This window comes from Budorcas taxicolor, chromosome 3, assembly GCF_023091745.1.
Source record: "Budorcas taxicolor isolate Tak-1 chromosome 3, Takin1.1, whole genome shotgun sequence".
Classification (NCBI taxonomy): domain Eukaryota; kingdom Metazoa; phylum Chordata; class Mammalia; order Artiodactyla; family Bovidae; genus Budorcas; species Budorcas taxicolor.
In genome coordinates, this window is record NC_068912.1 from 81,287,502 (window position 1) to 81,575,859 (window position 288,358).

The window sequence follows — 288,358 nt, forward strand, 5'->3', positions numbered from 1 at the left end:
ACGCCAGGCCTCCCTGTCCATCAACAACTCTTGGAGTTTACTCAGACTCACATCTATCGTGTCAGTAATGCCATCCAGCCATCTCATCCTCTGTTGTCCCCTTCTCCTCCTGCCCCAAATCCCACCCAGCATCAGAGTCTTTTACGATGAGTCAACTCTTCGCATGAGGTGGCCAAAGTACTGGAGTTTCAGCTTTAGCATCATTCCTTCCAAAGAAATCCCAGGGCTGATCTCCTTCAGAATGGACTGGTTGGATCTCCTTGCAGTCCAAGGCACTCTAAAGCGTCTTCTCCAGCACCATAGTTCAGAAGCATCAATTTTTCAGTGCTCAGCCTTCTTCACAGTCCAACTCTCACACCCATACATGACCACAGGAAAAACCATAGCCTTGACTAGACGGACCTTTGTTGGCAAAGTAATGTCTCTGCTTTTGAATATGCTATCTAGGTTGGTCATCACTTTTCTTCCAAGGAGTAAGCGTCTTTTAATTTCATGGCTGCAGTCACCATCTGCAGTGATTTTGGAGCCCCAAAAAATAAAGTCTGACACTGTTTTCACTGTTTCTCCATCTATTTGTCATGAAGTGATGGGACCAGATGCCATGATCTTCGTTTTCTGAATGTTGAGCTTGAAGCCAACTTTTTCACTCTCCTCTTTCACTTTCATCAAGTAGCTCTTTAGTTCCTCTTCACTTTCTGCCATAAGGGTGGTGTCATCTGCATATCTGAGGTTATTGATATTTTTCCTGGCAATCTTGATTCCAGCTTGTGCTTCTTCCAGTCCAGTGTTTCTCATGATGTATTTTGCATAAAAGTTAAATAAGCAGGGTGACAATATACAGCCTTGATGTACTCCTTTTCCTATTTGGAACCAGTCTGTCATTCCATGTCCAGTTCTAATTGTTGCTTCCTGACCTGCATTTAACAGGGGCCTAATACTCGACATTTATGGTAACAAATTTCGGGTGCAGTCATCTTTTGACTGCAAAATTTTCCTCTTATCTGTGTGCTCCCTTGCTCCTTCTGCTCCTCTTATAAAGCATTTCCTCTTTGGTGTTTGAACTATTGGTTGAAAAAGGTGCCGTATAAATTAAGTAGAGTCTGAGAGTCACCTCTTGCACCCCCCGGCTCCCCTTTTCAGTCCTCCCCCAGAGTTCTCGGTCTCTGAAGGCAGTGGGGAGCACAGTGGCACAGAGTCCACAGGCCAGCCAGTGGGGACTGATAGACTGTAGCTGGCAAAGGAACACAGCATAACCAGGCTCAGGTGACTGCATCCAGCTAACTGGGTCAGGTTGTCATAGGAAGCTCAGGGGTGGCGGGGAGCCTATGTAGTTGCCTCTGCTTGATGCTTACTTGGAGCTGGGCCTTCCATCCTTGCAAGAAAGACCAGCCTAACCTTGACCTCAAGTTGAAAAACAGAGGACAGTTACTTTAGTTGTGTTAATCATCCGTACAAGGAGCCAAAAAAAGGCACACTAAGAGACCAACTCTTTTGAGCCTGTTCGTATGAAAGAAAAAGCTTTCAGTCACCATCCAACATTGTGGGCTTGAGTGAACTAGACAAGAATATATTTTTGGAAAAATCTAGGCACTGTTACTTCTCCATTCAAGTGAACAACTACAGAAAAATATAATCAATTGTCAAACGCTTAATCCAAACATTTTTAGCTTTGAATTTTCTGTTGTGCCTTTTTATTATTTTTAAGATTATAGTTGCTTTACAATGCTGTGTTAGTTTCTGCTGTATATCAAAGTGAATCATTCACATGTCTACATACATCTGCTCTTTTGGGGATTTCCTTCCCATTTAGGGCAGCACAGAACACTGAGTAGAGTTCCCTGTGCTATACAGTAGGTTCCTATTAGTTACCTATTTTATACATAGTGTATATATATCAATCCCAATCTCCCATTTTTTCCTATCCCTCTTTTCCCCCTTTGCTTTGCAAATAAGTTCATCGATATGATTTTTCTAGATTCCCACATGTAGGCATTAATAGACAACATTTGGTTTTCTCTTTTGAATTTTTGTTGAAGCAAAACTTGACTACCTTTAAGGGGACTAAAGCGTTTGAAATGTTATTAAATGTTTTTACGCACACTACTGAGGATGTAATGAGCATCCTCCCACCTTCCACCCCTAGACTTCTAGGCTGGTTCTGTAATTCTCAATCTTTAGACAATAGAAGGGCTTGTTAAAGCACAAACTGCTGGAGCATGCCCCAGAATTTCTGATTCATTACTTTGAAGTGGGGCCTGTCAATGTGCATTTCTAACAAGTTCCAGCTCTGCTGGTCTGAGGACACTTTGAGAACCTCTGTGTTAGGTAACCATCTTTGAAGGTGTGTAGATAACAGAGCTCATCTTTAATTAGTACGGAGAGGTTTGTAGGAGGCATTATCTGAGGTAGTGCTGTGAGCCTGCAGATGTTGATGATTAGGGATTTAAGGGTAAGGCCCCCATCCCAGGGTTGAAGGAATTGGGAATGGTGGGAGGGGAAGAGCCTGGAGACATAAGAAGGAAATGGGAGTGAAGGGCAGACTGAGGAATTCAACTGAGAGGGAAAAACCCAACCTGACACAGATCTCACTGCCTTGTGAAGTGATTGCTTTATTGAGTTTGATCGCTGAGGTGGTGACAAGAGCTGTACCTAAAACATATGGATAAGGCCCTGAAGGTTTTATTGTATCCCCTTCTGTATTAAATAGCAGAAATGGACAAGTTCTTTGAACTTTCATAATGATACTCATTTTCTTTGACAGTGTGTATTAATTGCCAGATGGGGAGTTCTTTCTTTTGGGCAAATAAGGTCATAAAGATAAGCTGTGACAATGAAATGGCCACATTTCTTTTATTTTATCAATATGGTTGGAATCTAAGTTGAACATGATAAGATGTACACAGCTTTTTCCGAGTTCTAAGATGAGTTTTGATGTCTCAGTTCATACAGAAACATCAAGGCAGAAAAAGATTCAACTTTAAAACCCAATTTTGATAATCCATTTAATTGTCAAGTAATTACTCAATATATTATTTTGATTTTAAAACTTTAAATCTTGCCATCTATAGGTGGGTGATATATGGTCATAAAAATCACTGGAATTCTTCCTTCCACTCGTGGTCACTAGCAAAAGAATGTTCAAGTCTATTATAAAAGCTTACTTAAAAAAAAAAAAAAGCATTTCAATGAAATAGCAGTAAATAGAAATTATGATTCCTCTATGAAATGTCAAACATTAGGAGAAATAATATTAAAATTCCCAAATACCTCCATGATAGCAATATTCAGGAAATATTTTATGGTAAACATCTTTAATAAACAGCAGCATAAAATAATCAGTGTTTAATATCTCTGGTGTGTGAAATACAAATGCATATATCCTCAATATAAAATAGGCTTCTTGTCATTACAATTTCATGCTTGTCTATTTGAAATGCCCATAATAACAAATCAAACATTAAGTAATACAGTGATTAAATGCATGCAGTGAAAATAAGGAAAGATAGGGCAAGATATCTGAATAGTGCCATTATATATTTGAAAAAAATCTATATCGAGTTAAAAACAAAGGAAACAAGGAAACAGACCAGATATAAAAATGCAGAGATATATTTCATTTCTGTGATACAAACCATAAACATAGTTTTGTGCAAAAAGAGAAAAGATCTGAAAATAAAGTCATCTTACAAAATGTTGTCCACAAAGCAAAAGATATTTTTCAGTCTATGAAAAAATACTATTTTAATACAAAAGGGACTGTGTTATGCAGTATCACAGTGCTTTATAAAATACATTATTACAAGTGGTTTTGAAATTTAGTTTGTTTACCTTAATGACTTCAGTAATTATAAAATGTTCAAAATAAATGTTATAGTTCTTTATAAAAAGTTAACTTGAATTTATTTTTTACCCATAGTAATGTTTTTTTCAGAGTAGATATTTTACTGGCTCATGGAATGCTAATTTCCCTTTAAGGGACTCCTAGAAAAACTCAGATTCACTGAAATTGTGTTTCCTTAAAATAATAAATATTCTTGGAAAAGAAATTGATTGTCATATGATATACAAAATTGTGGTTGAATCTTCATTATTAAACAGTTGCATAGCAACAAAAGGATACAAATATTCGCCTTTACCTAAAGTTAAAAAATGTAACTGCTGAATCAGCTTATTTATGCTGTAAAATTGTATTAATTTATTTCCAAATAAATCTGAATATAGCCAATTTTTTATGTTCACAATACCTACTGGTCCATGTTTGTTGTCTGAAGATTCATTGTTTGGGAAAATTGCCACACATTTTTGTAAACATATTTCTTTGATTTCTCATCTTAACTGAATTTGTTGCTTTACAAAATTGAAATGTCAATGTGCTTCTAATTATCTTACATTCTGTTTATCAAATATTATTGCCAGGAATTATTTTATATCCTTTAAGTCTCTTTGTAAGTCTCTTCAGCTGTAAAATTAAAAAAAAAAATGAGACTTTGAGACATTGTTCTTAGAATAAAGGAGTTTTTTGTTTGTTTGTTTAACAAGAGAAACATCAATCATAATATTCCTTTTTATATAGAACTTGAAACCCATAAGAACTCTAAGTTTGGCAAAAGATGTCTAACAGGTAAGGCATGAGATGCACATTTGATACCTTCCTCTAACTAAGGCAAAAATGATCATTTTGCTTCTATTTACCAGCTTAAAAAATTCAGTTCATGGTAAATGTTTGATGAGAACTCAGTACTTGGTTTTCAAAGGTATGTAATATTTTGGAAATAGAATTCATAGTCTTTGGATTCCAACTAACTCTATGGATAAACTGTCACATAACTCTTGGTGCTGGAATAAAATCTGTGAACATTTCCAGATAAGAAAATAAAGTGTGAGAAACTTTAAATTAACTAGATATTGATAACAAAGAGTTCCTCCTGCCCCAGAGTCCACTGATGGTGTGCACTCCCATACCTTGGACAACTCATATGCAGGAGGAGGCAAGTACAGATGATCTGGTCTGTAGCCACACTTCTATTTTTCAATGTTACTGGTCCAGGGAAGCTTCTGTGAGGCTGTCCCCATGGGAACCCTGTTCCCTTCCCACAGATGCTGATCTACGCCAAGAGGCCGCTTTTCTGACTCTGCTGCCTTTGGTGCCTCATTTCTAAGGCAACACAGAACTATCAACCCACAATCAACTTCAGCATCCACATCTAGCCTTCTTGTGATCTGATGCCCTAGTTATTTCAAGGGCTTGTGTAAACACACTGTGGAAAAGGCCTTCAAGATCAACAGAGGAGATTCACAGAGAAGCATACTCTGCACCTTCTCCAAGAAGCCCCACTGTATAGAAGGCTTCAGAAACTTAACACTTGTCTTAGAAACTTACACTTGTCTTATGGGCTCGTTTCCATTTGGGATTTTAAACTTGGCTTAGTTTCCTCATTGATTCTGAACATCACTTCCACACAAACATGCACAGAATCTAAATTGAATCAATTTAATTCCTGAAGATCTGTCCTGAAGAAAAGACAGCAGGTAGACAAATGCTATGGTATATACATTTTGGAGAGAGAACAGTCATGGTGACCAAAGGTGAATACATAAAGCACCATTTGACTTTACTTTTTGGTTTGATACTTAGTCATAAGGTTCTTTTCCTCTTCACTGGTTTACAGTGTTCAGTACTTGAAACCAGATGTCCAAATCTCAATGCCAGGGCATACACCCTGATGGAGTGTTGATCCCACAACGTTTCTTTTCTGGCTGGTGTCTGCCCTGGTTGGTAAGACACAGTTAAACTTCACAGAAGATACTTGTTGCAGTGTCTGCTAAATGAGAACCTTACTTTAATAAAAATATTTGAATATAAATCTTTTCTACGACTTTCTAGTTTCTCCTGTATACCACATTTACAAAAGTCATGCATTTTACAGTTCTGCAGAAATCATAGATTCGGTGTGTCCATGAATGTTGGAGTCTCCTAGCAAAGACGGTTGCTTTGAGTCTATTTTGTAGGGTTTTTGAGATTTGTTGCCAAAAACGGTGATACCCATCCCACTGGGATGATTTGGAATCGACATGTGTGGTAGTAAGGGAATATTTGCTTCCTGATTGGATCCTGATGAAGGCAAGCTGGTCACATGACCGGTACTAGTTGACCCACTGGCACTGCTGGGGGACCGACTCTTGGGAGGTGGGCAGTGCTGAATCACTCTGGGAGGGCCTGTTGGCTGATAGTGGGCAGCTGGAAACGCAGCATATCCAGGAGGTATTGGGTAACCATTGATGGGGATGAATCGCTGGTTCTGAGGTATTGGTGGGCTGATGAAACCAGCAATCTGGCCCTGTGGTGTAATACCCTGGCTCGGGAACATATAATTGGGATATCTGGGATTACTGAGATTACTCACTGGGCTGGCACTAAGGGAGGTTGTCTGAGTGGTGGCATTTCCGCCGGAAGGAGTAGTAGAGCTGGTATGACTTGAGAGTCCCTCCCAGGACCGAAGTCGGACATGAATATCTTTAAATCTTGGTCTCCTGGAAGGAATCTCATTCCAACACTCTGTCATGAGGCTGTACATCCTGGGTGGGCAGTCTTCAGAGCATGGCAACAACTGTCGTTTTCTCACCATTTCGATCACTTCCTGATTACTAAATCCATAATATGGCTGGAGTCCAAAACTGAAAATCTCCCATAAGACAACTCCAAAAGACCAGATATCTGAATCAGAAGAGAATTTGCCATACATGATGGCTTCAGGGGGCATCCAGCGAATGGGCAGCAAAGACTTACTCTGCACCCTGTAGTAATCAGCAGAATATATTTCTCTGGAAAGCCCAAGGTCTGAAATCTTCACGTGAAGCTGCTCTCCAATTAAAATATTGCGAGCTGCAAGATCCTTATGAACAAAGAAGTGACTAGACAGGTATTCCATGCCAGCTGCAATCTGAATGGCAATGTGTAGAAAATCTCCGTGATCCAGGCTGGATTTTACAGTCCCATCTTCATCACTGCTGCATCCAACATCTGAATGTGGGGACCGCATGATGAGGAACTCATGGAGATCTCCCTGATTCATATACTCAAAAAGCATACACACAGGTTGTTCCTGAGTGACAGCCCCTAGAAGGCAGACAATATTGGGATGGTGTAGTTCAGCCATCAGGGAGGCTTCCTGTTGAAATTCTGTCCATTGCTGGGGGTTGTTATAGTCTTTCAAGGTCTTTATAGCAACTAACTGAGCATGGTCCATGCCTGGGAGATAGAGATGGCCCTTATAGATCTTTCCAAAAGCACATTCACCCAATTCTTCCATAAAACGTACAGCAGAAAGAGGCAGCTCTTTAGCCTTGCTCTGTATGGAAAAGAAAAGAAAAAAATGTTGTTTAAAGCATTACCTAAGGCAAGATATCCTGGCATCTGAAAGGAGGGATGGGTTATATCGAGAAAGGTTCTATATATCAAATTAAATACAATGTTGTACATCTAGAAGTCTTTCAAATTGTTGGTTAAAACTTAGCCATAGGCAAATTTCTGTCCATCACTCACCTATCCCTCCATCCATACCCCCTGCTCCTACAGTGCTTTATTGCTATTGCCTAGAATCTTCCTACTCAAAGGGCGGTCTTGGGAAGAACAATAATCAGCAGCACTTGAAGCTCATGATAAATGCAGACTCTTGGGCCCACCTTAGACCTACAGAATCAGGATGTGCATTTAACAAGACCCCAGGTGATTTCAGTGAACACTGGAGTGTGAGAAGCAGTGCTGCAGAGGATACAGCCTTCATCCTTAGCCTGGCTACCCCTCTACATGATGGCATCATTTAGCTGAATAGGTTTCCTTATCATCCACACACAAACTCCATGCTTGTTCTTGCCTTACACCATTGTTCTTCCAATGCTGTCCTATTTTTAAGGTGTATATTGAGCTAAAAGCCAGAGAAACCAAATAAAAGACTGTTCTGATGTGCCCATAGTAGAGATGGGGAGGTTTGGAAGGGGCTCCTCTCTACTTTTCAAATCCTTGCTCTGAAACTCTCCCTTACCACTCTGGTCTTTGCCTCTTCTACAATCCCTCTAGCTTTACAGTCCGAAAGTCGCTACATGCAGGACACAGTGAGATAACTGGTTACTTGCATGACCTCTGCAGCTGATAGGTCAGGTTGAAATTCTGCCCTCTCTGTTCACCAGCTGTGTGACCCTGGGTACAATACTGAATCACTCTGTGCCTAAATTCTCTCATCTATAAAATGGGATGATAATTATTGTACTTATCTTGTAGGGTTTTTGTGAATTTGCACAATGTCTGGCACATGGTAAGGGCTGTTTAACTTTTAGCAATTATTATCTTGCTGTTGCTATTCTTTTTATGAAAGAAAAACAACATTTGTCCATTTTATATTTTGTCCTTTCAATCAGATTTCAATTTTTTTTGAAGGGAGCCATTGCCTTCAAACCAAGTGATTATCTCTACAGCTTTGCCAGTGAATTATTTACTGATTGACCTTAAAACAGGAGAAAGCAACTAACACACAATGAAAATAAGTATTAAGTTGTGACATTTGATCTGACAGTAAATGTCTATTATGTCATGTGTTATTACTATTTTTGAAACTCAGCTCCAATCTATCCTGAAGTACAACCTAATTTGTTAGGGAAAAAGTTTAAAAGCAATGCATTTGTACATAAACTGGTTTTTAAAAATAATCCCATTAAATGGACTTTAATCCTTATTTTTTAGAAAAAGTACTGCTGTGAGTATCCCAATTGAAGTTGACAATTTTGCAAATACATATGGAATTCAGAGCTCTGTGCACACCGTTTAACAGTTTGGAAAATTAAGTAAAAAATTTCTCCAATTCAAACTCTGCTAATCTAGAATTCATGATGATTAGTTCTGTTCTAGGCTGATATTTTCCAGGGTAAAATGCCCATTAACCTAGTGATAAGTGTAAATAAACTTGCAGCAAGATACCCACTTAAGTGAACAAAACAGAACTGAGGGTTTCCCTCAGAATTTTTCTTAATGATTTAAATGAATCCAATTTATGTGGAAGTCCCGAATGGCACGGAAGGTATTACTTTTGATCTAAACAGGATCCTCATGCTTTTGGTATTAGAGAAAGGTAACCGTGGGGGTAATAAAGTACTTTTGAGGGAAACTGGGATGAGGAACTAAACCCAAGGAATATAAACTGATTTAAGCTTCCCAGGTGGTGCTAGTAGTAAAAACCTGCCTGCCAATGCAGGAGACATAGATGCAGGTTCGATCCTTGGGTTGGGAAGATCCCCTGAAGGAGGGCAGAACAACCCACTCCAGTATTCTTGACTTGAGAATCCCATGGACAGAGGAGACTGATGATCACAAATAGTCAGACACGACTGAAGCAAACTAGAATGCACACACTCAATGCGGATTTAGGACTCCCCCACTGAAGCTAACCCATAGGCAGGGTGGGATAATTCAAACCATTTGACCTTTGGATTCATATCAACACGAATCTGAATTTGCACTTTGGATCTGCTGCTTTTCATTAATAATAGTTAATATTTATATAGCATTTACTATGTGCCAGACACTGTTCTAAGCACTTGACCAATATCCTGGTGGCTCAGACGGAAAAGAATCTATCTGTCATGCAGGAGATGTACAGGGTTCCATCCCTGGGTTGGGAAGATCCCCTGGAGAAGGGAATGGCTACCCACTCCAATATTCTTGCCTGGAGTATCCCATGGACAGAGGAGCCTGGTGTCTATGGTCCATGGGGTTGCAAAGAGTTGGACACAACTGAGCAACTAACATTACTACAACAATCCTGTGGGATAAGTCTTATATTATAGGTGACTGAACTTGGGTGACTTCTTAACTTCTCTAAACCTCTATTTCCATATCTATAAGATAATATAATATCTAGCCTCCATAATTCAGAGAAGGCAATGGCAACCCACTCCAGTACTCTTGCCTGGAAAATCCCATGGACGGAGGAGCTTGGTAGGCTGCAGTCCATGGGGTCGCGAAGAGTTGGACACGACTGAATGACCTCACTTTCACTTTTCACTTTCATGCATTGGAAAAGGAAATGGCAACCCACTCCAGTGTTCTTGCCTGGAGAATCCCAGGGACGGGGGAGCCTGGTGGGCTGCCGTCTATGCAGAAGCAGCGGCAGTAGCCTCCATAACTATAGTAGGGATTAAATCCAACAATGTATGTAAGTAATTTCCACCTAATAAGTGGTCTTTAAATCAATTTTATTATCCATATTAGGGAAGTAATCCAAAAAGTTGAGTCAGTGCAAATGATTTAGATCTATTTACAGCCTTAAATAGGGCTTCCCTGGTAGCTCAGTTGGTAAAGAATCTGCCTGCAATGCAGGAGACCCTGGTTTGATTCCTGGGTTGGGAAGATCCCCTGGAGAAGGGATAAGGCTATCCACTCTATTATTGTTGGGCTTTCCTGGTGGCTCAGATGGTAAACAGTCCGCCTGCAATGTGGGAGACATGGGTTCAGTCCCTGGGTTGGGAAGATCCCCTGGAGGAGGGCATGGCAAGCCACTCCAGTATTCTTGCCTAGAGAATCTCCATGGATAGAGGAGCCTGGCGGGCCACAGTCCATGAGGTTGCAAAGAGTCTGACATGACTGAGTGACTAAGCACCGCACAAAGAAAGAAAGTGAAGTCACTCAGTTGTGTCCGACTCTTTGCAACCCCATGGACTGTAGCCTACCAGGCTCCTCCGTCTATGGGATTTTCCAGGCAAGAGTACTGGAGTGGGTTGCTATTTCCTTCTCCAGGAAGCACAGCACAGCCCAGCCTCAAATAGCTCTAGATAGCCATCTATCTTTAAAAAAAAAAAGGAATGTTTAAGTTTCTTGTTAATCTTTCTCTGTTCTCCTGTAGTTTTTGGTTTTTTTAAAAAATTCTTCTAAAATGACAGAGTCTGTCTTGGAACCTGCGGGTGGGTAAGAATTTGAGTGTCCTGTGGCTTGTTCCTCTGAGGATTCTGGAAGATGCAGATGGAGGCGGAGGGAGCAAAAAAAAACCCATGGGGAAGAGTAGATGGTGGCAGATGGGAAAGGAAGCAAGCAGGCCAAACTTGTGTGGATGGGGAGAGAAGAGGAGGTGGACAGGACTTTGGCGCTGGCCTGACACATGGCCCCTGGGGCTTCATGGCTAAGGAGGCCAGCTGCATTCCCCTACACTGAGGTAAGCAAATTAGTTCTCTGGTATTCATCTATGGAAGAAGACCTTTTTACTCTTGCCATTTTATAGACAGAGAAAGCGGCTTAGAAAATTATCAAGAATTTTTAAGAGAGCCAAAACTGCTGTCCTTGCGTGTATAAGGCCTTCTGTTTGAAACCAGAGAAGCCCGCCAGCCAATAGTCCCAGTTGGACTCAGCACGTCTCTGTCAGCTCAGCCTGGGGCCTGACACCTTGCAGGGCTGTGAGGTCAGCTTTTGGTGTGTGGTCACTCTGTGGAATGATAATTGTTCTTCTTTCTCCCTGTTCAGACACATGAAAAAAGTTCGTTTTGACTCCAAGTGTGCCTTGTCATAGCTTACCGATACCCAGTGGGGCAGAAGGCATATAGTCCATACCCTTCTCCAGCCGATAGAGGGAAGGAATAGTTCACAAGAGATAGTCATAACCAAATTTGGGGATTTGCTTTGGGAAGAAGCATGGAAAGTAACTAAAACGATCAATTTCACAAAACCTTTTCTTGGAACACCTGTGCAGCAGCCGGCATAGAAATACCCAGGGAAAAAAAAAAAAAACCACCAAAAAACTGCTCAGAGCTTGGTTTCAGGGGAACGATTTACACAGTGATTTGCATTTTTTAAATGCTCAAGTTATTTGGTACAAATGAGTTTTAACTACGGACTCATTTTCAAATTTTACATAAATCCTCAACTAGTTAAAAAATCATAAAAATCCTTAAAGAAGCAGTCAGTAGACTGTATGGTGACGGCAGGAAATTAGCTGTATTGTTGAGGAACAGATGGTTTACATTATACAAACCCTTTAGGCTAAACTTGTTTAGGTCTGGCATATTGTAAATTATATTTTAGTAATGAAAGTGAAATGACCTCTGCTTGACCTCAAGTGGGGTTTGTCTGTTTGAACCAATGTAGTGGAAAACTATGAAAGAAAATGAAGTCATAAAGTTTTGGCAGTTCAATTTTGGCTCATTTCAAGTTAAAGGGTTATAAATCTGTTTAGTTTTTGTTTGACAAGTATTTGTCATACAGGGATGTACAAAATGTAAAGAAGTGTAAAATACACATGAGGCACGATGCCAAAGTAAACCAAGTACAAAGGAAAGCTGGAATGAATAGGGTCCTGGGCTCCTATCTCTTTATCACTCCCTCCATTAGTTGAATGACAAGATGGGCTCCGTTTATTATATGCTGTAAGGCAATTAAGTACCTTAAAACTGAAACAGGCTTTCAGTTTAAATGTTAACATTTTTACTTCTCAAAGTAAACACACATCTGCCTCAGTGCAGCTTAAAAAATTATAGAATTTTGGCGGGGGAGAAAAATCAGAGTTGATGTAGATACATTATTCTAAAATCTGATTGTATTTCTTCCCCTTGAAATTTCTGAAAAGCAACTGTATTCGGGCTTCAGTGAGCGCTGACCAGAAAGAAAACGAAGAGAGAACATTTTTAGATGGTGAGGTGTTAGATGTGAGTCCATATGAGTATTGTAGTCCTGTCTAAACAGCTGTTACAGAGGCCAGGCTTTTCTCACCTGAGTGATGAATGCTAAGTGAGGACATGTGCCCCTTTTACATCCATTAACTTGAAGTATGAAAGCAATGAACCATGGATAGAGTTTTTTAAAAAATTGCAATTATGTAGATGGAAGATGGATAAGAGCGACAGACTCAGCAACTTTCTCTCTCTCCACCTTTGGGAAGTTACACCTTAGGTGATAATACACCTCTGGGTGACACAGCTTGCGACTAACCTGCTATTTCCTGCTCACTTTTCCTAAATGATTACCACAGGAAATGAGGTGAGGATTTTGTGATGGCCATCAACGTTGGCGTGCAGCATAGATTCCGCTCTGTGACTTTTCACCTCTACCCTGAATGGGGTATGATTGATGGCTTTACTTTGAGTCCAGAGTGACGTAGAGACACAGATAGAAAGCAGAGCCCCAGGAAGGTGGTGTGAACCAGAAGCCAGGGTGGTGGTCTGGGACGGGAAGGTGGCCCCAGCAGCAGGTGCTGGGAAAGGACTGACGTTCATGTTCTTGCAATGGACGAGCCTCCTCCTATAGTCCTTGAATCCCTTACACTGGTTCCTTTCCGATCCCTCATGCCCTACCACTGCTGCCCTTTCACAAATATCTTTCACTATACACACATGCCGATTCTAGCTGGATGCAAGTATCTGCAGGAGAGGGGTTAGGTCCCACAAGCGGCATTTGTCCTCAGCTCTATTAGAGGAATAATGAAGCAGATCGTGGCCCTATTGAAATCGCAGGGGGAAGGGAGTGGTATTTGGGATAATAGGAGGATACGACCAGGTTTGCTTCTCTTTGGAGGCACAGTCTTTTCTGAGAACTATATTCCTTGCAGACTTACTCTCTGAATCTCAAGAACTGACCAGCAGAGTCTACACCAGAGCAGGTACTGGAATCCCCCCAAGGGCTTGTTATAACACAGATTGCTAGGCCTCACTCCTAGAGTTTCTAATTCTGTAAGTCAGATTCTGTAGTTCTGACAGGTTCCCAGGTGATGAGGATGCTCTGGGACTGGAAAAAATGAGAGAACCACTGGAATAAATGGAATATGACTTTTAAAAAGAAAGGAAAGAAAAGAATATGCCTTCTTGGATCAGACAGTTAATGAGTATCTGGTCTCTGCTCCTGGCATGAAGAATGACCACAGTCTCTCTGCAGAACCAATTTGAGCAATTCTGACTAATAGAGAACCGTAACACTCTGCTTTAGGAAGATGCTTTGGAAATACCAGCAGAGAAAAATCTGAGAGCCATCAACTAGTGTTTTACTGGGTTATATTCTGCATGGCTCCTGTCTTAGAGAGATTCAGGTTTTGAAATAGACATCACTTCATAGCTTGGGCCATGTCATCAGTTTATTCTATTTTCATGTGCAACCAATTATATAGGATACATTTTCATAGCTGGTTACCTCAGTCAACTGATACTATATATACTATATACCAAAGAATATACACATGGAATAGTATATGAGAAACCATTTAAGAATCACGAGGAGAGGGGACACAGCTCCTATTCTAGATGTTTGTAATCTGAGCTACCATGTACTGAATATTTGCATGTGCCAGATGCTGAGATCATAATAATGGCTGCAAGTTGGGGCAAGGGGTGGAGTGTTTATGTGTCAGGCTATAAGTACTTTATACATATGAATTCCTTTCATATCACAATAACCCTATGAAATTGGTCACTATGACTATTATCCCCATTTCACAGGTGCAGAACCTGAGGAACGGCAGTTAAGTGACCGCACAACTAGTATTTAGGTTGCAAGTTCAGACTCCAGGGTCTGTCTTCCTCATGACTACACTATATTCTCTCATGGGCTCTCTCATTATTTAACGCATCAACTCATTTAACCCTCGTCACAAACCCATGAGATTCATACTATGATTTCTCCACTTTATGGATCAAGAAATTAAGCCCTTCAAGGTCAGGTAGCTTGCCTGTGGAAGCACAACTATTAAGTAGTAATGCCAAGATTCAGCTCCACCTATGTCTGGCTTCAAAGATGGAGCACTTTTCTGGGAAAAAGAGGGTAGTTTTCATTTGATCCTCAGAGGGCTCCACAATTTTAGAAGCATGAGTCCCCCTGGTGTAAAAGTGGAATGTCAAGGTGTAATTAATTACTCTCTGGTCTCTGATGACCTAGACTTTACTCTGGCTGATCCTTTGTTGCTCACATTAGTTGACTGGGATAAGTGAATAAAACCATTCAACAGCAGCCTTTACCTGAGTTGGGCATAAGAGCCCTGGATAGCATACAAGATTGAGAGTTTTCAGTATCTGAGAGGAATTCATTTGACTCTAAAGCTGGTTTTCCTTTCCTGTGCATTTTACTGGTTCTTAGGTAAACAGTGGTAGAATTGTGAGACAACTGACTCCACTCATAAATGGAAATGATTACATTCTAAAGCTGAAAGGCCACAACCATTGGATTTGGAGAGGTTATGGACATTTTCAAAGACTACAGCCAAACTAAGTGCCTTCTGGCTTCAGCAATCAAATCCTGGAGGGCGTTCCAACCAATAGTTGGCCACATTTGCTCAGAGTTCAGCTACGCTTCTCTGGAAGTGATTTAACTTCAGAAACAGTTCTTTTCTCTGTAATGTAACTTTCTGATAGTTTGAATGTTTGGTGGTGACCAGGGTTGATTCTGTGGTGGGGTTACTTTATAGTGTTAGTGGGAGAGGGTCAATTCTGCCTGTAAAGAGGTAGAACAGACGTCAGTAATCTGAATGTCTGCGTGAGCCACCGTGGGCTTGTAACTCGGGCTTGCGTGTTTCAGCAGCCAGAAAATTAAGGAACACTGGGCTCCAGGCCTGCTCACACCTGGGTTCAAGTTTTGGCTCTGCCACTCACCAGCTGAGTGACTTTGGGTAAAATCTTAATCTCAAGCCTCAGTTTTCTCACCTTCCAAGATCAGGCTCAAAATTAGTACCACCTTCAGAAGATTATTGTAAAGATTATATTGAGATAATGCATGTAAAGTACTTTAGCTTTTTCATAATATCCATTTATAATACTCATTCTTCCTAGAAGTAAAGCTTCTTCAGACATAGTTTAAGGCTGAGCTCGGAACTGGATGGCCCCCAGTCCTCATACCACCACAGGGTAGAGGCTATCCTCTCCATCCTGAGGGGTTTTATCCAGGGTGTGAACAGGATGTGGGGCAAAGGATTTATGCTCACTGGATGGGCACAGGAATACCAGAGCTATCTAAAGAGTTATCACTGTAATCTTTGCTCTGATCCCCTTGTCCCCAGTTAATGCTGTGGGCTGCTGAATCCTATATCTTCCTCCCCCGCCCGCAGAATCCTGTACACAGCATTTGGTAGTTGACTAAAAGGTTTGCGGCTGTTCATATTATCGCTGTAGCAAACAATAATAGTAAATTCTAGCTGTTGAGTACCTGTGAGGTGCCAGACACACTATCTTGAAATGTCAGAAATAACTCTTTTAGAGAAGATTGGTGGCTACTAGTGGTGGGGGGGGGGGGGGGGGGGGGGAAGGGGGGTTTTTTGGGTGGGAGGGACAAAAGAGGTAAAGAGAGTCAAAGGGTACAGTTATAAAATGTCAGAGGGATATAGAGCATGGTGAATACACTTCATAATACAGTACTGCACATTTAAAAGGTGCTAAGGGAGTAAATTTTAGAAGTTCTCATCACAAGAAAAAAGCTATTATGACAGATGTTAGCTAGGCCTGTTGTGGTGATCATTTTGCACTACTTAAAAATATCGAATCATTATGTTATATACTTGAAACTAATATCACGTGTGTCAATTATACCTCAATAAAAATAAATTTAAAAATCTCTTCTAAGCACTATTTGTATCCTTGTTTTATAAATGAGAAAACAACGATCTCATGGCCAGTAAATAATGAAGCCAAGATTTATAATCATATCTCTTTGTCTCTAAATCCTTGATCTTTGAAGTATATCATACTACTTCCCAGAAATAAACCAAGAACAAATGTGGCTAGAAAGGTAAGTTAGGCCCAGAGAGTAAGGTAATTTAGGCCCAGAGAGACTCCTGGGTGCTGGGAGAAAGAACTTGATAACTTGAGATTAGGTCCTTCCAGATTGCTGAATTATGATGTCAACTGGGAGCTAAAGCAATGCCAGAGGATGAAATTAGCATGAGAGAAAGAAAGAGGAAAGAGAACTGACAAACATCAGAGGCGGCGCTCCTTTAGGGAGTCAAAAGAGCTAGTGAAGGAAACAGGAGGAGATAGGAGGAAAGCCAAGAGAAAAAGTACTTCAAGATGGTGGCTGAGAAGAATGCTCCAGAGAAATTAAGGAGGAAGAAGACTTAGGAAAGGTCATTGGATTAAATTACATCACTGGTGATTCCCCAGAGGCCATGTGAATAGCATGATGAGCTCAGAAGCCTTGGAGATAATGGCCTAAACAAGTGAGTGGAAAAGTTATTGAGGATGTTTTAGCAATAAGTGCAGTGACATTGGATAAGGACAGGGGTTTCCAAGGGGTCCCCCAACCACAGCAGGGCTTTTTAGATGAAAGCATGTTGCTAGCAAAAGGGACTGGTCCCGGGAATATAATCAAGTGTCAGTACATTCAGTAAAGCCTGAATACTTTGGCTGGAAAAGAAAAGGAGAGAGGAATAGTCTGGAAGTGAAGAAACAGAAATGAGGTGAGAAATAAAATACATGCCCTGCAAAGTTCATTGCAGCACTGTTTACAATAGCCAAGATACAGAAACAACAGAAATGTCCACTGACAGAGGCATGCATAAAGAGGATGTGGGGTTTGTGTGTACACACACACAATGGAATATTACTCAGCCATTAAAAAGAATGAAATAATGCTATTTGCATCAACACGGATGGACCTATAGATTGTCATACTGAATGAAGTAAGTCAGATAGAGAAGAAGAAATATTGTATGACATCCCTTCTATGTGGAATCTAAAAAGAAATGATGCAACATTTATAAAACAGAAAGAATTTATAAAACAGAAAGAGACACACAGACTTAGAGAATGAATTTATGGTTGCTAGTGGGTGGGTGGGGGGAGAGGGGTAGTTAGGGAGTTTGGGATGTGTACACTGCTATATTTAAAGTGGATAACCAACAAGGACCTACTGCACAGCACAGGGAACTCTGCTCAATGCTATGTGGCAGCACGGATGAGAGGGGAGTTTGAGGGAAAATGGATACATGTATATGCACGGCTGAGTCCCTTTGCTGCTCAACCTGAAACTGTCCCAATATTATTAACTGGCTATATCCCAATATAATATAAAAGTTTAAAAACTAAATAAAATAAAATACAGCCACCAGTTTTAGAAAGCTATAGGCAAATTTTGCTTTCCCCCAAATCTTCCTTATAATCAGACAAGAGCTGCAGGAGTTTGACCCTGTAGCCCTCCCCCGAGTCTTCCTGCTCCTCATTTTCAAACTCCTCCACCCCTTAACCTCTCTGTGGATCTAAATCCCACGTAAGTGGGTCACATAGGGAAAGACAGAACTGGGTTAACCCTGAGCTTGAGGGGGAGGCTCTGCCCCTTTTCTAACTCCCCAAGAGGTGAGCTCCACAGCATTCCTCCCCCAGGAGACTACCCTGGGTTCCAGACACGACAGTTGTGGCAGGGTGGCAGGAGCTGAGGGGAGACAAAGGGAAAGAATCAGAGAGATGGGAAGTTAGGGTTTCCAGAATTCTTGGGGAAGTTTCATTTTCTGTAGCACTTAAAAAAAAATCCTGCTCGGATTGTAAAATGTGTAATGCAAGAAAGAATAACCCTACTTAGTTTCTGTATCACCAGAGTACTGTCAGAGGATTTAAAAGATGGAAAAGATAGGAGATGAACTGATCCAACAGAAAGGATTGAAATCTTTTGCCGGCCAAAATAAAAGGAAAATAAACAAACGGTCCTTTGCATGAACACAGTTGACCTTTCTCTGAACAGCTGAGAAAATTGAGCCACAGAGAGGCAAACTGGCTTCTCAGGGTCATAGGGCAGTTAGCGGTGGGGCTGGGGGAGCATCTCTATTTCCTGACTGTTCAAGGCTCAGAGTTAAGATGCCTCTCTGGTCCATTGGCTTCCTTTCCTCACATATCTGAAGGAGACTCATGCCTCATCAAAATTTTAACTTCCAACTTTCCCGTCCACCTCTCTGGGGACTCAAGCCAGGTCCTATCAGCCAGTCTGTCTGGGCTGCCTATTGTCTCCTCTGAGGGTATGGATTTCTAATCTCCCAGAGAAGCCTCTTCTTAATACAAACACTCAGTGTGGGGGAGTGGGGGCAGGGGTGGGTAAAATCAGCTCAGCAAGTGGAGAGAATGGAAAGAGATAGTTTAAAACCTGAAGGGCACATTCATTTGGATAAATAAGTATGAGGCCAGGGCCGACCAGCTTCTATCCTTCATTCCTTTCTCATCCCAGCCTTCAAATATCCTTTTGATTTTATTCTGGTAGGGTGTTTGTTTTCAGGACTCTTTCCGCCCCCTCTTTCTTTCTTATGTGTGTCCCTTCTTTTTAGATTTTATAGGTACATGTAATATTTATGTGTCGGTGACCTTTCAAACTAGTTTTAGAGATCAACTGTTTACATTTAGGAATTTTCTTTAAGGTCGACAAAGTCCTTTGTGCTTTTTCCAGGAAAGGCACTCAGTAAGAACCAAAACAAACAGCTGAATAAGTCAAATTTGATTGGAGCCAAATCTCTTGGGAGAGAAAGAAAAAAAACCTTCGCATTTGTTTTTGTTGTTCCCTCTCCCTCCTCAACCCAGTCACATATGCTCAAGCTAGTCCTCCTTCCAGTCTGATTCAGAATTGTTGGTGAGCTGTTTAAGGCGAAACTCTAAGCCTTGTGTTGGAAAAATCTTGACACTGGGAGATTTTGCAAGGCATGCTGAGGAAATGGTCCAGAAATGATGAAAACAATGTTTTGCTTTACCAAGTCTTAGGAAAAAATTTGTCCTAGTGTGTGTTACATTTGTCTCCATGACCATGGAGCACGGAGGACTGTTATTTCTTTGGCCAAATTTCACATGTCCCTGGCAGGACTGGGGCTGTATAACTCAGGCTTACAACTGTTATCCAGGCCTCCTCAGGAGGTCATTCACAAGCCAGGTGATGCCTGTGGTTAGCATTCAGCCCAAACTGACAAATGGAGTCATATTTAGTTGTTCGTCGGGCCGCCTACTCCCCCTTCACAGCACGATTTCTTCAGAAAAAAAGAAGAAATCATGGTGTCAGGCAAGTTCAAGGGCTTTACCTAGAGCTGAAAAATACTGTAGCCACATTTTATCTCTTCCACTTACTAGCTTTTTGACCTTCTGTAAGTTACTTAACTGATTTGCAGTCTTGGTTACCCTGGTTGTACAACAGTGATTATAATACCTCCCTTATGTAATGGGTGTGAGGATTAAATGAGATAATGAATGTAAAAGTTCCTAGAATAGTTTCTGAAAATTTGTATCACTGAATACATATTTGCTTTCTCTGTGACACCACAAGCTCTCTGAGATCTTTATCTGAAAGATGATATAAATCCCAAACATCATGCAGGTTGGACATGTGCTGCAAAAGAAACCTCCGATAACAATGGAATTAAGCTGCGGACTGAGGCTGACTTACAAAACTGATTATTTCTCCAAATGGAAATGACTTCTTCTATGACTCCTGCCATAGCAACAAGGAGCCCACCTCCCCAGGATGGTGGTTGCTACACAGTGACTACCGGAACCAAACTGATCTGGGCCTCACTTTCACCCAGAGTTCCGGTGTTTGTAGGGATTCTCGGCATTTCATAACAGAAATGACAGGGAAAGATTCTCACAGAACAAAGACTATTGCATTACAAGTTTGGAATCATGGGATATGTACAGGGTCAACTAGGTATGCCTACATGAATGTGCGCTAATATTAACCCTTCTATTTTCTTCTATTCATTGTAAGGATTAAGGGTGCTATGATGTAACACATTATAATATATGTAAATTGGCCAACAAGCAGCTAGGATATCAAGAGTTAAACCTCCCCCCCAACTCCCCAACCCATTCCCCAACCCACTGAGTGAACTCTGTGGTCTCCAGGGTCTGTGGGTTTTTTTCTGGTAAAAATTCACACTTAAGAGAACAGTTGTTTTGTTTGGGACAGAATGCTTAATGGTGAATTTTTTAGCATTTAAGAAACCCCATAACCCTACCAACAAGTATGACTCTGCAACAGAAAAATATTTTAACTATTTTAAAATTAAAAACAAATATCCAACAGCAAAGCAAAGTAAGATCAAATGAGAGCTATGTGTCAGGCTCAATTATGCTACTTATTGGGTGAAAGGATTGATTTGAGTGTGAAGGCATTTTTTTTCTCTAAAACTGTATAATAAAATGATGCATCTTCTCTTTATGAGGGTCAAAAGAATAATATAGTCTCTAACCCACAGAGAAGATAAATATTTGCTGAATGAATGTTCCTATGGAGTGGGAACATGAAGAAAAAGCAGGCTTCTGTGGATGCAAGAATCCTAAATTATTTAAATGAAATCTCCTTCCCGAGAGGCCTGAGATTGAGGTGCTGGTTTTCCGGAGAGAAAGCCTCTGTTGTATTTCAGCCCCAAGATGTGATGTGTGTTCCATTTAAGCGAAGGGCCAGTGACCCTGGTTTCCTTGCCAGGACCTTGAGCAACCCAAATGTTGAAAGATGTGGAGGAAAAACTAAAAGGAAGTGGATTGATTTAGCATGAGAGAGGAGAAAGCTAAGGGCTATCACTAAACAGCATTCAAAGACTGTAGGAAGGACAAAACTTCTCTTAAAATATATTGAAACCAAAGAGAAAGGGATTTAGGTTAGGCACGAAATAGATTTTTTAAACTGTGGTAAAAAACACACAACAAAATTGACCATTTGAGTGTACAGTACAGCAGTGTTAATACATTCACATTGTTGTGCAAGTAAAAGGATTTTTTGACAATAAAGTTAGTAAACAGTGTTCGATTTCTCTCTCTCTCTCTGTTCAGCTCTTTTCAGTTTAATTGGAAGAATATGGGATTTCCTTTTCGAAAATTTAGAAAAATAGCTCACGCTCTGAGTCCTGAGGGGCTGGTAGAGATGATCTCATAAGGGTTCCTTCCACTGCAAACTCTATGCAAGGCAGTGAGGTGATCATCCAAACCCAGAGTGGTCACACTGATGAACGTATGCTCGATCTGCCTGGGGCAGCTAGAGACGCATGCTTCTGCTGACAGTGCACTCTAGTATGAATACAGCTTCTGATTCTACATCATTTGATTTCTCAGCTTGGGAGGGTTACAAGTTTTGCTTTAACGTGAAGTCTATAGAATAAGTGCAGCTCAGGACTGCTAGTTTTACCTTGGGTTTATACGCGTTCAACATTGACATCTCTACATTTTGACCTCTGACGTGTTTTGGTTGCCTCTGAACAGGTGGTGATGATGACTTCTGGTTATTGCGACAGACACAAATGAAGAAGAAGAGCAAGGCAATGGCCAGGGGGATGGCAACACTAGGCACCAGTATGTACAGGATTTCCATTTTATTCTTCTCCTTGGAATCCTTTGAATCTGGGTGTAGAAATGGAAAAGAGCAAAAGTTATACTAGTTCAAATAACATCGATAATATTACATAGCAGAGCTTTAAAATGATCTCCTATTCTTTAATACACACAAATCTTCTGTGAGAAAAAAGAACCCTTGCTTATTACAATTTGTTTCTATCAAACTTTCAATGTAATTTATTAAAGTTGAAAAGTTTAGAGTTCAAACGATTAAAAATTGCAGAGGGACATTATGAAGACTTCGCATGTGTGTGGGTCACCTCTGTTTAGCAGCAGACCTGCATTTCTCTAACACCTTAAAAGTTAAACGCCACATGGATGGACTGTATACATCCAGGAGTGTTAATGTAGACCACAGGGGTCTTCTTCCATTGGCTGCCAGCCCATATCAACCACAATGTAGCATTCCAGGAATCGGGCCCTTGTCTTGGCTGGTGTGGACATACAGGGCCAGTCCTGCATCTTCCAGAATCAACATCACCGAAGAATGCTGGCCCCAGGGACCACAAAGCCCCTAGCCTGAGAATATGAGGACCAGAAGTCAGGGCTCGCTCCATCTCTGCTGAGCTGTGTGGCCCTGAACAAATCATTCACCTCTCTGTGTCTTGCTCTTTCTCATCCACAAAAGTGAAGTATCTGTTTTTGGATGGTGTCTATAATTCCCTCTCTCACAGCATCACTGTATAACTTGACACTGTTTTGAAAGCCAAGAATTCTTCTTAAAGAGTTTCATATGAACTCAATAATTATGAATGGTAACCCTTTGAAGTATATTTTTGAAATCTGATATATCCACTGTTAGCATTGCTTGGAAAATAATATAATATAAAAGAATATATATAAAATAATATGTATAGAAGGACACAAGGACACATATTTTTCTCTTTTTGGTTTGAGTCTGACTGTTAGACTCAATTAATGAATGACCTGACTGGTAGGACAAATGCAAGCATTACGGGACAGTAATTAGAGGGGCTGCATAATGATGTGCCCTGATCACCAACAACTTCATCGGCTGTCTAGTTTTAAGAAAATCCAAAGTGTGAAAAGTTAGACTGACATAAATTTGAGAGTTGATTATTTACTTAAAAGAATTAACCATGCATCCATTCCCTCATCCTCCCATTTGCTCAGTTAGTCAATAAACAAAAGTTACTACTGGCAAGCATTCCACTAGGTACTGGGAATATAAAATGAAATACAACATGTGCTTTGCTCTTAAGGAGTTCATGATCTGGTAAGGAAAACAGAGACAAGATAATTACAATATGCTATTGGAAATGCTACAAGGGAAGTAGGGATAGAGGGGTGGAGAGACCCTAAAAGTCCCTCTAAGCAGTAAGCTTCCTCAATACATGTAAGTGAGAATATACTATACATAGCTTTTACTTGTACACACTTTCTTTGGGAACCTGCTGTTCAGTGAGATAGGGCAGTAATTAGTCACACTTTCCATAGAAACAGACTCAACATGAGAAGTTAGGCAGGGGCACTAAAACCTGTCATCTGTGGGTTAACCCTCAGAGGAGCTGGGGGAAGGGTGAAATCTGCTTACTGAATATAATAAAAATTATAGTTTTCATATTTATTGAGTGTTTTCTATCAGCAGAAAATCATGTTAGCTGTTATTATTATTAATATGGGCCACGTATTGTTCCAAGCACTTTTCATAACTCACTCATTTTATCCTCACCACCAACCCCAAGGCATAGGCATCATCCTCATCCTTGCTTTTACAGATGAGGAAGCTGAGGGGCAGGGTGGTTAATTTACCTGCCCAAGGACATGTAGCCAGCAATTCAACAGCTTGGTTTCCTCTCCAGCTGGTCTTGCTTCGCACCTCCTGCTCCAGTACACTAGACTGCCAGTCATTTGAGAGTGGCTGTTGTTTTGCACCTATTTTCCTGGTGTAGGTTTTCTCTTGTTTCATGGAAGTAGGAAGGAAGGAGGCCTGAAAGGTGAAGCTTTGCCAGGTATGATGCTTTTGAACTCTCCACTTGTACACTGTGGCAGGTGAGCATAAACCCAGGCATCTCTGAAGGTTGTTCTAATCATACTAGTCGTTGGGAACTGGGTTTTGGATGTTGTAGTAACACCTATGTCTGCGTGTTTGTGGGTGGGTGGACAGACTGAGGGAAAGGAATGGCTATATCTCTTTATCTATCTATCCATCCTCTTTACACAACAAAGGAGAATATGTTTTAGAGTGAGAAATCTCTGAAGACAGACTTTTTCATTATCTGTGTAAACTTGAGTAGGCACGTGGCTTCTCTGAGCAAACTCATCTGTAAAATAGGTCTATTTCAGAAAACTGTTATAAATCACAAGTGAAGAAATATGGAAAGTATTTATTTTAGTACCTGTTACAGCTCAATCACATAATGTTTACCCTCCACCTTTAGAGTAGGAAGATTCAGGGAATAAAAGCTGTAGGCTGGAAATTCTAAATAACAGTAAGCCAGAAACCTCTCTCTAACCTCAATTATTCAAGGGGGATAATACCTGCTCTGCCAACCTTGTTTATTTCATATGAGAGAGGATAGTCAGCAAAGAGTCTGGGAAAACTGAAAACTGCTGAGTAGTTATTCAATGCTGTTATTATTATTATTTGGAAAAGGAAATGGCAACCCACTCCAGTATTCTTGCCTGGAAAATCCCATGGACAGAGGAGCCTGGTGAGCTGCAGTCCATGGGGTTGCAAAGAGTTGGACATGACTTGAGCGACTAACACTGTTATTATTATTACTAATTTTTTTTGGAGCATAATTTGCCTTACAATTTTTTGTTAATTTCTGCTGTAAAGCAATGGAACAGGATAGAAAGTCCAGAGATAAACCATTGCATCTATGATTATTATTAACATTATAAAACACTTTCAAGATTCTAGACCCCCTGGGGGGGAAGTGCCTCTTGTTATTCTTGGATTTTCAGTGAAATCATTTTGAGGGTAAGATTACAAAAGGAATGAGGTTAATTTAGCACAAATGTAAAGCTAGTCATTTTTCTGGCCACATTTTTAGCAACAAGAGAAACTAGGGCCCTCACCTGTCTGGCAAACAAAGGAGTCTATTCTGTACTCACTCCGTATCAGATTATTCATGGAACGCCTTTGACTGTAAACGGGAGGTCTGGGACAAATCCCCGTGTAGGTCTGCCGGAGAACAAACTTCAAGAAGCTAAATCCTTTAAAAATTGTCAAACTTGGCTCCCTCTGATTACACTGAGGATATGCAAACAAGGACAGTGTCTTCTTGCCAAGTGAAATAATCAAGCAGAACACTACGTGGTCATGTTGGAAGTGATAGAAAACAAATTCAGGCTCATTGTAAGTCTTACTGACTACACGCTTCCTTTCCCACACGTCTCTCTGCACTTGGCTAGAAGGGGAGTCACCGTCTGGTTCAAAAAACTTCATATAAAAACGTTCCACAGAACAACTAACCTTACTCATGGAAAATTAGAAAACTAACGTTTGCCCAACTTCTTTCTAATGTCCTAGCCTTTTTATTCCTCATTTTAACCCTGCACTTTGGATTATCTTGTTTTCTATTTTTTTTTTAAAGTCTTTCTTGAACTTGTTACACTATTGCTTCTGTAATGTTTTGGCTTCTTAGCGAGAGGCATGTGGGATCTTAGCTCCTCGACCAGGGGTTGAACCTGAACCCATCATGTTGGAAGGCAAAGTCCTAACCACTGGACCAACAGGGAAGTCCAGGTTATCTTGATATCACATACAGGGAAACCGAGGCTGAGAAAGGATAAATTTGCCAAAGCTTGAACTGTGGTGTTGGAGAAGACTCTTGAGAGTCTTGATCTGCAAGATCAAGCCAGTCAATCCTAAAGGAAATCAACCCTGAATACTCATTGGAAGGACTGATGCTGTAGCTGAAGCTCCAATACTTTGGCCACCTGATGCGAAGAGCTGACTCATTAGAAAAGACTCCTGCAAGATTGAAGGCAGGAGGAGAAGGGGTTGACAGAGGACAAGATGGTTGGATGGCATCACCAACTCAATGGACATGAGTTTGAAGAAGGTCTGGGAGATGATGAAGGACCGGGAGACCTGGCGTGCTACAGTCCATGGGGTTGCAAAGAGTTGGACATCACTGAGTGACTGAACAACGACAAAGGAAGTGGTGCAGTCAGGGTTGGAATGTAAGTCTGTCTTCGATGCCTCTGTGCTTTTTAAATTATATGACTAATAAAAATTAAAATACTATATGGAATTGTTTTTCATCATTCTTGTTAAGATTCCAAGATTCCTTCTAAGTAAGGACTAATATCTAGTGGGAGTTATACTATTAAAAAGAATCACATAAGAACAATGGACATTATTCTTACTATTCATTTTAAAGGGTAATAGACACCTCTGAAGCACTGCAAAGAAAATTGGCTGAAAATTAGAATGGGAAAGATTTTTAAAACTTTGGAATATCTGTTTAAAAGTTAAATGCACATATTAGTTACATCAAGTTAAATACTTGGGAATTTTGAAACCAACAATTTAGCCTGGACCACATGATTAATTTTCTTTTAAAAATCAACAATTTGGTATCACAGTTCACATCTGACATTCCTATTTTATTTGTACAATGATATTCAATACTTTTGATTAGTAATTAAATATAATGGAGAAAATACTTCTTTCTTCTCTTGGGGCTTACAGCAAGGTAAACACAATTTCTCATTCAAGAGGTACTTTTATGAAGTGAAACGTCATCTGGGATATTACTTTGAGTTAAAAAAAGAAAGTACTCAGATCTTAAATCTGGCAAAGGTGGGAAGAAGTCTTACAGAACCTTAGAATTCAAAGGAAATTAAACAAGTTGAATTATGATCTTGTCTGAAAAAATTTTAAAAACCATAGAAAACAAACAGAGGTGCCACCATTTATTATTTGAAAAGTACAAAATAAGTGGGCCTGTGGCAGATGGGGGCCTGCACTGGTGATATTTAGCATGTACCTGGAAACTGAAGGAGGAAAGGTGGCAAATAGGCCTTCAGTTGGCACATTGGGTCCAGCCACTCGCTCTCCTGACTTAATGATAGAAATACTAAGGAGATGATCTATTGCCTTATGTATTCTCAAATGAATTCTTTAAAAGACTCTGAATAGCCCATATACAGTGATTAACATTTTTCTCCTTGGAAAATGTTTTAACCACATTAAGCTAGGGGCAGTAACTCATCTGTGAGTACTTGAGAAAAACTTTAGTAACTGGAATCCACACAAGTTCACTAGAAGTTTCTTTAAATCTTGGGGCCTACGTTTTCTACAAAAGGAAAGAGTTGGGCTAATCTTTTAAATTAAAAATTTTTTTTTAAAAATCATGGTAAAAAAAAAATCTAACAAAATTTACCATCCTAACCATTTGGAAGTGTACATTTCAATAGTGTGAAGTATATTCATACTATTGTACAGATCTCCAGAATTTTTTCATTTTGCAAAACAGAAACTCTGTACTCATTGAAAAGCAATTCTCCATTTCCCCCTCCCACCAGACCTTGGCAACCATTATTCCACCTTTTGTTTCTAGGAACTAGACTACTTTAGATATTTCATGTAAGTGGACTCATATGGTATTTGTCTTTTGGTTGGCTTGTTTTACTCAGAATAATGTCCTTAAGGTTTAACCATGTTGTTGCATGTGACAAGACTTTCTTCTTTCTCAAGGCTGAATCGTGATCCATCGTATGTAAGTACCACATTAAAAATTTTTTTTTTTTTACCTATTCATCTACTGGTTGGCATTGACTTGCTTTCTGCTTTTCGGTATTGTGAATAATGCTGCAATGAACATGGGTGTGTAAATATCTTTTTGAGATCTTGCTTTCAGTTCTTTTGGATGTATACTCAAAGTGGGATTGCTGGATCATATGGTCATTCTATTTTTAACTTTCTGAGGAACATCCATATGTTTTCTATGGTTGCTACTACAACATTTTTGCCTTTCTACCTGCAGTGCAAAATGGTCCTGATTTCTCCACATCTTTGCTAATATTTGCTATATTCTCTATGGTTTTTCCAGAGGTCATGTATGGATGTGAGAGTTGGACTGTGAAGAAGGCTCAGCGCCAAAGAATTGATGCTTTTGAACTGTGATGTTGGAGAAGACTCTTGAGAGTCCCTTGGACTGCAAGGAGATCCAACCAGTCCATTCTGAAGATCAACCCTGGGATTTCTTTGGAAGGAATGATGCTAAAGCTGAAACTCCAATACTTTGGCTACCTCATGCGAAGAGTTGACTCATTGGAAAAGACTCTGATGCTGGGAGGGATTGAGGGCAGGAGGAGCAGCGGATGACAGAGGATGAGATGGCTGGATGGCATCACTGATTCGATGGACATGAGTTTGAGTAAACTCTAGGAGTTGGTAATGGACAGGCAGGCCTGGCGTGCTGTGATTCATGGGGTTGCAAAGAGTTGGACATGACTGAGCAACTGAACTGACTGATTGAGCATATTCTTATAATGCTTGTTTTCCATTTTATATCATCTTTGGAGGAATGTTTAAGTCCTTTGCTAACTTTTTAGTTGAGCTAATCTTTAAGGAGCTATATGCTCTTTGGATCAAAGGGGAAAAAAAACCAAATAAAGGATGCAATAAAAGTCCTAAAATTTCAGTAAGAGATCACACCAGATGTTAAACACTAGTTCTGGTACAGACACTTGTTCCTTACTAGCTTTTTATTTTCCCCCAATTTAAAATAGTGGCTCACATTTAAGAAAAAAAAAAGATTAAAGATTCCAAAATCCAATAGGTTCTATGACATTGAATGTCTTTCATCTTTGATAGGATTATTTTGGAGTGATAGGGTAAACATGTCTAAACTTTAGCAGAACATTTGATCAAGTGATTCATGATATCCTTATGGACAAAAGATAGAGGACTAGACAATAATATCAATAGATGGATTTGTACTTCATCACATGGCTATACTCTAATAGTGTTAATCAGCAAACAACATCAAATTATAGAAGGCTATCCTTGACAGGACCTGCCTGTTCAATACTGTCATCAATTACTTGATGATGACATGTTTATCAAACTTGAAATGGCCCGAATCTAAGAGAGATAATTAGTTGACTACAGAAATAAAATCTTAAAGGATCATACACAACAGGTTAGAATAATGACCCTCAAACCAACAGCGGAAATTTTATAATATCTTGGGAGTTAGGTTAAAGCCCTGCTTAGAGAAGTCCATGATTCAACAGATGTACTAAATAATTTTTGATATAACCAAACTAAAGACAAACAAACAAAAGAAGACTCATAAGTTTTAGTGGAGACTTGAAAGCTCAGCTGGATCTAGCAACAGCATGATGAAATTTCTGAAAAAAAGTTCATAGCTGGCCCTGATAGCAATGAAACACCCTTCATCGGCAGTACTGAGTCATGGTCAAGAATCATGGTCCTCTTCTGGTCTGTTCTGGTTAAAAGCTGTCAAAAATTGTTTCAACCCTAAGAGTCGTGTTTTTTAAGAAGGATTCTGGAGGAGCAAGAAACACTCAGAGAGGAGGATTGGTAAGGAAAGGTGGGAGGAGCTATATGCTCTTTGGATCAAAGGAGAAAAAAACTGAATGACGGATGCAATAAAAGTCTCAAAATTTCAGTAAAAGATGAAACCAGATGTTTAAAACCAGTTCTAGTACACACACTTGTTCCTTAATACCTTTTTATTTCCCCCCAATTTAAAGTAGTGGCTCACATTTAAGGAAAAAAAAAAACAAAAATCAGGAGATTTCACATACAAGTTTTAGCTTCTGGCAGACAAAGGCAGACTTGAACAGGGGGAACCAGCACATAACTTTGGTTAGAGAGATCACCTTGTCTCTGCAGGTCTCTGGCATGGCAGAAGTTGTTCGATTTCTATATTCCTTTAAGATGCTCTGATTTTATAAACGAAGTTGACATACCTTACTTAGACTCCCACTGAACTTTAGACTCTCTTATGAAGCAACTGATTTAAAGCCAGTGATGCATACTTCCCCTAAGTGTCCCCATCTCACCGGATCTAGTCTTAGTCATTTTCTATCCAGCTCTATGCTGAGGCTGATTTCTATGCACAGGATTAATGGGACTCTGGCTTCCAGTTAGGTCCAGCTCTTGGGAGGCACTAGCATGATAAAAAGAACCCCAGGGCAAGAAGAAAGAGTATAGTTGGTGTGTTTATTCCTCTGGCTCCTTTCCTGCTGGGTTGCAGAGGCTTGCCTGCCTGCCTCTACCAAAGGCCACAGCACACGCTGTAGAGTCCTCTCTTCAGCCTCGGCTGTACTCTATGGGGAGGGGTAATCGACTCTTATCGACTCTCCAGGCCTAGAATGGTATTGCTTCACTCCTGTTAGCCCCAGGTCCTGCACCTTATTGGTTTACCCTAATCCTGCCAACACCTTTAAAAACCATATCTTTATAAAATTCTCCTTAGTCTACTTGCTTGTGCTTTTTGTTTCCTGCCAGAATCTTGACTGATGTAAAGCCAGTAACAACAATCACCATGGTGTTACAGCAGAGTTCTGTCACTCAAAGTTCAAAATGACAAGAAGCACTTCCTACTGGCATGGGGGTGGGCCCAAAGAGTTAAGGGCCTCCAAAAGCTTACTGCTAGAGTAGCTGACACACTAGGTAAGCGACTCAATATATACTGGGGACAATAAAATTTAAAAAATCCTTTTAGAGAAAATTATTTTATATTGAAACATGTTTGAGAACATGACTCAGTTATAAGTTTTTGGTAACTATTGTTCTTTACTTTGCTGAAAATATACAAAGACTGGAGACCAAAGCACATCTTGAAAATCTCTGGAGCACAAAAAGAACTCTTCCGGAAAACTTCAAACTATACAAAGCAGTGCTCTATTCCTTCCTCTGCTCCCCCTCCCCAACATCCAATCCACTGTAATGTTCAATTTTAGTTTCAAGAAATGGCTGAAAGACAAATTGCCTTACAACAGGTCTTCTATGAAATATGGGAGAAGGCTGCTGACAGAGTGAGTTAAAAACTGCAGTGTTCACAATCTGGAAAACATCTGCCTTGCCCCAAACTGTAAACCACCACGTTGGAGAAAATGGTTTGTGACAAAGCAGAACCCAGGGTGGGTGTTTGTAAGGTTATGGGACAAGTCAGGGCTTTTCAGGCACAGAACTGGGCAACGTGACCTTTGGCAAACTGGTGCAAGCCAGGGACTTAAAAGGAAATACAAAAGCAACAGGCCAGGTATGAAAACTCCATATGGAGCCAAATGGCTCACTACTTTTCGTATCAATGGGTACTCTTTGGTGAAGCTGGTTTAAGAGTAAAAACCGTACCACTGTTTGGAAGCTCTGGTTCTTTGGTGGATGAAGAAACCTTTATTTAGCAGTGATTCAAACACTCTGGCCTGGCTAGCAGAAGAATCAAGACTCATCCTGGTGGAAATAAAGGGCTGTTGCTGTCACTGTTGCTAAGTTGCTTCAGTCGTGTCTGACTCTGTGCGACCCCATAGACGGCTGCCCATCAGGCTTCTGTGTCCCTGGGATTCTCCAGGCAAGAACACTGGAGTGGGTTGCCATTTCCTTCTCCAAATAAAGGGCTAAGGTTTGAATATGAAAACATGAATGTAATCAAGGTTCTGCCTCCTCACTACAATTCAAAGAAAGAAATAAATAGGGGATCTTAATTAGTTGGGAAGACAGAAAATGTGGACCAAGGGAAAGGGCCAGATCAATGCAAAAGGAGCTCCCAGAGAAATAGACATTTTTCACAGTTTCCCTCTCAGAGCTGCATAAAACAGCAATGATAAGGGCTACAGTGAGACTGTGAGTTGGGAGGTGTGCCTAGGTACCAGTTGGAAAGAACATAGGCAAATGTTTCTTTTTCGACTTCGTTTCCACCCAGTCCACAGTGTTTGGCTTGGAAGGTGGCCACAGGGACTAGAGGTGAAAACGTAGCAAATGAAGGTTTGCAGGCAGGATCTCAGGGAAGATGGCCAACTCTGAGGACTGGGAACCCAGGGCTGCCAGGAAGGGAGGAGACTTAGGACTTAACGGGAAAAGGGCAGATGATGTGAGGCCTGTGTGGAGCTGCCAGGGGAATTAGTCCCTATCAGGCCGAGGCTAAGAACGCCCTGAACACCCTGGTCTCAGAGTAGATGTCTTATGGCTGGGGGCTCCATTCCTGCATCTGCGCAGCTTCAAGTAAGAAAATCAAAGACGTAGAGAGGGACTTCTCTGGTGACTTGGTGGATAAATCCACCTGCCAGTGCAGGCGATTTGGGTTAGATCCCTAGTCCAGGAAGATTTCACATGCCATAGAGCAACTAAGTCCGTGCGCCACAACTACTGAAGCCCATATATCTAGAGCCTGTGCTCAGCAACAAGGGAAGCCAGCGCAATGAGAAGCCCGTTTACCACAACTAGAGAGTAGCCCCCAGCTTGCCACAATTAGAGAAAAGCCCACACATTAACAAAGATCCAGCGTGGACAAAAATAAATAAATAAGCAGACAAAGATTAAGAAAAAAGATGACCTAGAGAGCTCATAAGGATCAAAGGGAAAAGGAAAACGATAAAGGAATGTTTATTCTTCTGAATAAGATAGAATTTGTTCTTTAAGCAGCAGCAGCAGCAGCCTGGTGGACACAGGCTGGACCTTGAATCCTGTGGACCCAATCTTATCTTTAGTAAAAACAACACTGTCTCAGCTTCTCCATCCGTAAAATGGAGGTGATACCTTTAACTTCATGGTTATTATGAGGGTTAACTCAACACATTTTATTGAGCATCAGCTAAGTCATAGGCCAGGTGCTATTGTAAAGAACTTCACACAGTGTTCAACCAATAGCAAATATTAGCACACACAGAAAAGCACACTACAGCACATAGGAACACTGGGAACTACAGTGTTTAAAGTGATTTGTACTTTGCCCCTCTGATTCTCCTACTAGATTGTAAGCTACAGGAGGGCACGGCTTGTTCATAAAATCTAAAGCATAGTAGAAGTTCAATATATATACGTTGGTTTCAGTAAGTGAATGAATAAATAATAACTGTTCTACTTGCTGGATATCTGGGATAGGAAAGAAAAGACAGGGAAGATGAGCGCTCAAGTCTGGCTCAAACTTCTTTTGTTCTTTCCCCTTCTCCAGGCGCTGCCTGGGCTCATGCACGCAGCCCTAGCTAAGCCAGTTCCCAGAATTCACAGCAGACATATTTGGTTGTGTTTAATTTTATGTTCTGTCTTAGAATAAAAGTTCACAGATAAAACGATCTGGGGCACACTGTTCTCAAATGCCTTTATTCTAGAAACTATAACAAATGCTCACATTCTGCATTTAATTAGGTCTATACTTCTTTCAGCCTTACTTAGTTGAAATGAAAACAAAAGATATCAGTAGGAAAATGAGAAACCCCATGGAGATTTTGAAACCTCTTTAACTTTGACTTAACTAAAGAATGCAGGAAAATTCCCATGAGATTCCATCCCCTTGGAGAAGAAGGAGGAAAAGGACTCATTGCAAATATGCCCCACAAGCTTACACCATATTCTCCATATCTCTATCACCAATCTATCAATCTATCTATCCATCCATCTATCCACCTACCTATTTATATACTCAGACACACACATACATAAATCATAGAATTTACAAGATAGGCTATAGCTTTGAATCCTGGGTCCACTTCTTATTAATCGTGTGGCCTTGGACAAGTTATTTAACTTCTCTAAGTCTCATTTTTCTCTTCTTGGGTAAAATAAAACCCAACTCATACCGTTATAGAGCTACTATACATGAGATAGTACATTAAAAAAACCAACCCTTCATATAGTGGCTCTTTGGTAACTGCTGTTTAATATTGTTATTCTATAGGTTAAATTATATAATTTATACAGTATATATAATATACTATATTCTGTAGTCTAAATTGTGTAATTCTATCTAATTCAGTCTCAGAGTTTCCCACACCTGGCACTACTGGCATTTTGGGCTGGATAATTCTTTGTGTGAGCTGTTCTGTGCATTCTGGGGTGTTCAGCAGAATCCCTGGCCTCTGCATGATAGAAGCTAGTAGCATTCCCCTGGGCTTCCCCAGCGACTTAATGTCAAAGAATCTGCCTGCCAATGCAGGAGGCACAGGTTCGATCCCTGGGTCAGGAAGATCCCCTGGAGAAGGAAATGGCGACCCACTCCAGTATTCTCGCCTGGGAAATCCCATGGACAGAGGAGCCTGGTGGGCGACATACAGTCCATGGGGTCACAAAGAGTCAGACACAATTTAGTGACTAAACAGCAGCAACAAAGCTTTTCCCAACCGCACTCAGTTGTGATGACCAAAATATCTCCAGATATTGCTAAATGTTCCCTGGAAGGCAAAACTTCCCCTGTTTGAGAACCACTGGTATAGAACAAAGAGTGAGTGGCCCCAGAGCCAGGAGACCTGGTTTCTATTAACTCATTTGTGTTCTTGGGTAAGTCCTACCACTTCCCTAGACCTTGGCTGTCTCATATGTTAAAATAGGGCAGGAAATTCCTGCTTTATCTTTCATGATTTTTCTAAGGATGAAATGAGAAAAAAAGCAAATGCTCTAAAGAAATGTTATAAAAGTAGGATTCTGTATGATTACTTTGTTAGAGGTAGGCTATTGAGGGGCAATTACAAGAAGCCTCATCTTGGAACAACAGCTGATGCCGACCTACTCTCTTCTGTAATTCATACCCTAGGGAGCCGCTAGCCTCTCAGCAGCTGTTTATTGATCACATGTCAAGGATTCCCTGTTCCTTTAATGGATGTATTTGTGGCTTGGCCTGAAGAATTCAAAAGGAACTGTTTTCTCTCAAAATGAAATGAAAATGTTCTTTTAAAGAAATTATTATTATAAGTGGTGAAAACTGGCTTGTCATCTGTAGATTTACCTGTCATCTAAATTTCTCTCTCACGTGACTAGAATTAACCAGTCCTCAGAATTCTGCAGATTGATATTCAGAAAGAAATATCTTAGGGTTTCCAACATCACTGAACTGATTAATACTATAGTAATATACTGAGAAGCACTGTGATGGATTTCTTCATTAGCAAGGGAACGAGTGTTGATGCCATATCATGTTATGGGAATCAGTGTACTGAAATCCAGAGAGCCTATTGTCATCCTTTTATTTATTTCTGAAAGATCTTTAAATGGGAAATAGCAGACTGTCTGGGAAAAGAGCACGAACTTGGAGTTTGGTTGGAGCTATATGCAAATAGACAAGGGTTCAAGGTCCAATGCTACGAGTTATCTCCTTTAGACATATACCGTGGTGGTAGGATATGTTAATAACATCTGTCCCACAGTGTGGTGATGAATTTTAAATGGAGATGAAGATGTAAAGCACGAAGCACCATGCAGGCACATGGTAGATAATATAGGTGGCCTTTCTTTCTCTGTCTAAGGTCTGAAAGACTGCTTGAGGGTTTTTTTCATCCCTCAGAGAGTGTTTTTGGTCTGACTGCCTAACGAATGCTGCTGAAATGAAAATCAATACTTTCTAGGTATCAAGTCTTGACTTAAACTAATTGTAATAAAGCTTGAACCCAATTATCAACAAATCTTCCAGCTCCTGAGTAAATTATCTCCCAATTTCTTTTTTATTTTTAAAAATTGTATTCCAGAATAGCTGGTTTATACCGTTGTGTCAATTTCTGCTGAGAGAAAGGGACTCAGTTAATACATGTGTATCTTCTTTTCATTGGATACTGAACATAGTAACCTGTGCTATACAGTAGGACTTTGCTGTTTATCCAGCCAATATATACTAGTTTGCATCCATTAATCCCAAACTCCCAATCCTTCCCTTCTATCTCCCTCTCCCCCTTGGCTACCACATATCTGTTCCCTATGTCTGTGTATTTCCCTACTTCAGATGAGGATTGCAGTTGGAAATTCTGGGTCAAAAGTCACCCACAGGACAATGGTGTTCACCTGGAGTCAAGTGAACAATGCATTTTTTTCCCTTAAAATCATTCATTTGGTTTCCTTAAGGACACAGATCAGTCTCCTAAGACAGCACAGTGGAGTAGCAGAAAGATGAGTCAGACAGACTAGTGGGGTAACTCTGCTGTTGTCTGAGCCTCAGTTTCATCATGAGCAGTATGTGCTGTGCTCAGTCACTCAACTGTGTCTGACTCTTTGCGACCCCGTGGACTATAGACCGCCAGGCTCCTCTGTCCATGGGGATTCTCCAGGCAAGAATATAGGAGTGGGTCGCCATGCCCTCCTCCAGAGGATCTTCCCAACCCAGGGATAGAACCCAGGTCTCGCCCCATTGCAGGCAGATTCTTTACAATCTGAGCCACCAGGGAAGGGTTAATAATACCTGTCTCTGTCTCAGGGAGAGGGTGAGTATAAATAAAGCTTTGGCAACCTCAAGAATGATGCCTGGCACATGGGACGTGCTCAGTAATTGTTGCTATTTTCTCTGGCTCTCTGGCAGATTTTCACACCTACCTGATGTAGGAGAAGAGACGGAGCAATTAAGTAAGTGATTATAACTCTCCTTTTCATGTTGAATATAGCATGTGGGAAAACCATAAATTTTAAGTGCTCATCATTTAAAAAATACAGAATAATTTTCTTCGAAGTTTCCAATGGTGGCTCTGGAAGAGTTAAGGTCCTAATTTGTTCTTTATGCTGCATATGAAGGCATTTTAAAGCCTAGTGCCATAAAAAGGTCTGGTTACCTCTTTTTCAAACTGAGCATGTTGAACCATCCCTAAAACCATTTTGCAAGGGAAGACGATATGGCGTAACAGATAACATGTAAGAATGAAACTGTAGTATAATAGTTTCTCCAATTTTCATCACTGAGAATTCTTTCAATATTTTTGCTACTTTCCCCTAATGATCTCTGTAGTATATTTCAGCTTCCTGTTCTTTGTTTCACAGCATTTGTGCTAACTTCTACTGTATCACACACACTGCATTGCAATTGTAATATGAATCACATTTTTTCCTTTTTCAACCTCCCTACTCCACAACAGGCTCAACCAGTATCTGCTGAGAACAAGCATCTCTCTGTATGTGTAGTGAGTACGTACATGAACAGTCTGTTCAGTCATGTCTGACTCTTTGAGACCCCATGGGCTGTAGCCCGCCAGGCTCCTCTGACCATGGGATTCTCCAGGCAGGAATACTGGAGTAGGCTGCCATGCCCTCCTCCAGGGTATCTTCCCAACCCAGGGATCGAACCTGTATCTCTTGTGCCTCCTGCACTGGCAAGTGGGTTCTTCACTACTAGAGCCATCTGGGAAGCCTCCGATACGTGTATGCACGCGTGCTCTGTTGCTGCAGTCATGTCTGACTCTGTGACTCTATGGACTGTAGCCCACAGGCTCCTCTGTCCATGGGACTCTCCAGGCAAGCATGCTGGAGTGGGTTGCCATGCCCTCCTCCAGGGGATCTTCTCTACTCAGGGATCAAACCCAGGTCTCTTGCATTGCAGGCAGATTCATTACTGCTGAGCTACTGGGGAAGCCCTCTATATGTGTATATTACATACTAATTATAATTAGTTCCTCTTTACATATATACTGACTACATAAAAATTACACAAGAAAATATTAAACATTTACTATCTTCCAGATATCATAGAGTTTTTCAGTTAACAACTTACTTATTCTCTTAAGAAACCCTGAATGTAAATTGTTATTATTTCCATTTTACTGGAGTGGCTTTCCTATGACATCCTGATGCTCCCCCATGCCTGGGAAACTCAAGTGATGTTATTTATGAGAACTATAATCAGGAAGACAAATCGTTAAAAAATCATCCGAAACTCCCAGTATCACCAACATTTTCATTCTCTTTCTCTTACCCTCCAAACATTTTCTAGAAAAAGGAACAAACTGATTCAGAAATTTCATTTTCTTCCTATACTTCTGCAGTATAAAAGGATGAGGCAAAGGACACAGTTTATCCACAGGTTGCCCTGGATCCCTGAGTACTGGCTATAGATTCATTCTCTCCTGTGGGTTTTCTCAAGGACACAGGAAAAACAGTTCCCTTTCTGCTTCCAATACACCTGTTGTGCTAAAAAAGGTACACTTGGACATGGACCATCGTGGGTAACATCTCACTTCATGAATGATTGTGATAAGCTGCTTCTCCTGTACTTCCAGAGAGATGATGCCTATTATACCCACTAATGCAATGGCCGCAGGAATAAAAGCAGTTTCCTCCTTGAGAGTGTGCTTTGGTACCCAAAAAGGTATTTTCTGCTCAGACAGCAAAATTTATCTCTCCTAGAAACAGAGTTAGAGATCAAACAAACATTATCAACCTCCTTTGGCCCCTTATATGATTCTCCTAAGGGAAGGGGCATAGAGCTGGGATCTTTTAAAGCAGGGGTCCCTAATCTCTGGGATCTAATGCCTGATGCTCTGAGGAGAAGCTGATGTAATAAGAATAGAAATAAAGTGCACAATAAATGTAATGCCCTTGAATCATCCCCAAACCATCCCCCCATCGCCTGGACTGTGGAAAACCTGTCTTCCACAAAATTGGTCCCTGGTGCCAAAAAGGTTGGGGACCACTGTTTCAAAGTGACTGAAACCATGAAAGGCAGTGATGGTATTTACCACATGCTGGGATGTCGCACAGGTCAAACTTATAGTTTTCATCCAAGGTGAAGCACCAGGGCGCTTCCTTCTGATTTCCCGGGTTGCGGCAGTAGGAGTGTCCTCCATTCAGCTCTGGGAAGCGGAGGGCAGTGAAGGTGTGCGTGTGGGGATACTGGGAATTCCAGGGCTGGCACTGGCGCCCTGATTTGGTCACACTGACGGTGCCCCGGTAGTCCACGCCCGTGCTGTTATAGCACTTGTGATCTGAAATACATGAAAGAAGAGCCCAAACTGTGAGAAACAGAGACAGTGCTGGAGCTCCTGGCCAGCAGTTTCTGGAGGGAAGACGTGCAGTTACCCCCACGGCCAAGGCTTCCCCGCCGGCCGGGGCCACGTGGCAGTCTCCCGCATGCGGGGCTGGGACACAGAGCAGACCTTGAGGTGACCCTACTGGGAGGATTTAGAGCTTATGCTTGAGGAAGGAAACCAGTCTCCACAATTATTCTTGATATGGAACACAGAAGAAAATCAGAACTGGGGCAGGATCCGGGGGCACAGGAGCAATCACCTAGTGAATGGTTCAGGGACTGCTCTTTCCATTTCTGCTTGGTGACCTTAGACATGAGATAGATGGATGCTGCTGCTGCTAAGTCACTTCAGTTGTGTCTGACTCTGTGAGACCCCATAGACAGCAGCCCACCAGGCTCCGCCATCCCTGGGATTCTCCAGGTGAGAACACTGGAGTGGGTTGCCATTTCCTTCTCCAATGCATGAAAGTGCAAAGTGAAAGTGAAGTCGCTCAGTCATGTCTGACTCTTAGTGACCCCATGGACTGCAGCCTACCAGGCTCCTCTGTCCATGGGATTTTCCAGGCAAGAGTACTGGAGTGGGTTGCCATTGCCTTCTCCGAGATAGATGGATAGGTCATGGGATAAAGAATGTAGTCCTCAGAAGATGTTCCTTAGTAGCAGTGCACTGGGGGTTTCTGACAGGAGTTTGGCCATTGCTGTGCTGATACACTGGACATCTTCAACAAGCAGGTCCTATTAAATCCTCCTTCTGGGATCTGATGCTTGAAACCATGGCAAAAATCAATTAAGCTGAAATAAAGTGAAATCTGAAGGGGTAATGATAAGATAAGAGTAATAATAGTAATAATGATGGTATTGCTATTATATGTTAAGCATAGTTCTAAGCATTTTAGGTGCACTAACTTATTTAACTAATAAAAGAGTTAACTACCAAAAGGAAACGAAAACATTACTAGTCAGTAAAGTGTAATATAGATGGATGGGAAATGCACAGAAAACAGTCTTTTTTTTGTTGGCAGTGAGAGGATGGAGACAAATTCCCATATAGATAGATAGATAGATAGATAGTGGTATAATATAATATAATGCAATTTACCATTAACGTATTTAGAACATTCAAGATATTGGGCAACCTTAACTACTATCTCATCCTAGAACACATACATCACCCCCAAAGGAAACCCTATGTTCATTAAGCAGTCACTCCACACTCTCCCCTAGTCCCTACAGCTGGCAATCTGCTTTCTATCTCTATGGAATTGTCCACTCTGGATATTGTATATAAATAAACTCATACGATGGTGTCTGACTTCTTTCTATAACAGTCTTTTAAAGGTTCAGCCATATTATAGCATGTAACAGGATTTTACTTTTTTTATGGATAAACAATATTTCATTGGGGAAGATCCCTTGGAGTAGGGCATGGCAAACCATTCCAGTATTCTTGCCTGGAGAATCCCACGGACAGAGGAGCCTGGAGTCTACAGTCCATGGGGTCTCACAGAGTCAGACACCACTGAAGTGACTTAGCATACAGCATGCAATATTTCGTTATGTGGATATGCCACAATGCATTCATCTACTTACCCACTGATGGACATTTGGGTTGCTTCCACCTTTTAGCTATGGTGAATAGAACTGTTATGAACCTTTCTGTACAAGTTTTTTTTGAACACCCGTTTTTAATTCTTTTGGGCCTATATCCAGGAGTGGCATTATTGGGACATACAATAATTCTATTTTTAAGTCATTAAGGAACGAGCAGCCATATTTTTAAATTATCATCTTCAAGTAACTTTTTGAAGAATGGCACTGCATTTTACCCACTGGAAATTCAGCCCCCACATGGCATCTGGACTACTGGGAAGTAATCTGACTACCAATACAAATTATTACTGAGGATCAAGGTCCAGTTTTCCTGGGGCTGCTGGCCCCTGAGGCAGCACAGAAGGTCAGGGGCTACCACCTACTTTTATTGATGGGATCCGCCATGGGAATTCCAATCCGGATACAGTTTGCAGCTTCGGGACTCTCGGGCTGGGGGAGATCTTCACAGTTCGGCAGTTTCAGCCTCATCAGTATCATGGGATTTGATCTCGCAAAAATGTACTCTGTTTGACACAGGACATTTTCCAGGATTTCACATTCATCACGACACAAGTCCCTGGGCTTTGGGACCGACGAGGTTTCATCACAGTATGGGAAGGCGTAGTGACACAGGGAAGGAATGGCGAACTGAGAGCACTTATCAGATAAGTGACTGGAGGTGCCAATCATCGTGAAGGCAGCTGGAAAACAAACACAGTCATTAACTCCCAGAGGCAGCGTTTATCTCCCCTGGCTATCCAGTCAACAGACATCAGATGCAAACACACACTGGAAGGAATCTGCTATACTCAGACAGACAAGACCAGGAGAAGGAGATTCATTTCAGATGTCTAAGCAGCTTACTTTCACTGGCTTGAAAAAAAAAATTTTGACTACAAAGTTTAAAAAAACAGGATTAAGTTACATATGTACTGTTTCCTAATAAAAAGAATTAATTAGGTTAAAGTACAATATATTTTTCATTTTTACTACAAAGCAACAGAACTTTGTGTTTCATCCGGTACTTTTTATTAGTTTTGTAAGGCTTCTAAAACATTTGACAGCTGCAGGGCAGAACTTGCTTTATACAGTGGCTGAACCCAATCACAGGATTTATTTAGTTCTGTGTCTCAGTTGTTGGATGACCTTGGGTAAGTGGTTTAATTTCCTTATAATTTGAAGACTTTTGATCCCATCTTCTGAACATGAGGCAACTCATTTGAAAGTTCTCAAAGAGCACAACTCAGTTCTCCAATGTATATTGTAGAATATCAGTGGTTGCTTTGCCTAATCTCTTATCCCCATACCAGCCTTTGCACACATCTACTGACAAGGAGCTTATACTCACAACGCAGCCTGTGAAGTTTTTGGTATACTGGTTCTGAAAGCATGTTCCTCAGAACATTAATTATGTAGAACGTTAAAAGTGTCTGAGGAACTGGGGTTCCATAGCTAAACAAGTTTGGAAAATGCTGGGTTAATCAAAGTTAGATGGATTTTTTTCTAAAAAGAAAAAACTGTAACACTCTCCAGTAAGCTGGTATCTATTGAAAATGTCCAAGAGAGGATTATTATAAATGGGTGACCAAATATTTATATATTTATATCAGAACTTCCATTTATTTTTGTGAATACCTAGTAAAAAGTATGTTCAAGTGATTTTTTATTAAGTTGAAATGTATCTTTTATAGCTTCTCCCTACCAGTCTTGCTTCTCTGGAATTTCACGGACTTTCCTCTTGAAAGCCTGAGAGATTTAGCAACTGGCAAATACATCTTCCTATAGTTGCTTCTTCACATTAAATGATTCCCCTGGCCCCCTCTTGGTTCCCTCAAATTCCTCTTGGGACATAGTTTCTGGGCCGTTGGCTATTCTATGTGTCTTGGGTTTGTTCTCGCCTCTCTTAAATCATAGGGTTGCCAGCTAAACTACAGGGCATCTGAATTTCAGGTCAACATTTGGGACATAGACTAAAATATATCAGATGCAATGGGGTGTCTTCTATTTTCAGTGCTAACGTTGGAAACCTTATTAGAATTTCAGAAAAGCCACTTTAATGTATTTAATGTACAGGGCACCAAGGCATAATAACTACACTAATGGGAGAGACACAGGCTGCTGTAACCATCCGAACAAAGTATACAAAATTGTGCACAGTGGCCAACACCACCTACCTTGTATGTGCTAGGCAGTGCTTCAGTATTTGATTTCCATTAAAAAGATCCTTTCAATTCAGAAATGTGAAGGGTAAATAGAGAAAGCTAGAGCAGGAATAGACCCATGATCATCTCACCTCCTCACTCACTTCACAGATGAAGAAAGAGATTTCCATGGAGAGTAAGATTTTCTTCAAAGTCACACTAATGGCAAATTGGGATTCGTATCCAGAATTCTAACTCTAAATTCATCCCCTTTCAGTAGACACAATGTTATTTCCAAACAGTAAACTCTGTGAGGGCAGAGACATACCTGGCTTATTCCTCACACCATCACATCATCCATGCCCAGCCCAGGTCCTGGTACGCCAAAAGCACTCAATAATATTTACTGAGTGTTTGAATGAAAGTGAGACTTCTCAAAGCTTCCTTTTCCTCCAAGGGCAACCTTTAATAAATTATTCTAATGTAAATTTCAGAACAGAGATTATATCTCTGGCTTCTTTATGGCCCCGTTCCTAACCCCTATGCCTTGACTAATCCTTTGTCAAGAGAAGGGCTCAATAAAACTTCTGGTGAGAAAAACTGTTATGCAAAGTATAAATATAATTTCATTGCTACCAACCTGTGATCTGATTTTCTATTTCCCCTTGCATGTGCAAAGACTCCATGTAGACAGTGCGGTTGCCAATAAATCTTGCACAGGCAATCCCTCTGTACGGCTGACAAAATCCATCTTCTTCATACTCATCTCTGAAAACAGAGCACATACATAAGCTGGAGCAGGACACACACGCAGTTGGCGCTGACTGCGCGATGCCCCAGACAGTCACTAGGGGGCGCAGTCGGGCACAGTATCCTCAAGACTGGGTTAAGGACTCCGGCTTCCTCCTCAGTTCCATTCATCGCTTAAAACATCTGTTGGTCACATTGGTCAAGTTTCCTTCACCTCTAGAAATATCGTCCTGAAGCACAAAATCATCCTTAAATGTGGGAGAAAACACTTTTATTTTCGCAGCTGGTGGTGGGCTGGAGGATGATGTAGTTGTAACAGTAAAGAGGAAATGAGTTGGAAATCTGGGCACATGTTCTACAGTTTTTTGTTTTTTAAGCACAGATTATTTCTGTTTCATTTGCTACAAAAGGGTGGGCGCAATACCCCAAGACCTACTCAGACTGATATGTCAATTGGGAAGCTCCACGGGGTGAGAAGCTGGGTGCCGCGGGAAGGAAAGCAGAGGGCAGTCCGGTTACACGGCTCATGCTTGAGACCCATCACCCCCACCCTGCAGAGACTGTCCACGGTAAACCGTGGACTGGGCAATCTCAGATCAGTCACCAAGGCCCAGGAAATACAGAGAAAATGTCAATGGAAACTTGCTTTCATAAGTTGCTAGAACAAAACAAAATCTTAAAAAAAAAATTGTCTCCTCAAGTTATAATAATAAAAGGGAGGGCACAGATTTTATTCTGAAGATAAAGTGAAAGTCGCTCAGTCGTGTGTGACTATTTTCAGCCCCATGGACTTAGTCCATGGAATTCTCCAGGCCAGAATACTGGAGTGGGTAGCCTTTCCCTTCTCTAGGGGATCTTCCCAACCCAGGGATCAAACCCAGGTCTCCCACATTGCAGGCAGATTCTTTACCAGTTGAGCCACAAGGGAAGCCTAAGAATACTGCAGTGGGTAGCCTATGCCTTCTCCAGCGGATCTTCCTGACCCAGGAATCGAACCAGGGTCTCCTGCATCCCAGGCGGATTCTTTACCAGCTGAGCTACTAGGGAAGCCCCATTCTGAAGAAGGGGATACCAGAAAGTGGTGTGATTAGTGACTGCGGAGTAAATGGCTAGAGACCCAGGGCTGGAGATTAGGACCCAAGAAGGCAGGTTCAGCTTGAAAGGACAGAGGCCAAAATCTCCCACTTGGGCCTGTGATAAGCATAAGACACCAGAGTACAAGGTATCAATATGGTTCTGGAAAGGCAAACTACAGCCAAGCAGAAGGCTACCTGCCAGGCTTATGGTCTGACTTCTGCCCTGGATGCTCCTCCTCTGTTAACCTGGCTGGAAGCAACATCTTGCCTGAAAGAAGTGCCATTTTTTTTCCTCTTTGGTTTCTTCTAAGTTAAAATACTTTAGAGCAAAAGTCAGGAGAACAAATTCTCCTGCTGGATTTAACATCTGCTTATCCTTAGGTGTGATTCCCTGGTGGCTATGACAGTAAGGAATCTGCCTGCAGTACAGGAGACCTGGGTTCGATCCCTGAGTCGGGAAGATCCCCTGGAGGAGGAAATGGCAACCCACTCAGTATTCTTGCCTGGGAAATACCATGCACAGAGGAGCCTGGTGAGCTACAGTCTATGGGGTGGCAAAGAGTTAGACATCACTGAGCGACTAACACTTTTACTTTCTTATCCTTAGGCAACCTCTCAAATCCTCTGAGCTATGGTTTTCTTATCTATAAGGTGAAGATAATAATTGACCTCCCAACCCTATAGGTCAAAGTCAGGTTGCTGACTTTGTTTGTTGTTTAGTTGCTAAGCCATGTCCCTTTGCATCCCTGTAGACTACCCTGCCAGACTTCTCTGTGCATGATATTTCCCAGGCAAGAATATTGGAGTGGTTTGCCATTTCCTTCTCCAGGGGGACCCAGAGATAGAACCTGTGTCTCCTGCATTGGCAGGTGGATTCTTTACTGCTGAACCAAAGTCATGAGGATCCTATCAAACTGTGTAAAAGCTTTAAAAAAGTGCTACACAGAGGTAACATATAATTATTATTAAAGCCCTTACAGTTACCAAGAGGGCTTCCCTACTGACTTGGAATCTGCCTAGAATGCAGGAGACCCAGGTTTGATCCTAGGTTGGGAAGATCTCTTGGAGAAGGGAATGGCTACCCACTCCAGTATTCTTGCCTGGAGAATTCCATAGACAGAGGAGCCTGGCAGGCTACAGTTGTCCATGGGGTTGCAAAGAGTCAGACATGACTGAATGATTAAGACTAGCAGGTACCGAAGAAGATATTTAAAAGATAATTATTTGCTAAGCTTCTGCTTTGTAAAATCAACTGTGTTCATAGCTCTGGCCTTGGACATCCACACCTGAGGGTTCAGGGAGGGAGTCTAGAAAGCCCAGTAGAATAGGAAACCATGTGAAAAAAATCTGATAGAGCTGATCCTTAAAAGACACTTGTTTTCAGCTGCTTTCTACTCCCTATTCACTAAAACAGTCAAGTTAAAGGTGGAGATGGGAATAGTATCTCCAGTTCAGCCCCCCAAATAGTTTGTAGTGCAAAGCTCTTAAAAAACGTAACCTTTAAGTACACATACAAATGAATATATCATACACCTGACATAAAGACATTGAAATTTTAATGTTGCAAAATCCTGCAAGCACTCCACATGTTTACTTTCATAAATCCTAGAGTAATGTTGAAGCCTTTTTGGCTTAAATTTTACTTGGGTTGTAAAATTAACCCCACTTTTATTGGGTAACTAATACCATAAACCTATGGGGAGAAAGAAGTTTCTTGATGACCCAGCTTTGGATCTTGAAAACTGAAGTCCTGAGGCCAGAAAGTACCCCCACACCATCACCCCCCTGCTATTATAGATGATGCTATTCTATCCCTAGGCATTAGCAGAGTCCTGGATTTTTAAGGTGTCATTATGAGAACACTTCTTCCTCCCCCACATTAAATTCTCAAGGCCTCAATTTATATCTCTTGGGAGGACAAAACCCTGGAATTACCCCCAGATATAAATCCCTGACCTACTGGGAGTTCCCATATTTTATGTGTGAGGCTTAGGCTAAACTTCTTACCACCTTTCCAATTTGAGATTCTGAAAAGACCCTTTGAATACTGTTTTTCAGAATAAAATGGAATGCAATTCTTTGGCTGCCTATTTCTTATCGAGGGCTTTAGATCTGCAGGTGTATTACATTTTTTATTGTGCCCAGAATTCTTAATACTCTGATCAGTCTAGTCTCTTGGGAACAGATATAAAAAACAAAGCAAACAAACAAACAAAAAAAATAGTATGCAATGTCATCTGCTGGGGAGTAGTTCTCAGTCCTGGCTGTTTATACCATCTCCTTAAGAAGCTTTCGAAAATTCCTATGTCCAAACCCCACCTTGGACCTATTAAATCATAATCTCTGGGGATGCAGCTTAGGTATTCATGCATTTTAAAAAGCTCTCAGGTGATTTGACTGTGGTCGAGAACCACAGCGCTAGAAAAACAAACATGTCTTAAGTGTCTGCCACTCTCTGTGCTGCGTACTATGATAAGTGCTTTCTTCAAAGTAGCCCCGTGTGACGTTATTATCCTTATTTATCTGAGTGAGAGACTCAAGTTCAGAGAAGTTAAGTAACTGGCTCAGACTCACAAGGCCAGCAAGTGGAGGAGCTAGGATTTAATCACAAAATTCAAGCTCAAGCTTGACTACCAGGTTATAATAGTGCTCTGCTTTTCAATCCTACTTTAAAGTAAATCAGCCTAATAATAAATAAGAGACTTTATAATGAGCCTTTACTCTGTTCCAGGCACTGTTAAATTTCATTTACATATAAAATCAATACTAAGTCATTTAATGCTGACAACAGTCTATACAGAAGGTGAAGATGTAAGTGCTCCCATTTTACAGATGAGAAAACTGTAGAGTCAGAAAGAGCAGAAGAACGTGTCCACTTTGACACAGTAAGCAGAAGAACTAGACCTGCCCCCAAACCTGTGCTTGTAACCCTGGTATGCAACTTCCTTCCAAATAGTTGTGTATGGGAGTTTTTCCACTGCTTACGGGGGCTCTCTACTGTGAAGGTGTTTTGGTGTCTGCTGGACAGAGGAGCCTGGCGGGCTACAGTCCAAAGGGTCACAAAGAGTCAGACACAACTGAGTGACTGCACATACACACATGCGCAAGTGGCAAAAAGCTTCTCTTTTAAAAGTCAAGACACAATCTCCTTTCATCCTTCCCATTTTTCCTGCCAGCCGTGCCTGGAGGGGAACAAATGCTCCTCCAACATTAATCAGATTTATGCCTTTCTCCAGCTCACACTTCTTTCATCACTGATGTCCTCCATGGTTAGCAAATTAAAAACATGAAGAAGCAAGGCCGTGAGAGCACAAGGGCACTTGCGGTGAGCCTGCCCAAGGCTGCGTTCTAGGGAGAAGAAACACTAGGAGAGGGCAGACGGGATTCTGGCCGTCCATCACAGTACCTGGCATCACATGCGCCAGCCACCTCGCTGTGATGTCAAGATGCTGGAGTGCTTTGCGAATGGCACTCATGATTCTTCTAAAGGTAATTTAGTTACTGGGTTGCCAGCCTCTACAACCTTCCAAATTCGCTGCCAGGTGATAGGGAAAAGCAAACACAGTTTGTCCGCCCCCCTCCAGGGTCTCCCCCTTCCCCAGAGCAAGGGGCTGATGAGGGGTGGTCACCCAGGGTTGAGAGTGATGGCCACCAATGTGGCAGCAGTAGGAGTATCCACCCAAGAAGCACCGCAGACCAGGAATGGGGAACGTGCTGCCCATAGGAGTCTGACAGCGACTGTGGGAGTCAACGGTTGCACACTGCTGGGTGAACTGCTTGGGTCTGGAATAAGGCTCTCAAGCATTCTCCAAAAAAGAGAACAGTGCAGTGTATAGTCAGGGGCCAGGGAAGCCCAAGATGTAGTTTTTTGAGAAGGGGGAGCAGGAAAGGAGAGAAAGGATGGGTGGGAGGGTGGGTGAGGTACGGGGACTGAAAGGATGCAGAATACCCCAAATGGATGCCCAAATGGAGTTGTGCCAAGCCTGGACCAGGACAGTCCCGCTGTGCGCTTAGTCCCTCAGTCGTGTCCGACGCTTTGCAACCCCATGGGCTGCAGCCCACCAGGCTCCTCTATCCACTGGGATTCTCCAGGCAAGAATACTGGAGTGGGTTGCCATACCCTCCTCCAGGGCATCTTTCCAGTTCAGGGATCGAACTCAGGTCTTCCACGTGGCAGGCAGATTCTTTACCCACTAAGCCACCAGAGAGGCCAGCTAGTGCTCTCTTTAGTGCTTCCAGGGGCGGACGGGGTTTCTGAAGGGTGCCTCAGTTTAAGGGAGAAAAGAGCAAACGCAACTGTTGTCTTATACACATGATTTCAAAAGAAACCCTTAATATGTATAGAGAAACTGGAAATCTGAATGAAGTCTATACACTACTTAGTAGTGAGTGTGCCTGCACATGCTCAGTCATGTCTGACTCTTGAGACCCCCTGGGCTTTAGCCCGCCAGGCTCCTCGGTCCATAGAATTTCCCAGGCAAGAATACTGGAGTGAGTTGCCATTTCCTTCTCCAGGGGATCTTCCCGACCCAGGGATTTAGCCTGCAACTTTCGCATTTTCTGCATCAGGAGGCAGATTCTTTACTAACACTGTGCCTCTTGGGAAGGTAAGTAGTAGTACACCAATGGTAATTCCTTACTTCTGATAATAGTACTATGTTGATGCAAGACATTAACATTAGGGGATAAGGGAATATGGAAATTCTGCACTACTTTTGCAACTTTTCTTAAACACAAATATTTCAAAATAAGAAGTAAAAGAAAAAAGACAGACTTACAGTTATACACATATCCCCTTCCTGTTGAGCCTCCCTCCTCCCACAGAAGCAGGGGATATAGGTATAATTGTGACTGATTTGAGTTGTTTTACAGCGGGGATCAGCACAGTATTGTAAAGTAATTATCCTCCAATTAAAACATAAAAAAAAGAAAGAGTCTTACAAGAAGGTACGGAGATGGGGACCTTATTGTAGATAAATGAACAGGAGATGCTATGGTGTGACGGTATCAGGAAGGCCTTCAGATGACCTCAATTATTCCTTAAAACAACTTTATTAGAATCCCTCTGGACCTATCCCTGGTGGCTGAATTCTCATCATGAACAGTTCACTTATTTGTAATTGGCCTACTTCTAAATTCAAGTACTGCCAGGAGAAATGACCTACTTAGGAAGGGCTCAGTATTGATGGATTTTTATTAGCTGCTATGAGCACTTTCATCTCTGTAGAAAGTTGTATACAAGAAGGGCAGGGCAATTGATGAGAGGTCCCTGTGTGAAGAAGAAGGCAATCTTCCTGACCTTGCACTTCAGTCCAGGGCTGGCTGAGGGCCGGTGAGATGACAGAGAAGGCAGGCTGGGAAGGAGGGGGAGGGAGTCTGGTTCATCAGTTACTAGTTACAAAGAGATCTTTTCAAAACACAGACTTGGAGCAGGTCATTTCCTGCCTAAAATTCATCCTAGTTTCCGACTCACCAGTTACTTGCTGCAGTACACAAAGCTCTTCCCTAGTTCCTGCCCATTTTTCCAGCCTCATTCCCAGCCTGATGAGCCTGTGAACCTGATGATACCAGACATGCTGCTGTTGACCTTGCTCATCTCAAAACAGGAAATGCACTTTGCTGGCCCCCTGGCTTGGTCTATTCTCTTCCTGAGGCCTGGAGGGCCATCTATCTGCTTTCTCACCTTGTGATTGCCTTATCAGGTGCTCCGAACCCCTCCTTCCTGGGAAAGTTAGTCACTGCCTACCCCACATTCCCGCCCACCCAGCACCTTTACCACACCACTCCCACAGACTTCTGAATTCATATTATGTTTGTCTGCTAAGTGATCCCCTTAGCACTACTCTAAGGCAGGGACCATGTCTGGCTTGGCTTCACAACTCCAGGGCCCAGGACGGTGCACAATACCCAACTCAGCCAACAAGTGCTGAATGAGGGAGAGGGTGCTGCTGAGAGCCGTCCTCCCCCCTGCGCTACTGTGCACAGACTGACCTATTACAGCAGAACTGTAATAGACCTGATAGATGCGGAGATGACCTAGCCTAGCTCATAGATACGGACCCTCTCCATACCAGAACGACACTTCAAACTGGAAACCACTTTCTTCTGCACCAGATTTTACACTGGGGCATGGCAGGCCTTAGTCAGTTGAACAGATTCTTACTGATGAGTGAGGCCCTAAACTGTTCTCCTATGAGGTACTAAGACCAGTTAAAATGCATGTCTCTCCTTAGGGGGAAGAGAACAGACTTAAAGACACTTTGCTAACTATAAAATCTCACTCAAAAGAATTGCAAACAAATACTTGTACACAAATGTGCATAGCAGGACTATTCACAATAGCCTCAAAGTAGAAACCACCTCAAATGCTCATCAATAGATGAATGGATGGACAAAAGTGGTAGATACATACAGTGGAAAATTATTCAGCCATGAAAAAGGCATGAAGTACCAAAACATGCTACATTGTGGAAGAGTCTTCAAAACATTACGGTAAATGAAATTAATCAGATGAGAAAGGCCACAGAGTACATGATTCCATTTATGTGAAATTTCTAGAATAAGTAAATCCATAAAGATAACAAGCAGATTGATGGTTATCAGGAATAGGAGGAAGGGAAGAATAGGGAATAACTACTCACTGGATGTAGACTTTTACTTTGTTTTGATATAAATGTTCTGGAATGAGAGATGGTGGTATATATATTAGCTGCTGTGGAATTGCTCACTTTTAAGTGGTTAATTTTATGTGAATTTTATCTCAATTTTTTAAATGAAAAAAATCTCATTTATACCCAAAGGACAAAGTAGAGGGAGGAAACAACACTTGGAATTTTAAGCCTCAGAATTGGGGAGAGATTTTTGGGATTGTTTTTAAGCAAACTCACTGGCCAAAAGTGCTGGCAATTTACACAGTCCCAGCAGGTTTCTTTGTTCTGATTCTCTTGGTTCTTCAACTGGAATGCCAGAGACAGTGCTCTGCAAGCCCACAGCTTGGCAGGCTCAGGGGGGACTGACTGCCTTGAGTGAAATCATCCAACACTTCTGAATTTCCCCCACTTGGCACCTTTTACGAGTCCTATTTTGAGCCATGGAGATGAAATCCCATCGAGATGCCTGTCCCCAGAGCCCCGAATCTTGGTCTGAACGAAATCCATCACACAGTTCAAAGAGATGTAGTATTCCTAATTATGCTCCATTTAGCAAAGCGTGGGTTGTTTTCTCTCATGTGGGAAGTAATTTCACTTTAAGAATGCAAATATAACTGGTAAGCTGTATTTGTTTTCCAAAGACCATCATGCTTCCCTTGTGGCTCAGATGGTAAAGAATCCACCTGAAATGCGGGAGACCTGGGTTTGATTCTGGGGTTGGGAAGATTCCCTGGAGAAGGGAAAGGTTACCCACTCCAGTATTCTTGTCTGGACAATTCCATGGACAGAGGAGCCTGGAAGGCTACAGTTCATGAGGCTGTGTGGCTCAGATGGTTAAAAATCTGCCTGCCCTGTGGGAGATCTGGTTTTGACCCCTGGGTTGGGAAGATCCCCTGGAGGAGGGCATGGCAACCCACTCTGGTATTCTTGTTTGGAGAATCCCCATGGACAGAGGAGCTTGGTGGGGTGCAGTCCATAGGGTCGCAAAGTCGGACACAACTGCGTGACTAAGCATGGCACAGCACAAAGACCGTCACGACCAAAAGTGGATGAGAGGTACCCCTTTTTAAATCTGTAAATTAGGCCACATCTTAGCTAATCTGGTTAGAGCACAGCCACGGCAGATCCACACCCATGCTGCTTCCCAGGAAAGGCACTAGTAAGCTTGGGGCTGAGTGCAAAGCTTCCCATTTCAGAGGCTGGGTTCTCTCTAGGGAGGCAAAGTCAGATCTCTTAAAGGGGAAAATCAGGTCTATCTTTTCATTAAAGGGGGGGGATACAAGATAAAATTAAGAATCTATGTAAGGGATGCAGAATTCTCCAATATGGATAAAAGCTCAGAGACACAGAAACTTGAAGAATAGAATATAATCTGACATGGTCTAAAAAAGTTGCTGCCTCTCCAAAATTACTTCCTTCCTTTTCCCGAGACAACTTTAAGCCTTGAGGCATCCTTGGTTAACTGCCAACCAGGAGGAGAGAAAATAATCTAAGTCATATAAGCTTTAACTGCATATACCTTGGAAGAGATGGCCCTTGGAGAAGAGGCATCAGGATAAATATAAGTGGAGACGTGGAAAGCACTGGCTGGAGTGAAGGAGAGAAGGTGGTCTTGGACGGAGAGCTATCGGGGCCACTGAAAGTATGCTTTGCCTCAGGCTGGCTGTGGTGGAGAGATTAGAGGTTAAATATGGGATCCCAATGTTATCTACCACACTCTGTTTTTAAAGATCCATCTGAAAGGGGGCATCAAAGAGGGTAACGTGTTAACATACTTGACCTTTAAGATCAGCTTTCAAAGCGAGCCAATCAAGGCACGTCAGCCCAGAGGGGTGATGACTCACAGAGAAGACTTCATCCTACAAGGCTGAGAATTCAGCCCACCCTAATCGCCCTTCTCTTATGGGAATTCTTCTGTGAGCACGAGCGATTCCGAGGTGCCTGTGTCAAGGAACACGTTCTGTTGCCCACACCTGGACACTGGTCACTGTTAACATTTATTTCCCTTAGCAAAAGAGTCCCTTGGTCTTTCTCATACCACTTTTTTACTTTAAAAAATTAAATAAAAAATTTTTAAGGTTTTTTTCCCCCTTGGCCATGAATCATTAAAACAAACAGATGACTAATGCTCTGTCATAGTTTCCAGAGCAGCACATAATAGTTACTTGTATCCAGCTTAGAAATGGGAAGGTACTGGCTTTGCTTCATAGAGATGTTCAGAAACACAAGGGTTGCATTTCACTTTGGAGAAGGAGCAGAACTACCCAGGTTTGTACCTCACAAGTGTAATTTAAGGGAAAATTACATGTGTAATAGAGTTTATTCTTATTTAAACACACTCTTGAAATGATAAGATTATATAAGTACAGTATTTTTAAGAATATGGAAGCTCACTACTCAGAAGAATGAGTGACTTCTGCCCCCTCCTGATTACTGAGGTTTTCGTGGTGGGGCAGCCTTGCACCTTCTAGGAAGCTCTAGAGTATTTGACTTTTTCTCTCATGTTGTTTAGTCTCTAAGTTGTGTCCGACTCTTTTGTGACCCCATGGACTGTAGCCTGCCAGGCTCCTCCGTGCATGGGACTTCCCAGGCAAGAATATTGGAGTTGGCTGTCATTTCCTTCTCAAAGGGATCTTCCCCACCCAGGGATCGAACCCATATCTCCTGCATTGGCAGGCGGGTTCCTTACCACTGAGCCACATGCGAAGCCCATGAGGGGCCTGCTTAGCCCCTAAGCTTAGGCTGGCGCTGGGAGGGCACAGATGGATCTTGGAGCCCCCAAGTTCTCACCAGAAACCTTTTGGATGTTCTTTGGCAGTTCTCCAAATATTAGGTATTCAAACTACACTCTAAATTTGCCCGTTGAGAGTAACGGAAGTTCAGAATAATATGACATGCACACGTAGCAATCCGGTCAGGTTTTTTACACAATGTTTCTAAGATTGCTTTGATATTTTTCTCATTTTCCTTTTATGCCTAAGGCCATGGATTGAAAAAAAAGAAGGTTTGTGGAAAGAGCTGTAAAGGGAACTTAGGGATTTCTTAGGAGGGTTTTGATTTTGTCTTACTACTCAGAAGTTGGGTGAAACTCAATCCCCCATTTTCGCTTTTGTTTTGCCTCAGCTTTGTTTCCCATTCCTTCTGCTGATGGCAGTTAGGAAAGAACACTAACCTCCATAAAAAGCTGTGGTGACTACAATGCCTCCCCCAACACCAAATAATGCAGTATAGAGGTGGTCATGGTCAAACATAAAAACATGTACGCATTAAAAAAATATAGAGGCAGAAATTCACATGAACATAAAGCTTGCTTTGTGATGCACTAAATGGGAACATGATAACTGAACAAGTGGTACCTGTTGGACAAGGGGTCTCTGGGACAGAGTTGTGAATCCAGTGGGTTCCCTAAGGAGAAATGAGGAAAGAGGGTGGATTTGTGGCGGTGCTTTAACTAGAACGTGAAAGTGGAGAGCAGAGAGGTCTTATATCCTTGGTGTTGAGATACCAACAATATCCCTGTTCACCAGGACTTTAACATCACCTTCATTCCCCTTTATGTCCTTCTCTCTTTTCCAACAAGTTTGTTAAAGCCTTGTGCTGAAAATAAAAGAAAGGGTATCTAACTGAGGTTGGGAAGGCTCCTGGAGGAGGGGATAGCTTCAAAGAGGAATAACTCAACAGATCATGGATTAAATGGTATGCCACCAAGATAAGTGGAGTTGAAATCAGTGAGACTTCATGGGACTAATGGTAGGGGCAGGACAGGCCCAAGGGGAGGGTCCTCAGCTGCAGCGTCTGGAGGAGTAATGAGGTTCAACATACCATTCGCTACTCTGTGGACTCAATCCTGCTCTCATACTCCTTTAAAGTCCTTTTAACATTATGTTATTTCAGTCTGCTACCTCAAAATTATAATAATAGGAAAAAATGGGGAGGGGATGGATTTTATCGATGTCAGAAAGTGATGTGATTAGTGACAGGAGAGCAAGTGGTGGAGCTGGAGAGTTAAGGCTGGGGATCAAGGCCTGAGATGGAAGGTTCAACTTGTTCACAACCTGCCACAAGGGCGATAAACCCAAGTCACAGAGTAGAGACTCTCCAGCTGTTTCACGAAGAAAGCTGAAACTATGTCAGAGTTGGCAAAAAATGGTAAGGTGTCTGCTGGCAGCGCGGGTATGTAGAGAAGGGGTTGGTGAACTCGGGGCAGGCACCAAGCCTGTAGCTGTCCCTTGAGCCTGTCTGTTGTCTAGCGGAGTCATTCAGTTGGAACAAGCCCTTTCCAGCTTCTAGTCCAACCCCATCTAAAGCAGAAAGAACCAAGAGCTAATGGCTGTGTGACTTGAAGAAGTTTGCCAAGTAGCTGGATGGGCAGAGTGCAGTGCTGGGGTAAGACCTGGACTTTGGAGACCCACAGAATTGGGTGCAGTCCTGACAGCTGCCTTCCAGTTGTGTGTGGCTTTGCGTTAAGTATGTCATCTCCTCATCTATAAAACTAGTATATTAAATAAGATCATGTATACAAACTATTCATTCATGATAGTTGTTTATGAAGTATAAGTTCTCTTTTTGCTTTATCTATTCTAGAAATAGGTGTACAGATTTACCTACTACTTGCCAGGTACTATTGTAGGCACTGGAGAAAAGAAAGCAGACAAAAAATAACCATCCTGGTAGTACTGATCTTGGTTTAGATTTCTGGCTGGAAGCTCTTTCTCTCCCTCCTTTTTTTATGCACCTTGTGGTTCCTTCTCATCAGACCAAAGATTACTCAGATGTAAAATGATGCCTGTGTGTGAACTCTGGACATGTTTGGGACAGAAGTAGGGTCTGGCTGATGAATCAGAAAGGACAAGACAGGGGTTAGCCTTTAAGAAGAGAAGTTTGATTGGACTACCCCTCCTTGGTCTGCTCCATAGACCCTGCCTCCTTTCTCATTGCCGGGAGTGGACCCTCTGTGCTCCATTCTAAGTTTCAACGACCATCAACTCAAGCACACGAACCTCATCCCTCTCACTTATCCATGGGTATTGCTCTGGCAATTGTCTCTCTTCTCAGCTCTGTTGCCATTTCCTCCTACCTCTGTTGGATTATCCCCATCAATACCCCAATGTGCTACAATATCTCCCACCTTAAACTCTCTTTGGCTCTGTTCAGCTACTTGCACGTTTTCGTGCTCCTTTCTATAGGACTACTCCTCTCAAGGATGTCCGCACCTGCTTTCCCCAGGTCCCACACTGGCTCTTGGAGAAGACAATGGCACCCCACTCCAGTACGCTTGCCTGGAAAATCCCATGGGCAGAGGAGCCTGGTGGGCTGCAGTCCATGGGGTCGCGGAGAGTTGGACAAGACTGAGCGACTTCACTTTCACGTTTCACGTTCATGCATTGGAGAAGGAAATGGCAACCCACTCGTGTTCTTGCCTGGAGAATCCCAGGGACAGGGGAGCCTGGTGGGCTGCTGTCTATGGGGTCGCACAGAGTCGGACACGACTGAAGCGACTTAGCAGCACACTGGCTCTCGGACCCACCCCAGTCAGGCCTTTGCCTTGAAAGAGCTGAAAGAGCTCTTGTCGAGGTCAGTGGTCTCCATGACCAAATCCAATACTCAAGGTCTTCAACGTTACTGATCTAGCAGCAGCATCTGACACAGCTCATCACTCCTTGAAATACCTTTTTTCACTCAGCTTCTAGACACTGTTCTCTCTTGGTTTTCCTTTTCCTGCTCTGGCTGTGCTTTCTTAGTTTCCTTTGCTAGTTCAAGATTTCAGTCACTGAGAACCCTAGAGTTCAGCACTCAGACCTCTTCCTCACTCTCTCTCTCTGCCTACCTGATCTTCCACTGCCCAAGCTTGAAATGGCTGTTTCTGTACTGACGACTGCCACACTATTATCTCCAGCTGAGATAACTCTCTGAACTTCAGCTTCCCTATCTCCCCTTGAGTATCTAAAAGGAATTCAAACTCAACATGTCTAAAATTGCAACCTTTATTTCCCTCCAAGACCATTCTGGAACTCTTGCTCCACCCCAGGAAATAAATATTCCTTCCTCCAACTACCCACACCCTGCTTATTTAACTTCTATGCAGAGGACATCATGAGAAATGCTGGACTGGAAGAAACAGAAGCTGGAATCAAGATTGCCGGGAGAGATATCAATAACCTCAGATATGCAGATGACACCACCCTTATGGCAGAAAGTGAAGAGGAGCTAAAAAGCCTCTTGATGAAAGTGAAAGAGGAGAATGAAAAAGTTGGCTTAAAGCTCAACATTCAGAAAATGAAGATCATGGCATCTGGTCCCATCACTTCATGGGAAATAGATGGGCAAACAGTAGAAACAGTGTCAGACTTTATTTTTGGGGGCTCCAAAATCACTGCAGATGGTGACTGCAGCCATGAAATTGAAAGACACTTACTCCTTGGAAGAAAAGTTATGACCAACCTAGATAGTATATTCAAAAGCAGAGACATTACTTTGCCAACTAAGGTCCATCTAGTCAAGGCTATGGTTTTTCCTGGGGTCATGTATGGATGTGAGAGTTGGACTGTTTAGAAAGCTGAGTGCCGAAGAATTGATGCTTTTGAACTGTGGTGTTGGAGAAGACTCTTGAGAGTCCCTTGGACTGCAAGGAGCTCCAACCAGTCCATTCTGAAGGAGATCAACCCTGGGATTTCTTTGGAAGGAATGATGCTGAAGCTGAAACTCCAGTACTTTGGCCACTTCATGCGAAGAGTTGACTCATTGGAAAAGACTCTGATGCTGGGAGGGATTGGGGGCAGGAGGAGAAGGGGACAACCGAGGATGAGATGGCTAGATGGCATCACGGACTCAATGGACATGAGTCTGAGTGAACTCCGGGAGATGGTGATGGACAGGGAGGCCTGGTGTGCTGCAATTCATGGGGTCGCAAAGAGTCGGACATGACTGAGCGACTGAACTGAACTGAACTACCCACAGCAAAAATTATGACATTCTCCTCAATTTTACATTCTCTTACAACCATCTCCAAACCATCAGCCCATGCTTCTACCTCCTTCTTCAAAACCTATCCCAAACCTACCTTTACTGCTACCCTCTGGTTCAGGCCACCATTATCTCTGCATGGACTTTTTTCCCGTATACTCCCAACTGTCTTCCTACTCCCACTCTTTGCCACCCTCCCCAGTCTGTTCTCGGTCTCCCTCTCAGCAGCTGGAGGAATCCTTGTGGACCTAAGTCAGTTTATGTCTCTCTCCTGCTCAAAGCCCTCCAGAGACTTCCCTTCACATGCTAAGGACACACAGGAGTCCTTACAATGTCCTTTCATAGGTTTCTGCTGCCCCTACTACTTCTCTGACCTCATGCCCACCACTGGCCTCTCGCCCATCTGATTATTACCTGTTACATTTAGTATCATCAGACATATTCTGTACTGATCCACTTAATTGTTTATATAAACCCTTCCTGGGAACAGCAACTGTGGTCTGGTCACTTGCATGTCCCCATTGCCTAGAGCTGCAGTGAGTGTCAAGTTGTTGACAGTGTCAACACAATAGATACAATGAGTGAATTAAATCTCTCCCACTTTTAAAAAATGCTTTAACTTCTGTGTGGTGGCAACAGAGAGGAACCTGAGTTCATCTCGCAACCTGAAATTTACAGTTTCTACACTTCCCCACCCCAGCCACTCAACCTCCCCATGCACTTAGTTCTGCTGAATGGAAGACACAAAGAATGGAAGGAAGGGGAAATGGGCATCCTTTAAGAGGAGCAACAGTTTGACTGGGAAACTAAATTGGCTTCCAAAGCACTTCTTAAATTTGACCCCTCTCCTCCTTCCAGGGGGCTTCCCTCATGGCTCAGTTGGTAAAGAATCCGCCTGCAATGCATGAGACCCTGGTTTAATTTCTGGGTTGGAAAGATCCACTGGAGAAGGGATAGGCTACCCACTCCAGTATTCTTGGACTTCCCTTGTGGCTCAGTTGGTAAAGAATCCACCTGCAATGCAGGAGACCTGGGTTTGATCCTCCCTCTAGGCTCAGGCACCCACCACCCTTCAGCTGATGACTCTCCTAACTGGGAGACCAGCCTCTAATCTTCTGCTCTTCCAAATCCACCCTCCATGAAGCTGCCAAAGAGCATCTAAAATGGAAATCCGTGTCCTCCCTTTGGCTGGCAATTTTCATCAAGCACACTGCCATCCTCAGGTATAAAATACTGGCTCCTTCAATGTTAATGAGATTAGACACCCACAAACTTCTTAGCTAATTTAGTTTTCAAGTTAAAATGGTTCCCTCTTCTCTTTCTCCTTTCTTCCATTTACCTTCACAAGTTATCAAGATTGTACTCTTTCTTCAACAATATCCTCCTTATTGAAGTGAATTGAAAAAAGAAGCATGACCTTTGACTTAAAGCTATGAGTATCATTTGTAACCACATCTATGTTTTTATGAAAATAGTATATTGCCCCAAACCAGAAACAGCCACTAAAAAGGCAGGAAGGCAGGATGGATGCTTTCTGTACAGGAACCATGTGCCAGAAACTCTCAAGTTGGCAGTATTTTCTAGTTGAAGAAACTAAGGTTCAGAGATTAAGTAAGTTTCTTGCCCAAAGCCTTAGGCTTCACTCTAAATTTCCTGCTGTTTCCACTATAAGAAATACTACAAAGCTAATACAAATATATGAAAATATGTGCACACATGATTTAATGAAAAAGAAACACCAAGCAGTATTTGCACAGATATGCTGCTATGTAAGATGGTTTTATGTATACAGACAAGGAAGGAGTTCAGATGGAAACAGTCACTCTTGATTTTATTGAACCATGTGTCCTCCAAATTGTCCCAGTGCTTAGCAATGAGATAGCCATTAGTTGAGAAATGTATTGAGGAAACAAGCTCAGGAAAAGGTGCTCAGCTGTGTGTATGTTTCTTGGACTTAGCAAAAGGGAGAGAATTTTGTAAACAGCAGTTGGTTTTCTGGAGGAGGAGAAGAAGGTGGCAAAGTTGAGGGAGATATCAGAAAGGAGGAAGATGAACAGAAAAGATTCCTCCCAGACAGTCTGGCTTGACACAGGGTCTCTCTATCCAGCAAGAAGTGTTCTCACTTCCTAGAAATTGACAGGAAAAATGCTGGCCAAGTAAGTTTCAAGTTTCTTTAGGGTATTACCTAACAAGCAGGATGCTGGGACTGATCTTGGCACAGATGAGTGGAAAAGTCACTGGGCTGGAAATCAGAAGACCAGGGTCCTTGGTCCCGATTTGGCTGCCAACAAGCTTTATTTCTATGTAACCTTGGAGAGGTCACTCACCCTCTTTTGTCCTAAGTTATTCTATTTGTATAATATAGAAGTTGAGTCATCTGATATACTCTCTCCAGTTCTAACCTTTTAAGGTTATTCTAGTCTAAGCTCTCGTCATGTCCCATCAAGACGACTGCAGTAACCTCCTAATGTGTTTCTTGACCTCCATTCTTGACCCTGTAAATTGATCTTTCACACCATTGCAGAATGACCTACCTGATAGCTAGATCAGATCATCTCTTTCTTACAACTACAGTCACTCTCCACTGCATAAAGTTCCCTGGTGACAGTCCATTAATGTGTTAATAGCATATTAATAGAGGTCATAAGACCCCTGAATGTCCAACCCATCTACCTCTCTAGTCCATCTCCTGTCATTGCCCTCCTCAAACCCCAGGCCCTGGTAATAAAGAACAGCTTGTAATTTCTGAAGGGGCTTCCCAGATGCCTTAGTGGTAAAGAATCTGCCTGCCAAAGTAGGAGATGCAGGAGACTTGGGTTCGATCCCTGGGTCAGGAAGATCCCCTGGAGGAGGAAATGGCAACCCACTCTAGTAATCTTGCTTGGAAAATCCCATGAACAGAGGAGCCTGGTGGGCTACAGTTCATGGGATCTCAAAGAGTTGGACACAACTTAGTGACTGAGTACAACAATAACATACTTTCTGAACATACCACACTATTAGTGACCTTCACACCTTGCCTGTTTCCTTCCAAGAAGTGCGCGCTTACCTTTCTCCACCTGGCTCACTGTCCTTCATCCTTTCAGTTCTAGTTCAGGCTTAGCTCTTTTAAGATGCTTTCCTGAAACCCCTAGATTAGTCCATGAGCAGATTTGCTCTCTCCCACCTCCTGCACTTATCATTACACTATGATTCTTTGTTTTGAGCTGTGTGTTCCTCTACCAGGCAGAATGTTCTTGAAGTGCAGTGGCTTTCTTATTTTTCTTTATGGTCTTTGAGTGATATTCCCCAGCCTCAGTCCTAGCAGAGCCCAGTCCACTTAACCTGGTTTGCAGAAGGTGCCCAATAAATGTTTATGGAATTGCATGCTATGCTTCCTAGCTGTGGCTGCACAGACTTCCTTCAGCAAGCCCTCCTTGGAACACAAGCCCAAAGGTGGACCAAGGCAGTTTCATCCCTATTCCTTAAGTGCTCTTAGTCAACTCCCCCAGAGTCCCACCACCCCAGATTTGTGAGCTTCAGAGCTGGCAGGTCAAAGGCAGCCTCAGCACTCCCCACTCCCTCCCACCTTGTTTTCTCTAAGCAGAAACAAAAAGGCGTCCAAGTGCCAGAGATTCAGGCTGCTGTTCCACAGGACTTGCAGGACAGCATCATATCTGACTCCATGAGGGTATTATTTTAAGCACTGCTAAACACCCCTAACCTATCAACTCCTGGCTTTGTAGTCATTTCCAGTTGGAATGTCTTTAGGCTGAAGAAAGACAGGTTTGTGAGAAGACATAAACATCTTTGGTGAGAGGTGACATATGCTTTCTCCTAGTGAAAGCAAGCCACTCCCGGAGACTCTGCAGTTTTTTGGACACTGCATAAAATACATCTCTTAGGCAATTAATTTCCTGGCAGGCTTTGAGTGAAGCAATTACTCCATGTTTTTCTTTGCCATTGTTCGAAAGTTTAACAGTGCATCTATCTCCTTTATTCGTGTCTGGAAGGCTAAAGACTACCTTGAAACCTCTGCCCCAAATGTATGTAAAAACAGTGTTCACATGTTTGATTTAAATATTGACAAATTTTTTTCATTAGTACATTAAACCCTCAGATTTATTCATCTTAAATGCTTTCCAGGAGAGTGACTCTCCTATCAGCATGACTCCCAGTAACTCAATACAAACTTCGTAAGCGGGCGAACCACGGAACCTGGTAGTCTATTGTGCTCCTATTCTGCGGTGAGGCAGCTGTGAGTGGTTATGAACCAGTGCTGGAAATAGTGTTTGGAGCTTTCTTGGCAGGTTTCTTACATCGTTATTCAATATGAACTGCAAATCATATGCTCGTAGTTATGAAAATGTCAGGAAACTCCTAGTGTTCATGCTTTGTTTGACAAAGCTATTTTCGAGTCGTTCTGGAAGCCAGGGGCATCCAGCATTTGGGATGGAGAGGGAACAAGCGGCCCCGCCCCCACCTTCCCTGCAGTCTTTGAGAAGTTGGTAATTCAGTGCTAGATGACAAGAGCTCAACTCTGCACTGAGAGCCGGCTTTCGCACCGTCTCAATTAGTCCAGGATGTGTGTCAGGGCTACGAGAGGGCTGAAAGGAAATGCACGAAACTTGTTCACTTCTTGCTCAGTTTGGATCAGCTGAGGAGCTTCAGATCAGGGTCAGCAAGTGCTTGACTCTTACTCCTAGAGGCAGCGGAGCAAGGCCCAGGGGACAGGAAGAGGAACAAAGGAGAGCCTAGAGAGAAGGGAGAGAGTGAGAGGAAGGAAAGTCAAGGGTTTGGCAGAGAGAGGGAGGGAGAGAAAAGCGCAGGGGAGAGGACAAAAAGGAAATGCGAAAGAAATGCAAAATAGGAGTTTAATATCACATCTCACACAAGGAACTACATTCCTATGACCTTTCAACACAGAGAATAACTTTAGAGTCTCACCACATTCTTGTAAGATATGTAAGGGTACACTTAATTTGAAAAAGCAAAGGTTGTCGTGGAAATTTTGAAAAATAGAAGCACAAAGAAGAAAATTAAAATCACCAGACATCCAGGACCCACAGAAAATCACTCTTAACAAATATTTTTTAGGCATACATATAAACACAGAAATGAATTCTTTTTAAAATGTGGAATTATACAAGACATGATTTCTTATTTTGAATGGAATATGTATTTTCCTTATCATTATTCTTCTAAAATTGGTTTGTAGTGGTTGCAGTGAAACATTTCGGTTGTATCCAACTTTTTGTTATTTACAAAAATGTTGAAGTGAATATCCTTGTGTGTGAATCTTTATACACATCTATGATTATTTCCCTAGGCTGAAAACAATGAGTGGAATTATTTTCTAGGTCAAAGGTATGTAGATCTTTTAGCTTTTTTACATATATTTCCAAATAGTCCTCTATCGTCTTGAGGTTATTTGATTCCTTATTTTAAAGATGAGGAAAGGGAGGAAGGGATAGTAAACGATGGAGGTAGGCTTGAATTCAGGAATCCTAGTCCCTGATATATGCTCTTGGACTCTATAGGCTCCAAGCTGCACTGTCTCTCAGCTATGATGATGAATAATCAGCAGTAGTTCTAACGATTATTTCTACCATCAGGGTAGGACAGAGTCTATTTCTCTGCACTTGCTGCTAACAAGTACCTGCTAAGGTACCTACTAGGTACCATCACTTTTTAAGCTCATATCTTGTTTTTATCCATAGTGAAGTTAAACATCCTTTTCATGTGCTTGCATGTTTGTAAAACATTTGTATTAGTTATGTAAACCATTGCACACTTTATACATCTTCTCTGTCTATTCTACTGTTGGTATCATTATTGTTATTAGATGAGACTGAGGTTTTGAGAGACTGAACTGCTTGTTCAAGATCATATAGTGAAGTGGCAAATTTGTGTTTTTAAGTCGGTTTCATGTCATGCCAGGCACAGTGTTCTTTTATAAATTCCAAGGATAAAAATGTCCTAAATCCAACAGAGGAAAACCAAATCCTCTGAATACCGCAGTAAATAAAATCAAGAAAATCCACGGTAGTACAAAGAGGTGTACAGCCCTTCAAGAGAAGTATCGAATGTCTCTCTGGTCTTTAATTACAGCCACTGAATTGTGTGCTTAGATTATCTGCAGAGACATAGCAACAGCCTAAGAACCATGCTTATAACGTGGTTTTTATTTGGGTGAGCTCTTCCTTCTAGATTGGCAGACTTAATAAACCTGCAGGGAGAAATGTGAGGAGAGATGCTGAGGAAGGTGGTGGTGTATTGGTTCACATGGTGTATGTGGGGATGGTGTATTGGTTGATGGTCTATGTCACTGATCAGAGAGGGAGGGAAGGTAGCTACCAAAAAAGCTGATTGATGATAAGGGCACTCAGGATAGGAGTGAGCTCTCTGAAATGAGGGAGGTGCCATCTTGCTTTCCTCTCTAGTGCTCTCAGTTCACTTGGAGTTATCAGGCTTCACTCTGAATACCAGAGTTCCAAAGGGCTCTACATCCACCATCATTCATGGGCAGCAACAATACTCTCTTGGTGAACAGAACTAAAATCATGTCATAAGACCAGTGGCTGAAGGGGCGAGACAACAGGGGAGCCTGAAGAGGAGAAGACTTGAGGGAACATGGCAGCATTCTCCAGATGCATCAAGCACCCTCTGCGTCCTTTCTTAGACACGTGTGTTCTTCATCTTCCCTCCTCATTGCCTCATCTCCACCGTCCTGGCACACGGTGCTCAGTCAGAGAACACGTTTACTGACAGCCTACTGGGCACCAGGCACCGTTCCCACCCCTGGGGGTCCAGCAGTGGGCAGAGCCCAGACCTTAAAGGAGCATATCTCCTCAAGGTATCCAGTTCAGGGCTGCTGAGGAGGGGCAGACACATAGGCGAATGAGTCAAAGACTGTACTCATCAGAATGGAGAGCAGAGGAGGACTATTTGGACCGAGATGGTAAACGAATGATGATCTCTGAAGTGGCTGCAGATAACCAGGAGCTGCCAGTGCCCTCAGAACTGAACTCAGCGGTCTGAGAAGTAAAGGCCAACTAGTTCCCTCTTTTCCCTTCTTCCTCACATCACTAAATCTCATCTCCAATTAAAGATCCACCCAGTTAAACCATGTCGATGGTCCCCTGCTGCTTGTAGGATAAAGTGCAAATTCCTTGACCAGGTGCATAAGTTGTCTCACACTTGGGAGCCTATCTCTCTTTCTAGGCTTATCTTCTGCTATCCTGACAGAAAGAAGAGAATCAGATAGAAAAGTCCTGCTCGAGAGCAGCTAAGTGCAGGCTATGGGATGCCCAGGAAAGCAGCCTTCAGTGAACGTTATTCATCCAACCAGCGTCAGGTGAGCGCCTGGCCGGCAGGGGTGTGACAGCAGATGGAGGTTCTAGTGCTCAAGGAGCCCACGGTTTAAAGAGGAGCCAACTGTGGGTGATGTCCTACGGACTGCTACCTGGCAGGGAGGAAATGGCAGGTGAGGAGGCAGCAGTAGCTCTTTTCGTTCATTCCACAGATACCCAGTGTCTGCTACGTGCCCACAACTATTCTAGGTATCAGGGCTCAGTGGTGAACCAAGCACAGGGCAGGAGAGCAGCCTGCGCAGCCAATACAGGGTCCAGGGTCTGTGAAGAATTTTAAAACGATTATAAAACCAACTCTCAATTTAGTCTGCTGTTATTGCCACACTGTGCTTGTGATTCAAACAATGACATATAAAATATTTCTCTCCATTGGGGAGGTGCTCCCACTGCCCTGCCCTTCGTACACCACTGCTGCAACAGTAAACGAAACCTCCCCCACCCCCTGCCCTCACGGGGCGTGCACTCCACTGGGGGAGAGGGGTGGCTCGTCCCTCCTGCCGAGAGCTGCCGTGCCAGCTGGCCCCTGGCTCACCGAGCAGGAGACCTCAGCTAGAGGTGGCGTGAGACTACGCTCTGGCCGAAGGGATGTGAGCAGAGGTGAAGCTCTGCATCCGGCTCTGAAGAAAGAAAGAAGGGACACAGGGGCAGGGGGTGAGGACAGAAGGAAAGAAGGAAGAAGGGAAGGGCGGGAGGGAGAGGGAGGAAGAGCGGCCTGAGTCTTTACAAAAGAAAGGAAAGAATGTGTTCCTGACCAGCATGTGACTGTGAAGATGCTGAGGAAGCCAGCTAGGACAAGATGGATGCCACAGCTTGGGGCGGGCAGAGGAGCAATATAGGGGCTCAGGGTGAGCGTGGGGAATAGAGCTCCCCTTCCAGCTCTGAGCAGCCTCCTTGGGACTGAGGAGAAATCAATTTCTGTCTTGTCTAAGCCACTGTATCTTTATCCACCTTTCTTCTTCCTTACTTCCTTTGTTTCTTCTCATTTATTACACCAACCTAGACTGTATACTAACTAATACTGAGAGATATACTATACAGACAAAGAAAGGAAATACAGTTTGCCCGGTGATAACTTGCATGCAGAAAAATAAATCCGGGGTTAGGAGGAAGTAAGCGCTGGCAGGTGGGAGAGGCTGCAATGTTTGTGTTGTGGTTAGATGCGTCCCAACTCCCATGATCCAATACAACTGCCACTAGCCACTGGCACCTGAGTATGGGCAACTGAGATGTGTAAAATACACTCTGGGTTTCAAGAACTTGCTACAAAAAATACATGCAAAATAACTCATTAATATTTTCATATTAATTACATGTCAAATGATAATATTTTAGCTCTACTGGGCTAAATAAAACATATTGCTAAAATAATATGTTAAAATGTAAACATTAAAATTCATTTCACTGTTCTTACTTTTTAAAATGCAGCTCCTAGAAAATTTAAAATTACACATGTGGTTGGTGTCTGTGGCTCACATGGTACTTCTGCCTAATGGTGCTGCTTTACTCTCCCACTAGGTAGTTCTCATGATCCTCCCGTCAGTTCTCCCCTAAGCCTTCTGACTCCACTGTGTCACTGCCTCCCAGCTTTCCAGGATCCTGGTCACAGGGGAGAATCCTGATCTTTCAATGTTAGGGTTTATCAAGAATTATCATGATTATTCAGTGGACTCTTTTAAGACCCAGAAAAGGAGGGCCCTACATGTACGCAGAATACACACCTGCCTCATTGGAGAGCAGTTGAGAAGGACCAAAGGCTTGTTGCCTCTCAAAAAACACGTGTGTGCATGCTAAGTCACTTCAGTCATGTCCCACATGTGCGACCCTATGGACTGCAGCCTGCCAGGCTCCTCTGTCCATGGATGCTTCAGGCAAAACTGTAGGAGTGAGTTGCCATGTCCTCCTCCTGGGGATCTTCCCGACCCAGGTATCAAACCTGTCCCTTATGTCTACCTGCACTGGCAGGAGCGTTCTTTACCACTAGTACCACCTGGGAAGCCCCTCAAAAAACACCCTTTCCCAACTGCTAAGTCACTTCAGTTGTGTCCGACTCTGTGTGACCCCATAGACGGCAGCCCACCAGGCTCCCCCGTCCCTGGGATTCTCTAGGCAAGAACACTGGAGTGGGTTGCCATTTCCTTCTCCAGTGCATGAAAGTGAAAAGTGAAGTGAAGTCGCTCAGTGGTGTCCGACCCTCACCGACCCCATGGACTGCAGCCTACCAGGCTCTTCCATCCATGGGATTTTCCAGGCAAGAATACTGGAGTGGGGTGCCATTGCCTTCTCTGGACTACCACAATACACAAACTTCCCCCACAGAAGGTATGCCTTTAAGTTCAAAGTGTTTGCTTCTAGAAGACCCTTGCTAAAGAAAGCTGCATTCAAAAAACTTCAATGCCATCATATCCGAGGGCAAGGGTTTGGAGTCAGACGAATTACGTTCACAGCCTAGCTCTTCCCTTCCACAGCCGAGTGGCCTTTGAATAACTACTGAGCCGTTTCATGCATCCACTTAATCTCCAGAGTCAGGATACCATTCCCCACACCTCACACCATGGTTTCACCTCTAATACACGTGCCGTGGATTTAGGCCAACTCATGGACGACAGACCCCAGGCCCCCAGCCATCCCTTTTAAGAAGCTGTTCAGAATTAGGAAGAAGGATTAAAAAAACCAAAAAGCATGACTACAAGGGTATGAATCACCTTTGCTTCACTGCCTCATGGAAAAGTTCTGCCAACAGGGAGAGGGCTGGGAAAGACAGTAAAAAGAGAACCACTTTCTCATTGAATGCACATGATAAAAGTGAAAATTCCCTTCATGCACGTACAGTGTTCTACCTGGAGGCCAAGGGGTCAGGACTAGGCATGAAAAAATTAACTGAAGCAGTTTTTCATGAAGGAAGAAAAACAAGGCATCTTGGTGCATCCTGGGTGAAATGTCCTTTTCACACTGGCCCTCAGGTTACCTCAGCCAGAGATGGCCTGTCAAGGTGATGCTGGCTGACGCACGATGAAGTGTTTCATTAACACTGTCAAGGCACAACAGCATTTACGGGTCCAAATGCTGCACCTTCATGTGTTGCTCACACATAAATCTGACCTTACTTCACAGAGCTGGGAGCCATTGAAATACCAGCAGCTTTCTGCCCAGAGTCACATAGGGGAGGAAGTGTTTGATGTCACTCTCCCTGCAAAGTGCTGGAAGCTGGGTATTGTTAGCCCAAATTCTCTGAGGTTCAAAGAGACTCCTCAATGTTTCTCTGATCCAGCAAGCGTCAGATGAGAGCTAGAATCAGTTTCAACTGATTATTTTTTAAAATCTTTATTTATTTGGCTACTCTGAGTCATAGTTGCAGCATGTGGCATCTAGATTCCCGATACCAGGAATTGAACCTGGGCCCCTTGCATAGGGAGTGAGGAGTCTTAGTCACCAGACCACCAGGGAAGTCTCAGCTCCAGCTAATTCTTAACCAGGTTGCCATGTTCTACCAAAACAGGAAGCACAGGAGCATGATGTTTATTCATTATGTAATATTATATCAGATGGAATTTTACCTTGAATGTTTTAACCATTTTTACGAAGAAAAATGCCAGGAAACCAATCTCTCTGGCTAGGACACAGACCTAAACATGATTGGAAAAGCCTTGGAAAGGATTTGTGCACAGCAGAGCCTAGGTGATGTTGTCCAAAGAGGACCGGATGGAGGAAGGCAAACCTTTGAGCTTGCTCTAGTGATGTGGGGACATTCTGAAAGCCTCTTGGAGTCTCACTTTGCTTATTAATGAAATGGGAAGCCTTACCCAAACCACCTTCCTCCCCACCACCCATGGTCTGGATCACAGGATTTTTTTATGACAAGGCATGTGAAAATGCTTTTGTGAGCTACAAAACCCTTCGTGAATGTACCAAACTAATCAGTGGGTGCAGTGGATGACTTGGTGTGCGAAAAGGGCAAAGATTAGGGAGATTTGACTTTCTTTATTATTTTGGAAAAAGTGATTTTTATCATTTCTTCCCTTCCTCATTGGTTTGAGGACAGAAAATTATCCATTTTTAAAATCCAAACCAAATTTTAAATTGAATTTAAATATAACATTGCAAAGTGGATCGTATTTCCAAAGCATTTTCCATACATCCTCTTATTTGATCCTCAATGTCACTCTCTGAGGTGGACATTTTAAAGATGAGGAATATGAGATTGAAGAGATCGAGTAGCTTCTGTCTGACCCTTGGCTATTAACTGGAAAGACGGGAACTTGATACCAAGTCGGTTGATGTCAAATCTAATGTACTTTCCTCTTCATTCAGTTTCCTCTGAGCCCAAATTCCATTCTACCATCTCCTTCTATTCTCTGCCAAATATGTTTAGCAGAATATAATTTAACATCACTGATGAATCACTCATCTTCTTAGTTAATCAGGTGTCAGGTGAGGAGAATATTTACTTTCCAGCACTGTCCTTTATCTCAGAGAGTTCAAAAGACATGGCCTCTACTCCCAGGGAGCATGTAATCTTTCTAGACAGATAAGATATCAAATGTTGAAACAACTAGAGAGACAAGTGTGTTAAATCATATAGTACAGAACCTAGGTGTAATAGATTTAGTGCAGGAAAACGCCACAGGTGGCTGGGTGGTCAGGGAAGACTTCCTAGAGGAGGCGCAACTTGAGCTTCTTCTAAAAGTCATGGCAGAACAGAGGCCAGAGGCCAGATCTTGAGTCATGGCCAAGTATTCTTACTATGAAGATTGGCATGAAAAGGAAGAGTAGATCTTACTTTTTCTTTATATCTTACATTTAAAAGATATCTTACATTTAAATACACTCATGTGTTACTTGGTTGGGGGACATACACGTGGCGAGCAGATAGTTTATTTGTAAATGTTTGTCATGTAAGAGGTTGATTTATATGTTAGTCAAAATGACCGTCACAGTATCAGTAAAATCAATTGACAACAGTGCTCAAAATGACATACTGCTTTTGTGAAAGAGCTGTACTCTCCAAGGTAATACTCATAAAGGAAAAAAAGGCATTCTTTCATGTGGCTTTCTCAGAAATGCAGCCTGGCAATCTAAAAGCCCATGTTGTAAAGCTGCCCTCTTTGAAACCTCTTTTATATCTACCATGTGCAGATCCGCTAGGCATAACATTTAAAAATTGTGACACAAAAGACAAAATGGCTGCACTATCCTTTCAAGTTTGATGCAGCCAGTTAAATATTCAGCATCACTGTTCATAGAAAGACTTTTTGATCTGAGGAGATATGAAACCCAGCCATCCCGCAGCTGGAATGTGAAGATTCTGCAGAAGAGCGTGGATTAACTTGAAAGTACAGGGCAAATGGGATGGCCTCGTTTCCTTAGTGACCGAGAGTTCACAAGAAACCCCCTATTTGTTTCAACACATTGTAAATCTGTGTCCCCAATGCCAAACTTTGTGTCTGGTACAGAATAAGTATGTAAGAAATAAATGTTGAATGAATGAAGAGATGCTTTCTTTGATGATTTTGTACTTTATAGCGCCTTGAGAGTCCTTGTTATAAACATCGTAACGTCAACCAATTGTAGGCACATGGACGGCTCAGCACTTTAGAAAGATGATCTTATTCTCACCATATAACAATCACAAGAGGCAGATATTACTACTCTCATTTAATAGACAGGAAACTGAGGCTTAGAGAAATGAAGCAGTCTGGCCAAGCTCACAGCCAGGCCCACATGATATCTAAGTGCATGATGCCAACCTTTGTTTACAAAGCCACTTACCCTTGATGAGTGCATAAGGGTAGGAACAGAGAGAGACCCAAAGCAGAAAACAAGAGCAATATTATTAAAATCAGCCAACATTTATTAATATCAAGTATATATACTTTGTAAGAGATCATGTCTGTCTCTTCTAATTATCACTACAACCCTAAGAGGTCAGTTCTATTTATCCCTCACATAGATGAGTAATCCCTGGGTTGTGAAGATGCCCTGGAAGAGGGCATGGCAACTCACTCTAGTATTCTTGCCTGGAGAATCCCATGGACAGAGGAGCCTGGCGGGCTATGGTCCATGGAGTCGCAGAGTCAGATATAACTGAAGTGACTTAGCTTGCATGCATGCACAGATGAGTGAAATGAGACTATTCACCTAGTAAGTAATGGAACAAAGTCCCAGGTGTGAAACCACACAGTACTTAAAATTACTTTTCTTAAGAAAAAATTCCCAACCATCTTATTTTTGCCTAATTTACCCCTACTCAACGAAAGTTGGACCATAACAAAATAAAAGGCAAACAATTCTTTCTAAAATTTATTTTCGTTTTTTGCTGAAATGTTCCTGTGAATGGAGAGTTTATCACCTATTCAATGATGTCTTACTTGTGAAGAGAGGAGATGGATCAAGATAAAGATGGTTTGTGGTCCCTGCCAGGAATTCCCAGGGCTGACACTCTGATCCTCTCATCGTTCACCACTTCTCAGTGGGACTGAAAGGCAGTTGATGCCTATTTGAATCTTGTCAATCAGAAATGGCAACATGCCAGTCTTGTTAATGCCACCTTAAACCACTTCTCAGTTGATCTGTCAGCACTGTTGATAGCCCCGGCCCCTGTTGTATAGCAGAAATGTCTACCTAAGCTTGTCTCTCTCACCTTTTCTTTAAAGGAACTGCAAGTCCATGGGGCCAGGCTATCTTTTGGTACTAACCTTCCAAGGAAGCCAGCTTAGTGTTCACACCTGCCAGGGACACATTTGCTCTCAATGGCTAGGCCCCTCCCCTCCCAGTCACCCCTCTGGAAACCACTCTCTCTCCTTTTGCTTCTCCGCATTTCATAGGGAGTATCCAATGAATGGGTGCACACCAACTAACAAGTGGCCTATTGAGGAACTCTGCTGGTCTGACTCAGCTCTGTGCTAGTCATTTGCAAGCTGAGGATGGCCTCAAGCTGCTAAAACGTGGTGACAAATGAGCAAGAAGCAGCTGACATTTCCTAGCACCATCTGGTGTTTAGGTCCTTAGTTTGAGCTTTTCTTCTCTCTCCTTCCAGTAGGTGAGACTCATGTTGGGCCCAAGTTCACGAGTCAGGGTCTTACATGTAGAAAGAATTAAAGGCATGCGTGCTCAGTTGCTCAGTCATGTTCAATTCTGTGACCCCATGGACTGTACCCAGCCAGGTTCCTAAAGGCACAGATATGCAATTTCAGGGGAAGAGGATGGATTGGGTTCCCCATGCCAAGAGCTATGCCAACCACCTTGAAATTTCCCCCTTTGAATCTGCATGTGTTCCCATGAGTCAGACTGTTACTATCTTCATTTAATAGATGAATGGAGGAGGGTAAGGATGAGGAGAAATTTGTTAAATGTTCAAGCTGGATCTCCAATCCAGATCTGTCTAATTTCAAAAGAGAAATCCTTAGATAGTTTTAGCTTCATGCTTTCCTTATTAGAGACTAAGTCCTGGAACTCCCCAGGATACCTGTACTTGGGTCTCCTTTGAAGCGTACTCTTAGGAGCTTTATAAATAGGGGTTCTTAAAAGACATATGGAACTTGGGTGTGACATCCCAGGTACCAAGCTGGACACATGTGTGATTGTCGCCAGTGAAAGCTTTCCCCTCAAACTTCTCTTTTCTTTGCCCCTCACTTTCCCTGATGACATGGAGGAGAAAGTCATGATGAGGGGTTGATCTGTCTTCCATTTTAAAATATTAAGACCAGCTTGGAGACTTCCAACATCCTTACCTAGGACCTAGAGAAGACCCTAGAGCAGTACACAGGCAGGTTCTTTACCACTAGCACCACCTGGGAAGCCCTGGTATTACCACACTGACCTTTAACTTCTTTTTCTGTAAAATGGGGCTGGTGACTCAACCACCTACCTTTTTAGCATACTGTGGAATTTCAGAAAGGTATATGTGAAAGCCCTCTGGCAACTGCAAAGTGCTAGATCGACTTCTACTAACAGATTCATTCTTTCAGTAAATATTAAGTGCTTCTTCATGAAAAGCACACTGTCAGGCTATTTGGTGGATACAAATGAATAAAATATGATTTTTGTCCTTCAAGTATGTACATTGTTGAAAAGAAAATATGTTTATGCAAACAACTATAACACAATGTAGTGTAAAAAATATTCATCAGAAAAAGGAGAAGCATAAGATGCTATAGCAGAGTAAGCAAGGGGGCTTTAGGAAGAGGGAAGAAGCCAGCATACTTAAGAGCAATCTGGGAGATAAAATCTATGAAACTTGACAATTGTCTCATTAAATTATGCATTCTTTCATCCACTAAATGTTTAGCAGAGGCTTATTATGTGCTGGTTACCATGTAAGTTATTAATACTAGGCCAGCAAGGGTACATTTCATGCAAAGATGGGCTCAAAAAAGGACAGAAATGGTATGGACAGAAGCAGAAGATTTTAAGAAGAGGTGGCAAGAATACACAGAAGAACTGTACAAAAAAGATCTTCACAACCAAGATAACACGATGGAGTGATCACTCACCTAGAGCCAGACATCCTGGAATGTGAAGTCAAATGGGCCATAGGAAGCATCACTACAAACAAAGTTAGTGGAGGTGATGAAATTCCAGTTGAGCTATTTCAAATCCTAAAAGATGATGCTGTGAAAGTGCTGCACTCAATATGCCAGCAAGTTTGGAAAACTCAGCAGTGGCCACAGGACTGGAAAAGGTCAGTTTTCATTCCAATGCCAAAGAAAGGCAATGCCAAAGAATGCTCAAACTACCGCACAATTGCACTCATCTCACACTCTAGTAAGGGAATGTTCAAAATTCTCCAAGCCAGGCTTCAGCAATACATGAACTGTGAACTTCTAGATGTTCAAGCTGGATTTAGAAATGGCAGAGGAACCAGAGATCAAATTACCAACATCAGCTGGATCATCAAAAAAGCAAGAGAGTTTCAGAAAAACATCTATTTCTGCTTTACTGACTATGAAAAAGCCTTTGACTGTGTGGATCACAATTAACTGTGGAAAATTCTGAAAGAGATGGGAATACCAGACCACCTAACCTGCCTCTTGACAAATCTGTATGCAGGTCAGGAAGCAACAGTTAGAACTGGACATGGAACAACAGACTGGTTCCAAATAGGAAAAGGAGTCCGTCATGGCTGTATATTGTCACCTTGCTTATTTAAGTTATAAACAGAGTACATCATGAGAAACGCTGGGCTGGAAAAAACACAAGCTGGAATCAAGATTGCTGGGAGAAATATCAGTAACCTCAGATAAGCAGATGATACCACCCTTATGGCAGAAAGTGAAGAAGAACTAAAGAGCCTCTTGATGAAAGTGAAAGAGGAGAGTGAAATTTTGGCTTAAAGCTCAATATTCAGAAAACGAAGATCATGGCATCTGGTCCCATCACTTCATGGCAAATAGATGGGGAAACAGTGACTTTATTATTTTTTTTTAATTTTTATAAATAAAAAAATATATGCAAAGGCTAACTTTATTTTTGGGGGGCTCCAAAATCACTGCAGATGGTGATTGCAGCCATGAAATTAAAAGACGATTACTCCTTGGAAGGAAAGTTATGACCAACCTAGGCAGCATATTAAAAAGCAAAGACATTACTTTGCCAACAGAGGTCCGTCTAGTAAAGGTTATGGTTTTTCCAGTAGTCATGTATGGATGTGAGAATTGGACTATAAAGAAAGCTGAGCACCAAAGAATTGATGCTTTTGAACTGCGGTTTTGGAGAAGACTCTTGAGAGTCCCTTGGACTGCAAGGAGATCCAACCAGTCCATCCTCCAAGCAAATCAGTCCTGGGTGTTCATTTGAAAGACTGATGTTGAAGCTGAAACTCCAATACTTTGGCCACCTGATGCAAAGAGCTGACTCATTTGAAAAGACCCTGATGCTGGGAAAAATTGAGGTCAGGAGGAGAAGGGGACAACAGAGGATAAGATGGTTGGATGGTATCACCAACTCAAGGAACATGGGTTTGGGTAGACTCCGGCAGCTGGTGATGGACAGGGAGGCTTGGCATGCTGCGGTTCATGGAATCGCAAAGAGCTGGACATGACTGAGTGACTGAATTGAACTGAATCTACCAAGAAAGACCCATTTCTCAAAAGTTCATGCTTTGGGACTTCCCTGGCAGACCAGTAGTTAAGACTTTGTGCTTTCACTGCAGGGGGCATGGGTTCAATTCCTGGTCAGGAACTAAGATCCCACATCCCCTGAGGTGTGGCCAAAAAGGCTGGGAGTGGGGAAAGAAAGTTTTTTTTTTTAAAAAAAGCTCATGGGCTCTGAATGGAGAAGTCACAGATCGGGCCTCCACCCCACTGCCAAGCCCCTATTCATGCAGGACATCCACTGCTTTGTGATGGAACCCAAGCATCTGGGGTAGAATTCTTGGAAAGGCACATCATGTAAACAACACCATTTTCTGGGACTGTTGTTGCCAAGCTGACCAGGGTTTGGAAACATAAGGACTTTCTATTGATGAGCTTTGGGTAAACCACTGTAAAAAAGTGTTAAAAACCATCACATTGGACTGGCTTGTTCATTGTGGAAAAGGAACCCAGATCTAACACATGGTAACAAGGAAACAAGAATAACACAGGAAGATTTTGTTACTTTTAATCATATGTTTTTAGTCCACAGGTTTTCTGTTAGAGGGTTCAAAGAATTTGATCAGCTTTTTCCCTTCTATGTGGCATCTCATTTGTCACCAATGGTTTATAGATGGAGGCACAGAAACGTAGAATGACTAGCCCAAAGGTGTCATCTCTCACCCACTCCCAGGTCCACCCTGCGGTGTGTCACTGTAGGGCCACAGACATGTTGCCACGGCATTGAGAGCATCACCAGCTTACAGAACGTCTCCCTAAGGCTTTGAGGGAGACCAGGAGACAGTGGCCAGCATGGTGGGGACTCATGCTCCTGCGTGTTCTTGAGACATGTGTGAAGACTACTAAAGCTGCCTTTGCAATCCGTTTAGATTGTGGAAATAGGAATCTGGGGAAGCTGAATTTACTTTCAAGTCAACTGGATTAACACTAAAGTAATTTTCTTCATGTAAACCCAAGTTTAGGGTAATGCATGAGCTAAGTTTGGAGCAGGGGGCCAAGACACAGATTTCCTGAGTTGCAGAGCTCTTGCAGAGCTCAGCAGATAACAAAGCTATTATCCATGCAGAAATGGAAGCATCCTCAAATCCTGTCAGATGGCAGCACTGACAAAAATCACTACCAAATGTATTTTTACACTGATTTGCTTTCTTGAGTTTGGCTCTTAAAAACAAAACATTCTCTTACAGGAATTTAGTAAAACACAAGAATGCTGCTGTGAACGAAATCTCTAGGGAATGCTGGGGACTAACAACAGAGGATTTCTGACAGAAGAAAGAGATGAGGATTTGGAACAAGTTTCTGGATGGCATCATTGTCCTTTCTTTTCTTTCCCCCAGCTCTAAGTTTCTTAGCACGCATTTTGGAGAAAAGGATTTGGATCAGAAACCCAGAAATTACCTGGACGTACAAAATATGGTGTAAAAGTATGTGTGTGTGTGTATATATATATATATAAATGGTTTTAAGTTAAAGGTCTTTATCCCACTTCTCCTAACATATTGTTATCTACTCTTGGCCCCCTCCAGTGCTTTGTTGTATTCTGTTTCCAAGATACATAAGCCTTCTGAAGAGCTTGTGAGAGTGCTAAATTTATTTGCCTTCATTTGTCATCTGGTAAAATAAGGGAGCTTAACTCTCAAAAGGAGATGAAGGCATATGTAGCCAATGAGTCCCATGTGATTTTCCATAAAATATCCTTGAACTATTAATATATTGAGTACCAACTTAGAGATCAAATCAGTCAATCCTAAAGGAAAACAATCCTGAATCTTCACTGGAGGGACTGATGCTGAGGCTGAAACTCCAATACTTTGGCCACATGATGCAAAGAGTCAACTCATTTGGAAAGACCCTAATGCTGGGAAAGATTGAGGGCAGGAAGAGAAGGGGATGACAGATGATGAGATGGTTGGATGGCATCACTGACTCAATGGACATGAGTTTGAGCAAGCTCTGGGATACGGTCAAGGGCAGGGAAGCCTGGCGTGCTGCAGTCCATGGGGTCTGCAGTCCGACAAAAGTCGGACACAGCTGAATGAATGAACAACAACAACAACCAACTTAGAAATTAAAAACAAAAATAACCCTTATTAGTTATTCTGTTTTTCAGGCAGGAATCATAGAATAAAGAGAACAGGAATCAGAAGATCTGAGTTCTAATCCCAGCTGTGATACTCACTAGCTGTCTGTCCTTGAGGTGATTTGAAGTTAGACAGATTTGGATTCAAATTCCAGCTCTACGCCTAACAGAGTGTGTGACCTGGGGGAAGTTACTTGCTGTCTCTGACCTTCCCTTTCCTCAGTGTCAAATGGAGGGAGTAATACTCGCTAGTAGTTTCTCTTCCCAGATTACCATGTATTTACATACACAAAAATCTGGTTAGAGTACACAATATGTACTGTGGCTGGCTTTTAGAATGGGCATAGGAGGAGGGTGAGCTGCCTTCATGATTTTGGATATTAGAATGATCTACCCACTGATTCTAGTTCTACTTGCTCATTCCCTCATTCCACAAATATTTAACTGTTTGTGGATGTTGTCCAGATGGAGACTGGACAGACAGTCCCTGGTGGAGGGGACATGGGCTCCGACGGGAGCCTGGGGAGAACCGAGGGGGGCATGTGACCTTGTACTGGGGGCCTCATCGTGGCTTCTCAGAGAAAGTGAGGTCTAAACAGGGCTGAGGGGGAAAAAGCAGGAGTGAGAATACTCCAGGGGTGAAGAACAGAACATGCAGACAGCATTGAGTAAGAAAGCACTAGCAGCCTCAGTTCGCCATTAGTGTAGAGAGAGATTAGGGAGGGGCATTAGGGCTAGAAGAGGCTAGAGTGACAGAGGACACAGCGAATTAGGAATGGCTTTCTAAATCAAGGAAAGGAGTCAGTACTTTATCCTGAGGGCAAAAGAAAAACACAGGAAGACTCTTTAAAAAATTTTTTTTGGCCAGGCTTCACAGCATGCGGGATCTTAGTTCCCCGACCAGATACCAAACCCGTGCTCCCTGCAGTGCAATGTGGGGTCTTAACCACTGTACTGCCAGAGCAGTCCCTGCACACACAGGAAGATTTTAAACATGATCATTTTGCAGCTGAGAGTCACTTTAAGCTCTATAGTTCATGGCAACTGGCTTGATCTCTCTTCTCAACCCAAGGGCAACCTACAGAATGCAGGTCTGTAATGATTATGATCCCATAAGAGAAGGGAACTAGATGTCTTGGTATAATATGTCTCAAACATACAAGTGATAAGTAAGTGCTTATAATCATTACTTCCTGTGCTTAAAATTTTACAAAGCCTTCTGAGTCTTTGGCCCTGCCCAACTCAAAGGCACTAACAATTTGCTCATTGCTGCCCGTATTCTAAATGCCATTCAGGGATATTATTTAGTGGTAGCAGATGGAAACATGTTTCAAGTATGTCCATGTGAGAGATCTGTAGGGTTATCTCTGGTCTGAGTTATATCTGCTTGAAGGCCAGAGCAAGACCTTGGATGTCAAAAGCCCCCAAAGACAACATATTCCTCACCCATCCCACCCCATCATAGAATGAATGAATGAATGGGAGAGAGGTAGGAAAGGAATGCCAGCAAGTTCCACAAAGCTCTATTTTCTCCCATGATGACCACTGGAGTATTTTTAAAATATCACATTCTTTCCCAGTGATTCTCTTTAATGTCCTTGTACTGCTAGTTCCCTAAGGAATTACTTTGTCTATTGGTAAATCCGGGACCAGTGGCAGAGACTCTGGGTGCTAAGAAGTCTCCCTCTTTAGAAATTACTTTCATTCAACACCACGCATCCCCAAAGCTTAAACAGATTACTCTCAAGTACAGGGTCAGTCTTAGTGACAATTATAGGCCTGGGCTCTACTACAGTGCTTGGCACACAGTGGGTGCTGCAAAGTATTGATTGTCACATGAATGGAATATTCTAGTTTATTATGTTTCCTAGCAGGAAGTGAAAGTTTTGTAGAACCCTTTAGGTTGAATTTGTTTTTTCTAAAACGTTTAAGTCTACTTTCTACTTGACTGTCACCTCCCTGAGGACAGGAAATAATGTCTCTTCGTCGGTGTTGGGGCCCTTCCTGAACCTCTTATTCCTGCTTTAGCACAATGCATGGCATAAAGGGAAGAATGAAATCTGTCACTCTATCAATAACAGACTTTTCTTCGTGCTTTGCTAACAGTGTCATTGAATGTAACAGAATCATCCTTTGCTAGCTGTGAATCGTATAGAACCTATGACTGTTTCTGCATTGGCAGTAAGAATCAGGTGTCATGCCGATACCAAATTTATCAACGGTGCAACCATAGAACCCTGAATAAAGAACTTAATCTCTTAGTGACACCACCTTGTTATTTTAAGTGGGGATAGTAACTGCTATGCCCGTAAGATATTTTCAATAGCTTGAAGGAAATCCTGTGTGTGAAAATGCAGTATAAGCACTGTGTACAAAGTCAATAATGTAGGAAATGGAGCTTAGGACATGAGTCAAAAAGATGTGTAGAGCCCAAACTTGGCCACTGCTCAGAATGTGTGATAACCCTAGATAAGTCACTTACGCTCTCTGAACCTCATTTTTTTCACACATAAACCCAGGTACAGCAGCCTCTTAGGACTTTCAGGACCAAAAGAAATAGAAAGTGTGCAAATAATGTGTAGACTGTAACGTAAGCTGTTTTTGAATCAATTGTTCCTTGGAGCTGATCTACAAAGAGTAGGAGTTTTGGCTGTCTCTGTCCTGATAAAACTCAGAACAATTCTCGGTGTGGTGTTATTCAAACTGGGTGTCCATAAGATGTACCTAAGAGGGTAAACTAAAGATGCAGACTGCCAAGAACACCCCTAGAGGTCTGATTCAAAAGAGATCCAGAAATGTGCATTCTTAACAAGCTACGTGTGGACTTCCCACCAGACATTGAGAGACATTAGGCTAGGGCTAGAGATATTCTCCCAAACAGAGTTAAGAGAGAGAGGGACCCTGAGGTTCCTGTAAAGCAGGAGTTGATATCAGAATTAACTGTGGAGCTTCATCCACATTCATGTGTCTTGGCCTCAGCCTTGGAGAGTCTGATCAGTAGGTCTGGAGTGGGTCCCAGATATCTGAGGCCCTTTAAAAAAATTAATCTCCCCTAGTTCTTCTAGATTTGGATTAGTAGGACTTCTAAACCTACCTCTTGAGAAATCTGTATGCAGGTCAGGAAGCAACAGTTAGAACTGGACATGGAACAACAGATTGGTTCCAAATAGGAAAAGGAGTACGTCAAGGCTGTATACTGTCACTCTACTTATTTAACTTATATGCAGAGTACATCATGAGAAACGCTGGGCTGGAGGAAGCACAAGCTGGAATCAAGATTGCCAGGAGAAGTATCAATAACCTCAGATATGCAGATGATACCACCCTTATGGCAGAAAGTGAAGAAGAACTAAAGAGCCTCTTGATGAAAGTGAAAGAGGAGAGTGAAAAAACTGGCTTAAAGCTCAACATTCAAAAAAATAAGATCACGGCATCTGGTCCCATCACTTCATGGCAAATAGATGGGGAAACAGTGGAAACAGTGACTGACTTTATTTTGGGGGGCTCCAAAATCACTGCAGATGGTGATTGCAGCCATGAAATTAAAAGACACTTGCTCCTTGGAAGAAAGTTATGACCAAACTAGACAGCATATTCAAAAGCAGAGACATTACTTTGCCAACAAAGGTCCGTCTAGTCAAGGTTATGGTTTTTCCAGTAGTCATGTATGGCTGTGAGAGTTTGACTGTGACGAAAGCTGAGTGCCAAAGAATTGATGCCTTTGAACTGTGGTGTTGGAGAAGACTCTTGAGAGTCCCTTGGACTGCAAGGAGATCCAACCAGTCCATCCTAAAGGAGATCAGACCTGGGTGTTCATGGGAAAGACTGATGTTGAAGCTGAAACTCCAACACTTTGGCCACCTGATGCAAAGATCTGACTCATTTGAAAAGACCCTGATGCTGGGAAAGATTGAGGGCAAGTCGGTGTCCATCACCGACTTGATGGACATGGGTTTGGGTGGACTCCATGAGTTGGTGATGGACAGGGAGGCCTGGCATGCTGCTGTTCACGGGGTCGCAAAGAGTCAGACACAACTGAGCAACTGAACTGAACGGAACTGAAACATTATTTTTAACAATTCCCCCAAGGGATACTTAGGATCCTGTAACAGTGACCCATATAGCAGAAGCTTGTTGACACTAGTTGCCAAACCACTGCCTCCTATCCTTCTCTGTGCATAAACCCTAGGACACAGGACATCTTTTGGGGACTTCTCCCTGATTCTTGGCTTCAAAACTGTCATTAGTGATCAATATCACTAATTTCACTAATATTCACTGTTTTGTTTTAAAATGTGTGTGTGTGTTTTTGTGTGTATGTGTGTGGTGGGTACAGTGGAGGCTCGTGAAACATAACTTGTCCAGGTTCAGGAGCTCCATAGAAATCCCATTGCTGGCTTCTGCCCACATCACTTGTCTCTTCATCTTAGAAGTGGAGAGCTGCAAACAGGGGGTTATTTGAAATTTTGCTAGTCTGCAGTCACCTCATGTTTTGTGATTTAGTACTTACAGCTAAAAAGTGATTGTGTGTGTGTGTGTGCGCGCACGCGCTCGCTCAGTTGTGTTCAACTCCTTGCAACCCCATGGACTGCAGGCTGCCAGTCTCCTCTGTCCATGGTGTTTTCCAGGCAAGAATACTGGAGAGGGTCGACAGGCGATTTTCTATACCAGGGTATCTTCCTGACGCAGGGATCAAACCTGCATCTCTTGTATCTCCTGCATTGGCAGGTGAATTCTTTACCACTGTGCCATGCAGCAAGCCCCCCAAAAATGAATAGAAAAGAAAAAAAAGAAAAACAGATGGCAAAAATGTGATGCTCAAGTCAACCCCTCTCCCAATTTATACAACTGTATAATACAATGAAACCTCATTTATTTGCCATTAAAATGATTATGATTTAGCACAGGGCCAAATTTTGGCCACCGATGTTGAATATTTATGGCTGGCTCCTCCCTCAGGAAATAGAGCAGGCTACAGAAATATGCCCTTTCTCTACCCTACCTCCACTTGATGAATGATTATTTTACTTGGTAATATAGTGAGACCAAATTTGCAAATACCTCAGAGGTGAGGCTCAGTACAATTACATTTATAAATAAGGGTTATTGTAATCAGCTCTAAGTGCAGGGCTTAAAATAGAAATCTAAAAAGCAAATTGATGAAAAAAAATGGTACAACTCAAGAACAGTACTTAATTTGCTGGCATTTTGAAATGTGTTTTGAAAATTTATTCCCAAAGCCAGATTTTTTTTTTTTAAAGACCTCTTGTTTCCTTAGTTAAAGTTGGGAAAGTACAAAAGTGAAATGTAATAGGCACCTTACAAAGATCATCTCAGTGATAAAACTGGAAGAGGAATTGGCTCTGATGGCTCCACTGAGGCCCGCTGGCACACACAATGGCTCTCTAATCACCTAAACTAGTTGTCAGTGCCCATAACAATTCTCACATCTGTTTAAGCTGACAGAGGGCTTTGTGGTTGAGAGAGCCTAAGTCTTACAACCAGACATCTCAAGTTCAAATGCTGGCTGTGCTGTCTACCCATGGCATGTGCACAAGCAAACTACACAACCTCTCTGTGCTGCAGCTCGATTTGTAAAGGTTATTCTAAAAATTAAATGAGGTAATGCATGTAAAGCACTTAATATAATACCTAGTACATGGCTGCAGTCCATGGGGTCGCTGAGGGTCGGACACGACTGAGCGACTTCACTTTCACTTTTCACTTTCATGCACTGGAGAAGGAAATGGCAACCCACGCCAGTGTTCTTGCCTGCAGAATCCCAGGGACGGGGGAGCCTGGTGGGCTGCCGTCTATGGGGTCACACAGAGTCGGACACGACTGAAGTGACTTAGCAGCAGCAGCAGTACATAACATGTGTGTAATAAAGGACTCTTCTGATTATTATTATCATTCTCACACAATCATTTCAACAACCACGTGAGAAAAGTATTATTGTTCCTATTCCAGATGAGAAAACTGAAATTCATTAGATAACATGATCTGTCAATTGCATGCTCCTTCTCCATGGCAGGAAGGGACTCTGGGAAGATGGACTGATGCAGGGCAAAGCCTTCCAAACTTTTGGCACGTGCACAAAAGTGAGAAGCAGAAAAAAAAGGCACATCCAGAAAACAATAGAAGACAAAGTGGAACAAATGACCACAACTCTGCACCAAGAATAGATTATCTAGGAGGGAATAAGACATAGCCCTAGCACAGCACTGGGCACAAAAATCTGTGATTTTCTTTTCTGATGTATCAGCATCCTCCTTGCAAAATCCCACCACACATGGTTTTCAGTAGAAATCATAATCGTAATAAATTAAGACCTACCTATAGGAAGGCAGCTGGCTAGAGCAGAGATGACTGGCCAGAGGAGATGAACCCTGACTCCTGTTTTAACTAGTTTTAGGCTCTTGAGCAAGTTACATCATCCCTCTCAGCCTCAGTTTCTTCATCTACAATATGGAGTTAATAACTCAAAGGATGTTGTAAGGAATGGTAGAAGGATTATACGAGATAACATGGGTAACTAATCCAGGGTTTCTCAACGTCACTGCTATTAATGCTATGGGCTGGAAAATTCTTGCAAGGGGCTGTCCTTTACATTGTAAGGAGCTGGCAGCATCCTTTGCCTCCATCCACTAGAGTCCTGCAGCACCCCTCCAGTTGTGATAACCAAAAATGTCTCTGCTGCTGCTAAGTCACTTCAGTTGTGTCTGACTCTGTGCGACCCCATAGACGGCAGCCCACCAGGCTTCCCCATCCCTGGGATTCTCCAGGCAAGAACACTGGAGTGGGTTGCCATTGCCTTTGCCAATGCAGGAAAGTGAAAGTGAACTCGCTCAGTCGTGTCTAGACATTGCCAAATGTCCCCCCGAGGGCAAAATCACCCCTGGTTGAGAACCACCAGCCTAGTCCAGCGTCTGGTATATAATAGGTGCTCAATAAATGTAAATTTCCCCCTCCTTTTAGATGAAACCTCATATTTTTTTGGTGAGGTGAGGCCCAACTAATTTGTAATCTGTGTTAATTTAAATACTGGCAGGACCAAAGTCCATATTTACAGTAACATGAAAAAAATTAACAGAGTCCATAATAATCCAGAGGACATTGGTTTCACTTGTGAAATCATACTATTTATAAACATTCATGGGAAAGTCATTTACATTCAATTTTTGTACTAAGTACAAACAATTCTTAAACATTTATCAAAGCTCAAACCCATATTTACTATCAACCATTTTCAAGCAAATTTAAACTGCTAACTCTACTTCAAAGAACTGAAATGGCAATATTTTTAAAAACAGCTTATTTTCTGACTGTCCTCTAAGGCAGACTAATCTTTCCTTTTAATAAGCAGGTTAATGAGGTTTTGTTTCATGCACATACTCAAAGTGGAAGATATTTTATAATTATCACATTGAGGTTTTCTAAGTTCTTACTGACTTTGAAAGCAAGGAATTCTTTTGCATAGCTAACCTAACGTCTTCCTGCCGACGTTTCAGCCTGTTTTCCATTGTATAAGCTTCAGTGGAACATGAGACCAGCTGTTTGCGAGAACAGCTTCATTCTTTTATACCTGGAGTCTCTAAGTCATATCAGGCCTGGGCTAGGACTTCTACAGCTGTGTCAATGGTTCTTAACAGGGGCCAAGTTTGCATGGCAGGGCACAGCCAGCAGTGACTGGAGATATTTTTGAGTTTTATTGCAACTGGGGGCTAAGGGCCTAATGGCATCTAGTGGATAGAGGCCAAAGATACTGATAAATAACCTATAATGCCCAAGGTAGTACCCTGGAACAAAGAATTATCCAGCCCCGATGTCAGTAATGTCAAGGTTGAGAAATCCCATTCTTGACCATATCTCAGATGATTGTAGCAAATGAAAGTGAAAGTGAAGTCGCTCAGTCGTGTCCAACTCTTTGCGACCCCATGAACTATAGCTGACCAGGCTCCTCCATCCATGAGATTTTCCAGGCAAGAATACTGGAGTGGGTTGCCATTTCCTTCACCAGGGGATCTTCCCGACCCAGGGGTCGAACCTGGGTCTTTTGCATTCTAGGCGGACGCTTTACCGCCTGAGCCACCAGGGAAGTCCTTTTAGCAGATGAACAATGAATAAACTGTTAGAAACAAAGTCAATCAAATCCTGCTTGTCTGGCTTTGAGGTACATGTTGCTTTCTTCAGGACGCCTTTTCTAGCCTGATATCTGGAAGCCCTTCTCTGGACAACCATCGCCTGTGTAAGTCCCACATCAGAGCACTTAGCACAATGCAGGCTGATGGTGGACATGTAATAACCAACAGCTGTGTAAATGCACAGCTGTGGGATCCAACAATGGGTCCTTGAGTTCTTGGGGCTCTCGGAGTTCCCCAGACATCCCCTCTGGACACATCTAACGTAAGCTCTGAGGCCTCGGGGGGCTGCTCCTGGTAGCACGAAGCGGGAGAGGGTGTGAAGGAGCTGGGTGTGCTCCTGTCACTCTTCCTTGTCCACACCAGGAGCTGGAGTTTATTTTCCTTCTCCTCCTCACACTGACAGGAATATAGATTTGGTTTCATTTAGCATTTCACTTAATCGTCTGAAATGTAAAAACTGAACAAACAGATCTGATTCCACACTTTCCACACTCCTTCTTGTGGTGCTGCTAAAGTAGAGCTGTTAAAACAAACAGGAGGAATGTGAGGGTCAGGGTTCTGCTACTTGAAGCCTAGTAGCCATTTATGCCTCAGTCTCATATTTTCCCCCAACCTCGCCCCAGCCCCACTCAGATTCTCAAGGGCAGTGTCTTCTCCTCCTCATTGCCTGGATATCGGAGGTGCTGCAGTTATTAATGGGCTCCAGCTCTTTTTGTCTGACTAATAACTATACAGCATACAGAAGTTTCCAACGGGGTGATAAAAAGATGACAGTTGTATTCAATCAACTTCTAAGATTCTTTGCTACTTTTTGATTAGGCCAAGCATGCTTCTCTCAAGAAGCCTTTACACTGGGTGTCCGCTTTGTCTGGAATACTCTTCTCGCAGACAGGCTAGCAGCTCACTCCTTCGTTCGTGCATTTGCCCAAATGTCACCTTATCAGAAAGGCCTTTCCTAGCCAACGTAAGTCAGGTAGCCACTCTTGACCACATCACTTCTTTTCTCTACTTTCTATTTCTTCTTAAACAGCCATCCCTCCCTGGCCTCACTGGCTTCACCCTCCAGAATGTGAGTTCCATCTAACAATCAGTATAGCATTTTGACACAGAAGGTCCCTGTCCAGTGATGGAATGAAAAGATGGATAGATAAATGGACTCTCATTACATATGACGTTCACTGTTGTACAAACAAGAATACTAAAGATGATTAAAATGAAAGAAGAAAAAAAAGAACATAAGCTCCATAAGAGACAGAGCAGAATCCCTGCCTATTTCTTTCACTGTTTTATCCTTAGTTCCTAGAACAGTCACTGGCTCATAGCAGGTGCTTAACAAATATCTGTGGATTATGAGAAAATCTCAGCCCGTTTTGGTCAGGAACTTGTACCATGACCCGTTCTACCTCCTCCTCCCTTGACTCTCCCAGCACATGAGGGGTTATTAAGTGTATTAGTTAAACCCTCTCAATCAGTTCCACACATTCCATCTGGTTATTACTTAATGTTGATCAAATCAGCCTAGCTAAGAGCTCCTGAAGACTCCTTGGGAAGCAGACAGATTCCTGGTGAAGAGACTCCCTATTCCCTGCACCCATCCCCGCCCCCCATGGCACCGACACACGCTCCAATTCCTCAGGCACAGAGTCCCTTCAAGTTCTGGTTTTCAGATCTTTGTCACTCTGGGCATAACTTAGAACTCTTTCCTGCTTTTTGTACTCAGAGCAGCTGAACTGTTTTTCTCAGAATCATCATAGAACGTAAAAATAAAGGAGGATTTCTACCCATAAAACCGTAAAACACTCTCCTGGTTTCATCTGTGACCCTGAACCTTTCTTTTTTTCCAACCCTCTTTTATTTTTGTAAAAGAATGCACTATGTGCAGGCATCTGGCTTGTAAAAATAAATACAGTGACTGGTTTTCCCAAATAACTTGGCCTAATCACCGAGTGCCCCTGAAAAGACTTGTCTCCTGAGACGTGGCAATCTTATGAAGCCATCTATTTCACGGTCCAGGCACAGAGAGGGCTCTACCTAGGTTGAATTACAGGCCCCAGGGTGTCTGGATTTTGACTCTGGACTAACTCTGGACTCCATAGAACTAGATGTTTTCTTGCGGAGGGTGGACCACTAGCTTCACGATGCCCTTCCAACAGATTTGTTTTGAATTAGATACGTGTAGTCTTGATCACTCAAGGGCATGTACCAGCAGGGATTTTGATATGAGTCCAGCTTTATTTTACAACTGGACTTAAAAACAGAATGGATATTTTAGGAGTATTTATTTATTAAAATTAAGCGAGGATGATATGAAATCTTGGTGAGCAACAACCTCTAAACCAATATATCAGTATTTGGAGATATTATTGATAGACATTTTAAAAAATCACTGTTAATCATTTTCAAAAATCAAAAGAGTCAATTGAATTCAATTTAGTTCAAGATATGATTATTAAGTATCTATTGTGGTAACATTTTAAAAAGTTTTCCAGAAATCTTTTTCCAATTTTTAAAATATTCAGTTCACTAAATACTTTATTTGCCACAATAAACCCATAAACTTCTTTTAGCAAAAATGAGCATGTGTTGCTTGAAATTTTTATTATCTTCATTACTTAATTCAGGGGAAAAACTATTAGCCAGTGTGCAAACTCTAAAACACTGGGTCAGCCAATTCATTTGTTTTTATCATTATTTCTCGATTTATGATCCACTAGAAAATACAAAGGGTTTCCCCAATGGCTCAGTGCTAAAAGAATCTGCCTGGAATTCAGCAGACACAGGAGACTTGGGTTTGATCCCTGGGTTGGGAAGATCCCCTGGAGGAGGAAATGATAACCTATTCCAGTATTCTTGGCTTGAAAAATCCCATGGACAGGGAAGTCTGTCAGGCTACAGTCCAAAGAGTTGCACAGAGTCAGACATGACTGAGCACACACACAGAGAAAATATAAACATTTTATTTCTGCTTTTATAGCTTTCAGTTAGAATGCAAACGCTCTGGAGCAGAATGTACCTTCAGTGGCCTCTGATGAATTCAGATGCTCAAATGGGCTTCCCCACCCTTCTCATGCTACACTAACAATTATAACTATACTAGCCACAGACGTTGACTGAGCACTTAGCAGCCATTAATGTCCACAGCACTTGGCCCATTGGCTTCCTAAGGGCGAAGCACTATGTGTTCCAACAAGCCAACGCACTAGAAGGACCACTGGGATTTAAGGCAGATCCCAGCACACAAGTGTGTGGGGCTTTGGCAAGACGCATAACCACTCTGAGCTTTAGTTGCTTCATCCTTGGGAAGAGGGTAAAAGACCCCGCCTGCCTTATGGAGTTATCTGCAGTTACATACGCTGTGAATGAAACATAGCTTAGTGCTGGAGGTGTGCTCTGATATTCAAGATCACAAGTCCATTCCTTAGCAAACTCACTGTATAATTCCAGAAGTGTATAAACCTCCTGTGAGGACAAGCTATGCCTCACTTCCTGAGCACTGGGGCCCCGCCTATAAACATTTCTTGATTAAGTGGATAATATATGTGAAAGTGCTTTAGGAACAGCAAAAAACCCTACAAGATTCCATTATTATTATTTATAACATTAATTCTCTTCCGTAACTTACTTCACCCAGAGCCCTAATGTTTATTTCTCATGGTTCTTGAGGAAATGATTTATTTATGACTAAAAGAAAATTATTCCAGGCTGATGAAGTCCTGAAGTCAAACAGGGTCTGCTTTAGCTCTGTAACAACCTTACAAAACTTATGCTGCCCCATATACAGCTGGGATAAGAGAATCTCTGTGAACAGAGATCCCCTCTGGCTGGACTTGGCAGGATGGGAGCTAAAGAATCACAGAACCTGAGATGACATCCTCATGGACATGGGGGGTGATCACTGGGAAGAAACCTGAACAAGTTACCCAGAGAGTGATGACAAAGTTAGGCCTGCACCTAGCAAAGAGTTTTCACCTCTGGCTGGGCTGTTTTTCTTTAGCCTGGAGTCCCAGTTTGTGGCACACAGCTCCCAGAGAATGCTGGCCTCTGGAGGAATGGGAGAAGTAAGATAGCATCCCCTCTGTAAGAGAACTTGGGCTGAGAGATGGGTCAGAAACACTCCTTTTCTGTTTCTCCCTGAGAGAGTGAAGACCTTGAGATGCTTGAACTGCATAAACTGACCCATTCTTACACCATTTCAGAGGGAGTTTGTGAGGGTGCCTTGACTAAGGAGTATGAGCTGGCAGGAGGGCTGCCTCTGGATAGAGGTACAGCCCATTTAAAAACCCAAATGCTTGTGCTAATGGTCTTTCTCTCAGACCATGCTGCATGGACTTCACATGCACTATGCATACCTCTGGGTCCAGTTAATTGGCAGTTTTCACTTAATTTCAGCACTTCCTTGGGGCCTCCCCAAATTACCTGGAACAAATTTATAAGAGCTGAAGTTCTTCTACAGCCAGTGAAATGTTGCTTTTTTTCTCCCCCCCACCAAGATTTTTTTTGGTGGGGGAGATATGGAACATTTTTTAAAGTCTTTATTGAATTTGTTACAATATTGCTTCTGTTGTTTATGTTCTGGTTTCTTGGCCATGAGGCATGTAGGATCTTAGCTTCTCAACCCGAGATTGAACCCACACCCTCTTCACTGGAAGGTCCCAACCACTGGACTGCCTGGGAAGTCCTGAGAAATGTGGCTTTGTGATAAGCACGTGACTGGGGCTGCTACTGCTACTGCTAAGTCATGTCAGTCGTGTCCGACACTGCGCGACCCCATAGATGGCAGCCCACCAGGCTCCTCCGTCCCTGGGATTCTCCAGGCAAGAAGACTGGAGTGGGTTGCCATTTCCTTCTCCAATGCATGAAAGTGGAAAGTGAAAGGGAAGTCACTCAGTTGTGTCCTACTCCTAGCGAGGGTTAAATATAAAAGACAGTGAGGCAGATGTTAAGCCATGCAGATGAGTAGCAATTGTGTAAAGATTGAAGGAGAATGCCAGTTTTCTGAAGATTTGTCCATTAATAGCAATTAGTAAGTAGTCTTTACATCTTAAATGCTTCAAACTGTCCACCATGACTTAAGAGGTTTTAGAGCTTGAAGGTGCCAAGAGCTGGCTGTTGACAAGGACTACTTATCACTGAATAAGGACAGTTTGGAAATCTGGCTGATTCTGGCTTAACCAGATGCAGAAATGCACAGTTCACTTCACTTCTCTATTTTTCTTGATAAAATTAGAATAATCATACCCAGAGTAGAATAACTTTGTTGTAGTCACAACATTGTTTTGAGGCTTAAAAAAGAAAAAAAAAAAGGTATATAAGTGTTTGGAAAATACACAAATACAATTCTACCTGGACTTCCCTAGTGGCTCAGACGGTAAAGCGTCTACCTGCAATGCGGGAGACCCAGGTTCAATCCCTGGGTTGGGAAGATCCTCTGGAGAAGGAGATGGCAACCCACTCCAGTATTCTTGCCCGGAGAATCCCATGGACAGAGGAGTGTGGTAGGCTACAGTCCATGGGCTCACAAAGAGTTGGACAAGACTGAGTGACTTCGTTTTGTGGTAGACAGAATAACAGCTCCCAAAGATATTCATGTTCTAATCCCCAGGACCTTTGAATACATTAGGTTATAGGGTAAGGGAGAATTAAGGTTGCAGATGTAATTAAGATCAGTGCTCAGCTGACCTTAGAAGAAAGAAACCATCCTGGATTATCTGGGTGGGTCCAATGTAATCATAAGCATCCTTTAAATGTATAAGAAGGAGGCAGAGAAGTCAGTGTTAGGGTAATGCAATGTCAGAAAGATTCTACTGCCTGTCGCAAGGTTTGGCAACGCACGGGACCAGAAGCCAAGGAAGGCAGACAGTCTCTGAAAGCTGGAAAAGGCAAAGAAATAGATTCTCCTTTACAGCCTCTAGAAGAGACTTCAGACTTCTGACCTCCAGAACTGCAAGGGTGTTTAAGTCATCAATTTTGTGGACATTTGTTGTAGCAACAATTAGGAAAATCAGTGAGAACATAAACGAATACACCACCCAAGTGCAAGACAATATTCTCGTCATTATTGTTGACATTGTCATCATCCTTGACCTCGTCATCATCATCAAGACTTTATTTCAAGCATGAGCCCGGGGATGAGGTTTCGAGCAAGATGTCAATTTGCCAAAATCCTCAGAAGCTAAACCGGATGGCTGTGTCATGAGGGGGTTGCAGAGGGAGTTTATCTTTAGGAATGCTATGACATTGTTTCCATGCAAACACTGATAGCATCTTTCACACTATTTACTTATCTCACAAACCCTTTGTTGAGAATACAAAGAGTACACTTCAGAGTGAATTGATGTTTAGCATATTATTCTTTAAGAGGTTTATTTGGAATATCTTTGCTACCATAGCTAAAGGATGTAAGCCTTAAATTTGGCTCTGCCAATTATAAGCTGTAATATTTATGGCATATCACTTCACTTCTTTGACCCTAGTCCCTCTTTTTGTAAAATATTCATGATTGAACTCAGATACTCTTTCTTAGATCTCTTCCAGGTTTAAGAATGTTGAGTCTAATTTCTATTTTATATAATGTGAGACCAAGACCTAACAGAAGTAAGTTTTGTGCTTAATTTCCAGTAATTTAGACTTTTGTGGGATAAGCATTTAAAGCTGAAGTATAATATACATAACAGAAAACCTGAACAAATCATAAATATAGAGCTTAGTGAATTTTTACAAAGCAAACACACCCACATAACTACCATCTAAATATAGACATAGAACATTGTACGCTTAGTCGCTCGGTTGCATCTGACTCTTTGTGACCCCATAGGCTTTTCCGTCCATGGAATTTTGCAGGCAAGAATTCTGGAGTGGGTTTCCATTTCTTCCTCCAAGATATAGAACATTACAGAGACCAGAAACTTCCTGTATAGCTCTCTTAGTCATTCCCCACAGAAGTAGCCATTGTTCTGACTTCTTTCACCTTATGTTAGTTTTTTATCTTTTTGAACTTCAGAGCAACTTCGTTAAATAATTTATATTTCTTCTTACTTGACTTTCTTGAAACATATCTGTGGAAATCACCCGTGTTGATGCCCATAGCTATAACTTGTTGCTTTTTGCTGCTATGCAGTATTTTTCTTTTTGTTGCTATCCAATATGCTATCACTATATCATACCATAATTTATTTATTCTAATATTCATGGAAAGTTAGGGTATTTTCATTTGAACACTATAATAACTTAGATCCTGCTTCTCAAATTAATCTGTTTATAAAATAGAAAGCAATTTACTTAATTTAGCTTTGTCTTCCTAGCTGAATGATTTTAAACATACATATTTTACAAATTCTGGATAGGAGGGAGACCTCTAATAAAGTCAACAGGACCAGAGAAAGATCAACTTTCTCTGGATATTGTACCTTATCTGTGTGAAAAGGGGTTTTGCACACTGACATGTTTCTGTGTAGACAGAGGAAAGAAATAGCTGACTGTTGAGGCCTCTAATAATGTCAGCACAGGATGGCTTGTATGCACAATAAGCATGACTGCAATTGGAAGGCAGTCTGACCCACCTGGAGAATCTTTAGACCCCTGAATTTGATGATACAGCACTGTCCTGTTTTGTGTAATAGAAACCACAGCTTAAGAAAGAAAAGACAGATGGCATGACATAGTGAAAAGGGTGTCTCACTGAACTGAAGGACAGGAATAAAACCTAGTAGCAAGCCATCACAGGATGTCTCTCCATGTCTATCTCTGGTTCTCTTTTCAACGTTCAACATATTTGGTGAGTCAGCCTCTTGATCTTCTGTGCTGACTCTCTCCTGATCCTCATTCCTAGTTTGGTCCATTTAAGACCTGACTTGAATCAAACATGAAAATGATGGCTTCTGGAAGTCCCAATTTCTGGATGGTGTGAGGAGCAGGAGCGACAGGCAACGTTCCTAGAGGAGAGGTGTAGTTGGCTAAGGTTTGGGAAAATACTCTCCAAGTGCTTAAGAAAGATACACAAACTTTGCAGAGGGCCAGCTGGACAGTAATTATTTAAGAAGAGCTACAAAGTATCTCATGAAATCAGAGTCCAGCTTTATTACCTAAAGTTGCCACTTTAAGAAAGGGCTTTATCCCCCACCAAGCCCTAGTCTGTATTCTTTATCCTGTGGTGTAGGAGAAAGAGCAGCTTTTGAAATTGGATGGGACTAGTTTTCCATCCACGTTCACCACTTTTGGACTGAGTTTCATTGGACAAATCACTTAATCTCTTTTGGTCCATGTCCCGTATCTGTAAAATGTCAAAAATAATAATGCCCAGCACATAAATTTGCTCTGGGAATTAAAGATAGATGTATAAGTATCAAGCATACTGCATGGTCCACAACTCTTTTTTCCTACTTTTTTCCAGTGTTAAAAGTTAGATGGCATACAGTTAAGTTGAGGCAGTGGTAGGAACTGAGGCGGGGAGACTGAACTAGAATCAGAAGCTTTGCAATCTGACCCTGCATCTAGAGCTGTGGGGTCTTCAACCAGCCATTAAAACTCACTGTGTCTCATGTTCTTGACAAACAAAACAGGGGTTCAGGACAAGACTGTATCAGTGAGGTTATAACTGTTTCTGGAAGTCAGAGGTTTCCCCGTAAGTAGGTGTTGCTGAGTGTGGGGGAGGGCAAATAGCAAGGGAAGTGAAGTTTGGTAGAATTCCCCTACTTCCATCCCCTTCTATTATGTTTTATAAATTGAAGTTTTGTATCAGCCTTGTTTGGGGGTGGGGAAAGTATGCTGCTTAAAAAATTTAAAAGCATCTTGAAAAACACCAGATGACATGCCCTCTGGAGTCTTTCCTGCTCTAAAACATGAGGCTCTGCTAAATGCCTTCCATTGTTGGAGCCCGGCTACTTCCAGAACCAGAAACAGCCTGGACATTTTCAGCAACCCATTAAGGTGTCTGTCCCGGGACAGTAGGAAAAACAAACCCTAAAAAGGGCCGTGGCTGAAACAGAGAGAGACTCATCCAACCTGTCCAGAAAACAAACCAAACACACCCTCTCAAAATGCATTATTAATATAGTAAAGGACATGTCAGCAGGACCATAAAGATGTCTCTTTCAAAGTGGATCAGCAACCTGGGCTCTGCTTTGATGATGGCTTGTGATTTCCTGGCGAACAGAGGACAGCTCAAGAGCGCAAGCTGTCCTACATGGTCATTCTTACCAAAACAGTTGGCCCCGGGTGGCAACTGTGAAAACATACATGTCTTTCATAGCTCCACCACTGACAGATGTGTCTACACAGAAGATATTCACAGGGGATAACGGGTCTGGCTTGTGTATTTTGTGCTGTGCTGAGCCAGGTAGAAAGTGGATGAAAAGGAGATTATTTTTGTGATAAGAAATTCATTCTTAGAGCAACAGTCACACAAGGAAAAGAAAGCCTCCATTCTTTCTATGAATGAAGATCACAAGCAGATGATTTATATATTGAAATTAGATATGCCAAAAGGCACTTTAAAGATAATCTACTCCAGTAATTTTCAAGCTCTTTTGGAATAGATTACCAAGCAGAAGCTCAAAAATGTGATAGAGTTTAAAAAGCAGTTTAACAAGACCATTTATTCCTTTCGGGGGGCCACATTGAGTGGTATGTGGAACTTCCCCAACCAGGGATTGAACCCATGTCCCCTGCATTGGCAGGTGGATTCTTAACCACTGGACCACCAGAGAAGTCCAAGAACAGTTATTCTGATTGAAGTAGAGATGGGGGAGGAATAAGTCAGCCTATTCTTACAACCATTTCCTTGTCCCAGTATCCTTCTTGGGGCAGACCCTAAGGCAGCATCATGAATACTTGAGTGCTCCCAGGAACAGACTGAAAATCACTCACTAGTCCCACCTTGACATTTACTGATGACAAAACCAGGCACAGAGAGGCCAAGTGACTTGCCCAGAATTCAGGGCCTAATGAAAGGGAAGACCAGGGTTAAAGCCAGGCCTCCTGATGTCCAGCCTAGTGTTCTTGCCATTATAAAACATGGAGTCATTCTAACAGCTCACTTCTTAGAAGTCACATGATCAGATACCATTGGTTTATAAAGTCTCAATGAAGTTTTTTTTTTCTTTGCTAGTCTAAAGGATATTTGGAAGGAAAGAAGGGAGAGAGCAGAGGAGGGAGGGAAAGGAAAATTAAATTTCAACATTAAAAGCATGAGTAACTCCCCCACCCATTCTAGAGTCATATTCAAAACTGGGGATAAGTAATTTGAAAGGGGGGGAAAATATGATATCAAAATGATTACAGGCTTAATAAATTCAATGACTTCAATGAGTCTTGAAGGAACTAAATGATCCAAGGCCCCAGGCCTCCACTGACTCATTCATCCAACTCATTAGACTCTTTAAGGAGATATTATTTGCTGCTGAAATATGGGAGTGAATGACCGCAGACCTCAAGAAACTAAGTTTTGAGGAGAAAAGGCATGGCTTGGTGCTACATCTTATGATGGGAATGGGTTGAGCAAAAGAAGGAGACGCAGAGGAAAAGAGAGATGGACAGGCGACTGGAGAGAGGAGAGGGGAGAATATTACAGTGGTCAGTGGCTGCGATGAGAAGGAAGAATACCAGGTAGGTGTGTGTGGGAGGACAGAACCTGAAAGAGTTTCTCCAGGGTCCCACCAGCCCAGAATGGGACATGTGCCCTGGATGATCAAAGACTGGAGACCAGCAGGCTGAGAGGGTGCTCTTTGCGATCCTAGGACACAAAGGGATAAATCTGTGATTTTCTTTTCCTCCCTAGCAGCAACCTCATCTATAAAATGTGCTTAAAATATGCTGAATTTTAATACATTAAAAGGAGTTTACTTATCTTCTCACAGTCTATAAGGCTAGTATTTTGGTCTGTGTTCAGCTGTCTAGGGGTGCTGATGCAAAGTGTGAAATAGCACGGCTCTAGTTTTGTTTAGTTGGCTGGACCCAATCTGTATTTTGTACTTTAGTGAGACATTTACAAACTTGTTTAGTGGCTAAGTTGTGTCCGACTCTTTAGTGATCCCATGAACTGGAGCCCACCAGGATCCTCTGTCCATGGGATCTCCCAGGCAAGAATACCGGAGTGGGTTGTCATTTCCTTCTCCAAGGAGATCGAACCTGGGTCTCCTGCATTGGCAGACAGGTTCTTTACTAATGAACCACCTCAGAAGCTCCCACAAACTTATATCACTATGCTAAAGTGCACCTGTTTGGGGTATGGAGGAAGCACTCACAGTTCATTAATTTTTTAAGTGGCCACAGGACTGGAAAAGGTCAGTTTTCATTTCAATCCAAAAGAAAGGCAATGCCAAAAAATGTTGAAACTATTGCACAATTGCACTCATCTCACACGCTAGCAAAGTAATGTTCAAAATTTTCCAAGCCAGGCTTCAGTAGTTTGTGAACCGTGAACTTCCACATGTTTAAGCTGGATTTAGAAAAGACAGAGGAACCAGAGATCAAATTGCCAACATCCATTGGATCATTGAAAAAGCAAGAGAGTTCCAGAAAAATGTCTATTTCTGTTTTATTGACTATACAGGAGCCTTTGACTGTGTGGATCACAATAAACTGTGGAAAATTCTTCAAGAGATGGGCATACCAGACCACTTGACCTGTCTCCTAAGAAACTTGTATGCAGGTAAGGAAGCAACAGTTAGAACTGGACATGGACAACAGATTGGTTCCAAATAGGAAAAAGAGTACGTCAAGGCTGTGTATTGTCACCTTGATTATTTAACTTATATGCAGAGTACATCATGAGAAATACTGGGCTGGATGAAGCCCAAGCTGGAATCAAGACTGCCAGGAGAAATATTAATAACCTCAGATATGCAGATGATACCACACTTATGGCAGAAAGTGAAGAAGAACTAAAGAGCCTCTTGATGAAAGTGAAAGAGGAGAATGAAAACTTGGCTTAAAGCTCAACATTCAGAAAACGAAGATCATGGCATCCTGCCCCATTACTTCATGGAAAATAGATGGGGAAACAATGGAAAGAGTGAGGGACTTTATTTTGGGGGGCTCCAGAATCACTGCAGATGGTGATTGCAGCCATGAAATTAAAGGATGCTTGCTCCTTGGAAGAAAAGTTATGACCAATCTAGACAGCATATTAAAAAGCAGAGACATTACTTTGCTAAGAAGTTGGACTGTAAAGAAAGCTGAGCACTGAAGAATTGATGTTTTTGAACAGTGGTGTTGGAGAAGACTCTTGAGAGTCCCTTGGACTGCAAGGAGATCCAACCAGTCCATCCTAAAGGAGATCAGACTTGGGTGTTCATTGGAAAGACTGATGCTGAAGCTGAAACTCCAATACTGTGGCCACCTGATATGAAGAACTGATTCATTGGAAAAGACCCTAATGCTAGGAAAGATCGAAGGCGAGAGGAGAAGGGGACAAGAGAGAATGAGATGGTTGGACGGCATCACTGACTCAGTGAACATGAGTCTGAGTAAACTCTGGGAGTTGGCGATGGACAGGGAGGCCTGGTGTGCTGCAGTCCATGGGGTCGCAAAGAGTCAGACATGACTGAGTGACTGCACTGAACTGAAGTGATGGGCTTCAGACCCAGACAGATTGGTAATCAAGTCCTAGCCGTATCTAACCACCTACAGGATATTTGGACAAGCATTTAGCTTTACTGAGTCTCCAATGGGTATGAGAAGAAATGTATAAGACTAACAGGGTTGCTTTGAAGACTGCTTGAATTAATACATAAAATGGCCATTATTACAATAGGCCCATATCACTGTGAGAAGTTGATATTAGAGTCCGTGCATAGAATTAAGCCATGCAATCAAAAACAAAAAGATGCTCACGAGGGGAAATAGGGAAACGTTTATGATATTTGTGAGCTAAAGAGTATCCCTTCTCCCACTCCCTCACCATTTTCTTGGCCTCGGAGTAAAACTTCACATTGATTTTCACTGAGGAAAACCACCCCAGCCATTTGCTTCATACCATAAAAAGGTATTTTTTTCTTTCTTACTCTGTGTAGTCAAGTGCAAACAGAATCCAGATTTTAGTCTGTAACAATGACCATATGGAGGAGGAACTGATTTCCTCTTAGAAAACACTTAATTCTATAACACCGAGCTCTTGGGTCATTTCCTTGCACTCTGATGACATCATATCCCAACTTATTTATTTGCTCATCTTTATTTGTTGCTCTATGTACATTTAACAATTGGAAGTACTTATGTACTGACTATACAGAGTATTAGAGAATTTTTATACTAAGGCAGCTTAGGGTTCGAGAGATATTTGACATAATTAACATTTCAATGAATCAGCTAAAGTTCACCCAAACGTGACTCCTGAGATCCTTTGCTCTTTGGAATAGATATTTATGAACATGGTGCTGCTTCTCTCCAAAGGCCTGTCATGTGACCCTCTGGGTATTCTTTGAATGACCCATGAGACATACCTAAATGTGGAATAAATGCAATTGGTCTGGACATGGAGAACTCAATAGGCACTTCCTTTTCAATGTGCAAAAGAGTTGTTACATTTCCCTTATTCCACTGTGAATATCAAATATTTTCTTCCTTCCAAAAACTTTAAGTTGTGGCCAGGTTTTCACATATTCTTTTCTCATTTATGAAAAATCTAGATATAGAGACAGAAATGTGGCCTACCTATTGTTAACATTTTCAAAAAAGAAAAAAAAAGTGAGCTTGATGTGTACATTCCAGTCTGTTTATTCTCTGGTTAATATCCCTCAACAGAGCCTGTCCATACTCACACTTTTTAACCAACTGGTTTGATTATTTAGCTGTTATCAAGCCAGCTAAAATGGTAAGCACTCACTTGGGAAATAAAACAGTATAACAAAGATGAAATGTATCAGAATTTTCAACATAATAATTTCTTTTCATTTTCAGAGTAATCCTCCTGAAAAACACCAACAGTTGTATTTAGTCACAATGGAAATATATTTTAAAACATAGTTTTAAAATGTTCTTAAAAACCTGTATCCAGAACAAACTAGATATGTCAATTTTAAGCTCTGCTCTCAGTTCTACAGGAAACATTGTAGAGATTGGTACTCTGACAAAATTTATATTCTGCAACCTGCATTTCACCTCAAAGATTTCAAACCAGCCCTTAATGTCCTGAAGTGTACTGTCTTTTGTATTTTCATCCTCCTTATTTCATTTAAAGTAAGGCTTGCCTGAATGCTTTTCCCAACTACCAAGTTATAAGGATCACATTTCTCTGGGGCTGATCTTTCTAATCAGACCTGTATCACTCAGATCTCTTGGTTGCAAATGACAGAATCATGACTTGAAAAAAAAAGTAGTTTAAAGTAGTTTAAGCACTAAAAGAATATTTACTGGCTCACTAGCCAATGTCTGGGAAAAGTGGTGGTGGAGTGGTTCAGGCAAGACTGGATCCAGGGAATCAGGTCCTCCTGTCTCTCATCTCAGCTTCCTGGTTTTATAGCCACAGCAAATCCCAATTTATACTGCAATAACAAATCTAGAAACACAAGAGAGCTTTATTGTCAGCTCCATACTAGAAAAATTTTGTGAAAGGATGAAGATTGGTCTGACTTATATCATCTGCTCATCCTTGGACAAGTCTCTGTGCTCTGAGAGTTTAGCATTCTGGTGGCTATGCCCATAAGACTCATACAGTTGGGTGGAAGGGACCTATCTCCTCCAAAGTTGGAAAAGCTATTCATGTTTGAGACACACAAAATAATACTAGATCATTCCCTTCTGAATCATTCCTTATAGTGTCTCACACCCAGTAATACTGAGAAGCAAAAATTATAGTCATGTTCTTTTAAGGAGACTGAATTGAATTGTATCTATATGAAAAAGACCATGGGTTTTAAGTTGGGTGCACACATTTTAATTTGTTGTCTTAAAACCACAACTGGCAAAAATGCAGCTTGGCAAGGTCTCACTCTTCCAGCAAGCCCCAGTGAAAGCAGTAGCTTTTCATTAAATAAACACAAGCATTCACAGGAGACCCAGGGTCCTAGTTGCTGCTCTCTGACCATCCTCACCAATGGAGTCATTACCCACATGCAGGAACCAAACAAAACCCAGCTACACATGTAACTCATTTGTTATCCAAATCTTCACATTCAGAAATTATCAGTTGCTTGTTGACAGACTGATTGATCAAAAGTTCCAAAAGGACTAGCATTCTTTCCTTTCAGGGTTTTTTTGGTTTTGTTTTTATTTTAATAAATTCTGTCATGCAGCAGGGTTCTCCTCACTACATTTTTGTGCTTTTACGTCCAGACCCTGGAAACTGCAAGCAGTTTCAGGGAGCCCTGCTTTACATCATTACCGCTTATCACGAGACAATAATAAATACATTTCTGTGTAGATCGGAGAATGTAAATGAAGATTAAGCCCACATTACTTAAGGTGGAAACTATGCCATCAAAACTGAAAAGAAAGGGTCAGTCTCCACCTCGTGTCCGGGACCCCTGGTGGCTCCAGCTGGGTTCTGTCTCACAGCAGTTGGCTCATGCTTTGGCTTTGTCCCATCATCTTTTCTCCGAATGGATGCCAACTGCTAATGTACCATGGTGGTTCAGACCCCAATCCGTCACGCTAATATTAATCTTTTTATTGAGTCAGTTATCACAAGCAGGTATGAACCTACCATTTCCTTCCTGACTTTGGCCAGTCTCTGATTTGTCACTTCTCTAAGAACACAGAGATTTCTTCATAAATTACTGTATTGAAAGAGGGTGCTGTTATGGGCTGCATGTTTGTGTCTACCCAAAATTCATATGCTGAAACTCTAACCTCTAGTGGGAGGGCTGCTTTTGGGAGAGGATTAAAGTTAGATTAGATCATGAAGGTGTGACCCTCAGATGGGATTAGTGCCCTCTTTTTATAACCAGAAGAGGAGACTAGGGATATTCCTAGTTATGTGCATGCAATAAAAAGGTCACATAAAGACATAACCCTGGAGGAGGACGTGGCAACCCACTCCAGACCATGGAGAATTCCACAGACAGAGGCGCGCTGGGGCTACAGTCCATAGGATCGCAGAGAGTCAGACACCACTGAAGCAACTTAGCACACGGCATAAAGACATAACCAGGAGGAGAGACCTTACCAAGAACCCGATCGTGCTAGCACCATGATTCTGGACTTCCAAACTTTACACTGTGAGATATAAGTTTCTGTTGTTTCAGTCACCCACTCCATTGCATTCCATTAGAGCACCTGAACGTAGATGACATTTTAAGAGAATCACAAAATAGAGAGTAGGGAAGGGAGCCAAGATACAAAATGATTTCTGTATCTGGATGAATGAATGTCTGGTAGCCTTAAAGTGATGCAAGTTTTAAATTCATCCTATTTTAAATTCTGCATATCATACAAAAGAGTGTTTAGATGTTTTCTCTGTTTCAGGTGGGCAAAGATTCTCTCATGGCTCAGGCAGGCCCTAGTACATGGTGGAAAGAAACTGGACTTTTGAGTCAGACCAATACCAGCATCCCAGCTCTGCTTCTTACTGACAATGAAAACTTGAGCAACTTTCTTAGTCTCCATAAGCCACAATTTCCTTACTTGAAAATGGTACATATAGCTGTTAACAGCATTAATGAGATGGTGTAGGTATAACATTCAGCAAAGTGTTCAATCACTGAAGTGGCAATAGTTAAGCCCGAAACAAACCCTAAATGATATGAAATGCAAACAATGAGGCTTTTCTGCAGCAGAGAACCAGCCAGATGCCCTTTACCTAGTGGGTTGTGCAGGATGGAGTGTGAAAAAGCGAAGCATTAGATAATAGTGCTGCCCTCGGAGGACTTATTGTCTAGCTGGAGGGAGCCAAAGGGAACACACACACACACACACACACACACACACACACACACACACACGAAACAGTAACAAAACAATACTCAATAGCAAAATAAAGTATCAAATTACAGATGATGACTGTGTATGTGAAAGTGGTTTAGAACAGAGGGTGGGTCTTGAAAGCTGGCATAATGGTTTCTAAAATATAGATCTGCAGTGGCACAGATGCTGTCAGCTTTATCCGTTATTTCTATCCACAGTATGTAGACCAGCCTCTGGCTCTCAATGGGTGGTCAATAAACGTCTACTGAGTGAACAGATCAATGAATTGTTTGCATAATTAGTGGAAAAGCTCTGGACTTGGAATACAAAGACTTGGTTGGGACCTGCTCAAAAACTCTGTACCACTAGAGAACTTTCTTAGCCTCTCCGAACCTCAGTTGCCTTATCTGTAAAATGGCTATCTAATCCCCATCCACTGCATGGATTTGTTACCCAAATAAATACACATTTTCTGTGAAAGGCACTGATCAGCAGGCACTTGAAAATTGGCCATAAAAAATATGTAATTGTAAGGAGGAATTGGGGAACTTCCTAGGTGGCTCAGTGGTAAAAAATCTGCCTGTCAATACAGGAGATGGAGGTTCTATCCCTGGGTTGGCATAATGCCCTGGAGAAGAAATAGCAACCCACTCCAGTATTCTTGTCTGGGAAATCCCATGGACAGAGGAGCCTGGTGGGCTACAGTCCACGGGGCATCAAAGAATCGGATACGACTTAGCGACTGAGGACACACGCAGGGAGGAACTGGAACCATAAGGATGGGGCACAAATTCAGGTAAGTGCAAAATAAGCAATTTCAATGCTGCATTTACCATGACGTCCTTTAACTTCGGCTCCAAGATCAGGAAGGGTATCCATGGAGTAACAGGATGGAAGGCTGTTTTTCTTTCCCTCCATGGTAACCAATGGCACATGCTTCGTTGCTGTTAACAAGATCAATAAACTTGCCACATTCAGAAATCGACAATTAACCCCTTTTACAACACTTAAAGTCACAGGCCTCTCTATTTTATATAGCCAAGCAGGCTGCTGAGCACATGGTTTTTATTATTGCCCTCCCCCTCTAAAAAGAGAAAAAAAAATCTACTACTAATAATTTAACACCTTATAGAAACTGTCCCTCTCTTAATGATTTTGCAGGGGAGTCCTGTGCATTGCAGCTGTCTTTGCAAGGGCCACCTCCAGGTCCATACTGCTTGGAGGAACTATATTATCTTTGGTCCGGCTTACCTTTCTAAATGTTTTATGGTTTACAGCTGTGGTGAAAAGCATTTTGGGGTCGGCAGAGATTTATTCCCCTTTTTAATGTTTTTACTAGGCTGAATAAACACATTCTCGAGGAATGAAACCTCTGGCCATGTTGGGAATATGGAAACCTGGGCTCCACTCAGTAATGGCAGCTCTTTCGTGATGGACGCTTGCTTGTAACAATGGGTGCCATTGTCAGCTTTGAATGGGACAGCAGTCAGGAGCCCTAAGTGGGTTCCAGAGCACCCAGCCCACGAGCTCCCATGTTACAACCCTACCTGAAGTTGCCTTCCTTGCTGCAGCATCCCATTAACACCTGGACGAAAATGCTGTGTTTTAAGGGCTCTGGAGAGTCAGGGAAGTCAGGAATGCATAATCAATACTATTTCTCTGGCGCTTTAACATCCACCATGTGCTCATTTAAATACTTTTGGCAAAGGAGCCTAGATAAAGCGAGTCTTTTTCCCAGATTCAAATGAACCCTTAATTTTTATGAGGTTTGTAAAGCTTCAGCAAAACAATTTCTTTAAAAGGGAAAAGAAAGTATTTCCTTAAGCTTGCTCATTCCGTTGATTTTGGCTGAGACAGCTCACAGAATGACTTGTATGCTATAAGAAATATTATTCATATAGTGATTTGGAGCTGGGTGGAATCAGAAAGTATTATAAATCTCTTCACATGACATTCCTACAAACTCTGCCAGGCTGAGACTGAAATAGGCTTGGAAGCCAAGAGGCAGCACCTGCACAGCCCACTACACGGCAAAAGCTGGCCTATCACTTGACCTTCTCAAGGTGTCTCCAAGCGTGGCTTCAAAGTCAGACGAATAAAGAGCTTTGTCTTGTTGCAAGGCTTTGGGGTGGTAATTAGCAAGCATAAGTCATCCTTGCAGACATACCAGTTGGCAGCTTTGGAGAAACTGACATTCCTGGCTCATTTCTTCATATTGCAGTTAGTACTTTTCTCTTCATAAGAACAGTGTAAAGGCTTCTCCATGGACTGGCCCTTAGAGCCCATCTGGCTCATCATACTAACAAGAGTTGCTGCAGATGCTGATATTCAGATGATTCAGGCTACTGTTCTGGGCTGTGCTCTAAATGTACGGTCATGTCCTAACATATCACAAGTTTGCAGATGTTAGATGATTGAAACAACTATTTTCAATAGGAAAATTACTTTCGGGCTTCTCAGGTGGCTCAGTGGTAAAGAATCTGCCTGTGAATGCAGGAGATTCATGTTCTATCTCTGGTCCAGGAAGATGCCCTGGAGAAGGAAATGGCAACCCACTTTAGTATTCTTACCTGGGAAATCCATGGACAGAGGAGCCTAGTGGGCTACATACAGTCCATGGGGTTGCAGAATCGGACACAACTGAGTGACTGAGCACGCAGGCAGATACCTTCATACTTAATAATAGTGACTTTTTCCCCTGCTTGCTCCTGGGAAGGAAATCTATGACAAACCTCGACAGCATATTAGAAAGCAAAGACATCAGTTTACCAACAAAGGTCAGTATAGTCCAAGCTATAGTCCAGTAGTCATGTATAGATGTAAGAGTTAGACCATAATGAAGGCTGAGTGCTGAAGAATGGATGCTTTCAAACTGTGGTGCTGGAGAAGACTCTTGAGGGTCCCTTGGACTGCAAGGAGATCAAACCAGTCAATCTTAAAGGAAATCAACCCTGAATATTCATTGGAAGCACTGATGCTGAAGCTCCAATACTTTGGCCACCTGATGTGAAGAGAAAAAGACCTTATGGTGAGGAAGATTGAAGGCAACAGAAGAAGAGGGCGGCAGAGGACGAGATGGTTAGATAGCATCACCGACTCAATGGACCTGAATTTGAGCACACTTTGGGAGACAGTGAAGGACAGGGAAGCCTGGTGTGCTGCAGCCCATGGGGTGGCAAGGAGTAGGACACGACTAGGCGACTGGACAACAACAGGAATGTCAATAATAAAGGTTTCCTTTATAGCCAAAGGGGTTCAGGGACCGGGATAAAGCTATAAAGCTTAAATACCATGTATATCCAGACTGATGATATAGAGCTTTCACTCAGGAGACCAACACTTCTTGTTTGATCTTATCAGGTCTCACATAAAACAGGGTGATTCTCTGTTATTCTCATCATCTTTATCATCCATTGTAATGAAGAATAAATACAATACCATCCAAACACAGCAAATGTGTACCTACACACTAGCTCCTTTCCTAAGCATGTTGATAATTACAGTAGTAGATCTCACAGTTTAAGATCCTTTCCCTGAACACTCAGGTTACCTCCTAGCTGGGAACACTTAAACGCTAAGAGAAATGTCAGTATTCATTTGTCCTTTCTTGCCAGTTAGAGTCACAGTCCTTTGGTTCAGTGTTTTTACAGACACCCAACTTCATGTATTTAAGGCAAGAATTTCTTCTGGGAATTCCCTGGCGCTCCACTGGTTAGGACTCTGTGCTTTCACTGTTGAGAGCGTGGGTTCGATCCCTAGTTGGGGACCTAAGATCCCACAGACGGTGTGGCACAGCCAGAAAGAAACAAAACAATTTCCTTCACCCTATCACCTTTCTTAAGGAATAAATTATTGAGCTTGCACATTAGCTATTCCTGACCTTCCCCTCATCATTAAATAGTTTCTCAACCCAGCCTCTTAATTTCAAAGGCTTTCCTGGTCATTTTAGCTACTGGAAAACATGAGTAAGAAGTTCCTCATTCTCACCCATTATTCTCATCCTTCTCTGTGTCATTCCAACCATGTTCTTGTTCTTCCCTCCAAATTCCAGAGAAGAGGTTTCTCTCTCCCTGTTGACATCTAACCACCTGGCCTGAGTAGCTTTTCTCATCTCACTACCTCTAGGATTTTAACCCCACAATGGTTGTTTTTTCTCCTTAGCATCTTCCAGAAATGGTCATCTTCTCTCTTAGCCCAGTTTCTCTCCTTTCATTCACGAACATTTTAAATCATTACCTCCAGCAGCTTTTCTTTCTCTCTCTTTCTTCCTTCTTTTTTTCTTTCCTTCCTTCCATCTGTCTTTCTTTTTATTTTGACCACACCACAAAGCTTGGGGGATCTCAGTTCCTCCACCAGAGACTGAACCTAGGCCATGGAGTGAAAGCCCAGAATCCTAACCACTAGACCATCAGGCACTCCCAGTGTTTACTGTTGATTACCGTACATAAGGCACCAGTCTTCCCTGAAGCAATCTCTCGATGTCAACCATAATTTCAGTTTCTAAATGTAAGATTTTAGACCCCACTCAGATTTTCCTTGGAAAAATTTGATCTGTTTATCATCTACTCCCCAAAAGCTCTCTCTGTCCTCCATGGTTTCTACAATCTTGTGCTTACCTGGTTTCCCTTCTAAATCTCCAATAACTCTCCTCCTCCCATAATGAATTTCCTTTCTCCTATACCCCCTTCAATGATGAGCGTCACTTAGGGCTCAAACCTTGGTCCTCCACTCCTCCCTCTGATTGTGATGTTAGGAAGGCCCTTGGGATTCAGTTCTCTCTCAATCCCGGTTGTCTTTAAGGCTTATCCTGTTTTCCCTTCAACATATTTGCATTTGGATATACGACCACCACCTGGGTCAGTTCCAGTCTTCAGGAAGCAAATGCTAAGATGGAGTTAAAAGGACAAGAGATTTATTAGGGGGTGATGTTTGTGGATGAAAAGTGGGGGAAGAGTAAAACATAGTCCTAGAATCTGAGAAACGAGAAGGGGAAGGAAGGAGGACTGGGAAGGAAGAGAACCAGATGGAGGTGCAGCTGAGTATGAGCCAGCCCAGTGGAGCGCTCCAGGGCACTCCCATCAGAGGGGCCAATGTGGGACAGAAAGGCTCAGCTCTTTTATCCCTTTGGAGATTAGTCACTGGTTGATTCTGAGCTGCCTGGGGAGAGTCTGACCTGCTTGCCTGCTGTGGCTGATCCCCAAGGTGCTGCAGCTGGAGGCTGTCAGCTAAGTGCCTTTCTTACAGCAGGCTCTCTCTCAAAAGGAAATCTCAGACATAATCCATGCAAAACTAAGCTTTTCCTTCCTTCTCTCCCACAATATATGCTTCCGTTTTAAAGGATCCTATCTCTGCTTTGGTATCAGCCTTCTTTCATCTTCCAAACTAGATAATGTCAAGTGATCTTTGGCTTTTCCAATACCCTTATCGCTTATATGCAATTTGGAAGATACCTCTTTTAAAATACTTCTCAGCTCTATCATTTCATCTTTCTTTTCAATGCCACTATTTTAATCCATAAAAATTATTATTGTATACTGATTAAAGTTGCTTATTTCTTTCCCCTGGCTCATCTTTCTCGCTCACTCCCTAAATGTTGTGATTTCCCAGGATTCGGTCTTTAACTTTTGTCTCCTCTCACACAACAGGCTCATCCTAGATGATTTTATCTGTTGATCAATCTCTACTGCAATGCCCGTGACTCCAAAATTTTTATTTCCAGCCCCAGTTTTGTCCAGAACTAAATCAATGTTTCTCAGACTCAAGTGTTATACGCTCTGCTTTCAAAGGGAAAGAAAAAAAAAAAAGCATACCCCAGCATTATTCTGTTAAATGTTATATATGTACTAACAAAAAACTAAGCATAAACTTTTGGTAATAGCTTGGTTTCCTTCCAGACTTTTTTCTTTACATATTTTATATAGTTGAGATCTATGTGTGTTTATGTGAATGCTGTATCTTGTTTCTGCTTCTTGACATTAGAGCACAAGCATTTTCTTAGTCAATAAAACTCCTCACACATATTATTTTTTTCACTGGCACGTTTCATTCTGTAGATGTGTTGCAATGAATCTATCATGATGATGTCTAATGTTAAACAATAAAGCAATAAATCATTCTGTATGTGAAGTCTCATCCAAATTAAAGAGTATTTTCTCAGAATGGACTTCCAGAAACGGGAAGGTAGGTATCTTCATTTCAGTGATGAGAAAATGTAGGTTCTAGGAATCTGAATGATTTCCCCAAGGCCATCCAGCCTGTAAAAGGTAAGGGGTGAAAACCAAAATATCAGCCTGGATTTATTTCTGTTGGGTTCAGGCTACCCCTGTAGAGTCACAAAAGGATGCTCTCCTAGGATTCTTTAGGGGGTAGAAGGCCTGGAATCTACAAAGGAATAACATCATCTAAAACCCTGAAAACTGTGGCATGATTCGGGATTCAGATGTGTAGGTATAGGTAGCATGAGTTGTATGGGGCCTATCTGATAATTAGAAGATTAGGAGTGACCTAGTCAAATACTATTCTTAGTGTGTACTTGTGCTGAAATCACATTTGCATCAGTATTACTCTCCTGGTCTTGCCTGGGCTTAGAAAATCGGCAGGGGTCCTTCATGGATAAGCTCTAATACCCAATCTTTTAAAAAGGATATGAGCCCTTAGTTAAAGTTAAATGGTGCCATGCAGCTGTATCTGTAGCCTGTCCTCCATCCATACCCTTGGCACAGACCTGTTGCGGTGAGGAGATATCCAAGTCTGGTACCCTGAAAGTTATGGCATCACTGCCTTTATTCAGGGAGAGATCTGTTTCTTGTTTGGACCCCCATCAAGAAATGACTTTTCTAGCCAAAGAGAGCTAAAAATGTCCCCCTTATGGCTACAACATGAAGAAAGGAATGGGTGGAGTGTGCAGTTCACAGAGACAGAGCATTCAGCCACGCAACTAGGATTTTTACAGAATGTGATGATAGCAAGTGATTTAGAAGAAAGATTTAAAAATAGACCAGGTTTTCTCAGCCTCAGCACTACTGACATTTTGAGCTGGATAATTCTTTATTGTGGGGCTGTTCTGTGCATTGTGGTGGTTTAGCAGCATTCCTGCACTCTACCCACCAGATGCCATGGGCATCCCTCTCCAGGGATGACAATCAAAACTGCCTCCGGACAATGTCAATGTCTTCTGAAGGTCAAAATTAGCCCTATTAAGAATCACTGAAATAGACTAATGGTTTCCAAAAAAGAAAGCAGCTGATCCTGATGGGGGCGGGGGCCGGCGGGAAGTGCAAATGAAAAGAAAGTTCTTTGACATGGAAGATGTACAAAGCATCTTTTGAGAACAGGACTTCAAATCAGATAAAAACAGGTCCTCCTTTAGTCACCCCAGCTACGGGTCTTCCCTAGAGCGAGGTTTCTGCTAGTCTTGACAAAAATCCTACCTGAGTTTAACAAAAATTCCAAGATTGTTTCTACAATGACTGAACTCCGTAAACGCTATTGAACATCACAATCAAGGTTTTCATGCTCAAAAAAGCAGGACAACCTGCAAGAATGTTGAAACTGGCTATCCTCTATTTTAATATTTCACTTGTTACAGAACCATAAAATCTTAGTATTGAAAAGATCTAAGAAGCGTTTTAATTAAGCTTACCAAATTTCCTGTAAAAGATCCTTGAGAGATGATTAGAACCTTTCACAAGGTAGATTATTCCGTCATTGGAGAACACTGCTTACTTATCAGTTTTTACGTTGGAGCTACACTCTGCCTCTGAGTAATGACCATTTCTTGGCATAAATCCACTCCCTCATTTAGATGTCTGAAAGTAGATGCTGAAGTCGCCTATGAAGTCTTTTCTACAGCGTCTCTTCTCCACTCAACCATCCCAATACATTCAACAGTTTTCCACATGCCATCAGCCATCTCCCCACCAGTCACTCTCTTCTTCCTCCTTTGAACACTGATTGCTTCTTCACTGATTGCTAATGAGAGCATCTCCTAATTGCATTTAACAATGATGCTGAACCCTCACTCCTGTCATCAAGGCCCTAAAATACTCCTTTACCTCTCATCCCCCTCAGAAGACTTCTCTCTAACCTCACAGACAGAGCAGGCAACAGACACAGACAACTCTCAAGATCATGTCTTTTCCTTCTGCCTCCTCCTATCTGGGTCCTCCCTCCCAGACTTATTCTTACAAATGTACCTACATCTTTAGGTCTCTTCTTTTCTTTCCTCTAATCTGAGGAGGATGAAGACCTGTCTCCACTCATCATTCTTCCCATTCTGTGTGTTTTAGTTTTTCCCTCTCATTCTCCCCTGCTCACAGCCTACCTATGGGAGTAGACTCTCCATCTCAAAACCATCCAACAAAGGCAGCCATTCCTCCCTCTGACTAGAGAACCACAGTACTGAGTCTCCTTCCTCCTCCTCTTAGTTCCGCTAAGAGCCATCCATATCTATTTTTATATTTATTTCTTACTTCACTACAGTCAACATCTTTACATCAGAATACTCCCCACATACTCCCTTTGCTCCACACATACTGGGGATCTGAAGGTCTCCAGACAGACCAATTTGATTTCTGTGCCTGGAACAATCTCTCCCCTTGTCCAGCCAACAATTTTTTAAGACCCTCAGAGGTCATCTCCTTTGCATGACCTTCCCTAAAGACGTAGAAAGATCATCAGACCACCAGATAATCAGTTTAAAGAGTTAAATAAAATAATATATACCAAGTGTTTGGTGTAGTGATGGACACAGGACAAATGCTTGATAGACTGCAGTTATTATTATTCTTAGCCTCTTAGGCAGACTCCATTTCCTTTTCTCAGGGGGTCCCTTACCATCTCTAGAACATTTCCTTGTGTTTGCCTAAGCAGATGACAATTTCTCCACCAGTTCACAAATATAAGGGCAGGGACACCATTTTTTCACCTCTATGTCCCAAACACTGACCATAATGCCTAGTACTTAGTAGGAATTCAATTAATATTTGATGAATGAGTAAATGACAATTCACCTGCATGAGTACAAGGAAATTATTATGTTTTACAATTAACAAGGGTATACCAGTTCTGTGCTGATGCTTCTGGCCTTTTCAACAGTGATATTATATTTCAAACCTCCAGTTTACATCCATGAAACCTGGAATGGATTTGAATGCCAAAAAGAGAGTCAGCATTCCCTGAGACTGGTTCCTCGGTGGGGAGAACCACCATGCCGGATCCTGGAGGCTGAATGAACTTCTGGTCCTGGCTGGTGCTGTCTGTCCTTGGTGGATCAGGTTAGCCGTAACAGCCAGCCTCTCTAGGTTCAACTGTGGGCCAGCCGCTGAAGGTGGAACAAAAGCAGTATTGATGCCACTACTCAAAGCAGGCCCCTGGGCAAGGATCAGAGGACTTGCCTGTCAACTTCTCTCTTCCCAGACACAGCATTCAGCTCTACCTCCGCCTTCAGGAACTGGGGTAATGTCAGCCACCAACACACAGGGAGAGAGGTATGGTATGTTATGCCAGGTGTGAAAGCGCTCAAAGGAATGCTGCCTGGCAGCTACCGAGGGGAGATGAATTTTAGTGGATGTTTCATTCTCATCATGGTGTTGCTAATTGTTTTATTTAAGTAGCCAACACCACTCAGAGCGAAAAGGCTGTTGGCTAACTTTTTCACCACTGTCAGAATCCTTAAATTTTATATCCACCTTCCCCCTAAGACCTAAGCTTTAAATATTTTTGTCAAATATACAAATTTACAGTTTTTACAGGGAAAATATTTACATATTGAACCCTTACAGTGTGCCAGGCACTTTGCTGCTGTACTACTCTTTGCGTATCGTCTTTTATTCCGTATAGCAACCCTATGGGGAGAGTCTATTACTTTTTTTTATAAAGGAGAAAAATGAGGCTCAGGTAGTTTAAGTAACGTGTTCAGGACCACACATCTTATAAAAGATCTTATTCGTAGTCAATCAGTTTGTCCAAAGTCACACAGCTTTTTAAATAATCTCAATTAATTAATAGCTAATTAGGTAAAAATAACTGTCCCCCTTATTTTTACTAAAATAAGCATCTTTGTAAACTTAAAAAATAATTGACCAAATTTATTAAAATATAACATATAAATACAGTAAATATATGAAAACACCACTGTCAATTAAATCCTCTAATTAGCATAATAAGAACGCAAATATTTTTTCATCTAGTTGATACAATTTGAAACAAATTTCTGGTATTAGTGATCCTGTACTGTTGAAAAATAAAATGATAAGAATAATAATATGCAGTTATCAATAGGACTTTTGAAATTTCATAAATAGTTCTTAGACTTTTACTATTTATCCTAAGTGTCTGTGGGGTCTGAGACTTCCAGGATGCTGTCACTGCTCTAGAGAATTGTTCTCTGTTGCTTATCCTTTGAAAACTATTTCTCAGTGTACTGCATACATGCTGAGTGCCATTTTTCTTCTTGGTGGACTTTTCTAAATTCAGGCAAAATTCTGTCCATTGTGAAGGCACGCAAAGGTCTTTCCTTTGACCTAAATGCTTATCTGGAGAAAACACAATTTTAGGATTTCCTCAAGCTATTTGCATGATCCCTGAAGGTACAGATCATAAAGATTTCAAAGGAATTTTAGGACTTGGGGAAGAAATGCAAAGCTCACCTTTGCCCTTAGTTTTGTGCGTCCATCAGCCCCGGGATCTGTGGGCAGGGCTTACTGGTGATTCCAGGTGTAAGTAGAAGGGTCTGATTTCAAAGTACTTTAGGAAATTCTTACAGGGACCCAAGTAAGGGGTTAAGGCTTTGATTTGCAACAGACAGACTCAAATTGTTCTGCCGCAGAGTCCATCTGCCTCCAAGAAACAAGACTCAGAGAGACCTGGGTAACAACTTCCAGCTAAAAGATGCCAGTATTCCTCTTGTTCTGTCAGCAAGAAGGACAGAGAAACTGAGCTGACACTCAGACCCAAAATAAAATCTGCTTAAAGATGAGGCATGGAATATCACACCAGAGGGAATTCACTGATGGAAAAATAATGACAATCATAGGGCTGGTGGCAGCCCATCAGGCCAGCATAATCCACAATTTATAAAAGGTCTTTGCTAACTTGGGTGTGACTTACCACTTTCTGAAAAGGTGTAGACAGAATCATAGGCTGAGCTTAAAGAAACAGTGGATCAGTAGACTGAGACCTAAACGTTTACAAGAGCCACATGCGTTAAGGATGTGAAGTGCAATATTATTTAGAAATGACTGATTTTAGTCAGGAGAACATACACATTAGTGATGAGAGATAGGGAGATAAAGTCACTATTCGGAAAATATTATTTAAGGTACAAAGTTAAGTGTTTAAAAAATGAAAGCAGTTGTACATACATGGCTATTGCAATTGTGAAAGATAAATGGGGAAAATGATTCAAAGGCATTGATATCATTTACTGAGTGTGTATTATGTGCCAGGTGTGCAATAAAGCATCAGTAATCTCCTTTCATCCTTACCAAAAATGTCTATGAGGAAGCTTCTATCAAGATACATCTTGATAGGATGAGAAAACAGGCTGAGAGAAGTTAAAGTAACTTGCCTAAGATTGCACTGTGGTTAACTGTCAGAAGCAGATACTCTTAACCCCTATTAGGAAGTTATGACTTTATTGCAGGAATGCATATATTGCTTATATGATGCTTTATACCTGCCTAAACTGGAAGCCCAAACAACTGTGGATTTTCCCTACAACAGAACTATCTGGGTAAGTTCAGACATTCCATCCTGCGATTCCAAGTCCTCTGGTATCTGCCCTGACTACATGTTAGAATCCACTTCTCTTTTCTTGCCCGCAAAGGATCTTCCTTTTGAGTTCTCCCAGGGCCTCCTGCAGAGCACCGCATTCTCTGGGTCTCAACTAATCCTCTCTATCCTTTAGGACCCAGCTCAAGTTCAACCTCTGCCAGGAAGCCCACATACCCACACCGATTTCTGCCTCTCGACTTCCCACAGAACATATTTTCTGTAATTTAATTATGCTGCATAGTGTTCAATCCGTTGGTTGATATACTTAAGACTCGACTCTTTGAAGTTGGTGGTTCCTAAGAGTAAGATAACTTTGTATATGTTTCTTTGCTATTCTTTCAGAATGCGTAGTATAATACAAGCTCCTTTAATATTTGTACTACTCAGAATTCTTAACTGCGAATAACAGAAAACTCCACCTGGAGAAGCTAAAAGCAAAAAAAGTTAGGGTAGAGGGAAGAGGTGTTTATGGGCTCATGTAACTGACAAGTCCTGTGGCTTGGTGCATGGTTGAATTCTCCAATACACCAACTTAGCTGGCTTGGGCATATGGTCATTTCAGCTTGGGAATTGGACCAGCTCCATCCAGACTGAGAGTGGACATTAAACAGTTTTCCCCAAAGGAATAGCAAGCTGCTCTTGTCAGAAAGGATGAATGGATACTGGGCAAGCAAGAACAACAAATGTCCCTTACCTTATTGTATCAAATTCCTCAGTTCTTTAACACCAGTAATAATAACGGTTCTTCTCTGGATCAGGCACCAGACTGTAACCCCATTAGGGACTGCCAGGCAGTGACAGAGCTCTTATTAACCTGATCTCAACTGAAGTGAGCCAGGCCTAGGGGCAGAGCTACAAAGGAGAGCTTACAAATCTCTGACACAGCATTTTAATACCACGGGGGATTTTTTTTCCTTTCCCACAAATTGTGTTAACCCTTCGGGAACAGGGGGGAAACCCCGTGTAGAGCTCATTAGTGGCTTTCCTTTAGAGCTCTTCAAAGAGGCCCTGTCATTTGCCAACGTGATTTTTCTTAATATTGTGCAGACGGCAGGCTAATCCATCTTCAAATGATCTAATTGACTCTAACTTTCTCTTAAGAAAGGCTGTGTGGAGTTGCAAAGTCTTAATTGTGGGGTGTATGCTGAATGTCTCCAAGATTACAGAGCCAAGCGCTCAAACCAAAGCTGGGGAATTTCCAGTGGAAACTTTCAGGGCAAGAAAATGAAAGGTGCAGAGTGGCAAACTGGGGAGCTTCATCACGTCCACTTCTGGGGCCTGAGTGTTCTTAAAACTGAAGAGATTCTCAACTTACTGCCTAAGAATTTCCACTCACGGAGGTTCCCCTCGTGACATCAAAGCCTCCTGCTTTCATTTATGATGGAGGAAATGGGGAAAATAAAGGGGCAGGCAGAGGAGTAGCTGGCATATTCCGGTTGGCTGCGCAAGTATAAGGACCCCAAGTGGCCAATATTTTCTTAGAGGTTGCCCTGGCCTTCCGCTTTCTTAGCCCAGCAACCTTTACACATTTTGCAGTGGGCTTAATGAAATAAAACAGATTTACAGAGAGGAGGTGAGCTAAACAGAGTGGGGGAAGGGAGGGAGGAGGAGGCTGGAGCTGGAGCCAGGAACTGCACGCTTCCTGTGGTGGTGGGAGGGGGACACACAGAGCAGGTGAGTTTAGCACAGAGGCTCCTCAATTGAGCATTCCTTTAAATTTTGTGGACCTTATTCATTCACAAATGAATAAGTAGTTGTTTATTCATCACAACTACTCTGTGGGGGTTCAATTGTTTTCTGAATTTAATCAGAGAGAACGGTGGCTCCCAGTTGAGTTCTTGGCTGCAGCTGGGGCCGGGCAGGGCTGGGATTCAGACTTCTGACTCCAAGGTGGACACCATTTGCTGAGCATCCCCCCCCAGACATGCCAGGAGGGTTATTGTGGGGGGATGGATCATAGTCACGTGCAGGTTGCCCCTCCTATCCCTTAAGGTTCCTGGCATGTATAGGCATAGACATTCTAGCTTTCCCATTCTCTGGCAGGCCTGGGGGAACTATCATTTTTACCAGCATGAAGTAATATATTAACAGTAAAATGGTTTCTGTCAACATCAGGCCTTCAGGTCTTTGTTCTGCCCTCCCCCCAAAATATATTTATATTGGCCCCAGCGTGCAATATCCCACTTTTCATTTGCATTTGCAATCCCTTCTGTCTCATCTGGTAGACAATCTGCAGGAAATCAGGCTGTAAAGAAACTGGCGGTGAACCTGAGGCACTTTATTAATTCCACTTTCATGTCCCCTGGGATGCTGAGAATAGCGGAGCAGTCAGGCTCCTGAACTGGAGCCCCTCTTCTATAGAGATGTATCCATATTCCCCCACGTAATCCAGGGCCACAAAAGGAGTCTCCCTGGGCCATCTATCTTTAACGACCCTGAAGAAGAAGCCACAGAAAGCAGACTCCTAATAACTGGAATAATAGCAAACTTCCATTGAGGGCTTGTTACATGCCAGGCACTGTGCGAACTGAGTCACACACATTATCACACTTAATCTGCACAATCCTTTGAGTAGATGCTGTTATGATCGCCGTTTTTACAGAAGAGAAAACCTCACAGGTTATTCTGCAGCCCCAGAAGCTTTTATACTCTGAGCCAGGCCACACTGGAGTGTCCATGACTCATTCACTTACTGTTCAGATATTAATCAAATGCCCTCTCTGTGCCAGGGGTAGAGAACACAAAGATGATTTTCCCACAAAAATCAGAGACATATCCATGTCCCTCTCCCTGTAGTCCCCACTCATCCCTGATGATGGAAAAATCTGGGTGAGGATGAGACCAATAATATGCTTTATCAAAGCCCAAGGTTTATGAGTATGTGCACAGGGGCTGTGAAGGTGGGATGGAAGAGGGGGCATGAGTTAAATACCAGCTCTGTCCTTATGCACTGTTTGGTATTTTGCATGTATTTTCTCATTTGATTTCATATGTTCTGTTTACTTCTATTTATTGAACTTAAGCTATTACACTTGCCTCCTCTCCAGGCCATCTCAGATCTTAATTCTTTGCAACTTACCTACTCCCATTTTAGACTAAGTCACCAAACCACCTATTTTTTTCCCACTGGGACTAATACAGCAGCCTCCTTACTAGCCTTCTGGCTTCTGTTCGTGCAGCCACCACACAGCTGCCAGGGTACTTGTCTGTACATTAGAAAAGGACATTCCTTCAGCTAAAGCCTCCCACGGCTTCAACCACTCTTGGCTTTAGATGTCCATATCACACCTGCTTATCTTTCCAACCTCATGCCGCTCCTTCCAACCCTGCTCACCCAATTTCAGCCACCTTGGCCTACTTTCCATTCTGTGATTGTGCCAAACTCTCTCCCACTTCAGGGACTTTCCTCGAGTTGTTCTTTTGCTTAGAACAGTCTCTCTTCTCCCAGCTCTTCAAAAGGCTGGCTCGTTTCCTTCCTTCACATGTCAGTTCAAATGTCAACTCCTTGGGGGAAAAGTTTTGCTCACCAAGCTATGAAAGCAGCCCCTTTCCTACCCCTACCCCCCAATTACACATTACCCAATATCTTCCTATTTGTATCTGTACTTGTTGTCTGTGTTTGTTGTTTAGTGTCCTGATTCCCACTAGAATCAAGGTCCATAAGGACAAAGAATTTGCCTGGTGCTGTCTGTCAATGCATTCCCAAAGCCTTGGCCTGGCACACAGTAGTTGCCCCATTAATATTTGCTAAATTAACAATATTAGCAAGGGAACCTTCCCAAAGACTCTGAGGTGGACACCTTTGACATTTTTATTTTGTAGTTTAAGAAACCAGCCTGGGATCCAAACCCAGGTCTGTACAGTTCCTATGCCAGGCCTCTTGTTCTCTGCCAGGTATTCTTCTAAGGCCATCAAAATACAAGGAAGATGCAGGCTACAGCATGGAGGAACCTTGAAGACATGCTTCAGTGAAAGAAGCCAGACACAAAAGACTATATCCAGCATGATTCCATTTATATAAAATGTCCAGAAGACGCAAACTCAGGGAGACAGAAAGCAGATTAGTGGTTGTCAGAGGCTGAGGGTGGGGCTTGGGGGATGGGGAGTGACTGCTTAATGGGTACAGAGTTTCCCTTTGGGGTGATGAAAATGTTTTGCAATTAGGTAGGAGTGATGATTGTACAATTGTAGCAGCGACTATACTAAGTGCCACCAAACTGTCCACTTAAAAATAGTTAGCGTGTTAAATTTTATGTTACGTATATTTTGCCATCATCATCGTCATAGCCGTCATCATCATAAAAGCAAGGAAGATTCCCCAGAAGAGCCAGGTACCCATAGCCATTTGAAAGCTGAGTCAGGGACCCACTCACAGTCATGGTCCCCTTGCTCCTTGCTGGCTGCAGATGTGGGAGCTGCCTCTTCCCATTGTCCTGACCCTCTGCAGGATCTGCCTGCCAGCCTCGTGGACTGTTTCACAATTAACCCTAATCTAAAAGAATAACATTTTACTTTGCAACTTCACAGTGTTTCTCTTTGTAATTTACCCTCTCTCTTTAATCAGGATGATCACCCAAACAGTCATTTATGTGTGTGTGTGTGTGTGTGTGTGTGTATATATATATATATATTTTTTTTTTTCCTACTCCAGGAGGAAACATAGCCTGTTGAATGTGGCTTTGAAATCCTGTCCAACTGCCACTCCCAGTTTTTGAATTTCTGTTTTTAGCCCAACACAGAAAACCAATTCAAACAAATACTATTCTGCAGAAGGAGTGAGTTCTGTAGTATTTTTCACCAAAGAAAGTCTCTCTCAAACAAAATGGAGAGGGGATGTAGTGAGCATTGGGGTGGAGCACTGTGCTGGAAGATGCCTCACATACCTGCCCAACACCAAAGCTAGAACATCATCCAGTCTCCGAGTTCAACAGAATGCTTCTCATTTTGTCCCCAAGTATCAAATCTCCCCATGCTCTAATCACTAGAGGGCTTTATCAGGGTTACAAATCTTGACTTATTTTTCCTGAATTCAATGAAATAGGCTGGACAACACTAGTGAGCTAGTGCTTTCAGGACTGTTTGGCATGAAGCCATGATGTGATTGTGGGTCAGAGTGGACTTACTGAGGGGCCATGGCTGCCTGGATTCAGGTCACTGTAAATGAATGAGCAGGTGGTACATCATCCAATTAGCACTTCAATAAAGGCCTACTAAGTGCCAGATACTGTGCTAAATGCATTATTTCATTTTAATGGAACAATTTACTCAGCCCCTACTGTGCACTCGGACTAAAGCGTGAACAGGTGAGCAAGATTGCTGCCGCCACTGAGTTAATGATCTAATACATTCTAGAGCTGTGCTGTCAAATATGGTGGCCACAAAACACATATGTCCATTGAACATTTGGTGGCTAATTCATTGAGAAAATGAAAACTTTTTTCAATTTTAGTTAATTTAAATTAAAAAACTGAAGTAGTGTAAAATACTTTTCTGCTAAAAACAACTTTATTGTTCTGGTAGGACTACATTTTACTTGAATTGCTGTATCACCTAAGATTTTATTATATTTCACATACCAAGCAAGCACATTGCTTCCAACTTTACATGTTAACACATCACCAATCTATAAGGTATAAATAGACTGATTAAATCCAGTGATTCTTTTCTGTACACCAGGTAACATTGTTTTGTGCTTATTTGAGTATTTTATGCATACAGCATGAATTACAGTGAAACCTATGTAAATCATATTTGGTATTTATTTTTATTTATTTATTTATTTTTACTTTATTTTGCTTTACAATACTGTACTGGTTTTGCCATACATTGACATAAATCAGCTACGGGTGTACATGAATTCCCAATTCTGAACCCCCTTCCCACCTCCCACCCCATATCATCTCTCTGGATCATCCCTGTGGGATGATTTGGGAGAATGGCATTGAAACATGTATACTATCATGTAAGAAATGAATCGCCAGTCTATGTTTGATACAGGATACAGGATGCTTGGAGCTGGTGCATGGGGATGATCCATATTTGGTAATTAAATTGAAATACTATTACAGAGTTAGTTAACTTTTCTAGCTAAAAATAACTATGGATGAACTCTGAAATTTAAAATGATGGCACACTCAGTTCAGTTCAGTTGCTCAGTCGTGTCTGACTTTGCAGTCCCATGGAATGCAGCACACCAGGTCTCCCTGTCCATCACCATTTCCCGGAGCTTGCTCAAACTCATATCCATAGAGTTTGTGATGCCATTCAACCATCTCATCCTCTGTCATCCCCTTCTCGTCCTGCATTCAATCTTTCCTACCATCAGGGTCTTTTCAAATGAGTCAGTTCTTCACATCAAGTGGCCAAAGTTCTGGAGCTTCAGCTTCAGCATCAGTCCTTCCAATGAATATTCAGGACTGATTTCCTTTAGGATTGACTGGTTTGATCTACTTGCAGTCCAAGGGACTCTCAAGAATCTTCTCCAACACCACAGTTTAAAAGCATCAATTCTTTGGTGCTCAGCTTTCTTTATGGTCCAACTCACATCCATACATGACTACTAGAAAAACCATAGCTCTGACTAGATGGATCAAATGGCATACTGCTGCTGCTGCTGCTAAGTTGCTTCAGTCATGTCTGACTCTGTGCAACCCCATAGACGGCAGCCCACCAGGCTCCTCTGTCCCCGGGATTCTCCAGGCAAGAATACTGGAGTGGGTTGCCATTTCCTTCTCCAAAATGGCATACTACTGATGGAGAATTTAGAAGCAATTTAGAAGAGACTACTAAGATCAGAACAGTGATAGGAAAAGGAGACTAGAATAAAGTATGCTGCAAATTTCATGATGAATGTCAATTGTCAGAGTCAAATAAAAAGTTGTTTACTGTGCTGAGTTAAAGATAATAAAGTAGATAATTCTGATGATGCACTTTCAGCAAATACACAGTGATTTTGATTTAAAAATTGGTCCCTATCAACCAGTCAAAAAAGTATCAGTGAAATGGGTCATCTGAAATCAGAGTTAAATGCTGTACAAATAAAGGCTTTTTTTTTTTTTTTAACACTTTAACCAAATCTGAGTGTGTTTCTTAGACCTAGTGTAAAACCGCTTTGAGATGGAGAGATGGTAATAGAAATTATTGTTTTAGTTATAGATAGACTGTAGAATCAGAGAAGGCAATGGCATCCCACTCCAGTACTCTTGCCTGGAAAATCCCATGGACTGAGGAGCCTGGTAGGCTGCAGTCCATGGGGTTGCTAGGAGTCGGACACGACTGAACGACTTCACTTTCACTTTTCACTTCTGTGAATTGGAGAAGGAACTGGTAACCCACTCCAGTGTTCTTGCCTGGAGAATCCTAGGGATTGGGGAGCCTGGTGGGCTGACGTCTATGGGGTCGCACAGAGTCGGACACAACTGAAGCAACTTAGCAGCAGCAGCAGCAGACTGTAGAATGTAAAACTTCTTTAACAAAGTCAAAGACCAACTGATTCATAATTTGAAAAATTGTGGGAACTTATCTTTTGTTTTAGATGAAATGAAAGTTACACAAGAAATTGCCCAATTAATACTTTGGGTGTATTTTACTTTAAATGACTTCCAAATTCACAAAGAAATGTCAATTCATAGTGCATAAAATGGAACTCTTGGAGTAGATTTTAATCTTTTACATTCATCAAATAATTTCACCTAGGTATGAAAAAATTAGTTTCTATCACAATGAATGTTATTCCAACTGTTAGGTCAAAAATCTAGACAGTGGAATCTTAAAACAAGACTGATAGTTTCTTTATTGCTTAGTTCTGTATAATACATGTTGAAAATATCTGTGTTCAGTTTTATTAAGCAGACACTATGAAAGCATCATGCATACAGTTATTAAAATTGTTTCATATATACACGCAAATGGAATCATTGCCAGTTTACAGAAATGGTGAAAGAAATCAAAGGCAATCAATGTCATGATCTTGTGTTCATTGCCTGTGCTTGTTGACAGAATTATGGAAGAGTTTTGCAAAGATATACTTTGTTGTTGACTCTGACTACACACTTTCTTGAAATAGAATGAATGCTTGCCAAATACTCAATAATGAAAAACAAAAAGAAAAAATGGCAGAATGATTTATATTTTTCACTGATGTCTCAATGGATGTGAACATGTTAAACTTGGAGCTCCAAGGAAAGGAAAAGCTTACTGTAACCTAACTAGTCCGAGAGATGCCGATTGGATCCCTGGTTCGGGAAGATCCCCTGGGGTAGGAAATGGCAACCCACTCCAGTATTCTTGCTTAGAAAATTCCACGGACAGAGAAGCCTGGCAGGCTACAGTCCATGGGGTTGCAAAGAATTGGACACGACCGAAGGACTATGTGCAACCTAACTGGTCAGGTATGAGAATGCATGTTGTGAATGAGACTTCACAATACAAATCAACAATCATGATTTTTATATATTTAACATGAATTGATATGCAGAAGATTTTAATTATAATTGACAGAGTTTTATAAATTTACTGTAAAAACTAGAAGAAAAATTTGAAGAATACTTTGTTGGTATTTATAAATTTAGTGTTGCATAAATATACCTTTGAATTCAATATTAATGATACCAAGCTGATATAAGATTTAGTGAATTTACTTAATGTGGATAGACATAGTTTAGAAACAGATATGTTTATGTTTCAAAATCAAATCATTTCTTCTAAAAATGATTAGCCGGTTTTGTAATATGGATGTGAATATTAAAGAAAAGTGATTTTGGGGGTTATTGGATTCACTTTGGTTATTGGTTATTAAATTTGGTTATTGAAAAACTTTGAGAATATTGGGAACACCTTGGGGATGTGAATCTATGTTTTCAATTGTCAATTTTAAAATACAGATCAAGTATTTCTGACGGAAATTTAGTATCTGAATTAAGATGTGTTGTAAATATGTTATACATTAGATTTTAAAAATTTAGAAAAAAGAATGCAAAATATCTCAATAATTTTTATACTGATCCCATGTTGAAATTATAATATTTCAGATGTGTGGTTTTTTTTTTTTTATTTTTTTTTAAAGGAAATCATCTTTTATTTTTTTTTTTTAATTTTAAAATCTTTAATTCTTACATGTGTTCCCAAACATGAACCCCCCTCCCACCTCCCTCCCCATAACATCTCTGTGGGACAAATATATATTAAAATTAATTTCACTTATTTCTTCAACATTAATGTGGGTTCAGTTCAGTTCTGTCACTTAGTCATGTCCGACTCTCTGCGACCCCATGAATGCCCCATGAGGCCAAGCACGCCAGGCCTCCCTGTCCATCACCACTCCCGGAGTCCACCTAAACCCATGTCCATTGAGTAGGTGATGCCATCCAACCATCTCATCCTTTGTTGCCCCCTTCTCCTGCCCTCCATCTTTCCCAGCATCAGGGTCTTTTCAAATGAGTTAGCTCTTCGCATCAGGTGGCCAAATTATTGGAGTTTCAGCTTCAGCATCAGTGCTTTCAATGAACACCCAGGACTGATTTCCTTTAGGATGGACTGGTTGGATCTCCTTGGGACTCTCAAGAGTCTTCTCCAACACCACAGTTCAAAAGCATCAATTCTTTGGCACTCAGCTTTCTTTATAGTCCAACTCTCACATCCATACATGACTACTGGAAAAATCATAACCTTGACTAGATGGACCTTTGTTGACAAAGTAATGTCTCTGCTTTTTAATATGCTATCTAGGTTGGTCATAATGTTCCTTCCAAGGAGTAAGTGTCTTTTAATTTCATGGCTGCAGTCACCATCTGCAGTGATTTGGGAGCTCAGAAAAATAAAGTCAGCCTCTGCTTCCACTGTTTCCCCATCTATTTGCCATGAAGTGATGGGACCAGATGCCATGATCTTAGTTTTCTGAATGTTGAGCTTTAAGCCAACTTTTTCACTCTCCTCTTTCACTTTCATCAAGAGGCTCTTTAGTTCTTCACTTTCTGCCATAAGGGTGGTGTCATCTACATATCTGAGGTTATTGATATTTCTCCCGGCAATCTTGATTCCAGCTTGTGCTTCATCTAGCCCAGTGTTTCTCATGATGTACTCTGCACATAAGTTAAATAAGCAGGGTGACAATATACAGCCTTGATGTACTCCTTTTCCTATTTGGAACCAGTCTGTTGTTCCATGTCCACTTCTAACTGTTGCTTCCTGACCTGTATATAGGTTTCTCAAGAGGCAGGTCAGGTGGTCTGGTATTCCCATCTCTTTCAGAATTTTCCAGTTTATTGTGATCCACACAGTCAAAGGCTTTGGCATAGTCCATAAAGTAGAAATAGATGTTTTTCTGGAACTCTCTTGCTTTTTTGATGCTCCAACAGATGTTGGCAATTTGATCTCTGGTTCCTCTGCCTTTTCTAAAACCAGCTTAAACATCTGGAAGTCCATGGTTCATGTATTGCTGAAGCCCAGCTTGGAGAATTTTAAGCATTACTTTACTAGTGTGTGAGATGAGTGCAATTGTGCAGTAGTTTGAGCATTCTTTGGCATTGCCTTTCTTTGGGATTGGAATGAAAACTGACCTTTTCCAGTCCTGTGGCCACTGCTGAGTTTTCCAAATTTGCTGGCATATTGAATGCAGCACTTTCACAGCATCGTCTTTCAGGATTTGAAATAGCTCAACTGGAATTCCATCACCCCCACTAGCTTTATTCGTAGTGATGCTTCCTACAGCCCATTTGACTTCACATTCCAGGATGTCTGGCTCTACATGAGTGACCACACTATTGTGATTATTTGGGTCGTGAAGATCTTTTTTGTACAGTTCTTCTGTGTATTCTTGCCACCTCTTCTTAATACCTCCTGCTTCTGTTAGAGTTAGGGTACTATTAATTTTAAAATTGCATATATAACTTTCATTAAGTTTCTAATGGACAACATTGTTCCAGAAACACATGTAAATATCACAGTGCTCATCATATTATATTCTAAGGGCCTTGAGAAAAAAGTGGGTTTTATGTGAGCATATAGAATGGCTACTCAGTACAATCTTAGAGTACCTAGTAGAGTGTAGGGACATTAGAAATTGGTGGTGGTTCAGTGGGTAAAGAATCTGCCTGTAATGTAGGAGACACAGGAGAGGCAGTTTCGATCCCTGGGTCAGGAAGATCCCCTGGAGGAGGAAATGGCAACCCATTCTGGTATTCTTGCCTGGAGAATCTCATGGACAGAGAAGTCTGCTGGGTTACAGTCCAGGGGATCACAAAGAGTCAGACACGACTGAGGTGACCGAGCATGCATGCATGCAAGGAAATACTAGGCCATCTGTTGAAGTAACATACGTTTGTGATAACTGAAACGATAGTTTTTCCATTCTCTATAGAATATTTCCCATTCCAATAGCAAGCATTTGCATTTAGGTTACTTCCCCATTGTCCAAGTTCTAGGAGGAGGTTCCTGACTTACTCACTAAGCAAAGTCAAGAGCACGGCCTGAATTGACCCCAGACTAGTCTTCTAATGTTACCAATTGCTGGCAGTGACTATGGAATGCATTTACTAAAGATAAATATTTTGTAACCATGAGTTCAACTTGGTTAGGGCAGGATATATTGGCCTGTCAGCATCATTTAGTAATAATAATTGGATTTATGATTTGCACCTGGTTTCAGTGGAGTCTTGGGGTTTCATCAGCTGAGATGTGTCCTGTGGCTGGAATGTGCCTGTGTGATCAGTTCACTAACAAATGACCTCCAAGATGAGCTGACTTTGGACTTCTCGGTACCCAGATGTTTCACATGCAGGCCAGTGGAGGTTTGAGACCTGCTGACAAAGGGTATTCTCTGCAATCAGCTGAAAGACAAAGTTTGCACCTGAGATCTCTGGGCCCCTTGCAGTGCATGTCCATGTCTTACTGCTGCTGTACTGTATCCCTTGCCTGTAATGAAACTGTTCCACGAGGATAAACTAAGTATTGTGAGTCCATTCAACAGTTGAACACACCAGGTAACTAATGTAAGAGGTCAACAATGGATCTTCTTCCCCCAGAGGAGGCAAGTAGCTGACTAACTGAAGCCTGAGCCCTAGAGTCTATGTGCCTTGGATCAGGTCAAGGCTTCACCCTTGCTAACTGAGTCTCTCTCTCTCTTTTTAAAAAAAATATTTATTTATTTTAGTTGGTGGCTAATTGCCTTACAATATTGTGGTGGTTTTTTCCATATGTTGAGATGAATCAGCCACAGGTACACATGTGTCCCCCCATCCTGAACCCCCTTCCCATCCCTCTGGGTTGTCCCAGCGCACTGGCTTTGAGTGCCCTGTTTTATGCATCAAACTTGGACTGGTCATCTGTTTCACATATGGTAATATACACGTTTCATTGCTATTCTCTCAAATCATCCCACCCTCACCTTTTCCCAGAGTCCAAAAGTCTGTTCTTTACATCTGTGTCTCTTTTGCTGTCTCACATATAGGGTCATCATTACCATCTTCCTAAATTCCATATATATGCGTTAATATACTGTGTTGGTGTTTTTCTTTCTGATTTACTTCACTCTGTATAATAGGCTCCAGTTTCATCCACCTCATTAGAACTGACTCAAATGTGTTCTTTCTATAGCTGAGTAATAAATACTCTATTGTGTATATGTGCCACAGCTTTCTTATCCATTCGTCTGCCGATGGAAATCTAGGTTGCTTTCATGTCCTAAGCTTTTGCAAACAGTGCTGCAGTGAACATTGGGGTACGCGTGTCTTTTTCAATTCTGCTTTTCTTGGTGTGTATGTCCAGCAGTGGGATGGCTGGGTCGTATGGCAGTTCTATTTCCAATTTTTTAAAGAATCTCCACACTGTTCTCTATAGTGGCTATAATAGTTTGCATTCCCACCAACAGTGTAAGAGTGTTCCCTTTCCTCCACACCCTCTCCAGCATTTATTGCTTGTAGACTTTTGGATAGCAGCCATTCTGACTGACATGAGATGGTACCTCACTGTGGTTTTGATTTGCATTTCTCTGATAATGAGTGATGTTGAGCATCTTTTCATGTGTTTGTTAGCCATCTATATGTTTTCTTTGGAGAAATGTCTGTTTAGTTCTTTGGCCCATTTTTTGATTGGGTTGTTTATTTTTCTGGTATTGAGCTGCATGAGCTGCTTGTATATTTCGGAGATTGATTCTTTGTCGGTTCATGTGTTGAAACCTAGTATGATGGTATGAGAAGGTGAGGCTCTGGGAGGTAATTAAGTCATAAGGATGAAGCCCTCATAAATAGGTTTAATGTCTTTATAAAAGGGACCCCAGAGAACTCTCTTTCCCTCTTCCCACTATATGAAGATACAATGAGAAAACAGAAGTCTGAAATCTGGAAGAGAGTTCTTACAGGAACCCAACCATGATCTTGGACTTCCAGCCTCCAGAACTGTAAGAAACCAATTTCTGTTGTTCATAAACCACTCGGTCTATAGGTTTTTTGCTATAGCAGCCTGGACTGACTAAGACACTGAGTCACTTAATCTGCCTGAGGAGTTAATGATGCCTACCCTGAAGGATTCGATGAACCTGTCCTCACCGTGCAAGGCCCATGCCTGGCACAGAAGAACACTTAGTTCATGTTTACCACAGTTAGCAAATTCTGCCTACAGAATCCCAAGAAGCAAATTTCTAGCAGCTTTCTGTCCTAGTTTTAGTCTCCAAGAGTTAATAAATATTGAGATCTAGACTCTGAGCACCTCTGAGCACTCTCTACACAGTTTGAAAGAACTTATTATGATAAGAAAGAACACAGACATGATCATCAACTTTTCTATTTTTCTAGTCAGCAAGGTAAAGTGCCAGGCTATGCTGTGAACGCTACTGGATAGTTATAAGATCAAAAGACATAATAAAAATGTTCTGAAGATTACAGTCATACAAATACAAGAGGTCTTCTTATTCTTGTTCCTTTCTACAATCTCTCTTGGGAATTTTACCCGCTGTGAAGCTCTGTCCATTGACTTAGGCAAAATGACTATTGTGACTGCCGCTACAGTCCTGATCTCCATCCCAGGTCCCAGTTTCACAATCTAAACTGTCTGCTGATGGTTTCACCTGAAGACCAGGCAGGAATAGCAGCTTTGAATGTGTTCTCTCTGACGGATAATTTCCCCCCTACCTTGCCTCTACCCCAGCTTTCTAGTGGCATGGAAATCAATCTGGGTTATTAATTCAGGTGCTGTGTGATCATGGATTCACTCCTCACAGTTCCCTTGCTTAGCTCAGCATCCACAAGGAGGCGGCCCCTGCAGGCTGTTAGTCACAGGCTTCCTGTGTCAGCTGACTTCTTGTAGAGTTCCCCTGATGGGAGGCATTGGCTGGTGTTTAGAAGTGGGAAGGAGGGCAGAAGCCAGGTTGTTTCCCCCCTTCTTTCTGCCCTGGGCAATCAATGGGGGCACTTTCTCATGGCCTCAGTGCCCACAGGACAGGCTTGTCACCATCTCAACGTCCACAGATGACCCTACACTTGGGTTCTGGTAAAACCACCTCTTCTTTTTGCCCTGCAAGTCTAGGCATGGCTCTGGCTTCGACCTGTCGCTGCCCTTTGAGTAGCATCGCCCACATTCTAGCACAGTCAAGATTATTCATAACATTTCAGTTTTTGTGTTTGTTGTAAGATTCGGTTGTTTCTCTTGTAAAGCTGTGGGTGGTGGTGGTTTAGTCACTAAGTTGTGTCTGACTCTTGTGACCCCATGGACTGTAGCCCACCAGACTCCTCTGTCCATAGAATTTCCCAGTCTAGAATACTGAGTGAGTTGCCATGTCTTTCTCCCTTACCAACCCAGGGATTGAACTGGGGTCTCCTGCATCTCTGGGGTCTCTCTTTACCGACTGAGACACCAGGGAAGACTCTTGTAAACTGTATGAGTGCACTGTATGAGTGCACAAATCAGTAATGAACCTCTATTCACAAGTCACACATGCAAAGTAGTGTCCTTATTTTCCTATAAGCCTTCAGGGCCTGCCAGTCAGACAACAAAAAAATTACTTTAAAATTTTTGCTTTGTTTTGGTCACATGGCCAGATCTTAGTTCTCCAACCAGGAATGGAATCCATGCCCCCTGCAGTGGAATCACAGAGTCCCAACCACTGGACTGCCAGGGAATTACTGATGGTTCTTTAGAAACACCCACATGAAGAGGACTGTCTTCAATACCACCTCCTGCTGTGATCTCTTGGCTTAATTTCGAACAGAGGCACTCTATCCTCAAGACAGGAGCCTCATGAAGAAATATGGAAGGAAATTGTTGCTCTATTTAACATGAGGTGAGCAGAGCCTGCTACTGACCAGCAGAATGAATGGTTATTTCCTCTTCATCCAGGAGGGCACAGAACCACACAACTGCAGATCCTGGTGGTGGTGATGGGGAGGGTTGCTATGTGGAAGTTCTCTGCAAAGTCATTCTTACTGATTGATCTAACTACATACCACCATGCTTGGAATGGGCAGGAGGGATGCACAGGACAGATGAAAAAGAACAATTAACACCTCAAAGAAGAGAAAGGGAACCCAAGAGGAAATTACATGAAATCAGAACTTGAAAAGATCTCACTATAATAAAGGAAATAACAAATTGAGTCACTAAGTCATAAAAATATGTATTTAGAAGAACTCTTAGATCACACTGAACTCAAGTTCTTCAGTTTGAAAATAAAGAAACTGAGGCCCAAAGAAGGTAAGCATCCTGTGTAGGGTCACTGGCGAATGAATGACACAGAAAGGGCTAGAATCCTGACAAATGCCTTTTCTCTAGACCCTTGCTTCTCAAAGTATGTGGACGAGCATCACTAGAGCCTGTACCTGGTGGGAGCCTATTAGAAATGCAGAGCCTCAGGCTCCACCCCAGACCTACACCTTTGAATCTGCATTTTAGCAACACCTCAGCTGACTTCCATGCAATTACAATCGAGAAGCAGTGGTCAAAACCACACTCTGATATCTCTGGGCTTTCTGTTCACTCAAAGCCAGAATTGGAGTAGAAATGTTCTCCATTTCTTGAAAAGTACTTGCTCTGTAACTTACAGTGAAAGCTTATATTAGGGCTCATAAATACAGGAAAGAAAAGTTTAAATGATGTTGAATGAGGGTTTTTGGATTGGCTTTGCTGTCTGGCACTCACTGTATGACTTAAAAACAGTTTCTAAGAACCAGAAGCCTAGAACACAGAAGGAACTTGATAAAAATGTGTTAAGCAAATAATAAAACTTTGTTATATGTGGAGAAAATATTTCAGGACAGATGTTCAATTTAACACACATTCATTGAGCACCAACTTATATACTAGGTGCTGTGTTAGGCGTGGCAATATATTTATGACTAACTCACAGACTGAAAACCTCATAGCACAACACGTGCTCCTCAAAAACAAGGCCTTATCTTGCTTCTTCTCCTTTTAAATGTGCTCTGCACACATGACACAGTTTGCCAATATTCACAAGTAAAGTTCTAATTGGAAGCTTTCCACACCCTATTCATACAGTGGGAATTGCTGAGTGATGGAGGTGGATTGGGATGTAAGAGCTTGGCTTCTCAACCTTCTATACTTTTGGAACCATCTCCCAGTGGGGTTGGTAAATCCTTCTTATCTAATCTCTCTGCATTCCCTCCCTCTGCTCCTTCTCTGCAGAGAACTGAGTTTCAAGGGGTTTGATGAAGAGATGGAGGTTAGCTACTTCACTGGAACTGTGGCCCTCTGTGTTCTGGGCCAGCTGCTGAGTGACTTACCCGTCTCCTCTCTACAGGGCACCTCCACCCCTGAACTGCCTGAGTAGCTGTGTTGAAAGTTATCCTTGAGTTTATCTTGAATTGAAAATTACATTATCACTTCCTGGGCTGGGCTAACGCCCAGCTACACTTCTTCACTGTGGCTGAGACTTGGAAGCAGACAAGAAAAGGAAAGAATTCATCAAAAGCTGGTCACTTTATCTTTCTGCAGAAAGGGACTAAAGCCAAAGGCCAATGAGAGGAAAGGAAATAGAGACTTCAAGGTCTCTGGTTGGGGTTCACATCTAGATATGTTGTCCAGAAGGACTCTAGCTGGAAAGAAGGCACAGTCTTTTTGCTAAAACAGCAATGATGATGATGGTGACATTAGTCAACATTATGAAGCTCCTAATATGTACCAGGCACAGTGCTACCCGCATTATAAGCATCTACTTATATTATACCTTTACAAGAAGCTTATGAGATACTTTTTCTTAACCATGGTCTTTCTCAGACTGATTCTTCAGGAGACCTCATAAGATGAAAGAAAAGAAATACAACTTAAATTCACTGAACTTTAATTATCTACCAGGCCCCATGCCAGGACTTTTGATGTGTAAATAGTTCACAGTGGAATAGTTCAGTCAGTCACTCAACAAATGCTGTTTCATTCATTGGAGGAATACTTACTGAATTCTATGAGGTATTAAGTAATTCATATTCATAGTCTCATCACTGCCAATGACAATTCTATAAGATAGGTACTATTATTGCCATCTCAAGTGAAAGTCACTTAGTAGTGTCCAATTCTTTGTGACCCCATGGACTATACAGTCCACAGACTTCTCCAGGCCAAAATACTGGAGTGGGTAGCCGTTCCCTCCTCCAGGGGATCTTCCCAACCCAGGCATTGAACCTAGGTCTCCCACATTGCAGACAGATTCTTTTCCAGCTGAGCCACAAGGGAAGTTAGATGTTGTCTTTCTCCCTCCCTTCCTCTCATCCCCTCATTCTCCTTTTTTTAAATGAATATTTACTGAATGTTGGCTATGTTCTAGGACTGGGATAGAATGATATATGAAGCAGATAATGCTCTGACCTCATGAAACTTATTTTGCAGACAAATAAAGGCATAAAAAAGAAAATATTAGGTGGTGACCATACTCTGTATCAATGAAGCAGTTATAGGATAGAAAGTGCCTGGGGCTACTGTAGATTCAGGGATCATTTCTGAGGAGGTGACATTTTAGGTGGGCACTAAATAACAAGAAAAGAGTGACTCATGTTAAGATCTCGGAACAAAGCCTTTCAAGCAGAGAGAACAGCTAGCTCAGGAATCCTAGGGCCTGCAGAACAAGCCTGGAGAGTCCAAGGAACAGAACCTCCGCCAGCGTGGCTAGAGTTGAATGATGGTGGTGAGAGGCCAGAGGGAAGCAGGGAGTCTTACACGTCAGGGCAAGGAGTCGGAAATCTATTCCAAATGGGAAGTCCAGGGGAGTGAGGGGCCTAAGAGGGCAGAAAATATTTTTAAAAGCTCACTCTGGTTTCTGCAATGAGAAATTGCTTATAGGAGACAAGGGTGGAAGAAGGTAAAGCAGTGCTAAGGTGGTTACAGAATTTCAAATAGGAGAGTGGTGGAGAGGAGGGTGACAGGTGAGATGAAGAAGAAGGGGTGGAGGGTCAGAAGCACTTGCTGATGAAGTGAAAGGCCTGTTCTTTCAGGCCCCAGCACACTGGGCCGGCAGGTGGAGGGCAAAGATTAGCCTCTGCAGTTTCCACAGAGTTTGGCCAAAAGCTTGGCATTTTGTAGGTGATTGATAAGTATTTGTTGGCCTGAACTGATGCTTAGTGTTTGCTGTACTGGGTCTTTTGCCTGTTAGAAAGCTCAAGAGATACACCAGGAGGCCTAGGCAGACATGAGTGATATAATATTGGGACTCCCCAGTTCTCACAGGGTCCAATCCATCAATTTAATAATCCCTAAAGATTAAAACTGAAGAAGTTTAATATGAACTAGGTCCAGTTAAAGCCATTTAACTTTAACTTTTGTGAGCCTGTTAACTAATACAGGGATCAAAACATCTTCCCTGGAGAGCTGTTTTGGAGCAGAGAGGTGATATATGTGAGAAGTCCCAACCATTGCCTTATTTGGGGGAAGAAATTCAACAAAGGGAAGTTGCCATCATATGGAACAATACCCTGGGGCCTCAGAGGCCTCCTAAGATAGTACTAAACCTGTGGTGTCTGTAGACATCAACAACATGCCCTAGTGGAGGTGGGGGAATATGGAATGACAGAGGAAGGACCTAAAAAAATGTGAAAATCAACCTTTTCAGAATTCTGGAAATTGGCCAAAGTCTTGCAACACTCTGAGAATTTATTCAAGAAAAGATCAGAGTCCTATGGAATTTTAACTTGCCCTATTCTCATCTGCCCCTTCTGAGTTCGGCAGTAACCTTGAAAACTGGCAGCTATGAAAGCCAGCAGCAGAGCGCTCACTGGAGGAGGCAAAGGGGGTTGCAGGGCCTCAAAATCCTATCTGCAGAGAACTGGCATGATTTCACCTGTTGAGCAAGAATCTGGAAAAGCCCCATTCACAGGGCTTGATTTTTTTTTTTAACTGGACTCGGAACTTCTGGGTGGGAAAAGCCCTAGCCCCAGGACATTTGTTCAAAAAAAAAAAACAAACAACCTCATAGTTGCCTGGGCTAACAGTATCAGCTGGGGAAAAAATGGAGCCTAGCCAAAAAAAGCTCAAAAGCTCTCAAAGGGAGGATCTAAGGAATGAGACAGTTATAGGGGACTTTGAAAACCTCTGACATACTTCTGGAGATGTGGAAGGATGCACTCATACGAGGTCATGTGAGGGGTTGTGTGCATACGTAGGACAGATCTGAGAAAGCCTTAATCTCTCACCTCTGGCTAACTTCGAGGTCATGCTCAAGCAGGAAATGAAAGCAAAGATAGAATTATAAACTGGAGTGCTAAAGGGATTCCTCCAAAACACACATGGAACCCTTCAGCAAAGGGTGGGAGACTTCTTGGTTTAAAGTAACTTCTGTCCAATTGTTAGCTGATCTCTGAGCTGAGCACAGACTTCTGTAGCATACGTGATAGGGAATATAGACTATTCAGAATTATTCCAGAAAAGTCACTAAACAAACAGGAACAACAAAACACAGCAACATCAGAAAGGAAGTGATCTGATTTCTAGAATTACCACAATACATTATTTAAATGCTCAGTTTTCAAAAAACAGTAAGTTCTTTGAAAAGACTGATGAAATTGACAAATCTTTAGTCAGACTAGCTAGTTTTACCAAGAAAAAAAATACAAGTTACTAAAATCAGATATGAAAGAAGAAACATCACAACTGATATTATAGCAATTTTAAAAATCATAAGTTAAACTCTAAACAACTATATATCAGTAACTGAGATAATCTAGACGAAATGGACGAATTCCTAGAAAGACACAGAACTTGACTCATAAACAGAAAGCCTGAATAGATTTATAACAAGTGAAGAAGTTGAATCACTAATTTTGAAACTTCCCACAAAGAACGGTTCAGGCCCACATAGCTTTACTGGTGAATTTTAGCCAAACATTCAAAGAAGAATTTTTCACAAACCCTTCCTCAAAAATAGAAGAGCCTATTTCCCAACTCATTCTAAGAGGTCAGTATTATCCTGACATCAGAATTAAACAAAGACATTACACACAAAGAAAACTACAGAGTAATACCTTTTATAAACATAGATACAAAACTCCTCAAAAAAAAAAAAAAAAAAAACCACTAGTGAACTGAATTCAGCAACATATGTAAATCATCTGCCTGCAATGCAGGAGACTCGGGTTCAATTCCTGGGTCAGGAAGATCCCTTGGAGAAGGAAATGGCAACCTACTCCAGTATTCTTGCCTGCAGAATCCAATCCCATGGACAGAGGAGCCTGGCGGGCTACAGTCCATGGGGTCGCAAGAGTTGGACACAACTTGGTGACTAAACCACCACCACCAAAAAGGAATTATACATCATGACCAAATGGAAATTATTTCAGGAATATAGTGAAAGCCGCTCAGTCATGTCCAACTCTGCGACCCCATGAACTATACAGTCCATGCAATCCTCCAGGCTAGAATACTGGAGTAAGTAGCCATTCCCTTCTTCAGGGGATCTTCCCAACCCAGGGACCCAACCCAGGTCTCCTGCATTGCAGGTCGATTATTTACCAGCTGATCCACAAGGGAAGCCCAAGAATACTGGGGCGGGTAGCCTATTGCTTCTTTCTCCAGGGGATCTTCCCGACCCAGGAATCGAACCCAGGTGTCCTGCATTGAAGGCAGATTCTTTATCAGCTCAGCTATCAGCTGAGCCCAGGAATTTTAAGCTTGGTTTGATATTAAAAATTAATCAACATAGTATACCACACTAACATATAATAAAGGACCAAAAAATCATGATCATCTCAATAGACACAGAAAAACATTTGACAAAATCCAACACCCTTTTATAGTAAAAAATATTCAACAAAGTAGGGAAAGGACAGAACTAAAGAGCATCTACAAAAAAACAACTGCTAGCATCATAAAGTTTTTCCCTTAAGATCAGGAAAAAGACGATGTCTGTTCTCACTACTTCTATTTAACACTGTACAGGAGGCTCTAGACTAGAAATAAAAAGCACATATATTGAAAATAAAGAAGTAAAGCAGTTTCTATTTGTAGATAACATGATCATATGATAGAAAATACTAAGGAATAGGAATGGCAACCCACTCCATTATGCTTGCTTGGGAAATCCCATGGACAGAGGAGCTTGGCAGGCTACAGTCTATGGGGTCACAGGAGTCAAACATGACTTAGCAACTAAACTACCAGCTACATATATACACACACATACATACATACAAATACTGAGCTTCCCTGGTGGCTCAGATGGTAGAGAATCCACCTGCAATGCGGGAGACCTGGGTTTGATCTCTGGAGAAGGGAACAGCTACCCACTCCAGTATTCTGGCCTGGAGAATTCCATGAACAGAGGAGCCTGGCAGGCTACAGTCCATGAGGTCACAGAGTCGGACACAACTGAGCGAATTTCACTCACACCCATACACGCAGAGCTAATAAATGAGTTTAGCAAGGGTATAAAATTAAATTGGAGAAGGAAACAGCAATCCACTCCAATATTCTTGCCTGGGAAATCACAAGGACTGAGAAGCCTGATAGGCTACACTCCTTGGGGTTGCAAAGGGTTGGACATGACTTAGCAAAGACATAAAACTGACATACAAAAATCAGTTGTATCTCTATAGAGTAGCAGTGAATAATCTGAAAATTAAGAAAACAATTCCATATACAATAGCAAGAAAAATAATAAAATATTTAGGAATAAATGTAACATAAAGGAGTAAAATTATACACTGAAACCTATGAAACATAATTGAAAGCAATTAAATAGAAAGACATCTCATATTCATGCACTGGAAGATTTAATGTTTGGATGGCAACACTCCAAGTTCATCGATAGAGCCAATGCCATTTCATATAAAACATCTGGCTGGCCTCTTGGCAGAGATTAACAAGCTGCCCCTAAAATTCATATGGAAATAAAAGGAAACTCCGAATAGGTGAAAAAAAGTCTTTAAAAAGAAGAATAATTTTGGAGGATGGAATGATCAGCTTTATGCGTCAACTTGGCAAGGTACAGTTCCCAGTTTTTCAAACACTATTCCAGTTGCAGTTGTGAAAATACTTTTTAGATGTGATTAACATCTGTAGTCAGCTAACTGTAGGAAATCATCCTCAGTAAATGAGCGAGTTTCAGCCAATCAGTTGAAAGGCTTTTAGTGCAGAAGTAATAAGGTTTTCTTGATGAAGATGAAATTCTACCTGTGGACTGCAGCATGAGTACCTGGTGAGGAGTGTCTAGCCTGCCCCTCCTGACACTCTATCCTGTGGATTTCAGACTTGGCTAGCTAGCCCACACAATCATATAAGCCAGTTCTTTGAAATAAATCTCTTCGCATATGCGTACATATAACATTTTATTGGTTCTGTTTTTTCAGTAGAACACTGACTGAAAGCGAAGACTCACATTTTCTGATTTCAAAACTTACTCCAAATCTATAGTAACCAAGAGAGACTGTGTGGGGAACTGGCCTGAGGATACTCACATAGATCAATGGAGTAGAATTGAGAGTCCAAAAACAAACACATACATTTATAGTTAATTGGTTCTTAACAGAGTGCCAAGACAATAGGTAAAGAATAGTCTTTTCCACACACAGTGTTGGGAAGACTGGATTTCCATGTGCAAAAGAATGAATCTGGATTTCCTATCTCACACATTAGGCAAAATTTAACTCAACATGGACCAAAAACCTAAATGAAAGAACTAAAATTATAAAAGTAAGAAGGAAAGACAGGAGTAAAACCTTTGTGACCTTGTTTCAGGCAATGGTTTCTCAAAGACACAAATAGCCGAACAAAAAATAACAACAAATTGCACTTCATCAAAATGAAAAACCTTTTTGTTTTAAAGAACATTATTAAGAAAATGAATATTTTTCTCCCACAGAGTGGAGAGAAGTCATATATCTGATAAGATTAGAGTATCCAAAATATGTGAATAACTCTTAAAACTAAAGAATAAAAAGACACACACACACACACACGCACACACAAAACCAATTTAAAAATAGGCAAAGAATTCAAACAGACATTTCTCCAAAGAAGATGTACAAGTACCTAATGACCATATGAGAAGATGTTCAACATCATTAGGCATTAGGAAAATGCAAATCAAAATTACAATTGAAAAAAATCACAACTTCACATCCACTAGGATGGTCGTAATAATTAAAAATAAATAAAAGGAAAATGAGAGACGTTGTAACCCTCATACATTCCTCATAGGAGTATAAAATGGCACAGCCCCTTTGGGAAATGGTTTTGTAGTTCCTCAAAAAGTTAGATACAGAATAACCATATACCTATGGAATTTCATTCCTAGGTAGACATTCAAGAAAACAGAAAAGACACACCCCACAAAAACTTGTACATGAACAGCACAGCATTATTCAGAATAGGTGAAGGTGGCAGTAATACAAAAGTCCGCCAATAAACGAATGGATAAAGAAAATGTGGAATACACTGGAATACTATTCAGCCATAAAAAAGGACCAAGTACCAACACATGCTATAATGTGGACAAACCTCGAAGCCATTATGCTAAGTGAAGGAAGGCAGACACAAAAGGGTAAATACTGTGTGATTCTATTTACATGATATATCAAAAACAGGTAAATCCAAAGAGACAGAAAGTAAAGGAGAGGCTATCAGGGGCTGGGAGGAGATTCTTTCTCCTCCCAGGTGATGAAAATGTTTTAAAATAGCCTAATAGTGAAAGTTATACAACACTGAATATACTAGAAACACTTTACAAAGGTGAATTTTATGGCATATGAAGTATATCTCAGTAAAATTGTTATTTAAAAAAGGAAAAAAAAAAAGTAAAAAAAGAAGGCCCCTGTCCTGGGCGCACATACACAGAAAATAAAGTGAATGAGAGTAAAGAGTACACAGGGGATTCTCTGCTTCTAGGGTGGTGCCATTAAGTGCTGGCTCAGTGACCCAAACCTTAAACATCCATCTCCATGGTTTAACACTGCTCTGGTGCCAGGGATCACTTCTCTGCATCTTTCATTCTGTGTCCTTGAAACAGAAGACAACTGTGATTCTATCCTGTGAAGGTGTGTGGCACTGCCAGGGGGAGTGATGGACACGGCTTGGAGCACAGGAAAGATTGCAGTGGCAAAAGCACTGCAGTAAGAGACAAATTAATCAACTTGTCAACTTCTTTCCAGTTTGAATGCAATAGACTCTCATATAACAAACTATCATTCCAAATATAACCAAGCATTCATTTTCATGTATTCCAATCATTGCTTCTGAAAAGTTCTCCCAAATAAGGGTAATATTTGCAAGGGTTTCACATGGCTGAGATAAATTCTTTAATATTAAGCATCATAAGTTGAATCGTTTCTGCCCCCGCCAAATTAACATGCTGAAGTCCTAATGCCCAGTAGCTCAGCACATGGTCATATTTGGAAATAGGGTAACTTGATTACAGAGGTCAGTTGTTACCCTGTATCTGAGTTAACACAGGGTCACTGGGATGGGCCCAAATACAATATGACTGGTATCTTTATGAAAGAGGAAATTTAGTGACACACACAAAGGGAGAATGCTGTGAGAATATCAAAGCAGAAAATGGGGTGATGCATCCGCAAGAATACACACTATGTGAAGATATCATGTAAAACAACATTGGCATTCATTTCGCTGAAATGGAGGCAATAAAAGAAGTTTTAATGGAACTAATATATAACAATCTATGAATTACTTATAATATCTCTGGCTCATGAACAGAGCATGTAGACATGAAGAAGAATCATTCAAGTGGTTAGTTTTGACAGTTCCTGGCTTCTAGTCCTACACAAATTTTGCATGTATGTTTAAATGTTGCCATTATGAAAGTATATTTGTTAATGTGGGAGGACAGAACATATTTCACTGAACAGTCTGCTGGCTTGATTTACAACATTTAAATATGTAGACGTGTGGTATGTGGGCCTCCACTTGAGTTCGTGCCCCAGGCTCCGATAATTGTTAGAGGTGGGCCAGGACCCAGCAATGACAGAAGAAAGCTAGCCCGCAGCTATGAACAGAAGCCAAACCAATGTTTCAAACTTGCTCTTGCTACAACCTAAAATGCCATGCTGGAAGCTTCGTGTGAAGACCTGATGCGTCCCTAGGGGGAGTGGCAAGTGCCTCACATGTTTTGTCTTTCTGGGCTATAATCCCAAGGGCCCTACAAGCCCGTCCCAGTCTAGGGATGTGCTGTGGCCTCAACTGGTGCCCAGCTCTCACCAGGTTTCATACACCTAATACATCTCACTGCTCTAAACATCAGGGTGTGTCATGCACTTGCATTTGATTTCCTTGCAGTAACTCTTACGGTGCCACCTTCAAGCGACAAGAGCAATCTTCTAACCGCACTTCACTCCTGCCCTGGGGAAAGACTGTGCGGTTTGACAAAAGGCTTTCAGAGCGCTCCTCAGTGTGATATCCCCCACGGCTATTATTTTGTTACATTCTGCCTGTCTCCTTGTGGGAGGTTTGGCATCTTGTTGAGGATAGGGAAGGGAACTAGCATTCCATTTGGGAGTTAGTCTTATGAAGAGAGGAACTCTTGGAGATAGGGTGAGTGGTGGCAACTGACAAAGGAGAAAAAAGTAGGATCTATCACTAGTTTCTAAGGGAATGAAAGAAAAGGGTACCAAAATGCCAACTAGCAATGCCAAAATGGGGATGAAAATTGAGCTGCAGAAGGCCCTGTGAGATTTCCAACTTTGATTGTATTTTATTGCAGCTCCCTTCAAGCAAACATGGCAACTGTACAGTTCATGTTACCGCAGACTAACATGATAGATAAATGAACAGCTCACATAAAACAGAGTGCCTGACATCAAAGGATACTTTGAGCTATCACTGAGAATCTTTAAGGAACTTCAATAACCTTTCCATAGATATCAGCTCACAAAAGTGGTGTCCTATCTTTGTAAGAAATTAAAAATCATGAGAAAATAGACTGAGTTCATCAGAAAGGCAGTAACAAAGAAAGAATGAAAACTTCAAGAAGCAAAGACATAAAAAGGTTTAAAAATACTTTTGATACTAAAAAAAGGACCTCTGATACAAATACAACAGGTAGAAATTCAACAGCCCAGTGTTTAAGAACAAAGGCAGATTAGTGAACCACATTAATCAACCTAGGACAGAGATTATCAGCTGCATTTGAAACTCAGATTAACAGGAACAAACAAGGTACCAGAGTGGGAACCATTTTTACAGCCGGTAACAAGTTTTCATCTTTGTTTAAATAAGACTTCAAAAGGATTCCATATATCAACAAATAAGTGAGTTCATTTTAAAAAAAGATTAACTTCAAGAAACGCAAGGCAGAGTGACCACAATTCTGACCTGCTTTAAGATCAATCAACATTTTCTACCTGGGCAAGTAGAATGCAATTAGCACACGGGTGATTTTAAAGACTCTTTAACAGTCGCCTTGAACTGGCTGATGAAATAGCAGAACAGTGTGGCTGAAAGCCAGTGTTTATTTTTACCCATTACCTGTTTTATTAATGGGATTGTGGGCCACTGGACCTCCAGGCACACACAAATATATTAAAATATCCCACACTGTAATTAAGAGGCACAGAGGGGATTGGAGCAAATTAAGTGGTTGTTGTATTTGCCATTGGTTTAGTCTAGGTCAGGCATTTGGATGCTCTCATGGCAGAGCCCAGTGAGTTTTACTTAAGAAATCCACAGAATATGAAATACATTTTCTTGAAGAGCAAGGATTTTAATAAGCAGGTCATCCCCACCCCTGCCCAAATAAGAATATACATAAAGAAAAATCCCCCAAGTGAATACTCCTAGAATGAAAGAAGAGATTCCCTCAAACAGAAAAGGAAAGATGCAGCAACAATAGGGTCAGTGAAAGAAACTGGATTTTGAGACTCGAAATGAAACAAACGTAACTCTCATCCAGACACTGGGCTTTCTTTTCCTCGGCAAGTCAAAACTTCTGCCTCTGAGTTCTTAAAGGGAATAAGAATAAAGTGATCACCTAGCAGATGACCTGCTCAATAAGTAAAGCATCAGGAATGAAGTACAGACCCTTTGAGGCAAAGGCTACAGTATAGGTTCCTAAGCCAGCACTGTTTCATTTTTTGGTTTGATTTTACCAAATCCATTGTAACTAAATGTTAGTTTAATTTGAAAATAATACATGTAAATAGACTCTTTGCTTTAATCAACATTACCACAATTGAGATTACTGCCAGGGCTGGTCTCCTGTGAATCTTCATATCAAACAAAAAGCAAAACGGAATGAGGGCAGGGCAAAATGGAATGAAATCTGGGAACACAGTGTTTTGACCCAAGCAGAGGACAAAACAGCCTTTGCCCCAGCAACCTCGGCGGAAACCCTTGAAAATGACTTGAAAGAAGATGCAAGTACTTACGAAGATCCTGGACTTGCGGTGGGAGGGGGCCCTGAAGAAATGAAAGAAAAAGAAAGGAAACAGTCAGCCTGGGTTATTGAAAGGTAAGCTTCAGTACAGTCAAACCATTACAATCTAAAGTTCTCAACCACCCCAAGGTGATATTTATTTTTCTGGAATTTATTATTTTGCTCCAGCTCCCCCAGCCACCTCTAGGAAAAAACATACCAATGAGATTATCCCACGGTTCAGAGCCTGAAAAATGCTAAGACCAGGGTTGAAAAATGAGTCAATAGAGTAGGCATTATCGTGAGATGCAGGGAGTTTCAGTGGGAGGCTGAATGAGCACAAGGATATTGATACAACCACAGGCAGGGGTCTTTGATGCCAGCTGGATCAAAAAGGGGCATGTGTGCTGGAAATCTTCCCAACTTCTCTGGACAAGGAACATCTTTGCTGAGAAGAATTCACTGGTGTGGTGATTTAGAACTGCAGCTGAGGTTAGGCCGATCTGGACCCTGCTCTTGCTCTGCTGTTTACTGGCTGGGTGACCTTGAACATGGTACTTAACTGCTGGTTTATGTATTTCTAAAATGGGTACAAGTGTTCCAGCTTCTGTGTTGCTGGGCACACCCAGTAGATGCTCATTTCTCCATCCCTCCTCACCCCCATGGAGGCTGAGTCAAAGGTCATCCCCTGTAGGAAGCTGCTTACCGAACTTGACAAACAGGACTCCGGTGGTAGAAACCACCTTCTTGCCATTTGTCGCCACACACTGGAAGTAGCCTGTGTCTGTGGTGTCAAGGTTTCTAATCCGCAGTCGAGAGCCATAGTTGGTTGCCCGAAAGGAGATCCTCCGGGGCTCCTGGACCACAGGGGCATCATTTTTGAACCAGCGGATGGTGGGAGGTGGATTCCCCGAGACTTTGCAGTGCAGTTCAGCCGTCTGCCCCAGGGACGTGGTGATGTTATTCATCGGCTCATCGAGGGTCAGGTAAGAATCTGTGCGTACAGGGAGAAGCAGGCAGATGAGAGGGGCAGACCATCTCCAAGAGACCCAGATTCACTCTGTGTGTCCCAGACCACAGAGAGACTTAACAGGAGCAGCATGGTGGAGACAAACGATGCATGAAGTCAGCCCTTTATCGAGACCCATGACTACTAAAGAACCAGCCACCGATCCTGCTGCTTGGAAGGAAATGTGTTACTAACTGTGGAATAAAACCCGGTTTTCAAATGATTATATAGTACCCATGGATAAATGGATTTTCCAGGCCAAGACAAAATGAACTTTTGTGTTTCAGAGTAATTAAAAAAAACTACGTGCTCCTTGTTACAACTGCAAATGATATAGTGAAGAAGAAAAAGAAGCAAAATTCACCTCAAATCTCCTCACCCCAAAATATATCCTTCTTAACATCCTGGCAAAGATCCTGCTTGTCCACTTTTGATAAAAGAGAAAGCATGAAACATTGGAAAAGTAGGAGCAATATATTTATGTCTACATGGCCCAAGATCAGGAAGGATGCTGAAGATCTTCCTGCCAGTGATGGTATAACAAGGGTTATGAAGGCCAGGTTGCTAGCAGACAAAATGATGAGGGAATGAAACTATTTCCATAATGTTACTCATGTCAACTGTAACACATTATAAAAAATAACTTCATGCATTCAATTTTTAATTGAGATATAATTTACATTCTATGAAATGTATCGATCTTAATTACACAGCTCCTCTAGTATCAACAAATGCATGTGCCTGTGTAACCAATGTCCCTATCAAGGTATAGAACAAGAGAACATTATCAATATCCCAGAAAGTACCCCCAAGATCCTTAATAGTCAATCACTCCTCCTACTCACAACCCCTCCCCCATGCCAGGCAACTATAGCTCTGATTTCTACCAGCAGAGATTAATTTGCCTATTCTAAAATTCACGTAAATGGAATCATACTGTTTTGCATTTGGCTTATTCTGAGATTTATTACATTAAACATTTAATATTGAATAAATTTTAAGCTTACTCTTCAATAATATTTTAAATATCATAGTTATGGAATCCAGTTGCAGAGTAAATAATCAGTTAAATTTTTAAAAACTAAGTACAACAAAGTTTAAAAATTGGTCAATTACTCAATAACATATATGGAGTTTTCTTTGACTTCATTTTTCTTGACCATTCATCCTTGGGTAGATCCCCCTCCTCAACACCTCCCATTGCCCTCTGTCCTTCCCCCACTACAACCTGGGATGGCTTGCTAAGCAGCTATCTTCACTGCTAGACAGTAAGCCCTTAGGGGCAGGCAGAATGTTTTGGTCATCACTGCGTCCTCAGAGATCCTACCATCTGGCAGCATTATCCAGTAGCACTTTCTGCTATAATGGACATGTTCTGTAATCTGCGTTGTCTAACTGGTAGCTAGTAGTCACAAGTTGACCTATTTAGCAGATGAAATATGACTATAGTGACTAAAGAACTGAGGTTTTTTTTTTTTTAATGTGGACCATTTTTAAACTCTTCATTGAATTTGTGACAAAATTGTTTCTGCTTTCTGCATTTTGGTTTTTTGACCATGAGGCAGGTGGGATCTTAGCTCCCTGACCAGGGATCGAACCTGAACACCCCGCATGGAAGGCAAAGTCTTAACCATTTGAATGCAACAGAAGTCCCAGGAACTGAATTTTAAAATTTAAGTTAAATAGCCACAAGTGCCTAAGTGTACGGCAGCACAGGCAGAGCACAGTAAATTTGTTGAATTTAATAAAATTTTATTGATAACTTGTTTTTGAGATATCTAACTGGCTGATTTATGCTAAAGCCTTTGACTGTGTGGATCACAATGAACTGTGGAATATTCTTAATGAGATGGGAATACCAGACCACATTACCTGCCTCTTGAGAGACCTGTATGCAGGACAAGAAGCAATAGTGACAACTCGACATGGAACAATGGACTGGTTCAAAACTGGGAAAGAAGTACGTCAAGGCTGCATATTGTCACCCTGCTTATATAACATATATATATAGTACAGCCTGCGAAATGCCCAGCTGGATAAAGCACAAGCTGGAATCAAGACTGTCTGGGAGAAATATCAACAACCTCAGATATGCAGATGATAACACTTTAACGGCAGAAAGTGAATAGGATCTAAAGAGTCTCTTGATGAAGGTGAAAAAGGAGAGCGAAAAAGCTGGCTTAGAGTTCAACATTCAAAAACCGAAGATCGTGGCATCTGGTCCTATCTATTCATGGCAAATAGATGGGGAAAATGTGGAAACAGTGTCAGATTTCATTGTCCTGGGCTTCAAAATCACTGCAGATGGTGACTGCAATCATGAAATTTAAAAATTATGGCAAACCTAGACAGTGTATTAAAAAGCAGAGACATCACTTTGTTGACAAAGGTCCGTATAGTGAAAGCTATTGTTTTTCCAGTAGTCATGTATGGATAAGAAGGCTGAGTACTGAAGAATTGAAGCTTTCAAACTGTGGTGCTGGAGAAGACTCTTGAGAGTCCCATGGACTGCAAGGAGATCAAATCAGCCAATCCTAAAGGAAATCAACCCTGAATATTCATTTGAAGGACTGATGTTAAAGCTGAAGCTCTAACACTTTGGCCACTTGATGTGAAGAGCTCATTAGAAAAGACCCTGATGCTGGGAATGATTGAGGGCAAGAGGAGAAGAGGGCAACAGAGGATGAGATGGTTGGATGGCATCATTGACTCAATAGGCATGACTTTGAGCAACCTCTGGGGTATGGTGATGGACAGGGAGGCCTGGCATGCTGCAGTCCATGGCACTACAAAGAGCTGGACAAGACTTAGTGCCTGAACAACAACAACTGGCTAATTTAACCACTCAGATGACTGTAAATGCTTTCATAAAGGCCAACAATAAATCATTCACTATTTGCCTTAATTTTCCACCAAAAATTGGGTAGAGAGGTTGTCAAGGTCTGGGCAGCTCCACAGGAATGAGTCATGCGTGTGAATGGCATGTATCGTGTTCCTAACATGTGAGGTGTGGTCAGAGAGTAGAAACTAGTTTACAGGTGGTTTTCTGGAGCTATTGGAATGGCTTTGCAGTTCTGTTGGGAACCTAAAGAATGGATAACTATGTCCTCTCTGTAGAAAAGAAACATAGAAATGGCCGTCACACAACAATGCCAATATAAGCACAGTCATTAATACTTCATTGGGCAGATTCTGGAATTTGATTGTGCTGGAATCCAGTGTCTGTCCCCACTATCCTGGGTGACTTTGGGCAAGTTACTTAACTTTTTCTATACCTCAGTTTAACCAACTAAAAAACAGAAATAATAAAGAAGACTCTACCTGACAAAACTGTGAGAGGATTAAAATTAAATCAGGAGACTTGGAAGATATTTAAACTAGCTATGGCAAAGGTGAAAGTGAAAGTGTTAAGTCTCTCAGCCTGCCAGGCTCCTCTGTCCATGGAATTCTCGAGGCAAGAATACTGGAGCAGGTTGCCATTCCCTTCTCCAGAGGATCTTTCTGACCCAGGGACTGAACCCCAGTCTCCCACATTTCAGGCAGATTCTTTACCATCTGAGCCACCAGGGAAGCCCCATGGCAAAAGGTAAGCACTCAAAAATGTTAACCAATGATCCATTATTTTTATTTTTCTTAAATTCCTTTTAAGATTTTTTTTTAATGTGGACCATTTTTACAGTTTTTATTGAATTTGTTACAGTATTGCTTCTCTTTTTTTTTGTTTTTTTTTGGCCACAAGGCATGTGAGATCCTAGCCCCCTGTAGTGGAAGACAAAGATTTAGCCACTGGACTGCCAGGGAAGTCCCTCTGTTATTTTTACAATAACTTCTGTATAATGCTTTTACCTTGTCTCCTGTTAGCCTCTAACAATCCCACAAAGTAGGAAATGCACAGAAATCACAATGCCTGGCTGCACATAAGGAGATGTCTCAGAGATTAGCTGATTGGCCCTGTGGTCGCACAGTAAGTTGTACATTATACCCCAAGCTTCCAACACTAACAGCTTTGGGTCCTCAGGCTCAGCCAAGCAGCCAGACAAAGTCCAACTGTGCCAGCTGGTTAGTTCAGTAGTGAACAAACAGACTCTAAGTCCTGCCATACGCCAGGGGCTTTGCCTTAATGTTTACCTGTCCAATATCCTGCAAAGGAGGAACTGTTATAGCTGCTCGACAATGAGGAGACACAGGACCAGACAGGTTAAGTGACGTGTCAAGGTCTGGTTCAGCTTTCCCTGGTTCCAAAACCTAGCACTTTGCACTCCATCGGATGGCTTTGGTAGCTTGAGCTCCACGGAGGAGTGGGGATAGAATTCAGATTTCTTCCTTAAAGAAGAGCTGTGGTTTACACACTTCCACATATAGGCAGGGCTGTGATCTTCCCCTACCTCCGGCCAGGATTATCTGGTGAATGGGTCTAAGATTTTGCCACGTGTTCTGACTGGTGTTATGGTTTCCCTCCCAAAGCCAAGCACCTCACTTGACCTGATATGCCCTGCAGGCCCTTCTGTTTGAAGCTACATCCTGTTTCCTGTCTTTTCAGGAGCACGGGTCCAGCTTTGAGTTGGAGGGGTGTCTTCGATGGCAAGAGCTATACCAGCTCCCAGGTACTCCCACAGCTTGGCTCTTCCTCCCAGATTTCTACCTATTTTAAATATCAAAGCCAGCCAATATCCACCTCATTCCCCAGAGGCCAGGACAATAGTTTTTGAGTGCCAGGCATCTCAGTGGTGAGACATCACCACCGAGGCATCTCATGACTGCTGAGTTTTAGTCAAGAAAAAAAAGCCATTTCTACTTTATTTCTTTGTCCCCACCTCCCTCCCCCACCCCCCATCTGCCCATAGGCAGTTGCCTAAAATGCCAGCAAGCTTCTTGGCCCTCATAGCATAAAATATAAAAGGGTGAACAGGAACTTAACTTCTTTTGCTCCCAAAGCCCAGTTACTTTGCGTGATACACTCACAGACACACAGTTCTTCACTTTTTTTCTTCTAGGAACATAGATCAGCCCAGAGACAGAGAGTCCTATAGCTGGGTGGAGTATTTCAACCATTCTCTGAAAAGTGAAAAGTATCGGTCACTCAGTCCTGTCCGACTCTTTGTGACCCCAGGGACTGTAGCCCATCAAGCTCCTCTGTCCATGGGATTCTCCAAGCAAACCCATCCTGACCCAGGAATCAAACGGGTCTCCAGTATTATAATCAGTCTGAGCCATCAGGGAAGCCAGTATTCTCTGAAGCTGTACTCAAATTTATTGGAAACAATTTAGTATGGGCTGATCCACCAGATGAAATCAACCCTCACAGGCTCTGAAACTGGAATGCCTAAATTTGCATCCTGGTTCTGCTGCTTATCAGCTGTGTGACTTTGGGCAAGTTATGTAACCTCTCTGTGCTTCAAGTTTTGTTATCTGTGAAATTAGGCCAATAATTTTATCATCCTCATAGGGTTACTGTGAAGATTAAATTAATTACACACAGTGTTTTGAACAGGGTCTGGCACACAGCAAGCAGCATATGAAAGTTTCTGTTATTGTCAGGTATTTTTTTTCCTTTTTCTCACAAATAACTTACACTTAAAAATGGGGGATGATTATCCATCCAACTGATTACTTTCCTCGCTGAATTCAGTTCTGAGTTTACAGAACAGGAGATCTGAGAAGTGAGGCCACCTGTCTGAAGCCACATAACTAGCACATTGCTGGCAAGAGTAGTTAATTTGTCTGTGCAGCTCTAAATCATATTTACCTAAAAACAAAAACAAGGGTAATAAGGCATCTTGAAATCAGTGTAGTAGCTGGTTCAAGCAGCATGTTTCCAGGAAGAACAAAGGAAATGTAAACGAATCTTTGTGTTCACTTAACAAAGGAGCCTTGCCATAAACACAGGGAATTTCGTTTTAACTTTTTACTAATAAAGAATAATGTTCGGTTTATTTGCCATCTGTAGCTGCTCACTTAGTAAGTAAAACAAGCAAATAGTCTGGTCCTCAGTTTGGCAAAGACTGGAAGCATCAGAACAACATTTGGCTGAAACAACACAAAAGCATTTTGTGACCGGAATAAAATAAAATAAAAACGCATGTCTAAATCATTGCTATCACCCGTGTTGTTAACAAGCCCCTGGCTGTAATCCATTATCTTCCCAGAACTAGCTGGATCCTCCTGGAGCAAGCTCATGAGCCACGCAAAGGGACCCAACTCTCTGTTCTACACCCAGCACTTGTGGCTGCTGCAGGTTTTAGACTAGTCATTTCTTTCAGAGAACACTTGAGCCTCCCAGCGAAAACAGCCCAGGGCAGAGGGAATCTGTAAACTGGGCCTGATATCAGTTCTGCTGCTAGCTAGCTGTCAGGCAGTCCCTCACCTCCCTGGGCTTTGAGGTCACGATCTACCACGTGGGCTTGTGAGGTCTGTACCTCCTGGAATAGTGTCTGCTTCCATAAGAGAAGCTCCAGAGCACTGGATGGCACACTCTAAGGAGATTCAGGATGGAGATAAAAACAAAATACTGGCCCTAATAGTTAAGGTGCATACCAAAGGAATACCTTCATTAAGCCCAGACTCTTGCCCTTCTCATATATAGAAAAGCACTAAATTCATTAACTTGATATATCTAATATTGATTTAATTAGCAGGAATCTTTAGATGTTCTTACTACCTGGTCTTTTTTGTTCATTTGGTTTTGGGGGACTTTTTAAAAATAAGTAGTTGGATTTTATTTTATTTATTTTTTTGTTGTGCCATGTGGCATGTGGGATCTTAGTTCATCAACAGGGGATTACACTTGCATCCCCTGTATTAGAAGCACACGGTCTTAATCACTGGACCACCAGGGTAGTCCCAAGGGCTTTTTTTTGGTAAAGCTCCTATATATCTTGGCCCTTTCCATATCTCTTCAGAACCATCCCCAGAGCTATCTAAGAGGCTGTACCCCAGACTTAAGTCCTTGGTAAGTCAACCAAATAAAATATAATTCTCAGTTTTTAGGGTGTTCCTTTTTTTTAGTTGACAGCAGACAGCTGATACTGACTGAATTTGAATGCCAGACAAAGACATTTGGCTTCTACATTTAAACCTGGCTATTAATACTGTTAAAAAAGAGAAAATAGGTCCAAAGTGGAGTCACTTGAAGTAAGTCCATGTCACCAAACCTAGACTTAACACCTAACTTAATTACAGTTTTAACCTCTTCCAGGAGTAGACTTTTTTATTTTTAAAATTTTTATTGGAGGACAGTTGATTTAAAATGTGTTAGTTCCAGCGGTACAGCAAAGTGAATCAGCTATACATATACATATATCCACTCTTTTTTAGATTCTTTTCTCATATAGGCCCTTACAGAGTATTGAGTTCCTGATGCTATACAGTAGATCTTACTTAGTTATCTATTTTATTTATAGAATGTGTATATGTCAATCCCAATCTCCCAGTTTATCCCTTCCTCCTACCTGCTCTGGTAATCATGTTTGCTTTCTACATCTGTGACTCTTTTTCTTTTGTATAAGTTCATTTGCACCATTCTTTTTTAGATTCCATGTATAAGCAATAGCATATGACATTTATCTTTCTCTGTCTGACTTCCTTCAGTCAGTATGACAGTCTCTAGGTCCATCCATGTTGTTGAAAAATGGCATTATTTTGCTCTTTTTATGGGTGAGTAATATTGCATTGTATATATGTACCATACCTTCTTGGTATCAGAATGATCATCACCAAAAAAATCTAGAAACAATAAGTGTTGGAGACGGTATGGAGAAAAGGGAAGCTCCTCGTACACTGTGGGTGGGAATATAAATTGGCGTAGCCACTGTGGAGAACAATATGGAGATTTCTTTAAAAAACTGAAAATAGAACTTTTAGGTTGTGCATTTTTTTCAGTCTTTCACTCTTGGGCATATATCTGAGGAAAACCTTAATTCAAACAGATACATGCACACCAGTGTTCAATGAAGCACTGTTTAAATGGCCAAGACATGAAAGCAGTCTAAAGCATCAACAGGAGTGGATTCTTGAACCAGTCAGTCTGGAATTAGCTGGTCAGCACTAGTGCGGGAATCTGCCTGATAGACCTTTGCTGTCCCCTAAAGGAAAGTGACCTTGCAATAAACAATCTACTCTGCTAGGAACAACCTTGTCCTGCCCCTTTCTACCTGTAAAAGTTTTGCATTTTGTACAGTTCTTCGAAACTCCTTTCTATCTGCTAGATGGGATGCTGCCAACTTATGAACTGTTAAATAAAGCCAATAAGATTTTTAAAATGTGTCCATTTCAATTTTGTTTTCTAACAAATATATTTTTTTAGTGGCTTGATTCAATATCTGTGACAATGTGTGTTTGAACTATGGAAGCTTTCTCATCCTTCTTTCCCTTCTTTTGTAGATGACAAAGGCTGAAATGGCAGAGTGGGGAGTGGGAGATACGGCATAATCTGGTTTGAGAGAGAAAAAATTCCAATTCTGCTGACTCCACCTCTAGCTCTGTGCCTCTGAATGAACTATGTCTCCCAGTGTGGTACTAGTAATAAAGACCATGGTGACAATGATACAATAATAATGATGATAATAGCTAACATCTAAAGGGTACTTGTTACCATGGCAGCTATTGTTACAAATCATTGTTATTGTTCTCATCTTACACATAAGATATCTAAGGCATGGGGATGGTAAAAACAAAAAAAAAAGCCATCCACAGTGACAAAGCAAGTAGAAGTAAGATTTAAAATAAATATTAAGTGCAATCCCAACCTAAACTCAGCAAGTTATTTTGTGGATATTGACATACTGATTCTAAAGTTTATATTAGAAGCAAAAGACCCAGAATAGCCAACATAATACTGTAGGAGAAGAGCAAAGTTGGGGGACTGACATTACCCAACTTCAAGACTTTCTGTAAAGCTACAGTAATCAAGTCACTGTGGTATCAGTGCAAGAATAGACATTATAGGCCCATGAAAGAAAATAGAGACCAGAAACAGAGCCCAGTTGACCCCTATGTGCAGTTAACTGATCTTTGACAAAGAAGCAAAGTCACTACAAAGGAGCAAGGATAGTTTTTTTCAACAAATAGTGTGGAAACAACTGGACACTCACAAGCAAAAAATGAAACTAAACACAGATTTTACACCATTCACAAAAATTAACTCAAAATGGATCATGGATCCAAACATAAAAAGCAAAATTACAACATTCCTGGAAGACAACATACAAGAAAACCCAGATGATCTGATCCTGAGTATGGAAAACACTTTTTAGATATGACAAAAAAGACATGATCTGTGAAATAAATAATTTATACACGAAACTTTATTAAAATAAAAATGTTCTGCAAAAGACAATATCAACAAAATGAGAAGACAAGCCACAGACAAAGAAAACATTTGCAAAAGCACATCTGATAAAATACTATTATCCAAAATATACAAAGAACTCTTAAAAGGAGTGGTAAGAAAGCAACCCCAGTAAAACATGGACCAAAATTTTTAAGGGGCTTCTCTGGTGGTTCAATCGGTTAAAGAATCCACCTGCAATGCATGAGACCCAGGTTCAATCTCTAGATTGGAAAAATATCCTAGAGAAGGAAATGGCAACCCACTGCAGTGTTCTTGCCTGGGAAATCCCATGGACAGAGGACAGAGTAGCCTGGCGGGCTATCATCCATGGAATTGCAACAGTTGAACATGACTTAGCAGGTCAACCACAACCACCACCAAGACTTTAAAAGACACGTCACCAAAGAAGAATAATTGCAAATAAGCATATGAAAAGATGTTCCACATAATATATCTTCAGGTAAATGCAAATTAAAACAAGAAAATATCACTACACAGCCTTTGTATGTGTGTCTGACTCTTTGCGACCCCACCGACTGTAGCCCGCCATGTAGCTCCTCTGTCTATGGGATTTTCCCAGCAAAAATACGGGAATGGGTTGCCATTTCTTTCTCCAGGGGATCTTCCCAGCCCAGGGATCAAACTCAAGTTTCTTGCATCTCCTGCATTGGCAGGCAGATTCTTTACCAATGAGCCACCTGAGTTTGTCCCTAAACTATTGTTGTTGATCTACTATTTGGCTTAAGAGCAGACAGCTGGATTCTCCTCTTGCTGCATTCAATCTGTTGTAATATATTGTTTTGGTTGAAATATATGAGGAAAAGCTGGCTTCATACAGTTGGAGAAGAGAGGCACTTTTATAGCTTCTCAAATAATTTCAATTCAGTTCAGTTGCTCAGTCGTGTCCGACTCTGCGACCCCATGAACCGCAGCACGCTAGGCCTCCCTGTACATCACCAACTCCCGGAGTCCACCCAAACCCAGGTTCATTGAGTCGGTGATATCATCCAACAATCTCATCCTCTGTCGTCACCTTCCATCCGACCCACAATCTTTCCTAGCATCAGGGTCTTTTCAAATGAGTCAGCTCTTCGCATCAGGTGGCCAAAGTACTGGAGTTTCAGTTTCAGCATTAGTCCTTCCAATGAACACCCAGGACTGATCTCCTTTAGGATGGACTGGTTGGATCTTCTTGCAGTCCAAGGGACTCTCAAGAGTCTTCTCCAACACCACAGTTCAAAAGCATCAATTCTTCGGTGCTCAGCCTTCTTCACAGTCCAACTCTCACATCCATACATGACCACTGGAAAAACCACAGCCTTGACTAGACGGACCTTTGTTGGCAAAGTAATGTCTCTGCTTTTTAATATCCTGTCTAGGTTGGTCACAACTTTCCTTCCAAGGAGTAAGTGTCTTTCAATTTCATGGCTGCGATCACCATCTGCAGTGATTTTGGAGCCCAAAAAACATAAAGTCTGACACTGTTTCCACTGTTTTCCCATCTATTTCCCATGAAGTGATGGGACCAGATGCCATGATCTTCATTTTCTGAATGTTGAGCTTTAAGCCAACTTTTTCAATCTCCTCTTTCACTTTCATCAAGAGGCTCTTTAGTTCTTCTTCACTTTCTGCCATAAGGGTGGTGTCATCTGCATATCTGAGGTTATTGATTTTTCTCCTGGCAATCTTGATTCCAGCTTGTGCTTTTTCCATCCCAGCGTTTCTCATAATGTACTCTGCATATAAGTTAAATAAGTAGGGTGACAAAATACAATTTTGATGTACTCCTTTTCCTATGTGGAACCGGTTTGTTGTTCCATGTCCACTTCTAACTGTTGCTTCCTGACCTGCACATAGGTTTCTCAAGAGGCAGGTCAGGTGGTCTGGTATTCCCATCTCTTCAACAATTTTCCACAGTTGATTGTGATCCACACAGTCAAAGGCTTTGGCATAGTCCATAAAGCAGAAATAGATGTTTTTCTGGAATTCTCTTTCTTTTTCAATGATCCAGCGGATGTTGGGAATTTGATCTCTGGTTCCTCTGCCTTTTCTAAAACCAGCTTGAACATCTGGAAGTTCATGGTTCACGTATTGCTCAAGCCTGGCTTGGAGAATTTTGAGCATTACTTTACTAGCGTGTGAGATGAGTGCAATTGTGCGGTAGTCTGAGCATTCTTTGGCATTGCCTTTCTTTGGGATTGGAATGAAAACTGACCTTTTCCCGTCCTGTGGCCACTGCTGAGTTTTCCAAATTTGCTGGCATATTGAATGCAGCACTTTCACAGCATCATCTTTTAGGATTTGAAATAGCTCAACTGGCATCCTATCACCTCCACTAGCTTTGTTCATAGTGATGCTTCGTAAGGCTCATTTGACTTCACATTCCAGGATGTCTGGCTCTAGGTGAATGATCACACCATCATGATTATCTGGGTCGTGAAGATCTTTTTTGTACAGTCCTTCTGTGTATTCTTGCCACCTCTTCTTAATATCTTCTGCTTCTGTTAGGTCCATACCATTTCTGTCCTTTATCGAGCCCATCTTTGCATGAAATGTTCCCTTGGTATCTCTAATTTTCCTGAAGAGATCTCTAGTTTTCCCCATTCTGTTGTTTTCCTCTATTTCTTTGCACTGATCACCAAGGAAGGTTTTCTTATCTCTCTTTGCTATTCTTAGGAACTCTGCATTCAAATGGGTATAGCTTTCCTTTTCTCCTTTGCTTTTCACTTCCCTTCTTTTCATAGCTATTTGTAAGGCCTCCTCAGACAGCCATTTTGCTTTTTTTGCATTTTTCTTGGGGATGGTCTTGATTCCTGTCTCCTGGACAATGTCACGAACCTCCGTCCATAGTTCATCAGGCACTCTATCAGATCTAGTTCCTTAAAACTATTTCTCACTTCCACTGTATAGTCATAGGGGGTTTGATTTATTATTTAGTATTGTACCAAAATTTCACACATGGTAGCTTTTTTTTTGGACATGTTTTTAATTGAAGTATAGTTGAATTACAATGGTTCAGGTATACAGCAAAGAGACTCAGTTATATACATTCTTTTTCAGTTTTTTCCATTTAGGTTATTACAAAATATTGAATATAGTGTGTTGTGCTTGAAGTAAGTCTGTGTTATTTATCTATTTTATGTATAGTAATTTGTATATGTTAATACTAAACTTCTAATTTATCCCTCCTTCCTTTTGGTAACCATTAGTTTGTTTTCAGGGAGAAGGCAATGGCACCCCACTCCAGTACTCTTGCCTGGAAAATCCCATGGACAGAGGAGCCTGGTAGGCTGCAGTCCATGGGGTCGCTAAGAATCAGACATGACTGAGCAACTTCACTTTCACTTTTCACTTTCATGTACTGGAGAAGGAAATGGCAACCCACTCCAGTGTTCTTGCCTGGAGAGTCCCAGGGACAGGGGAGCCTGGTGGGCTGCCGTCTATGGGGTCGCACAGAGTCGGACACGACTGAAGTGACTTAGCAGCAGTAGTAGTTTGTTTTCTATGTCTGTGAGTCTATTTCTGTTTTATAAATAAGTTTTTTTTTTTTTTTTTTAGGTTCCACATACAAATGACATCATATGATATTTGTCTTTCTCTGTTTGGCTTATTTCACTTAGTATGATAATCTCTAGATTCATCCACGTTGCTGCAAACAGCATTATATCTTTCCTTTTTATGGGTAAGTAATATTCCATTGTATATATATATATATATATATATATACTACATCTTTATCCATTCACCTGTCAGTGGACATTTAAGTTGTTTCCCTGTCTTGGCTACTGTAAATAGCACTGCTCTGAATATTGAGGTACATGTGTCTTTCTGAATTAGAGTTTTCATTTTGTTTGAATATAGGCCCAGGAGTGGAACTGCTGGATTAAACGGTAACTCTAGTTTTTTAAGGAACCTTCATACTGTTTTCCACAGTGGCTGCACTATGGCATACTTTCCCGCCAACAGTGTAGAAGGGTTCCCTTTTCTCTATATCCTCTCCAGCAGACAAATGGGAGTTTCTTACAGATTAGTTGTACTGTGAAATCTAAAACCATACCAATGAACTTTTCATAATCTGTTATATTAAAGTGGATTGATTTATCTTGGAAATTTAATAGATATTTTATCCACTTATGATTTTGCAACACCGTGCATTGTTCATTTAGAAAACATTGGCTCTCTGAGTTATATAGATCTTCCAGATATGAACACATTTATCAAGTAATATAGAAACATCACATCTATTAATATCACCATCTATCTCATGAGTAAAAACTGCCAAGCTCAATGTAGTGGCTAAAATTTTTCCTAATTTTAAATTTTTGCTGGAAAGCTCAAATTTTATTATTGGCAACTAATACTATCTTCCAGTAGTCATGTATGGATGTGAGAGTTGGACCAGAAAGAAAGCTGAGCATCGAAGAATTGATGTTTTTGAACTGTAGTGTTGGAGAAGACTCTTGAGAGTCTCTTGGACTGCATGGAGATCAAATCAGTCCATCCTAAAGGAAAACAGTCCTGATTATTCATTGGAAGGACTGATGCTGAAGCTGAAGCTCCAATACTTTGGCCACCTGATGTGAAGAACTGACTCATTAGAAAAGACCCTGATGCTGGGAAAGACTGAAGGCAGGAGGAGAAGGGGATGACAGAGGATGAGATAATTGGATAGCATCACCAACTCGACGGACATGAGTTTGAGCAAGCTCTGGGAGTTGGTGATGGACAGGGAAGCCTGGCGTGCTGCCGTCCACGGGGTCACAAAGAGTCAGACACGACTGAGTGACTGAACTGAACTGAATACTATCTTATGTTTCCTTCAAGTGTTAGACTTGTTTTGTTTATTGTCAAGAATAACTAATAGTTATTAGTTTGATTATCAATCATTCTTTCAAGTAATAAAATGCTTTTTTCTGTGACAACCACAGTACTTCACCAGTCAGCACGAGCGCTAATGATTAATTCCCATTTCACCATTCAGAATATTAAAAAAGAATTAATAACTTTTGCTGTTTCATCAAAGATATTCTTAAGTGTGATTGGCTTTTTTTAAATTGAAGTACAGATGATGTACAACATTATGTAAGTTGCAGGTATACAATACAGTGATTCACAATTTTGGCTTTTCTTTAAAAAAAACTACACATGTATGGTGGGAGAGAATACAGTAACTTCTAGTACCATTTGGTACAGTGTATTACCACTGTTTCAATTCATGCTAAGCCCCCAGAAATTTTACCTACCGTGATTTTTACACAATCAGGATGGGTAAGCTGCAGTTCAGTGAACTTAAAGACATATCCTAGACCTATCCCAGGTAATAAAAGGTAAAGTCAGAGTTTAGACTCTAAACTTGGTGTTCTTTACAGTCCACTTCACAGCTACCCTCTGCCGCTTTTCTGGATCTTGAACCAGTGTGAGGCTCTCAGAACAAAATGCTTTAGTTTAGTCCCACAATGCTATAAGCTAGGCTTGTATGGTCTGCTTTCTATTTCTGAATAAGCAGCTTGGGATTTGAGGGCAATCCTAAGTGATTTTTGGGCTTCCCTGGTGGCTCACAAGGTAAAGAATCCACCTTCAATGCAGAGGACCTGGGCTCGATCCCTGGGTCGGGAAGACCCCCTGGAGAAGGGAATGACTACCCACTCTAGTATTCTTGCCTGGAGAATTCCATAGACAGAGGAACCTGGAGGGCTGCAGTCCATAGGGTCGCAGAGAGTTGGACACAACTGATCAACTACTGCACAGACACACACACTAAGTGATTTTGGTAGATCTGGGCAAAAGTTGGGGGATCTGAGTTTTAAAAGGATGTTTCTATTTTGTATAATGTAAGGAAAGAAAATGCCAGTATTCTTTCAGTGCCACCATTTCCTCCATTACCCACAGAAGGTGATGATCACAGCTAACATTTTTCTGAGCATTTACAAGGTGCCAAATACCATCCTCAGCACCTTGTACATATTAACTTACTTAATCTTGAAAACAGTCCTGAGGTAGACCCTATCCTTACCTTTTATTTTTTTCTTCAGAGATAAGGAAACAAGATACAGAGAGGCTCAATAATTACCAAGAGTCTTGCAGCTAGAAAGTGGCAGAGCCAGGACCCAAACCCAGACCTTCGGACACAAGAGACCATACTATTAGCCAATGCACCACTTCCCAATAATGCCAGACTGTAGTCTTTCATTGTCTCATATCACCCCTGATCAGGACTGTGGAATATCCTTGCCCTTTTTATGAGTCCATCCAGAACAAGAAAATACCCACTAGTACTGAGAACAACTAATCACTACTAGTTACTTATGTTGTAACTAGAAGTTATCATGGAGAAGGAGCTTTTTAAATAAACCACAGGCACCATTCATCTTGATGCTTAATCAATTTAAAAAGTGAACTATGAGAAAAAAGAAGTTAGTTTATGAGCTCTCTGGGAACTGAGACTCTTATTTCCTCCTTTTTGTATTCCCCCCAGCACTCCATGTGTTACATGGTGAACTTCGTAGGCATTTAATAAATGCTGGTTGATTAAGTAAATGGAAGGCTCAAGTGTATTCCAGGCAAATGAGTTTTGGAGACACCCCATTTATTTCTTACCCGCTTGACAATACGTCACATCCACAAATCCCTCCCAACAGTTATTACTTAATTTTCAAAGTGCCCTCCCATTCTCCCTAGGGAGGGAGGCAGGGCCAAGAGTTATATTGCCATTTTGACAGGTGAGAGAAACCCAGATACAGAAAGCTTAACAGCCCTTTGCCATGGCAACCCAGTCAGTCAGCCAGGGAACCAGTGACAATTAGGCTGAGGGCCTGAGTCTCCATATCAAAGAAGCACATGCCAAACCCTAGCTCCCTACAGGACCGATCCTTTTCAGAAGAGGAAGGAGGTTCCCAACATGAAATAAAATGCTTAGCTAAACATAAAGGAAGGCTGCCAAACACAGTTAGGTCATCACATTCGACTTTGAGAGAACATTCTGTTCATGCTATCAACCTGCACTCACTTTCAGCACACTTCACCATAAATATTTCTGACTCACTATCTCAGGAAATATTTTTTATCTTAATAAACTCAATGCAAAACATAATCTAAATCGGCTTGCACATTCTTGAGCCGGAGCCACAAGCTGCATTTAATAAAAATCGGTGGAAATAGCAAGGGACTTCTGAATAACCACAGTTCGTTATCTGACGTGGGGCTGCTGGGAAGTTCCCAACACAAGGGAAGCAGGAGGTCGGTAAGCTGAAGGTATGGACAGAGCCCGAGACCACTGGATGACCCCACTTGCTGGATCTTAGTTTCCACCGAAGAGCCTCTTTGGAGGTGCTATTCATGATAATGAACTGCGGCACGGTAATAAGGAACGTGGCTCTGAAGGTGGACTGCACGTCCCCATGTCTGAGTCCTTCCTCTCACCTGCTATTGTTCAACCTCTCTGAGTCTCAGTTTCCTCAACTGTAAAATGGGGCTAATAACTTTTGTTACCCTAAAGTGCTGTGGGATTTAAATGAGATCATCCTTCTTTGGAACATGAAAAGCGTTCATTATAGGGAGCTAAAGCCAAAGATTCTCAACCCTCCAGAACATCACTATCGCCTGAGGAATAATAATAAAAGAAATTCCATAGCACCTGGGTCTCAGCCCTAGCAATTCACATTTAGTTGATCCTGGGTGGAGTCCACATATACGCATTTTTTAGATGTTGCTCAAACGATTCTCCTCAGCAGTGAACGTAGAACACTTGGCTAGAGTAGTGACAGCTATCTGACTACTGATCCTTGCTGGGCTTCCTGCTAAGCCCTGTTTTTATGGATCAAAGATCTCCAGAAAGATTCTCTACTATTGATACATCCCTCATTGTTCCAAAGAGAGCAGCCCCGAGCCACTAAGCATGTTGCCTAAGGTCATGTTATTGATCAAGAGTGAAACCACAGCTCCAAACAAGACATCTGTCTTGAACTGGCCAGTCTTCAAGCCTGTCTCCAGTCAAGTACAGAGACGACTCAATGAGGATAAACATTTTTTGGCTGAACCAAGCTGCTGAAGACCATGGGACATGATGGCTAAACAAAAACAAAAACAAAAAAAGTCCCCACAAACCCAACACTCTGGCCTAACACTCACATTTTCTTAAAAGTTGAAGTACTAATGCTTCAAGCTGAGCTCAGGCTTGTGACCTCTGAGCAGGTTTAAAGAGTGTCTGTAGCTACAGTTAACCAGGTAACGTTAAAAAGCAAAAGCAGTAGGTGGGGGCATTATCTCAGAATAAAAAAGAGGAGTCTAAGTGAAATAAGTTAAACTTATAATAAACAAAAAGAGTATCCATAGCACCAAAGACAACAAGCAGTCAATGAAGGGGGAGGAAACTCATAGACATCAGAAATGGTTCTGCAAATGTGCTCTTTATAGCACACCTCCTATAAATCTGGACTAACAGAAAAGATGCCATCTTTATAGGTCCTTCCTTAGGAAGCACAGAAAGTGCATCTAGCAATTCAAAAAAGTTTAAAAAAAACTTTGCCACTACAAAGAGGTTTGTTTTAAAGAATAGGTCTTTTTTTTAAATAAGTAGGCCAATTGTATGTAAATGGACTCTTAAAAGCTCAGGAAAACTACTTTTTCCTCTGAAGTAGTTAAGATCTACAAAGAATGAGTGGCTGGCCTCCAGCCTTGAGATGACTTTGCATTCAGGCTATAATTAATAAAGGTAGGAGGAGAGGGGAATAAACATATGTTGAACACTGATTCTATCAGGCCTTTACATCCATTACTGTATTTTATCCTTTCCAGACCCCTGTCATATCTACAGGTTTTTCTAGCCTCATCCTAAGGAAGACACCCAAAGCTTCCAGAGGTTTTAGCATAACTAGGTCAGGGCTGTCTGTGACTGGACTCTGTTGTATCCTGACTCTTTCTTCTGCCCCTACTCCCAACCTGCCCCATCTCAATTTACTGTTCTATACCCTAGTGTCACTGGGCTTCCCTGGTGGCTAATATGGTAAAGAATCTGCCTGCAATGCAGGAAATCTGGGTTCGATCCCTGGGTAGGGAAGATCCCCTGGAGAAGGAAATGGCTACCTGCTCCAGTATTCTTGCCTGGAGAATTTCATAGACAGAGGAACCTGGCGGGCTACAGTCCATGGGGTTGCACATACACCCTAGTGTCACCAAGAACTTCTTCCATTAACACCTCACGTGAATCCATCTGGATGGTACCCCCTTGCCTGGCAAAGACGTTGTGGTCCTCACCTGCGCTTACCGTTACTCCTGGAGCAGGTTAGCTGCTAAGATCATTGGCCACTGCTAACAGGGTTACTCTAGTGACTTTTTTTTCCTAGTTGTAAACTTCTGTGGATTTCGGTGATTTATCAGACTACCCATTTTATTTTACCACAATGTCTGTTATTTTCTCATTTGAGGGTATCATTTTGTTACTTCACTTTGACCCTGTGTGCATATTTTTTTCACATTTAGAAATAATAAGAACACTTTGAAATGATGAACAGAAACACACTTAACCATCAGGACAATGACTTGATTTTTGACATGATCAATCTCTTTGAACTGAAATTCACCAGGACACAAGATTCCTGGCTTGAGGAATGGTCTCTGCTTCTTAGAGAAATATTCCTAATCTTGTTCCTGACTCCCTAGGTCTCTATCCATCCCAACTTTAAAATGGTGAAAAAAAAATTTAACCACTCTGCTTCCACCCCACCCCCACCCCTATTTTCAGCTGAATGCTAGGATGATAAATAAATTCATGGGCCTAAGAATTCTTCAGGTACAGGGTAGATCTACATTCTAAGACGTTACTAGCAGCTTTTCCCCAATCCTACAAAATCAAACCAAGTAATACCAGCAAAACCATGAGCTATACTTGTTTCATTATAACATTGTAACATCGCTCTTGTTTAGTTGCTCAGTTGTGTCCAACTCTTTGTGACCCCATGGATGATAGCACACCAAGCTCCTCCGTCCAAGGGATTTCCCAGGCAAGAATATTGGAGTGGGTTGCCATTTCCTACTCCAGGGGATCTTCTCGACCCAGTGATCGAACCCATGTCCCTTGCATTGGCAGGCAGATTCTTTACTGCTGAGGGAAGCCCAGGGCTCTAACTTGGAAACAACAAAAAGCAAAGCTTTTGACTCCTGGACTCGGGCCCTGCATGCCACACTGAAAGCTGAAAACTGCCTTGTTTCCCTTTATGGTTGAACTATGAACCTTTGTAAAATGCTGACGGACCTTTGCTAGAGCAGCACAGGATAAGAGGGTCCACATAATGAACTTTAAAATGACTGGTGATAGTATCTAGAAGGCCAGGCCTGAGATATGTTTCTGGTTTGGACTGTGGCCAACACAAACAGAACACGTCATAAGTCATCTCTGCGATTTCAATACCGTGGCTAGGAGACGCCTCAGCATCAGCAGGATGTGTGACGCTTGCTATGGAAGCCTGTAGATGCTTCTACATCAGGGACAAGTAACGGCTGTGTGTTCAGCCCTGCTAGGGGGCTCTGTGTGAGGAAGAACCAAGCCATGTTAAGCACCTTCTGAGATCAAGTAGTCATGTGTGTTCACTCCACAGGCCTAATTCTGTAACAAGCAGTTTGGCCAGTCAAGAGAAATTCTCAAGCATTCAACAGTTCTAAGTGGAGCCTGAGTGGTTTTCCAAATAAAAGTTGGCCATTTTGGCCAAGGAATTTCTCTTCCTGTAGGGACCACACAGCTAACCCTCTCAGTCTCCTAAGGCCACATCTTGACTGAGCAGGACTCGAATGCCCTTCTGTGTCAATCCCAGCCTTCTAGCTCCACTCCATGAAGGCCAAAAACCCCATCTCAAGCTATCCCAGAAAATAAACTTCAGGGAACATGAAAGGACACACAAAACATTTTTCTCCCATCTCCATTCACTGTCCAGGATTTGTACTTCAACTTTTGAAGGCATCTTTTGACCTGACCACATCTCAGATCTCCTGTTGGCAGGGCAATGCATCAGGGAAGTTCTTGTCACCCAAATATTCTCTGTCCTGAATGGGATGGTTTTGCCTTTAAAGTTGGAACCAAATTCCTCCACAATTAGAGATTATTGGCTCCACGGCTTTTTCAAGAAACCAGAAAAGTACTAAGCCATCTAGAATGAAAACTGCAGGGGGTAATATTTTCTTAATATTAACTGCAAGCGGCAACAATCAAACACACAAGATTGAACGTTGGGGGTTGTACCAGGCTCTTTCCAGTGTTACAAGCAACTTAAATCTAGCACAGGTTTGCTCTAAACAGATGCAGAAAATGCTTGATGACTAAATGAACCAAGGGACTTAGGTACCTGTGTTCAAAGATCTCTCCTTCTGGCTATAGAATCAAACAGTGAAAGAAACAATCATGATTGAGCGTGATCTGAGTATGTTCATGGACCCCAGAAGGGGGAAACTTAACCTGCTTTCTGGGCCAGAGGAGTCAGAGAAGGGCTTCCTAAGGAGATGACATTGAATAGGAGGTAAGATTTTTTTTAAAAGGAAGAGATATGGCTTCTCTCCTTCTGGAGCCTCTTAAGATCCTGAAGGAAAGAAAAGGGATCTCACTTGAAAGTACAAGTCAGGGTGATCATAAAAGTTAAGCATGTGGTCAAGATAGTGAGTGTTGAAGGCATCAGGAGGGAGGGGAGGTGAGATTAATATGGGCTGGCTGGGGGACTGTGTGGCAATGGCAGAGGGGCCCCACAGTCCCCTGCCTTTTGTCAAGCAGAATGTACAAGAGCCAGAGCAGAGTGGATGGGAGAGAAACCCCAGATTTCCTGTCCTCTTGCTGGGAATGTGCAGGCATTTAGAGGAGGGAAGGAGTTCAGAGAAGGAGAAAACAGAAGAAAAATAAGCAAACACTTATTAAACATCTGTGTAGGCACTGGTGCGGTACTTATCCCATCTTTTCTGGACTTCATAGAGTACTGATGGAAAAGAAACTGATAAAAATAATCAGAAGGGGAAGATGCAAGAAAAAAATGTTTCTGCTCTGGAGGGGGTGAGCACATCTAGCTATATAAGTCAGGGAAGGCTGAGAGAGGAGGGAGTCACGCTCGAGCTGGGCCTTGATGGAGAGCAGAGGCTGGGAGCCAGAGAAAGCAAGGCTGCGGAGAGAGGGAGGGAGTGATGGCAGTGGGCAAGAGCCATACAGCTGTTGGGGACATGCAAGACACCAGCATTGATGCCCCTCCCAGCATGTCCCACATGCATCTGCTGCTACAGTGTTGTTCCTTTGGCTTCCTCACTTCCCCGTGTTACTTAGTGGGGTCATCACTGAGGCAGGAAGCTCTTCCTTCCGCAGGATTGCCCTGCACATGACATGGTGTTTACCAACATAGGCCCTTGCCCAGTAAATATCAGCTGCATCCCCTAATCATCAGGACAATGAAAAACAGCACCCACATATCCAACCACACTGAGGGTGCTTGAAGCATCTTTACATCATGGACTTCTTAACCATCACGTTAACAGATACCTCTCCAAGTCCCTCCTCCTCTGATACTGCTACAGCTCATCTTAAGGGGGAAATCTGTGTTCAGAGCTGGGCTTCCTGAAGTATGAAGTGACCCAGCAGGGCAGGGAACATGTCAGTGAGGAGCTGGGATGGGGAGGGGTGGTTTCTTGGGGTTCCAATTTTGTATCACTATTTCTTTCTCCATAAATAGACACCACCTCAGATCTGGGAAAAAGCAGACACAAGATGATGGATTTCCATCAGAGACGGATGGGAAGGATGACCCCAATGGTTGAGTATTTAGCTCTCCCTTCTATTTCTTTACTTTAAAAATAATGCTTCAGTGTACAGCTTTATGCTTAAATATTTTCCCCCTTTTGTATTATTTCCTTAAGTTACACTTCTTTCTTGGTAGGGCCATTCTTCTTGGTAGGGCCCAAATGTGAGTTTTCTGTCCATTCCTCCAGAGTGCCTAACAGGACCCAGCAATAAGAATATCATGATCAAATGACAGCCTCACACTGCCGACTTGCTCAGACTAGCTCCTAGGCCACACATTCATAATTACCAGACACTGTGGGTGACTGTGACTAGGAGTGGCAAAGCAGATGGAAAGGATGTAACTGTCAGAGGGGCAGAAGCCAGAGGTTGCCAGAAAACCATGGCTCCCAACTCAAACTCAAGCTCCTTGAGGCCACGGATAAATGACTGATTTCCTTTCGCCTCTCCTATATGTGAAGAAGTAGAAGGCAGAGATGCAGAAATGTCTGCAAATCCACTGCCACACCTCTCATTAAAAGGCAGTGTCTGTGTCTTCATTCCTTGTTCCTGGAGGGGCCTCTGTGACTGTTCTGATGAACAGGAATGTTGCAGAAGTGCCACATGTGAGTGACTTCTGAGGCTAGGTTAGAAAAGGCCACAGAGCCTCTGCTAGTCTCCCTTGGCACAGTTCCTCTTCGAGCCTTCAAGCACCATGTAAGAAGTCCAGTTTCTCTGAGGCCATCATGTGGAGAGTCCATGGAGAGAGAGAGAAAGAGCCGTCTTAGAGCCCCAGCTGTTTCAACCAGCAGCTGTCTGAATCCTCTCAGACCAGACACTAGACTTGTGAATGACAAAGCCTTCAAGATAACCCCAACCCCAGCTACATCTGACTGCAACCACATGAGATTCTGAGCATGAACCAGAGATAGAGTCCAGTCAACTTACAGAATCGTTATTAATAAGTGACAATTGTTTGAAGCCATGAAGTTTGGATTGGTTTGTTACCCAGCAATAGATGACTGATAAATAGTCTCACTTGAAATTCTGAGGAGTGAAATAAATTCTCCAGAAGAGCAGATATTGATGGAAGACATGCCTTGTGATAGAGTTTGGGTTAGGAAGAGCAGGTAATGATTCATCCACAGCTCCTGCTTTCAAGGGGCTTCCAAGGGAGACAGGAGATGGACACAGATTATTAGAGATATTTAAGAAGAGAGCAACAAGAGAGGCACAGAGAACAATAGACTCTGAGAGAATTCTGGATGAATTTGCTCTAATGATGGACTAGCAAAGGTAGCCAGGTGTCCTTCAGATGGGAAACTCCGTGGAATGAAGTGAAAATAAGCATAAGAATTTTAATTCTACTACACAGTTAGGTTGTTGAACATAGAAAGCATGACTCCATGACTTGCCATAGAACAGGAGCTTTTGAACTATGTATTTGTTGGCTGGATATACATGGACAGTACTAGGGGGCCAGCGAGAATGGATGGAAGGCATTAGGGAGCCAGGCTAGAAAAAGTACTGGCTGGTTTAAGAACTAGATGTCCAGGGATCAAGTACTGGCTGTGTGACCTTGGGCAAATCACTTCACATTTATAGTTTTCAGTTTCCCCATCTGTCTAATGAGAGGATAGGACTAAAAGATCTCTGAGGTTTGTTCCCAATTCAAAGCTTCCAGGGAGCACAAAAGAGGAAGTATGAACATTCACCTATTTGTTCACTAGGTCATCTCTGTAATCAAACACACACACATGCTTGAGAGAGTCAACCTATGTCTGTTAAGACTCTGCATGTAGTAGAAGCTAGCTCAAGCTAATTTAAGAGAGTGAGGAGGGACTGATGAGGTGGATGGGGAATTTAACATAGGATGCAAGGGTTTTTATGGCATTATGGCAAAGCATCCAGAGGAACAGCAACCAGGACTGGAAAGCTGCTGGGAATCAGGTCAAGACTCTCCCTCCCACCAGCAATCTCTGATTTTCTCTATGAGTCTACTTATATCTCCTCTCTTTTGCAAACCAGCTTTCTTGGCTTTTCAACACACAACACAGATCCATGGCATGGCCCCCACATTCATCTCAGGGCACTACCAGCAACTCACAAACACTGACTGTTTGTCTCTGAATTCCAATTCCAAATTCTCAGGAAAGAGACTCTGGCTGGCTCAATGTGGTTAGGGCATCTCCTTCCTAATCCAATCAACTCTCCCCAGAGAGGAAGGGTTATATAACATAAGCATGACTGTTGAAGACCCATCTCAGTGGGTCCAGGGAGCAGTTAACAGATAGTGGGGCAGTTACTGTAAAGTAGGCAGGCTCCTTCAGACCTGTCTATTACAAAATTCAAGAAAATGAAAGAACTATTGTGTAGATTATCAATAAGTATAAAAATTCTCTAACTGAAATCCTTTCCAAAATCACTTCAGAAACTGACCAATTTCATGGAAAAACAGTTACTTTCCACTCTCACCCAGACCCTGTATAATTATCATTGCTTTCTAGCACATTTAGGATGAACCCTGTGAACAGTAAAGCAATGCCAGCTCACAAGGAGACCTTCAAACTCGGGGCTGCCAGGGCCTCCTTTCTTGTCACTTTATCACATGAAGTGACCTGAAAAACATAAACAAATGCCTCCTCTGAACTCCACACCAATTACTACAAGCTATTGAGCGGTTTGGGTATCACTTTAGAAGCCACTCTGTTTGTGGACAGTCTAGCAAGAGAATTAAGTCAAACCATTAGGGAGATTCTACAGAAAGGTAGCTGCCTCAAGATTAATGCCTTTGAAAAAAGGAAAAGCAGTTATTTTTTGACATTTTGACAATCACTTTCAGATCTGGTTCTTATTAGTCCCATTTTTGCCTTTAAAAGTTTTTTTTTCCTTCCTTACTGAAAATATCAGGAAATTTAGAACAGAAACTTACAATAAAACATGTCCTCTGACCCTCTGATCTATCAATCTTTTATATAAACAAAAATACTTAGAGAAGCCTGGAAGAAGGCATTTCTTGGGAGTTACCTGATGTTAGTTGCTGTATTGATCATTACCTTGCAATTGCTTTAGGGGAAATGTAGAACAGAGAGAACAGGAGAAGGCAGAGAATGAGTGTGCAAGAGTATATGTACATGTGTACGTGGCTGTGTGCAAAAGAGAGAAAAAGAGATCTCAATAACTCACTTTAGCTATAAATGCTTTAAAATCTTACAGATGCCAACAGGACACCCTCTTGCATAGTTTTTCTCCAGTCCTTCCATTTTTGTAAGCTATGCTGTTCACAAATGAGATATTCAAGAAACATCAGTTCTGAAATAAAAACGTGCATACCACCAGTGGAAAAGCAAACAAAAGCAGCTAATGTACTGTAGCTAAAAAAATTTTCAAACAAAGTGGCAGTAATTTACTGCCCTTGCTCTTAGCTGGACCCCATGAACATAATCAGAACCTCCAGGACTGATGGAAAAGTATGATTTACAGTCAGTCTCAAGATAATAAAAGAAAATGAAAAAGCAAATTGTGCATGAACATGAAAGCTGTATTTCTTCTACTTTCAGCAACTGAATCAAATTTCCAGCCAGAATTTCAGAGTGAAATTTAGAAGTCCCTCAAGAAGCAAACTGTGAGCCAAGCAGCACCCACACTCGGACACTGCCCCAGCATGCCTGAATGACCTAGTTAATATGTGGAGATGACAGTGATTGGGAAGATGCACACCACACCATGGGCCTGAGTAGCTGTAAAGAGGTAGGCAGCCCTGGGTTTCAGTTCTGACTGTGTCGCTTGTCGTCAAATGTCCCTGGGCAAATGTACCTCTCAGCTCTGTTAATACCTGCTGCCTCAGATTGTTATGTGGATTAAATGATATAAAGTATATAAAGCTCTTGGGAGAGTGTTCAGCACATGTTAGTTTCAATAAATTCTGTTATAAATTATAACTATTACCCTTTGTTAAATGAGTTAGTATAGTTAAAGAACTTAAAATAGTACCTGATATATAATAAAGTATTTATATAGGTAAGTGCCAATATTTATTACTATACAATAAAACCTCAGTGAATCAGCATGTTTAGATAATGGGGTGACAAAGTTAATTTATTTTCATCTTAAAAACCTCCTCTTCAGTGTTCCAAGTTGTTGAAAGTCCTTTTGAAATATATTCGTCTACTTTCCAGGGTTAGTAAATATAATAGGCTAAGTATCCATTTAAAACTTTTGACACTGGATCTTACATGACTCCAGGAACATACATCAGAGGCTTTGGATTCCTGTACCAACTCTTTTGTCTGTCAGCTGTGTAAGTTTAGGCCTCACTTCATTCATCTGTATGTGAGGATGAGGATATCTGTCATGCTTTTCCCCTGATAGTTTTGATGACTACAACATTTGTTGTTACTGCTCTTTAGGACAGCCTGTTTCTATGGATGCATACACATAAGGGTATAAAGATTCTAGATTGGACCAAGGATGTTGTTGTTTAATTGTGGTAAAATATATGCAACATAAAATTTACTATTTTAACCATTTGTAAGTGTACAATTCTGGAGAAGGAAATGGCAACCCACTCCAGTGTTCTTGCCTGGAGAATCCCAGGGACAGGGGAGCCTGGTGGGCTGCTGTCTATGGGGTCGCACAGAGTTGGACGCAACTGAAGCAACTTAGCAGTAGCAGCAGCAAGTGTACAATTCAGTGGTATTAAGTACATTAATATTAGCGCAACCATCATCACCATCCACCCAAAGAACGTTTTTTATATTCCCTGATTAAGACTTATTTCCCATTAAACAATTCCCCATTCTCCCTTCTTCCCCACCCCTGGAAACCATCATTCTACTTTCTGTATCAATTTGACTAATCTAGGTAGGTGTCTCATATTAGGGCTTCCCTGGTAGCTCAGCTGGTAAAGAATCCGCCTGCAATGCAGGTGTCTCATATAAGTGGAAAAACACAAGATAATGCTTTTTCAATAAATCCCTTATTTATTTTCTTACTTTTCCCATCTTTGTCTTGAAAGGCTGAGTGCAGAATACAATGTCAGTTAATTGCAGATTTCATTTTGTGGGTTCAAATTCTTGAGATTTTCAACCCAACTGTGATTTAGCAGTAAAGACACATTGCCCTGATAGCATGATGTGGCCAATGACTCAATCTGGTCTCAAACACAAGTTTGGAAGACTTCTCAGAGGCTATGCAATGAGGACAAGGGAATGGGATCTGGGCCCACCTCTACCACACAAGTACTGTTTGATTAAATCTTTCTCCTCTCTGAGTCATGTCTGTTAAACTTGAGGCTGACTAGGTTAAATGATCCCAAAGTAGTGTGAACTTCATAGTCAAATGTTTTGATGACATTCTTCCCTTCAGTTCAGTTCAGTTCAGTTGCTCAGTCATGTCCGACTTTTTGCAACCCCATGGACTGCAGCACGCTAGCCTTCCCTGTCAATCACCAACTCCCAGAGCTTGCTCATACTCTTATCCATCGAGTCAGTGATGCCATCCAACCATCGTATCCTCTGTCATCCCCTTCTCTTCCTGCCTTCAATCTTTCTCAGCATCAGGGTTTTTTCCAATGAGTCAGTTCTTCACATCAGGTGGCCAAAGTGTTGGAGTTTCAGCTTCAGCATCAGTCCTTCCAATGAATATTCAAGACTGATTTCCTTTAGGATTGACTGGTTTGATCTCCTTGCAGTCAGATTGACTGGTGTGATTCTTGCCTTGGAATTTACTAAAAAATATCATTCTCTCTCTCCACCTCCATCAAGGAACCTCGGATTTTGTATAAAACAAATGGAAGAAGAGGAGCATTTCTGTGATATTTTTCCTGGGAAAATAAATCAGAGGCAAAAAAAAAAAAAGAGCAACAATAAAAAATTGAACTACTTTTAGATGTTTCTGGCACTTCATTCAATGTTGTCATCTCTTCTCTGACCAGGGTGAAGTGGAGGTGTGGTGGGGCAAAAGACAGAATGGAGAGGATTCTTCATAGCACATGCCAAAATGTTGAAAAAACATGCATATACATACACATACACCCCCACACCAGTGAAGGCCTTGCTCAAATTCAAGACTATGACTTCACACAGGAAAGAGAACATTGAGTTAAACTATCTGAATTGAGAAGATAGAGATATACAATCATTTAAAAATTATTTCTAAACTTACACTAACAGGATTCTAAGGTCTAATGTTGAGTACAAAAAGCAGGGTAGCCAAATATAAGATATCATAGACCAAAACAGCTACATATGTGAAGTGAACAACTATCCTTATCATTCATAAACTTCCCAACTTGGATGCATTTGTATGAGGAGACATTTCTGGTCTGATAAGAGCCTGACTCTAGAAGAAGAACAAGACCTAAATTCTTATGGAGGAGACATATTCACACATGAATCACCCTGAAAAATTGTGGCTGCTTCAGAACATTGGCTGTGTGCAGCAGAAGCTGACAGTGAAGGGGCTCAGTGTATGGGTCCCTACTTTCAGCATGGAATGTAATCAGGATAGCAAAACTAAGTACCTTATCCATCTGACTTCTTATATATTTTGCCATTTTCTTCCCCAGATGAAATAGCCCTTGTTTGAAAACTGTTGCCATTATCTAGGCTAGGCTAGAAAATGGTTGCCACCATCTAGCCTCAGTCCAGTTCAGTTGTTCAGTCATGTCTGACTCTTTGTGACCCCATGGAATGCAGCATGCCAGACTTCCCTGTCCATCATTAACTCCCAGAGCTTGCTCAAACTCATGTCCATTGAGTTGGTGATGCCATCTAACCATCTCATCCTCTGTTGTTCCCTTCTCCACCAGCCTTTAATCTTTCCCAGCATCAGGGTCTTTTCCAGTGAGTCAGTTCTTTGCATCAGGTGGCCGAAGTATTGGAGCTTCAGCTTCAGCATCAGTCCTTCCAATGATTATTCAGGACTGATTTCCTTAAGGATTGACTAATTTGATCTCCTCGCAGTCCAAGGGACTCTCAAGAGTCTTCTCCAACACCACAGTTCAAAAGCATCAATTCTTCAGTGCTTAGCTTTGTTTAAGATCCAACTCACACCTATACATGACTACTAGAAAAACCATAGCTTTGATTGACAGACCTTTGTCGGCAAAGTAATGTCTCTTTTTTTTTAATATGCTGTCTAGGTTGGTCATAGCTTTTCTTTCAAGGAGCAAGCATCTTTTAATTTCATGACTGCAGTCACCATCTGCAGTGATTTTGGAGCCCAAGAAAGTTTGTTAGTATGGGAATTTCCAAAGCTGTTTCCGCCAGACAGCTTCATAAATATGGACTAACGGAACCACTAACACGTGAAATACTTTAATGATAATTTGCAATAATTTTAATAAGAGTTTTATAATGTATCTTTTCTAAAAAAGAATGACAGAAGATAGGTTTTATAGGTCTATTCCCATTAAATCAATGTCAGGGATTGAGAATCCCTGAGTTATAGCATTTTAGAAATAGAAAAGACTTAACTATTAATTATATCAATTTCCCCAAAGCATTCCTTCACGACTCCCTCCCCGGGATGGATCTCCATCCCTAACTCTTTTTTCTCTTTTTTTCTCTTTTGTATTTTATCCTACCTCCTTTCCAAGAGAACGGGCTGCCTCTCTGGGTGCCTGGTGTCCTCCACCAGTGTTCAGAAGTTGTTTTGCGGAAGTTGCTCAGCATTCAAATGACCTTTTGATGAATTTGTGGGGGAGAAAGTGGTCTCTCCGTCCTATCCCTCCACCATCTTAGGACCAACCCCTCCCCCAAAGCATTCCTGATATAGCATTTCTAAAAAATGTTCACATAGTCTGCTTAAATACATTTGGGGGAGGGAGGTCAATTCTTCATGAAGGAATGAGTGAAGGAGACTAACTCATGAGATTACACTAGGTCTTTAGACTTTTGGAACTTTAGTTTTATCATCTACAAAAGAAGAGAACTATTTTATAAGGCTATGTGAGGGGAGAAATAATGTGTGAAGACCAACTCTTAAACTCTTGATTATCAATGAACATCAATTTTCTTCCCTTTTTCTTTTTTTTTTTTAAAAAAGGTCTTTCATATACTGCACTAAAATTTACTTCTTTGTAACTTTAATCTGGGAGTCTCAATTCAAAACTGTCAGGGAACATAGAACCATTTTCTCTCTCCCCTCTGTAAGGCACCACTTCCAACATTTGAAGAATCATGACGCTTCCTGTAGTCTTCTCTTCTTCAGCCTGCTGCTGCTGCTGCTAAGTCACTTCAGTCGTGTCCGACTGTGTGTGACCCTCTTAGAACTAACGAATAACTCAAGTCATATCCTTAGGGAGTACCAATAGAATTAGGGGTAGGTCAGTTGAGAGAATATTAAGGCAGAGTCTCTGCTTTCAAGAGGCCTGAATGTATAATGTAGTCTGGGTAAAAGAGGGACTAAATCAAAGTGCTATTATTGTGTAAGAGACAGAGCAACTAAATCTGATGGGAAAATCAAAGAAGCCTTCATGGGAAGTGACACTTGTGTTAGATACTCAAGAACTAGAAGGATTTTGAAAGGCAGAAAGCTTATGCTGGGGGAATAACATAAGCAAAAGCATGGAGAAGTGAAAATGTAAGAGATGCTTAAAGAAGGCTGCTATGGACTGAATTGTATCCTCCTAAAATCCATATGTTGAAGCCTTTACTCCCAATGAGACTGTATTTGGTGATAGGGCTTTCAGGATATAAGCAAGGTTAAAAGAGGTCTTGAGTGGGGACCTCATCAGATAGGACTTGTGGCCTTACACAGAGCAGAATCTCTGTCTCCCTCCTCCTTTTCCTCCCTCTCTGCTATTTGTTGGCACAGTAAAAAGGCAACCTTTGCAAGTTAGGAAGAACATCATCACCAGAAACAGATTCCTCATGGACCTCAGTCTCAGTCTTTCCAGTCTTTAGAACTGTGAGATGATAAATTTCCGCTGTTCAAGCCACACAGTCTATGATATTTATTACAGCAGCCCCCACAGACTAATACAAAGGGCAACTACTGAGGTTAATCAATGAATAAAAGACCTAAGAGAAGAGTGGATGGGTATACTGACCAACTGGCAAGAGGAATTGTAAATGGCCAGACTTTGGAGACAGAGAGCCTAATGCTCAAATCTTGGTTTTGCTGCTTTATTAACTGTTTGACCTTAGGCTAGTTTCTCAACCTCTTTGAACTTATGCCTTTTCTTTGTTAATGGTAGAAAGAGATAATATATAATAGAGAAATATCAATAACCTCAGATATGCAGATGACACCACCCTTATGGCAGAAAGTGAAGAGGAACTAAAGAGCCTCTTGATGAAAGTAAAAGAGGAGAGTGAAAAAGTTGGCTTAAAGCTCAACATTCAGAAAACGAAGATCATGGCATCCAGTCCCATCACTTCATGGCAAATAGATGGGGAAACAGTGGAAACAGTGTCAGACTTTATTTTTGGGGGCACCATCACTGCAGATGGTGATTGCAGCCATGAAATTAAAAGACGCTTACTCCTTGGAAGAAAAGTTATGACCAACCTAGATAGCATATTCAAAAGCAGAGACTATTTTGCCAACTAAGGTCCGTCTAGTCAAGGCTGTGGTTTTTCCAGTGGTCATGTATGGATGTGAGAGTTGGACTGTGAAGAAGGCTGAGCACCGAAGAATTGATGCTTTTGAACTGTGGTGTTGGAGAACACTCTTGAGAGTCCCTTGGACTGCAAGGAGATCCAACCAGTCCATTCTGAAGGAGATCAACCCTGGGATTTCTTTGGAAGGAATGATGCTAAAGCTGAAGCTCCAGTACTTTGGCCACCTCATCCAAAGAGTTGACTCATTGGAGAAGACTTTGATGCTGGGAGGGATTGAGGGCAGGAGGAGAAGGGGACGACAGAGGATGAGATGGCTGGATGGCATCACTGACTCAATGGATGCAACTCTGAGTGAACTCCAGGAGTTGGTGATGGACAGGGAGGCCTGGCGTGCTGCGACTCATGTGGTCGTAAAGAGTCGGACACGACTGAGCGACTGAACTGAACTGAACTGAAGCACTACTTATGATATATATTATTCTCGACAATATATGTAAGCACTCAGTTCACTTCAGTCGCTCAGTCATGTCTGACTCTTTGAGACCCCATGAATCGCAGCACGCCAGGCCTCCCTGTCCATCACCAACTCCCAGAGTTCACCCAGACTCACGTCCATTGAGTCGGTGATGCCATCCAGCCATCTCATCCTCTGTCGTCCCCTTCTCCTCCTGCCCCCAATCCCTCCCAGCATCAGAGTCGTTTCCAATGAGTCAGCTCTTTGCATCAGGTGGCCAAAGTACTGGAGTTTCAGCTTTAGCATCAGTCCTTCCAAAGAAATCCCAGGGTTGATCTTCAGAATGGACTGGTTGGATCTCCTTGCAGTCCAAGGGACTCTCAAGAGTCTTCTCCAACACCACAGTTCAAAAGCATCAATTCTTCGGTGCTCAGCCTTCTTCACAGTCCAACTCTCACATCCATACATGACCACTGAAAAACCATAGCCTTGACTAGACGGACCTTAGTCGGCAAAGTAATGTCTCTGCTTTTGAACATGCTATCTAGGTTGGTCATAACTTTTCTTCCAAGAAGTAAGTGTCTTTTAATATCATGGGTGCAGTCACCATCTGCAGTGATTTTGGAACCCCAAAAAATAAAGTCTGACACTGTTTCCACTGTTTGCCCATCTATTTGCCATGAAGTGATGGGACCAGCGGAGAAGGCAATGGCACCCCACTCCAGTGTTCGTCTTCTGAATGTTGAGCTTTAAGCCAACTTTTTCACTCTCCACTTTCACTTTCATCAAGAGGCTTTTTAGTTCCTCTTCACTTTCTGCCATAAGGGTGGTGTCATCTGCATACCTGAGGTTATTGATATTTCTCCTGGCAATCTTGATTCCACCTTGTGTTTCTTCCAGCCCAGCGTTTCTCATGATGTACACTGCATATAAGTTAAATAAGCAGGGTGACAATACACAGCCGTGACGTACTCCTTTTCCTATTTGGAACCAGTCTGTTGTTCCATGTCCCGTTCTAAATGTTGCTTCCTGACCTGCATATAGGTTTCTCAAGAGGCAGGGTCAGGTGGTCTGGTATTCCCATCTCTTTCAGAATTTTCCAGTTTATTGTGATCCACATAGTCAAAGGCTTGGCATAGTCAATAAAGCAGAAATAGATGTTTTTCTGGAATTCTCTTGTTTTCTCCATGATCCAGCGGATGTTGGTAATTTGATCTCTGGTTCCTCTGCCTTTTCTAAAACCAGCTTGAACATCTGAAAGTTCACGGTTCACGTATTGCTGAAGCCTGGCTTGGAGAATTTTGAACATTACTTTACTAGCATGTGAGATGAGTGCAATTGTGCAGTAGTTTGAGCATTCTTTGGCATTGCCTTTCTTTGGCATTGGAATGAAAACTGACCTTTTCCAGTCCTGTGGCCACTGCTGAGTTTTCCAAATTTGCTGGCATATTGAGTGCAGCACTTTCACAGCATCATCTTTCAGGATTTGAAACAGCTCCACTGGAATTCCATCACCTCCACTAGCTTTGTTCGTAGTGATGCTTCCTAAGGCCCACTTGACCTCACATTCCATGATGTCTGGTTCTAGGTGACTGATCACACCATCATGATTATCTGGGTCATTAATCTCTTTTTTGTACAGTTCTTCTGTGTATCCTTGCCATGTCTTCTTAATATCTTCTGCTTCTGTTAGGTCCAGACCATTTCTGTCCTTTATCGAGCCCATCTTTGTGTGAAATGTTCCCTTGGCATCTCTAATTTTCTTGAAGAGATCTCTAGTCTTTCCCATTCTGTTCTTTTCCTCTATTTCTTTGCATTGATTGCTGAAGAAGGCTTTCTTATCTCTTCTTGCTATTCTTTGGAACTCTGCATTCAGATGCTTATAGCGTTCCTTTTCTCCTTTGCTTTTTGCTTCTCTTCTTTTCATAGCTATTTGTAAGGCCTCCCCAGACAGCCATTTTGCTTTTTTTGCATTTCTTTTCCATGGGGATGGTCTTGATTCCTGTCTCCTGTACAGTCTCAGGAACCTCAGTCCTTAATTCATCAGGCACTCTATCTATCAGATCTAGATCCTAGTATGTAGCACTACTACCTGGCATATGGAAGGTACTTTATTAATGCTAAAAATTATATTATTTTAATTACTGTTAACATAAAACTGGCACTGAGGTAAGACATTAGAGAGATAGAAGATGTTCAGTGATCTCAATACACCTTAAAAGTATCCACTAGCTAAAAGATGATGCATTTTTTCTATTTCTAATGATCCTGAATGGTGGTCACATCTCCTAGAATGCCAGTAATAGAATCTAATTCTGAGCAAGGAATTGTTGTTTGCAGAACAGCAGGAACTATGGGAGAAAATGAACATGCAATTTTGACATTTATGTGGTTTAAGGAAAGAAATCTGGGGCATGGCAGAATGTGTCCTTGATATGCTTTCTGCTATGCAAACTTCTACGCATTCTGTAATACCCAGTTCAAATGTCACCACCTCTTCATAAAGCCTTATCCACAACTCACTCATATTTTTTATTTTTACCGTCTCCTTTTAGTCTGTTTCTCCCATGAGACTGTGAGCATCTTGAAGACAGGCACATATTACTTACCACCGTCTGGTACATAGTTCAACAAACAGTTTTCAAATGCATTAATGGGACAAATAGGAATGCTGAATTTAAAAAGTTCAGAGAAACAGAAAGAAGCTCAAAAACATGATCCTCAATTATATACAAGTGTAAGAGAGATAGCTCTCCATACTGGCAACAAGAAAAGATAAATCAGGTTGGGGGCTCTGTCTATATCTTTTCCCAGCCAACAGTCATATCAATGTCTTAGACGAGGACCAAATGAATAAGATACAAAGTTGGAAGGTGTTAAGTATGCTAAATGATAACATCAAATAATATGATAAATGAAGTATATTGAAATAAAATATGAATACTGGGTACTGGATCCAATAAAGGGAATTGGATACAAAAGGAATACAGTGAGTACTGTGATGTAAAATACTCATTATACAAGTATGAGAAAGGAGAAATGCAAGTAAACGGCAAAAAATAATAGAAGTTCACAAGAAGTTTAGCTAACTGTAAATTTTTCAAAAGTCAATAATAAGATGATGCTACCGGCTTAGAATTTTGGCTGAAAGAATAAAAATGCAAAAGGAGGAGATGGTGCTGCTGCAGCTTATGTGGTCCAGGTCTACCGGGAATACTGTGTGCTCACTCCAGGAAGCTACCTCTTATGGGGGAAGGATCTAGAAAACAAGTTAGGAGGAAAAATAATGAAAAGAACAGTAGCTGTTTAGGCTGAGAAAGAGAAGATTCTGTGGGCAATAGCATGATAATGATAATGCACTACCACAGTCATGTACGTTCTCCCCTAATCCTTAAGGTTATCTCAAGACGTCTAGGTGTCCATATGCCAGATCCTCTACCTAAGAGCAGAAAAGACCCCCAGAGACTATCTGTCATTTTATTCCAAAGTTCAAAGCAATACTGGAACTAATGAAGACATCTATGTAACAATAAGTTTCATAACAGATTACTGAAATTATTATTAATGGCATTGATTTTGACCCTTGCTTCTCTTCAATGTACTTACAAACATCAGGAGATATACTATGCCTTTCTTTATTAATCATAGGTTATAAAACACTGCTTCAAACAGTACACACACATCTTAGAAGCTTAGAACTAAAGAAATCTTGAGTCATAATTAGGTCATAAATGACAACACACAACTGCTCAGCTTGTTAAGTGCTCACAGTTAGAATGTGTATTAATAGGAATTTTTGAATCCTTGTTTTATAGGTGATAAAAAATTAGGCTCCAAGAGGTTAAGTAATTGACTGAAGACCATACAGCTACTGGGCACCAGAGTGGAAATAAGGCCAATATGACTATGAAGAGCAGCTTTCATCCACTTTTCTGACAAGGTATAGACATGGTAGGAAGTGTGAAAATGAAGGCCAGTTGGTTCAGCATAAGAAAGACCATCCTAACTTTAGAACTTTTCAAAAGGAAGAATAGAGTAAGCTTCTATAATGTCACTAAAGAAAGTGCTCATGTAAAAGCTTTCTAATCAGAAAGTGTTCATATAGAAGGTCAGTGTAGAATCATGTATGAGGCTTTTAGAACAGAGTTAGGAATCACCTAGAAGATTGGGTTATATGATATTGTTGTTCAGTCGCTGAGTCCTGTCTGACACTTTGCAACCCCATGAACAGCAGAACACCAAGCTCCTCTGTCCTCCACTGTGTCCTGGAGTTTGCTCAAACCCATGTCCTTTGAGTCGGTGATCCTACCGAACCATCTCATCTTCTGCTGCCCACTTCTCCTCTTGCTTTCAATCTTTGCCAGCATCAGGGTCTTTTCCAATGAGTCAGTTCTTCGCATCAGGTTGCCAAAGTCTTGGAACTTCAGCTTCAGCATCAGTCCTTCCAGCGGCTATTCACAGTTGATTTCCTTTAGGATTGACTGTTTTAATCTCCTTGTAGTCCAAAGGACTCACAAGAGTCTTCTCTAGCACAATTCAAAAGCATCAGTTCTTTGGCGCTCAGCCTTCTTTATGGTTCAGCTCTCACACCCATACAGGACTACTGGAAAAATTATGTAGCTTTGCCTATATGGACCTTGCTCAGCAAAGTGTTGTCTCTGTTTTTTAATGTGCTGTATAGGTTTGTCACAGTTTTCCTTCAAGGAGCAAGCGTCTTTTAATTTCATGGTTGCAGTCACTGTCTACAGTGATTTTGGAACTCAAGAAAATAAAAATCTGTCACTGCTTCCACTTTTCCCCTTCTATTTGCCATGAAGTAATGGGACCAGATGCAATGATCTTAGTTTTTTGAATGTTGAGTTTTAAGCCAGCTTTTTCACTCTCCTCTTTCACCCTCATCAAGAGGCTTTTTAGTACCTCTTTGCTTTTTGCCATTAAAGTGGTATCATCTGCATATCTGAGGCTGTTGATATTTCTCTGGCAATCTTGATTCCAGCCTGTGATTCATCCAGCCCAGTATTTTGCATGCTGTACTCTGCATATAAATTAAATAAGCAGGGTAACAGCCTTGACGTACTCCTTTCCCAATTTTGAACCAGTCAGTTTCTCCATGTCCGGTTCTAACTGTTGCTTCTTGACCCACATTCAGGTTTCAAAGGAGACAGGTAAGCTGGTCTGATGCTCCCATCTTTTTAAGAATATTCCACAGCTTGTTGTCCATCTAAGGGGCAGTTCATCTGGGAGATACCGTGTGACTAAGCTGTGGAGATACGGTTGACTCTGGCACTAGATTAATTTGTTGCTCTCTCTAGGGCTGGAAATATTATTCAACTTGATCCAGATTTTGAAAAGGAAGTGTTTACTTATAATATCTTCAAGAAAATATAAATCCTTCTATAACCCTGGGGAAGGAAAGGCCTTCCTAACCATGACACCGAAGTAAAAAATAATGAAGGAAAGGACTGCTAGATTTGCTTTTGTAAAGTTAAAATTTATCTATATGAAAAAGATACACATACCATAGCAAAATTAAAAACTAGTTTTAAAGGTACAGATTTCAAAGCAGTAAAAAAGATAAATACATTAATAAAGTGAGAAAAAGGAATGGATATTCATTGAAGAAAAAAATGTCACTGAATGGAGAAAAAAATTCAACCTTACTTAGTTATCAAAGAAATGAAAGTTAAAATAACAGTGACATTCTATTTTTGCTTTTAAAATTGACAATGACTCAGAAAATGAAAACACTTAGTTCAAGTGAAAATAAGTAGAATGGTATATTCTCCTACACTGTTGCTAGGGACTGTAAATATGCAGATAGATTTTAAAAAATTAAAATATAGTTGATTTACAATGTTGTGTTAGTTTCAGGTATATAGCAAAGTGATTCAGCTACGTACACACACAAACACACACACATCTATATATAAATTCTTTTTCAGATTCTTTTTCCATATGTGTGTGTAATGCTCAGTTGCTCAGTCCTGTCTGACTCTTTGCAACCCTATGGACTGTAGCCTGTCCATGGGATTTTTCCAGGCGAGAATACTGGAGTGGGTTGCCATTTCCTCCTCTAGGGGAATTTCCTAACCCAGTGATCAAACTCACGTCTCCTGTGTCTCCTGCATTGGCAGGCAGATTCTTTACCACTGAGCCACCTGGGAAGCATACAAAATACTGAGAATAGTTTCTTATGCTATTAGGTAGCTATTAGGTAGGTCATTAGTTATTTTATATATAGTAGTTTGCATATGTTAATCCCAAATTCCTAATTTATCTCTCTGCTTCCCCTTTCTTCTTTGGTAACCATAATTTTTTTTAAATGTTTGTGAGTCTGCTTCTATTTTGTATATAATTTCATTTGCATCGTTTTTTTTAGATTCCACATATAAGCAATATCATATGATATTTGTCTTTGACTTACTTCACTTAGTATGATAATATCTAGGTCCATCTATGTTGCTACAAATGGCATTATTTCATTCTTTTTTATAGCTGAGTAACATTACAGTGTGTGTATGTGTACACACATATATACTGGATATACATACACATATACACATATATCCATATGTATGTGTGTATATATATATACACACACACACCACATCTTTATTCACTCATCTGTAATGGACATTTAGATTGCTTTCATGTCTTGGCTATTGCAAACAGTGTTGCAATGAACATTGGGGTGCACGTATCCTGTTATCTAAACCTCGCCTTCTCCCCATCCCTAGCCAAAACATTTGTATTTACCTGAATAGACTTTATCACAAAGGCAAGAACAAAACACTCACAAATAAAAAACAACAATGTCAACAACAAAAAGCATTAGAATCTGCCTGCGATGCAGGAGACCCAGGTTCAGTCCCTGGGTCGGGAAGATCCCCTGGAAAAGGAGGTGGAAACCCACTCCAGTATTCTTGCCTGGGACATTCCATGGACAGAGGAGCCTGGTGCACTACAGTCCATGGGGTCACAGAGTCAGATGTAACTGCAGTGACTAGCACACACACTTCAATACATACACGTTACCAAGATTTCACCACTTACTTTTGTTTTCATGATTCTTTTAACACACATACTTGATAAGCAGTTGGAGATGATTTCTAGTAACTTAGTGGTTCTTTTTTTTTGGCCACACCACACGGCATGTGGGATCTTAATCCCCTAACCAGGGATCGAACCCATGCCCCCTGCAATGAAAATATGGAATCGTAACTACTGGACAGCCAGAGAAGTCCCTACTTAGTGGTTCTTGATGTAAAAACAAAGAATCAATGTAAGTCACTTTACAGTTTGCAGAGCACAACATTATCTCATTAGGATCTGATAATGATGTCAGTGGACATTATTCTGTGTGACAGCTGAGAGCACTAAAGTTCCAAGAGGCTAAGTGACTGGCCCAAGTTACTTTAGTTAGTGGCCAGGCCAAGACTCTTACTTGGATTAGGGGCTGCAACACTAAATAAAAACAGCCCTGGCATGGAGATTTCAAATTCTTTTTTATAGCCCTCACAGTACCAGCAGTAAAGTATAATAGGATAAAAGCGTATCAATGTCTCTTTTGCTTAGTTTGAATTTTCTTATTTTTATTTAGGCAAAATTCAAATAATGTGAAAGGAACCATTTTAAAGTGAATTACAAAATTCAGTGTCATTTAGTACATTTGCATTGTTATACTACCACCGCTTCTATCTACTTCCAAAATAGAAACCCCAGACTTGTTAAGCAGTTCTTATTCTCCCTCATCCCAGCCCCTGGCAAACAACCTATTCATTTTCAATCTCTAGGTATTGAAGTATTCTGGATTTTTTTTCTTTTTACATGAATGGAACATGGAACTTTTTGCATCTGACTTCTTTCACTTAGTGTAACATTTTTGAGGTCCATCCATTCTGAACCTGTATCAGTATTCCACTCATTTTCATGGCTGAGTAATATTCTGTTGTGTGCATGCCACAGTTGGTCAGTGTAGTCATCCACTAATGGACATCAACTGAGCGACTGAACTGAACTGAATGGACATCTGGACTGTTTCTATCTTCTGGTTATCATTAATAGTGTTACTATGAACATGCAAGTCCATGTGTTTGAGTACTTGTTTTCTATTTTCTTATGTATTCTACTTATATTTTATCTGACTACAAGAGTACAGGATATTTATTGAAGAAAATGTGGAAATTAGAGGAAAAACACATATTAGAAAAATCACCTAAGGGTAACTAAGAATACCCTCTTCCAGAAAGGATTTTTGTAAGCTTATAATGCCATTCTTTTTTACCTTCCAATAATCATGGATTATTACTTTAGAACTAGGTAGTCATGGAGCGTATGGACTTTGAGGTCAGAAAAATCTGGATTTGACTCTTGGCTCTGCCATTTATGAGCTGAGTCACTCTTACCTCTCTAAGTTTATTTTCCTGCCTAGAAAAATGGACATAATACTTACCTACCTCACGGGGTTTTGATGGCACATTAAATGGGATGGTATTGTGAGTAAAATGTCTAATACAGCGCCTTAGGTAGAGAGGGAATTCAAGAAGGATTAGCTGGAATAGAACTTTCCACACAGGAATTTGCTAATACCACCAGGAAGTGAAGCTCACAAGAGAAATTTTGTGTTTTCACCACTCTGTTTTACTACAATGCCTGGCACACAGTTAGCACTCTATAAAAACCTGTTGAATGAATAAGTGAATATAAGAGTTGGGGGAAAGGACTGAAATTAGAGACCTGGAAAGGATCTCCAGGAAAACACAGCTTTCTGATTTCAGAGGATAAGTAAAGGCCAGGGATACAGAATTCTTGCAAATCAACTGGTATTCTACACAACTGTACTGCAAAGCCTGGAGTGGGTCAGGGTTGACATAGGGCCCCCAAAATGAAATCATTTGCAGAAAATGGTCAGAAAATGTTAGTCTTAGTTGCAGCAATCAGGGTCAGAGCTAGGAGCCCTCTGAGGCACGCGGTGAGTTGAACTTCCTAAGCTGCTGGGCCAGCTGAGGCTCAGGGCATTTTTTCAAAGCAAATGAAGCATTTGATGGAATAAACCCAAGCAAAGAGATATTAAAGCATGGGGCCTTGATAGGAACTGCCCTGAAGTAATATCACTTGGAACTAAAGAGATAATTAGTGAGCTTCTCAGGGCCCTACAGGAAATCTTACCTGGCACAGGAATGCAAAAATTTCCAACCTTGTCTAAAAGCAGTTGCCCACACTCCACTGCCTCAGAATGATGTCTGTAATGGGTTGCAGAGCTCACTGCCTGATGAAGGCCTTACTGCCTTCCTTCTATTGTGTGCCTTATCCCAAGCAAGAGACCTGCCTTGTATCTGGACTGGCTTCTCCTGAAGAGCAGGAGGACTAAAATGAAGCTGTAGACGTGTTACCTCCCAGGAAACAGGCCAGAAAAGCTGCAGAGCAACCCTGACCTCAGGTGGCTATTAGCTGGGCCTAGCCAAAGAGGATGTGAAAACCCTTTGTCCCAGGGTTACAGTCTGTTTTTATACAACTATACTTTCATAATTCTCCTTTAAATCATCTATCACGGGTTCAATTAAATTATTTTTAGTATAGCACATGTGTAAATGAATTGTTAAAATGTCTCTTGAATTTAGAGTGTATGTGTGCTTAGTTCCTCAGTTCTGTCCAACTCTTTGCAACCCCATGGACTGTAGCTCGCCAGGCTCCTCTGATCACGGAATTCTCTAGGCAAGAATACTGGAGTGGGTTGACATTTCCTTCTCCAAGGGATCTTCCTGACCCAGGGATCGAACCACGTCTCCTGTATCTCCTGCATTGCAGGCGGATTCTTTAGAGTTTCTGAAGGCAAGACCATTTCTGTTTTGTTCATTATTGCATCTTCAGACCCTAGAAAAGGCCTTGCCCATGGTAGGCATGCAATATACATTTGTCGAGCAAATGAATCTAACATACTCTAGTACAAATTCCAATTCAGTTTGGAGGCATTAGACTATATTGGGGTAAGGACATGGGTTTGAATTCTAGTTTCACAGCTTACGATATTGGGCAAATGGTTGAAATTGCTTTTATTAGTTTCCTGATTTTGCTGTAACAAATTACTACAAACCTGGTGGCTTAAAACAGCAGAAATTTATTCTGTCACAATTCTGGAGGCTGCAAGTCCAAAATCAGGCAGAACCCTGCTCCCTCTGGGGACCATATTCATTCCTTGCCTCTTTTCATTTTCTGGGGCATTGCTGGGCTGTGGCTCCATCACTCCAATCTCTGCAGCCTCCCCTGTGGGTCTGTAGGAAATCTCCCTCTGCCACTATCTTATATAAGGACACCTGTAGACAGTTAGGGCCCATCTCGACATGCAGGATGATCTCCCCTCAAGGTCCTTTTCTTAATTTAATTACATCACCAACACCTTTTTATAAATAATAAAAATATAATAGGATCCGGGGATTAGGACATGGATATATATTTTGGGGGGGGCACTATTCAGTGAATTACATTTGTCTATGGCTCAGTTTGTTTATCCATAAAATGGACATAGTATCTCTTAGAATTATCATGAGGACTAGGTGCAATAATACATGTAAGTCACTTCATGTGTTTACGGTACCTAAAAAACTCTCAGTATATGGCAACTGCAGTGTTACTTTATAAGGCAGGAAAATATTATTCTCTATGGCCACATAAAATAAGTGATGGAATTATGCCAACTCATTCAGACATCTTCAAAAGTATGTCAAGTCAATATCAGTGTCAATCTATCTCTATATTTATTTATTAATAGTCAGGTCTGGGACCTAACTCAGCCCTCTTACCTTTGTCATCACATTTGTACTCAAGACAACCTGGCAGGCTGGTGTTCTCTCCCATTTTACAGATAAAAAAATGCAGGAAAAAAAACAACTCGAAAGTAAAGCACAATTTTCAAGAAATTGAGTTAGCCACAGAGCTCAAATATAAACCAAGGACTTCTCACTCTAAGCCCAATTCTTCTCTGTATTACCTCAGAAAATTAAGGACAGAAATGGAGAAAGTTCCAAGCATCTGTACCTAACTTGTTAGAACATTATGGTAAGCTGTAGATTAGCCTAGAATTCTATACCAGTGGTTCTCCAGCTTCGCTGCACATTAGAATCACCCAGAGAGCTTTTAAATCCCTCAGATCAGACTCTGTATGAGAAGAGTGAAACGAGAATGGGGGTGGGGAACAGACCTAGGCATTGAATGTTAGTCACTCAGTCTTTGAGACCCCATGGACTGTAGCCCACCAGGCTCCTATGTTCATGGGATTCTCCAGACAAGGATGCTGGAATGGGTAGCCATTCCCTCTCCAGGAGACTTTCCTGACCCAGGAATCGAACATGGGTCTCCTGCATTACAGGTGGATTCTTTACCATCTAAGCCACCATGGAAGCCCAGACCTAGGTATTAACAACTTTTAAAATCATCCCAATCACAGCGGGGGTTAAGACCTACAGCTCTATCAGGTGACCTCAAACTTTGATGAGAATCAGAATCACCTGGGAAGCTGATTTAACTATAGAGGCTTAGGGTCTTGTCTGCTTCAGTGAGCCTGGGTCTCTCCAGGTGATTCTGAGACTAGCAGTGTTAGAGGACAATGACTCTAAAGTACCTTTCAATTCTGATGTTCTGATTTCACCACTCATTTATTTATCTATTCAAACATCTGTACCAATTCGATGGACATGAGTTTCAGCAAGCTCCGGGAGTTGGTGATGGACAGGGAAGCCTGGTGTCCATGGGGTTGCAAAGAGTTGGACATGACTGAGTGCCTGAACTGAACCGACTAGAGTTAGAGCTACAGGGATGCAGAAATAACACTTAACTTCTGATGTCAAGGGGTTCACAGCCTGGCAAGCTACTCTTGTGGCTCTGAAAGCACTTTCCATAGTGCCCTTCCTGACTGACCCTCCTACTAGAATGGCTGGGCCATGAGGGCTTTCTTTGACATGAAAAAGATGCTTAATGCATATTCCTTGCATGAGAGAGGAAGGAGAATGAAAATGAAAATACATATGTGGAATCAGCATTCCCCAGCAGTCCAGTGGGGTATGACCACTTCCCTCACAGAGTAAGACGTGCTTTTCTGTGGGGGAAGGCGGGGTCAGGAAAGATTTATTCCAAGTGATGAATCTGTACAGGGTATTTAAGGGTGGCAAATGGGTGGGAGGGCACTCTTACCATAGCGAATAGCAGAGTTTTCACAGTGGCTTGAAATAGGACGGGAACCATGAGTGACTGGTTCCAGAACACAGCAAGGAGAGGAGGGGGTGGAGTGATGGATGCTGGGGCAGGAGCCTCATGGCACTTTGTAGAGTCTCTTCTCCCTCCCTTGTCAAGCAAGAGGCCTCGCAGTCCAAATGTCCTTTCGAGTGCTCAAACAAAGGTTGACCAGTCCTGTAGGCCCAGGACTACAAAGGCCTCCTATAATCCCTGTGAGTAGGACTCTAGTCCACAAGTTTCTAGAAGCAGCTTGAGGCCAAATTCCAAAGCCATTTCTGAAGTGGGTGCTCAGGAAGGTCTCGAAGTAGGCAGGTTTAAATCCAATCATCGAAGATATCAGACAAAGACAAAGCTTGCCTGGGAGTATCAAGAAATGTTCTCTCTGCTGCATCCTGATTATTTATCAATGCAAGACTGTGATTTGTCTTTGCGAGGAATGGGCTTCCCAGGTGGCACTAGTGGTAAAGAACCCGCCTGCCAACGCAGGAGATGTAAGAGACGCAGGTTCAATCCCTGGGTTGGGAAGATCTCCTGGAGGAGGGCATGGCAACCACTGTAGTATTCTTGCCTGGAGAATCCCATAGACAGAGAGCCTCATGGGCTGCAGTCCATAGGGTCACAAAGAGTCGGACGTGACTGAAGTGACGGAGCACACACGCATGTATACGCTGAAAATAGTACCAAGGGAGCAAGGGATCTGAGACCCACGATAGGAGGTAGCTTACTCTCGATCCTGGTTCTAAATGGTAAGCACAGGAGCATAAACATCTCCAGGCTGGTTCGATTGCTGCTCTGTCTCAACTGGGCTGTAGTTGCTGGGAAGGGGGAGCTCTGTGCCCCTCACACAGCCATGCTGGCCATTTGCAGAACACCCGGGGGCCCAGGCCTCTCAGCTGAAAGCCCCACTGACAGGAGCACACCGGGGAAGGGAGAGAAGGCTGATGGAAGGGAGTGGTGCTGAGAGCCGGTGCTAGAACTGGAGTGACGGACTGGACAGAGTACTGAATGGGAGGCTGACTCCTTCTGCCCCAGGGCTGGTGTCCAGTGGCCAACTTCTCCCCTCGGAGCAGGCTTTGAAGGATCAAGATTATCCATAAAGGGTCCTTTCTGTTCTATTTTATGACAAAATCCCACAGTTCTCGTCTTGGAGGTTCCCTTCCCTAAAGTGAAAGGACTTGTCAAGTAAAGAGGATTAACAAGAGTCCTGGAGAGAGGAGCTTGGTTGAAGAGGAAATGATTTCCATGTCACATGCTTCCATGCTGCGTTCCAGGCAAAGGGACTGAAACCTTGTATTGAGTCAGTGAGGGGTAAAGCAGATGCAGTAGAGTCAGCAAGAAGCTCCCTTGCTTCCTTATCAAGAAGGTATTTGTCTCACTGCTTCCAAACCTAGACCAGATTTCCCCCTACTTTTTAAAATCATTATAAAGCAAAAGGAAACTATGGATGACCAGGAAAAGTTTATCTGAGGAGATGACAATTAGGTCAAGACACAAAGGAGGGAGAAAGCAAGAGAAAGGGGATTCTGGACAGTGCCATTGGTGAGGGAAGTGCTTTGTTTGTTAGAGGAAACTAAAGGAAGCCAGTGGAACAGAGACAGCAAGAGAGAACAGTGCAGAGTGAAGTCTGAGAGTCAGAGGCAACGCTGGATCATCAGAGCCCTGCTCGAATATACCCAACATCTGCCTGAGCTGGGGTTTCCTCACTTGTTCTGGAGTCCCATTGCTATCCTTCACGTAACCATTACACTTTGGACTTCTAACCTACAAAGTTTTTCTCCACAGGAGGGAGATTATTTGAAATATAGCCTTTCTTTGAACATTAATGATCAGATTATAATCAATAATGCTTATCCATTACACATAAAATATTTGACATATTTTTAAGCATTATACATACACAAAATTGGGGCTTCCCAGACGGCACTAATGGTAAAGAACACGTCTGCCAAACAGGAGATGTAGGAGATACAGATTCAATCCCTAGGTCTGGAAGATCCCTGGAAGAGGAAATGGCAACCCATTCCAGTATTCTTGGAGAATTCCATGGACAGAGGAGCCTGGTAGGCTACAGTCCACGGGGTCGCAAGGAGTCAGACATGACTGAAGCAACTGAAGCACACACACACACAATCAGTTTTCAAAAAATGTCTTTTAATAAAAACCAATTCCTAGAACATTAAATCTTGCATAGATATAAGAACATCTCCTCATGTTGCAAGGTGAAAACATAGATTAGGAGATTCATCTGAGGTTCTAGCTGTTGGTTCACTAGAGCAGCAGCTTTGAACAGAATTATAATATGAGTGATGTGTAATTTTTAATTGTTTAGTAGCCACATTAAAAAAGATCAGGTGAAATTAATTTTAATAATATATGTACATATATATAGTTGCTGCTTCTTCTTTTTAAAATTTTTTTTGTTTGTGTCTTACATGATAGTATACATGTTTCAGTGCCATTCTCCCAAATCATCCCACCCTCGCCCTCTCCCACAGAGTCCAAAAGTCCATTCTAAACATCTGTGTCTCTTTTGCTGTCTCGCATACAGGGTTATCATTACCATCTTTCTAAATTCCATATATATGTGTTAGTATACTGTATTGGTGTTTTTCTTTCTGGCTTACTTCACTCTGTATAATAGGCTCCAGTTGCATCCACCTCATTAAATTTATTTTTAATTGGAGAATAATTGCTTTATAATGTTGTGCTGTTTTCTGCCATACAACAATGTGAATCAGTCATAAGCATACATATATCCCCTCCCTCTTGAACCTCCCTTCCACCCCCCTATCCCACATCGCTAGGTCATCACAGAGCACCAGGCTGAGTTTTCCTGTGTATTTCACTAAATTTGATATACGAGAAATGATCATTTTAATGATTGGGTTTCTATAACTGTTTAAGTGATTGATTTATATAGTCAATAAAAAAGTTATTAATAAGGTATTTTAAGTCTTTTTCCAATGAGATAAGCCACTGAAATCTGGTTTAGGTTTTATAGTCATACTAATCTCATTCTGGACTGGCCAAATTTTAAGTACTCAATAGCTACAGGTGGTTGGTGGCTATCATACTGGACCCTATAGCACTGAAGCCTTATAGAAGAAGGACTGATAACTCTCTTTTTATAGGTGAGAACATTGACGTCCAAAGGTTAATTGACAAGTCACTGAACTGGTTGTGGATTTGAGCTGTGAGGAGATTCTAAGTTTTTTGTCAAGTGCTCATTCAATGGATCATACTACCCTCCCCTTGGGAATAAGAAGGGGTGGAGGCAATAGTATTACCTGCAGTGAGTAGCTATTTGCTCTGGAGACTGTGGTGGGACTGTGCGTGTGTGCATGCTTAGTTGCTCAGGAGTGTCCAACTCTGTGATCCCGTGGACTGTAGCATGCCAGGTTCCCCTGTCTGTGGAGTTCTCCAGGCAAGAATACTGGAGTGGGTAGCCATTCCCTTTTCCAGAGATTGAACCCTGGTCTCCTGCATTGCAAGCAGATTCTTTACCATTTGAGCCACCTGGGTGGGACTTTAGATTCTATGTAACCCTTTGAAGTGATACTACTTCTCCCATTTTCTATATAAGGGTTATATAACCTCCAAGTGCTTTTGCAGTGGCAGGACGATATCAGTCTTTCAGAGGAAACAGTGCTATCAATATTTAGAAGACAATGCATAAGGTTAAAGCCTGTTGAACTTGGGTGGTTTAGAATACCACATGGATATCCCCAGAAATTCCTTTGACAAGCTGCTAGTCCTAGGAGGACTATACTTTTAGCTTGCCAAGTACCAAGGCTCGTGATCCAGTTCATCCATCTCTGGCCCCTTCACCCACTGCCCCTGCTCCAGAAACACATAATTAGAAGACAAAGAAAGGACTCAATTGCCCCATGAGGTCTAGCTGTGAACCAAGCTCCAGTGTAATTTAAATAGACTCTTTATGTACCAAAATCTAGTAACAGAGAGGGGGGACAAGAGGAAGTAACCACTCCCTGAGTCAAGGCCACAGCCCCCGACAGTGAGCTAAGGGGCTGAGGCCAGCATGTATCCATCTACTGCAACCATGCAAGCAGGTATGCTAGGGCACAACCCAAGAGTGACCCACAGATGTGTTAGTTGGCCAGGAAAACCATCTCAGCTGATAGAGACCAAGGCCTCTGCTGCACAGGTGAGCAAAAGGAAGCTCAGAGTCATAGTAACTCCAGAGTTCATGCTCATAAGAACCTTGCTGTATGCCTCCCTGCTATGCGTAAAGCTCCGAGCTGGTAGAGAAAGCTGGCTCTTAAAAAAGCAAAGCAGGACAAAATACCCCCAAATCTAGTCTGTCAGCACAGAGAACTATTGGCAGTTGGAATCAGGCCTCAGTATTTTTTTTTAAGCTGAGGCTCCCTCCCTTTCTGCTACCTACGGGTGCAATTTCCAGTGCTTTCTCCAAAAGAAACATTTGGCTTTCTATAGAGAACCTCTGAGACCTCATGTGACTGAAAATGGAAGAGGGGGAAAGAGGCCCTCCTCACGCCCCACCCCAAAACCCCCATGGGGAAGCTGAGGTTAGGCCCCTGTAGATCGATTTATTTTAGGAGGCACTTGGTTCTGAAGCATTTGTTTCAGAAATTACCCCTGTGCCCCATCAATAGTAGCTTTCAACGGCTCTTCCCGGGTGGCCTTGTCTCTTTTAAATTTCATTTCCTGTTGGAAAGGATAAACAGGTAACTGTTTAATGCCACTGACTGGACTCATTTAACAGAAAACCAGGATCAGCATGAAGCTGGGGAACCAGAGAGGGACTGATGGGTGAAACAGAGCTGAGAAGCCAGTCTGGGATCACAAGTGGAATAGAGCAGGTCGATGAACAGAAAGGCGTTAGAGAATACCAAGTGATGGCCTTTTATTTTACTTCTGCTCCATGCAAGGGCAATTGTCCCACTGGAGGAGGGGATATGAATGCAAGGGAGACAGCGTAATCAGCTGCCATGTTGGGCATGGCTCCCTGGACTTGGCCTGGAGGCCTTGGTGGGAATCCTGGCACTACCACTCATCAGCTTTGCCCTTCAGCCGAGTTCTTTAACCCCCTTGAGCCTCAGATGCCTGTCTGTTCTACTGCACAGGATGCTGTGAATTCAAATGATGCCTTCACATGCTTGGCAAGCGCCCCACCCCTAGTAGGAATTCACACATAATAACTATAAATTGGCACAGATGGTGTTGGAACCCATACAATTTAACACATGTTTTCCACTACACACCAGGCACTGTGTTGGGCAATAAGAGCTGCCAAAGGATAAGAGAGCCCTGACTTGAAAAGAGATGGGCACAGAATTGATGATGTCAATACAGCCTGGTAAGGATTTGCAGCAAAACAGATATGGGGTGATATGGCACCCCCACATTAAATGTTTTGAGGTATTGTTGATAGCATGGTCAATGGGGTCAACGAAAGGACTCATAATTGTCTGTTTCTCCCTCTAGAAGGCAAAGTCCACCAAAGCTGGAATGTTGTTTTAGTGTCTGTCTAAGCACTGTGGGGAAAAGCAGGTGAGGGAATGGTTAAGGTGATGCTCTAATCTCTGAACTACCATATTATCTTGAATCTATCTTTCAGTTCACCATTTCTCTCTACAGCTGAGTACATCCACTGTTTAACCCATTTGATGAATTTTTAATTTCTATAACTATATGTTTAAATTACAGAATTTCTATTTAGCTCATGTAAAATGTCTACTTTTCGATCATCTTATCCTGTACTTGCCCTATGGTTTCTATTTCCTCTTTTACCGGAAAACATGTTAAACATACTTACTCTCTCAAATTGATCTATTGCCTGTAGTTGCTAAGATAGGAACTTCTCCATGTCTTTTGTCTGACTCTCACTAATGGTGGCTTTTTCCCTCTCTTTTACACACTAAAATATTTAAAAGTACACTTAACATCAAGAGTTTTGTTGTTTTGTGGTTTTGAGTTTTTAAATTTTGTTTTTTGTGGGAAAGCCATGCAACATAAAAATGTTGAGACATTTTTATGACTTGGCTTTAGGCTGCCCCTCTCAGGATCTCATAGTTTAATCAATTCCAGACACAGTTTTTACATTATCTTCTTGGTTTGTGGCTTGTGTACTATAAGAGAAGTACCCCAACCCCATACCCATGTAGAGCATAGGCTGGGGGTTTAATTTTTTTGAGGGTGATCCCAGTGGGCCAGCACAGTTGATAGACTTCCCTACTCAATCTTCGGCAGAAATTCCCTTCTTTCATGGTAAGGCCCTTCATTCTTCATTGACAGCCTTGGTAAGGAGTTTGTTTCCTATTGCCTCAGCTCTCATCCCCATAGGATTCTGAAACTCCAGCCCCCTAAGAATCATACATATTTCCCATGTTTTCACAGGATCTTTTGTTTCATTCTTTCCCACTGATCACTGCTTGCTCTTCATTTCAGGCACCTGGGGATTTCTCCTTTCTGCACACCAGCCTGGTGATGGATTTTTTCCCCCTTGTATATTTACACTAACATCTCTCTGTGATTGGAAGGAATGTCCCTTGACAACTCTATCTGACTAGAAAGATTTTATTATGCCTTTAGATACTAGTCTTTCTCTCTCAGCTCTGAGTTCATGAAGGACAGAAACCTTGGTCTGATTCATCTTTTGATCCTGATTCTTCAGACTATGCCCAGATCAGAGTAGGAAGCAATAAAGATTTCATCATTCAATGAACAAACAAATCAATTATCTTTCATTTACACTCTCAGTGGGAAATAGAGATCATATGCTAAATATCTTCTAGAGAAAGAAGACATCAAGAATCCCTGGAAAGTCATCCACGCTCTCTGGGAGGCCATGCTAACCAATCAAAGGAGTTCGGCCACTGCCTTAGTTTCACCCTTTGACCAGTAGGTTCTCTACTCTTGATAGTACTTCTTTCTTGAAGGGCAACAGCTGATAATTATAGTGCTGCTGCTGCATCGCTTCAGTCGTGTCCGACTCTGTGCAACCCCACAGATGGCAGCCCACCAGGCTCCCCCATCCCTGGGATTCTCCAGGCAAGAACACTAGAGTGGGTTGCTATTTCCTTCTCCAATGAATGAAAGTGAAAAGTGAAAGTGAAGTTGCTCAGTCGTATCCGACTCTTAGCGGCCTCATGGACTGCAGCCAACCAGGCTCCTCCATCCATGGGATTTTCCAGGCAAGAGTACTGGAGTGGGGTGCCATTGCCTTCTCCGAATTATAGTGCTAGTCTGCTAGAAATTCATAGTCTGGCAGGCTAGGTTCTTACTGGCAGCTTTGTTGCCTTTTTAGCACATACAGATGTCCTTCTGGGGCTTCCCAGGTGGCTCAGTGGTAAAGAATCCACCTGCCAATGCAGAAGATGCAAGAGACGTGGGTTCGATTCCTGGGTCAGGAAGAGCCACTGGAGCAGGAAATGGCAACCCACTCCAATATTCTTGCCTGGAAATTTTCATGGACAAGGAGCCTGGCAGGCTACAGTCCATGGGGTTGCAAAGAGTCAGACACGACTGAGCACACACACATTGTGTCCTTCTAGAGCTATAACTGGAACTTGATCAGCAACATGTAATGTGCAAAGATATATACCCTTTTCTGTTGGTTCCATAAAGAGCTTACCAAGTAAATTCACAGACTCGAAAGCCTCTGGCACAGTGCTTGGCACAGAGTAGGCACATTTAGTGCATTTATTTCTTCTTTTCCATTAAAAATATCCACAAATATTTGTTGAAAATCTATCGCCTCCTAAGCACTGTGCTTGGTGCTGAAGATGGAGAGGTGTAACATATGTTACGCCTCTGTTTTAATTCTTACTTAGAAAAAGAATGTCCAGGGACTTCCTTGGTCATCTATGGTTAACAATCTGCCTTGCAATGCAGGGGATGTGGGTTTGATTCCTGGTCAGGGAACTAAAATCCCACATGCCATGAAGCAACTAAGCCCGTTCATCACAACTAAGGAGCCAGTGTGTCATAACTAAGACCTGACACAGCCAAATAAATAAATATTTTTTAAAAGAAAAAGAATGTCCACATCAAATTTGACAATAAAAATTATCCCAAATGTCCTCTGATCTAAGGTGAAGAGACATCTCACCTCATCCTGCCACTATAAAATGCCTAAAAAGTATAACCAGCAAACTAAATTTGCCTATTATCGTCTTATAAAGTAACAGTCTCTTTCCTTAGGGAGGAAATCCAACTCCCATTGAATACACAAGCAGACGAAGGAGAACTGATCATAAAAGGCAATTTTTGACGGTGACTTTTGAGCTTCTTTCATCACTATAATTCCAGAACCTAGAATCACGCCTGAATTAAATTAGAAACCTGATAAGACTGTTGAATCTGAGTATTCTTACACATATATATGGATATAGCCCATCCATATATATGACTCTAGATACAGTAAGACTCACTCATCATTCCACACATATTTATTGAGAATTTCTTATGAATGAGAGTATGTACTAGATTTTTTGATAGAGACAGGAGAAAGAAAAAAAAAAAAATAGATATCCTACCTACAAGGAATTTCCAGGTATAAGGGCAAGATAGACAGTTATATAAATCACCACGATATAACAAAGAAAATGCTAAGAGATGAACATAAGAAAAGACTGCTGCTACTGCTGCTGTTGCTAAGTTGCTTCAGTCGTGTCTGACTCTGTGTGACCCCATAGACAGCAGCCCACCAGGCTCCCCTGTCCCTGGGATTCTCCAGGCAAGAACACTGGAGTGGGTTGCCATTTCCTTCTCCAATGCATGAGAGTGAAAAGACTATGGGGTTCCAAATACAGAAAGGCTACTTCCTGCTGAGGGATTAGATAAGACTGTGGCTAATATAGACTATATGCTCAAACTTGAGTAATGTGTTACCTGGTAGCTCAGACGGTAAAGAATCAGTCTACAATGTGGGAGACCTGGGTTCGATCCCTGGGTTGGGAAGATCCCTGGAGGAGGGCATGATGACCCTATCCAGTATTCTTGCCCGGAGAATCCCTAGGGACAGAGGAGCCTGGTGGGCTACAGTCTATGGGATCACAAAGAATTGGACATTACTGAGCGACTAAGCCCAGTAGAGGGAGAAAGTGGGGACTAGCAAGGGAGGAAGGGTAACTCAGATGGAAAGAACAGCTTAGACAAAAGGCAGAAGCAGAAAAGCACAGGATATAGACAATGAAACAGAAAGTTGGCTGGAGACGTATAAAAGAGCAGTCTAAAGAGAAATAAGCTGGAAAGGTAGGATGAGCCAATTGCAGGGGGATTTGAACACGGCCTGATTTATCTTCCAGGATATAGGATCTCTATAGAGTAGCCAGTGCTTAGCATATGGTAAGGCTTAATTAATGCTACAACAGCCGCATAGCAGGAGCCTGTTCTCCAGCTGCACACAGGAAGTGGCCATCTGTACATGAAGGCAATTACAAACCTTCCAGATACTCTGCCCTGAACCCTGCAAGCACATCAAATACTCACCGTAAAAGGTCACCCAACAAACATCTCTGATCAATCCTGGCTCAGGCAGAATCAAATCCTCTAAATAAGATCCACTGGATGCAGTGTCAGGAAGGTCAGAAACTACCCTTTTTCACATCTTGAAGCATTTTTACCATGTGGAACTCTTTAGAAGAAGAAGGGAAAGGAAAGAGAGAGGCAGGGGGAAAAAAAAAAAAAAACCCTCTCCAGAAATAATAAAATTCCAAGTAATTAAATGTTAACTGATCACAAAGTTAACAGGGGATTTATTTTGGCCCCTGCCTCCTTCTGGTGATCTAAAAAGCAGTTGATTTCAAGGACAGCCATGCCAGGATTAAACCTGGCGTTTCACGCCTCCCTTCCTCCACTTCCGCCCTGCATGTCCCCACTGTGTACCTTTGTCGAGCTCACTTGAAATGTTCCATGATGAGGTAGGCACTAACTCAGCAGTGACTGACAACTCTGTTTCTGAAAAGAAAGAGAAGGGAGGGGAGAAAGACAAGGGCAATATTAAATATAGTAACTTATGGACTGTTAGAAGCATTACAGGAGATTTCCAAAGGCCCTGCCTTCCGAGAGAGACCACGCAGTCCCATAGCTTATTAAACTTAAATGTCTGCTCAGCCTGCCAGGCAGAGGTGCCTGTATTATAGAGGCTATCCAGACAAACATACTGGAGGCCAGATTTGAGGATTTTTTTCCTTTAAAACACAGGCTTGAAAATTAAATACAAATATTTCATTGACAAAAAACCAAACCTGCAGAAATGACCAAACATGATCAAATACAAACTCTTCCTTTTCTTGTTCAAAGACCAGTCTCAGGTTAATAGAGTCAACAGTCTTTCCATGAAACATGAGATCAACATTGCTCCTGATGCTGGTTTCATTTGTGTTTGTGAATTCATAGCATTTCTCTTAATAGACCGATTGATTTCTTTATATTGAAACCTTCAGTCAAGACAAATGGAAGCCAAGGATTTGAATATGGAGAGTAATTTGTGGTAACCAAAATTCAAAGGTAACTTTAAAAACCACCATAAATTAAAGCAAACATGCAAATCCAAAATATTAAGGACATGATACACTATGAAAATTTTAAAACTTTTTATGATATACTATAAATACAAACAATACTTTTATTTTTGAATATTTAACCCATGACACATCCTACTAGCACATTTTAATAGGATTGCATTAATCTCCCCTTAGGCCATGTACACACACACGCACACACACACACACACACACACACTTGTATTACTGAGCTTTTGTGCCATGAACACACACACACACACACACACACACACACACACACTTGTATTACAGAGCTTTTGTGCTAGGCAGGATCTCAGAGAGCCCAGAGACTGGGTCATTAGATCTGTGGCAGCCATGCTATCACACCCCCTTTCTTCAGATATCATTGATCAATTATGGATCCTTTTGCCTATAAACCTGGGATCTGCCTTACAGCCTTTCAACACGGTTTTTTTAGGTAGCCACTGCAAATGGATCTGTGTTAGAACGCAAGGCAGAGGAAGAACTAGTATTTAAACCTACGTCTGTCTGACTCTACCACCCACACAGCTGTCAAGTCTGAAACCTGACTTGGTTTTCACTTACTTCTCTCTGGTTTTACCCTTTCACCAAGATAAGCACACTCTTCTACATTTCCTTATTTACTGATGGAGGCCATCTGCCACATGGCCGTAGAAGCCGCATGCCGTCATCAGTGAGCTTTGCCAAGGACAGGATGTTTACCCACTGAGACCTTGCAGAGGCCACTTCTAGCTTGTCTACTGAGTCTCTAATCAACCTGCCATGCACAGCAGAGACAAAGGAGTTGTTTGGTTTGTGCAGACCTTCTTGGCTTTCTTCTTCCCCTGTCCAGGTGGGAAAGAAAACAGGTGGGAAAGAAAGTAGACAAGCCACACAAAACCTACCCACCCCAAAAGGCCCCGGTCACCTCCCACATCCTGAGTCAACAACAGCATGCATTCTTTTCAGGGGAACCGAGGTCAGATGGGCATTATGGCTGGGATCTTAGAGCAAACAGGATTCCAAAATATGAAGCCAAAAAGGAAAATTTGCCCAAGTAAGAAAACTGCTTAACAGAAAGCCACAGGAGAAGGCAGTGCTCCTGCTATCAACCACTTGTCCTAGAAATGGGTGTTTCATGCAGGTGATTTTACCAGGAAGTGCTAATTGTCTACATTCTAGAGCCCTCCACATGTGACTCCAACCACAACTCCACTCTGACCCCCCTGCTGCCGCCACCCACTTTGGCTCTTTGAATAAAGGCCCCTTGTTTGCAGTATTTTGGGCTATTGTGGTTCCTCTTATAAAAAGGCTCATCAAGCACTCCAGTACCCAGACTTCAGGGAGCTTGGGAATAGAAGCATGGCAGCCACGGCGGCCACTCAGGCAAGAAGCAAAGGGTGGGGAAGTGGTGGGATTAAGCCAGATCTTGACAGCATTTACATTCAATATTTTCATAGCTTCATCTTACTGCTGCTCACAGCTAAATTGCCAGAAACATAGGTTTCATTTTACAGTATTAATTTTATAGAAAGTTAGCTATATGTCATTTGGTTTTTCTAGCCTGAATTTGAATTGCTGATTGAATATAATTTGAGACTGATGACAAATGAATAGATTCTTGGCACTGCTAACAGTAAAACTGTTCCCCCACGTGTCCCTGGACACTAATTACCACTCAGTTCTTGGGCTACAGAAAAGATAATTTCAATTCATAACCTCATTAATTGATTGTGATGATTCTGAGGAATTTTGTTCTCAGCTTCAAGATCTATTCCTTGAGATAACCACATGTTCAGCTCTTCAGATAAAATGATAATAAAAACAGATAAAATAGTTTTAAGTATGAATATTCTCCCTGACAAATATCTTCTTAGGCTACTTTTTTTTTAAGTAAGGCTGGATTATTTAATGTGAAAAGTTTAATGTCAGTAATTGTCCCTCACAAAAAATAATGTTTAATAAGCTTCCCCCTCACCTCCTGAAAAGAAGACTGACCCTTTAAGTGAGAAAAATTGAGCATATCTTGATTTAAGCAGCTTCGATTCCAAGGTCAGCAGCAGCCTTAGAGAGATGTGACCACCAGTCTTGACCCTACGGGACCTCCAGTGATGAATTCAGTTCCTCTCTTACTCTCTTTACTGTGGCAAAAGGATGAGATATTTAACTCCAGACTAGCAGCCTCTCTTTTTGTAACATCATTGTGATAATAGCAAATTCGTACATGCCAACTAGGAGACAGTAGAATTTTTAATGAAAATACACACCTGCATTAAAATACTAATTTCTGCCAGTTACTAATGTTGTGATCAGGACCAAGTTACTTAACATCTTTTGACCACTATTTTCTCATCTGGAAAATGAGCACAATACAAACATCTCATAGGAAATGTGGTTAGGACTGGAGCAGATTATCGACCAAAAGTGTCCTGCACCCAAGAGGGTGCCCAGCATAGAGTGGACACGCCAGATCTTGCGTGCCTCATCCTCTGTCTAGAAAGGCAGATGGACATACTCTGCATGGATATACTCCAGTTTAGTGGCTGTGTCACTGTTTCAGTTTGAAGTAACACATTTGCTGTACTTTAAGAAAGACTCTGTTTTGCATGCCTTACTAATCCAAGACAATCTTTTCATTTTGTGAGGTTTTCCTGAATCAGTCACCAGTTCTCTTAGAACATCAGTGTTTCTATGTGGTTTTATCCAATTTAGGCAAATCCAGCATGTTTGAGAAAACTCCATCCCTTATCTTTCCTGACCTCTGCAGGAGGGCAAGCCATTCTTCTCTGGAGTTGATCAATAGGAGCTATTATCTTTGCAGTTTCACTGATGAGTGACTTTTTGGCATCGATTCTGCAAACCATAAGGTTTTGGTATTTAAGCCTGAACAGTGGGAGTGTTATTTGGAGCAAAGGAAAAAAAATAATAAGCCTTGAATCCTTCTCATTGATAAAAGCCTGTGCTCTCCACAAGGATTACTGGTTCATCTCAGCAGTTGGCAGGGAGCGACCCCATGTTCACAGGATGCACAAGCTCTTCCAAGAAGCCCCCAGCCACGCCACATCCTGTATCCTGATCCAGTGACAAGTTGAGGTTATGCAGGCATGAACCAGCATTCTCACGAGACTGGTGGCCAGCCCAGTGGTCACAAAGGCCAAGTGTGAGGGAACAAGTGGCTATCCGAGGGCCTTTTCTGACCAGTAACACTGAGTTTACAGTGTGATAGCTGGGTGGGCCTTAGAGGCCAAAGACTTATTTAGCAAGCTATGTATTTTGTTTTTTGCACGTTTTTTGCTGCTTGTGTGTCACACTTTAATAACCAACCACTCTGGGGCATCCCCCTGCCCAGAGTTCACCAATTTATAACTTTTTGAAAGGGGTGCACATTTTAATGTGACAATCCATATGTGGGTCCTTCTCTCCTTAGATATAAAACTGAAGTGTCATACAGTGTTATTTTCAGTATTCTAATTTCTTACAAGTTCAACTAGGTCATGACTCAAGCCTAAGGATTTCTGGAGGTATCTTTACAGGGAACCTTGGAGGATTTGCAGGTATAGGAGACAAGAGACCCAGGCAATAGCTCCTTCTTCAACAGGAACAATTCCACATTTCTCTGCATTACATATTCAGGTGTATGGAAAAGGCACCAATGCTTTAAACAAAAGATATTTTAATCCTCTTATCTGATACAACTTCCTCATCTGACATATGAAGCAAATTAGGCCCATAGCAGTCTAGAGACTTGGCCAAAATCACAGTTCTAAGATAGACACAAGCCTTAGAAATGGCTTGGGAACAAATGCATGCTTCAATAAAATAAATTTTTAAAACAGAAATAAATGCATACTGCCTTCTCATTGCTCTCCATCTTCCCTTGACTGTGCCCATAAGAATGATAAGTCTCCTTAGAAACTGAGTTTAGAGAGCTGCACAGGGAATTTCCAAACAGCCAGCATCAGTCACACAAACGGGGCACACTGTCTTCTGTGGTAAAAGAAGGCTTCTGTTTGTGATCATTTGGGGGAAGAAGGTGGGAAGGAGACTTCAAAATCTCTGGTATGAAGTGTCAGTTTACACACAACATTCTTGGCCTTGATTCCTTCCTCCCACCAGCACCTCAGTGGAGAAGCCCACAGCCAGGTGTGTCAGCTTCACCAAAGGTACCTGTTTGGGAAAGTCACAATCTGCTCTCCTTAGAAGGGCAGGCAGGCCACATCCCCCAACAGCTCCGGGGGTTAGTCACTCTGAGCATTACTCCAGCCTTCAGTTCACAATCATCCTACATCTAGGGTCCTGCATGAGGGGCCCCTCCACTCTGGGAGAGGAAAGTCAGAGTCTCCCTCACCCAGTGTGGGATACGCAGGGGTGGAGAATTACTATGCTCAGTGTCTACAATGGCCTAATCCTCAGGGACCTTAAATTTGGATGTCTAATGCAATCTTCAGAAAAAGTTACCAGTACAGTCACAAAGAAAGAAGGCACAATCCCGCAGCCTTAAACTGTTCGAATCCCCATTGATACCACCTACAGATTTTTAATAAAATCTACAAAGACCTCGTAAATGGCACAATTTTGGTTCATGTGGCAGTCATTAATCTGTTAAAGAGAAATTTAAAATATACCAAATTCTGTAGTATTATTCATATTTTTATACATAGAGAATTGCAGAAACAAAAAAAAGTTGTCCAGGACAGTTGTCCACTGTCCTCTCAGTGTCTGAGAAGCTGACACTCAAGAGATCTTCTCAACAATTCCATAAGATAGGTACCACTATTACCTTCATTCCAAGATTGGAGAGCCTGAGGTAGAGAATCAGGGCACCTGTCTGCTCAGGGTGCTGGGGAGGGGTGGGAATTGTGTCCAAACCCAGGCAGTCTGACAGCAGAGCTAGTGTCTCCAATCATGCCAAAACAGGGGGTGGCTAATGCCCAAAGACATAACCACTTGCTCTCTAGCTTAAGCCCTCTCTGCTCCAGAGGACCCCTGTGAACTCTAAGTTCAGCAGAACTTAGTTTGACAACCAGTACCAGAGGCCACACTCCTCCCCATCAATGCTTGGCTCCCGAATCCTAAAACCCCCCAAGGTGGTGAGAGACACAGAGGGAAGACAGGAGATACTTTCTGAATCACACTTATATGTCTTTTTTCCCTTGGAAATATTTCCTTCTTGAAATCTCTTGAGTTAATACTATGGATCATATGTAGTTCTTGTATTTAAAGAATTATGTTACACAAAGCACCATAATGACATACATCTTCTTCAAAATGAATACACATATTTTTGAAAATTACCTTACTTAAAAACTACCATAGTTGGGGTCTCTTCCATGGAACCCTAGAGAGTCACTCACTCATTCATCCATAAATTCAATGCAACTAACACTTTCGAGGTATAAGAACTGGGATGTAAAAACTTGACCTGGTCCATAACATTTTTCAGAAACTTACAGTCTATTGGGAGGCGAGGGCTGTGTGCTAAGTCATTTCAGTCATGTCCGACTCTTCACGACCACATGGACTGTAGCCCACCAGGTTCCTCTGTCTATGGGATTCTCCAGGCAAGAATACTGCAGTGGGTGGCCATTTCCTTCTCTGGGGATCCTCCCGACCCAGGGATCGAACCTGCACCTCTTACATCTCCTGAACTGGCAGGCATGTTCTTTACCACAGAAAGGGACAGATAGGGACTCCTCTTCCCACAAGTCATTACCCACACCCCCACCACAACTAGGCAAAAAACATCAAGAGTACTGAGTAAAATACCACAGGAAAAAATATAATATATAGCTGATAACTGAAAGGAAAGGACATTCTCAGGTGTCAAAAAAGAAGAAAACAGTTCAGTAGAAGCTGATGGAGAAGATACCTATAAACACAGGTCCCTCAGGCTAGGGGCTGCATTAGCAATACTCACTGGAAAACCAACCTTTGACCAGAGGGAGATGTGCCTTCTTGCCTAAAGCCTTTATAAGAGCCCGGGAGATCTCCCCACTCTGAGGGAGGGGCTTGAAATACTTCCACCAATAGCCAGAGAAGTTGCTAGGGTGCTTGAGTCTACCTAGGACTTGGCTAGGATAGGGAAAAATGTCCCCACAAGAAATCAAAAGGGTGTATAAAGACCAAAGAGGTCACATGTACCTTTCACCCAGTTTCTCTCCAATGAAACTTATGTATTATTCTGTTCAGTTCAGTTCTGTTCAGTCGCTCAGTCATGTCTAACTCTGTGACCCCATGGACTGCAGCATGCCAGGCTTCCCTGTCCATCACCAACTCCCGGAGCTCACTCAAACACATGTCCATTGAGTCAGTGATACCATCCAATCATCTCATCCTCTGTCGTAACATTCTCGTCCTGCTTTCAATCTTTCCCAGCATCAGGGTCTTTTCCAATGAACCATTTCTTCACATCAGGTGGCCAAAGGATTGGAGTTTCAGTTTCAGCATCAGTCATTCCAGTGAATATTCAGGACTGATTTCCTTTAGGATGGACTGGTTGGATCTCCTTGCAGTCAAAGGGACTCTCAAGAGGCTTCTCCAACATCACAATTCAACAGCATAAATTCTTTGGTGCTCAGCTTTCTTTATAGTCCAGCTCTTACATCCATACATGACTACCAGGGAAACCATAGCCTTGACTAGATGGACCTTTGTTGTTAAAGTAATATCTATGCTTTTTAATATGCTGTCTAGGTTGGTCATAACTTTTCTTCCAAAGAGCAAGTGTCTTTTAATTTCACGGCTGCAGTCACCATCCTCAGTGATTTTGGAGCCCCAAAATATAAAGTCTGTCACTGTTTCCATTGTTTCCCCATCCATTTACCATGAAGTAATGGGACTGGAGGCCATGATCTTAATTTTCTGAATGTTGAGTTTTAAGCCAACTTTTTCACTCTCCTCTTTCACTTTCATCAAGAGGCGTTTTAGTTCCTCTTCACTTTCTGCCATAAGGGTGGTGTCATCTGCATTTCTGAGGTTATTGATATTTCTCCCAGTGACTTTGATTCCAGCTTGGGCTTCATCCAGTCCAGCATTTCTCATGATGTCCTCTGCAGAGAAGTTAAATAAGCAGGGTGACAATATACAGCCTTGACTTACTGCTTTCCCTGTTTGGAACCAGTCTGTTGCTCCATGTCCAGTTCTAACTGTTGCTTCTTGACCTGCATACAGATTTCTCAGGAGGCAGGTAAGGTGGTCTGGTATTCCCATCTCTCTCAGAGTTTTCCACAGTTTGTTGTGATCCACACAGTCAAAGGCTTTGGCATAGCCAATAAAGCAAAAGTAGATGTTTCTCTGGAACTTTCTTCTCTTTTGATGATTCAATGGATGTTGGCAAATTGATCTCTGGTTCCTTTTCCTTTTCTAAATCCAGTTTGAACATCTGGAAGTTCACGGTTCACATACTGTTGAAGCCTGGCTTGGAGAATTTTGAGCATTACTTTGCTAGTGTGTGAGATGAGTGCAGTTGTGTGGTAGTTAGAACATCCTTTGGCATTGTCTTTCTTTGGGATTAGAATGAAAACTGACCTTTTGCAGTCCTGTGGCCACTGCTGAGTTTTCCAAATTTGCTGGCATATTGAGTGTAGCACTTTCACAGCATCATCTTTTGGGATTTGAAATAGCTCAACTGGAATTCCATCACCTCCACAAGCTTTGACCGCAGTGATGATTCCTAAGGCCCACTTGACCTTGCATTCCTGGATGTCTGGCTCTAGGTGAGTGATCACACCATCGTGGTTATATGGGTCGTGAAGATCTTTTTTGTATAGTTCTTCTGTGTATTCTTGCCACCTGTTGTTAATATCTTCTGCTTCTGTTTGTTCCGTACCATTTCTGTCCTTTATTGTGCCCATCTTTGCATGAAATGTTCCCTTGGTATCTCTAATTTTCTTGAAGAGATCGCTAGTCTTTTCCATTCTATTGTTTTCCCCATTTCTTTGCACTGATCACTGAGGAAGGCTTTCTTATCTCTCCTTGCTAGTCTTTGGAACTCTGCATTCAGATAGGTATATCTTTCCTTTTCTCCTTTGCATTTCACATCTTTTCTTTTCTCAGCTATTTGTAAGGCCTCCTCGGACAACCATTTTGTTTCTCTTCATTTCTTTTTCTTGAGGGTGGTCTTGATTGCTGCCTCCTGTACAATGTCACGAACCTCCGTCCATAGTTCTTCAGGCACTCTATCAGATGTAATCTCTTGAATATATTTGTCATTTCACTGCATAATCATAAGGGATTTGATTTAGGTTATACCTGAATGGTCTAGTGGTCTTCCCTGTTTTCTTCAATTTCAGTCTGAATTTGGCAATAAGGAGTTCATGATCTGAGCCACAGTCAGCTTCTGGCCTTGTTTTTGCTACTGTATAGAGGTTCTCTATCTTTGGCTGCATAGAATATAATCAATCTGATTTCTGTATTGACCATCTGGTGATGTCCATGTGTAGAGTCTTCTTTTGTGTTGTTGGAAGAGGGTGTTTGCCATGACCAGTGCATTCTCTTGGCAAAACTCTGTTAGCTTTTGCCCTGCTTTGTTTTGTACTCCAAGGCCAAATTTGCCTGTTACTGCAGGTATCTCGACTTCCTACTTTTGCATTCCAGTCCCCTAGAATGAAAAGGACATCTCTTTTGGGTGTTAGTTCTAGAAGGTCCTGTAGGTCTTCTTAGAACCACTACTTCAGCATTACTGGGTAGCATCATAGACTTGGATTACTGTGATATGAATGGTTTGCCTTGGAAACGAACAGAGATCATTCTGTCATTTTTGAGATTGTATCCAAGTGCTACATTTCAGAATCTTTTGTTGACTATGATGGCTGCTCCATTTCTTCTAAGGGATTCCTGCCCACAGTAGTAGATATAATGGTCCTCTGAGTTAAATTCACCCATTCCAGTCCATTTTAGTTTGCTGATTCCTAAAATGTTGATGTTCACTCTTGCCATCTCCTGTTTGACCACGTCCAATTTGCCTTGATTCGTGGACCTAACAGTCTAGGTTCCTATGCAATACTGCTCTCTATAGCATCGGACTTTACTTCCATCACTAGTTACATCCACAACTGGGTGCTGTTTTTGCTTTGGCTTCTTCGCTTCATTCTTTCTGGAGTTATTTCTCCACTGATCTCCAATAGCATACTGGGCACCTCCCAACCTGGGGAGTTCTTCTTTCAGTGTCCTATCGTTTTGCCTTTTCATACCGTTCGTGAGTTCTCAAGGCAAGAATACCTAAGTGGTTTGCCATTCCCTTCCCCAGTGGACCATGTTTTATGTATTCATGTTTTCAAAACTTAGAATTTGGAACTTCCCTGGTGATCTAGTGGTTAAGACTCTTCATGGGGCCTGGGTTCAATCCCTAGTCAGGGAACTAGATCCCAGATGACACAACCAAAAAAAAAAGACTCTGCATGCCACAGCTCAAAAGGTCATGCATGCTGCAATGGAGATCACAGGTCCTGTGTGACACAACTGAGACCCAGCGTGGCCAAATAAGGAAAATAATTACCATTTAAAAAGTAAATTAGAAAACCTGGAACTTCACATTGTTACAATGTATGTGTATAGTACTCTATAATTTCATTACAACTATAGACTTGTATAACTATCAATGCAATCAAGATGAAGAGCTATGTCATTACTGCAAAGATCTCCTTCATGCTACCCCTTTAAGAGTCATCCCCATCCCTCACTCCTAACCATTTCTAATCCCTGGCAACCACTAATCTGGTCTTCATCTCTATAATTCCTTTGTTTCAAGAATGCGATATAAACAGACTCACATAAGGTCTTGAGAGCCACCCAATTTCTTGTGTGTATCAATGGATTATTCTTTTTATACTGCTGAGTAGTATTCTGCAGCTCAAGTATACTACCACACTGTAACCATTCACCTTGGACATTTAGTTGTTTCCATTTTCTTCCTGTTAAAAATAAAACTGTTTCAAACACCCTTGTAGCCTTTTGTGCTAATTTTTTTGTATTTGAGTAAGAGGGAAATTGGATCTAGAACAAAGGGGTTGCATGCAAGGGGCAATAATAAGCAAACAAGTTAGAAAACGTCTTAAATAAATTTGACTTAACTCTAAACATAAATCTGTGATGAGAGGTACAATAGAGGTCATCAGAGGGTTCCAAGGCAGCACTGAGGAATAGTACAACTTCCAGTTTGGGGACAGAAATCTGAAAAGGTCAGAAGTTTTGAAAGACTGTTACAGTCTGAGAGGAGGCCTGCATATTAGAAATATTACGGTACACTAAGGGACATGCACATAAATCAACAATGGTCACACTCAGTTGTACAGAAACAGCTTTCTTCAAGAAGGAAACAAATAGTACTGTCAAAATCCAGGGGCTTCTAGGTTGGTTTGTTTGTTTGTTTTCCGTAAAGAAAAAAGGAAACATCTCAACTAATCACTGGGAAGGCTGGTTCTTCCCAGGGTTAGTACAAAGTTATAAGAGAAACTTCCAGATGGCTCAAACCTTAATCTTCCCCAATGAGGAGTTCAAATGTACAGACCCAAAGTTAGCACTCCCTCATCCACCCATGGTGCCACTAGACTTCATGGATGCTTAGCGCAACAAAAGAGCTGCTTTATTTCTGGCTTCAGAACAAGCTGGCAGAGACAGTTAAAAAAAAAGAAGGAAGCATGTTGAAAAATGTTTAGCTTAGAAATTGGTCTTATCTTCCTAGAGAGGTTTTATTTCATTTCCTTTCGGGTGCTGCAAACACCTCAGATTTCGAATGACATCAACAAACTTCACTCTTTTCTTCTTGTTTCTACTTGACTGCTTTTCCTTATAGGCTTTTCCCCTCAAAAGCACCTCCTGGCAGTTTTGCCTTCTTATCATCCTGCTGTGTCATCTGTCTTTGTCTTTTGGGGTTTGCCATTTATTTTCCCCCTTTGTACGGCCCACACACACTTTCATTTCATATTCTATCATCCTTTCTGTAATAGAAGTCTATTACTCTACAATTGTCCCTGGTCAATTCAGTCACCCACATCTCAAAAGAAACAAGAGATCCAAGGAAGATGCTTTCTTAGCTGCAATTCCGTGACAGCCTGAGAGTTTTATGGGTTTTTTTTGCAAAACAAATGAAGTCTTGGTTAAGTCCTACAGGCAATGGGAAGGAAATTAAGTTGCGCCAGGTGTTCCCTAAAGCCATAGTGTATTAGCATACAATTTAGAAAACTAGATGGCTGCAAAGGATTTCTTTAAAAACTCCTTACTTTCACCTGGAGTTTAATGTGATCATATTCACTTGTTCATGAATTCACCCATCCATTCATTCACTTGACAAATATTTACAGAGTACCTACTCTGTACCTGACCGGTCAAGTCCTCTCTAGGTGCTGGAACATACTAGTGAACAAAGTCAAGACTTGTTTTCTTCAAGGAAATCACTGTGTGGTGGGACACAGAGAGGTAAATAAAGAATTAAAACACCATATGATAAACACCGTGTATAGGATGGAGATTGGCAATGGGGAAGGGGGTTAATGAGGGTGGGGGAGGTAAAGGGGCTTAGCACAGTCTCAGAAGATCCTGTCCTGACCAAAGATTTTGGTGATGCAATTAATGGATGTGGTTTATGGAGAGCCAGATGCTTAATGGACACAAGGAGGCTGAATAATCTAATTCCTCTTTTGAATAGAACAGGATTGACTTCTGCAAAAGAGTGAACAAAGATTGAGACCTCTGCAGTGGGTATGTCTTCACTTGCCATAGTCACGTAACTGCCCTTGCCTGCAGAACTTGGCTACTAACATGAGTCTATTAGAAACAGGGAATGTCTCTTCCAGCTTTAGTCATTTAGCTCCAGCCCTGTGCACTTCCTAAATCAATTTTTCAACCAGGAGTGGGTCTTTTGTGTCTTTATCTCCTTAGCAACATAAGTATCTGCTAGTAATGGAGGGCTAGTGTAACCTAAGAGTTTTTAAATTTCTAGTTCCTTTTACCTTTCTGATTTATACTTGGCTCTAGAAAGAGAGAAAATAATTGTCCATTCAACATAATACGACACACAAGCTAAATAACTTCTGCCCTAGCCAGACCAATAAAAAATGGAATATATAAAACAGAATACTTGATGCACAAATTTCATCTCCTTGAAATAGTGCAGTGCTGGCATCAATAAAATCTTTCTTGTGTTTGAAGTTCAAATAAGATACCTCTGTTTCCTACCTTAAGCTATGTTTAAATCGCAGCAAAACAACATGCAGTTTAATAGGAAAATATAATAAATCTGCTAACTCAGTGATATTCAGCTTTCTATTGAAAAGACAAAGACTGCACTTTTATTCTAATTTTGTACTTTGCAGTTTGCCCTCAATTCTATGATCCATGTGTCCTTCAATCATCACTCTGAGTCCTTGGCAAAAATCTTGAGGGCAAAGATCATGTCTCACGCTTCCTTTGTGTCCTACCTGGTTCTGACATGATCATGTAACATGCTAGATGAGAAGCACCAAGGCAGAGGAACGAATGAGAGGGTTATATTGACTTCAGCATCAGACATGTTCAAATACTGAGTCTGTCACACACTAACTTATGACCTCAGGCAAACTACTTCACACTTCTAAACCTCAGCCCCTCATACATAAAACAGGCATACTAGTAGTGAGCTTGCAGGACTGTGATGAGGATTAACTAGGAAAATACTCGAAGATGAGTCAGTGGCCAGCAGAGTAGCAGCTATCACTGATTGGTAAAGACTATTTTATTTACCATAGATACAACTTGAGGGGTATTTAATGCAGCAATTCCCAAACCCAGCTGGGGAGCGTATTAGACAAACACAGATTCTTGGACCTCCTATCCCTAAACTATTAAATCTCCCAAAGTGGGTCTTACATAACCAGTCTAGCATTGGTTCTCTACAGCCCACCAGTGTGGGGAAACTCATATAATGATATGCCTGCCAAAAAAATCCAAACAACACAAAAAAGTTTAACTGAACTGAGAAGTTTAATGTAATTTAAGAATCTAAGGTAAAGGGAGTTGGCTGATTTAAATGTAATTCTTGTTTTTGTCATAAAATCTCAAAGTAGTCAGAAATCTCATCAATACTGAGAGAGCCCAGTGAATATTAACCAAGGACAAAACTGGTACCACTTGAAAGTCTTTCAAAGCAAAGTATTTATGTTTAACTAGAAGGTCCTCTTAATTGGTTGACCAACAATTTGGCCAACTGGACTCTTGGGAGGAAAATTATCATTCTGTGAAGAGCAGGGCAGTTTTATCTCCACCAGTATCTCTCCATTACATGGGTCTCCAATGGCTGGGATTTTTATGTTTGTGAAGCTCTTCACCAAATAGGCAAACTGGACACACTCTAAAAATGAGCAGTCCTCCGACTGTAGGCATACAAAGTGAGAGGAACAAAACCCTTTTCAGCTTTGATTCTTATCCACTTAAAGCATTTACAAAGAGAAGGCCACTTTGGACACAGTGAAAAAGCTATTAAGATTTCAAGCACCTCACAGTAATACAAGTACCTTGTATTTAGGTAGCACTTTTCCTTTCAAGAAAGCCTGTACACAGAACAGACATTAGCTCATGACTCCACATGTGAAGGATCAAGGCCCGAGATAATCATACCCTGGTTGGAGCTGACGAAACCCAGGCTTGGCCAGAGAACTTGCCTAGCGTCCCCTGGCATGTCACCAAGTGCCAGGAGAAGGTAAGCACCATCTTCCCTCGCCCAAACCTGGCTCCACACAAGCTGCTACCCTGCTGGTGAAATCTCATCTCCAGTATTAAGGTTTGGGTTTTCTCTAATCCCCTCTAGCACACTGTTAATTCAGTCATTTCAAAGTTCCAGTGAGTGGGGAGTAAACATTTTTTTAAACTATTTTCAGAAAAAAACTACTGAAAGTATAATTTGTATTTTCTGCCTGTCCCGGGAAACCAACTGTTTAAGTTAATGGGATTGAGGGGTGCCTGGATTAGTGGAAATTATTTTAATCAGAGGTAAATTTAGGAGGATTACTAACTATTATCCTACAAGATAGTAAGATGCTTTTGCTCCAGCCACATTAGCCTGGGCGTGTTGGATCTAAATGGCTGGCAATTTTCAAATACTTAATTTGCCGCAAATTGCTCCAGTTTAAAATGCTTTGCCCGTCTGGACTGGGTTTCCTGTACCATGTCATTATTGATTGCCTGGGGAGATCAATAATTAAAATTAAATAGAGGGAAACATTAAGCAGAGCAGGCGCTGGGGCCAGAATCTCTTCCCAGAGCCTCTTAATCTCTCCCTCTTCTGAGATCACATATTGTTTTATCAATTCCTCTCTTAAGACACTTTACACTTTGTAAGGTGACCTACAATTGCTTCAGTGTTCTTTACTAAGATTGAAGGCTTATAGAGGCTGGAGATGAGATCTGACTTAACTCTACATCATACACAGCAGGAGCTGTTGACTTGTACACAATAGCAGGCACTCAACAAATGTCTTCTGAATGTGTAAGTGATATAATAGCTGCACTCCCCATGCGCTGTCACATTTATGTGTATGAAGTAGTGGGCAGATGGAAACGGCCACAATTCATTCCTCCTTGTACCTGCACCTTTCTGCAGTTTTTCACATGAAGAGATGCAGCCTACTTCCCTCGTTTGAATCTGAGCTGAACTTTGTGACTTGCTTTGGCTTACAAGAAGGTGTTGAGACCAGCCTGGCCCAGTTCAGACCAAAGAACCATCCAGCCAACACACTGACTCATGAGATAAATAAATGCTTGTTGCTTCTGGTCACTAAATTGTGGGATGGTTTGTTATGTGCATTATTTGTGGGTTACAGATACCCATTTACAGATGAGAACACTAAGGCTCAATGAGGTTAAGAACTAGACTAAAGTCACAGAGTGAAAAAGTCAGGATTTGAATCCAGTCTTTCTAATTCCAAAGCCCACAGTCTTTCCACTAAATAAACTGACCAGATTTGAAATATTCTCATGCATCAGAAACCAGTTTAAGAAACTAAAGACAAGAGACAAATAGGGCAGGAGCCTCTTTTCCTTGCTGTGAAGCAGGATGGAGCGCCACCCATCAGGGTGAATCTCCCTTGTCAGATAGGGTTGTGTGTTCAGTTCAGTTCAGTTCAGTTGCTCAGTCATGTCCACCTCTTTATGACCCCATGAATCGCAGCATGCCAGGCCTCCCTGTCCATCACCAACTCCCGGAGTTCACTCAGACTCACGTCCATCGAGTCAGTGATGCCATCCAGCCATCTCATCCTCTGTCGTCCCCTTCTTCTCCTGCCCCCCAATCCCTCCCAGGGTTGTGTGTGGACAGCTCATTTGATTAGACTGAAGAGATGCAAAAGTACAGAATCCTTTTACAGAACGATCTACAAGGAATGATATTCACCCATTTGTAAACACAGACTCAACTTAGAGCAATTGCAATTCAAAGAATACTGACTTGGTCACTTGGTCATTCCCCTTGTGCAATATTCTTTTCCTTCATTCTTTTATCGGAAAGAAAAGTAACTTTGCATGTAGTTAATTTTGTGACTCTTCTCTTCCACCATCAATCTGCCATGTCTGTTTTGGTTTTCAAACCTGATGGAAATAGTTTGAATTGGTTCCCAGGTGCTGATATCTGTATCTGAACTGTAGTTCTACCTGCAGCCTTTAAGCAGCTGGGTATTTGTGGCTGCAGGCATGGGAAATTTCCACAACAGTGCAAAAGCATGCTTTGGATTTGCCAAAGAGCTCCTCTTATATGAAAAGGAAGGGCTCTCCCCCCTCCCAGAGCTGTCAAACAGCAGCATTTCAGGAGGCCTTCCTGGTCACTGGCAGTGAACAGGAACGACCAGAGCTACTGTGCATGTGATGGATGGGGTGGCCTGTTCGCTCACGTGTGTCACCTACCATGATGGGTTACTTGATCGCCTGCTGATAAGAGAATGTTCTCAATAGCTGCTTTGCTCAGAGAAGGTGTATACCTTGCCCAGGGAATGGAATGTGGGCATCCATTTTCAGTCAAGGAAGTCCAAGGTATTTGGGGGGATTTGTTGCAGCTGGTGGAACTGCATGGGAGAAGGAAGCGAGCTGATGGGTCCTGTTACGCTGCCTCCCCCTGAGGTCATGGTGGAGGTCCCATAGCTGTCATTAGCCCCAGAGACCTCCTTCTTCTTCAGGCCTCCCCTACAAGCCTTCTCTGCTGCCCTTATTCTTCCTGACCTGCTGCCTCAAGGTCCCCATCAAGCAAGCGTATCCTTAGCACACAGGATTATTTTACTTAGCAATCTTGGAGTGAAAAGGGCTTTTCAAAGTTTGACACAAATCTAAAAGCTATAAAAAGAAAGATGATACATTGGATTGCATTTAAAATATTCAATACAGAAAAAAGAAGAAACTAGAAAGAAAAAATTATTACAATTCAAAAGGCAAAGGCCAGCGGTCATAATAGTAAACAAAACCTCTTACAGATAAGCAAGGGGAAAAAAAGACAAGAATAAAGTAGATAAGAGGGCAAATGGAATGAATAGACAATTTACAAATAAGAAAACATGTGGTTCTTAAACACATGAAACCATACTAAGATCACTTGATAATGTAAGAAATGTAAATTAAAATGTCAACGTGATGTGATTTTCCCCCAATCAGATTAGGAATTTAAGAAGCACTTGATATTTCTCTATACTGGGAGGGATATAAGGAAATAGGGACCCTTATATTGATAGGTAGGAGCATAAATTGGTATAACTTGGCAACATCTATGAAAATTTTAAATGCAAATACCTTGTCAATAGCAATTCTACTTTTAGGAATTTATCTTACAGACACTCTAAAATATGTATGAAATGATATTTATACCATATTCTCAAAGTAGTATTGTTTACCACAAAAAAAGATTAGAAACAACCTACTCGCCCAGCTACATGGTTACCGGTTAAATAAATTATGGTCTACCAATATTTGCAGTGGAACACAATGTACCTGTTAAAAAGAATAAAGAAGCTCTGTATGTATTCATTAGGGAAAAAAATCACCAAAATATATCCTTAAGTTACATTTTCTAGAAAGAGCAAAGTACTGATCATGTATATAGAAAAATATCATTTGTATAAAAAGGAAAAAAATGCCTGTACTTTTATATTTGTGGCTATATATATATAATTTGGGCAATATATATAATGTTTGTGCATATATATACTGTATATTCTCACATATATGTATATATAAAGTAGCTATAAAATAGATATACAAAAATTGAGAAATGCCTACATCTGAGAAGGGGACCTGAGGGGCTGCAAGTCAGAATTCACTCTTACCATATATCTTTTTGTACTTAAAGTTTTTTTATACCATGTGCAAAATGGGGGAGTTTTTTAAAATGCACACTCAAAATGATTTCTCCTTCAGATAAGTGTTTCCCTTGAGGTATGCCAGCATGTTACGGGGCCCCAGAGGAGGTGCACCTGATCAGAGCCAGTAGGCAAGGAATAGACATGATCACCACCGGTTGCCAAGGGACATTGACTCTGAAGGCTCCAAGGACAAGTAGACATTAGCTGGGCAAACCAAAGGCTCTTCTGTCCCAGGGAGAAGAGTAAATCTGGGGAACTACACATAGTTCATTATATATGGCTGCATGTTCTTTTTGTTTTGTTTTGTTTTGAGCACTCATCTTCACATCCTCTGGTGCCAGGAACTTACTAGGGACCTAATATCTGCTGACTGGCATGCTGCAGTTCATGGGGTGGCAAAGAGTCAGACACGACTGAGTGACTGAACTGAACTGAACTGAATACTTGCTGCATCTCACTGACTGGTAGGTAAAGAGGACATGGGTCAGTAGAGGCAGGACCTTCCCCAATGTCTCTCACACTGATAAGGGGTACCTGTCACAGCAATGAGCAGGAGAGGAAGAGTGGAGTGGGGAGAGGACTACCGCACATACAATGCTAACTAGCAGAACAACCCAACCAGAACAATCCATCGACGACAGTTTGAAAAGAACATGCATACATGCTTTCATAAACATTTACTGAAGTGTTACGGTAACACTTTTACCAATTGGGTATCCCTTCTTTGTGCAGATATTTCTAAGTCTTCCATTCTTTACCTTAAATAAATTCAAAAGCACTAACTCCCAATGTCTGCAAACTTCAAGGTAGCAGATCTTAATGGATATAGCAACTAAATCACAAAGTAAGGAAAGTGACACTGTGCTGCACTGGATACACCAACTTGACGTGCTCAGTCGTGTCCGACTCTTTGCAACCCCGTGGACTATAGCCCGTCAGGCTTCTCTGTCCGTGGGGTTCCCCAGGCAAGAATACTGGAGTGGGTTGCCATTTCCTTCTCGAAGGGATCTTCCCAATCCAGGGATCAAACCCACATCTCTTGTATAGCCTGCATTGGCAGGTGGATTCTTTACCACTGTGCAACCAACAAAGCCCAAATTAGACACGGGGGACAATAGTGATCAAAATGGTGAAGAAGAGCTGAAGCTCCCTACCCTTCACTGGTGGCTGGCTGGTTTTCTACACTGCCAGGTGTGGAATGCCTCTGCTGGGATGCTCATCACCAGGCATGGATGACATTACCCCAAAGGCATTTATGGCAAACAGGCTAATTAAGAAGTGACCACATGGATTTGATTTTACAAACTAAGACCTTATTTAGCTGCATGTTAGCAATCTGGCAGCTGTAAATATTTGAAAAATGGCTAAAACTTTGGATATTTTTTTAATATTCCGAGTGGCTGAAGAAGTTATAAAACCCATGCCATAAAGCTCATGTACATCAATTGTAAGTGAAACTACTAGTCCTTCCCTAAAGCCAGGGTTTGAGTTTACACATAGTTTTAACATAACTTTCAACTAGAATAGTGCCTTATGTTGGGAGTATTCTGAGTTCTCTATTAAAATGCCAAGAAAGTGAGTTGTTATCCCTTCCCCTTCACTACTTTTGTTTTTATAGAAAGGAAAAAACTCTGGCTTTTACCTCTTAAAAAATATAAACATATGACATGTGATTTGGAGGATGATACCTGAGGAACTAGGTTTTCAAACACACAGCTGAGTTGCCAAGAGAGAATACCATTCAATTATTTTATCCTACATAAAAATACAACTTCCCCTCTCTTGAAAAGAGATTTAAGATTTTTGTCCTTAAGAGTAAAAGGTTCATAATAAAAATGAAAAGTCTTCTTGCATGTCAGAGCTTATAATGAAAAAATATTTAGATAAATCAGGCGTATAAATCAGAAAAATGCAGGATACATTTGACTACTCAGGAACTTTCAGAAACAGCACTGGTATTTTTCAGAGGAAAAAAAAACAAATGGAGAATATGTGAAATGATGCAAGACTGATCCTAAATTGAATAAAAGCAAGTGCTACAGTCCTCGGGCATTCTGAGCAATGAAAAAGAAATGTTGGGAAGGAATAAGGGGAAGCTTAGTCTATTGAACTGATTCATCAGCACCCACAGATCCATTCTTCCTTATGGACATCACTGTTAGGGAATAAACTCAAAAGAATGTTGGGGGGGGTGGCTGTGAAATTTCCAGTCAGTTTATTCCTTTATTCTACCAGACAAACTATGGTACAGAACTGGTTGAGGCACATGATGAGAGATCTAGAAACCACATTACTTAAGAAACAGTAGAAGAAACCCAGAATGTTTGGCCAAAGCAGACGACTAGTGAATGACTGATGGCTGTTTTCAAATATCAGACAAATGATACACAGAAGGAAGATATGGTTTATTCTGTGAGGCTGTAAAGAGCAGAAACAGGACTGATGGATTGAAGGTAACCATTACACAAGTTACAGAAGTTACACCAAAGTAGATTTTAATTGAAAATAAAGAAGATAATTCAACAATAAGATTCCTTCCCCCACCTCTGCAAATAGAATGATCGAATCAATTGCCACCAAAAACCCAGAAGCCAATATCCACTGATAGCTTACAATTTTTAGATATCAAAATGTGTTTTAAATGAATTGTTTCATTCCTCCTCATAATTTAATAAGGTTATTATTATCAACATCTCCTCTACTAATCATATTTTACAAAAAATACAAACTGAATAAAAAAATGAGAGTGATTAAATAATTTGTCTACACTCGCACAGCAAATATGTGATTGAGCCAGGTTTCAAAGCCAGAGTACAAGATATTAAAATTATATTACATTGTTTTAAAAGGAGTTTAAACAACAGAAAATAACAAGTATTGGTGAAAAAAAAAAAGAGAAAAAAAAAAACAAGTATTGGTGAGAACATAGAGAAATTGGAACTCTTGTGCATTGTTAGTGGGAATGTAAAATGGTCCAATTGTTGTGGAAAATGGTGTAGTATTTCCTAAAAAAATTAAACATAGAATCACCATATGATTCAGCAATTCTATTTCTGGGTATATACCCAAAATAACTGGAAGCAGGAACTTAAACATATATTTGTTCACACATGATCAAAGCAGCATTATTCATAATAGTCAAAAGTGGATGCCAGCCAAGGGCCCATGTTCAGATGAATGGATAAATAAAATGTGGTATATATGTACAATGGAAGGAAATTCTGACACATGGCTAAACTCTGAAGACATTTGCCAAGTAAAATGAGCCAGTCACAAAAGGACAAATACTATGGTTCCAATCATGTGAAGTATCTAGAGTCATCAAATTCATGGACATAGAAAGTAGAATGGTGGTTGCCAGAGGTTGAGGGGGAGGAAGCAATGGAGCATTCTCATCTAATGGGTACAGAGTTTCAATTTGGAGAATCAAAGAAGCTCTGCAGATGGAGAGTGATGACAGTCACCAAACAACTGAACTGAATGCCACTGAAATGTACACATAAGGATGGTTAAAATGGCTACTTTTATGTTATGTATATCTAACCATGGTATTTTTTAAAAAGAGTGAGATGTTCATAGCTGGAAGTGTTCGAGTAGAGACAAGATGTCCATATGTTAGGGATGCTGGGGAAGGGATTATTATTCCAGGAAGGGACTGGGTTAAGTGAACTCTGAGATTCTTTACAACTCTAAAATTCTCTGACAAGATAAGCACTTCATCCATTACAGAAGTAATAAATTGGTTTAGTTTTCCCCCCAAATACAGACTACCTTTTATCCTGGAGCTTCCCAACCTGAACTCTGGGACAGCTGGGCCCTGGAATTGATTTACAATGAGATTCTCTCATTTTTGTAAAGCACGTTACCAGCAAACCATTTCCAGCTCCATTTTAATGAGGACCAATTTGTTATTTTTTTGGAAACCCCCGACTTCCATTGTTATAGAAAAGATACAAGAAAAGAAAGCCTAGGTCTTGCAGTTCAAGAATTAATGAAGGCCCTGAAACAATTACGCCTTAAATATACAGAGGTCTCCTTAATGTAAATAGACTGTATTTCACAGCATATCTTCTTGAACAAGGGATTCATTTCAGCATGACAGAGTGGGCGATGCAGCAGGGCTATAGTCTGTACTCAATTTTCGATTTTACTTCCGTTGACGTTGACCAATGTACAAATAGCCTGGCTTAAAGGATCTGGGAAACACTAGGTCACAGTGTGAAATATATGCTAATATAGCACAATTTATATAAAAATAGAGGAATGTGAATAGCTAACTGAAGCCAGAGGTAGTGGCTCCAGCCAAGTGGAGACTGAGGCACATTGATAATGCAAAGAGAATGTTGTTCTCATTAAAACCTCCAGAACACTACCCTGAGGTTTTCTTCCAGTTTAAAGGCCATGGTAAATTAAAACTGAACATCCACTGCTCTCTGAAAGCAGGCGTGTGTCTCTGAGTGAGTGAATCAGGGTATGACATGTTAATCAACCTAAATTAAAAGTCAGTATGATACAAAGATTAACACCCTCAGCCCCCATGGCTGAAGAACTGACAGAATAGTGGGGAAAAGCTGAAAGTGTGTAACATTGCCACACGCATGACAAAGTAGAACAAGCATAGTTGAAAACAACTGTTGTTTATTTAGTGTTTATGGGTCAGGCATGAGCATTTCACACTCATTATCTCATTTAGTCCTCATGATGTAGGTTAAAAACCAGTATAATATTTATTTATATAATACATTTTCTGCTGAAATCATTCCACAGCAAAACCAAGGCTGACTCATCTACGAGCCATTCCCAGAGTCAGGCAGGCTCTCAGACCTCCTACAGGTTCTGACTGCTTGGGTCCGTGCAAAAGCATCAAGGGGTAAAAACAGTACAGGCAGGAACAACAGAAAAGCCATTCATAGATTCTAGGGAACTAAGGAAGAAAACCCAGAATTTAAGGCCTAAAGGTGAAATTCAAAATTATACATGATTCATTAGATGGTATGGGTTTGGTTCTCTTCTGCTACTGTCTGTTTTCCATGCCATAATCCACACACCATATGGTTATACTTTTCTAAGAATTCCTCAGTTAGAACCTTCACTGGGCATTGACTGTGCATGAGATAAAGTTTAAAGCCCTCAGCAGAGCATGCAAAGTCCTCTATAATCTAGTTTCCCATTATACCAGCTATGTTAAATTACAGCTTACCATTCCAAAGACACTTCACCTTTCATACCTTGGTTATCTCTGCTGGGATGTCATTTCTATCCCTCTGCCCTCCCCCAATTCTTTCTCCAATATTCATATTAGAACAGGAATCATCATTTACTACTGCAATTTCAGTGCAAGGAATAGAGTTGGTGCTGAGTGAATGTAAGAAGGAGGGAGTTAAAGAAAGACGTAAATGAAATAAAGGAGGGAGGTAGAGAGGAGCAAATTTTCTCTTATCTTTCAGTCTTCCAAGCAGACATCATGCCCTCCTCTGAGCTATACAAGAACCTAGTCAGACACCCTTTATACTGTTCTCCAGTTTCCTCTATTGCTGTGTTTCTTCCCCATCTATACTCTCAGCTATACTATCCTAAAGGCAAGGGCTGTGTTATTCTAGATAGCCAATGTTTAGCTGAGTGCCTAGCAGTAAACAAGAAATGATTGAATGAATCCTTTTGAAGTTCTTATAAATCCCACTTAAAGGAACTCCTTCAGCTAGTAGTAACTTGGAGGTCTCAGTTAACATTTGGATTGGGTCCTGGGATCCAAGTTGGGCAGATCAGGTAAACAAACATCTGACAAAATTTGGTCCAAGTAAGGGCTCTTTCTGCTTTTGTGAGCCAACCTAGATTTAAGCACTGAAGCTCATCCTCCTTAGAAAACTCTAAATATCTTCACTCAGAAGCTGTTTATACACACTTTTCATAAACTTAGTTATCAGATTTCTCAGCCTAGAGTTGACTAGACACAACAAATGGAGAGCAGGAAAGGAGATGGAGGCAGATAAACTAGAAAGTACTCTGAGGAGAAAGAGAGGGGACCCAAGCACTCAGAAAGCCTAACAGACAGTGGGTCTGTATGCTGTGGCAGCACTGTGCAATAACTCACAATGATGACTGTGCATTATTGTGAAAAGGTAGCCCTTTTTACAACGACAGAGGCATGTGTGCAACCCCTTAAGGAAGACTTCCATCAAACAGCAAACCATTTGGCATTCAACAGAGAATGCTTCTATTAGTTGGAAAATTCACTTAGGCAGAACAGCTAATGAGCTGACAATGCCAGATATGAAATGTGTTACTATAGAAACCCAAGAGGCTTCATGTTGGTGCCTCTGTCCATTTCCAGCTACCCAACACACACACACAAAAGGGCCAAGAGAAACATCAGCATGAAAATACACATTGAGTCAAGATCCTAAACGCAATTCCAGGAGAGGCTATATTCCCAGTCAATCCCAAACCAACTACACAGCCTTGAATGGCCTTTTGCACAGAAACTCTTTCAGGAGCTTATGTTTGATACAAAGAAAGTCAACAGCTAGCTCCAACACACAAATGACATTTACAGGACTAGCATCCAGTGCAGAATTAGCCAGGGATAATTCTCTGAGCCACAAAGCAATCACTATGCACTGAATTTAACCCTATTCCATGAACCACCCTTTCAAGCATGGACAAATAGCAAGCTTTAAATGTGACAGGCTGTGGTGTGGCTTCAGGGAGAGAGAGGGCAAATACTTTGGTGGGTGATGGAGGTGGCAGCAGTATATAGGTTCCATAACGCTGTTCTTTCATTGACCATTCCCCTTCTTTCCATTTCCCTCTCCCCTCTAGAGGCTTCCCTGAGTCTGAGGTTCAATCTGGGACCCCTTGAAAGGAAACATTCTCAATATCCCTATCTCCTCCTATTCCGCCACCCTCATTCACTCCATGTTATTTAGACCATTCTTGCCCAGGCAATTAAGCAAGGCAATTTCACATACATGACCTCATTTCTGTAACAAATTTGAAAATGACATGTTTCAACTTGGTCTTTATGACCTATAGGACACACAGTAAGAGTACATTAATACATAGACTGAGGTCTGTTTAGAAAGGCTTACATGTGCTTTGCTAAAAGAAAGAACAGGAACTACTATTCAGTAATCAACTACTGTGAGCTACATGGAGTGGGGTACTTTGCTTCCCATTGTTTCTTGTTTGATCTTTACAATAACCTGGTAAGGAAGCATTATATAGTAAATGAGGAAACTGGCTCTGAGAAATTATTCTCAGCTCAAAATCCTACAGCTAGTTGATGATTCTATCTAGAGCCAGAATTCAGACTTGGGTCTGTTGGATCTTGAAGGTGTAACATACTTCACTCTACCATGCTTATTAAAGAATCAAAACATTTTCCCTTTGGACAGTTCAGTTGCTCAGTCGTGTCCAACTCTTTGAGACCCTATGCAGCATGCTAGACTTCCTTGTAGATCACTAACTCCCGGAGCCCGCTCAAACTCATGTCGATGGAGTCGGTGATGCCATCCAACCATCACATGCTCTGTATCCCCTTCTCCTCCTGCTTTCCATCTTTCTCAGCATCAGGGTCTTTTCCAATAGGTCAGTTCTTTGCATCAGGTGGCCAAAGTACTGGAGTTTCAGCTTCAGCATCAGTCCTACCAATGAATATTCAGGACTGATTTCCTTTAGGATGGACTGGTTGGATCTCCTTGCAGTCCAAGGGACTTTCAAGAGTCTTCTCCAACACCACAGTTCAAAAGCATCAATTCTTCAGTGCTCAGCTTTTAGTCCAATTCTCACATCCACACATGACTACTGGAAAAACCATAGCCTTAACTAGATGGACCTTTGTTGGCAAAGTAATGTCTCTGCTTTTTAATATACTGTTAAGGTTTGTCATAGTTCTTCTTCCAAGGGATAAGCATCTTTTAATTACAGGGCTGCAGTCACCATCTGCAGTGATTTTGGAGCCCAAGAAAATAAAGTCTGTCACTGTTTCCATTGTTTCCCCATCTATTGCCATGAAGTGATGGGACCAGATGCCATGATCTTAGTTTTTTGAATGTTGAGTTTTAAGCCAGCTTTTTCATTCTCCTCTTTCACTTTCATCAAGAGGCTCTTCAGTTTCCCTTCACTTTCTGCCATAAGGGTGGTGTCATCTGCATATCTGAGGTTATTGATATTTCTCCCAGCAGTCTTGATTCCAGCTTGTGCTTCATCCAGTTCACCATTTCTCATAATGTACTCTGCAGAGAACTTAAATAAGCAAGGTGACAATACACAGCCTTGACGTACTCCTTCCCCAAATTGGTAAGGTGGTCTGGTATTCCCATCTCTTTAAGAATTTTCTACAGTTTGTTGTGATCCACACAGTCAACAGCTTTGGCATAGTCAATAAAGCAGAAGTAGCTGTATTTCTGGAACTCTTGCTTTCTCTATGATCCGACAGATGTTGGCAATTTGATTTCTGGTTCCTTTGCCTTTTCTAAATCCAGCTTGAACATCTGGAAGTTCTTGATTCACACACTGTTCAAGCCTCACTTGGATAATTTTGAGCATTACTTTGCTAGCATGTGAGAAGAGTGCAATTGTGCAGTAGTTTGAACATTCTTTGACATTCCTTTTCTTTGGGATTGGAATGAAAACTGACCTTTTGCAGTCCTGTGGCCACTGCTGAGTTTTTCAAATTTGTTGGCATATTGATAGCATATTAAATTTGCCCATTGCAGCCCATTTTAGTTCACTGATTCCTAAAATATCTATGTTCACTCTTGCCATCTCCTGTTTGACCACTTCCAATTTACCTTGATTCATGGACCTAACATATTAGGTTCCTATGCAATATTGTTCTTTACAGCATCGGATTTTACTTCCATCACCAGTCACATCCACAACAGGTGTTGTTTTCACTTTGACTCCATCTCTTCATTCTTTCTGGAGTTATTTTTCCACTCCTCTCCAGTAGCATAAAGGGCACTACCAACCCAGAGAATTCATCTTTCAGTGTCATATCTTTTTGCCTTTTCATCCTGTTCATGGTGTTCTCAAGGACTTGTCTAACTCAAAGAAACTATGAGCCATATTGTGTAGGGCCACCTAAGATGGATGTGCCATGCTGGAGAGTTCTGACAAAACATGGTCCACTGGAGAAGGGAATGGCAAACCACTTCAGTATTCTTGCCTTTTGAATCCCTTTGGACAAGGGAGACCTAAAGGAATTTTAATGCTATGGTCTGGTGTGAAAGGGGCTTCCTGGGTGGCTCAGTGGTAAAGAATCCGCCTGCTAATGCAGGGCACGCAGGTTCACCCCCTGGGTCAGGAAGATCCCCTGGAAATGGCAACCCACTCCACTATTCTCGCCTGGGAAATTCCATGGATAGAGGGCCCTGATGGGCTACAGTCCATAGGGTCACAGAAGAGTCAGACATGACTTAGCGACTAAGCAACAACTGAAGTGATAATACTCTAAATCAACCCAGATGGGAATCCTGAGGGACTACAAGGTACCAGCTCCATACACCTGTCTTACTGAATATTTCTAAAGTCTTAAAATCAGGTTCAAAGCAGCTTCAAGGATAGTTCTATTGGGGGAATGTAATCAAAACTGCAAAACCCTGAAAAGGTATGAAAAGGCCACTTTTAACTTTCTTAGCCATCACTTCCAGAGGGGTCTTCCTGGGGTCTTCCAGGGTCTTCCCCTTTCTCAGCAGTGTGGGAAGAGAGGTTAGGACACTGCACAATCTTTTTCTCCAATCTCAGTATCAACCAATATCATCAATACCAAGCAGGGGACTTGCTACCAGCTGCCAGGTGTTGATAGTCTGGGGAAGTGGTAAAGAATAAAGAAATTTTAGAGAGCAATTCAGACTATCACACAGTATTCTCTGGGCCTTAGTTTCCATATCTGTAAAATGGAAGAAGGTGATAAAATTTCTTTCTGATGTTGTCATAACAATCAAAGAGATGATACATATAAAGTATAGATAGATCATAATACCTGGCACATTGTAAGCTCTTAATCATTACAGCTGAATATATAATAGTGCCTTTAACATTCTCTTCTTGTGTTGTTCATAAATATTTGGTGAGCTTAGTAAGTCACAATAACAGCACAAGGTAATATTTCCTGAGTGCTTAGTATGTGCCAGGCACTGTTTCAATTTTTTATTTAATCATTACAATACCATTAAAAGGTAGGCACTACTATTATTCCCATTTTACCAGTAAGAACACCAAGGCACACATAGAGAATCCGCCTCCAATGCAGGAGACACAAGTGATACAGGTTCAATCCCCGGGTCAGGAAGATCCCCTGGAGGCAGAAATGGCAACCCACTCCAGTATTCTTGCCTGGGAAATCCTGTGGACAGAGGAGCTTGGCAGGCTACAGTCCATGGAGTCACAAAGAGTCAGACCAAATGAGCACACACACACACACACACGTACATATTACCAAGTTAACCAGGGATGGATTGGATGTCCCACTGCTCCACTTGTTGTAATTACTTTTACTATTATCTTGTATAATTATCATAGCTCCCATTGGTCCCAAGGGAATTCTCATTTAACTCCTTGAAACCAGTTCCTAGGAATACTCGAATTTATCAAAATCATATATTTTAAACTCCCAGAGTTTGAAAGGACATTCAATTCTCTGATACTTAATGCAGTCTCTTTAGTTTAACTTCCTGGCTATTTAAAGATGTCTTGAGCTTGCTCCAAGTTTACTGAGTCTCCCCAGAAAACAAAATCTTCTTAATGGCTTTGGTTTCATGGACTTCGTAAACATTCTTAGAATGATAAAAGGATCACATGTGGTGTTATCTTATTGAATAATGGTCTGGTGTGTCTTCTCCTAAATGAAATGTTGGAGTAATGTTTTTGTAGGCCAGTGATACATTAGAATAATACCATGTATTTATACAGTGCTTTGCAATTTTCAAAGTGCTTTCCCAATTACTGTCTCATTTGATCCTCACCGCAGGCTTGCAAAGCAGGCAGGGCCACTGTTATTACCAGCCCCATTTTATAGGCAGTGTGGTCAAGCAGAGAGTATCCCGGGTTTTGAAGGAAAACAGAATAGGGTTCTGTTCCCTGCTCCTCAATATTCTAGCTGTGTGATCTTGAACTAGTTTCCCAAACTCTCCAAGCTTCACTCTCTTCATCTGCCAATTGGGCAGAATAATTTACAAGGTCATACAGAGGATCAAATGAGGTCATCAATGTAAAGCAATTAGAACAGTTGTCGTTCAGTTGCTCAGTCGTGTCTGACTCTTTATGATCCCATGGACTGCAGCATGTCAGGCCTCCCTGTCCTTCACCTTCTCCCAGGGCTTGATCAAACTCATGTCCATCAAGTTGGTGATGCCATCCAATCATCTCATCCTCTGCTGTCCCCTTCTCCTTCTGCCTTCACTGTTTCCTAGCATGAGGGTCTTTTCTAGAACAGTTTCTATCACTAATTATTTTACCATCATTATTATTAATTGTTTTTAGTATTATTTGTTACTGGACAAAGCATCATTAAAAAGAGGAAACCAAAAAGGAGGCAGTGAGACCAAAGTCCTAAAAATGAATTGGGCAAAGTGGGCCTTCATACCCTTTCAGGCACTGGTTGCCAAGGAAGCGAGGGTGTGACTCCAGGTGGGTGAGCCATGAAGAGATCCAGAGGAAGGGAAATGAACAGGCTGCCCCCACTTCTGTGCAAGGCACCTTTGCTCTCTCAGAGCAAACCTGAAACCCTGGGCCATGCCCACCCTCCCCTGCCTTCCATCCATCTTCCCAGTGGCCAGGACCAGGTGGAGGCTCCTAGACAGAGAAATCCAGGACCCTAGACTCTCAAGACACCATGAAGGAGTCATGCATCAGCCCAGTCTACATCAGGATCCACATCCTGATTGAGTCAATGGATGAACTCCCTTCTTATCGGAGTTGTCCTTTCAGAAGATAACAAGGGAACTCTCTCTAGGTGGGGAGAGGAAAGCACAATGTCAATAAGCAAACTCTGCCTTGAAGACAAGCATCAATCCTAGCTTCTGGGAGGTCTCACTTAGCCCCACCTGGGATGCTTCTAACTTCTCTGGGCTTCCAGGCCCTATCCTGTCCCAGGACAGACTAGACTCCTAAGGTTGGGACCAAAGGTCTATGAGGCAGGAGCAGAGACAGGGGAGCTTGTGCGACTTGAATCCTCTTCTGGCTCCATTCTGGGCTCAGCAGGCTGTGTAGTCTGTTGGACCTCAGAGTCTCCATGAGTTAAAAAAAAAAATTATCACGGAATGAAATGAGACCATAGGTGTCAGCCCTAAGCACCATGCCTCCTATTGTTCAGTAGTTAAGTCATGTCCAGTCCTTTGCAATCCCATGAACTACAGCACGCCAGGCTTCCTATGCCTCCTATGAAGTGAAGTGAAGCCACTCAGTCATGTCCGACTCTTTGCAACCCCATGAACTGTAGCCTACCAGGATCCTCCATCTAAGGGATTTTCCAGGCAAGAGTACTGGAGTGGGATGCCATTTCCTTCTCCAGGGGATATTCCTGACCCAGGGATCGAACCCGGGTCTCCCGCATTGTAGGCAGACACTTTACCGTCTGAGCCACCAGGCAAGTCCTATAGAGTAGATGCCTCCTATAGAGTAGATGAAAAAATAAATGATGGTGGTCAATTTTATATTTATTGTCACTGCTATTATTGTTATTAATTACACCAGAGTGATTCAGTTTTCTCTGATCTGGCAACATGAGTGATCCGGACAAGTGTATTTTTTCTTCTACTAACTCCCAAAATTAAAAGCCTCATCTATTCTTTCACAATCTGCTAATGTGATCACGCCAGCTTCCTGGGCCCATTCCTGTAACTGACCTCTCCTGATCACCCACCCTGGCGAGCTATCCAGTGGAGAGGATTTTGTTTGTGGACAGACAGCACTCTGGCCCCTGAGACAAGCATCCTTTGGCCCCCTTACACAGAGCCCCAGAGTAGCTAAGGCCACCGCCACCTCCCTCCCTCCCAGAGCCAGGCAGCTGAAGCCAACCATGCCTTCCAGCTAAACGCAAACCCCATTTTCTAAGCTTAATATAAACCAAGTGAGACGTCTGTTGACAGATGGTAAAGGGCAAGAGATTGAAAGTGACCTTGCAGATAACAGCTGAGGTCTTGTCTGCCCAGGCCCAACCTGACAATTACCTTGCCCCCAAAATGATACCATTTATAGAAGCTTTGGCTAATCATAGGTGTTAGACCAATGGTGGTACTTTTCTAAAGTAAATTCTCAAACAAAAGTGGGACCTTAGTATTTGGAGAAATTCCTTAAGGAGCACAAAAAAGGAACAGCAGTGATACGAGATCACACCGGTGCTGACTCATTGTATTACGTGGATTAACTGTCTCATGGAGGTAGGACCACGGCAGTGTAACTTAAGAGAACAGTCTGCATCAAGGATTCTCCTGGCTTCTCATTTCTGGGAGGGATTTCCCACCACCTTCACAACCTTGGGCTGTTTCTTCACATTCCTCAGGTCCTAGGTGCTTCATTCTTATATCAGAGAAATTAATACCAACTCTATTTTTTCTTTTAGCAAAAATGTTGGACCCTTGATGCAAAGGGTTGAGTTAATCCCTTTCCTTATTCCTTGTTCATTATCAACACTGGTCCAGGAAAAATCCCTCTCTTATTTTTCTGTTGATTCCCTTTAATCCATATTCTTCTCCTCTAGCCCACGCAGCCACCCCAGTGTTTGATGTGTAATCTCCCAGTTCCCAAACATTCTTGCAAATGTGCGTTGTCATTCTGTGTGTATGTTGTTTTAATTTTTGTACCTGGAATTGAGTTTTAGATCCCTTTCTGTTACTTATCATTTTTACCCAGCATCGCACTTTCAAATTAATCTATGTCATTATCAGCATGTCTACATCATTACTTCTAACAGCTGCATCCTATTTAAGCTGGTCTTTTGTCCTTGGCCCTTTCTGGGCCATTCGATCATTCTTTCTGTAGCTTAGACCCCGGAGGCTGACCTCTTCTACCTTGAACTGCAGTTTCAGTTCTACTACCCTGCTGGCTCACTCTGCAGACCTGAGACTGCTCAGCTTCCAGGAGTCTGTGAGTCAGTTTCCTAAAATACAGCTAGGATTGTATAGTTGATTGGTTCTGTTCCTCTGGAGAACACTGACTTATAAAGATGTGCACCTAGATTGTCTCCAATTTCCTGCCACCATCAACAACGCTGTGATCAAGACTCTTTACATGTTCCCTTATAGGAGTGTATGAGAATTTTTTTGGTTTGTATACCCAGAGGTAAAATTTTGGGGTCATGGAATGTATCAACTGTGTAGTGTTATGATGTATAATACTATAACAAAACTAAAACATTTTACAATTATTTACAGAGTGTTTACCATGCGCCAGATGCTATCTGTGTGAACTAGAGACAGAATAACCTACAAAATAATCCTTGTCCCTACTGAACTTTCAACAAAAAAGTATATAAGTGATCTGGCACATTGTTTTTGCCTAAGAAATGTGTAATTATCATTGAGACCACAATTATCTATATCGCACAGTTTATTGTCCACATTAACATGACTTTACTGTTCCATCAATCTTCATCAGCTTGATTTTACTATTCCAGGAAATTCTTGGCCAGGAAGATAAGGGTTGCAAATAACTTCCTGAAAACTCCATTTAATAAACATCAAACTGATCAACTTTTCCATTCTCACTGAGAGTGGTGTTCACTAATTCTAAACTATTACATCTTGATCCTTACACAATTCAGTCAAGTCTCTGCATTCAAAGAACTGTCTTAACTCAAATCCCCAAACATCATAAATATCACAGCTTTTCCTTTTCTTCTCTTTCAAGGTAGTGTTCTCCCTTATCACAATAATAAATGCAGCTTTGGCCTTTCAACAGGTCATTAGGGTAGTTCTTTCAGGAAGCCAGCATCAACTACCTCTATAAAGCATGTCTTGCACTTCCTCTTTCCCTCCTTGAATGCAGAAATAAAAGAGGTGCTTTGGGATTAAAGTCAAGATCCTCCAATTATAATCTCAGCTGTACTGATCATAACACCCAGTGTACACCCACCACAGATAGACAAAATAACTTCTGCAACATCAATAAAAAGGGAGGGCAATGGTTGATGATCTCTAAGGCACTCCCAACACAAACTGGTATAAAAATCTATTCAGGGAAATCATCAGCAAGGAAAATGTCAGTTTCTTAAGAGATTGAACTTAAGCACGCTTGCTAGGAAATGGCAACCCACTCCAGTATTCTTGTCTGGAAAACCCCATGGACAGAGGAGCCTGGTAGGCTACAGTCCATGGGGTCACAAAGAGTCAGACACAACTAAACAACTGAGCACTCTTGCTAAGATCTTAGGGAAGAGAAGATATGGACATTTTCCTTCTACAAAAGAGGTAAATATTTTGGTAGTGGCATACCACAACAGTATAACTTATGGGGAATGTGTGTCAGAGGCAGGAACAAGCAAGGCAGAGTCATATGGTGATGATGGTGGATATGATGAGGAAGATAGTGGAGAGTTCTCGCCATAGCACCTGCCATGTGCTAGGCACTGTTCTAAGTTGTATGAACTTATTTGATTCGTAGAACAATTCTATGAGGTCAGTACTGTTACTGTCTCCTTTACTGATGAGGAAATTCAGTGAAGATGAGCAATTGTCCAGGACTGCAGGGTGACAGCCAGCTTTCTAGCTTCATTTTCTCATATCCCTTCGAAGGTGCTAAGGAATAAAGCCTAATGGCTGTTGAAAAGAAGAGGAAAAAGGAAGACATTGAGAAACCAGGGATTTGGATGTTCCTCATGCTGGAATGCTCTCCTAAATGGTGAAAAGTCAGTGATGATTTCACAGCACCATGGTTTGACAACAGTGTATATCTAGATAATGGCATGATACTCCCATAGGACTGGGGAGATGTATGTATCATATTAAGTCAAATTGTAGGTTCCTATTTCTATGCATTTCCTGAAGTTACATTGAAAGTTTGATTCATAAAGTGGGCCACATCTTCCCCTCTGAGCATTTACAGCTTTCTGAAGTCCCTGATTTTGTGTTTACACAGTCTTAGAGGACCAGGAAACAGAGTCAAAGAGCATCAGAATATCTGCATTCAAGCCCCAATCCAATTCTTTCCTGGCTGTTTCCTAAGGGTCATCTCTTCTACTTCTCTGTACCAGGAACAAAAGACAGTCACCCAACCAGCACTCACATCCAGGACGTTATTTTTTGTCAATTCTGCTAAGTCACTTCAGTCATGTCCGACTCTGTGCAACCCCATAGACGGCAGCCCACCAAGCTCCCCCATCCCTGGGATTCTCCAGGCAAGAACACTGGAGTGGGTTGCCATTTCCTTCTCCAATGCATGAAAGTGAAAAGTGAAAGTGAAGTTGCTCAGTTGTGTCCGTCTCTTGACGACCCCATGGACTGCAGCCTTCCAGGCTCCTCCGCCCATGGGATTTTCCAGGCAACAGTACTGGAGTGGGGTGCCATTGCCTTCTCCATTGTCAATTCTAGCACCAGGCTATTGCAGGAGTATCTAGTTTTCATATGTGTTGCTATTTAACTTATAAATGCACGCCTTGACTCCCCAAAGGATTGTTAATTCCTTGAGGGCAAAACCTCTACCATATACTTTGCTGTTGAAACCATATAAAATACATACTTCTTTTTTTTTTTCAAATTCCACAGCACTATTAGCCCAGTGGATGATCAAAAATAATTTCCAAGTGAAGAAATGTCATTTCCAAGTCATGATTTATGTTCAGCCAATTAAATACTATCCATTTTAGCAATTGTCAGCATAAATTTTGGAAGATAGCAAGACACTGCATGTGGGCTGAAATAATGGTGGCCTCTTCTCTGATTCCTTTCACAGGTCCCTAGTACAGATAAGATATCACCACCAAGGAAATGTCTGTGGAATACTGTCTCAGCAAATTACATAGCATCAACTTTGTATGATCTCAAAGCCAGAGAGAAATTATATAATACTCAGAAATATGCTTTGGCACAGGGTGGGGGCACTGTGGCACCACTTCGTGTGTGTTCAGCAGTTTCAGCATCCTGTGATTTTTCTATTTCATACTTCCAGGCACAGAATAGAAAGAATTCTGCATAACTGCTTAACTGGTAGATTTGTTGTTGTTGTTTTAGTGGCTAAGTGGTGTCTGACTCTTTGCGACCCCATGGACTGTAGCCCACCAGGCCCCTCTGTCCATGGGATTTCCCAGGAGATAGCTGAGCCCAAAAAATAGTTGGTTTCAGAGAAATCACTCCGGCAATTAATTATGCCATCTTAGTTATTAATTCACTTTTTAAAAAACTAATCTTCCACTTTAAAAATCCAGATTACTGCTATTTCTAGGGCAGGAAGACACAGAGAGGCACAGCTGAATGATGGGATACTCTCAGGTCTAATGCTAGCATGATTCATTGAGAACCTACAGTATTGTCAAACTACAGTACTATAAACATATACTCAACTTTTATTCATTTGGGAGATATTTCTAGCTTGTGAAGAAGCTAGAGTCTTTGCTCCAGCATCATCTTTTTTCCTCTTCCTTCTGCCAGCTATTTGGTTTTAATGTTCACTAGCACCCCCAAAGGAATGTGAAAAACAAAAAACTAGGAAATCAGGCTTCTGGAGAGCAGTTCTAGCAAATCACCTCCTGGGCTAGAATGACATTTGATCTGTGCTCTGACTGTTCTCCATTTGTTCCAGATAATAAAGAAGTAGCTCCGATGCAAATAGAACGCTGGGACTGGGAGAAACCTTGGAAGCCATCGCAAATCCATTTTGTAGATTATAAGACTGAGGTACAATGGGGCAAAATGCTTTGCTGGAGGTCACGTAAGTAGCCAGAGGCAGGGCTGAAATGAGAACTCAAATCTTAAAACTCAATTCAGTGCTTTCCCTTTAAATGTTTTAGTAAGTGTGGTAAAGACATAGGCTAGGGAAAAGACACACAAAAATAAAAGTTTATATATCTAACCCATTCTCAGGAAGATTCAAGTAACGTCCACATGGAAGACATATTCAATTAACATTTTACGAAAATTCAAGTAATATTGATGATGTTCGACAATATTTCTTCACCATCTATTATGTACTCTTTTATTTACGTTTTCTCATTTACTCTTCAGCACAGCCTAGTAAAGTTGGTTTCCATTTTGCTGAAAATGAAACTAAGGGTCAGAGAGAAAAAAGACTTGCTCAAGGGCACACAGCTAGTAAGGATTTAATTCTAGATTTTAAATCCAAATCCTCTGGCTCAGTACAGAGCTTTCTTACACATTTCAGTGCTTCACAAACTTCAAGTTGTAAGATTCTACTTCCCCAGTATTTTGTTACCAGAGCTACTTGTTGGTGTTTAGTTGAGAAGTCATGTTTAACTCTTTAACAACCCTGTGGACTGTAGCTCATCAGGCTCCTCTGTCCATGGGATTTTCAAGCCAAAATACTGGAGTGAGTTGTCACTTCCTTCTCCAGGGGATCTTCCTGACCCAGGGATCAAACCCGTGTTTCCTTCACTGAAAGACAGATTCTCACTGAGCCATCTGGGAAGACCAATCAGAGCTATTACTGACTTACTATTTCCTTAGTTGATACACTGTTTTTACTCAAATAATTTTAGCCTTCATTTAAGATACAATCGGAGAAGGCAATGGCACCCCACTCCAGTACTCTTGCCTGGAAAATCCCATGGGCGGAAGAGCCTGGTAGGCTGCAGTCCATGGGGTCGCTCAGAGTCGAACGTGACTGAGCGACTTCACTTTCACTTTTCACTTTCATGTACTGGAGAAGGAAATGGCAACCCACTCCAGTGTTCTCGCCTGGAGAATCCCAGGGACGGGGGAGCCTGGTGGGCTGCCGTCTATGGGTTCACACAGAGTCGGACACGACTGAAGTGACTTAGCAGCAGCAGCAAGATACAATACATATGAAATTATGAGTTTAGTTGGTTAAATACATGAGTTATACAAGTTAAGCATAAAACTTAAATTTAAAAAAAAGTTTATCTATATGTCATCTGAAATTTCAACTGCAAACTACTTCACACTTTGAGAAGCAGGTACCTCCTAGGCAAGTTGTAAGGAATAAATATACAGCACTTAGAACACTTAGGGCTCTGTGGTCATTGTTTCATTTTCACCATTAGTCAAAGCTTCTTAATCTTTGCAACCACAAGACCCTCCTGAGATTTTTTTTTTTTTGATGCATATTCCCAGACCCTGTTCCTGGATCTGGGATGAAGGCCAGGGACTGACATTTTAAACAAACATCCGGAATGTCTGTTGCTGACGCTTAAGTCATATGTCGGAAAATCTTGTGCCATGATACCGGAGACTATATGATTTACCAAACCAGGAGTCCTTTAGCATAATTTTCTTCATCAACACTTTAAATAAACACTGATGTTACTTCAGAGTCATCAGATCAGAAACCTGAAGTATCTCCATAGGTCTCTTAATGTAGACCCTATCTCTATAAAGTGCTCCAGCCACAGAAAATCTCCAACAGGTTGTTATCAACTTTGTTTTCAGAAATCCTCCTTTGGCAGCCCCTGTGCAAACCTCTCTTTTCCCTATGGGACAGAGGAGCGGTATCTGGAGGGTAGAAGTTCACTCTCTGTAGGCCTCGCATTTTCATGGGTGGAACTTCCCAAAGAGCAAAGTCATAAATATGCTCTCAGCAGCCCAGGGGGAGCGTTTGATCTTCTGCCCAGTGATCTCTGCTTGTCATCTGCTCAGCCTCATTCATCACACTAAAGACAAGGAGCTAAATGAGAGAGCAAGATCCAGTGTCAGGGATCTCCGCAGAGGAGACAGGACAGCCGTCACCCTGGAAGAGGCCAAGGGAGCAGGGGGCACAGAGGTGGAGTGATTGTGGCAAAGCCAGGTGGGCCAAGCAGGTGAGTGAGACCAAGAGAAGAGGGACCCAGCTCATGCTCAGCACTGGCTCCCTGCCTCTGAATGCCGGTGCTGTGGGCTGCATAGTCAACTCAATACTCAGCATTTTGAGGTAGAAAGTGGTAACCACCAGCCATGTATTGTTTAGCTCTTCAGTCTTTGGTAAAAAATTAAACTGCCAACACTGAATAAAAAGGAAATTGCACAAGCCTGGATTTCTAGTTTTTCTGAACAAATGGAAAATCTCATAACACTAGGCCTATAATCCAATGTGTCAACAATTTGATAGAGTTATACAGTGACCATTTCCACTAGATAGAATATTGATATCCAGTTGTGATGTCCACATCACTCTTCAAAAGATTACATCCAGCCTGCTTCACCCAACCACCTACCTGCCCTGTTGGCACTGAAGTTGGTAAACCATATGAAACCCACTTTACTAAGTGAAACAGAAATGCTCCTTTCACATCATCTTCTTTCCTTCCCCGAACCTGTGTAGTTATAAAATGCCAGGGCCCAAAGCCTAACTAATACCTCATAGGTTCAATAAGCATGAGTTGAATGAATAAAGAAATTTATTGAGCCTAAAGCTATGCTAGGCATCTCAGGGGGTGATATAAAAATGAGCAAGCCTTGCATAAGACATCAAAGACAGAGTCTGGGGCAGAAAAAAGAGCATCAGAGTTGGTCTGACTTTGCTTTGTGTCTTTGGGCAAATCACGTAACCTTTCTGAGCTTTGGGTTTCTCATCAAAAAAGTAAACATGATTAGGCCTCACAAGTCTGTTTTAATGGTTAAACAAAAGAATGTCAGGGCTAGAGGGAAATTTCCTATAAGTACACAGAAGTTAGGAATTGAAATATACATCAGAGAAAGCGGTGTAGGGCAAAGAAGGAAAAGTATATGATAGGTTGAGGACTTCAGAAAATGCTCCACGAAGAAAATGGGCTTTAATCGGGGCCTGAGACACACACAGGATCAGGTCTTACTGAGAGATGAGTGAGAAAATTCTAGGCATGAGAAAGAGTAAGCGCAGGATACAGAGTAGACAGTAGGTTTGATCAGGGCATCAAGGATGGCCCGTGAATGCCATGTTAAGGACTACAAACTTGGTATCACACAGTCTGCGTGTGTGCCTGCTAAGTCGCTTCAGTCACGTCCGACTCTTCTCAACGCTATGGACTGCAGCCCTTCTGTCCATGGGATTCTCCAGGCAAGAATACTGGAGTGGGTTGCCATGCCCTCCTCCAGGGGATCTTCCAGACCCAGGGATTGAACTCACATTTCTTAAGTCTCTTGAATTGGCAGGCAGATTCTTTACCACTAGCACCACCTGGGAAGCCCATCACACAATACTACCTACCACTGTAGGCGTGACTATGACTGAAAACAAGGTTTTCTCATCTGCAGGCTCTCCTTGAGCCTGAGCTAACTCTTCTTACTCACACCCACTCACCAATCAGGTATATAAAAGGCCGTGATTCCAGTGACCACACACACACACACACCCTGCTAGCCAGACTCACACCCATCAAGCAGATAAAAGGCCATGATTCCAGTGACCACACACACACACACACACACACACACACACACTGCTAGCCAGACTGTTCCAGATCCTCCCTTTATAAGCACCGCTATTAGAATGCTCACAATGAAGGGCTTTAAATCAAGCTAAGCAGCGAACTTTAAACTTGGCCCAACTTATATAAGATTTATGAAAACCTTTCATGTGAGGTTTTGCAGATGATTTATTTTTATCTTCCTGGGTAATATATATTTTTAAAGCCCATAATGAGATGAAAGAAACTGGTAGATTTCTATATTACGAACAGTAGTAGAGCTACCCTGTTATTTAATAATCAAAGCATCCTAATACCAGTTGGAGTAAATATTAATGAGATTATTTAAATTATGAAAGTGCTAATGCAGACTCATTGCTTATTATGTGCCAAGCCCTGTTTTAAGTGCATTACATGTATTAACTCCCTTAATCTTCACAACAGCCTATGGGTTATACAAGATCAGAATTATCCTCATTTTATAGATGAGGAAAACAAGGCATGGAAAGGTTAAATAATTTGTCCAAGGTCATATACCTAAAAGATGACAGAGCTGTGGTTTGAGCCCAGAGTCCACTCTTGAACCAAAATGCTACTCTGTCTGTTTTGAAGAACATGAGCATCTACACAGGAGGTAAGGAAAGGGCCACAGAAGGCTTTAAGAGAAGGACTGACTCCATCTGGGTTTTCTGGGTTCAACAGCAACCTTGGATAGTGTGTGAGGAAGAAGACCCTTAACAGAGAATGTCTTATTGCTGACAGACACCAGAGAAACATAGAAAATTGGAGCTAAAGCCCTTTGCACCTCAGCTAGGAAAGTGGTAAATGTAGTGGCTAAGAGTGAGGACCCTGGAATCAGACAGCCTGAGCTGGTTCCATGCCTCTGCTTTGTGTCCTTAGGCAGGTTACTTAACTTCTCTGGACCTCAATTTTATCATCTGTTCAATAGGAATAATCCTACTTACCTCATGGAATTGTTGAGAAGATCAAAATTTTTCATACAAGCAGTTAGAATGATGACTGGCATATGAGAAGCTCTCAATCAATGTTAGCTATTATTCTAATGTTGGCATTCCCCTCTTTCTGATCAGAATCTAACAAAGCAGCTCCATGTATAGTTAGGTTTATTTCATTTTTAAGTATGCTGATCTTAGGATTTAGTCACATCCATGTAGGGCCTATGAGCTCATGGAGTGGACCATCTAGGGTCAGTTTTCCAGACTGCAGCACCTCCTAATGGAAGAAAGATTTAATAGCCAGGGTTTGAGCCAAAGAAGGACCAAGAGAACAAAACAATTTTTCTATTTTATTATTATTATTTTGAGCTTCTCTTCATGCCCAGATTAATGTGACCTGAAGAAATAAAAATTACTTGTTTTTAATCAATTGATTAAGTATCTACCATTACCTATTATTGCACTAGATTCTAGAAACACAAAAGGTAATGGCCCCTCCCCTCACAGAGCCCATGATCCGGTGAGAGAGGAACCAGGCAGTGTCTTAACAGTGAAGAAGGGGGGATGCACGGGTCGCTATGGGAACAGGAAGCAGGGGTGTCCAACCTACACTTAGGAACTTGGGGAAGATTTCCTGAAGGTAGTAATGCCTGATTCAAGATCTAAGAAATAAAATGGAGTGGTCCAGATAAGACAGGGAAGGGGTAGCTGACGCTGTAAGATTTAAGGAAAACCAGGACAGGCAATGCGGAAAAGGCGATGGCACCCCACTCCAGTACTCTTGCCTGGAAAATCCCATGGACAGAGGAGCCTGGTAGGCTGCAGTCCATGTGGTCATGAAGAGTCGGACATGACTGAGTGACTTCACTTTTACTTTTCACTTTCATGCATTGGAGAAGGACATGGCAACCCACTCCAGTGTTCTTGCCTGGAGAATCCCAGGGACGGGGGAGCCTGGTGGGCTGCCATCTATGGGGTCGCACAGAGTCGGACACGACTGAAGCGACTTAGCAGCAGCAGCAGCAGCAGCAGGACAGGCACTGAGACTGGAGAAGTCAGGATGACCACAGCAAGCAGACTAGATTTTATTCTTTATCCTAAGGGCAGGGGGAGCCATAGAGATGGTGCTACGCAGAGGAATGATGTAATCAGAGTTGCACTAAGAAAGACTAATTATCTGGAATTTCACATTCCTCAAGGAATGACTGGGAATTCCCTGGCAGTCCAGTGGCTGGGACTCTGCACTTTCACTGCAAAGGGTCCAGGTTCGATCCCTTGTTACGGAACTAGGATTCCACATGCCACATGATGTGGCCAAATAAATATTTCTTTTCTTTAAAAGGAAATGACTGGCGGCTAGAAAACCTGAGGGAAAGAAGCAGGGATTAGAGTAAAGAGGGGACCAAAATGAACAATAGTTCCATAGGAATGGGAATCAACGGAACTGGATGGGTTATTAGATGCAGGAAAGGAAATGGAAGAGGAGAAATTTCTGGCACTGGATGGACAGGGGACTCTCCGTGTAGAGAGACAAAACACTGGAGAAAAACTGGCTTGGGTGGGGATGGGAGAAGAAGATGACACCAAACTCAGTCTTGGTTAAGCTGAGCTTTAGATGGTTCTTAGACACCCAGTGGGAGCTAACAATTGGCTCTGAGTTTGAGCTCAGAAGAGCAACCCAGAATGGACAAACAGATGGGAAGCCATCACTCAGCAGGTACTGTTTGGGATGATGGGAGAGAATGAAACTTTCAACTGAGAGCCTGGAATGTGAGAGAAGTACAAAGGTGGTACCAAACCACAAACAGCAGCAGAACTTAAGGGAAAGGTAAAGAAAGCAGGAGTTGCCAAAGAAGTGAAATAGCTTGTCTGTATCCCCCTCCACCCCTGAGGGCATTAAACTTCATGAGGGCAGGTTCTCCCTCTCGTTCCATATTTTGTTCCCAGCACCTGGCACAGAGCCCGGCACAAAGCAGCAACTCAGTAAATATTTCTTGAATGAAGTAAACTGTCTAAGTTCACACAACCAGAAAGCGACACAGCCACAGTGGTTGGGATGACTCCAAACCAAATTTCACCCTCTGTGGGCTGAAAGAATCCAGGATAAAGTGATAAGGAAGGTTCCCCAATATGTAACTCTAGGATTCCAAGGATGGTCTTACTTAGTACGCCTCATCACAGAACACTTAATAAAAACATTCATTCATTTTGTTATTTCCTGGGTCTGTGCCACCTTCTGCACCACCTTGTGCTGAGTGAACGCTTGCAGACTTGGTGGTTGTGCTGTTGTGGTCACCAGCAGAAGGGTTTACACGGGACCTTCTTTTTCTGCCAGTGCAGTGGACACGGGTCTCAGCCAGGCAGTTCACTGGATGCCACTCTCAGAACCTTCCAGAGAAGGGCCTGCTGCCAAGCATGAACCTACTGGGTGTGTATAATCAACTTCAGAGTAGGATAGCTTGATTCATCTCACTCTTTTCTGGTATCGTATTTCCCATGCATCCAAGAAATTGGCACTGATATTCTTAGTGTTCATTAATATCTATATTTTAGGTAAGGTTTTATATTTAGATAAAGCTTATCTAAATATATAAATAAGTTCCAAATATCTAAATTTATTGGGGTATTTAAATACCCCTATTTGCATAGGTTTCTATAGTTTATATTTCTCCTAAGAAAATATTAGTCATTGTTATAAAACACAGAGAGAAATGTCAACAGGAGAATAAAAATATTTCATAATCTTTTTATTCAGAAATAATCGTTATTATCATTTGGGGTTATTTCCAATCCATTTCTACACACTATTTTAAATAGCTGAGATTGAATAAAATATGAGTATATTTCTTAATATATTATATTCTATTTTATGTATACACTAAATTTATAAAATCATTCTCCTCTTGCTAAGCATTTTCTTCTGTTTTTTCAATACTGAAAAATTGTTATTAATAACTGTGCATAAATTATCTATGTGTGTGTGTTAGTTGCTCCTGACTCTTTGCAACCCCATGGACTATAGCCTTCCAGGTTCCTCTGTCCATGGAATTCTCCAGGCAAGAATACTGGAGTGGGTTGCCATTTCCTTCTCCAAAATTATCTATATTCTATACCATATCTCTAGAACAGATTCCTAAAAGTGAAGTACTAGGTAATTACTAATGTAATTATTATTTAACTTGCTTGATCTGGCAGAAAAACTTCTTACCATTTACCTGTAAATTATTAACAGATGCACAAGTATATTATACTTAGAGATACACTCATGCAGTCATACACACATATACTGCTGCTGCTGCTGCTGCTAAGTCACTTCAGTCGTGTCCGACTCTGTGCGACCCCATAGACGGCAGCCCATCAGGCTCTGCCATCCCTGGGATTCTCGCAAGAACACTAGAGTGGGTTGCCATTTCCTTCTCCACATATACCACTACCAATCTCTAAAGGCCTAAAGAGTACAAAACATCGTGAGGAATTATGTATCAGTTGTAAGAGGAGCTTCCTAAACAGATTTTGACCTAATCCATTTTCCAGGATTAAAAAAAAAAAAGCTTGTGCAAAACGACCTCACCTTCACATGAATAGTCACTCATAATATGTCATAGCACACCACTGGCCACAGAAACCCAAATGCCACAGAGGATCGTGAGGTGTCAGGGCCAGAGGGAACTCAAATATCCTCCAGTCCAGACTCCCTCTCCCACTGTATGGATAAGGAAGCTAAACCCCAGAGAGGAAGGCTGATTTCATCATCCACGTTCATGACAAAGCCACACAAATAACATAGCAAATGAAAGAATAAGCATGAGAGCAGGTGGCTTTAGGTCACTTCAATGCTTATGAACTTCTTGCACATGCCAGGTACTGTGTTAAGTGTGGAAATACAGAAGTGACTACAGCATGGTCGATGATGGTGGTAGAGGATAGAAAGAGGAGAAGAGAAGGAGTTATCAGAGGGAACAGTGTTTATTTTCCTCTGTAGGACAGTATCTTTACCGTTTCACCTTCCATTTTACGCAGGAATTGTTTTTCCTCAAGTTACCCAATAACCTAATGATGTTATTTCTTAAGAAGTAATAGAAACTTCTCATACTTATTCCAAGAATTGGATACAGTACATAAATAATTATATGTACTGGGGTTTATAAAATATTAGGCTAATAACAATCACCTCTAAAACTGTTATGATTTACTGAGTAGTTACTACGTGGCAAACACTGTTCTAAGCCCTTCAATTACAATACAGTTGACTCTTGATCTACATGGCGAGTAGGGGCACTGACCTTCCAAGCACTTGAAAATCCATTTATAATTTATAGTCAGCCCTCTGTATTCATGGTTCCTCAGTATCTGAGGTTCTGTATCCTCACATTAAGCAACCACGGATCCTGTAGTTCTGTGCTATTTATTACTGATGAAGATCAACATCAAAGTGGACCTACATGACTCAAATCTATATTGTTCAAGGGTCAACTGTAATTCATTTAGGCTGAGCCTCTACTAAATCACAGCAAGTCCCCTTACGAACTCATCTGAGAAAATCCCAAACCTGAAGAGGCCAAATAAATTAAATTCCATAGAACTTAGAGAATTCCATCTGATAACAGAGCACAGAATCAAAGTGGAATGTAAGTGGGGAACATACAGGTCACTGAAAACCAGGATGTCATGGCCACATGAAAAGGTGCTATTGACTGGCCCAGGAATTGATCTGAAGTGAGAATCTTCTAGACCAACTGCTTCAGTGTTTGTTCATGCTCCAGTTAAGGAGATTAGCCTCACAATAGGTAATGCCAGTTCCCTCAGTTGAAGTGGAGACTAAAATTTGACTAACCTGAAACAATGCTATTCTAGTTTTCAATTATATGGAAGTGTTTGCATAGGTGTGTGCTCACGCCCTCAGTTGTGTCTGCCTCTTTGTGACTCCATGTACTGCAGCCCACCAGGAATTTTGTCTGTGGAATTTTCCAGGCAAGAATACTGGAGTGGGTTGCCATTTCCTCCTCCAGGGGATCTTCCCAACCCAGAGATCAAATCTGTATCTTTGGATTCTCCTGCATCAGCATGCAGATTCTTTACCACTGGGAAGCTGGGAGGTTTTAAGAGGCAGTCAAATAATTAGAAAGCGTAACTAATTACAAAAAATAGAAATAATAAAAATAGAAAATAGAAAAAGAGGCTCTCAATGAGGACTGCTTGGTTGAGACGGGCAGGAAGTGTCATTTAGATGGAGGAGTGTGAGGTATGGGGTTTGGGCAGGACACCCACAGAGACTCATTCAGGCTCTCCTTAGCTTCATCCCATCTAAAAACTCACCCCAGACTAGGAAACTTTTTGAAGCTCTCAGATAGATCATACCTACCAGGTTACCTAGCAGGAAATTTTACAAACCTAGGCATCTGTTTGTCCCTGTGCAAATCTCAAAGACTTCAGACTAGAACAGACTGTTCTCATGAAAACCCAAGGTAGTGACTCTGTCAACACGCCGAACTCGGGTGTGTCCCGCAGTCCATGGGGAGCTACACGCATGAGACCCAGGAGGTGTATCTTGACATGCACAGCTGACGTTCAATGAAGGGGATTCCAGCTGTCACTTTGACAGTTCTGGGTAACTGAACCAACAGAGAAGTGACTCCAACGTGCTTTATGACTATCTTCTTGTTTGGCAACATTCAAAGAAGCTAACTGGGTTTTACCACACCTGAGACGTTACATGATAGAGCATGAAGACCAGAACGATAACTGATTGTGGGTGACAGATATTCAGTGTTTGTCCTGTGTCAGGCACTGGACCCACATGCTGCTTCCAACATAGAATTCTGTCAGTAATAGTCCTGTTCCCACTTTAAAGAGAAAGAAACTAAGGCTGTGAGGTTTAGTGACTTGCCCAAGATCATGGTTCATTTCCCTCAGTTGTGCCCAACTCTTTGCAACCCCGTGGACTGCAGCATGCCAGGTTTTCCTGTCACAGAGTTGGATAATAATGAAGATGGAATTAGAATCCAGGTCTGTCTGCGGTATGCATTTCTAAAATCGCTGTTTCCCATACTTAGTTTAGGAGCACTGCAAGCTTAATTTATTATTTTGTCAACTAATCTGAAACCCAAGTCTCCAAAAAGGAACTATCCTCTTCATATGCAAGTGATCAAATAAAAACTTAGGGCTTCCCAGGTGGCACAGTGGTAAAGAATCCACCTGCCAATGCAGGAGACTCAAAAGAGGCGGGTTTACTCACTGGGTCAGGAAGATTCCCTGGAGAAGGAAATGGCAACCTGATCCAGTATTCTTGCCTAGAAAATTCCATGGACAGAGGAGCCTGGTGGGCTACAGTCCATGGGGTCGCAAAGAGTCAGACACAGCCAAGCACGTGCACACACATGCACATAATAAACACTTAATCCCCAGACATAGGAAGCAGAACTCTACATGCCACATACTGAATATCTGTATCCTCCTAAAATTCATATGTTAAAATCTAATGCCCAATAAGATAGTATTAAGGGGCAGGATCTTTGGAGTGATTAAGTCATGAAGGTCTTTATGATTGGAATTAGTGTCCTTTTAAGGGGAACCCCAGAGAGCTAGCTAGCACCTTTCACAATGGGAGGTTACAGAGAAAAGACAGTCATCTGTGAACCAGGAAGGAAGTCCTCCCCATCCAGTGAAACTGCTAGTGCCTTGACCTTGGACTTTCAGTCTCCAGAACTGTGAGGAATAAAATCTGGTTGTTTATAAGCCCCCCAGTTTATGGTATCTCGTTATAGCCACCGAAAAAACTAAGACCTTGGGATTATACTGAATGAGGCAACAACAGCACAATAGTACAAAATAATCTCTCTAAGCACCTTATGACTCTCATTGGCATTGACTTTCAACTGTGCAAGTCCTGGAGAAGGAGTCCTCACATTGCCCTAATGGGCTTTTGGAAACTCAGGGTTCAGTTTTTCTTCTTTTAAAGAAAATATTACAAGTTGCGGTCAGTTTGCTCTGATACATTTAACAAGCTGGGTGTTAAAAAATGTAATTCTGGGAAAATGTTAAGTATAGAAACACTGTTATTGGTTGCCAATGACAACACTATTTATGATAATAAGCAGCCAGTAATAGCCACTCTTTCCATAACTGACTGCTGACAAACCAGGTGGTCTAACCTTTCCTGTCCAGCCTCACCAGGAAGAGTGTAAGTGTAGCATCTAAAGTCACTGAGGAAGGACGGAGACTTCACTGGGGAGCTTTGGAATCATATAGGCCTGAAATCTCTTTTTTCTAATTGGAATATAGTTGCTTTTCAATGCTGTGTTAGTTTCTGTTGTACAGCAAAGTGAATCAGCCACACATACACACGCGTGCGTCACTTCTGTCATGTCTGACTCTTTCTAGCCCCATTAACCATAGCCCGCCAGGCTCCTCTGTCCACGGGATCTTCCTGGCAAGAATACTGGAGTGGGTTGCCATGCCTTCCTCCGGGGGATCTTCCCAACCCAGGGATGAAACCAGGCTCTCCTGCATTGCGGGCAGATTCTTTACTGTTGAGCCAGCGGGGACGCCCATATATACACATAGGTCCTCTTAGATATGGGATTTCTTAATGTCTCCAAACCTCAGTTTCTTTATCTGCAAAATATAAATAATGATTCTTCTTCATGCAGTTGTTAGAATGAAATAATTGATGATACCTACAGTGCATGGTATATTAAAAAAATGTTCAATAAACAGTAGCAATTAATACTAGTTTATTCTCTATTTCCTGTTATGTTTAGGACATAAAGACTATGGGGAAATTTAAACACAAATTCAACACCTAAGGGCACAGTTAATGAACCTGTTCCCTTGGTTTTCAACTGTGAGCCTCTTCATGCCTAGCTAAGAAACTCATCCTCAGTTTTATTTATTTTTTATTAACTTTTTATTATATTTTGTGGTATAACCAATTGACAATGTTGTGATAGTTTCAAGAGAACAGCAAAGGGACTCAGCCATACGTATGCATGTATCCATTCTCGCCCTCAAATTCCCCTCCCATCCAGGCTGCCACATAACGTTGAGCAGAATTCCATGTGCTATACAGTAGGTCCTTGTTGGCTATGCATCTTAAATATAGCAGTGTGTACATGTCCCTCCCAAACTTCCTATAATCCTCAGTTTTAAAAAGAGCTTCAGGTCATGCCTCTAGCCCCCCATCTAGATGCTCAGACACAGAAGGCTGGAGCGCATGAGCACACATTCAGAAATCAAGAGTCACCACTGATTCCAGACCACCATGTGTTACTGACACTGCTTGGGTGAACCGTCAAAAGCGCCCCACTGCTGAGCGTGCAAGCTTCCTGTGAATTAGCAGAACTAATTTCACACACACTGAGGAAATCTACAAGTTGGTTTGTATCACCTCAGAAATTAGGAAGGGAATGTTTCCTTCAGAACCTTTGAAGATCAACTATAAGTCCCTTATGGAACAAGAAATGTGATTTTTAAAAAATGTCCCTGTTTCTGGCACAGCACTAGACATCCAAAAAGACTCATAAATATTTGATCAAGAATGGGCTCAATGAAAAATTGAATCAGACTGTAATGTCAGTTTTTTAGTAGGGACCCAGATTCCATCTATCTTACTGCTCTAACATCCTTAGAAAGACAGATAACGGGTACTCCAGGCACTAAATCTGCATTCTAGATAACTGAAAGGAAAAAGCAGATAGTAGAAAGAAAGGAGTCAAGGGTGCTTCCTCCTCTTAGAAGTCATCCTTGAAGTTCCACGTGGCAGTTATCTTTGTATCTCATTGGCTAGAAATTAGTCACATGACCACACCTAGCTGTAAAGGCAACTGGGAAATGCAGACTTTTAGCTGGGAGGCAATGTATGAAGCCACAAAGCAGAGTTCTGTTTCTAAAAGAGAAACAGATACTGGGAGGCAACTAGCACTTTTTGACATATATGGTAGGTAGGTTACTATAATTAGATAATTAATTAATTAAATCATTCATTAAACAAACATTATTGAAATTTAAACTTTCCTAGATACCAGATACTGATCTAGGTATTAAGTGTATAAAGAAAACACATGGCATCTATTATTAAGAAACTCACTGTCTAGTACATAAGGCACTATTACTAAGTTGATTGGGCAGCAAGTTCTAATATTTCTCAAATCCATGCCCTCCCTTCATCTTGTACCATATCCAAGTTTCAGCCTTCATCTGGTTCTACTGAGCCATCTTATTCTTGTCCAGTAAACAACTTCTGAATCATCTTTTTCTCCTTAAAGGCATCCTTAAAGCTTCCTGCTTTAAATTCATCATGTGGCCCATCACATCTAGATAGAACCTGCATTCTTTCACCTGCCACATATTGTGTGGCTCACTGACCTTTCCAAGCACCATGACCACCACCCCTGCCCTGAACTTGCCCACAGATAACACAGAGATAGTTTGGGATAGCACAGCCAGTGTCAAGATGCTCTCACCTCCACATCTTTCATCCTTCTTGGTTCTACCTAACTCACTCTCTCCATGCACCTATCAGATTATCACCTGATCATTATTCAAGACACAGCTAAGTAATCATCAACTCTAGGAGGCGTTGCTGCCCCCATCTCCTTCCTCCATCCATAGCTAGGCCCTAGCTTTCTGCTTCCTTAGCAGCCCCCATGTATATAGCTCCACATTGCACTGATCTGTGTTACTTTTCCATTCTCAGTTCTATCTTTTTAGTATTCCCAGTGCTTGCACATTTTGGCATCCATTCCTTCCTTCCTTCATTCATTCAAGAGCATCCATTCCTTCCTTCCTTAAGAAGATCTCTATTAACAAGTTAGATCAATCTCCTACTCTCATGGACCTTGCAATTTCAAAGGCACTTAATAGGAGTTATAAGAAAAGAAGGAATGAAGAAGAGGGAAGGATTGAGGGAAGAAAGGGGGGAGGGAGGCAGAAAAGAAGAAAGGAAAAGGAGAGAGGAAGAAAGATGAAAAGGAAGAAAGAAAAAAGGGAGGTAATTAAATGTTAAGTCAGCCCTCTAGTGCACCAAATTGGTGCCTCCAGACAGTGCCTAAAATATTTGAATGCTGTTGTCACACTCACCTTAATTCTTCTCTTTCCCTAACTTAAAAAAGTACTTTTGGACTTAGTCCCCCAACACTTTCTCTAATACTACATTTATGCTTAGCTCTTCATTTTGAAATTGCCCCACTTTCCAAGCTTGATTCTCCTAATAATAAACATTTCTCCTAGAAGATCTAATCCTTCTTGCATTTTTTAGAAAAATGAAACTTAAGCATATCAGTAATTGGCAATAAATGGAAAGACTGGAAGTTCAAAGGTTTAAATCAGTCTTTTGAGGGGCTCTCTAACACAAGCCCCTTCTAAGGAAACTAGACAGGAATGTTAATTACTTAAGCAAAGTCATGCATGACACACACTTACACCAAGTGTCTGGTCAAACTTCAACAACAAATGTAACTTGAGGTCTCCGGCTCATCTTTCTGCTAAACAGGGTTCCAGGATTCAAACAGGATTAGTGCCACAGACCTGTTCCTATTCAAAAATAAACCATTATAGAAAGCCCAGCATCTTATTCAAGTGGCCGATGGAGTTTCATGAATCCCTTCAGCTGCACAAACCAAGACCATCTCCCTTGATGCTCTTGACCACAGGGCCACCACTAAGAAGCTTAATAGAGCAGCCATTCCAGGCACAGCTTTTGCTTTGATGAAGCAGGAAGATACCTTCACCATGATGTGGTTGTGTGAAGATCTCCCATCAACAAAAGATCTCTCCATGAAGGAAATTCACACTTTCTCTCCAGATCAAAGTACTGAATGTTGCTATCTATTCATTCGACAAACAGCAACAAAGGTCCTCCTTGACATAAGACGCAGGTGGTAAAATCCCTGCCCTGCTGTCAAGGAGCCCAGCATCTGGTGGGGGAGGCAGTCAGCGTGAACACTGACGACTCAGTCTGCTAAACTGACAGCAAGGCACTGGAGGGACTGTGAGCGTAGATGGGAGACACTAATGGCAAAGAACTACAAAAGGCTTCTTGCGGGAGTGAAGCTTGAACTGGGTCATTTAAAATGGGCACTGTATGCTAGAGATGGGGCTAGAGAAGACATATGCAGATGGGGAGGACACTTCAGGCAGAAGGGGCTGCCCGTGCAAGTGTCTGGACTCATTAAGGGATACAATGAATCCAAGGAAGGGGACTCAGTGCTGTTGGAAGGTAAGAAGTGGGGGATGTAAGGAAGGCATTGGGAACTGGCACTGGAATGGTAAACTACTGATTCCAAGTTCCTTAGATAATATTACTTCAGTTAGTAAACCCACTGCCTAATTGTGCCCAGCAAAGAGAAGACACAGAACATGTAAGCTCTGAAGGGGAGTTTGGGGAAAAGAAACTCTGAACATGTGATATGCTTCTACATTATGACTAAGAACTACACTCAGAGTTCTCTGATCTTTCAGGAAGGAACAGTTTGTGATGAGATCCTCAGGAGGAAGGAGGCAGAAACCCAGATGATGGGAGAGAGCAAAGAAATAAATTTAAGCTACCTTACATCTCTGCTCTGAGCAGCAACTACTATTCCATATGTGTCAGCACTTGGTGAAATGAGAAATCCAAGCCACGGATCAAACCACATGAGACAGTGGGCTGCCTATCTGGAATCCACTCTTTCCTTATTCCTTACTAACAGAACTCCAGTGCAGCTAGATACAGCCATATGACAACTTCCAGCCAATAAGATATAAATGCAAGTGTTTCGTGGGATGTAGTGAAACTCCTATGAAAGTAGACAGCTGACGTGTGCCTCATTTGTCCTTTTCCTTCTACTTTTCCCTGCCTGGAACATGATGTGATGAAGGAAACTCCAGCAGCCATCTTGTGAACCTGAGGATGGAAGCCACGTGCTGTGGATATAGCAGATACAGATGGAGCAGAAAGTCCTGATAATGTCGTGGAGCCTCCATATGAACCGCAGATCACCACCTACTTTCAGACTTCTAGGTAAGAGAATACAACTTCAAATTGTAAAAGCTACTATACTCAGGTTTATCCTAACTGATCAGCTATGTAATTCTACTCTCTTTTCTTTTCTCTGGGCAAAGAAGAAATGCTGATCCTTTCTGAAAATGTACTTCTCTTACTTGGCACTAATAATATGCACTTACTGAAAAAATGTCCACCTGGGGATTGAAACATTTATTTGCCATTGCTGCTGCTCCTTCCCCTGAAACCACAGTCACTTGCTTCTGTTGTCGAAACTGTCAAGCAAAGGCTAAAAAGTATAATGGAAGAATGGGCAGCACTTCACAGCTGAGGGCCTCACAAGGAAAGAGAAGCTCTTGACGGGTATACTGTTGCTTGTGTACTAGGTGACAAGTAAAAGGATTTGCAAAGGAAGGGGAAAAAAAATCAGAGTAGAGAGTATGAAATGTCTTTCAGACGTAGTTGCATAATCATAAACAATTCTATACCAATCAACAAGAAAAGGAGTAAATAAACCTTGATGGAGCAGTATGACAGAATTCTGAACAGTTGTTAGAGGGATGAGGTCGGTGCTCTTTTAAATGCTGCATGGGTAAGATCATCAAGGGATATTGATCAGTGAAAAAACAGGTTCAAAACAGTCATAGAGAAAAGTGAAATGAATGAATGAGTGGGGAGGATGACTGACAGATAAACTGACTCATGCAGTGGATACAGTGTTTTGAAAACATGCTTTTTATTTCCTTCTCAGCAGCTTTCTCACAACTATGACCGCAGGAGATGGGGGGAGTAGGGTAGGAGAAGAGGATGTAAGGGAAGCCCCCACCCTGCTGCCTTGGGGAAGTATGGGGAGAAAGAAGAGGCTTGTTGGCATCATGGACCTTCATCCCCAGCAATGGGCTGAAATTCCACAAAGAAGGAGGAGGACAAAGTTAGGCACTTTAGGGAGAAAGTAAAAGTCGCTCAGAGAAGGTATTACACTTCTCGCCAGGAACTCTTGGAACGCAGGGGGACATCCACACCCAGAGGCCCTGTCATGACATGAAATTGCAACAGCACATTAACACTGGCACCTGAGCTGCAGGAGGGCATTCTAAGCTGTCAGTGACTCTCAGGAAGGTGTTGCAGGAGGCAGCAATAGGCAGTAGACAGGTGACAGTATGCGTGTTATGGTTTTTAAACTAAGTAACATTTCCACCAAGAGAACTGCTTACAAGGTCACCAATCACAGACTTCTTCAATAAACAGCAGCCCACGACTGGACCAGCCAAACCCAAAGTAGAGGACGTGGAGAAGCCAGGGCTTTAATCCAAGTCCATTTCCCCCTCCAGGAAGGAGGCAAGGCTGAGCAAGACGAGCTAATTAATAAAAAAAGAGATTACACTTTCTTAGCACAACAGAGTGCAGTGTTTTCAACTCCATTACATTTGCATATGCATTCTTGAAAGTTCTGGAAGGATGGCTAAGAAAATGGTACCCATTTGACCTGTAAGAAATGGGACTGGGGAATCAGGGGCAGAGTGCAAGGAGCCTTCTCTCTTAGATTTATACATTTCAGAGAGATTTGAATTCTTTTACCACTGCCTTCTGTTAATTTTTAAATGTTTGAAAATGAGTTTTAAAACTGTATTTCTCTGTGGAGTTGGTTCCACAAGCTTTCTCCACAAAGTACCAAGATGTTGACAAGCAATTCATAAAGTAAATACAGGACACTGATACAGGACCCCTCAGATACACTGAATTAGTGGGAGTTAAGAGAATTGGGGTGGAATGCGGGCCACTGCCTTGAGCCTGTCTGATGATAAACAACAGCCAATGTTACTGAATCCTTACTAATGTACTAGGTGCCACCTTAAACATTTCACCTATATTAGTTTGTCTACTTTCTCAACTACCTAACGAATTAGATTCAGGGACTCTGGGTGCAGATCTGGGAGTATTTGTTCTTAGGTCCCTTTCAGCTTCCTGAGGGTCATGCTCTGTTGATCAGTGATGCTCTTCCCTCCTTAGGAATAAATTTTGCCTTTCTGATGTTGGCGGTGTTCAGGCTGATGAGGACCAGGTCTCCCACCAGAACGATGCAGAAAGAACTTATCTAGAGATGAATTCATGCTGGGCCTGGGTCTAGATGCCCTCTTCATGCCTTAAGAATATTGGTGAGAGTTCCTTTTCCTTCAGTAATCATCTCATCCAAGCTCCAGACTGAACATGCCCTAGGATGGCTGACATCACCAGTATTAAAACCACATTAAACCACAGTCAGGAGCCAGGGTGCCCACAGAGCCAGGACAGCAGAGCATGTCACAGGGATGCAAGGACAGCTGGACCTGCCCTTGTGCCTTCTCTCACGACACAAGTACTCAATGACAAAAGTACACCATCCTAGGACTCAGTTCAGTTCAGTTCAGTCACTCAGTCATGTCAGACTGTTTGCGACACCATGAATTGCAGCATGCCAGGCCTCCCTGTCCATCACCGACTCCCAGACTCTACCCAAACTCATGTCCATTGAGTCAGTGATGCCACCCAACCATCTCATCCTCTGTTGTCCCCTTCTCCTCCTGCCCTCAATCTTTCCCAGCATCAGGGTCTTTTCAAATGAGTCAGCTCTTCGCATCAGGTGGTCAAAGTATTGGAGTTTCAGCTTCAACATCAGTCCTTCCAATGAACCCCCAGGACTGATCTCCTTTAGGATGGACTGGTTGGATCTCCTTGCAGTCCAAGGGACTTTCAAGAGTTTTCTCCAACACCAGAGTTCAAAAGCATCAATTCTTTGGCGCTCAGCTTTCTTTATGGTCCAACTCTCACATCCATACATAACTAACTACTGATGTCCTTCAAAACCAGGCTTGGCTGCTTTTCTAGCTGAGAGGTCCCTAAGTCACAGTTTCTTTATTGCTGAACTTGGGACAACAGCAGGAAGTGAGGCTGTCATGAGAAAGTATTGATACGTAAGCCTGTAATGCACACAGTGATACACACTGTAATGTACATAGGAGCATGCAGGCAGAAAGAAGCACAATTACTATAACTATTATAAGTATGATGACCCGCTTGTCTCAGAGCCTCGAATGGTAAGCTGCTCATCTAGATCAGATCCAGCAGAGGGGAGGGACGTAGAGGGTGGAGGAAAGAGCGTGAGAAGACCACACCATTCCCCACTTTATTCCAGGTCTGCTAAGGATGTAACATGCACGAAGCTTTCTTCTAGTCCTGAGGGAAAGATGGAATTTTGGCATTTTTAGTTTCCCTCCAAAAAAAGAAAAAGAAACAGAAAAACAGGAAGCCAGCTGAATCTATTCCTCCTCCTTTGATTTATGCCCCCCTTTTAGCTCACAATCATTGTTTTTCAATTAATAATTTAACTGTCTCTCTTGAGAAAAAGGAGGGATAACTTATCTATTTTTAAAAAGAAAATAAGTCCAAAGGGTAAAGAATCTGCCCTCATTGAAATAATTCTCTTTAGAAAAGCTATAAATAAGATTTCTGATTCAAAATTGAGATAAGATTATCTGAGGGAGATGGGAGGGGAAAAAAAGCTGCCAAAGAAAAAAATTTATGCCTACATTAGCAAACTCCCTAAAAGGATTAGTTCTTTTCAGTTAAGAGGATTTTTTCCTTCTTGAAAAGGCCTCTTCTTAATTAAAAAAAAAAAAAAAAAAGGTAAAATTAATATCTGTAAACGCTTTCAGACACATGAACTTCATTTCACTTAACCTGACTGGCCCCTGAGGTTCCAATCTCTTCCGAGGTCCTTCTAACTGCCTGCCAAACCTCTCCAGGGTGACCCACACTCACTGTCCTCACTTGTCCCAGCCTTACCCTCTGCAGACCAGCCTCTGTCCACTCCCATCCCTCACCACTGAGAGCCTTCCCCACGATAATGAATCAATCCATTCCCCTTGGGCCCTCAGGACCTGACACAGCTGTCTACTGTTCCCTCCCTCAACCTATATCAGCCCCGTTTGCCTGCTGGTCTATGTGTGTGTTCAGTTGCTAAGTCATGTCCAACTCTTTGCGGCCCCATGGACTGCAGCATACCAGGCTTTCCTGTCCTTCACCATCCCCCAGAGTTTGCTCAGATTCATGTCCATTGAGGCAGTGATGTTCTCTAACCACCTCAGGCTCTGCTGTCCCCTCTTCCTCCTGCCCTCAATCTTTCCCAGTATCAGTCTTTTCCAATGAGTCAGCTCTTCGTATCAAGTGGCTGAAGTATCAGAGCTTCAGCTTCAGCATCAGTCCTTCCAGGGAATATTCAGGGTTGATTTCCTTTAGGGCTGACTGATTATCTTAGACCTGCTGGCTTAAATCCTCCCATTGCCATAGCAAGAGATTCTTACTAAAGTATGAAAGTCCAACTTCTAACTCCCGTCTTGAACTTCTTCTCCATGATCTCACCCATCCTCAAGATTTTATTTAATACTACCTTGGCAGAGACTGATAGCTGGCCTGAACACTTCATCCAAAATAACAGAACTGTACCTAGGAATCTGGCTTCTCAGAAGAAAGCTACATTTCCCAGTATCTCTTGTAACTGTCTGTGACTCTATGACCAAGTTTGGCCAACGGAATGTAAGAAGTGGGTACGCCCACTTTTATCCCCATCTCCCCTTCCCTCTGAATGGGCTGCAAGCATGCAGATAAACCATCCTGGACCACGAGAATGAAGACTACAAATTAGTAAAGGTGGGGAAAGCCCCAAATGGCTTCTGCTCAGACTTCTCTTACATAGCCACTATTACTGGGCGTCTTTGCTGTAGCAACCCAACCGTGCCTAGTACTGTCACCATGATGGCTATACTAAACTCAAGTGTTTAGTTCAGTCTCACTCCTGGGATCCACTGTATCTTCCCCAATTTAGAGACTCTTTCTATTCGGCTACTAACACAGATTCAAGGAAGTCACTTCTTATCTATGATTTCTTATCCAGTCCACTTTCTTCCCAGTTCTTTTTTTGAGGGAGGGAGGGCAGAATATTTCCCTATTTTCTGTTCTGAAAACCTTCAGGTTACCTTTGAATGCACTCTCTCCTTCTGGTCCCTATTTCTATTTAAGGTGGTCTTCAAAGCCCCTCAAAGCTACCCTCTGCTCTACAAAACCCCACCCTCACCCTAATGAAGGCCCTTGAGGCAAATCTCTGCTGCCACAATAACCACTCCCTGCCTCCAGCGTCCCCCATCTACTGCAACTCAGCACGAGTTACCATTTATGGAGCTCCTAATACTAGGTGCCAAGCACTGGGTTGGGCAGTATGTACCTGTTATCTCTAATTACAGCAACTGCTAAGGTACATATTGTTATTGATATTTTATAGATAAGGAAACTGAGGTTCTAAGACATTAAATAAAACCTGTCCAAGGTCACGCAGCTAGTAAGTGGTACAATAGGATCTGAAATCATGAATATCCAAGTTTCATTTTGCCGCTTGGCACATTGGAGCATTCAAAAATTAATCACTGAATAGACGGATGAATGAATGCCTCCTCAGACTCACTTGTCAAACTTCCTAAGATTTCATCACTTAATTTTCGTTCTCCCAATACAGAGCTAAGGATTTGTTGTTTTGTTCTACAGTTGCCCAGTCATGTCTGACTCTTTGCGACCCCATGGACTGCAGCACGCCAGGCCTCCCTGTCCCTCACCATCTCCCAGAGTTTGCCCAAGTTCATGCCATCCAACCGTCTCACCCTCTGATGCCCTCTTCTCCTTCTGACCTCGATCTTTCCCAGCATCAGGGACTTTTTCAATGAGTTGTCTGTGCACACCAGATGACCAAAATACTAGAGCTTCAGCTTCAGCATCAGTCCTTCCAGTGAATATTCAGGGTTGAATACCCATAATTTTCATTGCTCCCATCCCTTAATAACTCTAAACACCATGCAAGAAAGAACAGGGTGGTTGCTATGCAATGTAGCTTTAGCGCAAGATTTCAAAGCTTGACCACCACCCTCCCCAAAGCCACCCTCAAGTAAATGCAAAATCTAAGTACAAACTCTTACTTGCCAGTGCTAAGACACATCTTCTGTCCCCTCCATCATTCCTATCTCCAACCAGGGAGCCATCCCCAGAACATTCCTAGACAGAAACTTTGGAGTCATCACTGTTCTATTTGTGGCATCCTGGAATTTACATACTGAATATTAAATTCCCTGGCCTGGTTGCAAAGCTCTCCCATGATTCAGGCAAATCAGCCCCAGCACTCTCCCAGAGTAGAACTCCAGCTCACATCAGTGCTCACCTGTCACCTGGCCCACAAAAGAGTCTGCTTTCAAGCTCCTTGCCTGGGCTTCTGCTGGGGCTCTTGCTAGGTCTTCTCTTAATGCTAAGCTCTGCCTACCCTGCTGGATCCCTACAGACCAAATCCAAAGTCAGTCTGAGCCTCTGATACCCAATATTCTCTCCTTCCCTAGACTCCTAAAGCACTGTCCATCCAAAGACTACCCACTGCTCTTAGAAAGAAATGCAGATTCCTTACCAAGGGCCTCCATTACCTAGTCCTGCTCTCTTCCATCTCTAGCACCTCTCTCAGGAAGACCAGGCATATTCCTGCTTTGGGGTCTTTGTATTTACTATTCCACTACCTGGAATATTCCTCCCCCACATGGCCCACTCTTTTGCCTCCTCTACATGTCAATTCAAGTGGAAAATGCGAGAAAGGCCTTCCTTCCTCACCCCTGATAAAACAGCAAATGCTCCCACCTCCTCCCACCGCCACCCCCAACACATACACTCTGTGTCCCCCTTGGCTGACTACTTTTCACCACCTGGCATACTATATATATATTTCTCCATTTTCTGTTCTTTTCCACTGGAATGGAAGCTCCACTGGGACAGGGACTCAATTTCTTTCTTCGTTGTTAGTGCATGTTACTCAATGAATTAATATTGAATGAATGAACCCATAAATGAATGAATGAATCTAGCACCACACTCCCCCTTGAGCCTAGCTTTTCATACTAATTTTCATTTTTCCTTTAGGTTCTTCTGAGTTCCCCTGTACTACAGCACATTTGTACTCTATGTTGCCAGGAACAGATCTAGGCTTCATGGAGCCTGACGCTTATATAAACAGGGGTGGGTAGGTATGTGTCTTAAAAAGAAAAATAGGCAGAAATATCATCAAATCTGTGAACTTAGTTAGAGGAGATCACCATTCATCATGGAAAAGGATGATAAAAATATAGTACAGAGCCCTCATCAAACAAACAATGAACATCATTCAATTTACTGGAAAGTCCTAGCATCTCTAAAGATAGTCTGTGGAATAAAGAAAGCCCTAGGACAAAGCCAAGAGCATCACCTGCATCACTTCCACAGAGATCCTTCTCACAGTGCCTTTACCTGCATCACTCTCCAAACTTCAGATGGCACTGGTCTGGATACTCTCTTTAGGGAGTGTTCTCTTCAGTCCCCACCATCACTCTGCTCCGTCTTCTTCATATTCCTCCTCATTCACTGATGTGATCTTTATTTTCACATGATCTTTATTAATATTTCTTCTATTCATTTCTTGCCTATCTTTCCCACAAGAATGTCAGCACATTAGAGACTTTGTCTAGCTCAACAGTGCATGGGACCTGGAACAAGGTTTGCCAAACAGGCATGCTCTGAAAAGATTTCCTGCATAATAAAATGGGCCCAACAGCCAACTACATTCTTTAAACACCCAAATGATAAATAGGATGAGGGCAAGGAAACCAGGTGGTTAACTGTCCTCTTTTCCATGGCTTCTTGAGAACTCTCAGAAGATGGGTCATGACCATTCTACGGCTAATGACAAAGACAACAAATCACTTAGTGCCTCTCACTGGGTCCCTTCTATTTCTAACCTTAAAAAGTTCAGCAGAATACTCAGAGAGAACTTCTTGCTCAGAAAGGATGTGAAGTTTGGGACTTTATTTCATACACTATCTTTGGAAATGCTAGGATGTTCTAGTAAATTTAATGACATTTATTGTTTGCTTGACGAAGGCTTTTGGCCGAATTTTCATCATCCATGATGAATAGTGATTCCCCCCAACTAAGTTTAAGGCTTTGATGAAATCTCAGTGCCATTTTCTGCTTCCTTCAGTCTGACTTAGGAATAGTTTAACCCCTATGGGGCATCCCTCATTAAATCCTTGGAAAGTGTAGGGGATAGCTCACTAGTTTCCAAATCAGTCTATCCTCGAATTCACCTCTGATGCTTGTGATTACATTTGAGAGGCCTGGCTTAGACCTATTTAACCAGAATCTCCAGAGGCTGGCAAAGCATTCTGTGTGTTTAACAAGTAGGCCAGATGAATCTGAAGGGTAGCCAAGTTTGGAAACCACCATGCACATATTAAGAGATTAAGCTAGATGAAGGCATCTTCAAGATAGTTATAGGACAAAGGTCAAAACAACTGGATCAACTCAGGAAAAATAAGTACACTTATGAATGTTGTCTAATGAAAAGCAAAAATACCCATCACCACTGCCCACACACACACACACAATTTCCCTTGGTCTGCACAAGTTTGGCACTGGTTGGACTGGGGTACCGAAGGAGGAGAATATTACTAGGGTCCTCACATTCCCAGGTTATCCCCTTTAAGAAACTTAAGTACTTCTAGAAATGATATGAAGTCTTTCCATTTTTAAGAGAATGAAACAGATCACTGAAGGAATGAACCACTAAGCCGTTAACCCCTATTAGAATTCTAGCAGTAGCAAAGATTCCAGACAGGTCCTGGGAAGGTTGTCTAGGCCATGGTAGAGTGCAACAGACAGAAGAGCACCACCACAGAATTCCTGCTGTGTTAATGTGGGCGAGCTGTTCCTCCATTCCAAGCTTCAATTTTCCTTCCTGTATAAAATGGGCGTAAAACCAGGCTATCTCACAGAGTAAAATAAGTCCAGGTTTGTACACGAGACACTATTCAGATGTATCTGTTTCTTCTCCTCACCAATCCAAAGCCAGGCTCAAATCTTACCTCCTAGCTGGAACCTCCCCCCTTTACCTCAGCTCGCACAAAAAACTTCTTTTCTCTGTGGGGACATTGTGGGCACAAGGAAGGCAGTTTCTCAGGGGACACGTAAAGAGCAATTGTTGATCAGGGAAAATCACTGCATGAAACTGAATCTGGATCTGATTTTACTTATTTTGGCTTTCCCCTTCTTCATGCTCCTGACTCATCGTAAGCCCTTTCTCTACTAAATTCCCCACTCCTGCCTTCATCATGTGGAAAGGTTCATATTCGTGCAAGGGTTGATGAAATCATATACATTTCCCTGCAATTCTGCATCAAACACTGAGTTCTGCGTTGTTAGTGAAGGATAATTCATTCACACACCATGTGATGTCACAGAACACGTCATGTGTTACAGTGCAACAGTAATAATTTCTTCATTTTGTGTGTTCATCCATGTTCCCAGACTTCATGGCCACCTTTTACCTTGAATGTCTACTAGTACTGACCGTGTGGCAGTGAACAAATCAGACAAAAATGTCTACCTTTAAGGAGCTTACGTCCTCTGAAAGTATCAGTTTTCCCATGATATTATCACTATCAGTTACTTATCAGGAAAATAAATCTTCCTCTCAGCTGGACTAAGAGGTTATATCTGTGCGTGCTCAGTTGCTCGGTCACATCCAACTCTTTACGACCCCATGGACTATAGCCCACCAGACTTCTCTGTTCATGGGATTTCCCAGGGTTGCCATTTCCTACTCCAGGAAATCATTCTAACCCAATGCAGAAGGCATGGGTTCAATCGCTGGGTCAGGAAGATCCCCTGGGGAAGGAAATGGCAACCCTCTCCAGTATTCTTGCTTGAGAAGTGTCATAGACAGAGGAGCCTGGTGGTCTACTGTCCATGGGGTCGCAAAAGAGTCAGACATGACTTAGCGACTAAAACAACAACAACAAATAAGACATATATAAAAAACTGAAGAGTAAAGGATGAGCTGAGCTAAAATGTAAGTGTAAATATAAGTTTTAATACTTCTTTTTTTTTTTTGGTTTGTTTTATCCTTTTGTTATCCCAGTCAACCATCTTGCACAAGTCTAGGAAATGATTTTCAAATTCCAGGTCAGTCACTGACTACCTGTGTGAACTTAGACAATTTCTGTGCTTCAGTTTTCCCTGAAAATTGAAAAGTAAAATTTGGAGTGAGAGCAACATCTATCTTGTCATGCTACTGAAAGGGTTAAAATGAGATTATTTAGTTAAGAGACTTATTCCTGGCGTATTATAAATACTCATAATAATAGCAAGTGTTATCAGTACATTATTATTATTTCTAAGTGGTCTCTGTTCACAAGCACAATTTTGCAAGACAGTGTGTCTCCTAACACAAGACTGTAAAGTGTGAAGGACACGCTTCTCAGCCATTGTATCAAGTGTCAGAAGGGCCAAGGGTTCAAGACCCAACTGGGGATCAGATTCTTCACTGTAACAGATGCAGGGAGATCATTATGGTACACAGTATTTGTTCCCATTGTAAATCTTCTTGGTTTGACCCCCAGGAAGGATTTCTGGTTGATGCCAGTTCACACAGGTCTCAGCTGTCACCTTCAGCCTACCACCCCATCTCCTCCACAGGCTGCCTCGGTCCATGGGGAGCCTGCACTGGAGCTGGCTGGTACACACATTACAGCTTATTAAAGGACATGGAAAAGTGCTCAGGCCCCATTGCAGATCCAAGAGTCATTTTCAAATATCCCTGTATGGATGGGAATGCTTTAAAACTGAAATATGTTTTCCTTGGCAGAAGTACCCCCCATTAGATGCAATTTCTTCCTGACATTTCACAAATTGTTTTATGTCTGTGTTCTCTATAACGACTGTCCATGGAGGTCAGAACGGAAATTACATTTCTAAGAACGCTCACATTAGCATACAGGGTAACGTTCAAGGCCCAAGCTAAATATGTCCAGCCTGCCAGTGCGATGATTAACAGGTCGGGCTGCCACACAGGGGCCTGGAGTGGGAGCGCTCCCGGACTGGCTGCTCCTCGGGCCAACGCAGCCAATGTGTGTTTAGTCTATCAGAGTATTTACTCAGGACGCCTATCACCGTGGAACCGAGACAGCCGTCTGAGAGAGGGCTGCCTGCATCCCCTGCAGGGCAAGGGTGGGGCGGGATGGATCTATTTTTTCACTGGATTTCATTCCCAGCCTAACTCGGTGTCCATTGCCAGGAAAGATTTGGTACACTGGTCAATTGTGGTAGCCTCAGGCGAACCTGATCCCCAAAAGTAAATCTTGCCCAGTCATGTCTGACTCTTTGTGATCCCATGGATGATAGCCTGCCAGGCTCCTCTGTCCATGGAATTCTCCAGGCAAGAATACTGGAGTAGGTTGCCCTTCCCTTCTCCAGGGGATCTTTTGACCCAGAGATCGAACCTGGGTCTCCTGCACTACAGGCAGCTTCTTTACTGTCCGAGCAAACAGGGAAGCTCCAGAAGGGTGACAGGTCTGTTGAAGGCCAACTATCAACTCTAGGAACCAGGCATATAGTGGGACTCATCACCTCAACGCATGCCAAGATCATGCCTGGCATCAGGGCATCCCTTCTACCAGTCTTTCTGTCTTGGGTCACACATGTCTTGAGGGAGCAAGGACTGCCTGTGGCAGATACACAGAACCCTGATGGGGACAACAGGGGTCATAACTTAGGCTCTAGACCTGGGTTCAAATCCCACCTCTGACACTTAACAGCCATGTAAGTCACTGCAATGCTCTGAGCCTGGTAGCACCCTGGCGTGCTTAGTTGCTCAGTCATGTCTAACTCTTTGCAACACCATGGACCATAGCTCACCAGGCTCCTCTGTCCAGGGGATTTCCCAGGGAAGATTACTGGAATGGGCTGCCATTTCCTTCTCCAGTTAGCCCCTATACACAGGGGAAACTATAACATCTTTTGTCAACGACTGCTTTAGACATTAAGTGAGAATAACACACGTTAATATGCTCAATTATATGTTGAAAAGTTTGAATGCATTTGATTTTGTGCTATTGTCAAACAAAGTCTGAGGCAATATAACACAGATTAAGCACAGCATCCCCCCCCTCCCCGGCCACTCCCCAAAAAGGTAAATAGACACTGGGAAAAAGAACTGGGAGAAAATTTTAGAAATAGTTATACCTGGAAGAGGTCTCTTCCTGCCCAAATCTCCCTTCCAAACCTCATGGGGATAAAGCAGAGAGAAGGAATCAGTAGGCAACTCACTGCTATTGTTGTTGTTTAGTTGCTAAGTCATGTCCAACTCTGAGACTCCATGGACTGCAGCATGCCAGGCTTCCCTGTCCTCAACTATCTCCTGGAGTTTGCTCAAATTCATTAGGTAGTATGTTCTGGGAGAGAACTTGAACTTCAAGTGCCTGCCCACACTGCACACCAGTAGAAATGCCATCAGAAGCCTAAGCTAATGACATGTGATAGAGGCTGACTCTGGGCTGTGACAAACTGCTAAGGAGCACAGAGAAATAAGCTGAGAATTTTCTGTAGCTGAAGCAAACCTACTTAGAACAGCAGGATACACAGAGGAGGAGAAGGAAGCCTGGGGAAAACAGGGTCTGGGCAGAACAAGAGGGAGATAGTTTTGTTCACTCCATGTGACCTAGGGTACTTCCCAGTTCCCTAGAGAAACTGGAATTATCATCAGCACCACACTGTAGCTAGAGCTACCTATTAACTGTAACTTCTTGTATTTATGCTAAGGAAGATCTTTATCAAACTACATAAAAAATTCAATTGACAATGTGGGTTGGGTTTCTCAAATTTTAGGTGAGGTACAAAGTGTAATTTTTAATGCAGAAAGTCTACCATTTCAGGGATTAGAATGTGGAAAGAGAAAGTAAAGCTCCAAGTCACACAATTCAGGGCTAAATATGTTTAGAACCAGGACAGTCCTAGTGGGTATGTTTGAAGTAACAAGTAAAGGTGGAGAGATGGGAGGGAGAGCGGGGAAGTGGATCTCAGCAGCAGTGTCAGCCTGGAACTAGAGGGACTAAGCATCAAAGAGCAGATGAGCCTGTTTACCAAAAACACTCCCTCTCTTTATCGCTGTTTGTCAAACTACAAGTCTGCGCTCATGAGCAGATCATTAAATCAATTCTGTGGCTTTCTGCCAGCATAAAAAGAAAAAAAGAAAACAGTAATGTACACTGCAATGGAACAGAAAAGAAAAACAAATATTAGATTGACTCACACATAGGAAAGGAAAGCACTGTCCCCTGAAATTGTGTTTCTATGCAACTGAGTATATTTACGTATTAGTTTGCTATTTTTACCAGGACTTGATTTTTTTAAGGTTATGGTCCAAAAAGTTTGAAATCCACTGATTTACAAACCCTTAAGTGGTCTCCAGGTGACACCACTTGAACTCTGCCCAGTTTAGTCGCTCAATCTTGTCCAACTCTTTGCAACCCCATGGACTGCAGAACGCCAGGCTTCCCTGTCCACCACCAACTCCTGGAGCCTGCTCAAACTCATGTCCTTCGAGTCAGTGATGCCATCCAACCATCTCATCCTCTGTCGTCCCCTTCTCCTCCTGCCTTCAATCTTTCCCAGCATCAGGGTCTTTTCCAAGAAATCAGTTCTTGGCATCAGGTGTTCAAAGTATTGGAGTTTCCGCTTCAGCATCAGTCTTTCCAATGAATATTCAGGATTGATTTCTTTTAGGATGCACTGGTTGGATCTCCTTGCAGTCCAAGGGACTCTTAAGAGTCTTCTCCAACACCACAGCTCAAAAGCACCAACTCTTCAGCTCTCAACTTTCTTTATAGTCCAACTCTCACATCCATACATGACTAGTGGAAAAACCACAGCTTTGACTAGATGGACCTTTGTTGACAAAGTACTACCTGTGCTTTTTAATATGGTATCTAGGTTTGTCATAGCTTTTCTTCCAAGGAGTAATTTCATAGCTGCAGTCACCATCTGCAGTGATTTTGGAGTCCAAAAATAAAGTCTCTGTTTCCATTGTTTCCCCATCTACCTGCCGTGAAGTGACAGGACTGGATGCCATGATCTTCGTTTTCTGAATGTTGAGTTTTAGGCCAACTTTTCACTCTCTTTCACTTTCATCAAGAGGCTCTTTAGTTCTTCTTGGCTTTCTGCCATAAGGGTGGTGTCATCTGCATATCTGAGGTTATTGATATTTCTCCTGGCAAACTTGATTCCAGCTTGTGCTTCATCTAGCCTGGCATTTCTCATGATGTACTCTGCATAGAAGTTAAATAAGCAGGGTGACAATATACAGCCTTGATGTACTCCTTTCCCAATTTGGAACCAGTCTGTTGTTCCATGTTTGGTTCTTACTGTTGCTTCTTGACCTGCATACAGGTTTCTCAAGAGGCATGTAAGGTGGTCTGGTATTCCCATCTCTTTAAGAATTTTCCACAGTTTGTTGTGATCTACACAGTCAAAGGCTTTGGCAGATGTTTTAAAATTAGTAGATGAAGTTTAAAAGATGCTTGCTCCTTGGAAGAAAAGCTATGACAAACCTAGGCAGCATATTAAAAAGCAGAGACATTACTTTGCCAAAAAGATCCATCTAGTCAAAACTTTGGTTTTTCCAGTAGTCATGTATGGATGTGAGAGTTGGACTATAAAGAAAGCTGAGCACCGAAGAATGGATGCTTTTGAACTGTGGTGTTGGAGAAGACTCTTGAGAGTCCCTTGGACTGCGAGGAGATCCAACCAGTCAATCCTAGAGGAACACTGCCTAGCACCACACTAAAGTGGATGGTTTTAATATTTTCTTTTGCCTTATAGTCTCAGGCCTTCTAATATGTTTTCTCCTTGATTTCAATGGTTTTCAACCTTGATTCCATAGTAGAATCTCTTGGGATATAAAAAATTAACAATGCCCAGGGTCTACACCCAGCATTGTCTGATCTAATCAGTTGGGTGGGACCTAGCAAAGTATATTTCTCACAACCTCCCCAGGTCATTCTGACATGCAACTGAGCTTGCGAGCCACTGGATTAGGTCATTTCACCCTTACAACATCCCTGAGGAAAAAGCAGAGGAGAGTCAATTATCCCTACTTGAAGGATGACGAAATTAAGATTCAAGGCCATTGGGAGATTTAGCCAAGACTGTATACATGTCAGTGTCAGAGCTTAGAAGCCAAGGTTCCTGACCAAGGGTCCAGAGTGCCTTCTTCCCTGTGTCCCACACTCACCACTTAACCCAACATCCTCTTAGTCTACCAATGAGAGGACAAGCAAAAGCAATTCAAATCTCAGAATTTCTTTGCACAATCTTTCTCGGAAATGCATCAACAAATACAAGTCCCTCCTTACTGGAATAATGAAATAGACCACTTAAGTAAATCAAGCCATTTGATAGAGGCCAAGAGAGCTATTGATACTAGTTTGCCTGTCTCCAAGGAATGAAACACTGAAAGGCAAGGGCTTAGAAATGAATGAAAATGTATCCAATGCACAATCAAATGAAAATGTTTTGGCCCCTGGCCAGGGATTATCTGCCAATTGGATCTTTTTCAGCGCCCTAAATTTAACCAGCTGGGATTCTTTTTTTTTTCCCCCTCTTTTTTTGTAAGTCTCATCTTTTTCAACCTTCTGAAAGGAAGAGATTTCCTTTTAATGGGAAATCTGTATTTCATCATAAAGATGGAACACAATGCGCTTGGTTTAGCCAGTCTCCTGAGAAGTAGGTTCTTTGGTTAGCATACGCTTGGCATAAAAGAAAGACTTACATTCCAGCAAGTTTATTTATGGACTAGAAACTTATATCTGTGGAACTTAAGGTATAATCTCACCTCCATTTCTAACATATTAATAATACTTTATGCTTGTAGATCACTCGATCACTTTTACAAATCAGTATAATCTCTAAATTTCCAACCTGTTCCAAAATAATGTGTGTGTGTGTGTGTGTGTGTGTGAGAAAAACAAAGGGGGAAATTGGAAGAGTAAACCTGGGTATTTACGGTGGTTATGGCTGAGTGGAGATATGAGGTTTTTTTTTTTCTTTTTGTTTGTCTGTATTATCATGTGTGTGTTAGTCGCTCAGTCGTGTCTCACTCTTTGTGACTCCATGGACTTCAGCCCACCAGGCTCCACTGTCCATGGAGCTGTTCAGTAATAAAATACTTTTTTTGTTTAGTTGCTAAGTCATGTCTGATTCTTTTGCATCCAAATGGACTGCAGCCCGCCAGGCTCCTCTGTCCATGACATTTCCCAGGCAAGAATACTGGAGTGGATTGCCATTTCCTTCTCCAGGGGATCTTCCTGACCCAAGGATCAATCCACCAGCATTGCCAGGTGGATTCTTTACCACTGAGTTACCAGGAGGTCCCATGGACAGAGGAGCCTGGTGGGCTATACAGTCCATGGGGTTGCAAAAGAGTCAGACATGACATAGGGACTAAACAACAACAAATAAACACTTTAGCACTTTGCTATCTTAAAACAATTTTAACTGAGAAAGAATAATCATAAATCACATGTAAAAAGGAGAAATGACCCTGCTGCTGCTGCTGCTGCTGCTAAGTCACTTCAGTCGTGTCCGACTCTTTGCGACTCCATAGATGGCAGCCCACCAGGCTCCCCCGTCCCTGGGATTCTCCAGGCAAGAACACTGGAGTGGGTTGCCATTTCCTTCTCCAATGCATGAAAGTGAAAAGTGAAAGTGAAGTCGCTCAGTCATGTCTGACTCTTAGCGACCCCGTGGACTGCAGCCTACCAGGCTCCTCTGTCCATGGGATTTTCCAGGCAAAAGTACTGGAGTAGGGTGCCATTGCCTTCTACCTGTAATCAAATGACATGGTCAAGGGTCTCACTGCAAATGTGACCCACCAGCTCAAGTCAATTAACCACAGGGCTCCAGCCTGTTGAGTGGAGCTCTTACCTGGCATCCACAGTGCCAATGCTTGCAATTAGCCAAATGAAGTTCTTTCCCGTCCTGCACTTAGCAACCACACTGGGGAGTGTCAGGGGAAACCTGTTCCTCTGTGCACATGTTAAAGACTGCGAAGGCCAGGGGTCCAGCCTGGAGCTACGTCCATGCAGAGACCATCTCTTCTGACCTGGGAGGGGCAATTTGGGATTGGATACTAGTATCTCGACCTGGGTTTGGGCCTCCATTAGGCTTCTTCTGCTTAAAAACTGTGACATAGGAGCAACCATCTTCACAGTTAAACTCCAAAGAATGTAAGGAAGGGAAAATCCTTTGGCAGCATCATTTCATGTGACAAGTCTAACTAGCAAGATAATGGTTGGGCTCTGGGATTGGTATAAAGCAGCCATGGAATCACTTCTCTGGTTGAGTCATGGCTGAGAGGGTAAAGAACTCCAGGAGGGGATGTGTCACCTGTTTGCCTATTCATTCACTTATTCACTCAACAAGCATTTCTGAGTAGCCCTCAGGAATGGCTGTTGAAGACAGTCATTACTTTGTGGACCACACAAAGGGCCCAGGAGCAGGGAGAGTGGGAAGTGAACTATAGCTCCACTCACCAGACTGTGCTTCCAGCAGGGGACTGTGGTCTTTCAAGGAAAGGGGGTCTTTTCTTCATATGAAAGCTGCCCAAGTCTCATGGTTGCAGAGCTGCACCTGGCCAGAGGGAGGGCCTTTTCCAAATTTCACAAATGTGTGACAGGAGCTGGCAATGGCTCTGCTCCTAGGGCCATGCACGGGGCTGGACAATGACGATACAAAGATGAAACAGCATGACTGCTTGCCCTTAGAAAATCAATCTAACGAAAAGTGAATAGCACAATGAGGCTCACAATTACTATAAAAATGGTATGCAAAAATCATAATAGAAGCAAGAGAGAAAGAATGCCTATTTAAAAGCAATGTTCATGCTGTTCACAGTGAAAGGTTCAGAAAGCAGGAGGAGAAACAGGGGGAGGAGGAAAGAGAAGGAGGAAAAAGAGAAAAAGAAGGCAAAGGAGAAGGAAGAGGAGAATCCTGACCATTTAGTGCATCATCCCCTATGTGAAGACTGTTCTTACCAAATACGGGACCTGAGGCTCAGAAAAGCTGAGTGTAGCTGGTAAAAGGAGAGTGAAGATTCTAAGATTCTAAGTCAGGTCCTTCCATTTCCAAACCTTTGTACTTTCCAAATCATTCTGCTCCCCTCTGTTCATTTCATAGACACGTATGGGTCTGTGCCACTCTGACTCAGGAAGGACACTAGGCACAGAAGATATAGATTTCAGAAGCAGTGAAGAGGAACTAAAAAGCCTCTTGATGAAAGTGAAAGAGGAGAGTGAAAAAGTTGGCTTAAAGCTCAACATTCAGAAAACGAAGATCATGGCATCTGGTCCCATCACTTCATGGGAAATAGATGGGGAAACAGTGTCAGGCTTTATTTTTGGGGGCTCCAAAATCACACTGCACATAGTGATTGCAGCCATGAAATTAAAGGACGCTTACTCCTTGGAAGGAAAGTTATGACCAATCTAGACAGCATATTCAAAAGCAGAGACATTACTTTGCCGACTAAGGTCCGTCTAGTCAAGGCTATGGTTTTTCCTGTGGTCATGTATGGATGTGAGATTCGGACTGTGAAGAAATCTGAGCACCCAAGAATCGATGCTTTTGAACTGTGGTGTTGGAGAAGACTCTTGAGAGTCCCTTGGACTGCAAGGAGATCCAACCAGTCCATCCTAAAGGAGACCAGTCCTGGGTGTTCATTGGAAGGACTGATCCTGAGGCTGAAACTCCAATACTTTGGCCACCTCATGTGAAGAGTTGACTCATTGGAAAAGACCCTGATGCTGGGAGGGATTGGGGGCAGGAGGAGAAGGGGACGACAGAGGATGAGATGGCTGGATGGCATCACCAACTCAATGCACGAGTTTGGGTGAACTCCGGGAGTTATTGATGAACAGGGAGGCCTGGCATGCTACGACTCATGGGGTCGCAAAGAGTCAGACATGACTGAGCGACTGAACTAAACTGAACTGAGAGGGTCCTAGCTGAGAGCAGAAAGAGGAGAGACTGCCTGGGTTTGAATCCCAGGCCACTTCCAATCCCTATCACACTTTCAGGAAATTATAGGAAAAAACACTTTCTTTGGTCAGGTGCAGCTCTGGGTTTGAATCCTAGCTTTGCTCCTCATCTTGCCTCAGTTGCCTCCTCTGCAAAATGGAGATAACATTGCCTACCTACGAGGGTATTGGTGAAGATTACATGAGATAATACAGGCAAAGTAATTGGAAGAGTGCCAGGCACAGAAAGCACTAGACAAGCTGTAGAGAACTGCGCAAGCATTAGGTATCAGCAGTATTATTAGTGGTCGCTGTACCATTATCCCATAGGTTCGGGAGGGAGGAGGTATGTTTTAAACACAAGCAGCTGGTATATGGGGCTTCCCAGGTGGCACTAGTGGTAAAGAATCTGCCTGCCAGTGTAGGAGACAGAAGAGACTGGGCTTTGATCCCTGGGTAGGGAATATCCCCTGGGGGCGGGTGGCAAGGCAACCCACTCCAGTATTCTTTCCTGGAGAATCCCATGGACAGAGGAGCCTGGTGGGCTACAGTCCATAGAGTCGCACAGAGTTGCGCACGACTGAAGCGACAGGCATGCATGCAGCTGGTATATAGAGCAGAAGGAGCCAAAGACTTGAGATCAATCCAGGGCCCTGGAAGTGAGGAAACATGTAGATTAAAATATCCCCAAATTTGTCTACAGCTCTTTGCAATTAGAAGGCCTTTCACACACACAATGCAAAAAGGACTGTGACTATGTTATCCCCATTTGAAAGGCAAGGAGACTGAGGCTCAGAGATGATAAATGACTTGCCTGGACTAAGACACTTAAGCAGAGGCAGACGACTGAGCTCCATTTGTTGACTTTACTGCAAATACTTTTCCTAGAGAACTCCCTCACATCCTTTTATAACCCAGTGGGTCAATTTTCAGCATCTCACCACCAGCTGCTCTATCGTGTGTGTACTTATTTGTTTCTGAACTACTGAAGAGTATTTGCATACATCATGCCCGTTCACCCCTTCATACTTAAGGATGTATTTTTTTAATAATAAGAATACTCCTGAAATTAAAAGGTGGCTAAGTTCTGAAGCTCTAATGCACAGCATGTGATGAGAGTCAACAATACTATATTATATACTTCGAAGGTGCTAAGAGACGAGATTTTAAATGTTCTACCACAAAGAAATAATAATATGTGACATCCATTGATGATTCTTGCCTAAACAATTCTGAGGTTGCAAAAGAGTGACTTTTCCAATTCTACTACTTTCCCTACATTTATCAGTAGGCATTACACTATAAGGAAGAGCCCTTTCTTTTTCCCCTGATATCTATTTATGTCCCTATCCTCCATCTTCCTATCACAGAACTGACTCATTGATTTTATTTAATGGTTTACAATCTGTTACTGTCCTTATTTATCACTCAAATTGTTCCAGATTGGACCAGCTAAATCCCCTTCAAACTGGTTCTTGTATCTTCTTGACATCACCGATTAGTTTGCTTACTTACTGGCACAAAACAGAATGTTCCAGGCTTAATGTGTACCTTCCTAGCTCCAGCAAATGGAATCAGCCTTTTTCTTTTTGTTTCTCAAGAATCCCTGGTTCTTTATGGCGGAGGGAGGTGGACAGCATAAACTGCCACTTCTAACTTTAGTCTGGTATGTAGTCATTGAATGAATGATTGAATGAATGAAAATCTGCCTTCCCTGCAGGACTCATGAATCACTACAGAGCCAGAAAATCATCATCTGACTCTTCCTGAAAGATGGATCTATCAAAACAGAGCCTCTAATCCACTTCTTTCTGTAGGACACACAAGTCTAGCTCCTAAGCTCTTCCCGTCTCACTCCTGCTTTCACCCTTCACAATAAGATGGGTGTAGAAACCCACAGAATGGTCCTTAGTAATTGAGAAAGCACTTAGGTAAGTGAATCTTTCTAAGTCTCAGGGATTCTTGGAGATGTGTTACAAGTGAAAAGTTTAGGAAAGAGAGCTGAGTCCACCGACTCAAAACATACAGGAAAGGGAACGAGAAATGGAGGCAATGTTTGGCACCAGATCCTCTAAGGACACTTAGAGTACTTGTAATTTCTCCCCTATGCTAGGTATTTTCATCTCTGTTTTTGTATATGCAGCTCAGAGCAGTGTAATTTTGCCTCTTCAAGATCACAAAGCTGGTGAGTTGTAAAATCAGAACTCAAATCCAGGACCACCCAATGCCAGAGGATATGTTTTGAAATAGAACACAAAAGCCCATTTGATAGACTTTCCTTTCATTTGCATCTTTCCTTTTAACCTACATTGTTTCTTGGGGAAAAATAATAATTTTCTGATTTCTGAATAATAACTTTATATCTGGATGTTTTCTCTCTCATGAAAATAAAATGCAGAATGTATTCCTCCAGACTGTTTATTTGCTCTTTGTTTCTGTGGATTCAGGTAATAAAAGGAGAGTTTTCCCTCCTTAGACCACCTTTATAAAAATAACAACAAAAAACCCCTATACACTAGTATATCCTAACTCCGAGACACATTTGGATCTCCTAGGATCTTTAAAAATGTTGACATTCAGGTGTCTGCTTTAATTGGTCTGAAGCTGAGCTGGGTATCGGGAATTTTAAAAGATCCCCAGATGATTCTAATATGCTGCAAAGTTAGAGAACCATTGGCAGACACAAGGAAAATAAAGGCAATCACTTCTGTAAGGCATTCTGGAAATCAACTCCTTTCCCTTCAGGCTATGATGATCCAAGATATTTTAGGAAATGAAATTAAGGCCAAAATTTATTTCTTCATAAAATTATAAACTTTAAAAATAAAATGAAAATTAACAATGTACAAAACCTTAAAGGCTAGCTTAGTGAAAGAAGTGATTAAAATTATGGGCAAAATTGATTCATGGAACAACAATTCAATTTTTATGGAGCAGGTCAGAGCAGGAGCACGGGGAATACAGTGGAGAACAGGTGGACACACTCAGCATAAATGGAGTCTCTGGAGAAAGTCATCAAGAAGAGTGCTGGGGGGCCCTAGGACTATGAAGTCAGGCATATGCCCTGTGGGATACCATGGAAGGCTTCTTTGAGGAGGTAAAAACCCCAGTTTAGCCTGGGAAGAAAAGGAGGAGTTACGTCTGGGAGGAGAGATGAATAGAAGCTGATGGTAGTATCTGAGCATGTGTATGCTCAGTCACTTCAGTCATGCCCGACCCTTTGTGACCCCCTGGACTGTAGTCTGCCAGGCTCCTCTATCCATGGATTCTTCTGGCAAGTATGCTGGAGTGGGTTGTCATGCCCTCCTCCAGAGGATCTTCCCGGCCCAGGGATTGAACCCACTTCTCCTACATCTCCTGCACTGCAGGCAGATTTTCTACTGCTGAGCGACTGGGGAAGCCCCAGAAGAGCATTGTGGGGAGCCAATTATGACCCTTTCGGATGTCTGAGCCACACTCTACCTGTCTAAATGAATCTAAAGTAAGAGAAATGACTTAATCACTGGAAGAAGCAACCAGTCAAAATAAACAGCCTAAACAGGTTCTTTTGTAATCTGTCATATGAATATTAAAAACAGGCCAAAAGAATACTAGCTTCCTCCTCTGTCATAGTTCTCTCCTCTAAGATCAGGTATCCCTCACTTTCCAAGGGCACCACAGGACCATGACTTAACAACTGTATCGCCAATGGGGCCTTTCCCCCTCTCCAGTCAGGAGTAGGATTACTTGCTTCTCTCAGTAAGATGCCTAAGATGTCCATCTGAGGTAGCCTGCATTAGAGGGTGAGAAGTGTCATTGCACGTGCATAGGTGGATTAAAAAAAAAAAAAAAACTTTGATAACATCTGAAGTTAGAAAGTGTCTGCACTCTTGAGTGAGCAATTAGTGATTAGGTAACATAAGCATACTAAAGAAAAGAGACATTCAGTTTAGTTCAGTCACTCAGTCATGTCTGACTCTGCGACCCCATGAATCGCAGCACGCCAGGCCTCCCTGTTCATCACCAACTCCCGGAGTTCACTCAGACTCACGTCCATCGAGTCAGTGATGCCATCCAGCCATCTCATCCTCTGTCGTCCCCCTCTCCTCCTGCCCCCAATCCCTCCCAGCATCAGAGTCTTTTCCAATGAGTCAACTCTTCTCATGAGGTGGCCAAAGCACTGGCGTTTAAGCTTTAGCATCATTCCTTCCAAAGAAATCCCAGGGTTGATCTCCTTCAGAATGGACTCGTTGGATCTCCTTGCAGTCCAACGGACTCTCAAGAGTCTTCTCCAGTACCACAGTTCAAAAGCATCGATTCTTCGGCGCTCAGCCTTCTTCACAGTCCAACTCTCACATCCATACATGACCACAGGAAAAACCATAGCCTTGACTAGACGGACCTTAGTCGGCAAAGTAATGTCTCTGCTTTTGAATATGCTATCTAGGTTGTTCATAACTTTTCTTCCAAGGAGTAAGCGTCTTTTAATTTCATGGCTGCAGTCACCATCTGCAGTGATTCTGGAGCCCAAAAAATATAAAGTCTGACACCATTTCTACTGTTTCCCCATCTATTTCCCATGAAGTGATGGGACCGGATTCCATGATCTTCATTTTCTGAATGTTGAGCTTTAGGCCAACTTTTTCTCTCTCCTCTGGCACTTTCATCAAGAGGCTTTTGAGTTCCTCTTCACTTTCTGCCATAAGGGTGGTGTCATCTGCATATCTGAGGTTATTGATATTTCTCCCAGCAATCTTGATTCCAGCTTGTGTTTCTTCCAGTCCAGCGTTTCTCATGATGTACTCTGCATATAAGTTAAATACGCAAGGTGACAATATACAGCCTTGACGTACTCCTTTTCCTATTTGGAACCAGTCTGTTGTTCCATGTCCAGTTCTAACTGTTGCTTCCTGACCTGTATACAGATTTCTCAAGAGGCAGGTCAGGTGGTCTGGTATTCCCATCTCTCTCAGAATTTTCCAGTTTATTGTGATCCTCACAGTCAAAGGCTTTGGCATAGTCCATAAAGCAGAAAGAGATGTTTTTCTGGAATTCTCTTGCTTTTTCCATGATCCAGCGGATGTTGGCAATTTGATTTCTGGTTCCTCTGCCTTTTCTGAAACCAGCTTGAACATCAGGGACTTCACGGTTCACGTATTGCTGAAGCCTGGCTTGGAGAATTTTGAGCATTACTTTACTAGCATGGGAGATGAGTGCAATTGTGCAGTAGTTTGAGCATTCTTTCACATTGCCTTTCTTTGGAATTGGAATGAAAACTGACCTTTTCCAGTCCTGTGGCCACTGCTGAGTTTTCCAAATTTGCTGGCATACTGAGTGCAGCACTTTCACAGCATCATCTTTCAGGATTTGAAATAGCTCAATTGAAATTCCATCACCTCCACTAGCTTTGTTCGTAGTGATGCTTTCTAAGGCCCAGTTGACTTCACATTCCAAGATATCTGGTTCTAGATTAGTGATCACATCATCATGACTATCTGGGTCATGAAGATCTTTTTTGTACAGTTCTTCTGTGTATTCTTGCCACCTCTTCTTAATATCTTCTGCTTCTGTTAGGTCCATACAATTTCTGTCCTTTATCGAGACCATCTTTGCATGAAATGTTCCCTTGGTATCTCTCATTTTCTTGAAGAGATCTCTAGTCTTTCCCATTCTGTTCTTTTCCTCTATTTCTTTGCATTGATTGCTGAAGAAGGCTATCTTATCTCTTCTTGCTGTTCTTTGGAACTCTGCATTCAGATGCTTATATCTCTCCTTTTCTCCTTTGCTTTTCGCCTCTCTTCTTTTCACAGCTATTTGTAAAGCCTCCTCAGACAGGCATTTTGCTTTTTTGCATTTCTTTTCCATGGGGATGGTCTTGATCCCTGTCTCCTGCACAATGTCACGAACCTCATTCCATAGTTCATCAGGCACTCTATCTCTCAGATCTAGGCCCTTAAATCTATTTCTCACTTCCACTGTATAATCAGAAGGGATTTGATTTAGGTCACACCTGAATGGTCTAGCAGTTTTCCCTACTTTCTTCAATTTCAGCCTGAATTTCGTAATAAGGAGTTCATGATCTGAGCCACAGTCAGCTCCTGGTCTTGTTTTTGTTGACTGTATAGAGCTTCTCCATCTTTGGCTGCATAGAATATAATCAGTCTGATTTTGGTGTTGACCATCTGGTGATGTCCATGTGTGGAGTCTTCTCTTGTGTTGTTGGAAGAGGGTGTTTGCTATGACCAGTGCATTTTCTTGGCAAAACTCTATTAGCCTTTGCCCTGCTTCATTCTGCATTCCAAGGCCAAACTTGCCTGTTACTCCAGGTGTTTCTTGACTGCCTACTTTTGCATTCCAGTTCCCTATAATGAAAAGGACATCTTTTTTGGGTGTTAGTTCTAAAAGGTCTTGTAGGTCTTCATAAAACCATTCAACTTCAGCTTCTTCAGCATTACTGGTTGGGGCATAGACTTGGATAACTGTGATATTGAATGGCTTGCCTTGGAGACAAACAGAGATCATTCTGTCATTTTTGAGATTGCATCCAAGTACCGCATTTCAGACTCTTTTGTCGACCATGATGGCTACTCCATTTCTTCTGAGGGATTCCTGCCCACAGTAGCAGATATAATGGTCCTCTGAGTTAAATTCACCCATTCCAGTCCATTTTAGTTTGCTGATTCCCAGAATGTCGACGTTCACCCTTGCCATCTCTTGTCTGACCACTTCCAATTTGCCTAGATTCATGGACCTGACATTCCAGGTTCCTATGCAATATTGCTCTTTACAGCATCGGATCTTGCTTCTATCATCAATCACATCCACAACTGGGTATTGTTTTTGCTTTGGCTCCATCCCTTCATTCTTTCTGGAGTTATTTCTCCTCTGATCTCCAGTAGCATATTGGGCACCTAATGACCTGGGGAGTTCCTCTTTTGGTATCCTATCATTTTGCCTTTTCATACTGTTCATGGGGTTCTCAAGGCAAGAATACTGAAGTGGCTTGCCATTCCCTTCTCCAGTGGACCACACTCTGTCAGACCTCTCCACCATGACCCGTCTTCGGTTGCCCCGCAGGCATGGCTTGGTTTCACTGAGTTAGACAAGGCTGTGGTCCTAGTGTGATTAGATTGACTAGTTTTCTGTGAGTATGGTTTCAGTGTGTCTGCCCTCTGATGCCCTCTTGCAACACCTACCATCTTACTTGGGTTTCTTTTACCATGGACGTGGGGGTATCTCTTCACAGCTGCTCCAGCAAAGCACAGCCGCTGCTCCTTACCTTGGATGAGGGGTATCTCCTTACCGCCGCCGTTTCTGACCTTCAACATGGGATAGCTCGGGTTGCTCCTCCTGGCCGCCGGCCCTGGCCTCGGGCGTGGGTGGCTCCTCCCAGCTGCCGCCCCTGGCCTTGGGCTCGGGGTGGCTCCTCAGGGTCATCGCCCCTGGCCTCAAGCGCGAGGTGGCTTCTCCCGGCCGCCCCTGACCTCGGACGCAGGGTGTCTCCTCCCAGCCGCCACTGGCCTGGGACACGGGGTAGCTCCTCCCGGCTGCCGCCCTGACCTCGGATGCACTAAGCGCGGGCAGCTGCGGTACTTTGCCAACAAAGGTCCATCTAGTCAAAGCTATGGTTTTTCCAGTAGTCATGTATGGATGTGAAAGTTGGACTATAAAGAAAGATGAGCACTGAAGAATTGATGCTTTTGAACTGTGGTGTTGGAGAAGACTCTTGTTGAGTCCCCTGGACTGCAAGGAGATCCAACCTGTCCATCCTAAAAGAAATCAGTCCTGAATATTCATTGGAAGGATTGATGCTGAAGCTGAAACTCCAACTTTGACCACCTGATGCAAAGAACTGATTCTTTGGAAAAGAGCCTGATACTGGGAAAGACTGAAGGCAGGAGGAGAAGGGGATGACAGGATGAGATGGTTGGAGGCATCACCGACTCAATGGACATGAGTTTGAGGAGGCTCTGGAGTTGGTGATGGACAGGGAAGCCTGGCATTCTGAAGTCCATGGGGTCACAAAGAGTTAGACACAACTGAGCAACTAAACTGAACAATCAGGGTGCAGAATGTGGAAGGTCTACCTAGAACCACATTGACACATGATAACAATATTCCTGGAGTGGGAGAAGCTCAAACCCACAAGCCTGACAAGGTTCTGTACCAGCTTCAAATCTCAGTCCAGAGCAGGTAGTGGGAACAAGGCTGAAACGGCAACAATGGATGGCCCAGGGCCAACAGAAACTCCATCCAGTAAACATTTCTTGCTCACTGACAAATGCAAAACATTGTGTTAAGCCTCACTGGCTGAGAGCTAGAAAAACAAATGACACCTGTCCCTCACTCTCCAGAAGCCCATTGTCAAGTGAAGAGAGCTGAAAATGAATAACATCCTCACCCATTTCCTTGGCCAATTCTGAGGCATCTCCTAATTCAGAGACTACATCCTTTGCTTCTAGCTAAAAGTGTCAACTGAAGGTTCAGACATGAAACACACTGGGCATGTAATTAAAGCTGGGCCACTGATGGGATAATCCAATGACTGATTGCCTCATTTATTCATCAAAGGGCCCTGTGCTTGGCACAAGCGATATAAAGGGGCCTAAATTACAAACAATCCCTGCCCTCAAGAGTTTACTTTCATCATGGTACCTTCTGCTTGGTACATTACAAGTAGGCAGAGAATACATGTAGAGAATTACATTGATCCTGATAAGAACATTCAGTTCAGTTCAGTTCAGTTCAGTAACTCAGTCGTGTCTGACACTTTGTGACCCTGTGAATCGCAGCACGACAGGCCTCCCTGTCCATCATCAACTCCCGGAGTTCACTCAGACTCACGTCCATCGAGTCAGTGACGCCATCCAGCCATCTCATCTTCTGTCGTCCCCTTCTCCTCCTGCCCCCAGTCTTTTCCAGCATCAGGGTCTTTTCCAACAAGTCAACTCTTCACGTGAGGTGGCCAAAGTATTGGAGTTTCAGCTTTAGCATCAGTCCTTCCAATGAACACCCAGGACTGATCTCCTTTACGATGGACTGGCTGGATCTCCTTGTAGTCCAAGGGACTCTCAAGAGTCTTCTCCAACACCACAGTTCAAAAGCATCAATTCTTCGGCACTCAGCCCTCTTCACAGTCCAACTCTCACATCCATAACCACGGGAAAAACCATAGCCTTGACTAGATGGGCCTTTGTTGGCAAAGTAATATCTCTGCTTTTCAATATGCTATCTAGGTTGGTCATAACTTTCTTTCCAAGGAGTAAGTGTCTTTTAATTTCATGGCTGCAATCACCATCTGCAGTGATTTTGGAGCCCCCCAAAATAAAAGTCTGACACTGTTTCCATTGTTTCCCCATCTTTTTCCCATGAAGTGATGGGACCAGATGCCATGAACTTAGTTTTCTGAATGTTGAGCTTTAAGCCAACTGTTTCACTCTTTCACTTTCAACAAGAGGCTTTTTAGTTCCTCTTCACTTTCTGCCATAAGAGTGGTGTCATCTGCACATCTGAGCTTATCGATATTTCTCCTGGCAATCTTGATTCCAGCTTGTGCTTCTTCTAGCCCAGCGTTTCTCATGATGTACTCTGTATAGAAGTTAAATAAGCAGAGTGACAATATACAGCCTTGACGTACTCCCTTTCTATTTGGAAACAGTCTGTTGTTCCATGGCTAGTTCTAACTGTTGCTTCCTGCCCTTCATATAGGTTTCTCAAGAAACAGGTCAGGTCTGGTATTCCCATCCCCTGAAGAATTTAAGAACATTTGTGAGGACTTAAAGTAGGTGCTTATCAGTCTCTGGGGCTCAGAAGGACTATAGCACTTTCCCCAGATATCTAGCTGGAAGTGACATCGGCAGGATGTGGTGTTCCAAGGCCAGTTCTCAGGTCATTATCTCCCTTACTGTGGTGGCTTGCATGTACACCAGCAGACAAGAAAGGAAAGAAGAAGTATTTTGTACTGAATAGAGCTAGGTATATATTTTTCTTTGTAATTAATTTCTGTTTTTCCAGCACTCATACATGTGTAGAAAAACAATTCTTGACTTAGTCATGTAACCCCCAGAAAGCTAAAATTGCAGCATTTGAGGTAAGGGTATTTAAAATAGAATCATTATTCCCCCAAAAGCATATACTCTATTGCCTAATACAACAATGAACACTCTGTAGGAAAAAAAAAAAAAAAAGAAAGACTTCAGAAAGCAGCTGAATCTGAGGTGTCTACTTTTTTTTTTTAACTTTAGAGCATGCTCTTTCTTTTTAGCTTTAATAAGTCAAGGCAGGAACCTAATAGATTATAAATGCTTTGTGATGATGTCCTTGGAACCAATTGATTTTTCTCACTTATTTCTAGACAATACTAGATCAGCTGGAAAACACCAGTAGAGTTTTCCATAGTAACTCATGACACAAAAGACATCCAATCGGAAGGCTCAAGGCATTAATCCTTTCTCCATGATGGTCACTTACATTTCTTTGGACTGTCACTTTCAATCAGCAGGTAATGCCAATGGAATTCCAGTGAGAACTTAAATGGACTTTCCCATTTGACTCCTGGCTAATCTCCCTTTCACCCTCTCAGAAATGCCAGCAAGATTCAACCGGGGTTTGTTACCAAAGTCTTCATAATTTACAGGACTTTTTTTTTTCTCTTACATTTGAAACCTTAGCTACCTCATAAATAATTCCTTTTATCACAAGTGTAGATGTTCCTGTAATGCTCCCTGCAACTTGTCAAGTGTTTCAAAAGTTATCTCATGTGCTAGACAGAAACTGCTTCTGACCTCTGGGTTAACCACAGTTAACCAACAAATCTGACTGCTTTCAAGGCTGCCTCCTGCTCCACTTGCTGATTCAGGCTGTAAATTACTGCCACTCAGGGCAGTGACAAGACAGGATACCAGGACCTTTACTGACATTGTACAGTTTGTGATTAAATATGGTATGGCTTCCTTTCTCAGGAATCAAGTGTGTGGACATTATATAATATATAATCCTGAGAAGAAGCCTTCTCAATAACCAAACCATAGAATTAAAAAAAAAAAAAAAAAAAAAAAACATGGTAAATGATTAAGTTTTAACCACTTTGGAAGTTTTAGTTAGAGAAACTTAATTTTTCTCTAGTCCAATATAGCCAGGCCTGATGGTGCCTTCCTCTACAATAGTGGCTCAGCGGTAAAGAATTTGCTTGCCGACGCAGATTTGATTCGATCCATGGGTCCGGAAGATCCCCGAGAGAAGGAAATGGCAACCCACTCTAGTGTTGTTGCCTGGAGAATCCCATGAACAGAGGAGCCTGACAGACTACAGTCCATGGGGGTCACAAAAGAGTCATGACTTAGTGGCTAAACAACAATGAAGCTGCTTCCCTGTATCCCCCACGCCACACTAGTGTGCCACAACTGCCCATTAACTATGACAACTTACCATTAGCTGTGTCACCTACTGGCTAAGTCTTCACTGCCCTTCCTCAGCAGTGGAAACTTCCATTTACCCACCCCAGACAACTCCAGCAGAACTTCCTCTAGGAGACCATGCCCAGCATTCCAGGGAAACCAGAGGGTCTCTCATCCATGTTCCCAAAGCACCTGGGACACTGCTGCTTCCACACACACTACAGCATACTCTAGTGATCTTCGTACACATCTGCTTTAATCCCTGCATAGTGCAGTATCCCGGTTTCAAGCATAGTCTTTGAGAAGGCAGATCCAGGGCTGAATGCAAGCTGATCTATTTGTTCTCTTTGGAGACTTGATCAAGTTGCTTAATATCAGGGAACTTTCCTTACTGTATTTGTTAAATGAGGTTAAATATAGCCTCCTTCAAGCAAGCATTTGCTGTTCTGAGATGATTAAATGAGAAAAGATGCAGAAAGTGACTGGCACAGATGTTGTGTGAATGGCAGTTGCTGCTACTGCCACTTCTCCTCTTCCTCCATCATCATCATCAATATTATTAAGTTCCAAGGCCCCATCAAGAACTATGTCACCTATTCACCATTCTACTTTAATCCCCTAAAACTGTGAGAATATAAGTACTCAACCATCTGTGCTGAGCTTTGAAGACAAAGATCATTTTACCAGTAGACAAAAGAGCCTGGACTTGAGAAGTTGCAGAATCTTAGCCCACCTGATGCCAGCAATGATCTCCTGGACTGGTAAAGCTAAGTTATAAGCATGAAGCTTCCCTCCATTCTGTTTCCCTAACCAACGGCAGAAAATTAACTTCTGCTGTTAAGAAACATGTGTGACTGGACTCAGTTGGTCCACTGCTTGAGGTGCATGGCCAGTGAACACACAAAAGTTCTTTCAATCAAAGCAGAAGCATTTATCACCTATGACAAATAAGGAGACAGGGAACATTTATTACTCAAGACAAGTAAGGAGACAGAGAGATATCTCTCCAAGCCCAGTGTTCTCAAACTGCTGGACCAAGAAAGTCCAGGCCTGGGAGACATGCGTATTCATGAGAGGGTAGGCATGATTATTATAATGAGGTGACACTTACTCTGGGTAGCCAAAAATCTGCAAGCCAGTGGGTACTTGGTTGGTTGTTTGCACTGGGGTAGCTTGTTCATTGGAATGCACTGTAACGTTTTCAAAACATCCGACGTTTGGAACTTTCTGCCATTCAAAGGTTAGTTTCTTTCAAAGAACTCATTGGTATAACCAGATCTCTTCCCTCCTGCAGTCTAGCTAATACATGGACAGTAGTTTTTGTAGTGGGAGGGTGCAGGAAGTTGGATGGATTACTGAAATTTTTATTTTACATTTCAGTGAAAAAACAAACAGGTTACTCTTAACCATTTGGTTTACAGAAATTCTCCCCAAATCACACAGAGCTGGAAAAGGATGGCAGATTGCTAAATTCTGACCCAGTTAAAATGTAAAAGGATCATGACAAATTGCTTCTTGGCTCCCTTGTTTTTCCTTTGAAAAAATAATTTACAATGTGGGATGGGTTAACTCCCCTTTACATCATCTAAACCCTCAGAAAATCTATGACAGGCTCTGTCTGAAAGGCCAGTTTGACCCCACAGACCTGAATCTTACTACATTTTCTCAGGCCCAGACATTAGACACAGGCTGTCCATCACTCAAGACCCTGACGTCGCAAAAACAAAAATTTTTAAATAAACTTTTTAGAAAAGGAAACCCTGCCAAGGTCGACCCACATGTTTTCTTTCTGTGAAATTTAAATATCTGTTAAATTGGATTCTGCCCAGCAGTTCTAAATTTAGGTTAGAGGCTAAGAATTCAGTAAACAGCTTTATTCCTCAAAATCACCCCACGAGATCTATCCAGGAAATAAGTAAAGTTCAGGGTAGAATGTAGCCTTTCAACAATGATCACACTTAACATTTCTTTATATGCTTACTAGAGCCAGATACTGTGCTGAAAATTGTCAACACTATATGACAAGGCAATGAGGTTGGTATAATCAGCATCATACCCATTATACAGATGAGCAGACTGGGCCTTGATTAAGTTCACACAGTGAGTATCAGGATTAGATTCAGATCAGGAGGGTGGAGCTCAGAGTTAGGATCTTCAACGCAAAGTCCCAGGGACCCCTGCTTCATGGCAGCCACCTGGTCCATATCACTGTAAGTCACCCATGGGCTTTTAAATTTGTCCTTATCATTGAATCCCTTATATTTGCCATCACTGCCTCATTGTCTCTGTGACATTCAGTTCAGCTCAGTCGCTCAGTCATGTCCGACTCTTTGCGACCCCATGAACTGCAGCACGCCAGGCCTCCCTGTCCATCACCAACTCCTGGAGTTCACTCAAACTCACGTTCATCGAGTCGGTGATGCCATCCAGCCATTTCATCCTCTGTCGTCCCCTTTTCCTCCTGCCCTCAATCTTTCCCAGCATCAGGATCTTTTCAAATGAGTCAGCTCTTTGCATCAGGTGGCCAAAGTATTGGAGTTTCAGCTTCAACATCAGTCCTTTCAGTGAACACCCAGGACTGATCTCCTTTAGGATGGACTAGTTGGATCTCCTTGCAGTCCAAGGGACTCGCAAGAGTCTTCTCCAACATCGCAGTTCAAAAGCATCAATTCTTCGGTGCTCAGCTTTCTTTATAGTCCAACTCTCACACCCATTCGTGACTACTGGAAAAACCATAGCCTTGACTAGACAGACCTTTGTTGACAAAGTAATGTCTCTGCTTTTTAATATCCTGTCTAGGTTGGTCATAACTTTCCTTCCAAGGAGTAAGCGTCTTTTAATTTCATGGCTGCAATCACCATCTGCAGTGATTTTGGAGCCCCCAAAATTAAAGTCAGTCACTATTTCCCCGTCTATTTGCCATGAAGTGATGGGACTGGATGCCATGATCTTAGTTTTCTGAATGTTCAGCTTTAAGCCAACTTTTTCACTCTCCTCTTTCACTTTCATCAAGAGGCTCTTTAGTTCTTCCTCACTTTCTGCCATAAGGATGTCATCTGCATATCTGAGGTTATTGATATTTCTCCTGGCAATCTTGATTCCAGCTTATGCTTCTTCCAGCCCAGCATTTCTTATGATGCACTCTGCATAGAAGTTAAATAAGCAGGGTGACAATATACAGCCTTGACGTACTCCTTTTCCTATTTGGAACCAGTCTGTTGTTCCATGTCCAGTTCTAACTATTGCTTCCTGACCTGCAAACAGGTTTCTCAAGAGGCAGGTCAGGTGGTCTGGTATTCCCATCTCTTTCAGAATTTCCCACAGTTTATTGTGATCCATACAGTCAAAGGCTTTGGCATAGTCCATAAAGCAGAAATAGATGTTTTTCTGGAACTCTCTTGCTTTTTCAATGATCCAGTGGATGTTAGCAATTTGATCTCTGGTTTCTCTGCCTTTTCTAAAACATAGGAACCAGAGATCAAATTGCCAACATATTACTCCTCACTAACAGCTTGAGCCCACACTGAATCCTGAGTTTCCCAAGCCAGAGACAGAACAGAGGATGGAGCTGAGATAAGGCCCGGCTCCCAAGCACTTTGGGCATCAGTCAGTCCTAATCATGCTGCTCTCTACTTCTTCATTCATAGCAGCTCACTGTACAGAAGCCATAACTATCCCATGCCCAGATGTTAAGGTGTGGAACTTGTTCTGCATCTTGTATGTTCAGTTCAAGCAGATGGCATGTCTCACGTGAGATGTGTAGGCTCAACACACTCATGAGCTTGGTGGGTGGGTGATCTGTGGCCAGCTATGAATATGATTCCAGCCCCTCCATGGAGGTATATGACTTTGGCTTTCTCACTGAACTTCTCAGAGTCCTAATTTCTTCACATAAAAATATGCATAATAAAGCTTTTCAGTTCAGTTCAGTCGCTCAGTTGTGTCCGATTCTTTGCGACCCCATGAATCGCAGCACACCAGGCCTCCCTGTCCATCACCAACTCCCGGAATTCACTCAGACTCGTGTCCATCGAGTCAGTGATGCCATCCAGCCATCTCATCCTCTGCCGTCCCCTTCTCCTCCTGCCCCCAATCCCTCCCAGCATCAGAGTCTTTTCCAAAGACTGTTGTAATTAAATAACACGGAAAGCACTTGGTTGTAGCTGGTGTCCAATAAATGTTACTATCTTTGCCCTTAAAAGATAATATCTTATAATGACTTTCTAACCCTTCTGTTATCTAGCTAAAAGCCTGGAAAGAGAGCAAAGCAACCATATTCATCATTCAACCAATATTTACTGAGCACCTATGATGTTATAGATATGTGAATGAGGATTTAAAACCACACTAGCAATGGCAACCTACTCCAGGACTCTTGCCTGGGAAATCCCATGGATGGAGGAGCCTGGTAGGCTGCAGTCCATGGGGTCGCTAAGAGTCGGGCACGACTGAGCGACTTCACTTTCACTTTTCACTTTCATGCATTGGAGAAGGAAATGGCAACCCACTCCAGTATTCTTGCCTGGATAATCCCAGGGACAGAGGAGCCTAGTGGGCTGCCGTCTATGGGGTCGCACAGAGTCAGACACGACTAAAGCGACTTAGCAGCAGCAGCAGGCTATCAAGGCTCATTTCTGGGCATGTTAAGGAATATTGATTAAGTTCCTGCCTAGAGGTAGGCACTTAAATGGAAAATTTCACTGACCCTCACAACCATTTGAGGTCAGTGTTATCAAGTCTGTTTTACACATTAAAAAAATGAGGTTCACTCTGAAAGGCCCAGAAGCTTGACCAAGGTCCCACAGCTGTAAGAGGCAGCACAAGTCACACTACAATGAACCCTTTCTCAGGACCGTTGGTTGTTTCCTGTCATCTCATCCTTCCACAGTGCTTAATTTAGAGAAAATTAAAGGGAAGAGAAGTTCTTGTAACTTTCAACACAGAATCAATTAAGTCTGGCATGATCCCTGGTCTTGCTACTAGGCAGGGAAAGGGCATCTCTGGGACTCCTGGTGATTACTGTAGAGATGCAGAGATAAAGGGTTTCAGGACAGGCGGGCACAGAAGACTCAGAACTGCCTTGCCCACTCCACCAGTTATTTCTGGTCCCACAACCTATTCCTCCAACCCTCAGGTCCAGTCTTCAAGCTTCAGGGAAAAATTGGTGGAATAAATACCCAGCAGATGACCAGATTTCCCTGAGGCAGCTGGGAAACACCCACGTACAGCAGCCCTTCCACATCAAGAGCCATAGAGTCAGCTGGACACAGGTTCAAATCCTGTCTGACCTCTAAGCCCACCTCTTCCCACTATTCTAAACAACTTCTATGTGAGGCTGTCACCTGATCAGTGACTTACTTGAAAGCCCTGCAATACTGATGATGAGATGGACATATTTGCTTCTAAGTTAACTTTTGTCTTCCTCTGAGGGATGAAGCGTTAACATTTATATCACTTAAACAAAGGTCTTTATTCGAGGGGGAGCTGTTATTAACATTTCAAGTGCCCTAACTAGGATTTCACACTGAGGTGTAATTAGTTAGAATGTAAACGATGCAAATGTAATCACTTCAAATACTGTCTAAGTCTGCTCAGTGTTATAAGTTAATCAGGGCTTCCCTGATGGCTCAGTGGGTAAAGAATCCACCTGCAATGCAGGAGACACAGGAGATGCAGGTTTGATCCCTGGATTGGGAAGATCACTTGAAGAAGGAAATGGCAACCTACTCCAGTATTCTTGCCTAGAAAATCCCATGGACAGAGGAGCCTGGCTGGGTACAGTCCAAAGGGTCACAAAGAGTCAGACAAGACCAAGCACGCAGGTACAGCACAATATTAATCAGTTGTGTCTGACTCTTTGCAACGCCACGGACTAGTCGTAGCCCACCAGATTCCTCTGTCCATAAAATTCTCCAGGCAAGAATACTGGAGTGGATAGCCCTTCCTTTCTCCAGGGGATCTTCCCGACCCTGGGTCTTCTGCACTGCAGGCAGATTCTTTACCATCTGAGCCCCCAGTCATGGATGAACATTAATTACTAAGGGGTACTAGAAAAAATTTACATTGGTAAAGTGAGCAACACTCAAGAAATGTGATTGGCTTACAGCATAGTAAGGGCATCTCTATTCCAGCAAAAAGACTTAGGAGTAACACATGGATCAAGAATCCTATAAGCTCTGTGTGCTCAACACAGGGAGTCTACCTCCCGACACGGCTAGAAGACTAGCCAGCTCTGACATTAGAATATTATAGTGCTGGTCTCAGCCTGAACTTTTTATGCAAGAATGGTTGGTGGACCTCCAGGGCAGAGAGAAGGGACTCCATGGAGCCTTAAAGGAAAGAGATTTATGAGGATTTTTATGCTGACTGCCTAAAAAATGCTAATACTTGTGGGAGATTTAGTCTATGACTTGCTTTCATTGTAGCAGAGGTTACTGGGGAGGAGATACAGTTCCCAAACTAACCAAAAAGAACCTGACCTCTGTTGAATGGATAAGTTGAACTGGCTCAGTTGGCAACAGAATCGAATAAGCCAGAATCCCTGCCTTCAGAGTGAGAGAGAGGAAGACCCATAAAAAAATTCTAAAACTCTCTCTGAAGTCTTTCAAGGCAGTCTAGTGTAACTGTTAAGAGGCCAGGTTCTGGGTCAGATTGTTGGGTATGAATTCCAGCATGAGTTCCCAAACAGCTATGTGCCTCTGTCTCTTCACCTATAAAATGGCAATGCTAATTATACTTCTTAAGGCAGGCAGGATGATCAAATAAGCTTCTGTAGGAAAAGTACAAAAAACTAAAGAAAGTCCTCAGTAAATGTAAGCTACCATTACAGTGGAGGGGAACTAAGAATTGCTTTTCAAAACACATGCAGTAAGAGTTAGCTTTTATTTTCTTATTTACCATTTACATTTGTTTACTATCTCATTCAACAAACATATACTGCATGCTTCTCTGATGGCTCAGATGGTAAAGAATCTGCCTGTGGTATGCTAGACCTGGGTTCGATTTCCTCAGTTGGGAAGATCCTCTGGAGAAGGAACTGGCAACCCACTCCAGGATTCTTGCCTGGAGAATTCCATGGCAGACCACAGGATCACAAGGAGTCGGACACAAGTGAGTGACAAGATGACCATCTCATTCAGCAAACATATACTGCATGCCTAAGTACTGGAGGATACAGAAATAGATAAGAATTACACAACATCCCTCTGGATGGCTTCCAGTCTAATATGCAAGTCAAACAAGCAGACACAATCTTAATAAGATTGAAGTCAAAGTTTTATGGAGGCCACCAAAAAAGAGAAGAAGAAAGAAAATAGCTAACAGTACAAGCAGAATTCTGGGAAGGCTTCCTAGTGGAAGTGATATTTAAGATGGGCTTTAAGGAACAAATGGAATCTGGTCAGGGTAAACGTGCTCACACAGAAAACCATATGTTTTGACATTTCAAAACTTCCCTAGGTTAGGAACCATGACTTTCTTATCACAGCAATTCACATGTTAGATCCCCAATATTCAGTGCTTACTGACAGATGTAGGAAGTAAAAAGTATATTAAATAAGAAAGAGGAAAACAGAGCAAACATAGGAGGGGTTAGAAGACTGGAAAGGGTCAGGTCACAACCCTGCATCCCTGAGGCAGGAAGTGTCAATTGGCCTGTTTGTGTGTTTGCCTGTATAAATTGTAATGGGTCTTTAAAAATGTATCCTTTTCATCTGGGTCACCCAGCTGTGTTAAATTTACAAACCTTTCCCTCTGATTTTTATGAGCTTTGTTTTTGGTCTTTTACCAGGACTGATCTGAGGGTACACTGTGTCCTTTCATTGTTCAGTTCAGTTCAGTTCAGTTCAGTCGCTCAGTCGTGTCTGACTCTTTGCGACCGCATGAATCGCAGCACGCCAGGCCTCCCTGTCCATCAGCAACTCCCGGAGTTCACTCAAACTCATGTCCATCGAGTCGGAGATGCCATCCAGCCATCTCATCTTCTGTCGTCCCCTTCTCCTCCTGCCCCCAATCCCTCCCAGCATCAGGGTCTTTTCCAATGAGTCAACTCTT

The 288,358-nt window shown here is 42.0% G+C and overlaps 1 protein-coding gene across 1 annotated transcript; it reads right to left on the reverse strand.

Annotated features, from left to right (window-relative positions):
* Positions 1 to 5,921: 5,921 nt before the first annotated feature.
* ROR1 (receptor tyrosine kinase like orphan receptor 1) lies at positions 5,922 to 198,925 on the reverse strand. Its single transcript, XM_052638057.1, has 9 exons — positions 198,904 to 198,925; positions 197,618 to 197,689; positions 143,127 to 143,414; positions 142,434 to 142,464; positions 43,551 to 43,678; positions 41,153 to 41,470; positions 38,890 to 39,135; positions 22,091 to 22,302; positions 5,922 to 7,349 (listed from the first exon to the last, which is right to left on the reverse strand). Exons 1-9 carry the CDS (start codon positions 198,923 to 198,925, stop codon positions 5,922 to 5,924), a joined length of 2,745 nt encoding a protein of 914 aa, XP_052494017.1.
* Between the last annotated feature and the right edge of the window lie 89,433 nt (positions 198,926 to 288,358).

Bases quoted from the DNA above. Each gene is read 5' to 3' on its own strand.
- ROR1 (XM_052638057.1), bottom strand. From the start codon at position 198,925: ATGTGGCAGATGGCCTCCATCA. The intron at 143,415-197,617 runs GTACACAGTGGG...CTGTACGCACAG, and splicing joins TTCAAGTGAGCTCGACAAAG to ATTCTTACCTGACCCTCGAT. The intron at 41,471-43,550 runs GTTGGTAGCAAT...TTTGTTTTCCAG, and splicing joins AATAGAAAATCAGATCACAG to CTGCCTTCACGATGATTGGC.